The 253,649-nt window shown below is 44.4% G+C and overlaps 2 long non-coding RNA genes across 3 annotated transcripts; one reads left to right on the top strand and one right to left on the bottom strand.

Moving 5' to 3' along the window:
- Positions 1-11,270: 11,270 nt before the first annotated feature.
- Positions 11,271-211,130, bottom strand: LOC149364085 (uncharacterized). 2 transcript variants are annotated; one of them, XR_016288601.1, is made up of 3 exons: positions 211,048-211,130; positions 13,107-13,194; positions 11,271-11,425 (listed from the first exon to the last, which is right to left on the bottom strand). It is a non-coding gene; the product is annotated as an uncharacterized LOC149364085 (long non-coding RNA). The 2 variants fall into 2 exon arrangements; XR_016288600.1 differs by lacking the exon at positions 211,048-211,130 and adding an exon at positions 15,182-15,291.
- LOC149364086 (uncharacterized) lies at positions 106,100-109,683 on the top strand. Its single transcript, XR_016288599.1, has 3 exons — positions 106,100-106,173; positions 108,254-108,341; positions 109,550-109,683. It is a non-coding gene; the product is annotated as an uncharacterized LOC149364086 (long non-coding RNA).
- Positions 211,131-253,649: the final 42,519 nt, after the last annotated feature.

Below are 253,649 nucleotides of genomic sequence, written 5' to 3'. Positions count from 1 at the left end.
ATATCTCACTGCCGCTTCCACCCCATCCGGGCTGCCGCGTGCCATTCATTTAGGCTGCTTCAAAACAATTCGGACACTGTAATAATGCACCGTGAAAATTGCTTTTATCATTTCAAAGATTACGGAAGCTTCGCCATGTTTCCCTGCACTATTTGCCCCTAATGTCGGTATGTAAGCACAACATCAAAGCGAACAAAATTCCCTGGTACACACAGGTCACTACTCCCGTTTGCTATTTTTTCTTGAGGAAGCAATTCAAGTTTTTGAGGAAATTTTGTTACCCTATTGATCAAAGGTATTCCACAATGCATGTGTAATGTCTGAGCGGGTGTTTCTGCATTTTTCTTTTTGCATGTCCGTATCGTCTCATGCCAGTGAAATGCCATGAAACGCAAAAACATTTGCACGTGCATATTTTATTGATACATATTGTTTGAACTACCTCAACAGTTCTTATTTTGGCTCCAGTTTCTCTAAAAGGGTCCAATATAAACTATTTTGGGCCCTTACAACTCGACGGCTGGTATATGCCTATCCACTGTTCGGTCTGTTCCTTTGGCAATGGGAGCAGATCTATATTACCAATACTATTTGTGTCACCATGATGCACGGGACTATTTTGATAGCGCAGATGGGGCGACAAAATAAAAGCGCACCACTTCGCTCCACCTTTGCCGTTTTGTGAAAAAATAAATCTCCAGTATATCACCTAAAGAGACCTTCTGCACATCTCACACATCTGAGTGGAACTATCTTAGTCATAATTTAATTAGAGGCCTTAATATTGTGAAAATTAAAATAAAAAATTGTCGGGGGCTTAGCGTTGGTTAAGCCTGGTAGGTTGCGAAAGCAAAAGCGCAGCGCCTCCAACTGAAGGAACGCATTGCGCCGCGTCTACGGGTTCCGCGTGGGTACCGGCCGCCGCTGCGCGACGACTCAAAGCGTCTTGGAACGCAGTGCGCCGCGTATACAGGTCACGCGTGGCTACCGGCCACCGCTGTGCGACGACTGAAAGCGTCTTGGAACGCAGTGCGCCGCGTCTGCAGGTCACGCATGGCTACCGGCCGCTGCTGCGCGACGACTCAAAGCGTCTTCGGTAATTTTTTTTATATTTTGTTTTTGATGATGTTGCGACTCAGAGAAAGAAAACAATCTACAGCTGGTAAGACGATGGATGGATGGATGAATAGGAGCGCCCCCTTTGAAACGGAGTGGTGGCAATTGCCACCATGCTCAGCTTTTCTTTCTTCATTTTTTTAACTGTGTTGTCAATTTTCATTAAGATCCGCCATCACGTCACAAGCGGCAGTAGCGCCACAGGTGCGCAACGCGGCAAGCACACAGCGTAACTGCAGCCGGGCTCTCTGAAGGAGCGAGCTGGTCGCCCATAATCTACAGCTGGTATGACGTCACAGCGGCAGTAGCGCCGCAGGTGCGCGGCGCGGCGTAACTGCAGAAGGGTTATCTGAAGGAGCGAGTTGGTCACCCATATTCACTCCGCTAAAGGTCGAACGTAACTGCGGCCGGGACACGCGAAGGCTTGAAAGTGCGAGTAGTATTGCTTTCGCAATAAAACGACCATTGCCAAAGCAGCCAGTCATTAATACTGGGATCTCTTATTACGCATTCCGTTTTGTTCCAGTATCACCACCCTTGATTTCCATATTATATTCTTTATCTTCTAGCGTGAGCTACACTGCAGTGTAAATCGCGAAAGGAAAACCTGTGAGAACTGGACAAGGAGCAACGTTTTTAAAGTATTCATTCAAAACTCCCAGTGAATTTTTTTATCATGATTGCTGTGTTGCGAAAGCCGTTTTGCAAGCGTTTCAGCTTAATAAGCGTCGAGCACCCGCCAAGGCACATTGTCACTAAAATTAGAAATCGGTAACTCTCGGCAGTACCGGGGTTCGATAATGCTTTGACGGTAGTTCCGTGAACAAGAGGGCTAATATTGAGTTACTGAGTTAGTGTGGTCAAGGCTTGGATAGAACCTTGCTTTGTACAGTCTGCTGATTGTGGCTGACATATGTTCCGAAACAAAAATGCCTGCAGTGAAAAACTACAGGTGATTACATAGTTAGTTACCTGGGCTAATGAATATTATATTGTGTTCATATTAAATATTACAGTCAGGTGAAATGTCAATTTTTTCATAAAGGAGAGTAGGTTCGGTTCAGTACTTAGAACTTTACGTGGATTGAAATTTTGTCGAAATGCAAATGGTTCGAATTTAACATTTCATTCCATAAGATGTCAAAGGAGCACAACTGTTAGCCCCGACAATTCCTTTACTCGAAACAAGCAGTTAAAGTTTAGTAAGGAATTTGATTGAAATTATGAACAAACAAAAAAACGCCTATTTTTTCTCTTAATATTGCAGCTTATTTGGGGAGACTAAAGTACTACTGCTCGGTGAAAATTCGATTACTCTTTCAAAGAAAGGGTGAGAAATGTTCTATAGCAGCTCAAATCAACTTTCTCTCAATGTGAATGATCTTTGACCGAGTGTCATAAAATGTTAAGTGCCGATGAAAAAACAATCAACAACATGAAAAGTCGTGAAATGTATATAAAAGCGATTTTATCTAGAGGTATACAAAACAGACCTACATCACAGACCTACATTTTGAGGTTGGGGGGGGGGGGGGGTGGAGCGGGCGGCGAAGCATGTCAGGCAGAGTACGATAGAAAGGCCGAGCGTTGTTGACAAGGCGGCAGTAGCTGATGGATTGCTAACGTGTATATAAGGGGATGTGAGCATGTGGTTGTGGAATGAAGCCAGCAGAAACGGGCCGTAATGAGTTCGCACAGTGCACTACAATTCATATTGTTTGGTATAATTGTCCTGCAGGCTACGTAAGTTGGCTTTACTCAGAAATGGGCTCCCTAAGGGGAACGGAAACGCTTGTACTAAAAGCTCACAGCCACTGCAGTTAAGGTAATAATATGTTGCTTCACGCAACAATCTGCAGGATATTTTGCCATTATTGAGTTTACGAAAAGTAGTTGTACTGCCAACGGCGGTGATGTTTTCCCAGTAATCAATCCTACCAAGCGTATCATTCTACAGTATGCATTTCAAGGCGAGGGTGATTTAGATTATTATCGGCTGTACGTTTCTTAGTCTTTTTATTTACGCGAGCTCATGGACGTGCATTAACTTGATATCACATCGAATGAACGCAAGTTAGTCGGAAGGGTATTGTGAGTTTTGCGCTCACAGTTTCTTGACTGTCTATTTTATTCCTATGCGGCCAAAAAATTACCATGCTTTTTTTTTATAGCAACGAGGTTGAAGCTATAATTTTTACTCACGCTCCTTTTGAAGCGCATAACAGTGCATTCCGTGACGACGTCAAAGAATTATCATCCTGAATAAAAGTGAGTTCCGCGGTACAAACAGAGTTCTAAAGATTTTTTCATACATTTGCTGAAAAAATTTATTTCTTGGCCAATGGTATCGGCCTACAAATCACAAAGTAAGGAATTGAGTTATGCACCACAACCCACAACAGGAAGCCGAAATTTACCCGAAGACACTTACTTCCCTCTCTCTTAATGGCTCTCCTATTGCTACAGCAATTGTCGTTTTGCGGATTAAGTAATAAAATAGTAAAATTTTTAAGTCTATATAATTGAGGGTAATTTCTTTACTTGCATTGTAATATGACAACTACGTCAGGAATTAATGAACAGGTTTAAAATAAGTACTCAAACAGTTCGATCGCTAATTTTTTGCGCAGGATGGCAGAAATTAGTGATGCTTTTCTCATATTGCTCTACAGTTTTCAACCATGCGCATGTTTACCTGCCGTCATATTCAATTTTGTTAAGCGCCTCTCATTGTTAAGCGCCCTCATATTCAGTCCACGACTTCGATATAAGACATTGATGCTTTTCTTTACAGTTTTGTCTGCTTTAGTATATGCCACAATCTATGCCAAGGTCGGGTGTGACATCTGAACCAGATATTTCTGTGCAGAGATGCAACGAAATAATAAGTCATAATTTAACTGACAAATAAGCATTATAGTAATTATAATAAAATAACTAGAAGCGCCTGTCAGCTCCGCCGTGCTTGGTTGGGTGCGTATGTAGGGAAATATTTCGTTGCACCACAGCGCCGACCAGAATCGCTTTCACGTTGTAAACGAGTGGGATGAATTAAGGACGTCTATCAGTTAATGACGTGCACGTGCTATAGTCATGACCTGGGGCTCAAGCGTAAAGCGGTTGGTCAAGGATTTTGATCATCCGCCTCGTATGACGGGATTGCATGGTTCGATCCCTAGCGTTAGTACCTAATAACCAACTCTGTTATCTTAACGCAATAGCGTTAAGGGTGTTCAACGAAAAACCCGGGATCGCCTTCGGCGGTGGCTCCCGCGGAAGCAAAATATCCCCACAGAAATGCCCAGACAAGACCTTGTGACGTCATCATAACCTGCACACGTGATTGTGAGCAAACTACCTACCGTGACAGGTGCCAGTTGAATTAAGAGGGTTCTGGGGAAGAGCAACCTCGGTCTCACAAGCCCCACCGATGGCTTTCTTTTAAAAAGTCATCGGCCGGAGCAGTGGCGCATCGCTTAACCGCTGATGCACTGTCCCAGGGATAGTATAAGGACTCCCAGCAATGTATGAATATAAAGTAGAGAAGGACCTATTAGGCACATATCGGCGTTAAAGCATTAACTCAACGGCGTCACAGGCTTAAGGTAGAGCTTAAGTATCGCCTCCAAGTTTGGGTATGAGCTCTCTTCTGGCCTGGCTTCTTACATTTCTCGTGTAAAATGGTAAGGTAAATAGCTCATTAGCCCCCACCTCTGGAAGACCAAAAAACACATCAGCTCTGGTTGTCTTTGGCCAAGAGTCCCTTGCGTGATTGGAATCGAAACATTAAAATATCTTGCTTTTTAAAGCACTTAGTTATTCATGGTAATTTACATTTGATATACTTATGTGAAACGTTGGCTCTAGCAAACTGAGGTTTTCCCCTCCCTTGTTCATTTTGTGATCCCCAAACCCGGAGTTATTCAGCTGTTATCCAGTAGCTGCTACGAACAGCTATAGCAAATGCCCTGAAACCCTTTAGTCCACTCGTAGTGAGTAATAACGAAGAGGCAGCCTCCGTGTCTTACAGTTTCAGAGTGATTATCAATGCATACTGTATTGAAAGGTGATAGTCATTTGGACAAGCTGTAGATGGTGTCTACGTTATGTTATAATAAAATAGGGCACTCTTAAGCTCTTACTTGATGATATGGCACGATAGCGTTATGAATTAATTCCCACATGTACAGAAGATCATTCGCAACTTTTCATTCATATAGATCTTTGGGAGTCCTCATACCCCTCCAGGCGATTAAGCGATGCGCCACTGCCCTGAGATTGCTGGTGCTCCTAGCGATGGACATTGTGCAGCCCAGGTTGCTGTTGCCGGACGCAAAGTCATTAATTTAACTACTACTTGCCATGGTGGGAAGTCTGTTCACTATCCTTTGTGCAGGCTGTGATGACACCGCAAGGTCACGAGATCTAGGCCACGCATTTGACTCCTAGTTTGCTCCCTGGAGTCCACCTGCCAGAGTCATGCCCGTCATGTTGCGCACGCGGCGATACGCGGCTTTACCTAGCAGACTGAAGCTATTGCTTCAGTATATTGTAAAATATTCTTTGCTGCATGAATTTGCTATTAGGTTGTCACCAGCCTTACAACTACTATCAATGTCTGGACATACGTGTGTGCGAGTCAGCTGACGAGGCAGAGAGGGGAATGCACTCACGGAAACACTCTTTGGCGGAGTTAAGAACAAACTTTTCTTCCCTGGAGGTGTCAGCTTTATTGAGGAATCCAAAACTCAAGCAAATAAGTGCTGTACGGCTACTGAGTGCTTTAACTATAAACTTAATGATTCTCTTTCAGTGCATTCCATCATTGAATGTCCCATTCTCCGATGACTGCATATGCTTTCTTCTGGGCCACGCTGAATGCAGAAATTGCTGGAGAATCTCTGTAGTTGACGAGCTGCGCTGACCCGGCGATGTGGAAGCAATAGAAACGTGCACTACTGTTCAGCTTTGGAAATTGCTGGGAGAATAAAATTTGCCTGTGCCTACTGCTGATTTCGAGTGCATGATGGCTGCTCTATATAATACGATGAAACATAAGTTAGCATCTGACTTTGGCGAACACACTTCGTGGAGTCCTCCTTCTGGATACACATTAGTGCGCAAAATAAGCCTGGCATCAGTTGGGCTTATTTTCTTATTGGCAAGTGAGTTTCCCTTGTTGGGTTCTGAAAAATACCTTCCGTTGTACTCGGTGCTCAAAAGGTGGCATGATAATATTTTTCTTTATTCCTTTGCCTTTAAATGAAGACTAGTTGGCTGAGAAAGAAAAAAACACGCCACTTACGGAGCACTATGGCGGCACGTAGTCGTTGTTGTACAGGAGCAAAACGTAAGGCGACCAAAAAGCACTTTTTCCGAACAATATTTTCTTCGTGGCGTGCTCCCAAAATCCAGCAGTACGCCATAGGTACGTAGAAGACACACTCGCTGCGTTCACGCTTAAGCGGCGTACTTCAAAACGGACCCCATTGGGTTGCTCTTTAGCGGCCCTGCTGAGATGACGGTGCCAATTGAAGCGTCGCCTGGCCAAACATTAGCTATTAAAACTCGGACTGATGAAAAGCTCAAAACCTACCCAGTCAAAAATTCCTTCAGCCTACCGGTCTAAAGGCTGAAGGAACCCGTAATTTGGGCCTGTTGGTGATGGGCCTAATGGTGTTGGGCCTGATGTGATGGACCTGTCGGTGTCAGACCTGTTGGTTCTATTGGCGTCGGCCTGCTGGAATCCACTCTCGGTCATTTATCGTAATTGGCGCCTCATCCGCCGTAGAGGTCTCGTGGTTTGGCAAGCTGGCTCAATGTTCGAGATCTCTGGCTTTCTTGTATCTAGTTGTACGTGCACCACCTGTCCGCCACTTCACATTGATTTCAAAAGGTTTTACTTTTCATGTTCCCAAAGTAGAGAACAGGAGCTTTTTTTCATGTCGCTAATTCGACCGTCAGCCGATGTCTTAAGACTCTAGTCCTTTCTTTCTGCTGCAGCCCTTTCTGAACGCTTTTCTGCCTGGGCAAGGTTCCGTAGCAACGGCCGGCAATTATTGTTACTAATCAGAAGAGAGGCAGTTTAAGCGTGACAAACAAAACGGCACCTGCGGCCTGGCGCCGGCAAAATGAACTCCTATAGTACGAAAGGTCAGGGTGATGGTTGACTATGACATGTCCAAAGAATAAATTCTTGGGAACCTGACGCTTAGAGCGAAAGATATCTATCACTTATTCAACTTCACACAAGCTGAAAATTTTCTTCCCGCAAGCGGTTGGAGACTCTCATCATGACACTAATATTGAACGATGTTGCGTTTAAAAAAAAAATTTCTGAATAGATTGTGGCCTGAATATTTTCCTGCATATTATACGATTGCTGTGAAAGATGTGAGCGATAGAGATTCAGGCACGGTTATAATGATGAGTCAAAATAAAATTGCAAATTGGGGGATTTAATGGTCATGCGCTCTGAGCAACGACGCTGTGGAGGGATCTGGATTAATTAACGCCCCATATAGTTCACCAAAATGCGCTGACATTACTCAGCAAGCCCACGTTTTTCTATCTCGTCTCCTTTCGAAATGCGGCCGGCGTGGACTGCATCAAACTCGTTACTTTGGCATCAGCAGCCGAACACCAAAGAAACTCAGCAACCGTGGTAGATGGAGATTAATATGATAGAAGGGTAGAGGCTCAGATATTTAAACAGTTACAAGGAAAAAAACAGAGATAGGAGAGGCACTGAATAGTATTCATCATAATGTGGTGAAAAACGCTTTCTTAGCGAAAGAAATAGTCAAAGCAAAAAGGGAGTGCAGGACCGGTGCAAATGACAAAATTCCGAGATCGGGGAGTGCTCAGTAGGCAATGATTCCACAGTAAATCTATTTGGGAGTTGGCGCCTGTCCTGTTTATACTGCTCGTTTCGGTCTCTCCTACATATTTCGCGTCACTTTTCGGTTTTCAATCTATGTAGGACCACCTGCCGCATGATTAGGACAACTGAGGATATCGAGGACCTTTTGAAGTTGACCTATACGACAGGTTGCCAGAGTCTTACAACAGAGACGCTACACCGCTAGCCACTTGCCAGCGGTGGCCACAGAGTCCTAGATTTTGAATGTAGTGGCAGGAACAATATATCCAACTTCTGCATAAAGTGTTCTGGGGAATTATGTCAGTTCTGGTGCCGAATAAGCATAAGAATAGCCACAAAGGACCAAACGATTGGCTTGTGCTAAAAAAATTGCACTCAGGTTTGCACAGTCTCCTTTCAAGGAACACTGAGGAACACTGCATCCAAATATTTTTTGGGGGCTAAAATTGAATCAACGTCTCTTTGTGGCTATGCAGACCGTCCTCGGGCATAAAAAAGGCATTTACCGGCGAAGAAATTTTATTTAAGAATCTCTTTGTTGGTGAACTGAAACTCTTGGCACCCTTACCGAATAGGACCGATTGCCACCGTTCTGAGGTGAAAGGATAGGTTTTCGAACTTTCGAGAAAACGAAATTTATAGGAAAAAATGCCTGATCATCTCGCCAAGCATTGGGGAAGCCGCCACGCTTTTTATGCAATGGCAGAAAGTGGAAAAAAAAATGTTCTTAAATCATGTCAGGCCCGGGTTGTGAAAATATATGTTGGGGTTGAGACTAGAATTTATACTTTCAGGGCCACCGACTGCTCCTGTTTAAATATGCGTATGTGAGCTAAATGTCAGTGGCCGGTGGAGTAGCATCGCAAGCCGCACGTCCCAGACGTCTAGTCTGATGCCGTTTTTCGATTATCGACGACCGGAAAGCTTGCTAAATAAACTACCACCAGCGTATAGGCTTCGCCTCCTTGGTTCGCGCCCTATACACGACAAGATTATCAGTGCGGTTGGCATGAACGACGCCTAGTGCATGAGGAAAATGAAAAATACAGTGAGGGACATTAAGTATTTTATGAAGCGGTTCGAACTAGGCTCGAGTTGAATAATTTGAGCATAAGCAGGCTGTTTCTACTATGTAGAACCAAACTTTATAAATCTACAGAGCTCACTAGAAAAATTAAACTAGAGTAAGGAGCCAGAAATCACATTGACAAGCTCCGCATCACTTTCGTGTGCCTAATTTGTGACAGCCAAAATAATTAAGGAAATATTTTTTATCTAAGGGTTATCTAGTCATCTAAGGGTTCTAAAGTATGCTAATAACTGCCTGTTTCGGCTGTTTTCTGAGAAGGAACTTCTAGGTGGTTATATTTTTTATGTTAAAAAAACGAAAACGTAAAGAAACTTGAACTTGACTATGCTATCTCTAGTAGGTATGTCATTGCCCTAGTATACGGCCTGATTGAACGAACTCGGTTACGCAAAACAGCAATGAATAAAGACACAGTCGCTGAAATCAATGGTTCTGCTATGACCGCGACAACAGGGTTTTGTTTTAATCAATATTGTTTTGGTTCCTGTGTCAGACTCCGGTGCAGATACCAACGCCTAAGGAGGACAAGCAAGAACCCTGTAATTTAGGCCTTGAGAAAAGGCAGCCTGGCTCTGAAACGTCGACTTGAAATAAATCTCGACGTAAAAGAAATGTTTCTCGAACTTGCTATATATATAGTGTAAAGTTGTAAATCATACGTTTAATGTGGAGAGTTTGAATCTCTGCACACCCGATATATATATATATATATATATATATATATATATATATATATATATATATATATATATATATATATATATATATATATATATGGGAGAGAGAAACCAACAGCCACAGAAACCAGAAACCAAGGCACACAGGGAATTTTTAATTTATTTATTTATTTTGTGGTGTTGATCAATTGAGAATATTACTGCATATGTTATCGCTTAAAGCTAATTGATTAGAAAAGCAGAAGAAAAAAAAATCACATGCGCGTCCGGTGCTCTACCTCTGAGCTACGCTGACGGCTGTCAAATCTTCTGCTTTCGGGGGTATTTATGTTTTTAAGAACATGACGAACTCGATTGTATCCAGACTTGGCATTGTTGGTACGTTGAGCACACCTTTAATGTGGGCTGTGCAAAATTCTCCCGCTAACTGGACACGCGTGTGTTTTTTTGCAGATGTCCGGGCTTGAACAAAAGGTACCAAAAATTTGTCAAATCTGTGAGAAGTGTGTCCCGTCTGGGATGGCATCCTTGTGGCTCCCAAACCAAGCCTTGTCAATGGTAGTCGGATAGAAGAAGACGCTGAGAAGCTTCATAGCAGAGTCCCAACAATTATAGGCACTAACTTTGTTGTACTGGTCGAGCCATTCCTTCACGCCGTCGCCACGCATACCCACAGAGGTAGGAGGCTCGCGCTGAAGGATGGTGACGGTCCTTGTGGAGTATTCCGTGGATTCCTGTGCAGCGGGTGCTGTGAAGTCATTAATGCCGGCTGAGCGTTTAGAATCAGCAGGAAGCGCACCTTCTCAGACATTGTGAGCTCCAGTGGGATTTTGATGAATGGTTGGCATCGTGACGGAGGGTCCGAGCAGGTGGCGACCGGAACGCAGCTGCAGTGTGGTGGCGGAGAGGACGCAGGGTACGAGAGCAGCCTTCACCACTTGTGAGACTGACGACGGAGTGAGCTTTATTGCCACTGCACCGAAGACAAAGCCGAGCGGTGATGATGAATATGCACACATAAAGAATAAGGTCTCACGCACGCAGCACGCACGCGCACACACGCACCTCTCTCTCTCTCTGTGTGCGAGCGTGCGCGCGCGCGCGCTTGAGTGAGTGAGTGAGTGAGTGAGTGAGTGAGTGAGTGAGTGAGTGAGTGCGTGAGTGAGTGAGTGAGTGAGTGAGTGAGTGAGTGAGTGAGTGAGTGCGTGAGTGAGTGAGTGAGTGAGTGAGTGAGTGCGTGCGTGCGTGCGTGCGTGCGTTTTGAAATCTGGATAAGGTTTGGGCACTCTATGTGAGATGAGTCTGTGTGATCCCAAACCACCATCACCTGTATTTAGCAATGGTGCCTTTATTGACGGCTTGGCTTCTAGAGGTTGCTTTCGTGCATGCAGCAGTTTTCTGCTACTGTGCAAGGACCCTGGTTAGTGTTACCTACTTGGGGAAAAGAATAACCCGTTAGAGGCGCTCATCGACGGAAAGTAGCAAACTTTATTTTTCAGCTTTCTTTACAAGAGCCGCTGGATCGATGTTGGGATTATCCGGGAACTTGTCCCAATCGGTAATATCGTTTTCAGTTACTTTGTAACAGGTGCCAGTTGTGCCACGTTCGAAAATAACACAGGAACAGTCACCAGAGCAATTTCTTCCTCCTGGCGTACACTGAAAGAGGAGCACAAACATGCACATAATTGGTGATCTTACAGAAATGAGTTACTTGCGATAAAGCGTAGTAACACCAAATTGTCAAGGCACCTTTGAAATGCGCTGAGTAAAACTACAGCCATTGCGAATTCATTGTTTTCTGATGTAGTTTATGATATTCAGGGTTATGTTTAAGACTGCTCAATATGCCCCTAGTTTAGCAACGCTTATAGCGAAATGAAACACTTCCTAAAAGTTTGTGATAGAACTGCGCAGAACGACAGAACTGGGCCAGAAACAGGCGCTTAATAACCAACATGCCCCTGTTGCTCTCTTGACCTGCCAAAAGGCAGCGACAGGGTTTACATATAAGCGTCTTCAAATTGCAATATGCCTGTCGCATCACGAAGCGCACAAGAAACCGCAGTCACTAGTGAGGGACGTCTGCTGACTCGTTATTGCTCCAACAAAAGGCAAGCTGAAAAACGTTTGTGCCCAGCTACCCACAAAAGATGCTCAGCTGCTTCTCTGGAATCGTTATCACGAGAGTTTCTTGGCCGCATTGCCACAAAGGAAGCAAAATGTGAGCTGGGGATACCGTTTACCAACAAACAAATCTCACAAAATAAAGAGCCTCATTAAGACTCCGCTATTTTTCAGCCCCATTTCTGATAACCTTGTTTAAGATTTCTGGTAAGTGTGCAAAATATCTAGTTTTACCGCTTGTTTCATGTTATGACCTGTTAATGCTGTACAGATTGCGAATGTTTAGCTTAATTTTCTTGTTGATATTTTCTCCTGTGCAGTGTATACATTCAAGTATATATTTTTATTACTGCCTGGCTTTCATACAAACACCGCGCACGGAAGAAGGAATGTGCAACGCAGGGAAGCTGATAAATCTCGAAACGTATCGGATTTATTTTGTTTGTTAATTTATTGAACGCAGCGACCACTAAATATGAAAGTAGGCGCCTCGCAATCACCATGACATGAATCTGTCAGAAGACATAAACCAGCAGAGAGTGCAGGCCAGAGCACTTGGGTCAGCATACTAGGTGTAGGTTGAAGGAAGGGGCGCTGTTCTGTTGCACCTGTGCCATTTCAGTATTACAGCTCTGGTGGCTCTTCGCAATCACAGATATATTTACTGTGTTTGGTTGTTGTCTCTTAGGTTCTGCATGGTTCCTTGGAAAGTATTATGAAATTGTGATTATTGCTCATTAATGGCCATGCAGGCAGAACTCTATGCACAGTACTTGTCTATTTGTTGGTCCATGCTCTTAGGGAAGTACAGAACTACCGCGGTTACTTCGTCGTCTCGTCGCCATTTCATGCTACCTGATCTAGAGTGGGCAAACTATAAGGCTTTCTGCTAAAAACAACGAATAAAGAGCAGCAACGTATGCCGGTACACCTCGACGTTGGTTGGTCCAGAAGAGTTGAAAATGTCGGTTGTCTGCTAGTTCTAAGCACAAACATCTAAGCTGTAGGTATTGACAATCGTGCTACAATGTCTCGCCGTTGGGTTGCTAATTTCCCCGCATCAAAATTGTGACGTTGAGTTGCATAAACTTGTTTCAAGGTAAAAGGTATGACATCACACTGTCAACATTTTCGGGTGCTCCAAAAGATTTTCCTAGCTATGATGACACAAACTCTGTGAAAATTTTCTGACATCTAACTAGTGGTTACTTACCTCCTTCTGGCAACTCTCGAGGTAATAATCAGACCCAATAAATACATCTTTGGTAGCATCTTTTTGCGGCATAGTAAGGCAGACAGCACTAGAAAATAAAACACGGTTAATGAATACGACAGTGTGTAGGCATAGAACACGCACACACAGTTGTGTGTGATGTTTTAAAGCAATATCAGACCGAAAATGACGCTGCATCATTTTTCTCTTCTAAAAAAGCATTAACGAGCTGTTAATAAACCGCATCTTTCATAGGAGCTCTGTGAAAGGTATACTTTATTTCGAAATATGTTAATTTATATCAACACATCAGCTTGAAAATGGCATTCATTCTTCAACACTGCGATTTAGAATGCATTGGCCTTTTTTAACGAAGTATGGTCTCATCTGCGCTGTAAAATCAAAAGACTACTTAAAAAGCTTTCGTTTACATTACATGTGCTCTTATGGCAGCTACCGCCCTCTTTAAACCCCGCCAGGGGCACTCCGCACAACCTCGTCTTGCTGTCACAAGAAAACTTAAAAAATAATCCACAAACAACGTAAATTTCTTGACACTCAGGACGAGCTCGTATGAAGGATGATTTAAAGCACTTTTTTCTCCGACCTCCATGGTTCTCTCCTTAGTGTTTGGCCGGACTTCAAGCCCGTGAGAAAATTTCCTTTTCCGTCGTATGAGATTTTTAAAATATAGCCTGTTAAAAATAGTGCCCAACAAGTTTTGTTCTTGTTCTTGATCAGTCTGTATTTATTGTTGATAAACGCCGTGGGATGTGTGTGACTGCTTCTGCTTGATTTAGTTTTTATTACATTGTGTTACTCTATATACCAGCTCCCGCCTCAGTTTCCTACTTTTGGACACCCTTCTGTTTTTATAATTCTCTGCCTACGCTAATGTCTGTGAAATAAACCTTCAATGTTCAGCATTTGCTGGTACCGCCGGCTCCGAACCAATTACGAGACTGGAAGTAATATTGCCAACTCACTGCATGGCAGCAGTGACAGACGATGTTATAAGGCGCATTTTCCCCCTCTTATTTACGTAAGCCGTAGAAGCCGAAGTATCACGCCCCTGTAGCTTCTCCTGACAACCGATGCAGCATCAGACAACCGAGGCAGCCGTGTCACTAATGCACTACAGGAGTTTCGTGGTGCAGTGATATTCAAAAATGGGGGGTTAAAACACTTGAGAAAATTTAGCTGCAAATTGTCAGAACTTGTAAATGTGACACATTCTAAGCGCAATAGGTAAAATATTTGTTCAGATAGTGATGCATAAAACTCAGTGGAATTACGGCAGAAAACAGGGAATGCAGCGACAATAATCATTCTTTCAGGCAACAACTATGCCTAATCACGTTTTAAAATTAAGAATAAATCACACCAAAATGCCTATTCTGAACAAGCAGTCTTTACTGCCCAAGTATGTATCAAAGTTCTCCTTTCTTTTTTTCAACTGTTGCTTTTCTCAAGCTCATCACCACTCTTCCTTTAAGCTCGGAATTCTCATAGATCGAATGACTCTTTCTCGCACTCTGTCTCGCTGCAGCTAGGGAAAATGCGAACATTGCGGAGCCCTCTCAATTTTCCAGAGCTATACTGAAAGTAGGGCTGCTTCGAATTATTTATTTCGTGGACAACCATATTATTAGCGTCCCGCAGAAGGAACAAGGCTCAGATCAATTGTCGCCCAGAATGTCTTCCATGCTTTCTTTTTTTTGCCCCTCAGTGCTTGTTAAACCGACGTTTTTGCAGTTGCTTGTCAAGTCTCGATTGTGTCAAAGGAGTTATACACACTGCAGCTACAATAAAGTTATTAAAGACTCAATTTTTTAGCAGATAACTGTGTCTATTTCGTCTTATTTCTGCGCTTTAAATTGATCTGTTTACTAACTTAAACTTAAAATTGTGAAGAATAAAAATGGGCAGCATTTCTTTCACGCTGTTCTCATCTTAACAGGGCTCTAGGCTCTGCTGCGTGAAACGCGCAAATCTTAATCGCACATGCTCTATTGAAAGGAAATTTTTTTGCCGTATATGTTATTATTGCACAATGTATGGAAAGCAATACTCACACTGCATGCAGGAGAACAACGGCGAGAAGAGCTGAAGAAAGTACTCGATGCGAACTCATTGCGGCAAGCGGTGTGGCTTTGCTATCGTCAGTGATGAGCAGCTGAACGCCTACACCTTTTTATACATGCTAAGGTGGAGCGTTAATTCACTCAAGCTCGTAAAAACAGCTGGCATTTTCGTCGGCCTACAGCTGTCCTGCAGCAGCTGGCAACCTGCTGGGGCGCAGGACGTCATGACTACGTAGGCGGGCTTCTTTTCTGTTTCTCTTTTCATGATTAAATGTCACGGGAGTGAAACGAGGAGAAATGCCCGTCTATTATTTGATACTCTTCATTTTCAAAGGTCGATGACGTCCTCTTCTGGGATTGAGATCAACATAATACCATACAAGTCAATGCGTTATTCGTATCTTTCAATTTTCACTCGATATTTTTCAAGCCCCCTTATCCAGAAAATCCGGTGTCGGCATAGGCGTTGTGAACGAAACATTGCGAGCAGGTGGTGTCCGCAGAGCAAATTAGAGGCAGGTGGGTCAAGTAGGTTACATGATGTTGCGGCGCCATCACAACATGCGCACCATGGCAGGTGGCAGTTAAACTAAAGTTAAATTAATGATTGTTCCGTCGGGAAGATGAACCTGTGCCGCGCAAGCCCCACCGGGGGCAGCACCTGCCATCGCAGGCCAGTGGCGCATCGCTTAACCGCTGCACCACTGCGCCTGTCAATGTTATGTGAACTGGAGCGGTGTTAGTAAAGACGTTTAGGTTTAATATTTGGTATTATATGACGAAGTTTACAGATATTAACGCAATATATTTTATGGTTTTAATTTATCTAATTATGTGTATCCTGTTTCGATAACAACTGCTTCGGCATTGATTATTGCCGCTTCTTTGCTTTCAATCCAAATTCTACTTGTGTTGGCGACAGATCCGAATTCCTGCCACGGAATCTGCGTATATCATTCGTCCATTTCAGTACTTCTTTTTTGTTATTTCAACATGCCTCCAAAATCAATGACAGTATTTGGAGGAAATCTGTTGATGAGTGGTCCACATTTATTGAGGAAGCCCCATGACGCTTGATGAAGCAAGTGGCGGTGGGCTGGACGACGCGTCAGCTCTGTGAGGCAGCCTTGGACGTTCATTGGAAGTACTCTCACTTCATCGTCATCTACACGCTGGCACATGAGGTGGCGCTACAGGGCACCCCTCCTAGACCTTTGGTCGATAAAAAAAAAAAGCTCTAGAGATGAAGCAAATTGGGAGGGGGTTGAATTAGAGTGATAGGGACACTGTGTACTAACTATTAACACGTATGCAGAGTAAGTCTGTGTTCAGGTCGTAATCCGATGGCTAATCAGAAAAAATCAAATCGAAATTCAGGAGGTCGCGCTTGAGTGAAGTGTAGAGGGCGGCCTGTAGGTACCGCTGCGCTGGGAAGCAGTAAAGCAGAAGTCATTGTGAGGGTGGGCTCGCAGTCGGAAGAGGTCAGAAGATGGAATGTACAGCAGAGGTGGCAGCCACTGGCGTGGGCTGTATTCTGTCCGAAAACTCGGCACGCACAAACCTTTACGTCTCTGGCAAAGCCTGGCGGACAAAAGCTGGTGAGACGGTGCAGGTCTGGCTTCGCTGCGGCTCGCACTCTGCGTTGGTGGTAGCGCTGCTACCGGGGCGGAAAGGCTGGGAGAGTCACCACAGTGGAGGTACTTGAGGTAGAGAGATGTGCACGACATGAGTGGGGCTGCGAATGATAGGAGCCCTTTGTAAGTTGTGGTCGTGAAAAGTGGCGGCTGTGATCTGCCACCTCAATCAAACAATGCAGCGACGAAGTCGGTGGGCGTGAGCCGTGACGTCGCCTGCTGAAGGATGCAGATGATAGCACACTGGAGGCAGGCATTTGGCGTTGCTGTGGAGAAGGTTGCGTGGCGGAACAGGCCTATCGAGCTGTCAGGCCGGGATCAGTGTGAACCCCTTCTGGTGGCTAGGAGTGCATATCTCAGCTACGTTTGGAGGGAGGTGACGCTGCGATACAGGAGTCCTTCGACGTCTCATCGATGTGTGGGAGAACCTCAGGGATTGAGGCACAAAGGTGTGGTGAGGGGTCAGGAGCCTGGTGCGAATCCGACGACACCAAATCCAGAGACGCACATGGCAACGGGTCTGCGATGGTAGTCCTAAATGACTGCGTCGGGACGCAGAAGGACTGCTCACGAAACTGCAGTATCTCCGCTTATACCGTCTCGGCACGCAGAAAATGCGGTGGTCGTGCGAGCGCGAAACCGTAGTGCCTGATGACGGCCTCCTTCAGGTCATCGTATACCGTGGGCCCAAGAGGTTGCAAGGTGAGGTGCTGGAACAGGCCATACGAAAGACGCTGCTTGACGAGGTAGAAGCGGATGGCTTGGCTAGAGACGCCATGAATGTAAAAATGGGACTCAAGCGTCGCGAACCAGAGGTATAGGTCACTGATGTAAAAAGGCGCTAAGCCGTGCAGCTCAGGAAAATCAGGCTGACTGCAAGGCATTAGAACGGACTCGCCTTGGCTGGATGGGGCCGAGTGTGACGTGGCCATGGCGCCGCAGGTAGCGAAGGAATGCCTGTGGAGGTGAAGTCAGCGTAGCTGCTTGCCTCGAATGTCCGGAAGTCCGCGGTCACCAGTTCTAAAAGAGTGGTCCACAAGAACTGAGGAAGCCGCATGACGCTTGATGAAGAAAGCGGCAGTGAGCTGGACGACGCGTCAGCTCTGCGACGCAGCCATGGACGTTCACTGGAAGTGCTCTCAGTTCATCGTCATCTACACGCTGGCACGTGTGGTGGCGCTACAAATCCACTGATTTTTGGTGCCTTCACAAATTTTATCAGCTATCGTTGTTTTGGAAGTCATTTTAAGAGTGCTCTCTTATTAATGGAAACACAATTTGCTAAATTAACTTAAACTTCCTGATTTACCGCGTGTTCTCTGACTATATTCAAGGAAATGTACCAATCTCTTCCAATGCTTTTTCGTTTGCTGCTCGTATTATTTAAGTAATATCATCAGCGCATGACTGTGTACGGGGTCCTTCCGAAAACCTATTGTTGAGTTGAGCGGACCTTGTAAGGTTCCACAATCAAGGGCTAAAATATCCCTATAGTACGCCTGTTCTAAGGATGAAATATATTGTAAGGTCAAGGATATTATCTTCTTGTTATTACTGACTGCAGTTCCTGTTATACATTTTATGCATTCGCCGCGAGATAATTTGCACTGTGGTTATTTGTGCATCGGAATGTGTTAGTACTACTGCTTTTCGTTACCACTGCGACAAACTACAAGGCTTCCTGTGCTGGTTTCTATCAAATATGATACTGACATCTTTTGGCCTTTTTTAGTACTTCCCGCTGTTTATAATTTCTGGTAGTGCATGAGGCAGATTTTTCGCAGAAAAGAACTAGCCTATTTTATTGTTTAACCTTGATCTGGTGCGTTGAATTTGACGTACTACATTATTTAGGTTGATTGGGGTTTAATGTCCTAAAGCAACTAAGGCTATGAGAAACCCACATTACTTAGGAGCGCTCTGAAATGTGTTTTCACCGAAGTTCAGAAATTGAACCTGGACTGTTAATTATATTTACTAGTAGGAACACTTTTGAAAAAAAAAAGAAACATTTGAGAGCAAGCTCTCATTTCGGACTGAAAAAGTATAAGCGAAGGCGAAAAAAGTTTTAAAATAACCCATGCTTGTTTTATGTTTGAAAGATTTCTGCGCCCTTTTGATAATGAAAATTCTATAAAAAATATCCAAGAAAATATGCGTTTGTTGCCTTGAGCATGGCTGTCTAGCATTCTGTTTTAAATGTCAGGTTGTTTGCCACGCCGCGTCGGGCGTGGCTTGAAAATTTCCGCAGGTGTCAAAGAGAGAATGAACGAGCTAGGCCTTGACGTTGATAGCAAAAAACGACGGCCGGCAAATATAGCCTAGACTCCATGCCTTAGCTATGTATGCCAACGGCTTTTAAGTGCACTGCAAACTAAGTATTTAATCTTCTTTGCCGCTATGAGCGAGGAGACAACATGACAAAAAAATATTCTTTTGACACCCCTGTGTTCGCTTTTAATACAGATGTCCGGGCATGCCAATAACTTCTAAAGTCCAAAAGGCTGCTGGCATATAAAAAGTTCGTGAACGCACTGGAATGCATATAATCTACAAACTTATTTTCAAAGTTGATTTTGCTGCTTCTGATGACTGACAGTGGCTAAAAACTTAAAATAAACTTCTTGTTTGCCAGTGAACCCTATATTCTTCCTTGCTGGGATTATAAGTGTTAAACACAAGCAAATGTTCTTCACCAAAGAATTTAAATTCGAGGCGCTGGCGCCTGAAGTAGTGGTACATTGACGAAGACATAGTGTGGATTCAAATCATAAGTTTCATGACATATTAAAAGAGAACAGTACATTTGTATCATCTCCAGAACACTGTTTTCTGCGGCGCTGGGACATGCGTACGCAATTAGGAATTCACCAATCTGCTGCTTGAATAACCCATTGCCGACTGAGGGCAATGTCACGATCAGTTTTCACTGAGCTCATTTATTATTCATTTGTCACTGGTAAAAAATGCGATGCGAATGCACCCGAGTTAGAACTGCGATAACAAAGGAATTCTTAGTTAAGCCATGTAACTTAGCCAGGTATTATCACGTACCAGCGTATTACAACTGTGATTAATTTTTCATTCATTGCATTCAAATGCCCACAAACAATGCCAGAGTTTTGCTGATGTGAGTTCACACCTGTCTGTACGATATTTTAAAGACCAGTCGACTAGAAGACCTGCCTATGGATGTCGTACTTCAGAATTTAAATAATAATGGATGAGTTCATTAACCAATGGGCAATCAGATAGCGCTCAGTTTTTCATGGTTCATGTGGTCGTGAAAAAAGCTATTGATATTGTTGACACTGATGGCAACAAACGAGAAATATAGAGATACCCTTAATCAACCACCTTTTTTCGTTAAACATGTATAAACTAGCAATTTAGGACAACAAATGTCGGTGATTTAGAACAAGTCTCTGCATGTCCTCAGTTAACTTATACATCGAAATGAGCCAGAAACAAGAAACAGGATTACATTAAGCGATGGCTGTTGAGGAATTGTTGATTTCTCGATATTTAAGATAAGCACTTTGAGAGCGCCGTTTGTTTTTGTTTCTTTTTAAATACTGCATGAGTCTATAAACCAGCCTGAGGAAGTAGCTTGGTACAGAAATCATACGAACAAAGAAGCAAAATACATTTCAAAAGAAGTAACGAGCAAACAGATTAAAAAGCCGGCGTGGAGTTGAGAACCGGTTACGAAAGTATGAAGCCATGAACTTTGAAAAGCGCTTCGCGCGAAATAGATATGTGCGCTATGCGTAAATAGATATATGCATATTATCACGTAGTGGTGACCGCCGTCCGGACAGCAAGAAGACAGCGAAAATAGCTTCTAAAAAAAACGCTTTATTTGGGCGGACTTGCGCCCGAAATGAACTGAATGAGTCGGCGGCGGCGTAGCAACAAGCGTGCACGGCGGTCGTCGAACCGAATTCCCGCCGCTGTCGGCTGTGCTCACTTTAAAGCTGGCTGCGAACTTTCGAGATGAAGCGTGGAAAGTTACTAGAGCATTCTGGAACAACGTAAAATCGGCTTTGCCTGGATGCAATCAATCGAGATAAATCTGGGCGCATTTTGCATCACAAACAAAGCAATAAAGCGGCGTTCCAGCAGCTTTGAGGGATGAACAAACAAACACTACAAAGATTCGGAGCAATATACCTGCATAGTTATAGAGCACTCTTAGCAGTTTTCCACGCACAATCAACATTCGGCTAGCACTCCTCGCCAGTCCTTTTTTAGGCGCCACGTGCCACTGACGCTGGAGCTCTCCTCGGGAGGCGCGCACGACAGCGGTGGCCGAAGATGGAGCGTGCTACATTCAACCGCTCCGTGCTACCAGTCCTCGCTATTGTTTCCGTCGCAGCCACTTTCCATTTGTGCATTCCTCGCTCTACAACCCTCAGGTTACGTAGCATTACTACAACGCGAAACCCATGGAACGGGGCTTTACAGCTGTCACTGCAGCCTCTTCTTCTCAGGTTACCAGTGTCATCCTCCCTAACAGGTTTCCTGAAATCATTACGACAATTATGGCGCATGCCACAGCAGCCTGTGAATGATGGTGCGGACTCAGCCGAAGGAGAGTACGCTCTGAATCCCGGTGTTCGTTAGAGCCCCTGCTTTGAGTCTCTATTGTTATCTTTTATTGGAGAGTGGAGTTCAGGATAAAGCTGTCGTACGATAGAAGTACACTGGCCGCGTCAAATAGCGGTCAGCTTTGAGGATCTGTATACATCTATCTGTCTGTCTGTTCGGTGCTTAATGGGGCACGGAACCTTGGGAAAGAAGCTAATACAGCAACTCTGTGTAAACTATCAACTACGCTGCGGCCGCAAAGAGGTCACCCTGTTTAGTTGTTTAGTTCTTCATGACTTCATTGCCCGGCCAAGGCTGTACTAGACGGGAGGGACACATCAGTCCTCCCCATGACACCCCCTCTGCCAACCTCTCGTCCATATCGCTAGGCATCTCGGCGTTGGCATCGACGTCCCTTGGCATCTAGCGCTCGTCGGCGAAAGTTGTGGTGGCTTTTTCTAGCAATTACAGGTTCAGACGTTATATGGCGATAAACTGACAGTCTCGCTTTCACGAAGTCACGCGAGCCGTACTACGGCATAAGGCAGGATTTGGACGAGAAGCCGGCATTAGGCATCGCCGCAGACCCTGTAAATAGAAACTTTCCTCAAATACTTTGAAATGCCCGCTCTACTTTTGAGGACTTGTAAGTGCGGTATCAGCAATCAGCCACCCTAGACGCCATGCGCATATGGCACTATACCACTCTGCATGGTACTACTGATATATCGAACTATTTCGCGATGCCTTTCATGTTCGATGCATCCGGGTTCGACGTTGCATGCCAGCGAAATGTCTTGAGAGAAATTATATGCAGTGTTGAAATGAGAATATTTCTTTCGGCGAATTCGGGTAGATTTAGCATAGCCTATTCACAGAAGGCCCGCAGTGGCATGAACAGGCATATATAAAAGCAATAGCGTCGCATTTTCGACCGCTCTGCTTCGAAAATCGTGGTCCAGCCCATTTTATTCATTTTGTGCTGAGAGCTGCTTCTGCAAATTCTATCCCGAAGCAATAGATAACCAGGCGCTCCTCCGAGCGGTCACACACCTGTCAGCTACCCCTCGGCAGTACGCTGTACGGCTTTAGAAGAGAACGGACGTGTGATAATACCTTCAGGAATATTCAGACTGCTGTAAAGGCACTGCATAGACTTTTTCTTGCTCACCGGACTGTCTGTCCTGGCTCAGCGATCGACATAAAGCGCAAGAGTGCTATACTTCGAGTGAGCAGGAGAGGACGACAATGCCAAAAACACGTCTAGGGCCATGCTGTTCCCCACAGACCACGGAGAAGCGAACCCGTCTCTGTTTTGTGAGCGCAGTTGGCTTCCGGTGGTTCTTCCCGAGTGCTATTTTTTTTTAGAGCCCGTCAAACCGAAACCAATAGCCAATTGGAGAAAAAACTGCTGTCATAAATTATTAATCTATTAGCACTAGAAGGTTATGCGAAGGAAACCACAGCGTCCAGTGTGTCTCAATAGAGCGTGGCGCAGACAAAAAGAGTCTCTGGGTACACTCAAACTCCGCCTTAAGGGTAAGACGCGAGAGGGTTAATAAGTCCCATCAGTGGTCTGGGGTCCTCTTGGGGACCTCCTAGGGTCTAAAAAACGCAAGGTTCTGATTAAATTCACTCTCCACTTTACATTCATACATCGCTGGGAGCCCTCAGACGACTACTGGCGCAGTAGTTCGGCGAATAAGCGATTCGCCACTGCCATCAGTGGGGCTTGTGAGACACAGGCTGCTCTTCGAGAACTCCCAAAGGGCTTATGCGCATTGTCATGGGGGCAGGCTGGTCACCTACGGTTCTCCACACGCCAACGGGATTCTCTGCTGAACGGGAACATTAAGGCTCTCGCGTTAATACTTAACCCACTTATGGCCTCGAGCGGGATTCGAACCTGCGACAACGCGAAGAGATAAAAATCGCTTGACGCTGCTTTCGACCACTCGGCCACGGTCTGAGACTTCGACCCTCTCGCACTGTGCCTTGGGAATGTCGTCTTCAAGTTTCATCTGTGGTCGATGCACTACAAACGCAAGAGCGCGCCGGTATTTGCGTGTGCCAGCCAAAGTTCAAACATGTGCTCGATTTGAAGCCTCTAGTCTTGGTCGCACTTGATGAAACGCTTGATCAAGCATCACATTTTCTTTGAACAAATTGGACAGTGTCTAAAGTTATATCTAAAGTTATTTGAAAAAAGTTGAAAACACAAGGAGCAGCTTTCCTTGCCACGTGTTAAGTTGCCAGCTTCTCGCAATATGGCACTAGTTAGCACCACTGTGCTCAGAATCCCTGGCGCCCGCTCAAGTTTCGCAGAGCGCGCAAAAGGAGGCCACGTGTCAATGCACTCACGAAATGGGAGCTCAGTTGCTAATGCATTTCCCTCCGCATCAGTCGCATTGACTGCCTGTATTATACAGCGGCAGCTGTTACGCGCCGGTTCTTGGGCTCCCCGCCTTAATAGTAGCATGTCGTAGTCGTGGGCGTAACGGTAGGTGTTTTCCAGGGGAACCTCATGGAGGGTGGTTTGCCGTGGAAGGAGGAAGGTATGACGAGTGCGGAGCAATATGCAACCGGAGGGTGCTTACCACCGGAACCATCCTGAGGGTGGTTACCGTCAGAGAAGGGTATAGCAAGATAGCGTAAAGAGGTGCAGCCTTTGAATGGTTGCCACGGGAGCCAGCAGGAGGGTAGTTATCCTGGAAGTAGAGGGGGGTACGACGATAGCGTAAAAAGACACAGCCGGACGGTGGTTACTACGACAACCGTCCGACAACAGTCCCCACCCGGAGGATGGTTACCATGTCAGGATTAGAGTACGGCGAGAGTGTAAGAAGGTGAGATTGGTAGCTGGCTGCCACAGGAACCACGAGGAGGGTCGGTACCCTGAAAGTGGGATGGTATGACGAAAGCCCAGGAAAGCGTAACTGGGGTTGGCCGCCACGGGAATCGTCTGAAAGGTGGTTGCCGTAAAAAGAGAAGTGGAAGGAGCTTAGGAAAGCTTTAGCAGAAGTTTTGCAACTTGTAATGAGGAAAGCATGGCGAGAACGAAAGACGCAAAACGAGGGCAGTTGCCATGGGAACTATCTTTAGAGTAGTTACCCTAAAAGGAGGAGGGTTTCAGTTGCAGTAGCAGGGCTATGGCTAGAGCGTAGGAATGCCTACTGCTAGAGGTTTCACTATGGTAACCATCGCTAGGGTGGTTACTGTGGAGGGAACAGCATGAGCACGGCAAAAACGCAGAAATGTAGCACGGTCCATCCGTGGTAGCTGCTGCAAAACTCACCGCCCGAGGAAAGGGTCATCTGTGGCGCTAAGGGCCTGGAGCTTCGGAGTGGAGATGCCACTGTAGCTTGTTGAAAAACAATTCCATGGGATAAAAAGAGCGGTCTAGAAATACAAAGCTACAGAGTCACTGTTATATTCTAGAACTCAGTGTATCAATATTGTGAAATATGCACCTTAACGTCTTACACTGAATCTTGCGTTAAACAGTGGAAACCACCCTGTCAATCCTCTGTGAAGCAAAGGGAGCAATATATACATCTGTTCTAGCATTCCTAAGGGCTTGGGCAGTCTTACCACAAAAGGAACGAATACCTAACATTTGGGACCTATCACTTTAAATGAAAAAATCACACTTATTATGTTCCTTCCTAAAATAAGGAAATAAAAACTTCGTTAACTGATTTTTGTCCACAATACCTGTCTAAAGAAGAAAAGTCAGAATGGTCTTGAGGAAGTGTGATGATGCATTTTGAAGTGTTTTCCCAAACAGCATATTGCACATCGCGTTTTCAGGAGAAATGAAGAAACATAATCAAGGTTAAATGGCTATTTCCTCTGGCTATGCATTACACATAAGCGTAATAAAATATTTATATCTCTTAAAAAGCTGTTTACAAACGAATGTAGGGACGGAGCTATCGAGCATGAAATACGTTTTTGCATATCTCATGACTAGATAGGCGCGCTTTAGGAATAACGCCTTAATAAACGAGAAGGAATTCGAGAAGCATTGAGTCGGTACAGACAGGATAGATAAGGGCTTCGCTATATAAAAGCGATTTCACACATGCACCAACCCTTGAATTAGAAATGCCCGTTTAATGCCTCCCAATGCCGTTCAAACCGATAGCTATTATTAGAACATGACGTAGGGGGTGGGGGGGGGGGCATTCGGTAAAATAACATAATATTTGAGCGACATGAAAGGAAATTGGCTGCTAAAGAGGATTAACTGGCTGACCTGAGAAGTTGCGATAAAGAAATACGCCACCTCAGGAGAAAGAATTGCAGGGGGTGGCCAGGGGAGAGAGACAGTCAACGTGGACTTGAAAAGCCGTGTGTCCACGCTGCATAGGCAGATGTGACAGGGGAATTGTACGAGTGGCTGGGTTCAGGTGGAAAAACTTGGAGAAAGTAACCCCAGTAATGACGAACGCTTTGCCCAGACGAAGTCCTCTTGTCGTATCGTAACTTCGCCTCAGCACCATGAGGCTCTCCTTCCGTTTGTTAGTGTTCTCATACCCGTGGCATGCATTTTGACAACAGGATTAAAAATCACCCAATTTTCCAGATAACGCCTTTTTAAATAGGAAGTTGAGGTGTACAACAAATGTGAAAAATCTAAACCGAAGCCAAGATGGCAGTGGCCAAAACCGTAAGAGTAAGAATAATTGAAATTCATGATGGTGTCGCGGAAGCAACCGCACCACCAAATTTTTGGGATCCCTCGAACACGGCGTTCCTCAAAGTGCAGAGGTAGCTTCGAACACTTTAACCTAACGTAAAGCCATGAGAGCAAGTATTTTGGTGGAAGACACAAACCCAACCGGGGCGGCCTTGAGGTGAACACGCCCTAAACAAACATTTGGCGAAGCCAGGTTTCCCTACCAGTTTGCGCACTCGTGCTTTATTAAAGTGCCGAACAGATTTCTCTGCACCACTGTCGGTCGCGCAAGATGTACTGAGTGGAGTATATTTATGATTTTCTTTTTTTTACCACCTCACCTTGTTATGTCGCGCATTAGAAGAGAAGAGACCCATAAATATTACATTGTGTACGTAAGATACACAACTTAAAAGTGATTATCCTTTTTCAATGCCACCTGCCACTATGGTTTCTCACTTTCCGCGATAATGCAGCAAGAAACCCTGTGATATTAATGCCGAGTTTATTGCTGTTCTGTTCTCTCCACCAGGTCTAAGATGTCCCCTTGAATGTCTCGCATTCTCTAAATTTAATAACATTTCCAAAATAATGAGATACATTTTCTAGACGGAACCTTTGAGATCAAACGTCGAGTTTTGCTCTTTTCTCAAGAATGCGGTTTTTTAGAATGATTCTCGTTCTCAAATGCTGACATTCTTTACGTGCAGTACAGCTGGCAAAATGTCAAGAGACAAATGGCGGATAATATAAAGGTAAATGATAGCAGGTGCCACTTTCATGCGAATTTTTCTTGTCGATTTTTTCTGCTCTTCCAAAGGAAGAGGAGAAAAAATCACTATCATATTTTCATGAAAAAGAAAACACAAAAAGTGTACGTGAACGACATCGAGCGTTGTCCAGCAGTGTCCTGAGATACGCTGGGCGGACTGTGTTTTACTTGGATTTCAGTGTTGAAGGAAATATTTGACATATGCAAAGAAAACAAGACGTGCTGTAAGAAAGTTGGTAATTTGGTAGAATGCCGTAGAAACACATTGTAATGTTAACATAATTAAGATCGAATTCGCAACTGCACCAGAACACTAAATTGTGCAAAACAATGTTTGCGGAAAAATTATGCGTGCTCTAAAAGTTCTTTCGTTCTTTTCAGAACAAAGAGTTGTTTTCAACACAGCTTAGAAAAATAATACCAGTAATAGTCAAGCAGGCATGTAATTAACGCAAGAGTATAACACGTGGGTACAGTCGATCGCTGAAGTTGCGCCTAGAACGCGACGAAGGCGATGGAACGTCGTGGAAAAAATGTGTATATCGACAGCTGCCGCAGCAAACTTGACTGTTAGCGGGAACTAGTCTGCCGGGATCAGCTTGCACACCTGCTCCACTACACGGCACGACCACGGTTGCCACCCATTCACTACACGTCCCCCGTGACGTGCTGAAACGTTCGACTTAGATAAAGGTCCAGTCCCATGGCCAACTTCAGCATCAGTGGTACTGCAGGCGCCCGCGATCGCAGGTGCTTTCCTGGACGGGCAGGCACTTCATTAGCTCTCGCACAATGACATTAAAAAAACGGTAGGGCTACGGGAAGTTAACATCGTTGAAATACTCCAGAAGGTTTATTCGGTTCTCCACTGTTGGTTTTGGTGCAGTTTCAACGTCCCTCTCGGGGGCGCTGTCCTCAAAGAACTCGGAACACGCAAAACGTATTCAGTGATGACGGTAAGCGAGACGGCCGCCTTGTTGATATTTCGGTCGAGGAGACGATGAAGGTAGCATAGATGCCACCTCCATATTTTCGAGGAAGGCTTTGGAGTTTTTTGCTTTGGACTCCAGAGTGGTTTGAAAGAGCGACACATGCTTCGCGGATTAGGTTAATGGAAAGTTCAAGCGGGGTTGAGCTAATGAATGAGGAATCGGGAGTGGGTAATAATGAGTTACCTCTTAAGATATTACCAAACGCTCGAGGTCTTTACGCTTACAGCCGTTGAAGAGTCTATATACATTGGCGCAGTATCGATTGTTAATGATACAGCCATAAAATTTCGCAGCTTCCTCTCATTTACAGCTGCTGGCAACCAAGAATCAAACATTCCAAGATATCTCTATGAAGTTGCTGCTTCGACAGTATATCGGCAGCCACATGTCATTCAAGAAGGTGACTGTAAGGCAGTTCCTAAATAGTCGTCTAACGCAACGCTAATCGCTTTCACCGTATAAAAAAAGCACAATTTCCCAGTCAGACTGCACTGCCTCATTTACTCGCAATGTGAGTACGATTAAGTGCGACATGAAACCGAGCGTAATTGCATGTTACTCAGAGGACGCTACTTCGGTTCACAATAATTATCTTCAGAAATTACTTCTAATTTAGTCACAAATTTTGCCACACGATTGAGGAAATAAGCTTGTGAAAGCATGCGTAAACTTATAATTGCATGGTTCTAAATCTCCCTGGTGTGTCCGGGTTGTTTCAGATAAATATAGTGCCGCGAAATACTCGAAAAGTGCGCACGGTTTTCAAATCTGGGTTACATGGGTTCTATGAACTGCCGTATTAATCATTCTTTCTTCTGATTTGGCGCTGGTATCTTGAAAGTTTGCCAACACTAGCTATTTATAGCTCCCTAGAGCTCAACTGCAATATGCCTATTCGTTGATTTGTTTGTTAGCTATGTGATCAATTCTATATGGTCATTGCTATTTTCATCACTCTGACGCATGGCACAATTTTAGTGTGCGGACAGGTTAACACAAAATGAGAAAACCACTTCCCGCCACATTTTCTATTTTGTTATACAAAATAAGTCTCGGAAATAGCTTGAAGTGAATGTCTTCATCTCTCGGATTCTTATTTATGCCTCTTCTGCAGTCGAGTCTAAAATACTAGAAAGGTGCTGATGAATAAATTTGTATTCGGAATAAAGGTGCTTAATGAATAAAGTTGTATTCAGTGTAGGCGGTTCACAAAGAGCATCTTACGCTGCTTATTTATGAGGAAAAGTTCACCGCAAGTTATGACGAGATTATTTCGCTAGAATTTAATTCAGGAATCTTTTCTTCCATTAACAAGGTAAGAAATGACGTTTCGATGTTAAAGAAAGGTAATCTTTCCATTTAAATTCGCTCAGTGTCGCACGAACCGAGCTCTTGAGTCTCTTTTTGTGAAAACCTGTATTTGACTGTCACATCTTCTCTGAGACTATTCGGCCATTTAAAAAAGTTAAAGCATGGTGAATCACTACCGGTATGAATGTATCGTTAATAAATAGCCGACATATATAATATCGAAAGCCAGCCAGATGAGTAGCTTAAAATAACTGGAATTAATGTAGGTAACGGTTCTATATAAGCAACAGAGCTTTCATGAAAACAAAAGAAGTGTCTCTCTTGGCCTCGCGGCAGATACGGCACGCAAGAAAAATGTTACTGACCGTGGACCTAGGAAGAAATTCTGATTATGGGCTAAGATTATTGAATAAAAACGAACATTCCTAAGAGTCCCAGCTATTAACATTTTTCTGGGCTATACGCACGCTTTTTTGTTCGAGTATCATCTTCTTACTCTATATATAGCCTTCATTGATTACGAGAAAGCATTTGACTCAGTGGAAACCTCAGCTGTCATGCAGGCATTGCGGAATCAGGGTGTGAAAGAGTGTTATGTGAAAATATTGGAAGATATTTATAACGATTGCACAGCTACTATAGTTCTCCATAAAGTCAGCAATAAAATTCCAATACGGAAAGGTGTCAGGCAGGGAGACACGATCTCGCCAATGCTCTTCACTGCCTGCTTACAGGAGGTATTCCGGGGACTGGAATGGGAAGAGTTGGGGATAAGAGTTAATGGAGAATACCTGAGTAATTTGCGATTCGCTGATGACATTGCCTTGCTAAGCCACTCAGGACAAGAACTGCAAAGCATGATCAACCAGTTAGACAGGCAGAGCAGAACTGTGGGGCTAAGAATTAACATGCAGAAAACCAAAGTAATGTTCAACAGGCTAGCAAGGGAACAGCAGTTCGCAATTGGTAGCGAGGTGCTGGAAGTAGTAAGAGAATATGTCTACTTAGGGCTGGTAGTGAACGCAGATCCGGATCATGAGAGGGAAATAACTAGAAGAATAAGAATGGGGTGGAGCGCATATGGCAGGTTCTCTCAGATCATGAATGGTAGCTTACCAATATCCCTGAAGAGAAAAGTATACAACAGCTGTATCCTACCGGTACTCACCTATGGGGCAGAAACGTGGAGGCTAACAAAGAGGGTTCAGCTTAAGTTAAGAACAACGCAGCGAGCTATGGAAAGGAAAATGATAGGTGTAACGTTAAGAGATCGGAAGAGGGCGGAGTGGGTGAGGGAACAAACGCGGGTTAATGACATCTTAGTTGAAATCAAGAAGAAGAAATGGGCTTGGGCAGGGCATGTAATGCGAAGGCAAGATAACCGCTGGTCCTTAAGGGTAACGGAGTGGATTCCAAGAGAAAGCAAACGTAGCAGGGGACGGCAGAAAGTTAGGTGGGCGGATGAGATTAAGAAGTTTGCGGGGATACAGTGGCGGCAACTGACAAAGGACAGGGTTAATTGGAGAGACATGGGAGAGGCCTTTGCCCTGCAGTGGGTGTAGTCAGGCTGATGATGATGATGATGATCATCATCATCTTCTTACATTTAGGCCTTCTAGCCCCAGCTACAGTGCAATATACATCGCGGAAGCAAAATTTAATACGCGACAGCAGTACCTTGTAGCGGCTAACCTTAAAATACGTATTAAAAATTTTGAGTAAACCATATGTGGGGATTACCGTGTAGCGAAAGCTTGGTTGGCACTTTTAGCAGCCTCCAAGCTTGCCCGGCATCAACGGCGTTCGCACCAAGTTTTGCTTTCGCGCTCGTTCTTTGCCCCAGAAGTATTTTTGCTTACTGCCTTTCTTCACGACTCGATTGGATCTTTCCATTACAAAATATTCAGCTTGTAGTGGTTTGGCTGATGGGGTTAATAGCCCAAAGCGACTCAGGCTATTGGGGACGCCGTAGTGGAGGGCTCCGGAAAATTTCGACTACGTGTGTTTCTTTAACGTGCACTAACATCGCACTGTACACGGGCGTCTAGCATTTCGCCTCCATCAAAATACGACCGCCGGGGTGAGCAGCCAAGCACAATACCCACTTAGCCACTGGGGCAGCCTCAGCTTGCAGTCGCTGAGGAATTCTTCCAAAGGAAATATCTGCTAAAGAAAAACGAAAGCACTCTGCACAGTTAATTAGCTCAGCGAATGGGTACTACTTTGTGTTCTTGTTAAACATTCTAGCGTGCTAAAGGAACACTTTTTCATAAGGGATAGTAGGTCAGATCTCAGGGAAAAGTACTCGAAGGGGATTCCATTTGTTTCCGAAATAGAAATAGTTGGAATGAACGTTTTCATTGGAAGTGATATTCACAAAACGAAAGCTTTAGCTCTGATGATGCTCTGGATAGAAATAGGCGAGCTCTGATTAATATTTATTACTTAAGTCTAGAAGAAATTATGTAATGATCTAAAAAAATTCGGATTTTTTTCTTTTTATAGAAACTCTGTCTAAGGGAAGGTGAGTGGTATTTTGCAACTTATAAAAACAACACGCAGTCAATGTGAGTGATATTTGAACGTGAAGCATGAGGCGTAAAGAGGCGGAGAGAAAATATCAAGCAATCTTAAAAATCGTGAATTCGTAAATGTGAAATCGTAAATGTGAAAGCAAATTTTACTGAAGGTATACAATGCAGCACGTTCATCACGTGGGAAGTGTGCGGCACGATTGAAAGGGCGAACGTTGTTGACAAAGATGCAATGACCCAAGCCCCTTTAATGTATATATAAGAGGCTGTTAACATGCATTTATCACCTCAAGGTGGCCGAAGCTTGCAACAATGAGTTCCCAGAGTGTATTTCATTTCATAATTTTTGGAATATTTGTCCTGCAGGCAATGTAAGTAGCTGTTGCTCAGAAATGGGTGCCCAACTGGGAAATGAAAAGTTTTGGAGCGAAAGCGTTCTACACTAACCAACACCGACCAAGAATTTTGTCATCTCTGTATCTTATGCCATTGCTTATATAGAGTGACTACATGTTCAGTTAAACAAGAATATAAAAACTAGATTCGCAACTTGGAGGTGAACCCGCGGTGACGCGAACAGATCAACGTTGCAGGCCACTGCCCGAGAGCCCTAGGCCATCGCCGCAGCCGAACCAGTTTCATGTTAAACTGCAGCACACTTTCGTGCTGTGCATTGCACATCTCCGTCTTCTTCACTTTCCATCTGCGGTGTGAAGAGATCAGATCATTTTAACGTCGATCAGAGCTTAAACTGAGTCGAACATTGTTGCCAGACGTGCGGACGCCACAGAAAAGGAAAACCGTTAGCCATTTAGGCCAAACGCACGTTTATGCACGTCCGCTCGGTTTAACTACATTAAAACCCTAAGAGCTTTATTTGAAAGCTTGCAGCAACAGCAGGTCGGACGTAATTATGAAGCTTCATGCAACAATATTCAGGATATTTTGGTATTATATGACTTAAAAAGGTGACACTTCTACTGCCAGAGGCCGTGATAACTTGCTATTCTAATACGAGGTCTGTTAGAAAAGTATCCGACTTTATTTTTTTTTTGCGAACACCTGATAGATATGAAACAAGCGCGCTTACAGCAGTCAACAATGAACCCTCGGGCGCATGCACGAAATTTTTCCCGCCTGCCGATAGCGTCAGTCGCTGGCAAGCAGCGTTTGAGTGAGGCAGTGCGCAGTGCTCTCGTCGGCTTTTTGTTGCAAGGAAAATGGCGGAGCGAGAGGAGCAGCGCTACTACCTCAAATTTTGCCAGAAACTTGGCGATAGCCAAGTGGAAACCATTCGAAATGTTCAGACGGCTTTCGGTGATGATGCTATGAGCAGCACACAGATTAAGCAGTGGAGCAACTGGTTTAAAGACGGCCGCACATCCGTGGAGAGAGAGCCACGCTCCGGTCGGCCATCAACATGCCGAAATGACCAGGTAATTGCCGAAGTGAACGCTGTGGTGATGGGGACTGTTGTGTGACTATCCGAGAAATTGCGGGAGAGGTGGACATCAGCAATTTTTCTGCACATTCCATTATCACAGAAGATTTGGCCATGGAGAGAGTGGCAGCGAAATTCGTGCCGAAGCTGCTGACAGTGGAGAAAAAGCAGCTTCGTGTTGAAGTCTCAAAGGAGATGCTGGATTCCACAAACAGTTACCCTGACTTCACCGACGCCGTAATCACTAGTGACGAGTATTGGGTGTACGGGTACGACCCGGAAACCAAATCACAGTCGTCACAAAGGACGCATTCCACGTCATCAAGACCAAAGAAGGCGCCAAGTGCGCAGCAATGTCAAAGTGATGCTGCCTGCTTTTTTGACGACTCCCTCTGTGTGGCACACCACGAGTACGCACCCCACAGGGTCAAAGAATGACTAAATAGTAACAGAGATGTCCTCCATCGCCTACGTGGCGCTGTGCGGCGCAAGAGACTGGAATTGAAGTCAACAAAAAATTGGCGCATCCCTCGCGGCATTGCTCCTGCACATTCCTCGCATTTGTTTCTGACTTTTCTGGCGAAAAACCAGACTCTTGTAGTTCAACAGGCTCCTTACTTTCCTGATATGTCCCCTACGACTTCTGGCTGTTACCTAAAATCAAGAGGCCATTGAAAGGAGCGCGATTTCAGAAAAGAAAGGACATTATGGCTGCAACGACAGCAGAGCTAAATTCCATTCCGAAAAGGGCCTTTTCGGAATACTTCCAACAATGGCAGCACCGCTGGGAGATGTATGTGGAGCTCCAAGGAGACTAATTTGAAAGTTATTAGGTTTCTAACGCTCCAGTTATGCCAGTTTTTTTTTCTTCGGCCAAAGGTCGGATACTTTTCTAACAGACCTCGTGTTTAAACCTACTAAATGCGTTATTCTCCCCAATCTAGTTCATTCAGACGGTTATTCAGGTAAATATTGGCTCTGAAGTACTCCATAACTTTAGTTGCAGAAACTGAACGAAATGTATTACCGTCAGATTCCACATCCTAAGTATAAGTTCAAACACACATGGGCGCAGAGGGTTTTGCCTTCACAATAACTTGACTGCCGAATTTATTTATAATGCACCCAACACGCTAAGATACTCCTTTCCTTCTACTCACGCTGACTTTGCATGGTATAAATGTGCTTCAGAAGCATGCGGCTAAGGGAAAGTTTGTTTGCCATGACAGAAAGTAAGAGTGCGAATCAAGGACGCGCAGAGCCAGTGCATTTCATCTTCATCGTGCTTTGTTCGCGCTGTTCAATGTCTTCATAAATACATATTCTTCCATCGCGGCAAAAAGTTATTGTGCTAAATAAAAACGGCCTCCATTAGAGGAAACAGTAAACATTTCCAAAGACATTGTTGACAGATCTTCTAAACAACTTCCGTACTTCGAGTCACAAATAGGGGATAAACGTATGGACAGCAACCAGAAGCATGACTCAAATACTGCTTGCCTCTTGCATTCCTTCTCCGTATCGCCTCAGAGCCGTAAAAAGCGATCTGTTACCCATTTTGTCACGAATATTACGAATTGGAAGCCTTTATCAATAGCTGTTCAAATATTAGGGTCATCTGCTAATTTTCAGTGTAGTATTAACATTCCTTCCTGAGTGTGTGCATATGGTAGGCTGGAGTTCAGTACCCATGTAAACAGTACCATCGCTAATCTGGTGGCTAGACCAGCAAAAATTAATAACATAATTATGATATTGCCCTGCGGTTTGCTGCGATGTATTTGCTTATCTGTCGTCATAATGAACATCATGCTGACAACATTTCATTGGAGTGAAAGAGAGAGTGTTCGTAAAAATTGCGTTCCCTGTGTTCAATTAAATAGGAGTCACGTCGTTGTATTTCTTTCAGTGTTCTCTGCCAAGGTCAGCTAGTGCCAAGGTCAGCTAGCAAGACTCAAGGAAAAATTTCTGTGAAGACCTGCAACGAAAGAGTAAGTCATAAATTTAGGGTTAATTAAACGTTGCATTGATATTATTGAAATAACCTGCAGCGCCTGTCAGCTTCGCGGTGTTTCACTGGGCACCTATGAAGGGCCATATTTCGTCGCGACACAGCTCCGAACAGGATGTAATAATTATGCATATTACGCACTATTGGCGATCTGTGCGATATGTTATTATTTGCGGCCTTTGTGAGGTGATATCATGCATTCATTTTACATTGCTGTAATCATTGTGTAACTTACGTGTTCTTGCTTGGCGTACACGTAAGTGTTTTTGCTTGGTGTTCTTGCTTGGCGAATTTTTGTTTATATTTTCTTTCACTGCGGTTCAATGGTACTTTTAAAAGTGTTTAGAATGAAAAGTGACTTGTACACATTCCTTAGACAGTTATTCAACAATTCATGTACTTTTCTCCATCGCACTCGTCAGTAGTCGCTCGCTATGGGTAGCAGCACCATCTTTCTATCTCTTGTAGTGCACTAAAGAACAATAAAAAGAAGAAAGGAAAAATCGCGCTCACTCTCATTACCGTTCACACATATCAGTTAAGGACGTGCGCTTGCCGGTGATTGGCGGTCGTACGGGGATCAAGCGAGTAGTCAAGGAGTTCGTGCATACGCCACGTTGCGTGGTTCGATCCTCTGCGCTGCTAAATGGCCACTTCTTTTCCATTTGCTATCAATTCTCCATTGGCCTGCTACCTGACTTTTCTCGTATAAAATCCTTGGGTAAATGTTTTTTTGGCCGAGCTCGTGGAAACTTAAAAACACGCCAGCCGTAGTAGTCCTTGGCCAAGCTTTGGAAGTCATGGAAAAAATGTGTAAATGGACAGCGGTGGGAGCAAAGTTGACTTTCCGCTGATGGGGCTAACGTCCCAAAGCGACTCGGGCTACTAGGGACGCCGTAGTGAAGGGCACCGGAAAATTTTGACTACGTGTGTTTCCTGAACATGCTATGGCATCGCACTGTGCATGGGCCGCTAGCATTTCGCCTCCATCAAAATACGACCGCCGGGATCAGCAGCCGAGAACCATAAGCACTTAGCCACCGCGGCAGCCTCAGCTTACAGTTGCTGACGGATTCTTCCTAAGGAGATATCTGCTTGAAGGAAAGCGAAAGCTGTCAGCACAATTAATTAACTCAGCTTATGGGTACTACTTTGTGTTCTTGTTAGCCATTCTAGCGTGCTGAAGCAACACTTTCTTCATAAAGGATAGTAGGTAGGATCTCAGGGAAGATGACTCGAAGGGGATTCAATTTGTTTCCGAGATAGAAATAGTTGTAATGAACGTTTTCATTGGAAGTGATATTTACAAAACCAAAGCTTTAGTTCTGATGATTCTCTGGATAGAATAGGGCGAGCTCTGATTAATATTTATTACGCAAGTAACCTGCTATGGTGGCTCAGTGTTAACGGCGCTCGACTATTGACCTCAAAGACGCGGGTTCGATCCCGGCCACGGCGGCCGAATTTCGATGGAGGCGAAATTCTAGAGGCCCGTGTACTGTGCGATGTCAGTGCACGTTAAAGAACCCCAGGTGGTGGAAATTTCCGCTGCGTCCCTCATAGCTAGAGTTCCTTTGGGACGTTAAACCCCAATAAACCAAACCAAGCGAATCATTACGCAAGTCTACAAAATTTACGTAACGATCTAAAAAACTATGATTTTTTTTTATAAACACTGAATCTGGAGCCTCAAGTACTACTGCTGGCTGAAAATTACATCACTCTGTTAAAGAAGAGGTGAGTGGTATTTTGCAACTCAGAAAAACAACGCGCAGTCATTATGAGGGATATTTGAAGGCGCAGCATGAGGTGTAAAGGGCCATCGCAAAAATGTCAAGGAATGTCAAAAATTATACATTTAATATGAAAGCAAATATTTCTGAAGGTATACAAAGCAGCACGTTCGTCACGTGGTAAGTGTGCGGCACGATTGAAAGGGCGAACGTTGTTGACAAGGATGCAATGACCAAAGACCCTTTAATGTATATATAAGAGACTGTTAATATGCATTCGCCACCTGAACGCGGCAGATCCTTGCAACAATGAGTTCCCAGAGTGCATTTCATGTCGCAATTTTTGGAATATTTGTCCTGCAGACAATGTAAATAGCTGTTGCTCACAAATGGGTGCCCCACTGGGAAAACAAGAGTTTTAGAGCGAAAGCGCTCTACGCTAACCAACACCGACCAAGAATCTTGTCATCTTTGTATCTTGTGCCACTGCCTAACAACAGCGACTCCATGTTCAGTTAAACAAGAATTAAAATCTATATTCCCAACTGGGGGTTGAACGCACGGTGGCGCGAACAGATCATATTTTCAGGCCGCTGCCCGAGAGCCCTAGGCCATCGCGGCAGCCGAACCAGTTTCTTGTTAAATTGCAGCACACTCTCGTGCTGTGCATTGCACATAGCCGACTTCATCAACTTCCATCTGCGGCGCGAAAATGCCACATCAACTTAACCTCGAATAGACCTTAAACTGAGTCTAATATCGCCGCTAGACGTCCGGACGACACAGCAAAGCAAAACCGTTAGCCATTTAGGCCAGACGCACGTTTTAGCAGGTCTGCTTGGTTTAACTAGGGTAAAAAGCTAAGCGCTTTATTTGAAAGCTTGCAGATACAGCTGGTCGGACGTAATTATGAAGCTTCATGCAACAATGTTCAGGGTTTTTGGTATTAGATGACTTAAAAAAGTGACACTTCTGCTGCCAGGGGCCGTGATAATTTGCTATTCTAATATTTAAACATACTAAACGCGTTATTCTCCCGTATCCAGTTCATGCAGACGATTATTTAGATGAATATTGCCCCTGAGGTACTCCATAACTTTATTTGTAGAAACTAAACAATGTGTATTACCGTCAGATTCCACATCCTATGTATGAGTTAAAACACACATGGGCGCCGTGGGGTTTTGCGTTCACAATAACTTGACTGTCTAATTTATTTCTAATGCGCCCAAGATATAAATGTGCAAGGTATAAATGCAAGGTATAAATGTGCTTCAGAAGCATGCGGCTACGGGAAAGTTTGTTTGCCATGACAGAAAGGGAGAGTGCGAACGAAGGACGAGCAGCGGCAGTGTGTTTCGTCTTCATCGTCCTGTGTCCGCGCTGTACCTTCTCGTCATAAATACGCATTCTTCCATCGCGGTAAAAAAATTATGCTCAATAAATAAGGGCTCCCAGAGAAAACAGCAGACATTTCGAAAAACATTGTTTTCACATAAGCTAAACAACTTCCATACTTGAGACTCAAATAGAAGATAAAGGTACGGACAGCAGCCAGAAGCATGACTCACAATCTACTGCTTGCCTCTTGCATTCCTCTGCCCAACAGATCGCCTGAGAGCCATAAAAAGTTCCCTCTTACCGGTTTTGTCATGAATAGTACGAATGGGAAGCCTTTATCAATGGCTGTACAAATATTAGGGTCATCTGCTAATTGTCATTGTAGTATGAACATTGCTTCCTGAGTGCGTGCATATGGTAGGTTGGAGTTCAGTACTCATGTAAACAGTGCGATCGCTAATCTGCTGGCAAGACCATAAAAAATTAATAGCATAATTATTATATTACCCTGCAGTTTGCTGCAACTTATTCGCTTAGCTGCCGTCATAATGAACAATTTGCTGAGAGCATTTCGCTGCAGTGAAAGATAGCGTGTTCATAAAAAATACGGTCTCTGCATTCAATTTAATAGGAGTGGCGTCGGTGCATTTCTTTTCAGTGTTCTCTGCTTCAGTAAGCCACAATTTATACCAAGGTCAGCTAGCAAGACTCAAGCAAAAATTTCTGTGAAGACCTGCAACGAAAGAGTAAGTCATAAATTTAGGGTTAGTTAAACCTAACAGGGCTATTATTAAAATAACCTGGAGCGCCCGTCAGCTTCGCGGTGTTTCACTGGGCACCTATGAAGGGAAATATTTTGTCGCGACGCAGCTCCGAACAGGATATCATAAATATGCATATTATGCACTATTGGCGATCTGTGCGATGTTATATTATTTGCGGCCTTCGTGAGGTGATAATATGCATTCATTTTACATTGCGGTAATCAGTGTGTAACTTACGTGTTCTTGTTTGATGTATTTTTGTTTATATTATTTTGACTGCTGTTCAATGGTACTTTTAAAAGTGTTTAAAATGAAAAGTGACTTGTACACATTTCCTATACAGTTCCTTCAACTCACGTACCTTAATAATAGACAAATGGTTGCCTGAAATTCATGTACTTTTCTCTATTGGACTCATCAGTAGTCGCTCGCTGTGGGCAGAAGCACTGTCTTTGTATTTCTTGTAGTGCACTAAAGAACAATAAAAGAAAGAAAGAAGAAATCGCGCTCATGTTGACTATCGTTCACGCATATTAGTTAAGGACGTGTGCTTGCTGGTCATTGCCGGTCGGACAAGGATCAAGCGGTGGGTCAAGGAGTTTGAGCATCCGCCACTATGATAGAGCTGCTTGATTTATCCCGTGTGCTGCCTGGTAGCCAGTTCTTTTCCATTTGGTATCAATTCTCCATTGGCCTGATACCTGACTTTTGTCGTTTAAAATCCTTGGATAAATGTTTTTTTGGCCGAGCTCGTGGAAACTTAAAAACACGCCAGCCGTAGCAGTCCTTGGCCAAGCTTTCCTTAAATCATTCAAATCTAAGCATCATCACATCTTTTGCCTGTTAAAGTCCTTAATCATACACGGTAATTTACTTTGATATGTTCAACTCCACAATTTCACCACAAGACCACAAGTTACTTAGCTATTATTCATTTGTTGCTTTGCATAGCTAATCCAAACACCATGAAAACGTGAGTATACACGCACTGAACAACTATGAGGATGTGGTCTCCGCACACAAGGCACCATTGCTCAAGCGGCTTTCAGTCTCTGCTGCATGGTAGGCCCATAGCTCCTTGCTGGTGCTGCAGATAATTCCTAACTATATTAAATATGACGAAATTTGCTCTCTTACTTGAATTTACTGCAGTGCACGCATCACCAGCCTCAAAACTACAGATGGTATACCCCGCCGCAGTGGCGCAGTCGGCTAGTGAGCCTGAGTTTCCGGGCTCGAACACGGCCACAGCGGCCGCGTTTCGATGGAGGCGAAATGTAAAGGCGCCCGTGTGCTGTGCATTGTCAGTGCACGTTAAAGATCTCCAGGTGGTCGCAATTAGTCCGGAGCCGTCTAATACGGAATCGCTTTTTTCATTCACTCCCACCTTTCTTCTTTACCTGACGGTGCGGTTCGGGTGTCCGCCGAGATGTGGGACAATTACTGCGCGATTTACTTTCCTCAAAAACCAATTTTCCAGTTTTATATCTACACACACGTATGTGTGTGTCAAGGGTCAGAGAAGGAAGTGAATGCATGAAAGGAAGTACTCTCTAGCGAAGTTAAGGAAGGAAGGAAGGAAAAACTTTATTTTACTCTAGTCCTTTTTCCTGCGGTTTGGGAGCATCTTCAGAGACGTTTTCTCCTTGATTTTACCCCCAGGAGTCTTCTCTGTCGAAGTCGTCCGCCTCTAATCAGTGGTCGGTTGCCCTCAGTCCAGGGCTCCGCTGGCCACTGCCGCCCGTTGAGCTCGCTGTACCAGACCTTCTTGGTCTTCACTGCGGTCGCTGGACAGCAGAGTCTCCCACTGCTCCGCACTCGGGTTTTGTATTTTGGGGACCACGTCTATCTTTTGGCAGGCCCATGTGATGTGATAGAGAGTAGGTTTTCCGTCGCACCAGGGACATTTGTCCGCGTATATGGTAGGGTGCATTTTGTTTAGTATATGTAGGTTTGGGAAAGAGCCTGTTTGTAATTGTCTCCAAGTGACAGCTTCCTCTCTGCTGAGAGATTTGTGCGGTGGGGGATACCGCAATCTTCTGCCTCTGTAGTTTTGTAGTATGGCCGAGTAATCCCTGGGTGCTGGCGCGAGTTCCGCGGGCTCATCGGATGCTCGGAAAGTAATGTATCCTCGAGCTATCCTGTCGGCCTCTTGGTTCCCTGCCACCCCCGTGTGCCCCGGTACCCACACAATTTTGTGTGGGATCTTGTCGCTTTGTTCTTCCTGGTTTTTAATTCTGTCGCTCGCTGCGAGGAGTATACGGAGCGCGTGACGACCTATCCTGCCATTCATGTAATTTCGGCAGGCTGTTTGAGAGTCGGTGAGTATTGTTAGCGACCGCCCGGTTCTATAGCCCTCCGCCACCGCTAGAGCAACGGCTACTTCCTCGGACTCTGCAGCTGTGCAGCCTCGGAGAGACGCGCTGGTCATTTCGCGTAAAGACGAATCGACCACCGCCGCCACAGCGATTTTGGTGTCTCCTCCTCTCCAAGACGCGTCTGCATACACGGTCGTGGCTTGAGGAGCGTATGTTCTTTCGATGAAGTCGGCCCTCGCTTCTCTTCTGCCTCGATGGAGGTTGGGATCCATGTTTTTTGGTATTGGCGCTACCTTGAGGGTCTTGCGAAGCTCGTCGGGGATCGTTGCCGTCCTCGTCATTTCTCGCATCTGCTCGCGGTATCCGAGCCTCTCTCTCTAGCGAGTACTCTCTAGCGAAGTTAAGAAAAACTTTTAGAACCGTTAAGGTAACAGGTAACGAGCCTTGTTTTATTATATGGCGCGCAATTGAATCAGCACTGAGGAGGAACTCAGTGCGGTGACTCCATTTCAAATTACTTTGTTTCAGTGCTTTCCATCACAAAATATCAGATGCTCGGACGGCTTTACCTGCTTTTTTATGCACTCCGCTGGACAAGGCAGTTGCTTCAGTATCTCTAGCGTTGATGAGTCGCGCTGAACCGACGATGTCAAACGTTTGGAGAGGCACACTATTGCTTCTGCTTGAAAATTCCTGGGGAAATAAAAACCTCTCGGAATAACATTGATTTCTAAGACATGGTTGGATGTTCTGCACTTCACGCTGTACCATATATAGTCTCTTCATGCAAAAAACAAAACTTCGTGAAGCAATCCCTCTAGTGTTGAGAGTCTATGTGCATTTTTCATGGAAAAGTGAATTGCATTCTTTGTCGTCAAAAACAGGTTCCATTATTTACTCGGTTCTTACACACTGCCTTGAAAAACGTTTATCTTTAAACAGACCGGAACTTGTCCCAGTAAGCGATCTGTTATTAATTAGGTTCTCCCTACCTGCACAAATAAAACAAATATGGCTGCGACTGCGCCGCGCCTAGTTTTCGTACCCGCGGCGGCGCCGACAGATCAGCTCGCTGCCCACTGCACGACAGCACTATGCTGTCGGCAGATCCGATTCCACCTCGTGTTAAACTTTAATAGTCTCTCGCGCTGTGTACTGCATATCGTCGTCTTTATCGAGTAATTCTAATATTTGCGCCTTGAGCCATGCGGCGGTAGTGACACAGAGATTTGCGCTGCATTCGTTGGCATGGACAATGTTGTGTGCAGAAACACGGCACTAGAGCAATACGCGGCACTGGGGCATTGACCGCCGGCGTATATTGGGCAAATCGGCATCAATGATGAAAAAATTGAAGACGCGCATAACTGGCTGCCTGGGTCAATGGACACCTCAGTCATGTTTTTAGGTACGTTGCGGTGGTGCGCGCCCGCAAAATCAGGGCTTTCGCACAACATTTAGGTGTTAGCAATGCTAACTGCCTCTCAACATTTTAGGTTTATGGTTGGAGCGCCAAGAAGACTTTGCAGGCCCATATGAATATCAAACAGAAGACGAGCGAAGACAGCTCTGGCACTATGGAATATTTCGGGGCTAATTTCAAAGGGTGATTTTTTCATGCTGTGGAAAAAAATGAAATTTTAACCATGCTGTTAGTGACGAGCACTTTACGAATTTGATCCAGATAGTCTGGTGCTTTAGAAACATATTATTTCCAACAATATTTTTGCGGTAACTCCCAGTGACCAAACAGAAAATAGAAGCTGAGGAAAAAAAATTAGGTATGATCGATTACTGCAGAATTATTTGCGGTTCCAATAGAGCTATGACCGAATGGCGACTAAAAGATTCCAGCGGAAAACTACCGAACGGGCAAATATCTTGTTGCGAGGCTGTCGGGACATCATCACTTCGTATTGCCTTGTTTACTACTCCGCGCCAGGAGCAGCTTGAAAATTCCCGCGGGTGTCAGAGAGAAAATGAACGAGCTAGGCTATGACGTTCGTTGCATAAATAAGGAAACTGCATGGCAACAGACGCCTCATCTTCGCTCTACAGCAATCAGTGCTAGATTTATATATCTTAGCTACTCATCCATTTCGGTTCACTCTCCAATGTGCGCCTGGAAACAGCACGACGATAACGTCACTGCCATGCGACATGTATGTTTATTACAATGAGACTGGCATGTATTATGAAAAGCCTGTTTATGTCTTTAAGACTTTGACCGTTTGAGAGGTTTTTGAACGGAGTGGAATGCGTACAGTCAGCGAACTCCTATTTAAAAGTTGATTTTTGTACTTGCCGATGATCTACGCAGAAGAGAAGTACTGGAAATTTTTGCCTAGATACAACCTCAAAACTCAGCATAACTGAGCCTAAAATTGCAAGTCACAACGACAGAGCCTTCGCCGAGCAATCTAAATTGACGCCGGGGGCTTCTGTGTGGATGTGGGGTTCCAGCCATCGTGTGTAGCCGTGCATTTCTTCATATATTCGCTGAGGAAAGGCATGTGATGGCGTCTGCAGAAGGAGCCAAAATGACGCATCTGTGGGTCCCTATGAAGCGGGCTTAAAATGCCCTATTGATGCTATTATGAATGTTTCAACACATTTTTTTGTCTTTCCCTACCTTAATAGCAAGACACCTTTTTTTTCATTCCTCGGCCCACACTTCAACCTTGATGTGCTAACTGTTTTTTTTAAATGAAAACTGTGAACTCCCAATTTTTAAAATGAAATATCACATTATATTTCTTGTGATATTTGATTTTTAAGATTTCTAACGAAAGAAGTGTGTAAGAATCCCTGACAACTGATTAAAACGGTGGCGTCGCGTATACATCTGGCTTTTTCAGTATAAAGGAAGCCTAATAGCAATGCTTTGTTCAAAGCTTGAATATAAATTCTCATTTTTGAATAATGACGTGTCTTATAAGACTGAAACACAGTCTGAACGAATTTCAGTCCTTCGTTCACTTTCTCTGCGTTCTATTGTTAATGTAATTTCACAGTCAATGAATCTATTTATAACATGCCTTCAATTAAGCTGCATCACTTTTTCCCTGGTAGCCATGGTAATTTTTTTGCGGTTACTGCTTACGAGCTAATTAAAGTTATGATTTGTCGGTTATTTACGCATAATAAAAACACACATGATTAAGAGCGCGTATTCTTATAGCGCAAGTGCCGCTTGCAAAATAGGATGGAGGTGACCGCGTTTGTTATTGAGATTTTGCTCAACAATTTTTATGGAAGAATGCTTTGTATAATGTGAGAAAAAAATTAGGAAAGAACACGTGGCATGGCGGGTCAGTATTTAGGCCGATCCACAACACTCCAGATCATAGCAACGCTGATACTAGAAATTTGTCTTTATCAAGGTAAGTGTCTGGGCGAGTTGGTTCCGATATTCCACACAACACAGCGCTCTGCCTGTCTCTGCCTGTGTCCTTCTTCTTGTCCCGTTCGTTGCGCTATAGTCATGGAATTGTCTTTATCCTGGTCACCCGTACCAACGCCTTGAACGCAGCTGGCACCAGAGGATCTCACATGCTGTGTTTACATGACTGGTGGAATGCATGACCGGCATCAAGTGACTCAGAGGCATCTGGAACAGCGCATATGGTCACCTGAAGAGGCGCCATCTCACTACCACTGCGCTCTGCTTAATCTTGTTAACACCTAACAGTAGAGCAAAGCCTGTTTACTTCACTGGGCTCCAGAACTCCATAATCGTCAGCGTTCGCTTGGAAGGAATAGTAGAAAACACTCAGCGCGGGCTTCTCAGCAGATGGTCAAACCTTTACATGTAGTGCAGTGGCAGTATGCAGACACGATAACGGACAGTATTTAGCTCAATTTCACAACCTTTTACTCGCCTTTTCGAAAAAAAGCGCATGAAAAACCCCTCAGTGAACTTAAAATAACAAATTTCGCCACATTTCGTACTGTCAATAGGCACATCTATGCATGAAATTTATAGCCGAATCACAGGCAAAACACATTCTAGCGACAATTCAGCATGTTTTTCTGAAATTTTTATCTGGATGTTCTATTTTAGTTGCGGCGTTTTCACAGAATAGTAGTCATGTTACAGGCAGCCAGCGAATACATTTTTACTCCAAACGAATGCTGCGCAGGTTGCTAAAAACAATAGCAGAAAAGGTGCAGTATGTGCTGAAATAAACATAAACAAAGTAAAACCTAACAACTTTTTTGAGTTGTTTTATTTGAAAGCGTAGTAATTCCGCATTCCATGAAAAAATTTTGAAGCATAAAAGTAATTATCTCTTCGTAAATTAATTAATCAGAGCAGTTTCTCACTCATATTGAAATTTTTGGAAGCAATCTTACGACCAGTAGTTTTCTTCTTGAAAATATCCTGAAAAATTACATTCTAAAATTTGAAAAACCGCCATAAATGTTTCAGAACAACTATGGGAAGGAGAGCGCAAATTCTGATATGTATCGCGTGGTATGATTACCGAACATTTCATTTTTGGATGTGACTGCACCTGCTATTATCCCTTGGACGGTTGAAAGAATGTATTGTGAAATACTACTCCAGATTTGCTTTCATGAACCTATGGTTTAGAAAGCTAGTTTACGGTGCCTCACCCGTGCCTCATGAGTAAATACATGCGGGTGACATGGGCACTTGATATGTTTGACTCATGCCCGAAAGAACACGTAAACCAACACTGGCGGTCAGTACACCCTTACCCAGACCACGAATGCCAAGAGAAATCTCCCTGGTTGTTTGAGGAAGGAGTCGTCTCCATCGCTAGCACGGCTAGCACTTCCAGCGTACCCTTTTACAATCTCACTGGCTGCCACGTCAGGTTCGATTATAAGGCTTTGAAGTACGAGGGTCATCTCAAAATTAAGGTCTCCAGTTATTTTATAAATCGAACGAAATGTTTATTTTAAGCAACTTACAAATCACTTAAAATGGAGACCATTGTTCTACTTTTCCACATAATTGCCGTTGCGGACTATGTATTTTTGCAGACGCTGGGGCAGTTTTTGTATGCCCATGTCTTACCAGCTCGCCGCCATGCGGTTGAGGAAGCGTTAGACCGCATCTTTCACTTCATCATCTTCGGTGAAGCGCCTTGCAGCGAGATGTTCTTTTAGCTTTTGAAACAAGTGGTAGTCACTTAGTGCCAAGTCCGGACCGCAAGGCTGGTGGCTGACGACGTTCCATCCGAACTGTTGCAGGAGAGCAGCGGTTTGGCAGGAAACGTGGGGGCGAGCGTTGTCGTGGAGAAGACTCACACCCTTGCTCAGCGTTCCTCTTCTGCAATTTTTAATCGCACGTCTGAGTTTTTTAAGGGTCTCACAATATCTGTCCGCGTTTACTGTGCTGCCAGGAGCCATGAAGTCTACTAACAATACCCTTTTTCGGTCCAAACACACAGTTGCCACGACTTTACTGACAGACTGTGTTCGCTTGAATTTTCGCGGCTTGGGCGAAGAGGAGTGCCGCCACTCACGTGGTTCTTGTTTGGCCTCAGGTGTGAAGTGGAATGCCCAGGTTTTGTCACCCGTAACAATGAAATCCAAAAAGGTCTCCTTTTGATCTCCATAACGTCGAAGAAATTGGCGGGAGGAGTCAACGCATTACCGTTGATGGTCGTCTTGAGAGCATTCGCGGAACCCATTTTGCGCACACCTTCAGATATTTCAACTTTGCTGTCAAAATCCTATGAATAGTGCTTCTAGAAACGCCAGGAACCAAAACTCAGACTTTGTCGAGTGTGATCCTCCGATCTTGCCGCATCATTTCTTCGACCTTCGCGACTGTCTCATCAGAAATTGACGGTCTCCGCTCTTCATTCTTCGTCGTGAATTTCAGTGCGACCAGCGGCGAACTCTCTACACCACTTGCGCACGTGTTTAACATCCATGCACGACTCTACGTGCACTTCCGTGAACTGGCGATGAATTTCGATTGGTTGACCACCTTTTGAGTTCAAAAATCGAATAACTGTGCGAACTTCGCACCTGGCGGTAGCGACAAACGGAAGCTCCATTTCAAAAGGCTGCCGTGCCAAGACTGAGAGTCTCTTTCGCTCTGAGTCATGGCTTGTTTGGAAGACGGAGAACAATGAACACAGCAGTATGGCAAGAAGCCACGCAAATAGTTTCCCTGAGGCCGCAGCCCTTTGGAACCTCAATTTTGGGATTACCCTCGTAGTTGCGACTCAGATCATTTCAGGCAAAACAAAACACAGTTATCAGTCGAGAACGGACTACAGGCTTGCAATGTTTTGCGGGCTAATAACATTAGATGCATGACTAATAAATCTGAAGCTATTATAATTTTAATTGCGCATAAAATTCTAACCTAGTTATGGTTTCTTTCTTTAAATAATTTACTGAAATACTTGTTTTTCAGGATGTCACTCAGCAAAAGTGAGCTGCAGTCAAGACGTAAACTCTGGATATGCAGTTTTTACATATTTATGCTGCGTCCGTACTCTTGAAAGTATCCTAACTGTATGACACAGATTAAACATCCCAATTTTATGTAGTTATACCCCAGCTATGTCAGCTTCAACAGTATTTGCTGGGACTGTTCAAGCTGCCACCACCTGAAGTCAAGCTTTCCCTATAACCTTCCTGCAATACCCACGCCCTTCTTTGATTTGCTGCCTTAGTTAGCAGTGAACGATTTAGCTTGGTTTAGGGGGTTTAACGTCCCAAAGCGACGCAGGGTATGAGAGACGACGTAGTAAAAGAACCACCTGGGGTTCTTTTAACGTACACTGATATTGCAGAGTACACGGGCCTCTAGAATTTCGCCTCCGTTAAAAAATTTGACCGCCGTAGCCAGGATCCAACTCACGTCTTTCAGGTCAGGAGCCAAGCACCATAACCACTGAGCCACCGCGGCGGCCAGCTATGAATTAAGATGCGAGGAGAAACAGCGCGACGAAAGAACACAGAAGTAGAACACACACTACAGGCGCTGGTTCTGTAGTGCCTGTTCTACTTTTGTCCTCGCTCATCGCGCCTTTTTCATCACATGTTCAAGCATGAGCCAACTAGCCCAAACAAGAGTTTTACTTGCAATGAAGGCCGCCAGAAGGCAAGAAGAGAGCACAACGCTCGATGCGAGCATCGCGCCGGCACAGAAGAATGGAGATTTTGAGTTTTCGCCTTGGTTAACCAGAAGCGTGCGGAGTATCGCACGGGTACGCTTCTCGAATGTCTCTAGCCCCCCTTTGTGGTTTCAGCTAGAGTAAATGCCGCTTTTGTCAGCTGACTGTCGTATAGTTTTTCAGTACAGACAAGCTTCAGCATTACGGCTTGGGCAGAAGGAGTGTGACCGAACGGTAATGCTGATGCAATTTTGTTAGAACATAGATTCGAGAAGGTTAGAACTTTCATATACGCTGCTAGAAAGAAAACTTGCATAAGAAAGCAAATCATCTGGTGTAGGCGGCCAAAATACTTAATATACGCTTAACAGCTCAAAGAGCGTACCACTTTGTTTCCGTTATCAGTACCACACGCAGGACACCACATCAACTCTGGATAAGTCGAACACAAACGCGACTGAAAATTTATTAGTATTCTGTGCAGTTGAGAATCAGGGCAGCCCTTTTAATACCTTTGGGTAATTAATATACCAAGAACCAAAAATTAGGGTGGGAATAATGAGTTCCCAATAATAACTATAAGATATGTGGGTAATGTTTTAGACAGCTCATTTTCGCCAGCAACTATAAAAATTTCGGTGTCTCAAGGCACACTTCGGAGTGTAACCCCCACCTTCCCTTCGAAAGAAGCGGTGGAAAATTTTATGAAGCTGTTAAAAACAACTCTGAATCGGAATGAGTGATTGCGACTTCGCTTCATGGCATTCACTGAGCCGCAGGAAAATTCCAAAAGAAAGCCCTGAAAATATGCAGTGTATATTAAGACTTACTCTAACGTATACGACATACAAAATACGTCACTTGTGACGTGTGCCGCGCTGCAGGGGACGATTGCAATATGTCAGGCACAGAGCGAAGAAAGAGAAACTATGTTGTTGACAAGGCTGCGCCAATCGACATTCCTCTGCTGTGTATATAAGAGGATGTGTGCACTCAGTTATCCACGGAAAGCGAGAGCCCCACAGCTTGCCACGATGAGTTCTCACGGTTGTTTTCAACTCACAGTTTTTGGAATAATTGTCCTCCAAGCAATGTAAGTACCTCTTACTCGCTTTTAAACGAATGGAAATCTCAGACGAGTGCAAAACCTTGTTTTTTAATAGCTCGCCGCTAAAGAAATTAGGAGAGATTATAGGGATTAATGGAGGAATATTGATAATGTGGGCTATAACATGAAAAAAAAATGGAATATTTGTACTCGCTCAGCTGGTGACAATATATCTGCTTTCATATAAAAGCCTAGTCCACGTGTGATCTTGAAGTGTACAACTAAGGCAGCAGGGGACTCGCATGAATATTCGCTGTTTTAAATCGGGGAGGTAATGCTTCAGCACTGGACACCACCTCCTAAGGATGCAGGTTTGAGAAAACGAGTTCCACTTCTGTTTTGCCTTTAAAACTACTCAACTAAGCGCAATAGTTTGTTTTCAGTGAATAAAAGCGATCATTCAACATTGAGAAATACCACGCACATAGCATTTACCGAAAATAATTTAGATGATTTTGTCGAACCAAAAACTTTGTCATGCAGATTAAGAGCTCCTTGCACCACATAAAGCTTTCGTACATCATTTTTCATTTTCTTTGATGTATATTTAACATCAGCTGATGTTAGCGACGCTTAAAAAAAAACAAAAAGGCTTGACTAGCCTACTGCAGCCTTTCTTTACATATCCATCAATATTCCTACTGCAGGCAGAAGTATGGGTTTTTACACTAACCAAGCTTTCAGTTTCAATAAATGGCCGCGCAACTTATCGGCAGCTTTTAATGCCATGACAGGGTAAGAGACAATCATGTTTGTTTAGACGCATGAAAGATAGCTTGATCCCATTCTGAGAGCTCCTGCTTAGCTAAAAAGCTAAAAACACGTTGCTTAAAACAGAATAGAGCGCAGTATGCACAAGAATTGCTACCGGGATTAGATGTGATGATGAAACTTCAATTTTGGACAGTGCGTGCTGTCTAGAATGCCTAAATAGGGCATGAACGTTAGAAGCTGTGGTGCGGCCATGAGACATTTTCATCGTCATGATCATTCATTGTTCCTTTGAGGTTGCGGTAAGAACATTATTATAGCGGGGGGGGGGGGGGGGGGGGGCAATAGGGTGTCTGTCTAGCGGTAGGCATACAAAAAAATGAGTAAAATTCGCAGAACTAAGCGACGGACAAGATTCTCAAAAAAGGCTTGCTACGTCAAAAATAAGTAAGAGCGAAACTACGGCAAAACGAAGTAGTACTTTAAAAGGATGGTTTAGGTCTATGGGGTTTCTTAACGTCCCAAAGCGACTCAGGCTATGAGGCACACCGTAGTGAAGGGCTCCGGAAATTTTGTGTGCACTGACATCGCACTGTACGCGGACCTCTAGAATTTTGCCTACATCGAAATTCGTCCGCCGCATCCGGTATCGAACCCGCGTCTTTCGGGTGAGTAGCGCAGCCCCATAACCACTGAGTCACCGCGGCGGCAGTTTGAAAGGTTGAAAAATAATGCAGTAATTCAGTCAATTTGTGCAGCAGTTAGCAAATATTGCTCCACGTGTCGGAAAACAGCAAAAAATGGGAGATAATGCAGTAATACTAGCTGATGAGACTACAGAGAGAGGAGGAAGAAGGAAAGCGGCTTTTGAAGGTTAAAGTGGTCACTTAGTACTTGGCTCAGTGTAGATGGATTTCTGTCAGTAGCAATGTTTTTGGGAAGATTATTTCGTAGTTCTGGCGATGAGGAGGAAAAAACTGTAGAAAGCGTTGGTCGAACCATGAAAGCGCTCTAAGGCAAACGAGTTAAATGAGCGGGGAGATGTGCGCGATGAAACATGTAATATGAAAAATGTTGATAATGATAATAGACCGAAAGTATAATCCCACTTTGTTCTTTTCCTCTCTTTCTACGTCTACTCATATACAATGTTGCAGTTTGGGCACTATGTATGGTTTGCCTGCCAGCCTTACCTTCATTTCCTTTTTTTTCGTCATCACAAACAGCCTCTGCTGAGCTTTTAAGTTAGTGACAAGTGGTATGTTTTCATATGTTCAACACACGTATAACATTGATTACTAATGAGGTTCCGCTGTTATTTTCAGTGTTGTCTGTTTCAGTAGGCCACAGATTATTTCAAGGTCGAATAACACAACAGAAGATAAAATCTCTGTGGAAACCTGCAACGCAACGGTAAGCCATATCAACTTTATTGTGACATATATGATTGATTTGGTATTACATTTAAAACACTTTGGATTATCATCCGCTTTCCGCAGCTGTATAAACTGCGAGTAGGGCGCCCAGTGAAACATAAAGAAAGCAGTTAGGATGCGCAGTTTTTGCAGTAGTTTCAGACATTGGATGAAATAGGCGGGATTTTCACTCAATCATTTGTAGTCATCCGGCTACAGAGTGGAGCTACATATCTTTCACAGAAAAATTGTAGTAACGAAACATTCTTCCTCACTCAATCAGTCAGCTTGTACCAATCAATAATTCGAAGTGGGAACGGTGTTCGTCCAATCTATTCCAAAAGTTTCTCATTTTCTGTGAACACTATAAATTTCGTTTGCAGCCGTATGGCTCCTCATGGGTGGATTGTAATGGGCAATTATCTCTTTAATAATATTCATGATTAACAACCTGTAATATGAACAGGCTTTCATAGTGGAGCAATGATGCACTCTACGGAACGGCAATAGCAGCATCGAGCGGCAGTACGCAATACCGGGAACAATTCCGAACGCGTTTCTGGTGCTTTGGAAGTGGCGCACGCTGCCCTAATCACACCGGTAATATTCCGTTCAATGAATGCTCCATTCAAGAAAATTGAGGCGTGAAATTGGGAGAACAATTCACGAAGTTTCAGGAAACTTTTAGAACAAGAACCGTCTTTTTCTGATTGGCCCAAGGTATCAACCCGGTGCTGGGAAAAAAATTGATGAAGTACGGATTTTTCGTTATAATGAGAAAATGTTCGCTTACGGCATTGAACGTTACTGAAGGACATTGATGATGCAGATTCGAAAACAGGCATCCATGTGCAATTCTAAAATGTGAAACTTACCACATTGGTAGATAGTCTAGATTGTGCCAAAATTTGTAACTAGGCCACCCTAAAAATGCCAACTTGGTCTTAATCCTGTAAAGCAACGCTGTTTAAGCTGTGCGAGGAACAGCTGATATGTATTCTTCAGAAGAAAGGTATTCTGTAGTTACGATATGACAACCGACGCTTACATACCTTGCCTGCAGGTATTTTGCGTTCTTTTTTTTGCTGAACTCTGTACAGTAAACAATAATTTCATCCTTTTTGTTTCAGTGTAATCCATCAAAAAATATCACATGCACAGAACCCTGCATTTGCGTTACTCTTAACGAGGAAGAAAACGGAACATGCTTTGATTTCTCTGGATACGATTACGACAGCGGTTCGCTAGCAGCGAATTATTCGACAACTCCTCTTCCTTCTGAGAAATCGGTTGTTTAACAGCTGTTGCTTCCCTTTTGCTCCCGACGCAGTGAAAGTGCAACACTTGAATTGCATATTTATTATTTTAGGGTGCTTTTTCAATAAACACGCGAGCGAGAGCCCTGCCGGACAGGTGTTCACGCTCGCACAAAGAGAAATTCGCGTCATTTTGTTGAGTTTTTTCTTGCACCGAATGGTTTCACTTTTATTTTTAATTAAAAGGGCCGCTCTTGAAATACCCCTTTGACGGCATTTTTTTTTTTCAACATTTCCTTCTTCTCCTTTTGTTTCCCTCGAAAAGTAGGAGCACTTATCACCCAAAACTAGCCGGAACAGTCCCCGAGCCTCAATAAATAGACATCTGTTCAGAAAGAGTCGGCAAAACAGGGAATAAACAGGGAGTAGAAAAGGCGATTTATGAAACGCAAGGTGGAGAACCAGCCTAGAATTGTGAGGAGACCTCTGAATTTTTTGGCGAAGCCAGAAATTTGCTCCGGAATAGCTATTTTTCATGCTTCGAAGCAGAATGTAGTATGTGGTGCAGCAGAGACCTTAGTAATATATAAGAGAAGACTGCCACAGTTACTGTGGGGATACACATTAAAGAGATGGGAGAACTTGCACCCAGATTTTTAAGGCGCCAACGTAGAAGGAAGCTGCGCACACTCGTCTCCTCTTGGCAGTACTGGGACGCTAGCAGCTGCATGCTGACAGCATGTAATTGTCTGTACTTTTGGAAAGCGGTTACATGAGCTGCAGCGCATTACGTGCCGCACATGCATGCACACACTGTCGAAACTAGGTAGACTGATGGCTGACGAAAAAACGATGGACCACCCTTTCATTAAATTGGACAGCAGGTGCGCCAGCGCTGTAAACGTAGTGGCCATAAATGGCGCGCCTTATACTCGGTTCGAGTTGTATGAGATCGTAGTGAACGTAGCATTGAGTGCTTGTGTCGGCGAAGCAAAGATACTGAGGTACGTGGCAGTGAAGCAGATTGGAACAGACGCCAGCGACAACAACCTGACCAGAAGGGTTCGTAAAAAGTCCGAAGGCGATCGCACCGGCGGACGGAGTGACCGCTCTCGCTGTCGCAGAGCGGGCAGCGCGGGTGCGCTCTGGATGCCTCGGCTTTGAGGGCATACGCTGTGAAGACGTTTGTCCCTGTCTTGCTCGTGCGGGTATTGAAAGTAATTTTCCCGCGAATTTTAGTGGCGGGCCTAAGCCAGCAGGTTACACGCCTAATACCGCTGCGCAAGGGCGCTTGGCGTGAGAAACGTGTCTAGAGTAAAAAACTGGCCGCACCTCTCCATGCAGACGGGAAGCTATTAAATGCACAAAAACAAATGAATCAGTCAAGTGGAGAAGCTAAAGAGGCGGTAGCTTCAGTAAACACACAAGTTCTTTTCTTCTCTCAACGCTAGCCTGAAACGATGGCTCGAAGATGCTCAGGCAGTAGATCTGTGGCACCGGTGGTGCTACTCGAAGAAATAAGTGCTGCTGACTTTTATAATCATTCGTTTATTTTCAATGCATACTATACAAAAGATTCAAAATGCACCGATTTTAGCAAAAAAGGGAAACGACTGCGCCAATATACTTTAGAGAGAGTCGAACTTTCGGCAGGATCGATCGTGTAGAGCACTGGCCACACCTTTGACCGGGACGAAAACAAGCAGAACCGACATTTCGTCGGGACCTTCCCTTGAAGATTTGGCTCCCCTGCACTTGTCTCGAACAATTCAATCACTTGCTATAAGGCGAGCGATTGGGCTAGCAGCTGCTCCTCTTGTCCCATGTACGGCCGCAACTGTCGCCCGCACCACGATCTCTCTGACAGGAAAACACTAAAACTAACAACTCAGTGCTGCCTTCAGAAACTGCGGATACACTGGCGGTGTCTCTGTCTTGTGCGCGGCATGGAGTCTTTGAGGAAAAGCGCTCATGCAAAATATTGTAGCTCACCCTGCAAAGCTGTGCTCTTCCGCAGCGCGCTACTGCCTTGCACACAGCTTAAGGGCCCTCTCGCACAAATCAATGCTTCCGGCTGCCTCCTGCTCTTTGAACCACACCTTTCTTTCCCGAAACTACCACGAGATCGCCACACTGCCTGTTCTCTGGCACTACCCCCTTCAGTTGTCCTACTGCTGGCTTGGCCTGGCGCGGGTTAGCATGCACCTATGCAGCGCACCGTAACCACCGTAACCATCGTAACCATCGTAACCATCGTAACCATCGTAACCATCGAGACGATCAGCTGCACATCTTTGAAGATAATGTGACACCGCGTACACACCACGTACACTACATCACGTTAGCGTTAGTGTTCTTAAAAGGCGCCTGGGAATAGCCAGGTGCATGTGTATAATGACGAAGCGGAAAATTTGAATTTTATACAATTCGTACGCCTCTGGCTATGCGGCTTTCCTATGCGGCTATGCGGCTTCTATGCGGCTTTCCTGTCCCGAAAAGCTTTTTTCGGAATTTTCATTCTACCATCATGAATAATTTTTTTACTTTCCACAGTTGAGGTCGTCGTAAATGCGCAGCGCTCAGTGGTGTCGAACAATGAAGTTAATTCTGGATTCGAATGATTTGTTTTTCTGATGATTTTAAACGTATTGTGATCACTGCGCAAGAGGCCTGGACATTCCGTGAATGCCGAATTTCTGCGCTCAACCTGCAGCGGCTGCAGCCCATTTTCTTGGTAATCTGTCTGCTCTGAAAGAGGGTTCTTAAAAACTAAGAAAAGCTTCTTTCAGGTGAGCTGAAATAATTCACCAACATGAGTCTTGTACACCTGCGTCTTTTTTCGGCTTCTTCAAAGATGTGTCAGTGCATTGCTCTACGCTCTTCAGCGTCATCTGGCACCAGTAGACTAATAAAGTTTCTGAGCGGAAATACGTGATGAGAGCTCATCTGCCACAGCCGTCAGTAATCGAGGATATATTCCCCACATCACATCGACCCTCCTCCTCTTCAGTGGCAGCCTTCGCTGGCATCGCGGCTTTCGCCGTCCAGTTGGCTGTTGCCCGATGGGCGGAAGAGTACATATAGGGTTTTTGTTAAACCTTTAATGAAGTACTTCGATCTCTCTCTCTCTCTCTCTGCTGGCGTGATGCCATGATTTCTAATAAAAGCGCTGAATATGTGGACCACTAAATATTAACGTAACGATCCTTTACTCTGCACAATTATTGAAGAGTTAAAAATTTTACTGAGGTTTCAAGGCTCAAACGAGCAGTTGCACGTAAATTCAAAGTGTTGCTACACCGGAGGCAGTTATTAAAAATGCATACCATTTGTCAAGTCCCCATCTCGAAGCCAATGCGTTCAAAAATCGTACAAAGTATTGGTATTTTCCTCATTGGGCTGATTTTGTAGTCTGTTGATGTCTCATTTAAATAGTGAACAGGAGCACTGTCCTAAGTAACCAAAGCACTGCCTTTAGAAATCACGGACGCTGTGCATGAAGAGCTACACTTACTTTACCCCGTCAGAAAATAAAATGCTCAAACATTGAGAGTAAACAAGGCACTTAGAAGAATTTTAGGAGACTCAATCGAGGTTACAGAATGGTTAGGAAGAGCGCAGTCAGGAAGAACAGAAAGATAGCAGTGTGGGTTAAACAGTGTATACAATGATATTATACCTGTCATCAGCAAAACCAAGGGACATGGGCGAAACCTGTGATGTGGGTAATCACCACTGGTTAGGCTAAAACGACGTATTTTCCAAAGATAGTCAGCGGAATATGCGACGCAAGTGAGTTCAGTCGAGGTGAATTTGTAAAATTTGCAGAAACATGCTGAGGTTTCCACTGAGTCAAATACTTTCTCGCAATCAAAGAACGCTATGTATACAAGTTGTTTATATTCTGCGCACTTCTGTATCAATAGGAGATTAATAAAAGCAGAAGAAGCCACCACATGCCACCGGTGTGATCCGAACAGATGTACTAACGGCATCTTCAGACAGAACCTCGTTAAAAGAATAGTAAAATTAATTTTAAATGCTAGAAACACTATTCTAAACATACTAATTTATTTTAGTAGCTTTTGGTTATGCCCAGAAATATTTGTTCACGAGTTTCTGGAATGATCTTCTTTTTTTCTTAACACGGGCATGGCACCTTTTGATATCACTCCTGATGAGGCACTCTAGCGTAGGTATCTGGGTTTTAAACTTGAATAAATTAAATAAGTATCTACTACGTCTTTACAATTCTGAGTGACAAGCTTGGAAGCCTTTATGAAACGCCGCCTTTTCTTTTCCCGCACTTGTCCTGCCCCTCGCTTCCACAGCCGGGGTTCATTAATAGAAGCAAAAGCTGACACTCCTTCAATAATATTCTCGAGCAAACAAGCTCGCTCGTAAAAAACCGTACTGGTTCGGCGAAATTTGTAGGTAGTTAACGCTAAATGTTTGCGATCAACTTTAGAGGAGTTGTGCACCACTTCCGAAGTGTTCAAAATTGTTTGTAGCCGCACATCTGCTGTTTTTTCGTGCTTACATTTGTTAACAGTGCTACTGCTTTGATGTTTTGGTTACTCTGTTTGTCCGCGCCTTAGAAACGACCATTTCGGCGATTTTTATGTACTACCGTAATAAATGTAAACAAAAAATGTCTGGCGGTTTAGCGTTGCTAAAAACGAAATATTGTACGAGAGCACAGAATTAGAAGGTGGGCCCGACACGTACCTGGAAGCGCGATTATGGTTTCCATTGACTTAGAGAGCCAGTTATGCGTGTCTTCAACTTTTTCATCGTCAGTGCCACTTTGCACGATATACGCCGGTGGCCTTTGCTCTGGTGCCCCGTTTCTGTAGCAACTGGTTCAACGCCAACGTGTATTGCTCTAGTGCCTGGATTCTGCCACAACATTGTCCAGCCAACGCATCCAGCGCACATCGCTATGTCAGAGCCACCGCATAGCTTAAACCGTGAATATTAGTTCGATAGTACTATTAGTTAATGAAGAAGACGATGCGCAATGCAAAGCGCCAGGGCGGGTAGCAGTTGTGATAGCGTAGTGGACTGGCGCAGTGGCCAGTGAAGCTGATCTGTTTGCGTCGACGCGGGCTCCAATTGTGGTCGTGCATATTTTTTTTATTTATTTTCATTTGTTTATTTCACTTTCCACAAATTCGCAGGCACCGCAAGCATAGAAACGTCGCAAGATCTTCCGCATGAAATTACCCATCGAAATAGTGTTTCCGCACTAATGAATCTCTTTTCGCCAGTGGTGGCCCATGGGATAGTTAAGAGCCATTAGTGCCATAGATCTGCCAGCTGTAGAAGCACTGTCGCCACTGTGATGCACGGATGTAAATAAGATCTTCATATTCTGAGCGCTATATTTCCTGTGCCCTAAATTTGCGCACTCAACAACATTTGGTGAGAAGATAAAAAAAAGAGGGGTTCCGAATTACTACTCTGGCTTTCTTAAAATTGTGACGCTGTTGATGGGATCAACGCAGAGCTTACTTTAAGCATAGGGGTACGTATACGCTACGCGGGCTGCGTCTCCTTTATTTTCGACACTAGTTTCGAGAGCGCAGGCGCGGAGAACCGGCGCGCTCCAAGCGTTACTCGTAGCAAGCCATGCGGACGACCATGAGATTTTGATAACAGATCGGCTGCATTAATTGCAAGGCATCTTGTCAGGGGTAGCTGGGGTTCTTACACGTTCCCCATGAGGTCAAAAGCCGCGTTCTGCAGTTCATAATGAGTGCATAGAGGCCGGGAAGATTCTAGTTATTCGGAAAGGAGAGGAGGGAGGGGATGTCAAAATCCTTGCAGTTTCTTCGCGTGAAAAAAATTGAGGCGAAGCTTATTGGCTGTAAAAGTTTAATTGTTGGTGTCCATCATTCCCGGGGTGAAAATGTGCCGTTTTCATCGTAGTAGTCTTCCGGAAAGGTAAATCTCCAGCAGTGACCGTATGTGTTGTTGTTGACCAGGCCACAAAAGCAGTCATCTGGGCACGAGATGTTCTGTGATGGGCTGCACTAAAACCAAAAACGAAGAAGTAAATATGACGCAAAAAGAGAGAAGAAAAATCTACGAGTACTTTGTCGAGTGCCACCGCTGACTACTCTATGAGCGACTCACTCCCTGGATGTGCAGGTAGTTGTTTACAGATCAGGTTTTTGTGCCGCCGTGTCCCGTTGTGACAACAGAAACGGGGAGAAGCAGTAACTTAAATTACTAGGCACAAATTGGGAAATGCGATTCAAGCATATTTACGCAGGAAAGAATCACCCTTAGAAGCAACATGCAAGCGAAGTAAAAAAATAAAGTAGAAACTTGCGACCACAGCCGAATAGAAGCGGAGGGTGGGGAATTAAGAATGTACTACATAGGCCTTCGGGCGAATCACTTTCTGTGAAAAGTCGCTGGTTTGCACTCGCCCTTAATTTCTTATTTATTTATTTATGTACACACTGCAGACCACGGTTAGGTCTAAGCAGGATGGGCACTGTACAGAATAAGTATATCAGAGAAATAGCATGGCAACTTGCAGTTCACAAAGCAAAGAAAGAATATGGAATCAGTTACAAAGCGTGGCTTGTGTCAAACAAGTCTGTGTTGTTCCGTGGGGGACAGAGAGTTCCAGTCCGCAATTATGCGGGGAAAAAAAGAAAATTTGAAAGACTTCTGCGTGCAAAGTATGGTGTTAACAGACAAGTGTGATAGTGTCGCGTACTTCTTGTGGTCTGAGGGAATAGGTATGATGGCGTTTCAAGTCCCAACTTACGGTAGAGCAACAGGGAAAGAAAATCTAAGCGGGTACTTTTTCTCCGACACTCAAGAAGGGGGATACCATGAGCCTGCATTATTTCGGTGGGTTAATCAACTTTATAAATGTTGGAGAACACAAACCTAACAGTTTTCCTTTGTATTTTTTCAATCTTCATTATGTTAGATGTCGTATGCAGATCCGAGACTATACACGCGTATTCGAGTTTTGGACAGATCAAAGATAGATAGCTAAGAAGCTTTACGTTGGGAGGGGAATTCCGAAGTTTGTGTCTCAAGGAACATAGTTTTCTGAAGGTAGATGAACAGATTTTGTCGATGTGGGCGTGCCATGACAGATCATGAGTAACTGTCACACTAAATTTGTTGACCACGGTGACTTTCTTAAGCGGGGATTCCTTTTACAAGTGATGCAGAAAGAAACAGTCTTCTTCGGATTCAAAGCCATTTCCCAATGACTGCACCAGTTCGCTATGCTAGTGGGGCTATCATTCACGTCTGTTTGATGGTGAATATTCGAGATTTCGCGAAAGAACACACAGTCATCGGCACATAATCTTATCTGAACACCAGGTGAAACTTCATTGCTAATATCGTTAGTGTACAGTGAAAACAGTAAAGGCCCCAGCACGTTTCCTTGGGGCGTGATAATAATGGTACGGAAATATTAATAGGACATTACTGGGATATTCAGTGGATAATGATGCATTGCTGCTTATATTCGGCTTCATAAAATTTTCACAGGTAATAAACCAGTTTCCAGAAAATAGAAGAAATAATTTTCTACGGTCGCCTCACCTGCACATATATCCTCCCTAAGGACTCTTCAAGAACAAGAAAAATTTTTTTCCATGATTTATGTTTTTTTCCCTGCCCCTTGCTAAGCACCACATTACATAAACAGGGAGGAATTTTAGGGCGTGTGCACGAGGTGACGGTTGTGATTAGGGAGGTCTAATAAACCGGTATACTTTTTATACATTATTGGTATATTAAATCAATAATTCTTCCCTGATTAGTGTGATTGTTGTAGCCGGCCCTTAAGAACACGCCCCCCCCCCCCTTCCCCCTATGTTTAAATTCGTTCATGTGATAATACTTTTGTAAGCAACAGTTGCAGTCGTCTAACAGCTGTGCCGAAAGTTTTGAGCTTCGCTCGTGCATTACTTACCACATAGTAGGACTTCACTTATTACGCGTGCTCAGAAAAAAGCGTTGAAAAAGCAGGCAAACTCATTCTTGGTGTGGCAAGCTTGCAAATAATCATATTTTTCCTTGAAAATTTGTAGAATGACTCCCGAAAGACATTGTAAAATGAACAAAATTGCAGTATGCCAGTTTGTTGTTGAATGTTGTGTCAAACTAAAAAAAAAATGGTCTCCTACGCTATTACCGCATTACACAACATTCTGCACTTGATATGACAAACGCGAGTTTCTGAACAGGTTACCGCTCAGTAAATGAAATTACAGAAATGTATTTGATGCGCAAATTAACTATTACTCTGGCGTCCGCAAGCATTCTCAAGTCAATTTATTGAATTGTGCACACTTTCTTCTTATATGGAATGAAGTATGTTCTGCGGCGTTAGAAGGCTGTTTGAGGACGTGCAGTGACTTTTTATATGTACCATTAATATTTAAATAATTTTAAAATTCGAGCAATTCAACTTTCGTTTGCAAAAGCACACCTAAATTGTCACACGGCTGGATTAACTACATGTCGCAAGATAGCATTGCTACCTTTCTCGTAGGCACCCACTTTAATTTTTCTAGCAACACTAGGCATGCACAACGTTCATATGTGCTTCAATAATATTATTCACAAAGGAACAATTCCGAACGGAGAACGAGGAGTTTTATTTGTCTTTAGAACAAAATTACTCACAGTTTGGTTGCAGGACTCAATGAAGCTTCGTTCTGTTGTAGTAGCTGTGTCGGAGTCAGAGGGAATTCCAGCACTCAAAATGGTTTTTCTGATAAAAAAATAAAAGCTTTAAGTTTAGTTTACTGTTACAGCCCTGTATCTTATTATGTATGGGGTAACAAATCAGTCCACGTTACATTGTGATTGCATTAGCAATCGCTCTCTCGAGAACAGCCGGAGCGCATCCACCCTCGTCTCAAAAAAGCAGCTGGCCCGTCTACAACGGCGCGCAGATGCCAACCCGCCCACAGTAGCAGATGGTAATTCAATAATCATTGGTCGAGAGAGGCCGCGTTACCATCTGACGTCATCACAACCTGCCCTTCGCGGATGGCGGAAACCTGCTCACCAGGTTGTGAGTATTCTGCCTGCCGTGGCAGGTGGCAGTGCAATTACTGAAATTAAAATGACTAACGATTTAGCGCGGTTAGGATAAATGCAGTTTAAGTGCCCAAGCACTTCAGTTTTCACTTCCTTTTCGGTTTGGTTCAGTGCTAATTTTTCAAGGTCAGGCAGGCCTTAGACAAACATTCAAGCTCCGCCTTAAGGATGTGACGCGAAATTGTTAAAGGTGAGTGGCCATATGCACGTAATTGGTCATTGCCCATTTTACATTCATAGATAGCTGGGAATCCTCACACCACTCCTAGTGCAGTGGTACAGCGGTTGAGCGACGTGCCACCTGCAATGGTAGGTTCTGTCCCTGGTGGACGTTCTGAGCCCCATGTTGCTCTTCCCGAGCTACCCGCGTCGCAAAAGTGACAGATGCAACCCGCGTCGCCTGTCGAACCGTAGTGAAATTGGCGAGGAGGGTCCTAGTGCTAGCGTACTGAAATATTCAATGCAGTTGCCACCAGCCCACCGTGGCAGTGCGCAGCCACTTATTGATCCAAAAGAAAGACAGCCTCCGGAAGAACTACATCTGCCAAAATGAGCGTTACGACCGCTCAGTAAGAGAAACCTGGGTCTCACAAGCCCCACCTGTGGCTCCGTTTGAAAAAGCCACTTGTCGAGGCAGTGACGCATCGCCTAACCGCTGCACCATTGCGCCAGTAGTGGTACGAGCACTTCCACCGATCTTTCCATTTAAGTTAGAGAATGGCTATTGTGGAATATATAGGTTGTGGGGACGCCTTCGTCCCCTGCGTTCACTTTCCCGCACTGCACCCCACTGTTGTTAGCTGCCCCCAAAAAGCTCTCCCTTTAGTTTGGTTACTCTAGCTAACAGGGGAGGGCGCTCGCGTCGCAGCGACAGCAGCGCCACGGATGGCGTGTTTGGCCGTTCGCGCGCGGGGGAAGGCTAGGTCTCTTCTGCTCGGCATCGGGAAGCGTGTTGGACGTTCACGCGGAAAGCTCCGCTCTGTGCCGCGGGCGTCCTCGTGTGGAAACTTGTTCCCCTCAGCTCGTCCCGTCGGGCCTCGGATTTTCCCTTTGCCCTACCGTGGGCGAAGTTCGCTCGTAGCCGTGCTGCTGAGTCGGACATCCTAGATTCCTCAGTGTATTTTGTTGCTAGCTGGCGTTATTGTTGCTATAGCAATAAATGCCTTGTTTGTGTCAGCCAGTGTGTCGTTCCTTTGTTCCCGCAGAGCATGGGCCGCCGTGGTCGGCGTGCGCTCAGTAGCGTACGCGACTACGGGGTGGGGTCAGCGCGGTTTTGAACTGTGTCAGCCGCGCTTAAACGGGGAGAACGTGTTTATCTCCCCAGTTTCGACCCCACATCTGGCGCCCAACGTGGGGCCTGCTCTTGGAACATTGGACGACTGTCAGTTCGGTTCGAGGAACGCTCTTTGTCCGGACTTGACAAGTGGTAGGCCTAGTGTGAATTTTGATCGCTAGGACCTGCGGCATGCTTTCTTGAGTGCGTGGTGTATTGCGCTGCAGCATGTTTGAACTTTTCGACATGCTCAGCATGTTTTTTTTTGTGAAGTTTTCTTCCTGGAGTTTCTTCAAGAACCACTTGGTCCGCATCGAGGGAGCGCGAGGCCTAGCGCCCGCGGAGTTGCCGAGCCCGAAGCGAGTGAGTACGGAAGCCGCGTGGGTGGTCCGAGTTTTCTGTATATATTTTCTCGCTGTCTCTTTTTCGACTCTGGGAGTCGCGGCTCCGGGAGCCGGGTGGCCTGGGGCCACGGGTGCCGTAACGAGCTCGCTGGTATTGCAGCTCGGCACCAGGCGTTCCGACACCGTCCGATACGGTGGGCGCCGATCGCTCAGAAGCTGCTTTGTGCAGTGAGCGGGGAGGACCACCCCACAACGCTGATGTCTCCTCGCGGCTGCGCGCACGAAACCCGTTTCGGGTCTTTCTTTTGTTGGGGGTCATCGACCGTCACTATGGTAGTGAGGCCTAAGGCTATTCATAGCTGCCTGCACCTTGTCAAAAGTGACACGACCACCGGACCGTGGTGTTGAGAGGGGGCGCACTTTGCTGGCCGCCCGTTTTTTTTTTAACCTCGCATGAACCGAGCATTCTCGTTCAACTCAAGAAAGGGCTTTGTTCACTCGAACTTTGCGATGCACGGCCGCCCGACACGTTTTGCTAGCGAGTTGAGCATTTGAGCCACGAGGCCCTTGTGTACGCCGTTTCCCCTCCCGTGACCTACGTTAAAGGCATGCGGAGTGTGTTTCGGAAATTTTGCAGATCCAGTGTAGCCACTCCGGCTTGCTGTCCTGTGCACATCGTCTCGCTGCCGCCTGCTGCGACGGAGCGGCCTGTATCCTGTTCGACGCATCCATCCGGGGCAGCCGTGGCGAGACCAGACAGCAGCCACCTCTGGCTGCTGCCCTGGCGACTACTGCGGAATCTTGGCCTGCAGTGGTCAACCGGCCCTCCTCTTCGCGGGCCTGCGGGCACATAGCCCGCGGGCCATGCGAGTCGTCCCAGCGGAGACCTTCACGCCGCCTTCGGAATACCGCGGAAGACTGCGTGCACGCTGTCGGCGTGACCTCCGCTGCATGACCTGCCTCAAGTGCATGAAGACCAGGAGACTCCTCCATAGCATGTAACTTGCAGGCGCGTGGGTCTATTTAAGGTTGGGGGGATGTGGGGACGCCTTCGTCCCCTGCGTTCACTTTCCCGCACTGCACCCCACTGTTGTTAGCTGCCCCCAAAAAGCTCTCCCCTTAGTTTGGTTACTCTAGCTAACAGGGGAGGGCGCTTGCGTCGCAGCGACAGCAGCGCCACGGATGGCGTGTTTGGCCGCTCGCGCGCGGGGGAAGGCTAGGTCTCTTCTGCTCGGCATCGGGAAGCGTGTTGGACGTTCACGCGCAAAGCTCCGCTCTGTGCCGCGGGCGTCCTCGTGTGGAAACTTGTTCCCCTCAGCTCGTCCCGTCGGGCCTCGGATTTTCCCTTTGCCCTACCGTGGGCGAACGTTCGCTCGTAGCCGTGCTGGTGAGTCGGACATCCTAGATTCCTCAGTGTATTGTGTTGCTAGCTGGCGTTATTGTTGCTATAGCAATAAATGCCTTGTTTGTGTCAGCCAGTGCGTCGTTCCTTTGTTCCCGCAGAGCATGGCCCGCCGTGGTCGGCGTGCGCTCAGTAGCGTACGCGACTACGGGGTGGGGTCAGCGCGGTTTTGAACTGTGTCAGCCGCGCTTAAACGGGGAGAACGTGTTTATCTCCCCAGTTTCGACCCCACAAGGTGCGTAATCAAAACCTAGGCAAAAGAGGAGCACATGCGCGGCATATTTCTATAAGGCTACCGTAATATGCTCCTAAGGGTTGGCTATGCATCGTCTAAGCGTTTACACATTTAAGTTTCTAGAAAATAATATTTATCGCGGTGCATTTAACTCATTCTCCATTACAAATCGCAGGCATTTTTATGTTACATAGATTCGGCGTGTATTCTTAAAAATCTACGGCGTAGTGACAGGAAGTGCAGGACTCTTAAAGTTTTGGATTCAGTGTAATCCTCATTTCTACAGTACGCGTAGGACTGATGACCATTTAGCAGCTGAGTTTCAGTGGTCGCTTTCGGAATTTTGTGAAAGGAAAGAAAGAAAATAAACTTTGTGAAAGGGTTTCAAAAGACATCTTGAACAACCTTTAAGCTTTTTTTAACACAGTTTAATATCTAGCAAGTGTCTAAGTTCTTTCATCTAAAAATCGAAAATTTTTTATGTCTTCAGCGAAATGCACCTTTGACAGGCGACAAAGAAGATCTCCAGAATGTTGCTTAGAAGCCCGCAGTTTTTCCGCAGTTTTGGGAGCAAGAACCATGCGAGAACAGACGAACGAACCAATTCAACAAGCAGTAAATAATGATTCCACTTTTTTTTTCAAACCTTTCACCCTCCATTTTACGCACCTAACGCTAATGTAGTTACTACATCAATAAATAATACCCCTGTAAATCACTGAACTGATTACCACATTGCTAAACTTCGAACTCAGCCAAAATAACAGACACATTACCTCTCCTTACCTCGCACAAGTTAACGCGCTTACATCGGCTACTGCCATCACACCTGACTGGCGACTCAGTGGTCGGGGTTTCTAATCACGACTCAAACTATTGGAAACATCTTTCTGGGTAAAATTAATTTATTCACGAATAATTGTTCTGACTTCAACTTTCTTCCTTGTACAAAGCCAAATAAATTTGATTTGGTAATAATTACCAGTCGCTTCATATATGCACCCACGTTTATTTAAAATCATAAGTCATCATTTGAATTATTTTCATTCGGGATATCCACGCGGGATTTTCCGCTTAACGGGAGCCCTGACGCTGCCGCGTTAATACATTTGTCCCGCGCCAGCAGGAGGTAAGAGCATACAAGATACTGGCACTCAGATACAAGACAAGCGCTACCTTCTAGTTGAAGTAAATTACCAAACAGCTGCCGTTATATCGAGAGCAGGAAGAGATGTTGCCGTTGAATATTGAAATGTTGTATTAAGAGACCTTGGTTGTTATTATCTCCCCACCCGAACGGCGTCTCTCATAGCCTTAGTCGCTTTGGGACGTTAAACCCCACAAACCAAACCAAACCAAAGCAAAATAATTACAAACCGCAAACGATGCTGCCACCCCACTCGTGACCTCAAAGACTGCCGTGACCTTAAAGACTGTCGCGTTGCAAACGTAAGCGGATGTCATTGCTTGAGCGGCCGGTTGGGAGCGCTGAAGCTGCTTCAAAATCACATGGTTCTTTTTGTATTTCCTGGGCTTTCTTTTAAGCCAAATAAAAGAAGCTGTATCACTAGTACTTGGCTGCAAACAAGCAAACCTGTTATCTTTCTATGAGATTTACAACACCTGCACTGAAACTTTCTACCTGAAATCAACAATTAAAAAGTTAGCTAATTATTCTCTGCTAATTAATTACGTTTTCATAATGAAAACTGCAGACTAGGACACGCGACTGCCAGAAACCCTAAGTTGGCCTCATATATAAATATATATATATATATATATATATATATATATATATATATATATATATATAGCTCAAGGTTCTTGAGGTGATGGACCATGCAATTTGCCGTCCTGAGTGAATGGCTGTAGAGAAAATTCTGTCAGCTGTTTAGACAGCCTAATTGAGCAGGTGCTGTCAGCCGACTGAACCGTCGCGACTAGGTATGGGAACAGCGTAACAGGAATTAGGTTACCTAGTCGTGAGACACATTCAAGCCTATCGTCTACGAATTCGAGGCACGTGAAGCTCGCTACATCCTTTCAGTGACAACAGCGACCAGGATTATGTTCTCGGAGCAACTGAAATTGTGTCTAATTTCAACTTCAATGAAGACCGCTACACGCAGAGCCAGACCCTCATCACAGGGTGTATTTTTTCGTGAATATTCTTTTCTCTAAGACGAGTCATTATCGACGTCCCACTTGATAGATAGTCTTGGTCGCAAACCGAACATCCCATATTAACGAAATGCGACTGTGTCTGTTCAGATAATGGTGCGTAAAACATAGTAAACTAATTGCCTTAAACAAGACACACCGTGAGAATTATTATTCTCGCGAACATTAACTAGGTGTGTAAACATTTTAAAATTAAAAATTCAATTTCACCAAAATGTGTATAAAGGGCGGAACCCTCTTAATGGTCAACTATGAGCGCTTACACATTTCTATTTGGGACTATTACTTTTGTAGGCAAACATTTCTTAAAGCACGATCAATATTTATATAGAAACTACAGCCGCTGGAAATAAATCCTGTCTGTCGCACTTCTGTCTCACTCTAGCTAAGCAAAATGCGAAGGCTCAGGAGCTTGCTCAAGTTTCCGAACTCACAATGACAGTGCGGTTGCTGCCTATTTTCAGCTAAAGGAGACACGAGGATGAAATTCAGGTGCCCAGAAACTTTTCTCATGCTCTCTTTAATTTTCCCCACGTTGTCTGCATCCCAATTACTTCACAAATCTGAATTGCATGGAAGCTGCAGAACGCACTGCGCCCGGAATAAAGTGACGGCAAGCTTAATGCCTGAGCAGATCACCGAGATGGCTTCGTGAAATTTCTACGCTTTTGGACGTTCTGTTTATTAAATTAAATCTAAACGTCACTTAATGCACAAAACGAGCAGCACATAATTACATATGGTGTATAGGAAGAAAAATTTTCCATTGTCACTTTCCTCGGTATAAGTGATGTCGTTATACAAACTATTCTAAATATGTTACTCACGCTGCAAGCAGTACCACAACGGCAACAACGGCTGACGAAAATACACGATGCGAAGTCATTGCGTCTATCAGTGCCGCTTGGCTATCGACAGTATGAAGCAGCGGAACGCAGAAGTCCTTTTATACGTGCTAAGGTGGACTATTAATGTCGTCGACACCCCAAACACGTGGCCTGTCCTTTCCTCTGACTACAGCTGGCAACCCGCAGGGGTGCCGTACGTCACGACTACGTCGATAAGCTTCTTTCTTTTGGGTTTGTGTGCGGTTGGGTAATGTCGTGACGCACGAAATGACACTGTACCTTCACCAGAAATGTTTTTTTCGCAAATATAGTTCATTGTTTGAAATGCAAATTTTTATGCTGTGTGATTTTCGGCGAAAACAATATTTAAGAGGGCTGCGGAAAAAACATTTTTCTAATTCTCCCCTCATTTATTTTTAGAAATTTTAGAAAATAAGCAAAGGTAAAGAATATTTTGACAACAGAACGTTAATCTCACTTTTAAGAGAGAGAGAGAGATAAATGAATTTTAATGCGCGGAAAAGATGGTAAGGTCGGTCAAAAGAAACAACTATATTTTTTCGGGAGACAGCCGAGCTCAGTTCGTGCTTGGCCCGACAACCTCTTTCGTCAAGGCAAAAGTGTGAGCCCTTTAAGGTGGTGTTGTCCTAACAAACTATATAGACCCTGAATTCCCGGGGCGTGTACTTGTTCGTCTGACAGGGCGAGCAGCATTAAGGCTTGAAAACATTTTCTTACACACTTTGCCCATCGGTGCCACAAAGGGTTATAACATACTGTGGGAGCTTGCATCATAAGCTTAACTGAACTGACACCATGCGATGGACTTAAGAAAAAAGTAATGAAACATCGCCCTAGAAATTCAAATGGTCGCGAAGTCACTCTCACAGATGATGCTCTCATGCGGCTACACACACACACACACACACACATATATATATATATATATATATATATATATATATGCAAACCAAACCGTTGGGATTGGTAGCGTCCGTAAACAAATAAATAAGACTGGGCAGTGGTCGCAGCTACTTTTCCCGCTGATAACATTATTTGCCACGCAGATACTATACCATTTTCCTTCGCATTCCGACCATACGTTGGCCAATACCCCCACGTTGCTATGTGCTATATTTATTGATGTCAACAACCACAACCATATAGCCACCGCCCGGCGCAAGGTCCTTGTGTTAATGGTCGATGATCGGACCGCCATTTTGTCTAACTGTTCTCGGGCTCATTCTCCTGTAATTCTCGGTACAAGTTCATATAACTGTGCTGGGTACAGCCTTTGGCCTACGTCCTGGAGCTTCGCAGCAGAACCATATCGTCAACTGTGTCCATCGACGCAAGCCAGTCATCTGCCCCTTCGCCTACAGCCGTCGTTTGTCCTGGCGTTCGTCGACAGCGGAACCCAGCCATATTTAGCGGGTCCGGTGACCACATCGTGGAGGATTGGCTTGCCTCCTACGAGCGGGTAACGGGCTATAACCAGTGGGACGATGCCTTGAAGCTTAACAACGCAGTGTTCTACCTATCGTACGGGGCCATCCTATGTCACTGAAACCACGGAGCAGAGTTCACTACCTCGTCCGCCTTTCCTGGTATCTTCGGGCCCCCTGCCGTGCCCAAGCTGCCCGCCGATCAGCACCCGCGAATAAGACCCCAGCTGAAGGGTGAATCGTTTACTCGTTACACCGAGGATGCGATCAGCCTCCGTACACGGGCGGTCTGGTCTATTTCCGAGGCGGACCGGATCAATCGCGTTCTGAAAGGAATTTAAGATGATTTATTTCAGATGGTTATTTCCCGGATCCCCACCACCATTGCCGACATAGTCACCCTGTGCTAGTGCTAAGATGAGCTCCGCAAGCAGCGCATGCTGATTCATTTCATTTCATTTATTTCCCGAAAAAAATTCTGATGGGACAACTGAGCTAGAAGCTGCTTTTGTCAGCTTGTCGAGGCACTGCGCCAAGCCTATTACAATGGCAAGTCGTACAAATAGTAAAGCAAAAAAATAAAGGAACATCAAAATATAAACATTAATGACACAGCACAGGTAAACGTGTAAAATGCGGTTACAAGTAGAACGTGTATGCAGTTTTGTAGTAATGTAAAACTGAAAATGAAACATCCATATGGTTGATCTTAAGCACATTCAACATCAAAATAAATAACTTGAGTCCAACACGGGGTAGAAAAACAGTGCAAAAGGAAACAACAACATGCCATCACTCTCCGTGTACAGTCACTTCTGTGCAGAATCGCTTTCCAGCCTCACTTTGCGTGCTTCTAACAGCTCTCCGCTTGACCATATCAAAGATTCTGTGCCTGAGACGTGGCTCAACAGCTGTCCCCTCTTCACTGCGTTCAGGGGCCTCCCTACAACCTGGTTCCTACTGATACAGCCGCTGAACAATACCTTGGCACCCCCACCCTTCGCTGGTCCTGCAGCCGCATGGAACAAATTTGAGCTCAAAAGACCTCGGACACAAGCGATGGTACTCCCAGTGGGTCCCTACGTCAGGCGTAGCGTACACGGAGCTGCAGCAGGCGCACGCCGTGAAGCCGAAGCGGCCGGCCCGAGTGAGCACGAAGGCTTGGAGACACATGACATCGCAGCGTTGGAGGGGCAGTAGTTTGGGGCGCCGCCGTCAGGTGCACCAGTCAAGGGAAAAATAAGGGGGAAAAGTGCTTTCCACTGACTTATTGAAAAAAAAAACGATGCAATTTAAGCCGAGGTAAGAAAGTCAGCTTTCATTCGAGTACAAAACTAGACGGCCTAAAAGTTAATGCAGTTTCTCTTTAAGCTTCCTCAATAAAGAGCCTAAATGCTATCCCTGTCCCGCGCGTTTTTTTGGGCTTAAATGCAGTGTACAGCTCAATAAGGGTAAGGATATTCGTCGTCCTGCTAAAATTGATTGCAGTGCTTTTTTCATATTATTCCCGATTCATGTAAGTCAAGTTACTCTAGTGCTGTTTGTTTGTACGTTTGCGCTATTGAGGTTCACGAACGTTCTTTTAGAATCCCAGATTCAGCAATAAGCCTACACTTGTCGACACTATCGACACCCTTCACCTCTAGATGCGTAGCGATCAAGCATGTTGTTGTTCTTTGCACATTCGCTATACTACCAAACTCTTCAGCACGCTTATATCAAATATGCTACTGGCGTTTATTAATATTTCCAACCGTTCGAAATTTCTGGTCGTGAAGTAGGTGGATTGCACCATGAAGACAAGCAGTAAAAAAACGTTTTACATTCTGTTGAGATGTGGCGGTTTCAAGTTGAAATATTTTAATTTCATGGCTGCCGTTATGCGTGTTCACTCTGGGCTCCTTTTCTGAAACTCAGGTGATGATTTTAATGTTGTTTCGCATGTTCATTTGTCACATTATTGGTAAAATAACCCCGCACTCGAATGCTCACTGGGTGCGATGTAGATAAGTTAATAAATGAAGGAATAAGTAAGCAACGCCTGCTTTTGTGTAATATTTGGTGTCTTCTTATGCCTCGTTCGCGCTTATTGAGGTACACAAACGTTCTTTTAGAATCACAGATTCAGCCATAAGCCTACACTTGTCGACTCTATCGTCATCCTTCACCTCTAGGTGTGTAGCGATCAAACATGTTGGTTGTGCCGATCACTGCATCTGAGTCCGTAGCAAATAAGTATACTTTTACGAGACTTTTCATTCCGGAAGGTTTTTTTAACATCGATAAAAGAACCTAAGACAAGCAAGATGCCTCGTTCGGATGAGAATTACAAAAACCCTTACCGACGGAAAAAAAAAAACAACTTAACTTTGGCTTCGTTTTGGAGACGTGCTGATTCTGGGTTAACTTTACCTTTATTCAGCGCATGGCACACAAAAAAGGGCGGAACAGATGACTGGCGACTCCAGCTCTGGTACCGAAGCTTACTTAGAAGCAGATTTCGAATTCTGGTGGTCCTTAGTGTTTTGACAGTCAAGACAACTTTCCAGTACCAAATACTAGCATACCTCAGCGGAGAAATAATTGTACTGTGCAAGATCCAAGATTTTACTATTTGGTACGGACTGTCGATGATTTTGTTATTTTGGGCTTTCGTGAAAGAACGTTTGTATGCAAGCTTCCATCTAAGAATAAAAAAAATAGAACTATAAACAAAAGGTGTATACGTCAGCAATCATTTCTTCTTATTTCATGATAGCTGCGCCCACGTAAGCAAACAAATTTTCCATTTGAAAACTGACCAAGAAAAACAACGTGTTGCCATGAGCCTGTTTGTTCAGAAATCTCTATTAAATGTCATGTTGTTGACTTTTCCGTGTAAGGCTCGACTTGAACGGTTCCCCTGATGTAAATAAGAAAATGTACAAGCTAGGTCGTGACGTCTTTCCCAAAACACGGAGGCAGGGCAACAAACGCTTAATCTCCAGAACTCAGCTGGGAATACCGACGGCTCTGAAGCGCGCTACAAACTCATTCATTTGAGTTTATCTCGCTATAAGCGAAGAAATATGAACAACCTACACGTTACTTTTAAGTGTGATAGAATTGTAGTGCGCCATTACTGCATTGTTTTGTGTGAAGTCTACTTGTGGCAGGCTGAGCACCTGCCTACTATATATATATATATATATATATATATATATATATATATATATTTCTGTGCCTCGCGGTGCTATAAAATCTGCTTGTTTCAAATACTGTAATACACTGGAAAAAGGCTGGTCCTCCAGCTGAAACGTCGTGAATTAAATCTTATGTTTTTCAAGTTATATGTATATATATATATATATATATATATATATATATATATATATATATATATATATATATATATACATATGTGTGTGTGTGTGTGTGTGTGTGTGTGTGTGTGTGTGTGTGTTGCGAAATAATAAAGTACTTGACTGCTTACAAGAGTGTGTGTATATATATAACCGCCTTGAAGTTTTAGTGGACGGTATTTGCGTCATGACCATAGTGGACACTGGTTGCACGGTGTCAGGGATGAGTTCAACTTTCAAGAACAGTCTGGGTCGTAAAATAATGTTCGCTTGGGATCGTGCTGTTATATTCCGGTGTGTAGGGGGAGAACCATTGGTTCCGATTGGTATTTGTTTTGTGAATGTAGTGATCGCTGGCCACATGTTCCGAACTGAATTCACGGTGCTCCCTCGTTCTACGCATGACATCATCCTCGGTATTGACTTTTTGCACCAGTGCGGCGCTACTCTCGACTTGCGCAGTGGTGGCATATCATGAAGTCCTGGCCTTGAGTCAGCTCTCATAGAAGACTCGCCAGTGGTTTCCCAAGCGTTTTATGTCTCTGCCGATACCGTCGTTACAGCACTGTCTGCCATATTCGTTCCTGTTGTGTCCTAGAGCACAATTTCTGATGCCTTCGATGCTGTGGTGGAACCCTGTTCCCTTAACTGTGCAAAGAAAAGTGTGCTAGTACCTCGCAGCGTCGTCCATGTGACCAAGGGCCATGCCACTCTTTGGACTGTCAATCATTCCAACGAACCTGCAGTATTGCCATGTGGTTTAAAACTTGCTGGCTTTGAAGAACGTTTTTCTGTACCAGTTGCCGCAATCACTGACAACGTGCCTCATCCAACTAGATGCCGCGATCTGAGCGACTCTGAATTCCTAGCCATGGTCAACAAATCCCTACCCACTAGCGACCGCCAGGTACTAGTGGCCGTTCTTATGAAGCATGCGGACGTGTTTGACTTCGGCCGCGACCAACCACCGCCGATTCCAGCTTCCCGTACCCATCACATGATCAATACTGGATCTGCACAAACGATTCGACAGAAGCGATACCGCGTCTCGCCTTCCGAACGTCAGATAATCGATGAACAAGTCCGTGATATGTTGGACCGCGGCATCATTCAGGAATATTCAAGCGCGTGGGCTGCTCCAGTGATCCTCGTCAAAAAGAAAGATGGCACTTGGCGATTTTGTGTCAACTACCGCCGGCTTAACACTGTCACAAAGAAGGATGTTTACCCGCTCCCACGCGTTGACGATGCCACTGACTGCCTCCACTCAGCCTCCTACTTTTCCTCGGTGGATCTACGGTCCGGATACTGGCAGATACCGATGCACCCGCAAGACAAAGAGAAGACGGCATTCGTGACTCCTGACGGGTTGCATGAATTTAATGTTATGCCATTCGGCCTTCGCAACGCTCCTGCCACTTTTGAACGATTTATGGATACACTTTTATGTGGCCTGAAGTGGCAAGTTTGCATGTGTTATCTGGACGATGTTGTTATTTTTGGAAGGACCTTCACCGAACATAACAGCCGCTTAGCCATTGTCCTAGACTGCATAGAGAGAGCGGGCCTCGTGCTGAACTCTAAGAAGTGTCGCTTCGGAGAACGCCAAATTACTCTGCTTGTCATCTCGTTGACATGTATGGCGTCAGGCCCGACCCGCAGAAGGTTGATTCTGTAAGCAGTGTCAAAGAGCCCAAATCAGTGAAAGAGCTCAGGAGTTTCTTAGGACTTTGCTCATATTTTCGGCGTTTCGTTCCCAAGTTTTCTGATTTAGCCTACCCGCTTACAAGTCTCCTGCAGAAAGACACTCCTTTCCACTCGACTCCCGAATGCGACTCCGCGTTTCGCCAGCTCAAGTTTCTCCTTACCTCGCGGCCAATATTGCGTCATTTCTGCCCGACAGCACCCACTGAGCTCAACACTGACGCCAGCGGCATCGGCGTGGGTGCTGTGCTTATCCAACGCCATGAGGGCAATCAACACGTTGTCGCTTATGCAAGTCGCACCCTCAGCAAGTCAAAACGCAATTACACTGTAACAGATCAAGAGTGTCTCGCCGTTGTTTTCGGCGTACAGCGGTTTCGATCGTACCTTTATGGACGTGCTTTTACAGTCGTCACACAACATCATTCTCTGTGCTGGCTTGTCAATCTACGCGGCCCCTGCGGTCGGTTGGCCCGCTGGGCGTTACGCCTGCAAGAGTTTAACTTCAAAGTGTCTTATAAAAGTGGCCGCCAACACGCCGATGCAGATTGCCTCTCGCGGCTGCCGTTCACGGTTACTACTTCCGATGATGAAAACTTCGACGACTATCTCGCTGCCGTTTCCCAAAAGTTTCCCTATCTTGGCACTTTCCAGACGGAACAAAGCAAGGATCAGCACTTGGCGCCGCTTTTTGCCGAAGCCCGTGACCCGACATCTACAAGCCCTTTCTGCATTCGCGACGGTTTACTCTATTGAACGAACTACTCGCCTGGAGGTGCGCGCTTTCTCCTCGCCGTTCCGGCTACTCTGTATTCCTCTGTTCTGCACGCAATGCACGATGACGTCACGGCTGGGCACTTGGGGTTTGCCAGGACCTTTAACCGCATCAAAAAACGTTTTTACTGGCCAAAAATGCGTCACATGGTTCAGCGCTACGTGGCCACCTGCGTGCAGTGTCAGCCGTTCAAGCTTCCCACAACTTCTTCGCCTGGACGCCTGCATCCTGTGCCACCTCCAAGCACACCATATGAACAGGTTGGTCTCGATCTGCTCGGCCCGTTTCTCCGCTCATCCGACGGTAACCGCTGGGTCATCGTGTGCGTTGATCACCTCACCCGTTACTCTGAAACGCCGCCCTACTTTGCGTCACCGCTGCTGAAGTCTCGCTTTTTCTTCTTCATGACGTCGTCCTCCGGAATGGACCTCCTCGACTTGTTATCAGTGACCGCGGTCGCCAGTTTACGGCAGACGTTGTGGAAGAGCTTCTGCGTCTTTGTTCATGCCACTTTCGCCACTCGAAGCCGTACCACCCCCAGACGAATGGACGAACGTACCAATCGGACACTCACGAGCATGCTTGCCATGTATGTCGATTCTCGTCGTAAGAACTGGGACGACGTGCTTCCCTTCATTACATACGCCTATAACACGTCGAGGCATGAAATAACTGGTTACAGCCCCTTCCTTCTTTATGCTCGTCCACCTCGAAGCTCTCTCGAGAGCATCTTACCTTTCTCTCTCGACACCGAGCCTTCTATTGCCAACAATCTGTGTCGCGCTGAAGAAGCCAGTCGGATTGTCCGGATACACACCTTGGCATCGCAGGATCGCTCTAAGCAGCGTTATGACCGTCGGCGCAAGGATGTCCACTACCTACCCGGTGACATTGTATGGTTGTGGACGCCACTACGCAAGCGTGGTTTATCATAAAAGCTGCTGCCCCACTACACAGGCCCATTCATCGTTGTTGCTCGCCTCAATGACCTCAATTATGTCATCTCTCCCCAATCAACGCAAGGACGCCGCTCAAGGAAAACTCGCACGGCTAATGCCCTGCCACTCTCAGGACTCAGATTGATTGACTGGCCCAGAGGGCTTCGTCTGCGAACGGGGAAATGTCACATGCTACGCATGGGCCCTGAGGAGCAAAGAAGATGTGCGCACGCTGGAAGAAAAAGAGGAAGTCCAATATCCTGCCGCTGGCGCACCAGGCTCTGGTCGACCTGTCTTGTAAATAGCATTTGTACATAGAACCTGTAACAATATGACGAACTTTACAGATGTTAACGCAATATAGTTTATGGTTTTAATTTATCCAATTATGTGTATCCTGTTTCGATAACAACTGCTTCGGCATTGGCTATTGCCGCATCGTTGCTTTCAATCTAAATTCTACTTATGTTGGCGACAGATCCGAATTCCTCCCACGGAATCGCCGTATTTCATTCGTCCATTTCAGTACTTCATTTTTATTATTTCAACATGCCTCCAAAATCAATGACAGTATTTGGAGGAAAACTGTTGAAGAGTGGTCCACATTTATTGAGGAAGCCCCATGACGCTTGATGAAGAAAGCGGCGGTCAGCTGGACGACGCGTCACCTCTGCGAGGCAGCCATGGACATTCACTGGAAATGCTCTCAGTTCATCGTCAGCTACACGCTGGCACGTGAGGTGGCGCTACAGGGCACCCCTCCTAGACCTTTGGTCGATAAAAAAAATGAAGCTCTAGAGATGAAGCAAATTGGGAGGGGGTTGAATTAGAGTGATGGGGACACTGTGTACTAACTATTAACACGTATGTACAGTAAGTCCGTGTTCAGGTCGTAATCCGATAGCTAATCAGAAAAAATCAATCGAAATTCAGGAGGTCGCGCTTGAGTGAAGTGTAGAGGGCAGCCTGTAGGTACCGCTGCGCTGGGAAGCAGTAAAGGAGAAGTCATTGTGAGGGCCGGCTCGCAGTCGGAAGACGTCAGAAGACCGAAGGTACAGCAGAGGTGGCAGCCACTGGCATGGGCTGTATTCTGTCTGAAAACTCGGCACGCACAAACCTTTACGTCTCTGGCAAAGCGTGGCGGACAAAAGCTGGTGAGACGGTGCAGGTCTGGCTTCGCTGCGGCTCGCACTCTGCGTTGGTGGTAGCGCTGCCGCCGGGACGGAAAGGCTGGGAGAGTCACCACAGTGGAGGTACTTGAGGTAGAGAGATGTGCACGACATGCGTGGGGCTGCGAATGATAGGAGCCCTTTGTAAGTTGTGGTCGTGAAAAGTGGCGGCTGTGATCTGCCACCTCAATCAAACAATGCAGCGACGAAGTCGGTGGGCGTGAGCCGTGACGTCGCCTGCTGAAGGATGCAGATGATAGCACACTGGAGGCAGGCATTTGGCGTTGCTGTGGAGAAGGTTGCGTGGTGGAACAGGCCTCTCGAGCTGCCAGGCCGGGATCAGTGTGAACCCCTTCTGGTGGCAAGGAGTGCATATCTCAGCTACGTTTGGAGGGAGGTGACGCTGCGATACAGGAGTCCTTAGACGTCTCATCGATGTGTGGGAGAACCTCAGGGATTGAGGCACAAAGGTGTGGTGAGGGGTCAGGAGCCTGGTGCGAATCCGACGACACCAAATCCAGAGACGCACATGGCAACGGGTCTGCGATGGTAGTCCTAAATGACTGCGTCGGGACGCAGAACGACTGCTCACGAAACTGCAGTATCTCCGCTTATACCGTCTCGGCACGCAGAAAATGCGGTGGTCGTGCGAGCGCGAAACCGTAGTGCCTGATGACGGCCTCCTTCAGGTCATCGCATACCGTAGGCCCAAGAGGTTGGAAGGTGAGGTGCTGGAACAGGCCATACGAAAGACGCTGCTTGGCGAGGTAGCAGCGGATGGCTTGGCTAGAGACGCCATGAATGTAAAAATAGGACTCAAGCGTCGCGAACCAGAGGTATAGGTCACTGATGTAAAAAGGCGCAAAGCCGTGCAGCTCAGGAAAATCAGGCTGACTGCAAGGCATTAGAACGGACTCGCCTTGGCTGGATGGGGCCGAGTGTGACGTGGCCATGGCGCCGCAGGTAGCGAAGGAATGGCTGTGGAGGTGAAGTCAGCGTAGCTGCTTGCCTCGAATGCCCGGAAGTCCGCGGTCACCAGTTGTAGAAGAGTGGTCCACATTTACTGAGGAAGCCGCATGACGCTTGATGAAGAAAGCGGCGGTGAGCTGGACGACGCGTCAGCTCTGCGACGCAGCCATGGACGTTCACTGGAAGTGCTCTCAGTTAATCGTCATCTACACGCTGGCACGTGTGGTGGCGCTACAAATCCACTGATTTTTGGTGCCTTCACAAATTTTATCAGCTATCGTTGTTTTGGAAGTCATTTTAAGAGTGCTCTCTTATTAATGGAAACACAATTTGCTAAATTAACTTAAACTTCCTGATTTACCGCGTGTTCTCTGACTATATTCAAGGAAATGTACCAATCTCTTCCAATGCTTTTTCGTTTGCTGCTCGTATTATTTAGGTAATATCATCAGCGCATGACTGTGTACGGGCTCCTTCCGAAAACCTATTGTTGAGTTGAGCGGACCTTGTAAGGTTCCACAATCAAGGGCTAAAATATCCCTATAGTACGCCTGTTCTAAGGCTGAAATATATTGTAAGGTCAAGGATATTATCTTCTTGTTATTACTGACTGCAGTTCCTGTTATACATTTTATGCATTTGCCGCGAGATAATTTTCACTGTGGTTATTTGTGCATCGGAATGTTTTAGTACTACTGCTTTTCGTTACCACTGCGATAAACTACAAGGCTTCCTGTGCTGGTTTCTATCAAATATGATACTGACATCTTTTGGCCTTTTTTTAGTACTTCCCGCTGTTTATAATTTCTGGTAGTGCATGAGGCAGATTTTTCGCAGAAAAGAACTAGCCTATTTTATTGTTTAACCTTGATCTGGTGCGTTGAATTTGACGTACTACATTATTTAGGTTGATTGGGGTTTAATGTCCTAAAGCAACTAAGGCTATGAGGGACCCACATTACTTAGGAGCGCTCTGAAATGTGTTTTCACCGAAGTTCAGAAAGTGAACCTGGACTGTTAATTATATTTACTAGTAGGAACACTTTTGAAAAAAAAAAAGAAACATTTGAGAGGAAACTCTCATTTCGGACTGAAAAAATATAAGCGAAGGCAAAAAAGGTTTTAAAATAACCCGTGCTTGTTTTATGTTTGAAAGATTGCTGCGCCCTTTTGATAATCAAAAATTCTATAAAAAATATCCAAGAAAATATGCGTTTGTTGCCTTGAGCATGGCTTTCTAGCATTCTGTTTTAAATGTCAGGTTGTTTGCCACGCCGCGTCGGGCATGGCTTGAAAATTTCCGCAGGGGTCAAAAAGAGAATGAACGAGCTAGGCTTTGACGTTGATAGAAAAAAATGACGGCCGGCAAATATAGCCTAGACTCCATGCCTTAGCTATGTATGCCAACGGCTTTTAAGTGCACTGCAAACTAAGTATTTAATCTTCTTTACCGCTATGAGCGAGGAGACAACATGACAAAAAAATATTCTTTTGACACCCCTGTGTTCGCTTTTAATACAGATGTCCGGGCATGCCAATAACTTCTAAAGTCCAAAAGGCTGCTGGCATATAAAAAGTTCGTGAACGCACTGGAATGCATATAATCTACAAACTTATTTTCAAAGTTGATTTTGCTGCTTCTGATGACTGACAGTGGCTAAAAACTTAAAATAAACTTCTTGTTTGCCAGTGAACCCTATATTCTTCCTTGCTGGGATTATAAGTGTTAAACACAAGCAAATGTTCTTCACCAAAGAATTTAAATTCGAGGCGCTGGCGCCTGAAGTAGTGGTACATTGACGAAGACATGGTGTGGATTCAAATCATAAGTTTCATGACATATTTACAGAGAACAGTACATTTGTATCATCTCCAGAACACTGTTTTCTGCGGCGCTGGGACATGCGTACGCAATTAGGAATTCACCAATCTGCTGCTTGAAGAAACCATTGCCGACTGAGGGAAATGGCACGATCAGTCTTCATTGAGTTCCCTTATTATTCATTTGTCACTGGTAAAAAATGCGATGCGAATGCACCCGAGTTAGAACTGCGATAACAAAGGAATTTTTAGTTAAGCCATGTAACTTAGCTAGGTATTATCACGTACCAGCGTATTATAACTGTGATTAATTTTTCATTCATTGCATTCAAATGCCCACAAACAATGCCAGAGTTTTGCTGATGTGAGTTCACACCTGTCTGTACGATATTTTAAAGACCAGTCGACTAGATGACCTGCCTATGGATGTCGTACTTCAGAATTTAAATAATAATGGATGAGTTCAATAAACACAGGGACATAAAATTGAGCAATCAGATAGCACTCAGTTTTTCGTGGTTCATGTGGTCGTGAAAAAAGCTATTGATATTGTTGCCACTGATGGCAACAAACAAGAAATATAGAGATACCCTTAATCAACCACCTTTTTCCGTTAAACATGTAAGAACTAGGAATTTAGGACAACAAATGTCGGTGATTTAGAACAAGTCTCTGCATGTCCTCAGTTAACTTATTCATCGAAATGAGCCAGAAACAAGAAACTCACATGATTACATTAAGCGATAGCTGTTGAGGAATTGTTAATTTCTCGATATTTAAATAAGCACTTTGAAAGCACCGTTTGTTTTTGTTTTTTTTTTCTAAATACTACATGATTCTATGAACCAGCCTGAGGAAGTAGCTTGGTACAGAAATCATACAAACAAAGAAGCAAAATACATTTCAAAAGAAGTAATGAAGTAATGAAGAGATTAGAAAGCCGGCGTGGAGTTGAGAACCGGACACGAAAGTATTAAACCATGAACTTTGAAAAGCGCTTCGCGCGAAGTAGATATATGCTCTATGCATAAATGTATATATGTATGTTATCACATAGTGGTGACTACAGTCCAGACAGCAGGAAGACAACGAAAATGGCTGCTAAACAAAACTATTTATTTGGGCTGACTTGTGCCCGTAAAGAACTGAATGAGTCGGCGGCAGCGTAGCAACAAGCGTGCTCGGCGGTCGTCGAACGGAATGCCCGCCGCTGTGTGCTGTGCTCATTTTAAAGTGGCAGCGAACTTTCGAGATCAAGCGTGGAAAGTTACTAAAACATTCTGGGACAGCGTAAAATCGGCTTCGCCTGGATGCGATCAGTCGCGATAAATCTGGGTGTGTCTTGCGTCATAAACGAAACGATAAAGAGGAGTGCCAGCAGCTTTGAAGAATGAGCAAACAAACGCTACAAAGATTCGCGGCAATATATCTGCATAGTTATTGAGCACTCTTTGCTGTTTACCACGCACGATAATTATGGCCCATGCCACAGCAGCCTGTGAATGATTGTGCGGACTCAGCCGAAGGAGAGTACGCTCTGAATCCCGGTGTTCGTTAGAGGCCCTGCTTTGAGTCTCTATTGTTATCTTTTATTGGAGAGTGGAGTTCAGGATAAAGCTGTCGTACGATAGAAGTACACTGGCCGCGTCAAACAGCGGCCAGCTTTGCGGATCTGTATACAGTTATCTGTCTATCTGTTCGGTGCGTAATGGGGCACGGAACCTTGGGAAAGAAGGTAATACAGCCGACTCTGTGTAAAACTATCAACTACGCTGCGCCCCCAATGAGGTTACCCAGTTCCGTTGTTTAGTTCTTCATGACCTCATTGCCCGGCCAAGGCTGAACTAGACGGGAGGGACACATCAGTCACCCCCCATGACACCCTCTCTGCCAACCTCTCGTCTCTATCCATAGGCATCCAGCCGTTGGCATCGACGTCCCTTGGCATCTAGCGCTCGTTGGCGAAAGTTGTGGTGGCTTTTTCTGGCAATTACAGGTTCAGACGTTATATGGCGATAAACTGACAGTCTCGCTTTCACGAAGTCACGCAAGCCGTACTGCGGCATAAGGCAGGATTTGGACGTGAAGCCGGCATTATGCATCGTCGCAGACCCTGTAAATATAATCTTTCCTCAAATACTTTGAAATTCCCGCTCTACTTTTGAGGACTTGTAAGTGCGGTATGAACACTCAGCAACTCTACACAAGATGAGCACATGGCACTATACCACTCTGCATGGTATTACTTATATATCGAGCTATTTCGCGATGCCTTTCATGTTCGATGCATCCAGGTTCCACTTTGCATGCCAGCGAAATGTCTTGAGGCAAATTATACGCAGTGTTGAAATGAGAATATTTCTTTCGGCGAATTCGGGTAGATTTAGCATAGCCTATTCACAGAAGGCCCGCAGTGGCATGAACAGGCATATATAAAAGCAATAGCGTCGCATTTTCGACCACTCTGCTTCGAAAATCGTGGTCTAGACCATTTCCTGGTGGAGAGGATGTCCTTTCATAATGCATAACGCCATGCGGTGGCCCCACGAATCAACATAAATAACCGAAATCTGCAGTGCATGTGCAGCAGTACTGAACAAGCAAGGAGATTATTTTATTCATTTTGTGCTGAGAGCTGCTTCTGCAAATCCTATCTCGAAGCAATAGATAACCAGGCGCTCCTCCGAGCGGTCACCCAACTGTCAGCTACCCCTCGGCAGTACGCTGTACGGCTTTGGAAGAGAACGGACGTGTGGTAATACCTTCAGGAATATTCAGACTGTTGTAACGGCACTGCATAGACTTTTTCTTCTTGCTCACCGGGCTGTCTGTCCTGGTTGAGCGATCGACGTAAAGCGCAAGAGTGCTATACTTGAAGTGAGCACGAGAGGACGACAATGCCAAAAACACGTCTAGGGCGATGCTGTTCCCCACAGACCACGGAGAAGAAAACCCGTATTTGTTTTGTGAGCGCAGCTGGCTTCCAGTGGTTCTTCCCGAGTGCTATTTTTTTTTCAGAGCCCGTCAAATCGAAAGCAATAGCCAATTGGAGAAAAAGCTGCTGTCATAAATTATGAATTTATTAGCACTATAGAAGGTTATGGGAAGGAAACCCCAGCGTCCAGTGTGTCTCAATAGAGCGTGGCACAGACAAAAAGAGTCTCTGGGTACACTCAAACTCCGCCTTAAGGGTATGACGCGAGAGTGTTAATGGGTCCCTTCAGTGGTCTGGGGTCCTCTTGGGGACCTCTTAGGGTCTAAAAAACGTGAGGTTCTGATTCAATTCACTCTCCACTTTACATTCATACATCGCAGGGAGCCCTCAGAGGACTACTGGCGCAGTAGATCGGCGAATAAGCGATTCGCCACTGCCATCAGTGGGGCTTGTGAGACACAGGCGGCTATTCGAGAACTCCCAAAGGGCTTATGCGCATTGTCAAGGGGGCAGGCTGGTCGCCTGCGGTTCTCCACACGCCAACGGGATTATCTGCTGAACGGGAACATTAAGGCTCTCGCGTTAATACCTACCCCACTTATGGCCTCGAGTGGGATTCGAACCTGCGGCAACGCGAAGAGATAAAAATCGCTTGACGCTGCTTTCGACCACTCGGCCACGGCCTGAGACTGCGACCCTCTCGCACTGTGCCTTGGATATGTCGTCTGTTTCATCTGTGGTCGATGCACTGCAAACGCAAGAGCGCGCCGGTATTTGAGTGTGCCAGCCAAAGTTCAAACATGTGTTCGATTTGAAGCCTAGTCTTGGTCGCACTTGATCAAACGCTTGATCAAGCATCACATTTTCTTTGAACAAAGTGAACAGTGTTTAAAGTTATTTGAAAAAAAGTACAAAACACGAGGAGCAGCCTTCCTTGCCACGTGTTAAGTTGCAGCTTCTCGCAATCTGCCACTAGTTGGTACAACTGTGCTGAGAATCTGCCCGAAATCCGTGGCGCCCGCTCAAGTTTGGCAGAGCGCGCAAAAGGAGGTCACCTGTCAATGCTCTCACGAAATGGGAGCCCAGTTGCTAATGCATTTCCCTCCGCATCAGTCGCATTGACTGCCTTTATTATACAGCGACAGCTGTTATGCGCCGGTGCTTGGGCTCCCCGCCTTAATAGTAGCATGTCATAGTCGTGGGCGTAACGGTAGGTGCTTTCCAGGGGAACCTCTCAAACGGTGGTTTGCCGTGGAAGGAGGAAGGTATGACGAGTGCGGAGGAATATGCAACCGGAGGGTGCTTACCACCGGAACCATCCTGAATGTGGTTACCGTGAGAGAAGGGTATAGCAAGATAGCGTAAAGAGGTGCAGCCTTTGAAAGGTTGCCACGGGAGCCAGCAGGAGGGTAGTTATACTGGAAGTAGAGGGCGGTATGATGATAGCGTAGGAAGACGCAGCCGGACGGTGGTTATTACGACAACCGTCCGACAACAGTCCCCACCCGGAGGATGATTACCATGTCAGGATTAGAGTATGGCGAGAGTGTAAGAAGGCGAGATTGGTAGGTGGCTGCCGCAGGAACCACGTGGAGGGTCCGTACCCTGAAAGTGGGAGGGTATGACGAAAGTCCAGGAAAGCGTAACTGAAGCTGGCCGCCACGGGAATCGTCTGAGAGGTGGTTGCCGTCGAAAGAGAAGTGGGAGGAACTTAGGAAAGCTTTAGCAGAAGTTTGGCAACTTGTAATGAGGAAAGCATGGCGAGAACGTAAGACGCAAAACGAGGGCAGTTGCCATAGAAACTATCCTGAGAGTAGTTACCCTAAAAGGAGGAGGGTTTCAGTAGCAGTAGCAGGGCTGTGGCTAGAGCGTAGGAATGCGTACTGCTAGAGGTTTCAGTATGGGAACCATCGCTAGGGTGGTTACTGCGGAGAGAACAGGATGACCACGGCAAAAACGCAGAAATGTAGCACGGTCCATCCGGGGTAGCTGCTGCAAATCTCACCGCCCGAGGAAGGGGTCATCTGTGGCGCTAAGGGCCTAGATCTTCGGAGTGGAGACGCCACTGTAGCTTGTTGAAAAACAATTACATGTGAAAAAAAGAGCGGTCTAGAAATACAAAGCTACAGAGTCACTGTTATATTCTAGAACTCAATGTATCAATATCGTGAAATATACACCTTAACGTCTTTCACTGAATCTTGCGTTAAACAGTCGAAACCACCCTGTCAATCCTATCTGAAGCAAAGTGAGCAATATCTCCATTGTTCTAGCATTCCTAAGGGCTTGGGCTGTGTTACCACAAAAAGAACGAAGACCTAACATTTGGGACCTATCACTTTAAATGAAGAAATCACACTTATTATGTTCCTTCCTAAAATAAGGAAAAAAAAAACTTCGTTAAATGATTCTTGTCCACAATATGTCTAAAGAAGAAAAGTCAGAGTGGTCTTGGGGAAGAGTGATGATGCTGTGTAACTTTCCCAAAGAGCATATTGCACATCGCGTTTTCAGGAGAAATGAAGAAACATAATCAAAGTTAAATGGCTATTTCTTCCGGCTATGTATTACACATAAGCGTAATAAAATTTGCAGAAGAGAAGGGACGATCATTAGCTCTGATCACTTATTTATATCTCTTAAAAAGCTGTTTACAAACGAATGTAGGGACGAACTTATCGAGCATGAAATACGTTTATGCATGTCTCATGACTTGATACGCGCGCTTTAGGAGTAACGCCTTAATAAACGAGACCAACTTCGAGAAGCATCGAGTCGGTACAGACAGGATAGATAAGGGCTTCGCTATATAAAAGCGATTCCACACATGCACCACCGCTTGAATTAGAAATGCCCGTTTAATGCCTCCCAATGCCGTTCAAACCGATAGCTGTTATTAGAACATAATGTGGGGGGGGGGGGGGGGGGCATTCGGTAGAATAACATAATATTTGAGCGACATGAAAGGAAATTGGCTGCTAAAGAGGATTAACTGGCTGACCTGTGAAGTTGCGATAAAGAAATACGTCACCTCAGCAGAAAGAATTGCAGGGTGTGGCCAGGGGACAGAGACAGCGAACGTGGACTTGTAAAGCCGCGTGTCCACGCATGGGCAGCTGCGACAGGGGCATTGCACGAGTGGCTGGGTTCAGGTGGAAAAACTTGCAGAAAGTAACCCCAGTAATGATGAACGCTTTGCCCAGACGAAGTGCTCTTGTCGTATCGTAACTTCACCTTAGCACCATGAGGCTCTCCTTCCGTTTGTTAGTGTTCTCATACCCGTGGCATGCATTTTGAGAACAGGATGAAAAAATCACCCAATTTTCCAGATAACGCCTTTTTAAATAGGCAGTTGAGGTGTACAACAAATGTGAAAAATCTAGACCGAAGCCAAGATGGCAGTGGCCAAAACCGTAAGAGTAAGAATAATTGCAATTCATGATAGTGTCGCGGAAGCAACCGCACCAACAAACTTTTGGGATCCCTCGAACACGGCGTTCCTCAAAGTGCAGAGGTAGCTTCGAACACTTTAACCTAACGTAAAGCCATGAGAGCAAGTATTTTGGTGGAAGACACAAACCCAACCGGGGCGGCCATGAGGTGAGCACGCCCTAAACAAAGACTTGGCGACACCAGGTTTCCCTACCAGTTTGCGCACTCATGCTTTATTGAAGTGCCGAACAGATTTCTATGCACCACTGTCGGTCGCGCAAGATGTACTCGGTGGAGTATATTTATGATTTTCTTTTTTTTTACCGCCTAACCTTGTTATGTCGCGCATTAGAAGAGAAGAGACCCATAAATATTACATTGTGTACGTAAGATACACAACTTAAAAGTGATTATCCTTGGTCAATGCCACCTGCCACTATGGTTTCTCACTTTCTGCGATAATTCAGCGAGAATCCCTTTGATAATAATGCCGAGTTTATTGCTGTTCTGTTCTCTCCACCAGGTCTAAGATGTCCCCTTGAATATTTCGCATTCTCTAAATTTAATAACATTTCCAAAATAATGAGATATATTTTTTAGACGGAACCTTTGAGATCAAACGTCGAGTTTTGCTCTTTTTTCAAGAATGCGTTTTTTTAGAATGATTCTCGTTCTCAAATGCTGACATTCTTTACGTGCAGTACAGCTGGTAAAATGTCAAGACACAAATGGCGGATAATATAAAGGCGAATGCTAGCAGGTGCCACTTTCATGCGAATTTTTTTCCTCGATTTTTTCTCCTCTTCCAAAAGAAGAGGATAAAAATCACTACCTTATTTTCATGAAAAATAAAACACAAAAAGTGTGAACGACATCGAGCGTTGTTCAGCAGTGTCCTGAAATACGCTGGGCGGACTGGATTTTATTTGGATTCCCGTGTTGAAGGAAATATTTGACATTTGCAAAGGAAACAAGGCGCGCTGTAAGAAAGTTGGTAATTTGGTAGAATGCCGTAGAAACACGTTGTAATGTTAACATAATTAAGATCGAATTCGCAACTGCACCTGAACACTAATTTGTGCAAAACGATGTTTGCTCAAAAATTATGCGTGCTCTAAAAGTTCTTTCGTTCTTTTCAGAACAAAGAGTTGTTTTTAACACAGCTTAGAAAAATAATACCAGTAATAGTCAAGCAGGCAAGTAATTAACGCAAGAGTATAACATGTGGGTACAGTCGATCGCTGCAGTTGCGACTAGAACGCTACGAAGGCGATGGAACGTCTTGGAAAAAATGTGTATATCGGCAGCTGCCGCAGCAAAGTTGACTGTTAGCGGGAACTAGTCTGCCGCGATCAGCTTGCATACCCACTCCACTACACGGCACGACCACGCTTACCATTCATTCACTAGACGTCCCCCGTGACGTGCTGAAACATTCGACTTAGATAAAGGTCCAGTCCCATGGCCAACTTCAACATCAGTGCTACTGTAGGCGTCCGCGATCGCAGGTGCTTTCCTGGACGGGCAGGCACTTCATTAGCTCTCGCACAATGACCTTCGAAAAACGGTAGGGTTACAGGAAGTTAAGCTAACATCGTTGAAATGCTCCAGCAGGTTTATTCGGTGCTCCACTCTTCGCACTTTGAACGTCCCCCTCGGATGCGTTCTCTTGAAAGAACTCGAAACAAGCAAAACATATTCGGTGATGACGGTAAGAGAGACGGCTGCCGTGTTGATATTTCGGTCGAGGAGACGATGAAGGTAGCATAGCAGCCACCTCCATATTTTCGAAGAAAGCGTGTAGGGTTTCTTTCTTTCATGGGCAGCCTTGGAGTCCAGAGTGGTTTGAAGGAGCGACACGTGCTTCGCGGATTAGGTTAATGGAAAGTTCAAGTGGGGTTGAGCAAATGAATGCGAATTAATCCAGAGTCGGTCAGAATGCGTTACCTCTTAAGCTATTACCAAACGCTCGAGGTCTTTACGCTTACAGCCGTTGAAGAGTCTATATACATTGGTCTAGTATCGATTGTAAATGATGCAGCCATAAATTTTCGCAGCTTCCTCTCATTTGCAGCTACTGGTAACCAGGAATCAAACATTCCAGAATATTTTCATTACGTTGCCGCTTCGGCAGTAAATCGGCAGCCACATGCCATTCAAGAAGGTGACTGTAAGGCAGTTCCTGCATTGTCGTCTAACGCAACGCTAATCGCTTTCCCCAACTAAAAGAGCCCGATTTCCCAGTCAAGTTGCACTGCCTCATTTACTCGAAATGTGAGTACAATTAAGTGCGACATGAAACCAAGCGTAATTTCATGTTACCCAGAGGACGCTACTTCGGTTCACAATAATTATCTTCAGAAATTACTTCTAATTTTGTCACACATTTTGCCACACGATTGAGGAAATAAGCTTGTGAAAGCATGCGTAAACTTAGAATTGCACGGTTCTAAATTTGTTTGGTGTGTCCGGGTTGTTTCAGATAAATATAGTGCCGTGAAATAGTGGAAAAGTGCGCACGGTTTTCTAATCTCGGTTATATTTTTTCTATGAACTGCCGTATTAATCATCAATCATCCTTTCTTCTGATTTTGCGCTGGTATCTTGAAAGTTTGCCAACACTAGCTATTTATAGCTCCCTAGAGCTCAACTGCAATATGCCTATTCGTTGATTTGTTTGTTAGCTATGTGATCAATTCTATATGGTCATTGCTATCTTCATCACTCTGCCGCATGGCACAATTTTAGTCTGCGGAGAGGTTAGCATTAAATGAGAAAACCACTTCCCGCGACATTTGCAATTTTGTTATACAAAATAAGTCTAGGAAATAGCTTGAATTGAATGTCTTCATCTCTCGGATTCTTATTTATGCCTATTCTGCAGTCGAGTCTAGAATACAAGAAAGGTGCTGATGAATAAATTTGTATTCGGAATAAAGGTGCTTAATGAATAAAGTTCTATTCAGTGTAGGCGGTTCACAAAGAGCATCTTACGCTTCTTAATTGTGAGGAAAAGTTCGCCGCAAGTTATGTTGACATTATTTCACTAGAAATGACTTCAGGAATCTTTTCTTCCATTAACACGGTAAGAAATGACATTTTGATATTAAAGAAAGGTAATCTTTCCATTTAAATTTACTCAGTGTCGCACGAACCGAGCTCTTGAGTCTCTTTTTGTGAAAACCTGTATTTGACTGTCACATCTTCTGTGAGACTATTCGGCCATTTAAAAAAGTTAAAGCATGATGAATAACTACCGGTATGAATGTATCGTTAATGAATAGCCAACATATATAATATCGAAAGCAAGCCAGATGAGTAGCTTAAAAGAACTAGAATTAATGTAGGTGGTGGTTCTATATGAGCAACAGAGATTTCATGAAAACAAAAGAAGTGTCTCTCCTGGCCTCGCGGCAGATACGGCACGCAAGAAAAATGTTACTGACCGTGGACCTAGGAAGAAATTCTGATTATGGGCTGAGATTATTGAATAAAAACGACCATTTCTAAGATTTCCAGCTATTTTCTGAGCTATACGAACCCTTTTTTGTACGAGTATGATCTTCTTAAACTTAGGCCTTCTTTTTTATGCCTGCTAGCCTCAGCTACAGTGCAATATACATCGCGGAAGCAAATTTTAATACGCGACAGCAGTACCTTGTAGCGGCTACCTTTAAAATACTTATTCAAAATTTTGAATAAAGTATATGTTGGGATTACCGTATAGCGAAAGCTTGGTTGGCACTTTTACCAGACTCCAAGCTTGCCCGGCATCAACGGCGTACGCACCAAGTTGTTGCTTTCGCGTTCGTTCTTTGCCCAAGAGGTATTTTTACTTACTGCCTTTCTTCACGACTCGATTGGATCTTTCCATTACAAAATCTTCAGCTTGTAGTTGCTTGGCTGATGGGGTTAACATCCCAAAGCCACTCAGGCTATTGGGGACGCCGTAGTGGAGGGCTCCGGAAAATTTGGACTACGTGTTTCTTTAACATGCACTAACATCGCACTGTACACTGGCCTCTAGCATTTCGCCTGCATCAAAATACGACCGCCGGGCTGAGCAGCCGAGCAGAATACCCACTTAGCTAGCGGGGCAGCTTCAGCTTACAGTCGCTGAGAGATTCTTCCGAAGGAAATATCTGCTAAAGAAAAACGAAAGCTCTCTGCAAAATTTATTAGCTCAGCGAATGGGTACTACTTTGTGTTCTTGTTAAACATTCTAGCGTGCTGTAGTAACACTTTTTTCATAAAGGAGAAAAGGTCGGATCTCCGGGAAACGGACTCGAAGGGGATTTCATTTGTTTCCGAAATAGATATAGTTGGAATGAACGTTTTCTTTGGAAGTGATGTTCACAAAACCAAAGCTTTAGTTCTGATGATGCTCTGGATAGAAATAGGCGAGCTCTGATTATTATGTATTACGCAAGTATAGAAGAAATTATGTAACGATCTAAAAAAATTCGCATTTTTTTCTTTTTATAGAAACTCTGTCTAAGAAAAGGTGAGTGGTATTTTGCAACTTATAAAAACAACACGCAGTCAATATGAGTGATATTTGAACGTGAAGCATGAGGCATAAAGAGGCCGAGAGAAAATATCAAGCAATCTCAAAAATCGTAAATTTAATGTCAAAGCAAATTTTTCTGAAGGTATACAAGGTATGAAGGTATACATTGTGCGGCACGATTGAAAGTGCGAACGTTGTTGACAAAGATGCGATGACCTAAGCCCCTTTAATGTGTATATAAGAGGCTGTTAATATGCTTTTACCACCTGAAGGCGGCAGAACCTTGCAACAATGAGTCCCCAGAGTGCATTTCATATCGCAATTTTTGGAATATTTGTCATGCAGGCAATGTAAGTAGCTGTTGCTCAGAAATGGGTGCCCAGTGGGAAAAGAAAAGTTTTAGAGTGAAAGCGCTCTACACTAACCAACTCCGGCCAAGAATCTTCTCATCTCTGTGTCTTGTGCCACTGCCTAGCAGCAGCAATTCTATGTTCAGTTAAACACGAAATAAAATTAATATCCGCAACTTGAACTTGAACCCGCGGTGGCGCGAACAGATCAACGTTGCAGGCCACTACCCGAGAGCCCTAGGCCATCGCCGAAGCCGAACCAGTTTCTTGTTAATCTGCAGCACACTCTCGTGCTGTGCTTTGCAAATCGATCGCCGTCTTCATCACTTTCCATCTACGGTGTGAAGAGATCCGATCATATTAACGTCGATCAGAGCTTAAACTGAGTCGAACATTGTCACCAGACGTGCGGACGCCACAGAAAAGCAAAATCGTTAGCCATTTAGGCCAAACGCATGTTTCAGCGCGTCCGCTCGGTTCAACAACGTTAAAACCCTAAGCGCTTTATTTGAAAGCTTGCAGCAAGAGCAGGTCGGACGTAATTATGAAGCTTCATGCAACAATGTTCAGGATATTTTGGTATTAAATGACTTAAAAAGGTGACACTTCTGCTGCCAGGGGCCGTGATAATTTGCTATTCTAATATTTAAACCTACTAAACGCGTTATTCTCCCGTATGCAGTTCATTCTGACGGTGATTCAGATGGATATTGACTCTGAGGTGCACCATAACTTTGTTTGCAGAAACTGAACGAAATGTATTACCGTCAGATTCCACATCTTACGTATGAGTTCAAACACACATGGGCGCAGTGGGTTTTCTCTTCACAATAACTTGACTGCCTAATTTATTTCTAATGCGCCCAACACGCTGACATACTGTTTTCCTTCTTCTCACGTTGATTCTGCAAGGTATAAATGTGCTTCAGAAGCATGCGGCTAAGGGAAAGTTTGTTTGCCATGACAGAAAGTAAGAGTGCGAATCAAGGACGCGCAGAGCCAATGCATTTCATCTTCATCGTGCTTTGTTCGCGCTGTTCATTGTCTTCATAGATATATATTCTTCCATCGCGGCAAAAAGTTATTGTGCTAAATAAAAACAGCCTCCATTAGAGGAAACAGTAAACATTTCCAAAGACATTGTTGACAGATGTTCTAAACAACTTCCGTACTTCCAGTAACACATAGGGGATAAAGGTATGGACAGCAATTAGAAGCATGACTCAAATACTGCTTGCCTCTTGCATTCCTTCGCCGTATCGCCTCGGAGCCGTAAAAAGCGATCTGTTACCGATTTTGTCACGAATATTACGAATTGGAAGCCTTTATCAATAGCTGTTCAAATATTAGGGTCATCTGCTAATTTTCAGTGTAGTGTTAGCATTCCTTCCTGAGTGTGTGCATATGGTAGGCTGGAGTTCAGTAAAATAGTACCATCGCTAATCTGCTGGCTAGACCAATAAAAATTAATAACATAATTATGATATTGCCCTGCGGTTTGCTGCGATGTATTTGCTTATCTGTAGTCATAATGAACATCATGCTGATAACATTTCATTGGAGTGAAAGAGAGGGTGTTCATAAAAATTGCGTTCCCTGCGTTCAATTAAATAGGAGTGACGTCGGTGAATTTCCTTTCAGTGTTCTCTGCTTCAGTAAGCCACAATTTATGCCAAGGTCAGATAGCAAGGCTCAAGGAAAAATTTCTGTAAAGACCTGCAACGAAAGAGTAAGTAATAAATTTAGGGTCAATTAAACGTTACAGTGCTATTGTTAAAATAACTTGGAGCGCCCGTCAGCTTCGCGGTGTTTCACTGGGCACCTATGAAGGGCCATATTTCGTCGCGACACAGCTCCGAACAGGATATAATAATTATGCATATTAATCACTATTGGCGATCTGTGCGATATGATATTATTTGCGGTCTTTGTGAGATGATATCATGCATTCATTTCACATTGCTGTAATCATTGTGTAACTTACGTGTTCTTCCTTGGCGAACAAGTAATTGTTCTTGCTTGGCGAATTTTTGTTTATATTTTCTTTGACTGCAGTTAAATGGTACTTTTAAAAGTGCTTAGAATCAAAAGTGACTTGTACACATCCCTTAGACAGTTATTCAACCATTCATGCACTTTTCTCCATCGCACTTATCAGTAGTCGCTCGCTATGGGTAGAAGCACCATCTTTCTATTTCTTGTAGTGCACTAAAGAACAATAAAAGGAAGAAAGGAAAAATCGCGCTCACTCTCATTACCGTTCACACATATCAGATAAGGACGTGCGCTTGCCGGTGATTGGCGGTCGTACGAGGATCAAGCGTGCCTAGTCAAGGAGTTCGTGCATACGCCACGTTGAGTGGTTCGATCCTCTGCGCTGCTAAATGGCCGCTTCTTTTCCATTTGCTATCAATTCTCCATTGGCCTGCTACCTGACTTTTGTCGTATAAAATCCCTGGGTAAATGTTTTTTTGGCCGAGCTCGTGGAAATTTAAAAACACGCCAGCCGTAGCAGTCCTTGCCCAAGCTTTCCTTGAATCATTCAAATCTAAGCATCATCACCTCTTTTGCCTGTTAAAGTCCTTAATCATACACGGTAGCTTACTTTGATATGTTGAACTCCACAATTTCACCACAAGACCACAAATTACTGAGCTATTATTCATTTGTTCCTTTGCATAGCTAATCCAAACACCCTGAAAATCTGAGTATACACGCAATGAATAACAATGAGGATGTGGTCTCCGCACACACGGCACCATTACTCAAGCGGCTTTCAGTCTCTGCTGCATGGTAGGCCCATAGTTCCTTGCTGGTGCTGCAGATAATTGCTAACTATAGTAAATATGATGAAATTTGCTCTCTTACTTGAATTTACTGCAGTGCACTCATCAACAGCCTCAGAACTACAGATGGTATACCCCGCCGCAGTGGCGCAGTCGGCAAGTGAGCCTGAGTTCCCGGGCTCGAACCCGGCCACAGCGGCCGCGTTTCGATGGAGGAGAAATGTAAAGGCCCCCGTGTGCTGTGCAATGTCAGTGCACGTTAAAGATCTCCAGGTGGTCGACATTATTCCGGAGCCGTCTAATACGGAATTGCTTTTTTCATTCACTCCCACCTTTCTTTTTTACCTGACGGTGCGGTTCGGGTGTCCGACGAGATGTTGGACAATTACTGCGCGATTTACTTTCCTCAAAAACCAATTTTCCAATTTTATAACTATACACACGTATGTGCGTGTCAAGGGTCAGAGAAGGAAGTGAACGCATGAAAGGAAGTACTCTCTAGCGAAGTTAAGAACAACTTTTAGAACCGTTAAGGTAACAGGTAACAAGCCTTGTCTTATTATATGGCGCGCAATTGAATCAGCACTGAGGAGGAACTCAGTGCGGTGACTCCATTTCAAATTACTTTGTTTCAGTGCTTTCCATCAGAAAATATCAGATGCTCAGACGGCTGTACCTGCTTTTTTATGGACCCCGATGGACAAGGCAGTTGCTTCAGTATCTCTAGAGTTGATGAGTCGCGCTGAACCGACGATGCCAAAGGTTTGGACAGGCACACTACTGCTTCTGCTTGAAAATTCCTGGGGAAATAAAAACCTCTCTGAATACCATTGATTTCGAAGACATGGTTGAATGTTCTGCATTTCACGCTGTACCATATGATAGTCTCTTCATACAAAAAAGAAAACTTCTTGAAGCAATTTCTCTAGCGTTCAGAGTCTATGTGCATCTCAGGCACATAGACTCTGAAGTACCTTTCTATGTGCATTTTTCATGGAAAAGTGAATTGCATTCTTTGTCGTCAAAAACAGGTACGATTATTTACTCGGTTCTTGCACACATCCTTGAAAAACGTTTATCTTTAAGCAGACCGGAACTTGTCACAGTAAGCGATCTGTTATTAATTTGGTTCTCCCAACCTGTACAAATAAAACAAATATGGCAGCGACTGCGCCGCGCCTAGTTTTGTACCTGCGGCGGCGCCAACAGATCAGCTCGCCGCTGCCCATTGCACGACAGCACGATGCTATCGGCAGATCCGATGGCACCTCGTGTTGGTTGGTTGGTTGGCCTCAAGTAGAATGGCACATACCCACTACGGGGGAGTGGCCAAGACACAGGCGGTGAACTGTTGGAATGATTAAGAGTTTTAGAGGAAAAGGAGTATTAATAGGGTATAGGCTGACAGATTGGACGACGCAACGAAAGGGGACCTGTTAGCAGGGAGATCGAAGATGGGAGGACGGCATTATGTGCAAATTTGAATGCAACATCTGGAATGGTTCAATTTTGTATTGACTGAAAGAGAGACAGAAAAAATAAAAATAATAATAATAAATTAAATGTTTGATAATCAGAAAAATGAAAACAAATAGAAAAAAATAAATAAAAAATAAAAAATAAAAAAATAAAAAATGAAAAAAAGTAAAAAAAAAAATTAGCATGGGAGTCGCTGTGTTTCTAAAAGAACTTTTTGAACTGCACAGCGCGCACTCCTGTTGCTTCGTCCAAGTGAAGTAGCGCCAAAGGAAAGAACAACCTCAGTGGACACAGGCAGACCCAGCTGATGAAACGGAATTTCTAATAGGCGCCTCCTCAAAGAAGAGAATCGGCGGCAGAACAGCAGGAAGTGATCCACTGTCTCAGGCTCGGCACAAAATGGGCACAGTGGAGAAACCGCCAGACCAGATCTGTGAAGGTAGAAGTTTAGCAGAGGAACTCGGCATCGCAAACGCGTGAAAGAGACCTCCAGTCTGCGCGAACTCCAGTCTTTGCTGCTCCAAGGGTGCAGAAGATGCTTGTATTCGGGGGATGAAGTATGCGCCGAGGCTGAAAATTCCTGAAATATTGTGTAACTGCGAAACCGCACCGCAGCTGTATATGCTCAGGTTGGCAGGACCGCAATTATTGGACCACAGAGAGAGGCCCTTGCTAATGAATCAGCAACCTCATTTAACTGAATGCCCACGTGACCCGGTACCCAAAGCAACCTCACCGAATTTAGATGAAGCGGGATCAGCTGCTTAAAGAGGCGTAATGCCCGAGACTCAGAGGGTGATGATAATGAAAAGCAAATAGATAGGGAGTCCGTCATAACCATGACTTTGGAAACGGCAGGATCTAATTTACGTAAAGCTAGAATGACAGCTAATAATTCGGCCAGATAATTTGGAGTGAAGTCAGGGAGACGGAGAGAAAAGGACCATCCCAATGCAGGTGAAAAAATGCCCACACCTGCCTTTTCACGATCCTGCGAGGCATCGGTAGGAATGGGAATATGAAAAGGAAAGGATCTTAGGTGGTTCTGTAACAAACCGAGAAGGAGAGGAAAGGGCTGGAGCTTGGCATTCGATGGGAAAATGTTATCAAATGCAATCTCGACTGAAGGTGAGATGTTATGCAGTGGATGGATATCTGTGAGCTTAATGTTTAAGGGATCGAGGAGAGACTGCACGAAACATATCTGCGGAGTGTGCAAACGAGACCAGGTGGCATTTAAAAAGACTGCGGGCTGACTAAGAAATATTACATTGGATGTGTGGAGAGGAGAGTCGCACAAATTTAAAAAGGTTTGAACTGTTAAAAGGCGAAATCTGGCTAATAAAGATGGAATTCGCGCCTCAAGGTGCAGGACAACATTAGCTACATACTTCGGAAGTCCCAAGCAGAGGCGCAACGCCTCACGCTCCAAGAGCACAAGCGGTCGAAGTTTATAGGCAGGAGCTCCTGAGAATAAAACACATCCGAACTCCAAAATTGGGCGGACATACATTTTATAGATCAGCAGAAGTGTGTGCCTTCTCATCCCTGACCTAGCGCTGCAAAGCCGACGCAGGATGCCAATGGCCCGAACTCCTTTTACAGAAACTTGCTCAATGTGAGGCCGCCAGGAAAGAGTAGAGTCATAGATCACTCCACGATACTTCACTGTTTGAACCTGAGGAATTATATGATTTCTATAAGAAACGCAGATATGTACAGGATGAGAAACCGGGAAGACCAACAAGGCGCATTTGTTCACATTGAGGGACAGATGAATACTTCCTAACCAGTTGTCAAGAATATTGGGTAATCCTGCAAGATCTGATACAGAGAGTGAATATCTTTTGCAGAAGCAAAAAATGCGATGTCGTCAGCGTACACGTAAGTTGACACATTATGGATGCATGGAATGGAGCTTAGAAAGATGTTAAAAAGAACAGGGGAAAGAACTGAGCCTTGCGGAACACCTCTTGTCTGTCGAAATTTCTTTGAAGAAACACCATTTCGGCAGCAATAAAATTCTCTGTTTTCCAGGAAAGCAAAGATCCAGGCTACGAAATAGTTTGGGAAATGAAGGACCTGTAATCTGTGTAACAGCATCGAGTACTCGACGCTGTCGTAGGCTTTACTGATATCCAAAGTGACAAGCGCGGCAAACTGTTTAGTGCTGCGAGCTAATTTAATACGGCTCTCAAGGTCAGTATGAGCACACCAAATCGAACAGCCCGGCCTGAAACCAATTTGACAAGGATTCAAGATATCATTTGCAGAAATGAAATACATGATACGACGAAGCAGGACCCGTTCCACCAATTTCACTAAATTCGATGTTAATGAAATCGGGCGTATGTTGTCAGAAGTGAAACCCTCCCCTTGTTTTTTAAGTATTGGAACTATTTCCGCAAGACGCCACTCATGGGGTATCCATGGACCTTTAAGGGAATGGTTAACCAGAGCCAATAGATCTTCAGTAGATTCGGTAAACAAAATTTTAATCATAGATGTAGTGACCTTATCGGGGCCAGGAGCCGCTGGAGATAGGCGCAAAACAATTTGCGAAAGCTCAGGCATAGTGACCTCAATGAAATCACTTGAGATGCATGAGAATGTAGGTGGATAATGAAGTGCAGATGTGAATCGACGTTCTAGACCACCCGCAATTCCCTCTAAGGCCTTAGCGATGTCAGCAGGGGATTGAACGAGGGATTCAATATTGACAGCCGGTGGAATCACTTTCCTTCTCCTCATAAAATTAAACAAGGCCCGTTTATTCCCTGACTGAGAAAGAAAATCATAATGACTTGTAATATACTCCTCCTTCGCACGGGAGATAGTGCGCTTAAATGTTGCTGCGACATACTTATAATCCAACCAATTTTTTTGGGCATTGATTTAGGAGGAGTTTCTTCCAGGCTGCTTTCCGCCGTCTATAGGCACGCGTGCAATCTGCATTCCACCAATTATTGGTGATCGCATCCTTGGATCCAGTCACTATGAATTCAGACTTTTGCCTTGCGCGTTCCAACAATGTGCATATATGTGTAGCTTTACATTCGGAACTCGTAGTGGTGTTTCGATCCGAATCGATTGTGAGAGCTGATTTGAGGGTGTCTTTAAAGTGAACGTAATTTATGATGGTGCGCTGTTGTCGTTCGGGAAGAGTTAAGTTACACGCAACCCTGAAACTAATCGGTAGATGATCACTGTTTGTCGCGCAGTCAACAGGCGCCCATGACGAGACAGAGACTCCTGGGGAGGAAAAAGTTAAGTCTAAAACAGAGCGGCATAGACCACGTACAAATGTAGGCATTCCTGAATTGTTGCAGACTATGTTGTTTTCGCAAATCCAATCAAATAGTCTAGAGCCGAAACAATCTGTTTTAAACCCCCACGTCACGTGGTGCGAATTAAAATCCCCAACTAATAAAACCTGAGATCTGCTGCTAGACATCAATGAGTCAAGGGGCCGAGTGTCATGCACACCTGAAGGGAAATATGCGTTAGCTACAGTAAAGGGCTGTTGACCTGGGATATTGAGATCAACCGCAAGTATTTCGCACTGACTGTCTGCATACTGAAAAGAAATGAAGGCCCTGTGACAAAACTTTAAGGAAATCAGCAGCAACAACCCTCCCCCTCGTGAAGACCTGTCTAGCCGGAACGAACGGTAATGTTTGAGATGATAATTAATATCTGAAGTAAGCCATGTTTCCTGTAACGCAATTACATCCGGTTGAAGTTGATTACATAGGCATATTAAATCTGTTGAAGCTGAGGATATAGATCGGCAATTCCATTGGAGAACACTTAACGACCCTATCTTGGCGGGAGTGCTGCAGCGGCAACTGCCGCTTCGATAATCCTGGTCTTAGGATTTTGATTTGCATGACTTTTCTTGGACTTGGACTGGTGACAAGATGGATCCGGGATACTCAAAGGAGACCCACTTCGTTTTTGGGCGCGGGTATCGAATTCCATTGCAACACATTCATCAGAGGATGCGTCCTTAACGCTGTTCGGGAGAGCTTTTTCAGGAGTCGTTTGTCGCTCATTCTGACTTTGGCCCTGTGGAGCGCTGTTGATGTCCACAGATGGTGGAGGAGCAGCCGAAACCATAGAGGACAAGAGCGGAGCGGCGTGCGCTTGCAGCATATTAGTCATCTGGGTAGCTACTACCTGTGAGATGCACGTGGATACCGTTTCCATAATACGTTCCATTGCATTCGCCACTGCTTTTTCAACCGCAGCGGCAATTGCTTGTGTCCAAGAGGCGTCCATTGCAGGTGGACATTTGGCAGCCACACTAGAATAGCATGAGGCTCTTTCTTTGACTGCTGCAAAGGCCTCTCGTCGCGTGCATCGACGTTTATCTATTATCTCTAGAACCTGCACTTCTTGAGCTCGTGCAGGACAATCAGGATAGTTGGCAGAGTGGGCACCACCACACAGGCAACATTTTTCTTGCTGTTCAGGGCATTCTTCTCTAGAATGGCTTTCGCCGCATGCACAGCACCGTGAGCCCGATTTGCACGCTTTGGCGCTGTGGCCAAATCTCCAACAGTTCTGACACTGAAGGGGACGAGAGTTAAATGCGTCAACTCGAAACACTAGTGGCCACACTTTGATCTCTGAAGGGCACACTACTCCTGTGAATGTGGCTATGACGGACTCTGTAGGTATTTTCACCCCCTCAACCATTCTGCTGCAACGATGGACCGCAATGACGCCCGCAGACGAGAGGTTCTGTAATAATAATCTGTAATAGTCTCTCGCGCTGTGCACTGCATATCGTCGTCTTTATCGAGTAATTTTAATATTGGCGCCTTGAGCCATGCGGCGGTAGTGACACAGAGATGCACGCTGCATTCGTTGGCATGGTCAACATTGTTGCACAAACATGGCACTAGAGCAGTATGCGTTGGCGTTAACCACAATGCTGCATAAACGCGGCACTGGAGCACTGACCGCGAACGTATATTGGGCAAATTGGCACTGACAATGAAAAGGTTGGAGACGCACATAACTGGCTGCCTGGGTGAATGGACACCTCAATCATGTTTTTAGGTACGTTGCGGTGGCGTGCCATGGAAAAGTTGTATTTTCGCACAATATTTCGCTGTTCGCAATGCTAACCCACCAGCCAACATTTTAGGTTTACGGCTGCAGCTCCCAAGAGCACTTTGTAAGCCCATATCAATATTAAACAGAAGACAAGCGGAGACAGCAATGGCACTATGGAATATTTCGAGGCTAATTTCAAAGGGCGCCTTTTTTCATGCTCTCGTAAAAAAATGAAATTTTAACCGTGCTGTCAACAACTAGTATTTCACAAATTTCATCTGGATAGTCTGGTGCTTCAGAAACATAATATTTCCAAGAATTGTTTTGCAGTAACTCCCATTCACTAAATAGAAAATAGAAGCCGAGAAGGAACTAGTAGGTATGGTCGATTACCACTGAATTCTTAGCTGCTCCAATGCAGCAATCACCCCACGACGAACGAAATATCCCAGCGGAAAACTACCGAAGGGGCAAATATCTTGTTGTGAGGCAGTCGGGACATCATCACTTCGTATTGCCTTGTTTACTACTCCGCGCCAGAAGCAGCTTGAAAATTCCCGCGGGTGTCAGAGAGAAAATGAACGAGCTAGGCTATGACGTTTGTTGCATAAATAAAGGAACTGCATGGCAACAAACGCCCCATCTTCGCTCTACAGCAATTAATGCTGTAGAGCGCTTCATCCATTACGGTTCATTTTCCAATGTGTGCCTGGTAACAGCACGACAAAAACCGTCACTGCCATGCGACGTGTGTGTTCACTACAATGAGGCGGGCATGTATTATAAAAGGACTGTTTATCTTTAAGACTTTGACCGTTGAAAGGTTTTTGAACGGAGTGGAATGCGTAAAGTCAGCGAACTTCTATTTAAAAGTTGATTTTTGTACTTGGCGATGATCTACGCAGAGGAGAAGTACTGGAAATTTTTGCTTATCTAAAACCTCAAAACTCAGCATAACTGAACCTAAAATTGCAAGTCACAACGACATAACCTTCGCAAAGCAATATAAATGGGCGCTGGTGGCTTTTTCGAGGATGTTGGGTGGCAGCCATCGTGTGAAGCCGTGAATTTCTTCATATATTCGCTGAGGAAAGATATGTGATGGCGTCTGCAGAAGGAGCCAGAATGGCGCATCTGTGGGCCCCTCTGAAGGTGGCTTAAAATGCCATATTGATGCTATTATGAATGTTTCAGCACAATATTTTGTATTTCCTAACCTTAATAACTAGGAACCTTTTTTTTCTTTCCCCGGCTCACACTTCGATCTTAATATGCCAAATTTGTTTTCGGAAAATGAAAACTGTGAACTGCCAGTTTTTAAAATAAATATCACATGATAGTTCGTCTGATATTTGATGTTTAAGATTTTAACTGAAAGAAGCGACTCAGAATCACTAAGAACTGACTAAAACGCTGTTGTGGTGCATACATCTAGCTTTCTGAAATAAAGGAAGCTTAATAACAATGCTTTGTTCAAAGCTTGAATATGCATTCGCATTTTTGAATAGATACGTGCTTTATTAGACTGAAACGCAATCTGAGCGAATTTTATTTCTTCATTTTCTTCTCTGCGTTCTCTGGTTCATGTAATTTCAGAGTCAAATAATCTACTGATAACGTGTCTCCAATTAAGCTGAAACATCACTTTTTTCTCATTAGCAATGTTAATTTTTCTGCTTTTACTTCTTACCAACTGATTATAATTATGATTTATCGCTCATTTACGCATAACAAAAACACACATGATTAAGAGCACGAATTCTTATAGCGCAAGTGCATCTTGCAAAATAAGATGCAGTTGACCGCTTTTGTTAATGTAATTTTGCTGAACAATTTTTATGGTATTGTGTTCTGTGTAAATTTAAGCGAGAAAAAAAGTTAGGAAACAGAACGTGGCACGGCGGGTCACTGTTGGCCCGTAGTGCCATTCCACTCAACAACATGGCGATGGAGCTACTAGAAATTCGTCTTTATCCTCGTCACCCGTACCAACGCCTTGAACGCAGCTGGCACCAGATGATCTCACATGATGTGTTTACATGACTGGTGTAATGCATGACCGGCATCAAGTGACTCAGATGCAACTGGAAGATCGCATATGATCACCTCATGAGGCGCCATCTCTCTACCACTGCGCTCTGCTTGATCTTGTTAACACTCAACAGTCGATCAGAGCTTGTTTATTTCGATGGGCTGCAGAAATCCGTACTTCTCAGAGTTCGCGTGAAAAAAAGATCAGAAAACACTCAGCGCGGGCTTCTCAGCAGCTGGTCAGACCATTACAAGGAATGTGCAGTGGCAGTATGGGACTACGATGAAGGACGGTATGGAGAATAACTTGAAAAAATTTTTGTCGCCTTTTGAAAAAGAAAAACTGAGAAAAACCCCTTAGTGAAATTAAAATGACAGAAGCGTTAAATTTCGCCACATTTAGTATTTTGAATAGGAACGTGTATGCCTGAAATTTATAGCCGAATAAAGGCCAGAAAAGAATTTTAGCCGATATTCAGCATGCGCTTTTGACATTTTAATCTGGTTGTTGTATTTTAGTCGCAGCATTTCTGCCAAATAGTATACATGTCACAGGCAGCGAGCGAAAACATTTCAACTGCTTACGTATCTTGCGCAGGTTGCTAAAAACAGTGCCAAAAAAAACTGGGTTTCGCATAAGGTTAGAACTTTCTCATACAGTTCCAGAAAGGAAACTTGCATACGGAAGTAAATCATTGTTTTAAGTTAGCCAAATAACGTCCCACGATTGAAGCGCTGTCAGTGAGTTTTATTCTGCCGAGAGCTGCTTTTCATCCTAGAGTCATTTTTTTGTGAATGTTTGACCATTTAACAAAATGTAATCAATTTAAATGGCTGCTCATATAAGTACCTCCGGTTGATGGGAGCAAAAGTTCGTGAGCCGCAACCATACTCATATATAAATTTAAAAAAAATCAAAAATCAAAATCAAAATTTTATTTGTCTGTATACGTACACATTCATAAATTCTGATCTGCCTAAGCACATTTTGCTTGTTGACTGATCAGGCAGCAGGTGGAGAAATACCTTCATATGTATACTTTACTGGTCTAAACACTCATACTAACATAGAAAAAAAAAACAATAAACCAAACAAAACACAAACAAAGAAATTTTGAACACAAAATTGCACATACGAAAGAACTCAAGCTATACACAGGGAAATACATTTGCACACCAATTTCTCATGTCAGTCATCATCCTACGTTTGTTACTTGCAATACATAGATCATCGGGAATTTCATTAAATACAGCCGGTACATAATAACTGCGCATCTTTTTACCATAGTTTGTGTAAACCCGTTGCTTAAAAAAACGTTCTGTTTTTCTCAAGGTGACATCTTTTTTTACGGGAGTCTTATATTCATTTTAATAATAATACCGTGTTAACACAACAAAGTGAAATAGTTCACGAATTTGAAGGATGCCTAACTCATCGTATCTCTCTTTCATGTCAACCGAGTGTAGTTTTGTGCCGTACGATATAGTGTTGACGATTCTTTTTAGGATAACATTTAATGCTTCTTTTTTGTATTCGGAGCAGTTACCGTATAGAGTAATGCCGTACTTTAAAACAGGTTCTACTAATGCTGTATAGATCAGTCGCCTAAGATGGAGCGGAGCTTTACCACGAAGGTGATGTATCATGATACAGGTGATGATACATTGTGATACATCATAGCCGCAATGGCCCTTATCTTTCGAGAGAGGTAGACGATGTGGTCGCTCCATGTAAGGTGTTGGTCAAAGTGGATGCCCAGATGCAGAACTTTCGCTCTATTTGCATAGCTTTACAATTACACTGGTAAAATTGGGATGTATGAAGATACAGTGGTTGGTTGAAAGCAACAATTTTATGAGGGTTTTTAAAGCATGTCAGTTTTGTTTTGTTCACGTTTAAAAAAATGAAATTTTGCGAGAACCAGTCAACAACTTCACTTATATCTGTTTGAAATGACTCCAGAAACAGAAAGAAACAGAAAAAAGAAAAAGAAACAGAAATAAAATTTATACACCATTAAGCAGCGTGTACGTGTGGTGTATCAGTACAATTTATACGTTGAACTCACATGCACTCTGAGAAAGCCCAGTAAAATTAGAGTTAGGTTTATTTTTCTGTCAGGACACAGAGACAACTTTTCTTAGTACTGCAGGTATGTAAAATTTACAGCATATGCACAAGGTGTGTTCTCACTCGATCGAAAACCGGGAAGGTTCCCCGCTATGCAAAAAGACTAACGAAAAAGCTGCTTTCACTGCAATGTTTGCGTGCCTAATATAAAAAACTCAACCTGTTTGCCCTCGGCTCCAGTTGTCCATTCGGCTCCGCTGCATTTAGACTGTGGTTTGAAAAACCTTCTTGAAAAAAAAATTGCTATAGGGGGGCCAAAAACCTTATACACGCTTAACAGCTAACAGAACGTACCACTTTGCTTCCGTTTTCAGTATCAGACACAGGACACAGTATCGACTCTGGATAAGTCGAACACAAGCACGACTGAAAACTTATTAGCATTCTGTGCAGTTCAGAATCAGGGCAGCCATTTTAATACATTTGGGTAATTATTATACAAAAAACCAAAAATTAAGGTCGGAATAATGAGTTTCCAATAATTACTATAAAATATTGTAGGTAATGTTTTAGACAGGTCATTTTCGCCATCATATATAAAAAATTCGGTGTCCCAAGGCACACTTCGGAGTGTAACCCCACCTTCCCTTCAAAAGAAGCGATGGAAAATTTTATGAAGCTGTTAAAAACAACTCTGAATTGGAATGAGTGATTGCGACTTCGCTTCATGGCATTCACTGAGCCGCAGAAAAATTCCAAAAACAAGCCCTGAAATTATGCACTGTATATCAAGCCAGATTTACTCTGACGTATACGAAATAGAAAATACGTCACTTGTGACGTGTGCTGCACTGCAGGGGACGATTGCAATATGTCAGTCAGAGAGCGAAGAAAGAGAAACTATGTTGTTGACAAGGCTGCGGCAATCGACATTCCTCTGCTGTGTATATAAGAGGATGTGTGCACTCAATTGTCCACGGTAAGCGAGAGCCCCAGAACTTGCCACGATGAGTTCTCACGGTTCTTTTCAACTCACAGTTTTTGGAATAATTGTCCTCCAAGCAATGTAAGTACCACTTACGCTCTTTTAAACGACTTGAAATCTCAGACGAGAGCAAATCCCTGTTTTTAATAGCTCGGCGCTAAAGAAATTAGGAGAGATTATCGGGATTTAGGGAGAAATGGTGATAATGCGGGCTATAACATGAAAAAAAGAATATTTGTATTTTTTCAGCTGGTGACAATATATCTGCTTTCATATAAAAACCTAGTCCAGGTGTTGATCTTGAAATGTATGAGTCAGGCCGCGTGTGATTCGCATAAATATTCGCTGTTTTAAATCGTGGAGGTAATGATTCAGCACTGGACACCACTTCAAAAGGATGCGGGTTTGAGAAAACGAGTTCTACTTTTATTTTACCTTTAAAACTACTCAACCGAGTGCAATGTTTTGTTTTCAGTCAATAAGAGGGATCAATCAAGATTAAGAAATAACACGCACACAGCATTTACCTAAAATAATTTAGATTCGTTTGTAGCACCAAAAACTTTGTCATGCAGAATATGAGCTCCTTGCACCACATAAAGAATTCGTGCATCATTTTTCACTTTACTTGATGTTAATTTAATATGAGCTTATGTTAGCTGCGCCGGAAAAAAACACAAAAACTTCACTAGCTTACTGCAGCCTTTCTTTACATATTCATTGATATTCCTAGTGCAGGCAGAAGTATGGGTTTCTAGACTACCCAAGCTTTCAGTTTAAATAATTGGCCCGGCAACTTATCGGCAGCTTTCAATACCTTGTCAGGGTAAGATAAAATCCTCTTTGGTAAGAGACAATCCTTTTTGTTTAAACACACGACAGATTCCTTGATCCCACTCTGAAAGCTCCTGCTTTGCTAAAAAGCTGAAAACACGTTGATTAAAAAAGAATAGAGCGCAGTATACACAAGAATTGCTACTGGCATTAGGTGGGATTATGAAACTTCATTTTTTGGCAGTGCGCGCTGCCTAAAATGCCTAAATAGGGCATGAACCTTGGAAAGTGTGGTGCGGGCGTGAAACATTTTCATCATCATGATCATTCATTTTTCCTTTGAGGTTGCGGTAAGAACATTTTTTAAAGCGGGAGGGGGGGCAATAGGGTGTCTAGCGGTAGGCATACAAAAAAATGAGTAAAATTAGCAGAACGAAGAGACAGAGAAGATTATCAAAAAAGGCTTGGTACGTCAAAAATAAGTAAGAGCGACACTACGGCAAAACGAAGTATTACTTTAAAAGGATGGTTTAGGTTTGTAGGGTTTCTTAACGTCCCAAAGCGACTCAGGCTATGAAGCACGACGTAGTGAATGGCTCCGCAAAGTTTGGCCCCCTGCGATTCTGTAGCGTGCACTGATATCGCACAGCACACGGACCTCTAGAATTTCGCCTACATCGAAATTCGTCCGCCGTGTCTGGTATCGAACCCGCGTCTTTCGGATGAGTAGCGCAGCCCCATAACCACTGAGCCACCGCGCCGGCAATTGTTGAAAGGTTCAAAAATAATGCAGTAATTAAGGCAATATCTGTAGCAGTAAACAAATATGGCTTCGCGTGTCGGAAAACAGAAAAAAAAAATTGGAGATAAAGCAGTAATTCTAGCTGATGAGACTCCTGGGAAATGGGGACAAGGGAAAGCGGCTGTTGAAGGTTAAAGTGGTCATTTAGTACTTGTCTCAATGTTGATGGATGTGTGTCAGTAACAATGTTTTTGGGACGATTATATCGTAGTTCTATGACGATGAGACTTGAAAGAAATTGTTGAAACCGTTGGTCGAACCATGAAAGCACTCTATGTTAAACGAGTTAAATGAGCGGCGAGATGTGCGTGATGAAACATGTAATATGAAGAATGTTTATAATGATAATAGACCGAAAGTATAATCCCACTTTGTTCTTTTCCTCTCTTTCTACGTCTACTCATATGTAATGTTGCAATTTGGGCACTATGTATGGTTTGCCTGCCAGCCTTACCTTCATTTCCTTTTTTTTGTCATCACGAACAGCCTCCGTTGAGTTTTTAATTTAGTGACAAATGGTATGTTTTTATATGTTCGACACACGTATAACATTGATTACTAATGAGGTTCCGCTGTTATTTTCAGTGTTGTCTGTTTCAGTAGGCCACAGATTATTTCAAGGTCGAATAACACACCAGAAGATAAAATCTCTGTGGAAACCTGCAACGCTACGGTAAGTCATTTCAACTTTATTGCGACATAAGTGATCGATTTCGTGTTACATTTAAAACACTTCGGATTATCATCCGCTTTCCGCAGCTGTAAAAACGTTGAGTAGGGGCCCAAGTGAAACATATAGACAGCAGTTAAGATGCGCAGTTTTTGCAGGAGTTTCAGACTTTGGATGAAATAGGCACAATGTTCACTCAATCCTCTCTATCCGGTTATAGAGTAAAGCTACATAACTTTCACAGAAAAATTGCAGTACAGAAGCATTCTTCCTCACCCAAGTTCTAACTAGCGACCACCAACTGTGATGGGCAGTGTGCCCTTCCAAATGAGCTGATCAGAACACCTAGAACCAGATGGCAGGGCGAGGTTGTACCAATCAATAACTCGAAGTGGGAACGGTGCTCATCCAATCTATTCCAAAAGTTGCTCATTTTCTGTGAGAACTGTAGAGCTTTCGTTTGCAGCCGTATGGCTCCTCATGGGCGGATTGTAATGAGCAATTATTTCCTTAATAATATTCATTATTAACAACCTGTAATATGAACAGACTTTCATAGTGGAGCAGAGATGCACTCTACGGAACGGCAAACAGCATAATCGAGCGGCAGTACGCAATAACGAGAACAAATCCGAACCAGTTTCTGATGCTTGGGAAGTGGCGAACGCTGCCGCAATCACACCAATAATATTCCGTTCGATGAATGCTACATTCAAGAAATTTGAGGCGTGAAATAGGGAGAACAATTTACGAAGTTTCAGGAAACTTTCAGAACAAAAACCGTCTTTTTCTGATTGTCCCAAAGTATCAAGCTGCTGTTGGGAAAAAATTCATGAAATACGGTTTTTTCGGTATAATGAGAAAATTTTCGCTTACGGCATTGAACATTACTGGACGACATTGATGACGCCGATTCAAAAACGGGCATCCATGAACCATTCTAAATTGTGAATCTTACCATATTGGTAGATAGCCTACAATATGCCAGAATTTGTAACTAGGCCACCCTAAATATGCTAATTTGGTATGAATCTTGTAGAGCAGCACTCTTTTAAGCTATGCGAGGGACAGCTGATATGTATTGTTCAGAAGAAAGATATTCTGTAGTTACGATATGACAACTGTCGGTGACATACCTCGCCTGCAGTTATTTTGCGTTTTTTTTGCTGAATTTTGTGTAGTAAACGATTATTTCATTCTTTTCGTTTCAGTGTAATTCATCAAAAAATTTAACATGCAGAGAACCCTGCATTTGCGTTACTCTTAACGGGGAAGAAAACGGAACGTGCTTCGATTTGTCTGCATACGATTACGAGATCGGTTCGCTAACAGCGAATTATTCGACAACTCCTCGTCCTTCTGGGAAATCGGTTGTTTAACAGCTGTGGCTTCCCTTTTGCTCTCGACGCAGTGAAAGCGCAACACTTGAATTGCATATTTATTATATTAGGGTGCTTTTTAAATAAACAAGCGAGCGAGAGCCCTGCCGGACAGGTGTTCACGCTCGCACAAAGAGAAATTCGCCTCATATTGTTGAGTTTTTTCTTGCACCGAATGGTTTCACTTTTATTCTTAATTAAAAAGACCGCTCTTGAAATTCCCCTCCGACGGGAATTTTTTTCAACCCTTTCTTTCTGCTTTCGTTTTGCTCAAAAAGTAAGAGCACTTATGACGCAAAAACTATCCAGAACAGTCCCCGAGCCTAAATAAACAGACATCTGTCCAGAAAGAGTCGACAAAAAAATGGAAGAAGCGGGATGTAGAAAAGGCAATTTATGAAACGCAAGGTGGAGAACCATGCCTAGAATTGTGAGACCTCAGAAGTTTTGTGGCAAAGCCAGAAATTTGCTCCTGAAAAGCTATTTTTCATTCTTCGAAGCAGGGACCTTCGTAATATATTAGAGGCGATCGCCGTAGTTACTGTGGGGAATGAAGAGATGGGATAACTTGCACTCAGATTTTTAAGGCGCCAACTGTGCAAGGGCCCCGGGAGGCAGCTGTGCGCTCTAGTCTCCTCGTGGCAGTATTCGGACGGTAGCAGTTGCATGCTGAGGGCATGTAATCCTCCGTACTTACGGACAGCGGTTATATGAGCTGTAACATATTGCATGCTTGCACACGCATGCACACACTGTCGAAATTAGGTAGACTGATGACTGACTAAATGAAGATGGGCCACCCTTTATTCAATTCGACAGCAGGGGCGCCAGCGCTGTATACATAGTGGCCATAAATTGCGCGCCTTATACTCGGTTGGCGTTCTATATCGTCGAGGTGAACGTACCATTAAGCGCTTGTGTAATCGAAGCAGGGATATCGAGGTACGTGGCTGTGAAGCAGATTGAAACAGACGCAGGCGAAAATACACTGATCGGAAATGTTCGTAAAAAGCCCGAAGGCCATCGCACAGGCTGCGGGAGTGACTGCTCTCCGCCGTCCCAGAGCTGGCAGTGCGGGTGCGCTCTGGATCCCTCAGCTTTGAGGGCATACGCTGTGAGGACGTTTGTCCCTGTCTCGCTCGTGCGGGTATTGAAAGTAATTTTCCCGCGAATTTTAGTGGCGTGCCTAAGAGAGCAGCTTACACGCCTAATACCGCTGCGCAAGGGCGCTTGGCGTGAGAAATGGGTCTAGAGGACAAAACTGGCCGCACCTCTCCATGCAGACGGGGATCTATTAAATGCGCAAAAACAAATGAATCAGTCAAGCGGAGAAGCTAAAGAGGCGGTAGCTTCAGTAAACACACAAGTTCTTTTCTTCTTTCAACGCTAGCCTGAAACGATGGCTCGAAGATGCTCAGGCAGTAGATCTGTGGCACCGGTGGTGCTACTCGAAGAAATAAGTGCTGCTGACTTTTATAATCATTCGTTTATTTTCAATGCGTACTATACAAAAGATTCAAAATGCATCGATTTTAGGAAAAAAGGGAAAAGACTGCGCCAATATACTTTAGAGAGAGTCGAACTTTCGGCAGGATCGATCGTGTAGAGCACTGGCCAAACCTTTGACCGGGACGAAAACAAGCAGAACCGACATTTCGTCGGGACCTTCCCTTGAAGATTTGGCTCCCCTGCACTTGCCTCGAACAATTTAATCACTTGCTATAAGGCGAGCGATTGGGCTAGCAGCTCTTCCGCTTGTCCCATGTACGGCCGCAACTGTCGCCCGCACCACGATCTCTCTGATAGGAAAACACTAAAACTAACATCTCAGTGCTGCTTTCAGAAACTTCGGAGACAATGGCGGTGTCTCTGTCTTGTGCGCAGCATGGAGTCTTTGGGGAAAAGCGCTCATGCAAAACATTGCAGCTCACCCTGCAAAGCTGTGCTCTTCCGCATCGCGCTACTGCCTTGCACACAGCTTAAGTGAAGGGCCCTCTCGCACAAATCAATGCTTCCGGCTGCCTCCTGCTTTTTGGACCGGACCTTTCGTTCCCGAAACTACGACGAGATCGCCACGCTGCCTGTCCTCGGGACACTCCATCCACTAGTTGTCCTACTGATGGCTTGACCTGGCGCGGGTTAGCATGCCAGTATGCAGCGTGACAGTCGAAAGGAGGCAAGCTGTTACCGTATTGCCTAGGACTGCCAAACCTGCGTACAGCTCTTTATGGAGAGGGTCAAAGAAGATGTACTCCAATGGCGCTAACTTGCGCTGAACGACTGACTAGTGCGCTACCGTAGCAATCGAGACGATCAGCTGCACATCTTTGAAGATAATGTGACACTGCGTACACACCACGTACACACCACGTACGCTATATAACTGTCGTGTCCGGTCGCTGTGTTGAATGCAGCGAAAGACGCACACGGTACTTTAAGACTTCGTTTATTTAAAGCCGATGAGGGTGCGACCAGCGTCGACCGAGGCAGGAGCCGAACTGGCCGCCCGAAGAAAGGAGGGAGCGGAGAAGCGTCCACGGGAGGGAGTGGCTTCCCAGAACAGGAGGAGGGTGCGGGGGCGCACCGTGGGGGGGGGGGGGGGGCATCTGGCGACAGCGTGCGACGAGGGGCAAGTGGTCGTTAGGAGGAGGATGCGAGTGGTCGTTAGGAGGAGGATGCGGGGGCGCGCACACACAAAAGCAATAAGGGGACACAACACTTCCTTCCCCCTTAGAAAGTTGCCTGGTATCGTGCAGGGGGTCGGCGCTCACGCGTGGAGGCGCGCTGGCTTTGTGCGCTCGGGGGAGAAACACTTGTAGGCTGGCTGTTGTTCGCTGTGTCTCCTAGGTCTGTCCTGGGCGAAGTCTCTTCTTCCGGGAAGAGGTGCCAGGCTATGTGGGAAGATGGTGCACGTGTTCTCTCCGCTGGCGGACAGCTCTCAGACGGCGTCGTAAATCTACGCAGCTGGTTGAGATGTCGGCGTGCTACTGTGCCATGTATGTTGACGAGCCAAGAGCGCAGGCCTATGCGTCTGACAATTGTAGCTTCCTCCCAGCGTGGCTTTTTCAGAAACTGTCGGGCGAGGACGCGCTGCCCCTCATTAAGCGTGCCGCAGCGCGGAATTGCTTTTTCTTCCCGGAACGTCTCTGCCTTTGGCTCGGGGAGGATGGCTGTGAGCTGGGTTCGCATTTCACGCTCGAACATCATTTTCGAGGGGGTCTCGCCTGTTGTGCTCTGAACCGTCGTGTGCTGCTTGAAGAGAAAGCGCGCAAGGCGGCGCTGCAGCGAGCCTGTCTGATCTCTTTCAAGGGCGCGTTTTAGCTCGGCTACGTAGCGCTCGGCTTGTCCGTTTGTCGCTGGGTGGTAGGGGGCCGATGTAACTGATGAGATCCCGTTGTCGCGATAAAACTTGAGGATCTCCGCAGACACAAACGGTGTTCCGTTGTCCGACACTACCTTGCGCGGCAGGCCGAACGTTGCAAATAGTGATCGGAGGTTGTCAATGACTGCTGCCGAAGTCGTCTGTCCCATTTGCCTTATCTCAAGCCACTTTGTGTAGGCATCTACGACCACAAGGAAAGTGCAGCCCTCAATTGGTCCTGCAAAATCAATGTGCAGTGTGTGCCATGGTGTGTCTGGCTTTTCCCATTCTGGGACAGGAGCTTTCGGCGGGGCGCTCCGGCTGCTCTGGCAAGGCTTGCATTCTCGCACCACTGTTTCGATGTCGTTGTCAATGCCAGGCCACCACATGTAGCTTCTGGCACACTTTTTCATTGCAACGATGCCCCGATGTCCGGCGTGGATGAGAGACATAGCTTGTGCGCGTAGTTCTCTCGGCATCCCAACTCGGGACCCAAATATGATGCAGCCGCGATGGGTGCTCAACTCTGTAGCTCGCCTGCGGTAAGCGTCGAAGTTGTCCCCTTTGAGTTTATGCACGTTGCCTTGTTGAACAGCTGTGTAAACTAGCCGGAGAGCTGCGCACTTCTGCGTAGATGCTGCAACTGTGCCTGCTGTAAGCGGAGGTTCTGGCAGTGCTTCGAACATCAGAACGTCTCCTGGTGGAAATGGTTCGTCAACAGTTGCGTCTAGTGGCAGACGGCTTAGCGCATCGGCGTTTTGATGTTTACTCCCATTGCGGTAGACCAGAGCGTAGTCGTACGCTGAGAGTTTGATGGAATGCTGCGTCGGCTCGATGACACCTTGCTGCTCCAGTTTGTCCAACTCTTTTTCAACTGAATCTCGGAGAGCAAACGGCACCGGCCTGGCCTTCAGAAATTTGGGTTGCGCGTTGTCCAACAACTCCAGTGTGACCGGGGGCCCTTCGTTTCCTGGAATCTCTTCCGAGAATACTCTTTCGTATTTCTCTTGCAGTTGCTCAACCATGTTCTGGCTCGGCGTCTGGTGTATGCCGCATATCATCACGCCTAGTGGAGAAAACCAGTTTCTCCCTAGAAGGCTTGATCCTGTGCCCTTCACAACAAGCAGAGGTAGCGTATGGGTCTGGCCGTTGTAGTTAACCTGCACGTTGGCAGAGCCCAATAGTGGCAGATTCTGTCCTGACCACGTTCGCAGGTGCGTGTCGTCTTGTTGCAGGGCGGGTGCGTCAGATGGCCATGAAGTTCGGAACGTGTCCTCACTGATCAGAGTACAGGCTGCGCCGGAGTCCACCTCGAACTTAATCAGCTGGTGATGTACGCTTACTTCTGTAAAAATCTTCGGTCGCGTGCCGAGATTCATGGTGTTCAGGTCGTACAACACAGATGGTGTTGCTGATGTTGTTCCATGGAGATCAGATAGCGGCGTATTCTCTGAGGCGTTGACGCTGTGATTAGGCTGGGAAGGTGACTTTATCTTGGCAAGTCTCCGTTTCGTAATGCATGCTCTTTCGATATGCCCTCGCTTGTGGCAAAAGTTACACGTGGCTGACTGGAATCGACATCCCTGGGGGTTGTGTTGGTCGTCACACCGCCAGCAGCGTTGTGCCTTTTTGACCGATTTTACAACAACAGAAGGCTTGCGCACCTGGTTGCTTGTCTGGTGTACCGGCTCGGTGTTCCGGCGAATCCCTCTCTGCTGGTGACCGGCGCTCTCCGCTCGAACGGCGATGTCGTAAGCTTTGCTGAATGTGAGGTCCTTCTCAGCGAACAGGCGCTGCTGCAGTGACTCGTCACTCAGTCCGCACACAAATCTGTCGCGTAACATCACGTCCAAGGGAAGCATGGTGGTGTTAGCAGAAGAAGCTGCGTCTCCCTCCTGCCCGGTAGCTGTTGTCGACAGCGTTCCAAAATTGCAGTCGGCAGCGAGCTTCTTGAGCGCGGCTACGTAGGCGCTCACAGTTTCTCCTCCCAGTTGATCTCGTCGTTGGAAGCGAGCCCGGCTGTAGACCTCGGATGGCCTTGGGTCGTAGTGCTTTTGCAGCGCTTTTACGATGTCGTCGTAAGACACTGCCGCTGGTGTGCTTGGCTGAATAAGGGCGCAGACAGTATCGTACGTCTGCTCCCCGCACAGCGTCAGCAGGTTGGCCCTCTTCAAGGCTGGGTCTGTGATGTTGTTAGCTTCAAAGTAGAACTGAAGGCGTCCAACCCACGATGACCACGATGAGCCGTTGAACTCTGGTATCTGATTGGGAAACCCTCGCGTAGCCATGGCTTGTCAATAGCGTTGCGTAGCGCGGGTCGAATCCACTTTCTCGTCGCCACTGTCGTGTCCGGTCGCTGTGTTGAATGCAGCGAAAGACGCACACGGTACTTTAAGACTTCGTTTATTTAAAGCCGATGAGGGTGCGACCAGCGTCGACCGAGGCAGGAGCCGAACTGGCCGCCCGAAGAAAGGAGGGAGCGGAGAAGCGTCCACGGGAGGGAGTGGCTTCCCAGAACAGGAGGAGGGTGCGGGGGCGCACCGTGGGGGGGGGCATCTGGCGACAGCGTGCGACGAGGGGCAAGTGGTCGTTAGGAGGAGGATGCGAGTGGTCGTTAGGAGGAGGATGCGGGGGCGCGCACACACAAAAGCAATAAGGGGACACAACAATAACGTTACCGTTAGTGTTCTCGAAAGACGTGCGGGAATAGCCGGATGCGTGTGTATAATGACGAAGCGGAAAATTTGCATTTTATACTATTCGTACGCCTCTGGCTATGCGGCTTTCCTATGCGGCTATGCGGCTTCTATGCGGCTTTCCTGTCCCGAAAAGCTTTTTTCCGAATTTTCATTCTACCATCATAAATAATTTTTTTACTTTCCACAGTTGAGGTCGTCGTAAATACGCAGCGCTCAGTGGTGTCGAACAATGAAGTTAAAGCTGGATTCGAATGATTTGATTTTCTGATGATTTTAAACGTATTGTGATCACTGCGCAAGAAGCCTGGACATTCCGTGAATGCCGAATTTTTGCGCTCAACCTGCAGCGACTGCAGCGCATTTTCTTTGTAATCTGTCTGCTCTGAAAGAAGGTTCTTGAAAAATAAGAAAAGCTTCTTTCAGGTGAGGTAAAATAATTCACCAACATGAGTCTTGTAAACCTGCGTCTTTTTTCGGCTTCTTCAAGGATGTGTCACTGCATTCCTCTGCGCTCGTTTGTGTCAATTCAGCGACAGCGGGCACCAGTACACTAATAAAGTTTCTGAGCGGAAATGGGTGATGAGAACTCATCTGCCAGAGCCGTCAGTAATCGAGGATATATTCCTCACATTACATCAACCCTCCTCCTTTCAGTGGCAGGCTTCGCTGGCATCGCGGCTTTCGCCGTCCAGTTGGCTGTTGCCCGATGGGCGGAAGAGTACATATAGGGTTTTTGTTAAACCTTTAATGAAGTACTTCGCTTTGTCTCTCTCTCTCTTTCTCTGGAGGCGTGATGCCATGATTTCTAATAAAAGCGCAGAATATGTGGACCACTAAATATTAACATAACGATCCTTTACTCTGCACAATTATTGAAGAGTTAAAAATTTTACTGAGGATTCAAGGCTCAAACGAGCAGTTGCATGTAGTTTCAAAGTGTGCTACACCGGACGCAGTTATTAAAAATGCATACCATTTGTCCAGTCCCTATCTCGAAGCCAATGCGTTCAAAAATCGTACAAAGTATTGGTATTTTCCTCATTGGGCTGATTTTGTGGTCTGTTGATGTCTCATTTAAATAGTGAACAGGAGCACTGTCCTAAGCAACCAAAGCACTGCCTTTAGAAATCGCGGACGCTGTGCATGAAGAGCTACACTTACTTTACGCCATCAGAAAATAAAATGCTCAAACATTGAGAGTAAACAAGGCACTTAGAAGAATTTTAGGAGACTCAATCGAGGTTACAGAATGGTTGGCAAGAGCGCAGTCTGGAAGAACAGAAAGATAGCAGTGTGGGTTAAACAGTGTATACAATGATATTCTACCTGTCATCAGCAAAACCAAGGGACTTGGGCGAAACCTGTGATGTGGGTAATCACCACTGGTTAGGCTAAAACGGCGTATTTTCCAAAGATAGTCAGCGGAATATGCGACGCAAGTGAGTTCAGTCGAGGTGAATTTGTAAAATTTGCAGAAACATGCTGAGGTTTCCACTGAGTCAAATACTTTCTCGCAATCAAAGAACGCTATGTATACAAGTTGTTTATATTCTGCGCACTTCTGTATCAATAGGAGATTAATAAAAGCAGAAGAAGCCACCACATGCCACCGGTGTGATCCGAACAGATGTACTAACGGCATCTTCAGACAGAACCTCGTTAAAAGAATAGTAAAATTAATTTTAAATCTTAGAAACACTATTCTAAACATACTAATTTATTTTAGTAGCTTTTGGTTATGCCCAGAAATATTTGTTCACGAGTTTCTGGAATGATCTTCTTTTTTTCTTAACACGGGCATGGCACCTTTTGATATCACTCCTGATGAGGCACTCTAGCGTAGGTATCTGGGTTTTAAACTTGAATAAATTAAATAAGTATCTACTACGTCTTTACAATTCTGAGTGGCAAGCTTGGAAGCCTTTATGAAACGCCGCCTTTTCTTTTCCCGCACTTGTCCTGCCCCTCGCTTCCACAGCTGGGGTTCATTAATAGAAGCAAAAGCTGACACTCCTTCAATAATATTCTCGAGCAAACAAGCTCGCTCGTAAAAAACCGTACTGGTTCGGCGAAATTTGTAGGTAGTTAACGCTAAATGTTTGCGTTCAACTTTAGAGGAGCTGTGCACCACTTCCGAAGTGTTCAAAATTGTTTGTAGCCGCACATCTGCTGTATTTTCGTGCTTACATTTGTTAAGAGTGCTACTGCTTTGATGTTTTGGTTACTCGGTTTGTCCGCGCCTTAGAAACGACCATTTCGGCGATTTTTATGTACTACCGTAATAAATGTAAACAAAAAATGTCTGGCGGTTTAGCGTTGCTAAAAACGAAATATTGTACGAGAGCACAGAATTTGAAGGTGGGCCCGACACGTACCTGGAAGCGCGCTTATGGTATCCATTGACTTAAAGAGCCAGTTATGCGTGTCTTCAACTTTTTCATCGTCAGTGCCACTTTGCACGATATACGCCGGTGGCCTTTGTTCTGGTGCCCCGTTTCTGTAGCAACTGGTTCAACGCCAACGCGTATTGCTCTAGTGCCTGGCTTCTGCCACAACATTGTCCAGCCAACGCATCCAGCGCACATCGCTATGTCAGAGCCACCGCATAGCTTAAACCGTGAATATTAGTTCGATAGTACTATTAGTTAATGAAGAAGACGATGCGCAATGCAAAGCGCCAGAGCGCGTAGCAGTTGTGATAGCGTAGTGGTCTGGCGCAGTGGCCAGTGAAGCTGATCTGTTTGCGTCGACGCGGGTTCCAATTGTGGTCGTGCATATTTTTTTTAATTTATTTTAATTTGTTTATTTAACTTTCCACAAACCCGCAGACACCGCAAGCTTAGAAACGTCGCAAGATCTTCCGCATGAAATTACCCTTCGAAATAGTGTTTCCGCACTAATGAATCTCTTTTCGCCAGTGGTGGCCCATGGGATAGTTAAGAGCCATTAGTGCCATAGATCTGCCAGCTGTAGAAGCACTGTCGCAACTGTGATGCACGGATGTAAATAAGATCTTCTTATTCTGAGCGCTATATTTTCTGTGCCCTAAATTTGCGCACTCAACCACACTTGGTGAGAAGATAAAAAAAAAGAGGGGTTCCGAATTACTGCTCTGGCTTTCTTAAAAATGTGACGCTGTTGATGGGATCAACGCAGAGCTTACTTTAAGCATAGGGGTACGTATACGCTACGCGGGCTGCGTCTCCTTTATTTTCGACACTAGTTTCGAGAGCGCAGGCACGGAGAACCGGCGCGCTCCAAGCGTTACTCGTAGCAAGCCATGCGGACGACCATGAGATTTTGATAACAGATCGGCTACATTAATTGCAAGGCATCTTGTCAGGGGTAGCTGGGGTTCTTACACGTTCCCCATGAAGTCAAAAGCCGCGTTCTCCAGTTTATAATGAGTGTATAGAGGCCGGGAAGATTCTATTTATTCGGAAAGGAGAGGAGGGAGGGGATGTCAAAATCCTAGCAGTTTCTTCGCCTGAAAAAAATTGAGGCTAAGCTTATTGGCTCTAAAAGTTTTATTGTTGGTGTCCATCATTCCGGGGGTGAAAATGTGCCGTTTTCATCGTAGTAGTCTTCCGGAAAGGTAAATCTCCAGCAATGACCGTATGTGTTTTTGTTGACCAGGCCACAAAAGCAGTCATCTGGGCACGAGATGTTCTGTGATGGGCTGCACTAAAACCAAAAACGACGAAGTAAATATGACGCAAAAAGAGAGAAGAAAAATCCACGAGTACTTTGTCGAGTGCCACCGCTGACTACTGTATGAGCGACTCACTCCCGGGATGTGCAGGTAGTTGTTTACACACCAGCTTTTTCTGCCGCCGTGTCCCGTTGTGACGACAGAAACGGGGAAAAGCAATAATTTAAATTCCTAGGCAAAAATTATGCCAAAAATACGGGAAATGTGATTCAAGCATATTTGCACAGAAAAGAAGCACCCTTAGAAGCAGCATGCAAGAGGAGTAAAAAAAAAGTAGAAACTTGCGACCACAGTTAAATAGAAGTGGAGGCAGTGGAATTAAGGATGTACTACATAGGCCTTCGGGTGAATCACTTTCTGTAAAAGGTCGCTAGTTTGTACTCGCCCTTCATTTCTTATTTATTTATTTATTCATTCATTTATTCAGTTATTCATTCATTTATTTATTTATATTTATTAATTAATTAGTTAATTATTTATGTACATACTGCAGACCATTGTGAGGTCTAAGCAGGACGAGCACTGTACAGAACAAGTCAGAGAAATAACATGGCAACTTGCAGTTCACAAAGCAAAGAAAGAATATGCAATCAGTTACAAAGCGTGGCTTGTGTCAAACAAGTCAGTGTTGTTCCGTGGGGGACAGAGAGTTCCAGTCCGTAATTATGCGGGGAAACAAAAAATTGACAGACTTCTGCGTGCAAAGTATGGTGTTAACAGACAGGTGTGATAGTGTCGCGTACTTCTTGCGGGCTGAGGGAATAGGTATGATGACATTTCAAGTCCCAACTTACGGTAGAGCAACAGGGAAAGAAAATCTAAGCGGGTACTTTTTCTCCGACACTCAAGAAGGGGGATACCATGAGCCTGCATTATTTCGGTGGGTGAATCACTTTATAAATTTTGGAGAACACAAACCTAACAGTTTTCCTTTGTATTTTTCAATCTTCATTATGTTGGATGTCGTATGCAGATTCGAGACTATACACGCGTATTCAAGTTTTGGACAGATTAAAGATAGATAACTAAGAAGCTTTACGTTGGGAGGGGAATTCCGAACTTTGTGTCTCAAGGAACATAGTTTTCTGAAGGTAGATGAACGGATTTTGTCAATGTGGGCGTGCCATGACAGATCATGAGTAACTGTCACACTTAATTTGTTGACAACGGTGAATTTCTTAAGCGGGGATTCCTTTTACGAGTGATGCAGAAAGAAACAGTCTTCTTCGGATTCAAAGCCATTTCCCAATGACTGCACCAGTCCAGTTCGCTATGCTAGTGGGGCTATCATTCACGTCTGTTTGATGATGAATATTCGAGATTTCGCGAAAGAACACACAGTCATCGGCATATAATCTTATCTGAACACCAGGTAAAACTTCATTGCTAATATCGTTATTGTACAGTGAAAACAGTAAAGGCCCCAGCACGCTTCCTTGGGGCGTGATAATAATGGTACGGAAATATTAATAGGACATTACTGGGATATTCCGTGGATAGTGATGCATTGCTGCTTATATTCGTCTTCATAAAATTTTCACAGGCAATAAACCAGTTTCCAGAAAATAGAAGAAATAATTTTCCACGGTCGCCTCACCTGCACATGTATCCTCCCTAAGGACTCTTCAAGAACAAGAAAAATTTTTTTCCATGATTTATGTTTTTTTACTGCCCCTTCCTAAGCACCACATTACATAAACAGGGAGGAATTTTAGGGCGTGCGTACTAGGTGACGGTTGTGATTGGGGAAGTCTCATAAACCGGTATACTTTTTATGCATTATTGGCATATTAAATCAATAATTCTTCCCTGATTAGGGTGATTGTTGTAGCCGGCCCTTAACACATTCGCCCCCCCCCCCCTCATTATGTTTAAATTCGTTCATGTGATGATACTTTTGTAAGCAACAGTTGCAGTCGTCTAACAGCTGTGCCGAAAGTTTAGAGCTCCGCTCGTGCATTACTTACGACATAGTAGGACTTCACTTATTACGCGTGCTCAGAAAAAAGCGTTCACAGATGGTTTGTTGAAAGAGCAGGCAAACTCATTCTTGCTGTGGCAAGCTTGAAAATAATCATATTTTTACTTGAAAATTTGTAGAAGTACTACCGAAAGACATTGTTAAATAAACAAAATTGCAGTATGCCAGTTTGTTGTAGAATGTTGTGTCAAACTAAAAAAAAAATGGTCTCCGATGCTATTACCGCATTACACAACATTCTGCACTTGATACGACAAACGCGAGTTTCTGAACAGGTTACCGCTCAGTAAATGAAATTACAGAAATGTATTTGATGCGCAAATTAACTATTACTCTGGCGTCCGCAAGCATTCTCAAGTCAATTTATTGAATTGTGCACACTTTCTTCTTATATGGAATGAAGTATGTTCTGCAGCGTTACAGGGGTGTTTGAGGACGTGCAGTGACTTTTTATATGTACCATTAATATTTAAATAATTTTAAAATTCGAGCAATTCAACTTTCGTTTGCAAAAGCGCACCTAAATTGCCACACGGCTGGATTAACTACATGTCGCAAGATGGCATTGCTACCTTTCTCCTAGGCACCCACTTTAATTTTTCTAGCAACACTAGGCATGCACAACGTTCATATGTGCTTCAATAATATTATTCACAAAGGAGCAATTCCGAACGGAGAACGAGGAGTTTTATTTCTCTTTAAAACAAAATTACTCACAGTTTGGTTGCAGGACTCAATGAGGCTTCGTTCTGTTGTAGTAGCTGTGTCGGAGTCAGAGGGAATTCCAGCACTCAAAATGGTTTTTCTGATAAAAAAATAAAAGCTTTAAGTTTAGTTTACTGTTACAGCCCTGTATCTTATTATGTATGGGGTAACAAATCAGTCCACGTTACATTGTGATTGCATTAGCAACCGCTCTCTCGAGATCAGCCGGAGCGCATCTACCCTCGTCTCAAAAAAGCAGCTGGCCCATCTACAACGGCACGCAGATGCCAACCTGCCCACAGTAGCAGATGTTAATTCAATAATCATTGGTCGAGAGAGGCCGCGTTACCATCTGACGTCATCACAACGTGCCCTTCGCGGATGGCGGAAACCTGCTCACCAAGTTGTGAGTATTCTGCCTGCCGTGGCAGGTGGCAATGCAATTAATGAAATTAAAATGACTAACGATTTAGCGCGGTTAGGATAAATGCAGTTTAAGTGCCCAAGCACTTCAGTTTTCACTTCCTTTTCGGTTTGGTTCAGTGCTAATTTTTCAAGGTCAGGCAGGCCTTAGACAAATATCGGGGAAATCAGTGAGTGGGGGCCTTTGTGCAAGCGCACTAAAACATTCAAGCTCCGCCTTAAGGATGTGACGCGAAATTGTTAAAGGTGAATGGCCATATGCACGTAATTGGTCACTGCCCATTTTACAATCATAGATAGCTGGGAATTCTCACACCACTTCTAGTGCAGTGGTATAGCGGTTGAGCGACGTGCCACCTGCAATGGTAGGTTCTGTCCCCCGTGGACGTTCTGAGCCCCATGTTGCTCTTCCGAGCTCCCCGCGTCGCAAAAGTGACAGATGCAACCCGCGTCGCCAGTCAGATCGCGGTGAAATCGGCGAGGTGGGTCCGAGTGCTAGCGTACTGAAATATTCAATGCAGTTGCCACCAGCCCACCGTGGCAGTGCGCAGCCGCTTATTGATTCAAAAGAAAGACAGCCTCCGGAAGAACTACATCTGCCAAAATGAGCGTTACGACCGCTCAGGAAGAGAAACCTGGGTCTCACAAGCCCCACCTGTGGCTCCGTTTGAAAAAGCCACTTGTCGAGGCAGTGACGCATCGCCTAACCGCTGCACCATTGCGCCAGTAGTGGTACGAGGACTTCCACCGATCTTTGCATGTAAGTTAGAGAATGGCTATTGTGGAATATATAGATGCGTAATCAAAACCTAGGCGAAAGAGGAGCACATGCGCGGCATATTTCTATAAGGCTACCGCAATTTGCTCTTAATGGTTGGCTATGCATCGTTTAAGCGTTTCCGCATTTAACTTTCTAGAAAATATTATTTATCGCGGTGCATTTAGCTCACTGTCCGCTACGAATCGCAGGCATTTATATTTTACGTAAATTCGACGTGTACTCTTAAAAATCTAGAGCGTTGTGACGGGAAGTGCAGGACTCTTAAAGTTGCGGATTCAGTTGAATTCTCATTTCTGCTCTACGCGCAGGACTGACGACCATTTAGCAGCTGAATTCGAGAACTCCCTTTCGGAGTTTTGTGAAAGGAAGGAAAGAAAATAAATTGTGTGAAATGGTTTCAAAAGACATCTTGAACAACCTTTAAGCCTTTTCTAAGACCGTTTGATATTTAGCAAGTGTCCCAGTTGTACCATTTAAACATTAAAAATTGTTTATGTCTTCCGCAAAATACGTCTTCGACAGGCGACCAACGAGATCAACTCCAGTATGTTGCTTGAAAGCCCATCTTTCATTCAGTTCTGGCAGCAAGCACAACGCGAGAACAGACGAACGACGCATGCAAGCACAGAAATCATCAGTAAGAGCAAATTCAACAAGCAGTATATATGATCATGATATCAAAGGCGATTTGAGTAATCGAGAAAAGTAAGTACAAGAATTAGGGAGCACTTGGAAGTGTTTTCGAGCATGACGCTTTTGCCCTCGACGGCATTAATGAATACTGTTTATTTGTAGGATATTCATTGAGTATAATCATTAGGGCGGAATATGCAAGTGGCGAAGGCTTATGCTGACACGTTAAAATAAGGGTATAGCTTATAAAGCGAAGCATTTGGAGAAAAATAGTCATATTACATTATACAGCTTTCTAATTCGTGCATAATAGCCGAAAGGCAAAACAATTACATAAGATTCATACGACTTCAGATGTCACGCCTGTTTCTTATACGCGCAGTTTTTTTTGCTTTTTTTTGGTGCTATAATGGCTCCAAGTGCGTCATAATGATCATTTTTACGTAGGCTCACTAAGCGGTTCTGATTTTTAATTTACCCGTCTACGCTCACTGAGCCAATATCTTGTTACTGTTTGCTTAAATGGTCATTACTGGTTTTTCACGTACTCATGCGCGGCCTGTCTGATGCTGGAGAGTCTGGTGTTAGGAGTAAGTCTTATTCATTGCTCCCTTCAGCGGTTTCTCTTCATATACTGTCACTCTTCTTTCAGCACATTTACGTATTAATAACAACACAGTTTCCACATTCTTTTCTTTTCAACCCTCTCACATTCCATTTTACGAACCTAAAGCTAATCTAGTAACTACTTCAATAAATAGTGCGCCTGTAAATAACTCCACTGATTACCACATTACTAAACTTCGAACTCAGCCAAAATACCAGACACATTTCCTCTCCTTGTACCTCGCCCAAGTTAACGCGCGTACATCGACTGCTGGCACCACACCTGGCTGGCGACTCAGGGGTCTGAGTTTCTAATCACTACTCCAATTATTGAAAACATCTTTTTACGTAAAATTAATTTGTTCATAAATAATTGTTCTGACTTGACCTTTCTTCCTTGTACAAAGCAAAATAAATTTGTTTTGATAATAATTACCAGCCGCTTCATATATGCACCCACGTTTATTTCAAATTATAAGTCCTCTTTTCAATTATGTTCATTCGGGACATCTACGCAGGATGTGGGTATCTCATAACAACTATGCCGCCAGGACAACGACGAGATTTTCCGCAGAACGAGAGCCCTGACGCTGCCGCGTTAATACATTTGTCCCGCCAGCAGGAGGTGAGAGTATACTAGACACTGGCACTCAGATACAGGACAAGAGCTAGCTTCTAGTTGAAATAAATTACCAAAAAGCTGCCGTTATATCGAGAGCAGGCAGAGATGTTAAAGTTGAATATTGAAATGTTGTATCAAGATACCTTGGTTGTTATTTTCTCCCCACCTGAACAGGTCAGGAAAGCAAAATAATTACAAACGGCAAACGACGCTGCCATCCCAATCGTGACGTCAAAAACTGCCGCGTTGCAAACATAAGCGCATGTCTTTGCTTCAGCGGCTGTTCGGGAGAGCTGAAGCTGCTTCCCAATCACATGGTTTTTTTTTGTATTTTACGGGCTTTCTTTTAAGCCAAATAAAACAAGCTGTATCACTAGTACTTGGTTGCAAACGCGGCAACCGTTTATCTTTCTACGGGATTTGTAACACCTACACTGAAACTTTCTTCCTGAAGGCAACAATTAAACAGCTCGCTATTTATTCTATGCTAATTAATTACGATTTCATAATGAAAAAACTGCAGACTTGGACACGCGACTGTCAGCAACCCTAAGTTGGTCTCACTGAGGCTAGGGAACATCTTTTGTACAAGCTTGGTTACATTAGCTGGGACACCGAACTCTAGGCGCGAGAAGCTGCACTACATCCTTTCAGTGACAACAGCGACCAGGATTATGTTCTTGGAGCAACAAAAATTGTGTCTTCACTGAAGACCACTGCCCACAGAGCCAGACCCTGGTCACAGAGTATTTTTTCGTGAATATTTTTTTCTCTCAGGCAAGCCAATATGAACGTCTTACTTCATAGACGGTTTTGCTCGCGAACCGAACATCCCATATTAACGAAATGCAACTGTGTCTGTTCAGATAATGGTGCATAAAACGTAGTCAAATAATTGCCTTAAACAAGACACACCGTCAGAATTATTAGTCTCGCGAACATTAACTAGGTGTATAAACCTTTGACAATTAAAAATTCAATTGCACCAAAGTGCATATAAAGGGCGGAGCCCTTTTAATGGTCAACTATGAGTACTTACACATTTCCATTTGGGACTATTACTTTTTTAGGCAAACATTCCTTAAAGCACGATCAATATTTATATAGAAACTACAGCCGCTCGAAATAAATCATGTCTGTCGCACTTCTCTCCCACTCTAGCTAAGCAAAAGTCGAAGGCTGAGGAGCCTGCTCAAGTTTCCGAACTCACAATGACAGTGCGGTTGCTGCCTATTTTCAGCTAAAGGAGACACGAGGATGAAATTGAGGTGCCCAGAAACTTTTCTCATGCTCTTTTTAATTTTCCCCACTATGTCTGCATCCCAATTACTTCACAAATCTGAATTGCATGGGAGCTGCAGAACGCACTGCGCCCGGAATAAAGTGACGGCAAGCTTAATGCCTGAGCAGATCACCGAGATGGCTTCGTGAAACTTCTACGCTTTTGGACGTTCTGTTTATTAATTGAAATCTAAACGTCACTTAATGCACAAAACACGCCGCACATAATTACATATGGTGTATAGGAAGAAAAATTTTCCATTGTCACTTTCCTCGGTATAAGTCATGTCGTTACATAAACTGTTCTAAATATGTTACTCACGCTGCAAGTAGTACCACTACTGCGAGAACGGCTGACGAAAATACACGATGCGAAGTCATTGCGTCTATCAGTGCCGCTTTGCTATCGACAGTATGAAGCAGCGGAACGCAGAAGTCCTTTTATACGTGCTAAGGTGCACTATTAATGTCGTCGACACCCCAAACACGTGGCCTGTCCTTTCCTCTGACTACAGCTGGCAACCCGCAGGGGTGCCGCACGTCATGACTACGTCGATAAGCTTCTTTCTTTTGGGTTCGTGTCTTGTTGGGTAATGTCGTGACGCACGAAATGACACTGCACCTTCACCAGAAATGTTTTTTTGGCAAAGATAGTTCATTGTTCGAAATGCAAATTTTTATGCTGTGTGATTTTCGGCGAAAACAAACAATATTTAGAGGGGTGCGGAAAAAACATTTTTCTAATTCTCCCCTCATTTATTTTTAGAAATTTTAGAAAAGAAGCAAATGTAAATATTTTGACATTAGAATGTTAATCTCACTTTTCAGAGAGAGAGAAAGGAATTTTAATGCTAGGAAAAGATGGAAAGGTCGGTCAAAAGAAAGAGGTATATTTTTTCGGGAGACAGCCGAGCTCAGTTCGTGCTTGGCCCGATGACCTCTTTCGTCAAGGTAAAAGTGTGAGCTATTTCAGGTGGTGTTGTCCTAACAAACTATACAGACCCTGAATTCCCGGGGCATGTACTTGTTCGTCTGACAGGGCGAGCAGCATTAAGGCTTGAAAACATTTTCTTAAACACTTTCCCCACCTGTGCCACAAAGGGTTATATCATACTGTGGGAGCTTGCAACAGAAGCTTAACTGAACTGACACCATGCGATGGACTTAAGAAAAAAGTAATGAAACATCACCCTAGAAATTCAAATGTTCGCGAAGTCATTCTCACAGATGACGCTCTCATGCGGCTACATATATCATGTGCGTATATATATATATATATATATATATATATATATATATATATATATATATATATATATATATATAATATATCCAAACCAAACCAGATGGGATTGGTAGCGTCCGTGAACAAATAAATAAGACTGGGCAGTGGTCGCAGCTACTTTTCTCGCTGATAACATTGTTTGCCACGCAGATACTATACCATTTTCCTTCGCATTCCGACTATATGTTGGCCAATACCCCCACGTTGCTATGTGCTATGTTTATTGATGTCAACAACCACAACCGTGTAGCCACCGCCCGACGCAAGGTCGTTGTGTTAATGGTCGGAGATCGGACCGCCATTTAGTCTAACTGTTCTTGGGCTCATTCTCCTGTAGATCTCGGTACAACTTCATAGAACTGTGCTCGGTACAGCCTTTGGCCTATGTCCTGGAACTTCCCAGCAGAACAATCTCCTCAACTGTGTCCACCGACGCAAGCCAGTCATCTGCCCCTTTGCCTACAGCCGTCGTTTGCCCTGGCGTTCGTCGACAGCGGGACCCAGCCATCTTTAGCGGGTCCGGTGACCACATCGTGGAGGATTGGCTTGCCTCCTACGAGCGGGTAACGGGCTATAACCAGTGGGACGATGCCTTGAAGCTTAACAACGCAGCGTTTTACCTATCGTACGGGGCCATCCTATGTCACTGAAACCACGGAGCAGAGTTCACTACCTCGTCCGCCTTTCCTGGTATCTCCGGGCCCCCTGCTGTGTGCAAGCTGCCCGCCGATCAGCACCCGCGAATAAGACCCCAGCTGAAGGCTGAATCGTTCACTCGTTACACCGAGGGTGTGATCAGCCTCCGTACACGGGCGGTCTGGTCTATTGCCGAGGCGGACCGGATAAATCGCGTTCTGAAAGGAATTTAAGGTGATTTATTTCAGATGCTTATTTCTCGGAACCCCATCACCATTGCCGACATAGTCACCCTGTGCTAGAGCTAAGATGAGCTCCGCAAGCAGCGCATGTTGATTCATTTCATTTCATTTATTTCCAGAAAAAAATTCTTATGGGACACCTGAGCTAAAAGCTGCTTTTGTCAGCTTGTCGAGGCACTGCGCCAAGCCTATTACAAAGCAGGTTAAGTGGTACAAATAGTAAAGCAAAAAAATAAAGGAACATGAAAATATAAACATTAATGACACAGCACAGGTAAATGTGTAAAATGTGGTTACAAGTAGAACGTGTATGCAGTTTTGTAGTAATGTAAAACTGAAAATGAAACATCCATATGGATGATCTTAAGCACATTCAACATCAAAATAAATAACTTGAGTTCAACACGGGGTAGAAAAACAGTGCAAAAGGAAACAACAACATGCCATCACTCTCCGTGTACAGTCACTTCTGTGAAGAACCGCTTTCCAGCCTCAGTTTGCGTGCTTCTAACAGCTCCCCGCTTGACCATATCAAAGATTCTGTGCCTGAGACGTGGCTCAACTGCTGTCCCCTCTTCACTGCATTCAGGGGCCTCCCTACAACCTGGTTCCTACTGATACAGCCGCTGAACAATACCTTGGCACCCCCACCCTTCGCTGGTCCTGCAGCCGCATGGAACAAATTTGAGCTCAAAAGACCTCGGACACAAGCGATGGTACTCCCAGTGGGTCCCTACGTCAGGCGTAGCGTACACGGAGCTGCAGCAGGCGCACGCCGTGAAGCCGAAGCGGCCGGCCCGAGTGAGCACGAAGGCTTGGAGACACATGACATCGCAGCGTTGGAGGGGCAGTAGTTTGGGGCGCCGCCGTCAGGTGCGCCAGTCAAGGGAAAAATAAGGGGGAAAAGTGCTTTCCACTGGCTTATTGAAAAAAAAAAAAAACGATGCAATTTAAGCCGAGGTAAGAAAGTCAGCTTTCATTTGAGTACAAAACTAGACGGCCTAAAAGTTAATGCAGTTTCTCTTTAAGCTTCCTCAATAAAGAGCCTAAATGCTATCCCTGTCCCGCGCATTTTTTTGGGCTTAAATGCAGTGTACAGCTCAATAAGGGTAAGGATATTCGTCGTCCTGATAAAATTGATTGCAGTGCTTTTTTCATATTATTCCCGATTCATGTAAGTCAAGTTACTCTAGTGCTGTTTGTTTGTACGTTTGCGCTATTGAGGTTCACGAACGTTCTTTTAGAATCCCATATTCAGCAATAAGCCTACACTTCTCGACACTATCGACACCCTTCACCTCTAGGTGCGTAGCGATCAAGCATGTTGTTGTTCTTTGCACATTCGCTATGCTACCAAACTCTTCAGCACGCTTATATCAAATGTGCTACTGGCGTTTATTAATATTTCCAACCGTTCGAAATTTCTGGTCGTGAAGTGGGTGAATTTCGCCACAGACAAGCAGTAAAAAAACATTTTACATTCTGTTGAGAAGATGTGGTGGTTTCAAGTTGAAATATTTTAATTTCATGGCTGTTGTTATGCGTGTTCACTCTGGACTCCTTTTCTGAAACTATGGTGATTATTTTAATGTTGTTTCGCATGTTCATTTGTCACATTATTGGTAAAAAAAACCCGCACTCTAATGCTCACTGGGTGCGATGTCGATAAGTTAATAAATGAAGGAATAAGTAAGCAACGCCTGCTTTTGTGTCATATTTTTTGTCTTCTTATGCCTCGTTTGCGCTTATTGAGGTTCAAAAACGTTCTTTTAGAATCACAGATTCAGCAATAAGCGTACACTTGTCGACTATATCGACATCCTTCACCTCCAGGTGCGTAGCGATCAAGCATGCTGGTTGTGCCGATCACTGCTTCGGAGTGCGCATGAAATAAGTATACTTTTACGCGGCTTTTCATTCCGGAAGGTTTTCTTAACATCGATAAAAGAACCTAAGACAAGCAAGATGCCTCGTTCGGATGACAGGTACCAAAAGCCTTACTGATGGAAAAAAAAACTTACCTTTGGCTTCGTTTTGGAGACGCGTTGATTCCGGGTTAAATTTACCTTTATTCACCGCATGGCACTCGAAAAAGGGCTGAACAGATGACTGGCGACTCCAGCTCTGGTACCGAAGCTTACTTTGAAGAAAATTTCGAATTCTGGTGGTCCTTAGTGTTTTGAGAGCGAAGACAACTTTTCAGTACCAAATACTTGCATACCTCAGTGGAGAAATAATTGTACTGTGCAGGATCCAAGATTTTACTGTTTGGTACGGGCTATCAATGATTTTGTTATTTTGGGCTTTCGTGAAAGAACGTTTGTATTCAAGCTCCCATCTAAGAATGAAAAATAGAACTATAAACAAAAGGTGTATACGTCAGCAATCATTTCTTCTTATTTCATGATAGCTGCGCCCACGGAAGCAATAAAATTTTTCATTTGAAAACTGTCCAAGAAAAACAACGTGTTGCCATGAGCCTGTTTGTTCAGGAATCTCTATTAAATGTCATGTTGTTGACTTGTCCGTGTAAGGCGCGACTTGAACGGTTCCCCTGATGTAAATAAGAAAATGTACAAGCTAGGTCGTGACGTCTTTCCCAAAACACGGAGGCAGGGCAACAAACGCTTAATCTCCAGAACTCAGCTAGAAATACCGACGGCTCTGAAGCGCACTACAAACTCATTCTTTTGAGTTTATCCCGCTATGAGCGAAGAAATATGAACAACCTACACGTCACTTTTAAGTGTCATATAATTGTAGGGCGCATTTACTGCATTGTTTTGTGTGAAGTCTACTTGTGGCAGGCTGCGCACCTGCCACAAGTAGTAATATATATATATATATATATATATATATATATATATATATATATATATATATATATATATATATATATATATATATATAATGCTATAAAAACTGCTTGTTTCAAATACCTTAATACACTCGAATAAGGCTGGTCCTCCAGCTGAAACGTCGTGAATTAAATCTTGTTATGTTTTTCAAGTTCTGGTGATTTTACCTGATATATATATATATATATATATATATATATATATATATATATATATATATATATATATATATATGAGTGTGTGTGTGCGTGTGTGTTGCGAAATCATAAAGTACTTGACTGCTTACAAGAGTGTGTGTATATATATAACCGCCTTTAAGTTTTAGTGGACGGTATTTGCGTAATGGCCTTAGTGGACACTGGTGCCATGGTGTCAGGGATGAGTTCAACTTTCAAGAACCGTCTGGGTCGTAAAATAATGTTCGCTTGGGATCGTGCTGTTATATTCCGGGGTGTAGGGGGAGAACCATTGGTTCAGATTGGTATTTGTTTTGTGAATGTAGTGATTGCTGGCCACATGTTCCGAACTGGATTCACGGTGCTCCCTCGTTCTACTCATGACATCATCCTCGGTATTGACTTTTTTCACCAGTGCGGCGCTGCTCTCGACTTCCGCAGTAGTGGCATATCATTAAGTCCTGGCCTTGAGTCAGCTCTCATAGAAGACTCGCCAGTGGTTTCCCAAGCGTTTTCTGTCTCTGCCGATACCGTCGTTCCAGCAATGTCTGCCATATTTGTTCCTGTTGTGTCCTCGATCACGATTTCTGATGCCTTCGATGCTGTGGTGGAACCCTGTTCCCTTAACTGTGCAAAGAAAAGTGTGCTAGTACCCCGCAGCGTCGTCCATGTGACCAAGGGCCATGCCACTCTTTGGACTGTCAATCATTCCAAGGAACCTGCAGTATTGCCATGTGGTTTAAAACTTGCTGGCTTTGAAGAACGTTTTTCTGTACCAGTTGCCGCAATCACTGGCAACGTGTCTCATCCAACTAGATGCCGCGATCTGAGCGACTCTCAATTCCTAGCCATGGTCAACAAATCCCTACCCACTAGCGACCGCCAGGTACTAGTGGCCGTTCTTATGAAGCATGCGGACGTGTTTGACTTCGGCCGCGACCAACCACCGCCGATTCCAGCTTCCCGTACCCATCACATGATCAATACTGGATCTGCACAACCGATTCGACAGAAGCCATACCGCGTCTCGCCTTCCGAACGTCAGATAATCGATGAACAAGGCCGTGACATGTTTGACCGCGGCATCATTCAGGAATCTTCAAGCCCGTGGGCTGCTCCAGTGATCCTCGTCAAAAAGAAAGATGGCACTTGGCGATTTTGTGTCGACTACCGCCGGCTTAACACTGTCGCAAAGAAGGATGTTTACCCGTTCCCACGCGTTGATGATGCCACTGACTGCCTGCACTCAGCCTCCTACTTTTCCTCGGTTGATCTACGGTCCGGATACTGGCAGATACCGATGCACCCGCAAGACAAAGAGAAGACGGCATTCGTGACTCCTGACGGGTTGTATGAATTTAATGTTATGCCATTCGGCCTTCGCAACGCTCCTGTCACTTTTGAACGATTTATGGATACACTTTTACGTGGCCTGAAGTGGCAAGTTTGCTTGTTTTATCTGGACGATGTTGTTATTTTTGGAAGGACCTTCACCGAACATAACAGCCGCTTAGCCATTGTCCTAGACTGCATAGAGAGAGCGGGCCTCGTACTGAACTCTAAGAAGTGTCGCTTCGGAGAACGCCAAATTACTGTGCTTGGTCATCTCGTTGACAAGAATGGCGTCAGGCCCGACCCGCAGAAGGTTGAAGCTGTAAGCAGTGTCAAAGAGCCTAAATCAGTGAAAGAGCTCAGGAGTTTCCTAGGACTTTGCTCATATTTTCGGCGTTTCGTTTCCAAGTTTTCTGATTTAGCCTACCCGCTTACAAGTCTCCTGCAGAAATACACTCCTTTCCACTGGACTCCCGAATGCGACTCCGCGTTTCGCCAGCTCAAGTTTCTCCTCACCTCGCGGCCAATATTGCGTCATTTCTGCCCGACAGCACCCACTGAACTCCACACTGATGCCAGCGGCATCGGCGTGGGTGCTGTGCTTATCCAACGCCATGAGGGCAATCAACACGTTGTCGCTTATGCAAGTCGCACCCTCAGCAAGTCAAAACGCAATTACACTGTAACAGAGCAAGAGTGTCTCGCCGTTGTTTTCGGCGTAAAACCTTTATGGACGTGCTTTTACAGTCGTTACAAACCATCATTCTCTGTGCTGGCTTGTCAATCTACGCGGCCCCTGCGGTCGGTTGGCCCGCTGGGCGTTACGCCTGCAAGAGTTTAACTTCAAAGTGTCTTACAAAAGTGGCCGCCAACACGCCGATGCAGATTGCCTCTCGCGGCTGCAGCTCACCGTTACTACTTCCGATGATGAAAACTTCGAGGACTATCTCGCTGCCGTTTCCCAAGAGTTTCCCGATCTTGGGACTTTCCAGACGGAACAAAACAAGGATCAGCACTTGGCGCCGCTTTTTGCCGAAGCCCGTGACCCGACATCTGCAAGCCCTTTCTGCATTCGCGACGGTTTACTCTATAGAACGAACTACTCGCCTGGAGGTGCGAGCTTTCTCCTCGTCGTTCCGGCTACTCTGTATTCCTCTGTTCTGCATGCAATGCACGATGACGTCACGGCTGGGCACTTGGGGTTTGCCAGGACCCTTAACCGCATCAAAGAACGTTTTTACTAGCCAAAAATGCGTCACATGGTTCAACGCTACGTGGCCACCTGCGTGCAGTGTCAGCGGTTCAAGCTTCCCACAAGTTCTTCGCCTGGACGCCTGCGTCCTGTGCCACCTTCAAGCACGCCATATGAGCCGGTTGGTCTCGATCTGTTCGGCCCATTTCCCCGCTCATCCAACGGTAACCCCTGGGTCATCGTGTGCGTTGACCACCTCACCAGTTACTCTGAAACGCCGCCCTACTTTGCGCCACCGCTGCTGAAGTCTCGCTCTTTCTTCTTCATGCCGTCGTCCTCCGGAATGGACCTCCTGGAGTTGTTATCAGTGACCGCGGTCGCCAGTTTACGGTAGACGTAGTGGAAGAGCTTATGCGTCTTTGTTCATGCCACTTTCGCCACTCGAAGCCGTACCACCCCCAGACGAATGGACGAACGTACCAATCGGACACTCACGAACATGCTTGCCATGTATGTCGATTCCCGCCGTAAGAACTGAGACGACGTGCTTCCCTTCATTACATACGCCTATTACACGTCGAGGCATGAAATAACTGGTTACAGCCCATTCTTCCTTCTTCATGCTTGTCCACCTCGAAGCTCTCTCGACAGCATCTTACCATTCTCTCTCGACACCGAGCCTTCTATTGGCAACACTCTATGTCGCGCTGAAGAAGCCAGTCGGATTGTCCGGATACGCACCTTGGCATCGCAGGATCGCTCTAAGCAGCGTTATGACCGCCGGCGCAAGGATGTCCACTACCTAACTGGTAACATTGTATGGTTGTGGACGACACTACGCAAGCGTGGTTTATCACAAAAGCTGCTGTCCCACTTCACAGGCCCATTCATCGTTGTTGCTCTCCTCAATGACCGCAACTATGTCATCTCTCCCCAATCAACGCAAGGACGCCGCTCAAGGAAAACCCAAGTCGTGCATGTCACACGGCTAAAGCCCTGCCACTCTCGGGACCCAGATTGATTGACTGGCCCAGAGGTCTTCGTCTGCGAACGGGGAAATATCACGTGCTACGCATGGGCCCTGAGGAATAAAGTAGATGTGCGCACGCTGGAAGGAAAAGAGGAAGTCTAGTATCCTGCCGCTGGCGCACCAGGCTCTGGTCGACCTGTATTGTAAATAGCATTTGTAAATAGAACCTGTAACAATATGACGAACTGTACAGATATTAACGCAATATATTTTATGGTTTTAATTTATCGAAGTATGTGTATCCTGTTTCGATAACAACTGCTTCGGCATTGACTATTGCCGCTTCTTTGCTTTCAATCTAAATTCTACTTGTGTTCGTGACAGATACGAATTCCTCCCACGGAATCTGCGTGTTTCATTCGTCCATTTCAGTACTTCTTTTTATTATTTCAACATGCCTCCAAAATCAATGAGAGTATTTGGAGGAAATCTGTTGAAGAGTGGTCCACATTTATTGAGGAAGCCCCATGACGCTTGATGAAGAAAGCGGCGGTGAGCTGGACGACGCGTCAGCTCTGCGAGGCAGCCATGGACGTTCACTGGAAATGCTCTCAGTTGATCGTCATCTACACGCTGGCACGTGTGGTGGCGCTACAAATCCACTGATTTTTGGTGCCGTCACCAATTTTATCAGCTCTCGTAGTTTTGGAAGTCATTTTAAGAGTGCTCTCATATTAATGGAAACACAATTTGCTAAATTAACTTAAACTTCCTGATTTACAGCGTGTTTTCTGACTATATTCAAGGAAATGTACCAATCTCTTCCAATGCTTTTTCGTTTGCAGCTCGTATTATTTAGGTAATATCATCAGCGCATGACTGTGTATGGGCTCCTTCCGAAAACCTATTGTTTAATTGAGCGGACCTTGTAAGGTTCCACAATCAAGGGCTGAAATATCCCTATAGTACGCCTGTTCTAAGGCTGAAATATATTGTAAGTTTAAGGATATTAACTTCTTGTTATTACTGACTGCAGTTCCTGTTATACATTTTTTGCATTTGCCGCGAGTTACTTTGCACTGTGGTTATTTGTGCATCGAAATGTGTCAGTACTACAGTTTTTCGTTACCACTGCGTCAAACTACAAGGCTTCCTGTGCTGGTTTCTATCAAATATGGTACTGACATTTTTTGGCATTTTTTTGATACTTCCCGCTATTGATAATTTCTGGTAGTGTAAGAGGCAGATTTTTCGCAGAAAAGAACTTGTCTATTTTATTGTTTAGTTGATCTGATGCGTTGAATTTGACGTACTACATTATTTAGGTAGATTGGGGTTTAACGTCCTAAAGCAACTAAGGCTATGAGGGACCCACATTACTTAGGAGTGCTCTGAAATGTGTTTTCACCGGAGTTCAGAAATTGAACCTGGACTGTTAACTATATCTACTAGTACGAACACTTTTGAAAAAAAAAGAAACATTTGAGAGCAAGCTCACATTTCGGACTGAAAAAGTATAAGCCAAGATGAAAAAAGTTTTGAAATAACCCGTGCTTGTTTTATGTTTGAAAGATTGCTGCGCCCCTTTAATAATGAAAATTCTATAAAAAGACATCCAAGAAAATATGCGTTTGTTGCCTTGAGCATGGCTGTCTAGCATTCTGTTTTAAATGTCAGGTTGTTTGCCACACCGCGTCGGGCGTGGCTTGAAAGTTTCCGCAGGTGTCAAAAAGATTGGTTGGTTGGTTTATGGGGTTTAACGTCCCAAAGCGACTAAGGCTATGAGAGACGCCGTAGTGGAGGGCTCCGGAAATTTCGACCACCTGGGGTTCTTTAACGTGCACTGACATCGCACAGTACACGGGCCTCGAATTTCTCCTCCAAAGAAATTCAGCCGCCGCGGCCGGGATCGAACCCGCGTCTTTCGGGCCAGCAGCCGAGCACCATAGCCACTGAGCCACCGCGGCGGCACGGTGTCAAAAAGAGAATGAACGAGCTAGGCCTTTGACGTTGATAGCAAAAAACTACGGCAGGCAAAAATAGCCTATACTCCATGCCTTAGCTAGGTATGCCAACGGCTTTTAAGTGCACTGCAAACTAAGTATTTCATGTTCTTTACCACTATGAGCGAGGAGACAACATGACAAAAAAATATTCTTTTGACACCCCTGTGTTCACTTTTAATACAGATGTCCGGGCATGAAAATAACTTCTAAAGTCTAAAACGCTGCCGGCATATAGAAAGTTCGTGAACGCACTGGAATGCATATAATCTACAACCTTAATTTCAAAGTTGATTTTGCTGCTTCTGATGACTAACAGTCGCTAAAAAACTTAAAACAAACTTCTTGTTTGCCAGTGAGCCCTATATTCTTCTTTGCTGGGATTATAAGTGTTAAACACAAGCAAATGTTCTTCACCAAAGAATTCAAATTCGAGACGCTGGCGCCTGAAGTGGTACATTGATGAAGACATGGTGTGGATTCAAATCATAAGTTTCATGACATATTTACAGAGAACAGTACATTTGTATCATCTCCAGAACACTGTTTTCTGCAGCGCTGGGACATGCGTACGCAATTAGGAATTCACGAATCTGCTGCTTGAATAAACCATTGCCGACTGAGCGAAATGGCACGATCAGTCTTCACTGAGTTCCCTTATTATTCATTGGTCACTGCTAAAAAATGCGATGCGAATGCACCCGAGTTAGAACTGCGATAACAAAGGAATTCTTAGTTAAGCCATGTAACTTAGCTAGCTATTATCACGTACCAGCGTATTATAACTGTGATTCATTTTTCATTCATTGCATTCAAATGCCCACAAACAATGCCAGAGTTTTGCTGATGTGAGTTCACACCTGTCTGTACGATGTTTTAAAGACCAGTCGACTGGAAGACCTGCCTACGGATGTCGTACTTCAGAATTTAAATAATAATGGATGAGTTCATTAACCACAGGGACATAAAATTGAGCAATCAGATAGCGCTGAGTTTTTCTTGGTTCATATGGTTGTGAAAAAATCTATTGATATTTTTGCCACTTATGGCAACAAACAATAAATATAGAGATACCCTTAATCAACCACCTTTTTCCGTTAAACATGTACGAACTAGCAGTTTAGGACAACAAATGTCGGTGATTTAGAACAAGTGTCTGCATGTCGTCAGTTAACTTATACATCGAAATGAGCCAGAAACAAGAAACTTACAGGATTACATTAAGCGATAGCTGTTGAGGAATTGTTAATTTCTCAATATTTAAGATAAGCACTTTGAGAGCGCCGTTTCTAAATACTGCATGATTCTATAAACCAGCCTGAGGAAGTAGCTTGGTACAGAAACCATACAAACAAAAAAGCAAAATGGATTTCAAAAGAAGTAACGAACAAACAGATTAAAAAGCCGGCGTGGAGTGTAGAACCGGATACGAAAGTATTAAACCATGAACTTTGAAAAGCACTTCGCGCGAAATAGATATCTGCGCTATGCATAAATGTATATATGTATATTATCACATGGTGGTTGCTACAGTCCGGACAGCAGGAAGACAACGAAAATGGCTTCTAAACAAAACTATTTATTTGGGCTGACTTGCGCCCGCAAAGAACTGAATGAGTCGGCGGCGGCGTAGCAACAAGCGTGCTCGGCGGTCGTCGAACGGAATGCCCGCCGCTGTCGGCTGTGCTCATTTTAAAGCTGGCAGCGAACTTTCGGGCAAGCGTGGAAAGTTACTAAAACATTCTGGGACAACGTAAAATCGGCTTCGCCTGGATGCGATCAGTCGAGATAAATCTGGGTTTGTCTTGCAGCATAAACGAAACGATAAAGCGGAGTGCCAGCAGCTTTGAAGAATGAGCAAACAGACGCTACAAAGATTCGCGGCAATATATCTGCATAGTTTTAGAGCACTCTTTTGCAGTTTACCACGCACGATAATTACGGCCCATGCCACAGCAGCCTGTGAATGATTGTGCGGACTCAGCGGAAGGAGAGTGCGCTCTGAATCCCGGTGTTCGTTAGAGTCCCTGCTTTGAGTCTCTATTGTTATCGTTTACTGGAGAGTGGAGTTCAGGATAAAGCTGTCGTACGATAGAAGTACACTGGCCGCGTCAAATAGCGGCCAGCTTTGCGGATCTGTATACATCTATCTGTCTATCTGTTCGGTGCGTAATGGGGCACGGAACCTTGGGAAAGAAAGTAATACAGCCACTCTGTGTAAAACTACGAACTACGCTGCGCCCCCAAAGAGGTCACCCAGTTCCGTTGTTTAGTTCTTCATGACCTCATTGCCCGGCCAAGGCTGCACTAGATGGGAGGGACACATCAGTCCTCCCCATAACACCCCCTCTGGCAACCTCTTGTCCCTATCCCTAGGCATCTCGGCGTTGGCATCGACGTCCCTTGGCATCTAGCGCTCGTCGGCGAAAGTTGTGGTGGCTTTCTCTGGCAATCACAGGTTCAGACGTTATATGGCGATAAACTGACAGTCTCGCTTTCTCGAAGTCACGCGAGCCGTACTAAGGCACTAGGCAAGATTTGCACGAGAAGCCGGCATTAGGCATCGCCGCAGACCCTGCAAATAGAAACTTTCCTCAAATACTTTGAAATTCCCGCTCTAGTTTTGAGGACTTGTAAGTGCGGTATCAACACTCAGCAACTCTACACAAGATGCGCACATGGAACTATACCACTCTGCATGGTACTACTGATATATCGCTCTATTTCGCGATGCCTTTCATGTTCGATGCATCCAGGTTCGACTTTGCATGCCAGCGAAATGTCTTGAGGCAAATTATATGTCTAGAAATACAAAGCTACAGAGTCACTGTTATATTCTAGAACTCATTGCATCAATATCGTGAAATATACACCTTAACGTCTTGCACTGAATCTTGCGTTAAACAGTAGAAACCACCCTGTCAATCCTCTCTGAAGCAAAGTGAGGAATATATCCATCTGTTCAAGCATTCCTAAGGTCTTGGGCTGCGTTAGCACAAAAAAAACGAAGACCTAACATTTGGGACCTATCACTTTAAATGAAGAAATCACACTTATTATGTTCCTTCCTAAAATAAGGAAGAAAAAAACTTCGTTAAATGATTTTTGTCCACAATATCTGCCTAAAGAAGAAAAGTCAGAGTGGTCTTGAGGAAGTGTGATGATGCATTTTGAAGTGTTTTCCCAAACAGCATATTGGACATCGCGTTCTCAGGAGAAATGAAGAAACGTAATCAAAGTTAAATGGCTATTTCTTCTGGTTACGCATTACACATAAGCGCAATAAAATTTGCAAAAGAGAAGGGACAATCATTAGCTCTGATCACTTATTTATATCTCTTAAAAAGCTGTTTACAAACGAATGCAGGGACGAAGTTATCGAGCATGAAATACGTTTTTGCATGTCGCGTGAATTGATACGCGCGCTTTAGGAATAACGCCTTAATAAACGAGACCAAACTTGAGAAGCATCGAGTCGGTACAGACAGGATAGATAAGGGCTTCGCTATATAAAGATTCCACGCATGCAGCACCCCTCGAATTAGAAATGCCCGTTTAATGCCTCCCAACACGCACGTTCAAACCGAGCGCTGTTATTGGAACATGACGAAGTGGGGCGGCATTCGGTAAAACAACATAATATTTGAGCCGCATGAAAGGAAATTGGCTGCTAAAGATGATTAACTGGCTGACCTGCGAAGTTGCGATAAAGAAATACGCCACCTCAGCAGAAAGAATTGCAGGGAGTGGCCAGGGGAAAGAGACAGTGAACGTGGACTTCAAAAGCCTTGTGTGCACGCTGCATAGGCAGATGTAACAGGGGAATGGTACGAGTGGCTGGGTTCAGGTGGAAAAACTTCGAGAAAGTAACCCCAGTAATGACGAACGCTTTGCCCACACGAATTCCTTTCGTCGTATCGTAACTTCTGCTCAGCACCATGAGGCTCTCCTTCCGTTTTTCTTTTTGTCAGTGTTCTCATACCCGTGGCATGCATTTTGAGAACAGGATGTAAAAATCACCCAATTTTCCAGATAACTCCCTTTTAAAGAGGCAGTTGAGGTGTACAACAAGTGTAAAGAATCTAAACCGAAGCCAAGGTGGCAGGAGCCAAAACCGCAAGAGCGAGAATAACTGAAGTTCATGATAGTGTCGCGGAAGCAACCGCACCACCAAATTTTTAGGAGCCCTCGAACACGGCGTTCCTCAAAGTGCAGAGGTAGCTTTGAACGCTTTGACCTAACGTAAAACCATGAGAGCAAGTAGTTTGGTGGAAGACACAAACCAAACCGGGGCGGCCATTAGGTCAACACGCCCTAAACAAAGATTTGGCGACGCCAGGTTTCCCTACCAGTTTGCGCACTCATGCTTTATTAAAGTGCCGAGCACATTTCTATGCGCCACTCTCGGTCGCGCAAGATGTACTCGCAGGAGTATATTTATGATTTTCTTTTTTTTTACCGCCTCACCTTGTTATGTCGCGCATTAGAAGACAAGAGACCCATAAATATTCCATTGTGTACGTAAGATACACAACTTGTTCTGATGCACAATACACAGATACACAAGCTGTTCTGTTCTCTCCACCAGGTCTAAGAAGTCCCTTTGAATGTTTCGCATTCTCTAAATTTAATAACATTTCCAAAATAATGAGATACATTTTCTAGACGGAACCTTTGAGATCAAACGTCGAGTTTTGCTCTTTTCTCACGAATGCGGTTTTTTAGAATGATTCTCGTTCTCAAATGCTGACATTCTTTACGTGCAGGACAGCTGGTAAAATGTCAATAGACAAATGGCGGATAATATAAACGTAAATGATAGCAGGTGCCACTTTCATGCGAATTTTTCTCCGCGATTTTTTCTCCTCTTCCAAAGGAGTCACTATCAGATTTTCATGTAAAAGAAAACACAAAAATTGTGAACGACATCGAGCGTTGTCCAGCACTGAGTGAAATACGCTGGGCGGACTGGGTTATATTTGGATTGCAGTGTTGAAGGAAATATTTGACATTTGCAAAGGAAACAAGGCGCGCTGTAAGAAAGTTGGTAATTTGGTAGAATGCCGTGGAAACACATTGTAATGTTAAGATAATTAAGATCGAATTCGCGCTTGCACCTGAACATTGATTTGTGCAAAACAATGTTTGCGGAAAAATTATGCGTGCTCTAAAAGTTCTTTCGTTCTTTTCATAACAAAGAGTAGTTTTTAACACAGCTTAGAAAAATAATACCAGTAATAGTCAAGCAGGCATGTAATTAACGCAAGAGTATAACACGTGGGTACAGTCGATCGCTGCAGTTGCGCCTAGAACGCGACGAAGGCGACGGAAGGTCGTGGAAAAAATGTGTATATCGACAGCTGCGGCAGCAAAGTTGACTGTTAGCGGGAACTAGTCTGCCGCGATCAGCTTGCACACCCGCTCCACTACACGGCACGACCACGGTTGCCACCCATTCACTACACGTCCGCCGTGACGTGCCGAAACGTTTGACTTAGATAAAGGTCCAATCCCATGGCCAACTTCAGCATCAGTGGTACTGCAGGCGTCCGCGATCGCAGGTGCTTTCCTGGACGGGCAGGCACTTCATTAGCTGTCGCACAATGAGCTTAGAAAAACGGTAGGGTTACAGGAAGTTAAGTTAACATCGTTGAAATGCTCCAGCAGGTTTATTCGGTTCTCCACTGTTGGTTTTGGTGCAGTTTCAACGTCCCTCTCGGGGGCGCTGTCTTCATAGAACTCGGAACATGCAAAACATATTCGGTGATGACGGTAAGCGAGACGGCCGCCGTGTTGATATTTCGGTCGAGGAGACGATGAAGGCAGCATAGAAGCCACCTCCATATTTTCGAAAAAAGCGTGGATGGTTTCTTGCGTTCATGGGCAGCTTTGGAGTCCAGAGTAGTTTGAAAGAGCGACACATGCTTCGTGGATTAGGTTAGTGGAAAGTTCAAGCGGGGTTGAGCTAATGAATGAGGTATCGGGAGTGGGCAATAATGAGTTACCTCTTAAGCTATTACCAAACGCTCGAGGTCTTTACGCTTAGAGCCGTTGAAGAGTCTATATACATTGGCCTAGTATCGATTGTTAATGATGCAGCCATTAATTTTCGCAGCTTCCTCTCATTTCCAGCTACTGGTAACCAGGAATTAAACATTCCAGAATATTTTCATTACGTTGCCGCTTCGACAGTATATTGGCAGCCACATGTCATTCAAGTAGGTGGCTGCAAGGCAGTTCCTGCGTTGTCGTCTAACGCAACGCTAATCGCTTTCACCAATAAAAGAGCCCGATTTCCTACTCAGGTGGTACTGCCTCATTTACTCGCAATGTGAGTACTATTAAGTGCGATGTGAAACCAAGCGTAATTTCATGTTACCCACAGGACGCTACTTGGGTTCTCAATAATTATCTTCAGAAATTATTTCTAGTTTTCTCAAAATTTTGACGCACGATTTAGGAAATAAGCTTGCAAAAGCATGCGTAAATTTTGAATTGCATGGTTCTAAATTTGTCTGGTGTGTCCGGGTTGTTTAAGATAAATAAAGTGCCGTGAAACACTGGAAAAGTGCGCACGGTTTTCAAATCTCGGTTATATGGGTTCTATGAACTGCCGTAATAATCATTCTTCCTTCTGATTTTGGCGCCGGTATCTTGAAAGTTTGCCAACACTAGCTATTTATAGCTCCCTCGAGCTCAACTGCAATATGCCTATTCGTTGATTTGTTTGTTGCTATGCGATCAATTCTATAAGGTCATTGCTATCTTCGTCACTCTGACGCATAGTACAATTTTAGTCTGCGGACAGGTTAACATAAAATGAGAAAACCACTTCCCGCCATATTTGCTATTTTGTTATACAAAGTAAGTCTCGGAAATAGCTTGAAGTGAATTTCTTCATCTCTCGGATTCTTATTTATCCCTCTTCTGCAGTCGAGTCTAAAATACTAGAAAGGTGCTGATGAATAATTTTGTATTCGAAATAAAGGTGCTTAAAGAATAAAGTTGTATTCAGTGTAGGCGGTTCACAAAGAGCATCTTACGCTGCTTATTTGTGAGGAAAAGTACGCCGCAAGTTATGAAGAGATTATTTCGCTAGAATTTAATTCAGGAATCTTTAATTCCATTAACAAGGTAAGAAATGACATTTAGATATTAAAGAAAGCTCTTCTTTCCATTTCAATTTGCTCAATGTCTCACGAACCGAGCTCTTTAGTCTCTTTTTGTGAAAACCTGTATTTGACTGTCACATCTTCTGTGAGACTATTCGGCCATTTAACAAAGTTAGAGCAAGGTGAATCACTACCGTTATAAATGTATCGTTAATGAATAGCCGACACATATAATATGGAAAGCAAGCCAGATCAGTAGCTTAAAGGAATTGGAATTAATGTAGGCGATGGTTCTATATGAGCGACAGAGCTTTCATGAAAACAAAAGAAGTGTCTTTCCTGGCCTCGCCGCAGATAAGGCACGCAAGAAAAATGTTACTGACAGTGGACCTAGGAAGAAATTCTGATTATGGGCTAAGATTATTGAATAAAAACGACCATTTCTAAGATTCGCAGCTATTAACATTTTTCTGAGCTATACGCACCCTTTTTTGTTCGAGTATAATCTTCTTACATTTAGGCCTTTTTTATGTCTTCTAGCCTCAGCTACAGTGAAATATACATCGCGGAAGCAAATTTTAATACGCGACAGCAGTACCTTGTATCGGTTACCTTTAAAATACTTATTCAAAATTTTTAGTAAAGTTTATGTTCGGATTACCGTATAGCAAAAGCTTGGTTGGCACTTTGACCAGACTCCAAGCTTGCCCGGCAGCAACGGCGTACGCACCAAGTTGTCTCTTTCGCGTTCGTTCTTTGCCCCAGAAGTATTTTTGCTTACTGCCTTTCTTCACGACTCGATTGGATCTTTGCATTACAAAATCTTCAGCTTGTAGTTGTTTGGATGATGGGGTTAACAGCCCAAAGCCACTCAGGCTATTGGGGACGCCGTAGTGGAGGGCTCCGGAAAATTTGAACTACGTGTTTCTTTAACGTGCACTAACATCACACTGTACGCGGGCCTCTAGCATTTCGCCTCCATCAAAATACTACTGCCGGGGTGAGCAGCCGAGCACAATGCCCACTTAGCCACCGGGGCAGTTTCAGCTTACAGTCGCTGAGAGATTCTTCCGAAGGAAATATCTGCTAAAGAAAAAAGAAAGCTTTCTGCACAATTTATTAGCTCAGCGAATGGGTACTACTTTGTGTTTTTGTTAAACATTCTAGCGTGCTGTAGTAACACTTTTTTCATAAAGGAGACAAGGTCGGATCTCGGGGAAAAGGACTCGAAGGGGATTCCATTTGTTTCCGAAATAGATATAGTTGGAATGAACGTTTACATTGGAAGTTATATCCACAAAACCATAGCTTTAGTTTTAATGATACTCTGGATAGAAATAGGCGAGCTCTGATTAATATTTATTACGCAAGTCTAGAAGAAATTATGTAACGACCAAAATAATTCGGATTTTTTTTCTTTTTATAGAAACTCTGTCTAAGAAAATGTGAGTGTTATTTTGCAACTTATAAAGAAAACACGCAGTCAATATGAGTGATATTTGAACTTGAAGTATGAGGCGTAAAGAGGCCGAGAGAAAATATCAAGAAATCTTAAAAATCATAAATGTAATGTGAAAGCAAATTTTTCTGAAGGTATACATTGCAGCACGTTCATCACGTGGGAAGTGTGCGGCATGATTGAAAGGGCGAACGTTGTTGACAAAGATGCAATGACCGAAGCCCCTTTAATGTGTATGTAAGAGGCTGTTAACATGCATTTATCATTGAAGGTGGCAGAACCTTGCAACAATGAGTTCCCAGAGTGCATTTCATTTCATAATTTTTGGAATATTTGTCCTGCAGGCAATGTAAGTAGTTGTTGCTCAGAAATGGGTGTTCTCCTGGGAAAACAAAAGTTTTAGAGCGAAAGCGTTCTACACTAACCAACACCGACCAAGAATCTTGTCATCTTTGTATCTTGTGTCATTGCCTAACAACAGCGACTCCATGTTCAGTTAAACAGGTATTAAAATCTATATTCCCAACTGGGAGTTGAACCCACGGTGGCGCGAAGAGATCAACTTTTCAGGCCGCTGCCAAAGAGCCCTAGGCCATCTCCGCAGCCGAACCAGTTTCATGTTAAATTGCAACACACTCTCGTGCTATGCATTGCACATAGCCGACTTCATCAACTTCCATCTGCGGCGCGAAAATACCACATCAGCTTAACCTCGAATAGACCTTAAACTGAGTCTGTATTGCCGCTAGACGTCCGGACGACACAGCAAAGCAATACCATTAGCCCATGAGGCTAAACGCACGCTTTTGGCTCTTCTGCTCGGTTAAACTACGTTAAAGCCCAAGCGAATTTTTTTTTTAAACTTACAGCTACAGCAGATCGGATATAATTATGAAGCTTCATACAACAATGTTCAGAGTATTTTGGTATTAAATGATTTAAAAAGCTGACACTTCTAATGCCAGGGACCGTGATAACTGGCTGTTCTAATATTTAAACTTGCTAAACGCATTGTTCTCCAGTATCCGGTTCATGCAAACGGTGAATCAGATGAATATTGCCTCTGAGGTGCTCCATAACATTATTTGCAGAAACTGAAGGAAATGCATTACCGTCAGATACCGCATCCTATGTACCAGTTAAAACACACATGGACGTAGCGGGTTTTGCCTTCACAATAACTTGACCGTCTAATTTATTTTGAATGCGCCAAACACGTTAACATATGTTTCCTTCTGTTCACGCTCATTTTGCAAAGTATAAATGTGCTTCACAAGGATGCGGCCACGGGAAAGTTTGTTCGCCATGACAGAAAAGAAGAGTGCGAACAAATGAGGAGCAGTGCCAGTGTCTTTCATCTTCATCGTCCTGTTTGCGCTCTATTCCTTCTTGTCATAAATAAACATTCTTCCATCGCGGCAAAAAATTATCATGCTAAATGAAAACGGGCTCCACCAGAGGAAACAGCAAACATTTCGAAAGACATTCTTGACACATGCGCTAAACAACTTCCGTACTTCGAGACTCAAATAGGAGATAAAAGTATGGACAGCAGCCAGAAGCATGACTCAAAATCTACTGCTTGTCTCCTGCATTCCTTTGCTCTATCACCACAGAGCCATAAAAAGTGCCCTCTTATTATTTTTGTCACGAATAGTACGAATTAGAAGCCTTTATCAATGGCTTTTCAAATATTAGGGTCATCTGCTAATTTTCAGTGTAGTATTAATATTGCTTCCTGAGTGGGTGCAAATGGTAGGTAGGAGTTTAGTACTCATGTAAACAGTACGATCTCTAATTTGCTGGCAAGACCAGCAAAATTTATTAACATAACTATGCTATTACACTGCAGTTTGCTGCAACGTATTTTCTTAGCTGTCGTCATAACGAACAACTTGCTGAGAACATTTTGCTAGAGTGAATGATAGCGTGTTCACGAAAAATACTTTACCTGCATTCACTTAAATTGGAGGGGTTTTGGTGCTTCTCTTTTCAGTGTTCTCTGCTTCAGTAAGCCACAATTTATGCCAAGGTCAGATAGCAAGCCTCAAGCAAAAATTTCTGTGAAGACCTGCAACGAAAGAGTGAGTCATAAATTTAGGGTTAATTAAACGTTACAGTGCTATTATTAAAATAACCTGGAGCGCCCGTCAGCTTCGCGGTGTTTCACTGGACAGCTAAGAAAGGGCGCATTTGTGAGGTGATATTATGTATTCATTTTACATTGCTGCAACCACTGTGTAACTTACGTGTTCTTGTTTGGTGTAGTTTTGTTTATATGGTCATACACTGCTGTTGAATGGTACTTTAATAAAGTGTTTAGAATCAGACGTGACTTGTACGCATTTCTTATACAGTTCCTTCAGCTCACTTACCTTACTAACAGAGAAATGTTTGGCTTAAATTCATGTACTTTTCTCCATCGGACTCGTCAGTAGTCGCTTGCTATGGGTCGAAGCGGTGTCTGTGTATTTCTTGTAGCACACCAAAGAACAATAAGACAAAAGAAGAAAAAATCAGGTTCACCTTGACTATTGTTCACGCATATCAGTTAAGGACGTGAGCTTGCTGTCTTTGGCGGTCCCAGAAGGATGAATCGGTTGGTCAAAGAGTCTGAGCGTCCGCCTCGCACGACAGAGTTGCGTGGCTTCATCCCCTGCCCTGCACAATGGCCACCTCTTTTCCCTTTGGTATCAACTTTCCATGGGCATGCTGATTGAATTTTATCGTAAAAAATCCTTGGGCAAATGTTTTCCCTGCCCAGCTCGCGGAAACCTAAAAACACGCAAGCCGTAGCAGTCTTTGGCCAAGCTTTCCTTGCCTCATTGAAATCGAAGCATCATCATCTCTTTTCCTTATTAATGTCTTTAATCATCCACGGTTACGTACTTTTGATATGTTGAAGTTCACATTTTTTTCATAAAACAAGAATTTACCGAGATATTATGCATTTGTTTATCTACACAGGCAATCAAAACGCCCTGAACAACATAGTATACACGCAGTGAATAACAACGAGGAAGGAGCCTCCTTACTCCCGGCACCATTACTCAAGCTGTTTTCGGTCTCTGCGGCACTGAAGGCCCATAGTTCCTTGCGGATGGTGTAGATAATTCTTAGCTTGGTTATATTAAAATATTGGAAAATATCTTCTCTTTAATGTACTGTTCTGTACTCATCACCAGCCTCAAAGCTACCGATGGTATGCTCAGCTGCGGTGGCGCAGTGGTTACCGTACCTGGCTACCGAGCCGGAGTTGCCGGGTTCGAACCAGACCACAGCGGCCCCATTTCGATGGAGGCGAAACGCAAAAGGCGCCTGTGTGCTGTGCGATGTTAGTGAACGTTAAAGATCCCCAAGTGGTGAAAATTATTCCGCAGCCACTTTCTTCTTTCACTCCCATCTTCTTTCCTTCCCTGACGGTGCGGTTCGGGTGTCCGCCGAGATGTGAGAGAATTACTGCGTCATTTCCTTTCTTCAAAAACTAATTTTTCAATTTTACACCTGGACACACGTATGTGCGTGTCAGCAGTCCGAGAGAGAAGTGAATGCATCCACGTCAGTGCTCTTTAGCGAAGTTGAGAAAAACTTTTGCAGCCTTTGAGGTAATATGCTTTGTTTTAGTATGTAGCATGCAAGTGAATAAGCATTGAGGAGGAATTGAGTGCCTTGACTTCAGTTTAAATTATTTTGTTTCAGTGCTTTCCATCAAAAAATATCAGATGCTCCGACGAATGTACCTGCTTTTTTATGGACCCCGCTGGACAAGGCAGTTGCATCAGAATCTCTAAAGCTGATGAGTCGCCCTGAACCGACGATGTCAAAGGATTGTACAGGCGCACTATTGTTTCTGCTTGAATATTCCTGGGAAAATAAAACACCTCTCTGCTTACCATTGATTCCGAAGACATGGTCGGAAGATTTACATTTCACGTTGTAGCATACGATAGTCTCTTCATGCAAAAAAGAAAACACTTCTTTCAGATATCCTTCGAGGATTCAGAGTCTATGCACATTGTTCATGGACAAGTGAATTGCCTTCTTTTCTCGTGAAACACAGGTTCCATTATTTACTCGATGCTTACACGCTGCCTTGATAAATGTTTCTTTCGCTAAATGTTTCGCTGCCTTTCTTTGTCCTTAAACCGACTGTAACTTCTCTCAGGAACCGATCCGTTATTAATTTGATTCTCCAAACCTGTTTTTAGGGCGCTAGCACAAAGGTTTCCAATCCGCGAGAAAACCCGTTGTTTGTTAGAGTTTGTAGCCAGATGGACCTACACAAATAAACCAAATATGGCCGCGCTGTGCAGCGACTCAGTTTGGTACCTGCGGCGGCAGGAACAGATCAGCTCGCTGCCCACTGCACTAGAGCACTATGCTATCGGCAGACCCGATCGCACCGCGTGTTAAAATGCAACAGACTCTCTCGCGCTGTGCACTGCATATCGTCGTCTTTATCAAGTAATTCCAATATTCGCGCCTTGCGCAATGCGGCGGTAGTGACAGGGATGTGCGCTGCATTCGTTAGCATGGACAAAGTTATGGTAGAGACAGGGCACTAGAGCATTACGCGTTGGCATTGACAACATTGCTGCAGAAACATGGCACTGGAGTACTGACCGCCGGCGTATATTGGGCAAATTGACGTTGACGATGAAAAGGTTGAAGACGCGCACAATGGCTGCCTGGGTCTATGGGCACCTCAATCATGTTTTTAGGTACGTAGCGGTAGCGTGCGGATGCAAAATCTGTGTTTTCGCGCAATATTTTGGTGTTAGTAATGCTAACCCACCAGCCAACATTTTACTTTTATGGTTGCAGCACCCAAGAACACTTTGCAAGCCCATATGATTATCAAACAGAAGACAAGCGAAGTCAGCACTGGAACTATGGAATATTTCGAGGCTAATTTCAAAGAATGCCTTTTTTATGCTCTGGAAAAAAAATGAAATTTTAATCATACTGTCAATGACGATTATTTTACGAATTTTATCCGGATAGTCGGGTGCTTTAGAAACATATTTCCAAGAATATTTTTGCGATAACTCCCATCCACCAGTCAGAGAATAGGAGCCGAGAAGGAAAAAGTAGGTATGATTGATTACTGCAGAGTTCTCTGCTTTTCCAATAGGGAAATGACCGAATGGCGAGTAAAAGATTCCAGCGGAAAACTACCGAAGGGGCCAACATCTTGTTGCGAGGCTGTCGCGACATCATCGCTTCGTATTGCCTTGTTTACTACTCCGCGCCAGGAGCAGCTTGAAAATTCCCGCGGGTGTCAGAGAGAAAATGAACGAGCTAGGCTATGACGTTCGTTGTATAAGTAAGGAAGCTGCATGGCAACAGACGCCTCATCTTCGCTCTACAGCAATCAGTGCTAGATTTAAATATCCCTGCTACTCATCCATTTCGGTTTACTTTCCAATGTGTGCCTGGTAACAGCACGACAAAGACGTCACTGCCATGCGACATGTATGTTTATTACAATGAGACTGGCTTGTATTATGAAAAGGCTGTTTATGTCTTTAAGACTTTGAACGTTCGAAAGGTTCTTGAACGGAGTGTAATTCGTAAGGTCGGCGAACTCCTATTTAAAAGTCGATTTTTGTACTTGGCGATGATCTACGCAGAGGAAAAGTACTTGAAATTTTTGCTTAAATAAAACCTCGAAACTCAGCATAACTGAACCTAGAATTGCAAGCCACAAGAATAGAGCCTTCGCAAAGCAATCTAAATAGGCGCTGGTGGCTTCTTCGTGGATGTGGGTTGGCAGCCATCGTGTGAAGTCGTGAATTTCTTCATATATTCGCTGTGGAAAGACATGTGATGGCGTCTACAGAAGGAGCCAAAATGACGCATCGGTGGGCCCCCGTGAAATTGGCTTAAAATACCCTATTGATGCTATTATGAATGTTTCAGCACAATATTTTGTATTTCCTAACCTTATTTACGAGGTACCTTTTTTTCTATTCCGCGCCTCACACTTCGATCTTAATGTGCCAAATTTGTTTTTGGAAAAAGAAAACTGTGAACTCCCAATTTTTAAAATAAAATATCGCATGATATTTCATCTGATATTTGATTTTTAAGATTTCTAACTGAAAGACGCGAGTAAGAATCACTAAGAACACACTAAAACGGTGTTGTGGTGTGCACATCTAGCTCTTTCAAATAAAGGAAGCCTAATAACAAAGATTTGTTCAAAGCCTGAATATGCATTCCCATTTTTGAATAGTTACGTGTCTCATCAGACTGAAACGCAATCTGAGCTAATTTTATTTCTTCATTCACCTTCTCTGCGTTTTCTGGTTAATGTAATTTGAGAGTCTAATAAACTATCTATAATTTGTCTCCAATTAAGCTGAAACATCACTTTTTTCTGGTTAGCAATGTTAATTTTTCGCTGTTACTACTTACCAACTTATTAATATTATGATTTATCGCTCATTTATGCATAACAAAAACACACATAATTAAGAGCACGAATTCTTATAGCGCAAGTGCAGCTTGCAAAATAAGATGCAGTTGACCGCTTTCGTTGTTGTAATTTTGCTCAACAATTTTCATGGAATTGTGTTTTGTGTAAAGCGAGAAAAAAAGTTAGGAAACAGGACGTGGCACGGCGGGTCATTATAGGCCCGTAGTGCCATTCCACTCCACAACATGGCGCTGGCGCTACTGGAAATTCGTCTTTATCCTTGTCACCAGTACCAACGCCTTGAACACAGCTAGCACCAGAGGATCTCACATGCTGTGTTTACATGACTGGTGGCATGTATGACAGGCATCAAGTGACTCAGAGGCATCCGGAACATCGCACATGATCGCCTCATGAGGAGCCATCTCGCTACCACTGCTGCTCTGCTTGATCTTGTTAACACCAAACAGTCGACCAGAGCCTGTTTATTTTGTTGGGCTCCAAAAATCCATATTTCTCAGCGTTCGCTTGAAAGGAAGAGCTGAAAGCACTCAGCGCGGGCTTCTCAGTAGCTGGTCAGACCGTACATGCAGTGCAGTGGCAGTATGGGGCCACTGACATGTTTTTCTGGTTGTTGTATTTAAGTTGCAGCATTTCTGCCTTATAGTAAGCATGTCACAGGCAGCTAGCGAAAACATTTTAACTGCTTACGTATTATGCGCAGATTCCTAAAAACAATGCCAAAAAAAGCACGGTTGCGCTTAAGGTTAGAACTTTAGTATACGGTTCCAGAAATGAAACGTGCATACTGAAGGAAATCATTGTTTAACTTTGCCAAATAGCGTCCCACGAACGGAGCACTGGCTGTGAGTTTTATGCTGTCGACATCTGCGTTTCATCCTATAGTGGCCCCTTTGGGAATATTCGGCTATTTGAGAAAATGTCAGTAATGTAAATGGCTGCTGACATAAGTACCTCCGGTTGATGGGTGCAAAAGTTCGTAAGTCACTGACGTACTCATATATAAATTTTAAAAAAGAAAGAGAGATATAATTTATACACTGCTAAGCGTTGTATACATGTGGTGCATCGGTGGAATTTATACGCTAAACTTACATGCACTCTGAGAACACCAGTAAAATTAATGTTCGGTTTATTTTCCAGTCAGAACACAGGACAACTTTTCGTAGTACTGTAGGTACGTAAAATTTACAGCGTATGACCAAGGTGTTTTCTCATGCTATGAAAACCGGCAGGTTCCCCGCTATGCAAAGAGATTAACCAAAAAGCCACTTCCGCTGCACTGTTTGCGTGCCTAATATATAAAGCGTATCCTTTTTGCATACGGCTTCAGTTCTCCATTCGGCTCCGCTGCATTTAGATTGTAGTCGGGAAAACCTTCTTGAACAAAAATTGGTGTACGATGGCCAAAAAACATGATAGGCTTAAAAGTTAAGAAAACTGATCACTTTGTTTCCGTTATCAGCATCAGACACGGGACACAGCATCGACTCTCAATAAGTCGAACACTAAGGCGACTGAAAATTTATTATTATTCTGTGCAGTTCAGAATCAGGGAAGCCCTTTTAACACCTTTGGATAATTAATACCAAAAGTCAAAAATTAGGGGTGGAATAATTAGTTTCCAATAATTACTATAAGATATTGTAGGTAATGTTTTAAACAGCTCATTTTCGCCATTAAATATAAAAAATTCGGTGTTTCAAGGTACACTTCGGAGTGTAATGCAACCTTTCCTACAAAAGAAGCGGTGGAAAATTTTATGAAGCTCTTAAAAACAACTCTGAATCGGAATGATTGATTGCGACTTCTCTTCATGGCAATCACTGGGCCGCAGGAAAATTCCCACAACAATCCCTGTAAATATGCACTGTATATCAAGCCAGATTTACTCTAACGTATACGAAATAGAAAATACGTCACTTTTGACGTGTGCCGTACTGCAGGGAACGATTGCAATACGTCAGGCAGAGAGCGAAGAAAGAGAAACTATGTTGTTGACAAGGCTGCGGCAATCGACATTCCTCTGCTGTGTATATAAGAGCATGTGTGCACTCAGTTTTCCACGGTAAGCGAGAGCCCCACAATTTGCCACGATGAGTTCTCACGGTTCTTTTCAACTCACAGTTTTTGGAATAATTGTCCTGCAAGCAATGTAAGTACCACTTACTCGCTTTTAAACGGCTGTAAATCTCAGACGAGTGCAAAAACCTGTTTTTAATAGCTCGCCGCTAATAAAATTAGTAAAGATTATCGGGTTTAACGGGGGAATATTGATAACGTGGGCTATAACATGAAAAAAAAAACAATATTGGTATTTGTTCAGCTGATAACAGTATATCTGCTTTCATATGCAAGCCTAGTCCACGTGTGATCTTTAAGTGTATAAGTCCGGCAGCAGGTGATTCGCATGAGTATTCGCTGTTTTAAATAGCGGAGGTATTGCTTCAGCACTGGACACCACTTCCAAAGGATGCGGTTAGAAAAAACGAGTTCCACTTCTATTTGACCTCTAAAGCTACTGAACTAAGTGCGAAGTTTTGTTTTCAGTGAATAAGAGGGATCATTCAAGATTAAGGAATACCACGCACACAGCATTTACCGAAAATAATTTAGATTCGTTTGTAGAACCAAAATCTTTGTTATGCAGATTAAGAGCTCCTTGCACCACATAAAGAATTCGTACGTCATTTTTCATTTTATTTGATGCATATTTAACATCAGCTGATGTTAGAGGCGCTAGAAAAATACAAAAAGGCTTCCCACTGCAGCCCTTCTTTATACGAGGTCTGTTAGAAAAGTATCCAACTTTATTTTTTTTGAAACACCTGATGGATTTGAAACAAGCACGCTTGCACCAGCCTACCTTGAACCTTCGTGCGCATGCACAAACTTTTTCACGCCTCCCGATAGCGTCAGTCACTGGCACGCCGCGTTTGGGGGAGGCAGTTCGCAGTGCTCTCGTCGGTTTTTTATTGCAAGGAAAATGGCGGAGCGACAGGCGCAGCGCTACTGCATCAAATTTTGCCAGAAACTGGGCGACAGCCAAGTGGAAACCATTCGGAATATTCAGACGGCTTTCGGTGACAATGATATCAGCAACACACAGATTAAGAAGTGGTACAATTAGTTTAAAGATGGCCGCACATCGGTGGAGAGAGAGCTACGCTCCGGTCGGCCATCAACATGCCGAAATGACCAGGTCATTGCCGAAGTGAACTCTGTGGTGATGCGGGACCGTCGTGTGACTATCCGAGAAATTGCTGAAGATGTGGACATCACCAATTTTTCTGCACATTCCATTATCACCGAAGATTTGGCGATGGAGAGAGATGCGGCGAAATTCGTGCCGAAGATGCTCACGGTGGAGCAAAAGCAGCTTCGTGTTGAAGTCTCAAAGGATATGCTGGATTCCACAAACAGTGACCCCGACTTCATTAACACAATAATCCCTGGTGAAGAGTCTTGGGTGTACAGGTACGACCCGGAAACCAAATCCCAGTCGTCACAATGGAAGCATTCCACGTCACCAAGACCAAAGAAGGCCCGCGAAGTGCGCAGCAGTGTGAAAGTGATGCTGGCTGCTTTCTTTGACTCACTCTGTGTGGTACACCACGCGTACGCACCCCACAGGGTCAAACAATGACCAAAGAGTACTACAGGGATGTCCTCCGTCGCCTGCGTGGTGCTGTGCAGCGCAAGAGACCGGAGTTGAGGTCAACAGGAAAGTGGCGCATCAATCACGACAATGCTCCTGCACATTCCTCGCAATAAATTCACAATTTTTTAGCGAAAAACCAGACTGCTGTAGTTCAGCAGACTCCTTACTCTCCTGATATGGCCTCCTGTGACTTCTGTATGTTTCCCAAAATCAAGAGGCCATTGAACGGAGCGCGATTTCAGACAAGAGAGGACATTATGGCTGCAACGACAGCTGAGCTAAACTCCATTCCGAAAGGGGCCTTTTAGGAATACTTCCAACAATGGCAGCACCGCTGGGAGAAGTATGTGGAGTCCCAAGAAGACTATTTGAAGGTGATCAGGTTTCCAACGCTCCAGTTATGCCAGTTTTTTTTCTTCGGGAAAAGGTCGGATACTTTTCTAACAGACCTCGCATATCCATCGATATTTCTAGTGCAGGCAGAAGTATGGGTTTTTACACTAACCGAGCTTTCGATTTCAATAAATGGCCGCGCAACTTATCGGCAGCTTTTAATGCCATGACAGGGTAAGAGACAATCCTGTTTGTTTAGACGCACGACAGATTGCTTGATCCTATTCTGAGAGCTTCTGCTTAGGTAAAAAGCTGAAAACACGCTTCTTGAAACAGAATAGAGCGCAGTTTACAAAAGAATTGCTACGGGCATTAGATGTGATGATGAAACTTCATTTTTAGACACTGCGTGCTGTCTAAAATGCCTAAATAGGGCAAGAACTTTAGAAGCTGTGGTGCAGCCGTGCAAAATTTTCATCATCTTGATCATTCATTCTTCCTTCGAGGTTGCGGTGAGAACATTGTTTAAAGCGGGGGGGGGGGGGGCATTATGGTGGCTAGCGGTCGGCGTACAAAAAAATGAGTAAAAATTGCACAACCAAGAGACAGACAAGATTATCAAAAAAGGCTTGCTACGTCAAAAATAAGAAAGAGCGAAACTACGGCAAAACGGAGTATTACTCTAAAAGGATGGTTTAGGTTTATGGGTTTTTTTAACGTCCCAGAGCACCTCAGGCTATGACGCACGCCGTAGTGAAGGATTGCAAATTTCGACCGCCTGCGGTTCTTTAGCGTGAACTGACATCGCACACTACATGGGCCTCTAGAATTGCGCCTACATGGAAATTCGACCGCCGCGGCCGGGATCGAACCCGCGTCTTTCAGGTCAGCAGCGAACCCCCATTACTACTGAGCCACCACAGCGGCACTTTGAAATGATGAAAAATAAAGCAGTAATATATGCAATTTGTACAGCAGTAAACAAATGTGCTCTATGCGTCAAAAAAGGGGAAAAAATAGGAGATAACGCCGTAATACAAACCAATGGGATTCCTGGGAGAGGACAGGAGGGAAAGCAGCTGTTGAAGGCCAAAGTGGTCAGTTAGTACATGGCTCAGTCTGGATGGACTCGTGTCAGTAACAATGTTTTTGGGAAGATTATTTCTTTGTTCTTAGGCAATGAGAAGGAAAAAATTGTTGAAAGCATTGGTTGAACCACGAAAGCGCTCTATGCTAAACGAGTTAAATAAGGAGCAAGATGTGCGTGATGAGGCATGTAATATGAAAAATGACGAAAATCATTATGGACCGACTGTATATTCCGTCTTTCTTCTTTTCTTCCCCTTTTACGTCTACACATATGTCATGTTGGAATTTGGTCGCTATGTATGCTTTTTCTGCCAGCCTTGCTTTCATTTTTTTTCTTTTTCGTCATCACGAACAGACTTCGCTAAGCAGTGAATTTAGTGACAAATGGTATGTTCTTAAATGTTAGGCGCACTTCTAACATTGATTACTAATGAAGGTCTGCTGTTATTTTCAGTGTTGTCTGTTTCAGTAGGCCCCAGGTTATTTCAAGGTCGAATAACACACCAGAACATAAATTCTCTGTGGAAACCTGCAACACAACGGTAAGCGATTTCAAGTTTTTTGTGATATAAGCGATCGATTTGGCATTGCAGTTACAACACTTCATATTATTATCCGCTTCCCGAAGTAGTAAAAACTGATAGTAGGGGCAGCAGTGAAACATAAAGAAAGCAGTTAGGATGCGCAGTTCTTGCAGTAATTTCAGACAATGTATGACATAGGCAGCATTTTCGCTCAATCCTTTGTAGCCATGCGGCTACAGAGTAAAGCTACATAGCTTTCACAGAAAAATTTTAGTCAAGAAACATTCTTCCTCACCCAAGTTCTAACCAGCGACCACCAACTGTGATGGGCAGTGTGCCCTTCCAAATGAGCATATTAGAACAGCTAGAAGCAGATGGCAGGGCGAGATTGTACCAATCAATAAATCGAAGTTGGATAGGTGTTCGCCCAATCTATTCCAAAAGTTGCTCATTTTCTGTGAAAACTGTATAACTTTCGTTTGCAGCCGCATGGCTCCACATCGGTGGATTGTAATGATCAATTATTTCCTTATTAATATTCATTATTAACAACCTCTAATATGAACAGGCTTTCATAGTTGAGCAGATGCACTCACGGAACGGTAATAGCAGCATCGAGCGGCAGTACGCAATACCAGGAACAAATCCGAACGCGTTTCTGATGCTTCGGAAGGGGCGAATGCTGCCCTAAACATACTAGTAATATTCCGTGCGGGGAATGCTCCATTCAAGAAATTTGAGGCGTGAAATAGGGAGAACAATTCACGAAGTTTCAGGAAACTTTCAGAAAAAAACCGTTTTTTCTGATTGGCCCAAAGTATCAAGCTGCTGCTGGGAAAAAAATTCATGAAGTACGGTTTTTTCGCTATAATGAGAAAATGTTCGCTTACGGCATTGAACATTACTGGAGGACATATATGATGCAGATTCGAAAACAGGCATCCATGAGCCATTCTAAATTGTGAAACTTACCACATTGGTAGATATTGTAGAATGTTCCAAAATTTGTAACTAGGCCACCCGTATCTATCACCCAAATGAAACCAATTTTATTTCGTTCTATGTAAGCAATACGCCGAATTATGCTAAATAGGTCTGAATCGTGTGAAGCAACGCTTTTTAAGCTATGCGAGGGACAGCTGATATGTATTATTCAGAAGAAAGACATTTTCTAGTTACGATATGAGGACCGACGTTGACATACCTCGCCTGCAGTTATTCTACCTTTCTTTTTTTACTAAATTCTGTACAGTGAACGATTATTTCATTGTTTTCGTTTCAGTGCAATCCATCCAAAAATATACAATGCACAGAACCATGCATATGCGTTACTCTTAACGAGGAAGAATACGGAACGTGTCTCGATTTCTCTGGATACGATTACGACATCGGCTCGCTAACAGCGAATTATTCGACAACTCCTCTTCCTTCTGGGACGTCGGTTGTTTGACAGCTTTTGCTGCTCTTTTGCTCACGACGCAGCGAAGGCAGAACACTTGAACTGCATATTTAATATATTTGGGTACTTTTTTTAATAAACACGCATGCGAGAGACCTGCCGGACAGGTGTTCATGCTCGCACAAAAAGAAATTTGCGACACTGTTGAGTTTTTTCTTGCACCGAATGGTTTCACTGTCATTTTTAATTAAAAGAGCCGCTCCCCGACGGCAATTTTTTTTCCAACCTTTTGCGTCTTATCCTTTTGTTTTGCTCAAACAATAGGAGCTTTTATGACGCAAAACCTAGGCAGAACAGTCCCCGAGCCTAAATAAACAGACATCTGTCCAGAAAGAGTCGGCAAAAAGGGAAAGAAACCGGGAGTGGAAAAGACAATTTATAAAGCGCAAGGTGAAGAACCTGCCTAGAATTGTGAGGAGACGCAAGAATTTCGTGGTGTGGCCAGAAATTTGTTTCGGAATAGCTGTTTTTCATTCTTTAAAGCAGAATGTGTCACCGCAGTGACGTTAGTAATATATTGTCACGTTGTAGTGACGACAGTCGAGCGGTCAGGAAGACACCAACAAGGCTTGGAAACGAAGTTCTTTATTTGGGCTGACTTGCGCCCGCAAAAGAACTGAATCACTCGGCGGCAGCTTAAGCAACAAACGTGCTCGTCAGTCGTCGAACTACGAATGGCCGCCGCTCGCGGCATCGCTCAATTTAAAGCCAGCAAGGAAACTTCGAGATAACAGGTCAAGATCATCTACAGTAATCTGGAAAAACATAGATGCAGCTCTTCATAGCTGTGATCAATCGAGATTAGTCTGTTCGCTTCTCGCGTCACACAAAAATTATACCACCCCTTTCCTGCGGCCTTGAGCGCGAACAAGCGGACACTACAGTGATACGTGGCATTATTCCCCTCTCAAAGAAGCGTCGCCTCAATGCTTCAAAAATGGAAGTAAACACGAAGAATGCAAACTTCGAGTCTTTTAGCGCTGATAATATGGTTTCAGGCGTACGACATGTACGACTTCAGGGCGTGTGCGTCGTCGCTGAGATGCTGTCGTGCTGTCGGGGATGACTTCATAGTCGAGGTCCCCGATGCGACGGAGAACCCTGTACGGGCCAAAGTAGCGTCGCAGCAATTTTTCACTCAATACACAGCGGCGAATTGGCGTCCATATCCAAACACGATCACCCCGCTTGTAATGCGTGTCTCGTCGGCGCAGATTGAAGCGTCGGGCATCGGTGTGCTGCTCTTTAATGCGAAGCCACGCAAGTCTTCGGGCTTCCTCGGCGCGATGAAGGTAGGCGGTGACGTCGAGGTTGTCTTCGTCTGAAATGTGCGGGAGCATAGCGTCGAGTGTTGACGCGTGCTTCCTGCCGTATACAAGCTGGAATGGGGTAAACCTGGTTGTCTCCTGGACGGCAGTAAGCGAAGATCACGTAGGGTAGAATGGTGTCCCAAGTCTTGTGTTCGGCGTCGGTGTACATGGAGAGCATGTCTGCGATGGCTTTGTTCAGACGCTCTGCGAGTCCGTTGGTTTGCGGATGATAGGCAGTTGTCCTTCGATGGCTTGTCTGACTGCAGCTTAAAATGGCTTGCGTCAGCTCCGCTGTAAACGCCGTTCCTCTGCCTGCGATGTGCACTTCGGGGGCGCCGTGTCGCAGGAGAATTTGTTCGACAAAAAACTGTGCGACTTCTGTTGCGATAACATTAGGCAATGCTTTTGCTTCGGCGTATCGGGTCATGTAGTCGGTGGCCACGATGATGCACTTGTTACCTGATGCACTTGGACCTGGCCTAGGAGGTCCATTCCTATTTGCTGAAAGGGCTTAGTTAGAGGTGGTATGGGGTTCAGGAGTCCGGCAGGTCTAATCGGAGGCGTTTGGCGTCGCTGACACTCACGGCAGGTTTTTACATAATGGGAAACGTCGGCAGCTAGCCGCGGCCAATAGTACTTCTCCTGGATGCGGTGCAACGTGTGAGGAATCCCGAGATGTCCCGCAGTCGGCTCATCATGAGATGCCTGAATAATTTCTTGCCTGAGATTCTTGGGCACGACAAGAAGATGTACTGTGCGGTTTGACGCGAAGTTCTTCAGGAGGACATTATTGTGAACGACGAAGGACGACAGTTGGCGCTTGAACCCTCGGGGAGGCGATGGGGTCTTGCCTTTCAGGTAATCAACTAGGCTTTGCAGCTCGGGATCCGAGCGCTGCTGCTGCGCAAAACTGCCGGGGCTTACCGGTCCTAAGAAAGCGTCGTCGTCTTCCTGCTCGGGTGCTGCGTCGACGGGGCTCGCGACAAGCAGTCTGCGTCGGAAGGCGGCAGTTAATAACTGACCACGAGCGGGGTCTCAGTAAGAGCAACCTGAGTCTCATAAGCCCCACCGGTAGCTGTGTTTCAAATAGCCACCTGCCTGAGCAGTGGCGCATCGCTTCACCACTGCACCACGGCGCCAGGAGTGGTATGCGTACTCCCGCGATCTGTGTTAGAGAATGACCAGTACCGCATATACATTTGCAAGTAGGCAGAACCTATTAGACAGCGGAGTACTTGCACGGGAAGGATATCAAATTCTTTCTCATTGTACCCTTAAGGATTGGTTAAGCGTTATGCGATGATCCGAGAAATACCAGTATCCGTGTGAGCGAAATGATGCTCAATGAGGACACCAGATCGTTGAAGGGACCTATTAACGGTATTGCCTCGTGCTTTTAAGGCGACGTTGAATTCACCCCTCAATTTCGTTTGTTTCACATCATCACTTTGTTGTGTTACGACTTGCGACGAATGAGCTCTGTAAACATCATCATGTGTACGTGCGGCAAACATCTTAAGTATAATTAATCTTGAGCTTTGCCGCTTCCTACTATGCTTCATGACTTTGAGGTATACTGTAGCAAACAAATTATTGAATGCAACGCCATGTTGTTTCTCTACTTGGGCCGCCATGTCTAATGTCTGACTTAAGGTTACAATTTATTAACTGAGCTGTCCTGTTGGGCTCCATAGAAGCTGGCAAAGTCATTTTGCCATACACATAAAAAAAATGAGAAAAAACAGATTGTAATCAGCTGCATTCGAGCTGCTGCCGACAGTGGCCTTGAAACACTTGTGGCATGATGCGTTTTATTAGTCATGCAGCAATAAGGCGCGTATAATACAACTGCGCATGTCATGTGGCTGGTATTGAGGTTGAATGCCACAAAAACCCTTTGTAGCGAAAGTGATATTAAACGCTGAACTTCTAACTGCACCTGCACACTAATACGTGCTAACAGGAATACTGAGGAGAAATGTTTTGCAATATGAAAATTTGAATTTTCCTTTAGCGCAGTAGAGTGGTTTTAACACAGCCAAGCAAACAGAAACCAGGAGCAGCGTGAGCGGTGATGTAATAAAGCAGTAGCTGCACATTTACGACTGCTTTCACAGTCACTTGCTTTTCTTTGGAAAAAAAAGTGGACCATCTCATTTCTTGGATAAGTAAATTTTCTTTTTATTAAATGCGAATATAGCTTGCAGTGGGCAGGCGTATCAATTTAAAGTGCTAAATTCTGCAAATAACCTCCAGCAATTCTTCAAAGCAGTGAGAATATTTGGTTCCTTTTGTTCTTCTGTTACTCTTTGGGAGCCCTCGAACACGGTGTTCTTGAAGGCGCAGAGCAAGCTGTGGGCCGTTTAACCCAACGCATACTTCCATGGCACCACATATATTGGTGAATCATCCAAACCCAACTGAGACAGCCTAGGAGCGAAGACGCTGTCAACAAAGACCTGGTTCACCATTTTTCACTTCCTGTTTGCGCACTGATGCGCTTTTAATGCGCTTAATGTATAAGAATGCAACGATGTTGATATTTCGGACAATCTACTCCTTCGGGTAGATCTATGACTTTTTTTTACCTCCTTTCCTTGTGGGGTTACACATTACAATTAACGAGCTCCATAAATATAGCTATTTGTATATAGATGCGTTCGTCAAAACCAGATACATATATTAAAATTGAATAACCTTAGTCTCTGCCACCTGAAACTATGTTTTCCACTATGAGCGACATTTCAAGAAACTTTTATATGGAATGCCGAGTTGTTGCTTCTGTGTAAAGTCTGCCAGGTTTTGAATTGCACATTGAATGGTTCGAATTCCTTAAATTTACGTGCATGTTCAAAATAATGAGAAATATGTTCCAGAATATACCTTTCACATCAAATGCCGAGTTTTGCTTCTTTCTAAAGTATGCTTTTCTTTAGAATGATTCTCGCACTAAAATGTTGAAATACTTTATATGTAGAGCTACTCTTAACAGGTCGAGTGAAAAGTAGAGAATTCAAAGATAAAAGCTAGGAGGTGTCACTTACATGTGAATTGATAACGAAACATTTATGTTTCTGTTCCAGAGTAGCCATCGCAGTCACATTTCCTCGCACACACACAAAAAAAAAACACACGTGACAGTCAGGGGCATCCGTGCGTTGGCCAACAGCGTTTTTAAATACGAAGGATGTATTGTGTTTCATTTGGACTGCAGCTATGAAGCACCTAACTGACATTTCAGCGTGACATCAGGAGCACTGGGATGTTTTTGGCATCCGGCTTGCAGAAGCTTGCCGTAATCTGGACGCAATAACGATGAAGTTCACAACTCTACTTGCGCTCCAATTTGTACAAAATAAAACGCTTTCGAGAAAAAATATGTGTACTTTAAGCGTAGAAGGTTCGTTTCAGAGCATGAAGAGTGGTGTTTACATAGACTGGCAAAAGAAAACCAGGGGTCGTATTCAATAAGCTGTGCGATTTCCGTTGTCCATTTCGTGTCCATTCCGTCTGTGTCAGTGGTCAATGAGATATATATTTGGCTTTCAAGCATATGAAGCAAGGTACCCGGCTGTTGAGTGTTAGGCTATGAGTGTTGGAGGGCTTCCTACGCTCATGAGCCGCTTTGGGGTCGAGGAATGTGTAAATGCCGAAAGCGTGCCAGTTCAAGGCCAGTTGCGTTTATTGATGGAGGCGGGGGAGGGGGGGGCGGAGAGGTAAGAATCTATTACGCCTTAAGCTGTTCCTAAACACTCATGGTCCTTACGCTTATGGCTCGGTCCACGCCTCTTGGTTCATGAATATAGTGTCGAATGTTTATAATGCAAATGCAAATTTTCTCAGTCTAATTTATTTATCTTGATTTGGTAAAAAGTAATAAATTTCACAAAAATGCTGATATGACGCTACCGCTACCACCCCATCCCGGCATCCGCATATCATTCATTAAGGCTGCTGCAAAACGATTCGGACGCTGTAATAATACACAGTGCAAATTGCATTTATCATTAAAAAAGAACGAAAGCTTCGCCATATTTTATTGCACTATTTGCTCTTAATGTCGGTAAGATTAAGCAGGACGTCAAAACCAGCACAACTTCTTGGTACACACTGAACACTAATCCTGTTTGCTATTTTTCTTGAGGAAGCAATTCAAGTTGTTGCGGAAATTTTGTGGCACAATTGGTCAAAGGTATTCCACAATGCTTGTGTAATGCCTAAGTGGGCGTTTCTGCATTTTTATTTTTTCATGTCCGTATCGTCTCATGCCAATCAAATGCCGTGAAACGTAAAGATATTTGTACGTTTATATTTTATTAACACATCTTATTTGAAGTGCCTCAATAGTTCTCATTTTGGCGCCAGTTTCTTTAAAAGGGGCCAATACGAATTATTTTCGGTCCTTACAACTGGAAGACTGGTAGATGTCTATCCACTGTTAGGTTTGTTCCTTTGGCAATGGGAGCAGTTGTGTATTACCAATACTATTGGCGCCACCATGATGTACGGGAATATTTCGATAGCGCGGATCGGGCGACAAAATACGAGCGCATCACTACTCTCCACTTTTTCCTCTTTGTGAAAAAAAATAAATCTCCAATATCACTCGAAGAGAGCTTCTGCACATCTCACAAAGTGTATTATCTCCTCATGTCGAGCCTAAAATACAGTAATGGTGCTTGGTGATATCCCATTTCCGACCCAGCGATCTGTAAACTGGACATACGAAAGAAAACGCTGAAAGAAAGCATACAAAGCCTAAACCAAAACCGAAGCTATTTCCACGGCTTCTAGAGGAGACGAGGAATATATCGATCATAATAGTTCCTCCTGCGGTCGCATCTCCTTAGGAGGACAGCAAAGAGTAACTGCGTAATTCACGAGCAGACCACTGTGTGCGACGTGCTGAAGTAAATAATTTCTTTTGAAGTTTTCTCTTCATGGAGTTCAAATAAATAAATTTGTGCGAATTAATTAACCTCCATTTTAAACAATACAGTTAAAACATCTCCCTAGTTATGAGTAGTTTTTCGCAATGCGATAATGTTTTTATGTCCAGTATACTACTAGGATTCAATTGGTGCGTGTTGTTCAAATCCCCGTGCAAGCGGGTTAGGTTTGAGTTTAAATGGTTTTTGGAGTCAAAATTACACAACTCCTAATGTTGTTGTAGAAACACCCTTCAGTGGACTTGTAGTGCAAGTAACATGATTTTGAACACCATCTGATTGTTTTATTAACAGAAAAGACGGTCACTAATGAGGAAACTCGGGAACTTTTGTTTTGAGAGGAGTCAGGCCTTGATGTCAGTTCGTACCCAGGCAACAAAGAGGGAAAATTTCAGCCAGAGTCTATGCTTCACAGCAAAGAAAGTCGCGAGATTTCTTCCAGTGCAGATGAAAATGTGCTACTCGTAGTGCAACAAATAAACCCCAGTGTCCAGCATACTGGACATGGTTCTTCCTTGAAAACCATTGTACTTGCTGTCTTTATAATTTTTTCCACGTTTTTTAACAGCTTCTTAACCGGAAAAAACCACCACAAATTTTCTGCTCGCTCACAAAAAATTCGTTATGCAAAGGGATATACCAGTACTAAGAGTGGGTGTTCGACAAATGCGCTGCTAAAGCTGTTTAGTCAAGCGGAAGAAGTGCAGCGGATGTAATGCTTACGTCGCTGCAATAAAATTTTGTTCAGGTAACTTTCCTTCCTCTTACGAGAACCGAAATGGCACTTGTGTTCAAAGGAAAACCCATCTGCCTAGTCGAATTTGCTACATGACTGACTAAATGAGCCCTCTGTTATATTTTTCTGAGAGCTGTATTGAACCGTAACGTCTCCTGTGAGAATATTTGACAATTTACAGAGTGTAAACAAGCTCTATCACTTGGGTATGTGTGTATACATCTTTAATAAAATGGCATACATTCGTTAAGGAAAATTTGGCAGCAGCAGGACTTAAAGAAGTAGAAAAACATATACTTGAGTGGTATATACGAACAAAAGAAAGCATGCTTGACTTTTGGTTTTGGTGCAGATGTGGCGCCCACTAAAAATGTTGATGGAACTATCCTAATCACGATTTAATCCGATGCCTTCATTTTGTGAGAATTAAAATAAAAACGCCCATTGCCAAAGCAGCCAGTAGTTAATACGGTGGTTTCTTATTACGCATTCTGTTTTGTTCCAGAATCACCTACGTTCATTTCCGTAATCTCTTCTTTATGTCTTAGAGCGTTAGCTACACTGCACTGTACATCGCGCAAGGAAAACTAACCTTTGAGAGCTTAACTAGGAGCAGCTTTTTTAAAGTGTTCCCCAAAAATTCCCATTGAATTTTTTTATCATGATTACTGTGTTGCGAAAGCCCACAGTTCTGCAAGCGTTCCAGCTCTATAAGCGCCAAGCACACTCCAGGGCACATTGTCACAAAATGAGAAATCGCTAATTCTCGGCACTACCAGGGTTCGGTAATGCTTTGGCGGCAGTTCCTTGAACCAGGAGGCTAATATATAGTTACTGAGTTATTGTGTTCAAGGCTTCAATTGAACCTTGCTTTCTACTCTGCTTATTGTGGCTGACATAGGTTCCGAAACAAAAATGCCTGCAGAGCAAAACTACAGGTGACTACAAAGTTAGTTACCTGGGCTAATGAATATTATATTGTGTTTATATATAATATTACAGCCAGGTGAAATGTCACTTATTTCATAAAGGAGAGTAGGCTAGCTCCCAGAAAATGGGACTTTACGTGGAGTGAAATTTTGTCGAAATGCAAATGCTTCGATTTACCATTTCATTCTATAAGATGTTGGCGGTGCAAAAGTGTTAGCACAGAGAATTGCTTTGCTCGAATCAAGCAGTTAAAACTAAAGTTTATTAAGTAATTATGAGCGAAATAATGGACAAAACAAAAAAGGAGAATCATTTTCTTAATATTGCTGCTTATTTCAGTGCCTAAAGTACTACTGCTAGGCGAAAATTTGATTACTCTTTGAAAGAAAATGTGACATGCGTTTAGTAGGAGCACAAAAGAACTTTCTGTCAATGTGAGTGATGTTTGACTGGGTGTCATAACATGGCCGAAGAAAAAACAACCTGACAACCTGAAAAGTCGTGCATTGTATATAAAAACGAATTTATCTTGAGGTATACAAAACAGCACCTACATCACACGTATCATTTGCGACATTTCGAGGGGAGGGGGGGGAGGTGAAGAGGGTGGCGAAGCATGTCAGGCAGAGTACGATACAAAGACCGAGTGTTGTTGACAAGGCGGCAATAGCTGATGGATTGCTAACGTGTATATAAGGATCAGCCTGTGGTTATCGAATGAAGCCAGCAGAAACGGGCTGTGATGGGTTCGCTCAGTGCGTTACAATTCATATTGTTTGGTATAATTGTCCTGCAGGCAGTGTAATTAGCCGTTACTCAGAACTGGGCTTCCTACGTGAAACGGAAAGGTTTGTACCAAAAGCTCGCAGGCACAGCAGTTAAGGTATAAATATGTTGCTTCAGGCAAAATTGTGCGGGATAGTTGGCATTTATAGGGTTTATAAAAAAATAGTTGTAGTACCAAGGGCGGTAATGTTATTCCAGTAATCATGCCTACCAACCGTATTATTCTACAGTATGCATTTAAAGCCAAGGGTGATTAAGATTGTTATTGACTCTGCGATCCTAAGATTTCTTATTTGCTCGAGCTGATGTAAGTGCAGTACCACTTGATATCGCATTCAACGAATGCAAGTTAGACAGAAGGGTTTTATGAGTTTTGGCGTCGCAATTTCTTTACTGTATACTTTATTCCTGTGCGCCCAACAAATTATCATGCTTTATTAATAACAACGAGGTTTTAGCTATAGCGTCTACTGACGCTCTTTTTGAAGAGCATCACAGTGTATTCTTTGACGGGGTCAAAGACTTGTCGCCTGGAATAAAATGAATTCCGCTCTAGAATAAAAAAAAAAGAGTTTCGAAGACTTTTTTCGTATATCTCCTAACCAAATTTCATTCTTGGCCAATTGTATCGGTCTACAATCCACGAAGTAGGAGATCTAATTATGGATCACTACCCGCAGCGGAAGTCGAAATTTCTATATTTGCAGTGTAATATTGCAACTTCCTCTGGAATGAATGAACAAGGTGGATTTTAATTAAGTACTCAATCAGTGCGATCACTGATCTTTTGCACAGGATGGCGGGAATTAGAAATGCGTTTTTCATATTGCACTACAGTTTCCAACGGTGCGCATGTTTATCTGTCATCATAATAACTTTTATCGCCTCTTTCATTGCAATGAAAGATAACATACTCCCTAATGCTCAGTCCACGGCTTGACAAAATAAGATACTTCATGCTTTTCTTTACAGTGTTGTCTGCTTCAGTATGCCACAATCTATGCCAAGGTCAGATGTCACAACAGAATCAGATATTTCCGGGGAGAGGTGCAGCAGAATAGTGGGTCACCATTTTGCTGACAAATAAGCATCACAGTAACTACAATAAAATTATTAGGAGTGCCTGTCAGCTCCGTGGTGTTAGACTGGGGGCGAATGTAGGAACCTATTGCAATGCGCCACCGCATCGACCAGAACTACGTCGACGTAGTAAACGACCAGGATGAATTAAAGGCGGATATCAGTTAAAGACGTGCACATGCTATAGTCATGACCTGGGCCTCAAGCATAAAGTGGTTGGCGAAGGATTCTGAGCATCCGCCTCGCATGACGCGATAGCGTGGTTCGATCCTTATCCTCGCCTGACAACCAACTCTGTTCTGGTAACACGAGAGCGTTAAGTGCCTTGTTTCGCGGAAAACCCGGGATTGCCTCCGGCGGCGGCTCCGGCGGATGCAAAATATCCCCAGAGAAATCCCCAGAGAAGACCTTGTGACGTCATCACAACCTACACACGGGATTGTGATCGAACTTCCCACCGTGAAAGGTGCCAGTTAAATTAAGAGGGTGCTCGGGAAGAGCAACCTTGGTCTCATAAGCCCCACCGACAACTTTCTCAAAGAAAGTCATCGGCCGGGGCAGTGGCGCATCGCTTAACCGCTGAAACACTGCCCCAGGGACAGTATAAGGACTACCAGCAATGTATGAATGTAAAGTAGAGAATGACCTATTACGCACATATGGGCGTTAAAGCATGAACGCAAAAGCGTCAAGGCTTAAGGTAGAGCTCGCTCAAGAATGGCAGGCTACCATTGTGACAGAGACGCAAGACCTGCCAGAATTTACTTTCGCGAAAGCATGCACATGTTTCTGGCCATTCAGAAAGCCGCTGCGGACCCTCCGGAGTGGCTCTCAAGACTACAGCCGCTCTGTACATTACGTGAATTTTAATTTGACGAAACCAGATTCATGCTGGCTGACAACGAGTTGTATGTACGAAGCGTTTATTGTGTTTTGTTGATTTTCTGTGTCAAAGCCAGGCAATATAGAGAAAAAAAGTACAGCTTAAGTGCCGCCTCCCCGTTTTGGTATCAGCCCTCTCCTGGCCTTGCGTCTTACATTTCTCGTGTAAAATCCTTGGGTAAAAAGCTCATTGGCCCCACCTCGAGGAGGCCCGAAAAAACATCAACTCTGGTTGTCTTTGGCCTGAGTATCTTGCGTGACTAGAATCTAAACATTCACATATGTTGCTTTTTAAAGCACTTAGTCGTTCATGGTAATTTACATTTTATATGTTTAAGTGAAGACCACATCACCACAGAACCAGGAGTTATTCAGCTATTATCCAGAGGCTGCTATGAACAGCTAAAGCAAACGCTCTAAAACCCTATAGTACACTCGCAGTGAGTAACAACGAAGAGGTGGCCTCCGTGTCTTGCACAATTTCTAGGTGATTATCGATGCGTACTGTACTGAAGTCTAATAGTTTCTTGGACATGCTGTAGATGGTTTCCACGTTTTGTTATAATCAAACAAGACACTCTTAAGCTCATATTTAAGTGTATGGCACGATAGCTTTATGAATTAATTCCCACATGTACAAAATGTCATTCTCTACTTTTCATTCATAAGATCCTTTAACATGTTTTATTTTTCATGTTCCCTAAGTTGAGGACGGGAACTTTTTTTCATGTCGCTAATCCGACCGTCAGCCGATGTCTTCAGACTCCAGCCCTTCCTGAACGCTTTATGCCTGGGCAAGGTTCCGTAGCAACGGCCGGCAATCATCGTCACTAATCAGAAGGAAGGCGGTTTAAGCCTGGCAAACAAAACGGCACCTCCGGCCTGGCGCTGGCAAAATGAACTCCTATAGTAAGAAAGGCCAGGGTGATGGTAAACCATGACATGTCCAAACAATAAATTCTTGGGACCCTGACGCTGAGAGCGACAGATAGTTATCACTTATTCAACTCTACACAAGCTGAAAATGTTCTTCCCGCAAGGAATTTGAGAGACTCTCTTCATGAGACAAATATTGAAAGTTGTTGCGTTTTGAAAACAAATTTCTTAATAGATTGTTGCGTGAACAATTTCCTGAATATTATACGAATGCTGTGAATGATGTGAGTGATAGAGTTTTGGGCACGGTTATAATGATGAGCAGAAATTAAGTTGCAAATTGTGAGATTTAATGGCCATGCGCTCTGAGGAACGACGCTGTGGAGGGCACTAGATTAATTAATGTCTCATGGGGTTCTTCAAAATGCGCTGAAAACCCTCAGCACGCCCGCGTTTTCTTTTTGTCCAGCCTCCTTTCGAAATGCGGCCGCTGTGGATTGCATCAACCTCGCTACTTTGGCATCAGCAGCCGAACACCAAAGAAACTCAGCAACCATGGTAGATGGAGATCAATATGATGATAGGGTAGACGGTTGAAAATTGAAAACAGTTACAAGGGGCGAATCCACGAAAAACAGAGATAGGAGAGGCACTGACTAGTATTCACCACAATGTCCTGGAAAAAGTTTGCTTAACGAAAGAAATAGTGAAAGCAAAAAAGGAGTGCAGGACCGGTGCAAATGAAAAAGTTCCAACATCGGGGAGTGCGCAATAGACAATGATTCCACACTAAATCTCTTTAGGAGTTGGCGCCTGTTCTCTTTTTTTATATTACTCGTCTCGGTTTCTAGTAACTACTTCATGTCAATTTTTGTTTTTCCATCTATGTAGGACAAGCTTCCGCAAGGTTAGAACAACTGCGGACATCGGGGACCTTTTGATGTTGGCCTATACGACAGGTTACTACAGTCTTACAACAGAGACGCTACACCGCTGGTCACTTGCCAGTGGTGACTACGGAGTACTAGATTTTGAATGTAGTTGCAGGAACAATATATTCAAATTCAGCATAAAATGTTCCGTGGAATTGGTCAATTCTGGTGCCGAACAAACAAGAGAAAAGCCACAAAGAACCAAATGATTGGCTTGTGCTAAAAACATTGCACTCAGGTTTGCACAGTCTTTCTTTCAAGGGACACTGAGGAACACTGCATCCAAATATTTTTTGGACTAAAATTAAATCAACGGCTCTCTGTGGCTATACAGGCGTTTCTGGGGCAGTAAAAGAGGCATTTACTGGCAAAAAAAATTTGATTTCAAGACGTCTTTGACGGTCAGTTGAAACTCTTGGCACCCTTGCCGAATAGGACAAGTTGCCACCGTTCTGAGGTGAAAGGATCTGTAGCGTAACCTGTGAGATCCGCACCATAACGTCGGACTCAATGCATGCGTAAAAGAGCGCCATTTTAGATGACAGTGATATCTCTGTGATTATAACGTGGTCCGCTATCCATGCAGGTCCACTCCTATTTTTGCTCAGCGCACCTAAATGTTTTCAAACTTCCGATAAAATAAAATTTATAGAGAAAAATACCTGGTGCTCTCGCCAAGCATTGGGGGAGCTGCAACGCTTTTCATACAGTATGGGAAAGTGAAAAAAAAAATGTTCTCAAAGCATTCCAGGCCCGACTTGTGGAAATATATGTTGGGGTTGAGACTAGAATTTAGACTTTCAGGGCCATGAACTGCTCCTGCTCGAAAGGTGCGTTATGTGATATAGCGGTACGCACTGTTTTTTCCCTTTCTTTGCCCATTCACAGTCCTGGCAATGAATGCCGAGGTGACCGGAAACTACTTTTGAGACTTTGAGCTATAAAGTTTCAAAAGTAGTTTCCGGTCACCTCGGCATTCATTACCGGGATTTTGAATGGGCGTTATGTGAGCCAAATGCCAGTGGCCGGTGGTGGAGCACGGCAGCCGCGCCTTCCAGACGTCTAGTCTCATGCCGTTTTTCGATTATCGACGAGCCGAAAGCTTGCTAAATAGACTACTACCAGCGTATACGCTTCGCCACCTTCGTTCGCGCCCTATACACGACAAGATTATCAGTCCGGTTGGCGTGAACAACACCAGGGGTATGAGGAAAATGAGAAACACAGTGAGGGACATTAAGTATTTTACCAAGTGGTTCGAACTGGTCTCGAGTTCAATAATTTGAGCATACACAGGCTGTTTCAACTACGTAGAACAAAACTTTCTAAATGTACAGAGCTCACTAGAAGCATTAAACTAGAGTGAGGAGCCAAAAATCACGTTGACAAGCTCAGCATAATTTTAGTGGGCCTAATTTGTAACAGCCAATATAATTAAGAAAATATTTTATCATACTGGCACGTAATTTCCAATGTAAGGGTTCTAAAGCATGCTAATAACTGCCTGTTTCGGTTGTTTTCTGAAAAGGAACTTCCGGGTGGTTACATTTTTTATTGCGTAAGCAATACTTCACCCGGTTTGGAGCAGTCGCGTAGATCCCGACGATGGCCACGGTTCACGTTCAGCCGCAGCGAGGTCAAACTGGTGGAGCGCCGTTGCCATAGCAACCGTTTCAGCCGCGCTCCACCAGGCTGCAAGACCGTCACTGCGCCGCCACCGCTACCGCAGTCGCGCGCTCTCGACACATGTAACGTGTCGGAATGTGGAGAGAGGAGAGAGGAAGCGGGAGGGAAACGGGGAATAAATACGCGCGTTCGCCTCGGGCAAAACAGTTGCCCCAGGCGAACGCAACTTGCCCGGTTTAACCAGAGCTAAAGCTCAGCTAATTTTTATGTTAAAAAACGACAACGTAAAGAAACTCGAATTTGACTATGCTATCCGCTATGCGCTATGCTATCAGCGGAAGTAAGATTCTGGGCAGCAAGAGAATTAAAAGCCAATCTTTCCAGGCCTTGAAGAACGTGACGAATTTGATCGTACTCAGACATGGCGTCGTTGGTACGTTGAGTCGACCTTTAAAGCAGGCTGTGCAAAATTCGCCCGCTACCTGGACGCGCGTGCGTAACATTTTTCGAGATGTCCGGGGTTGAACGAAAGGTACCAAAAATTTGTCAAATCTGTGAGAAGTGTGTCCCGCCCAGGATGGCATCCTTGTGCTTCTCAAACCAAGCCTTGCCAATGGTAGTCGGATAGAAGGAGACGCTGAGAAGCTTCATAGTGGAGTGCCAACAATTATAGGCACTAACTTTGTTGTACTGGTCGAGCCATTCCTTCACGTCGTCGCCACGCATACCCACAGAGGTAGGAGGCTCGCGCTGAAGGATGGTGACGGTCCATGTGGGGTATTCCGTGGGTTGCTGTGCAGCGGGTGCTGTGAAGTCATGTGTGAAGTCAAGTGTGGCGGCGGAGAGGACCCATGCAGGGTACGAGAGCAGCCTCCATCACTTGTGAGACTGACGACGGAGCGAGCTTTATTGCCACTCATAATTATAGCGGCCACTGCACCGAAGACGATGAGCGATGATGATTAATATGCACATATAAATAATAAGGTCTCACGCACGCGCGCGCGGACCTATGTTTGTGTGTGTGTGTGTGTGTGTGTGTGTGTGTGTGTGTGTGTGTGTGTGTGTGTGTGTGCCTGTGTGTGTGTGTGCCTGTGTGTGTGTGTTTGCCTGTGTGTGTGTGTGCGTGTGTGCCTGTGTGTGTGTGTGCCTGTGTGTGTGTGTGTGTGTGCCTGTGTGTGTGTGCCTGTGTGTGTGTGTGCCTGTGTGTGTGTGTGCCTGTGTGTGTGTGTGTGTGTGTGTGTGCGCCTGTGTGTGTGTGTGTGTGTGTGTGCGTGCGCCTGTGTGCGTGTGCCTGTGTGTGTGTGTGCCTGTGTGTGTGTGTGTGCCTGTGTGCGTGTTTTCAAATCTGGATAAGGTTTGGGCACTCTAAGTGAGATGAGTCTGTGTGATCCGAAACTACCATCGCCTGTATTTGCCAAGCGTGCCTTTACTGACGGCTTGGCTTCTAGAGGTTGCATTCGGGCATGTAGCAGTTTTCTGCTACTGTGCAAAGATTGTGGTTAGTGTCACCTACATGCGGAAAAGAATAAGCCTTTCGAGGCGCTCATCGACGGCAAGTAACCGACTTTATTTTTCAGATTTCTTTGCAAGAGTCGCTGCATCGATGGGGAGATTATCCGGGAACTGGTCCCAATCGGTAATATCTTTTTCAGTTACTTTGTAACAGGTGCCAATTTGTTCCTTGTTGAAAATAACGCAGGAACACCCCCTAGAGCAATTTCTTCCTCCTGGCGTGCACTGAAAAAGGAGCACAAACATGCATATAACTGGGGAGGTTACAGAAATGCGTTCTTTGCGATAACGTAAAGTAACACCCTATTGTTAAGGCAGCTTTGAGATGCGCTGAGTAAAAAAAATAGAAATTGCGAAATCATTCTTTCTCATTTAGTTAATGATATTCAGAGCTATGTTTAAGGCTATCCAATATGCCCCCAGTTTAGCTACGCTTACCGTGAAATGAAACACTTGCTAAAAGTTTGTGATGGAACTGCGCTGAATAACCAACATGCCCCTGCTGCTCTCCTGACTTGCTAAAAGGCAGCGACAGGGTTACAAATATGAGCGTTTCAAATTGCAATATGCCGGTCGCATGACGTAGCGCACAAGAAGCCCCATTCACTAGGACGTCTGCTGACTCGTTATTCCTCCAACAAAAGGCAAGCTGAAAAACGTTTATGCCCAGCTACCCCCAGAAGATGCTCAGCTGCTTCTCTAGAATCGTTACCACAAGAGTTTCTTTGCCGCATTGCCACAAACGAACCAAAATTTGAGCTGGGGAAACCGTTTACGAACAAACAAATGTTACAAAATGAAGGGCCTCATTAGAACTTTTCGCTATTTTTCAACCCTGTTTCAGATAACCCTTTTTAAGATTTCTGGTAAGTGTACAAAATCTCTAGTTTTACCGCTTGTTTAGAGTTATGCCCTGTTCTTGCTGTTCAAATTGCGAATGATTAACTTTGTTTTCTTGTTGCTATTTCCTCCTGTGCAGTGCATAGTTTGAAGCAACGATTTTTATTACTGCCTTGCTGCCATACAAACACCGCGCACGGAAGAGTGATTGCAATGTGCAGCTCATCGAAGCTGAAAAATCTAGAAACGCGTCGGATTCATTTTATTTTTTTTTATTACTTTTCTGAACGGAGCGACAACTAAATATGAAAGCGGGCTCCTTGCAATTAGACGAACATGGATCTGTAACAAGACATAAACCAGCAGAGAGTGCAGGCCAGAGCCCTTGGATCAGCATCGAGGCACGTGTAGGCCGAGACAAGGGGCGTGCTTTGTTGCACCTGTACCATTTTAATCTTATAGCTCTTGTGGCACTTTGCAATCGCAAATATATTTATTGTGTTTTGTTACCGTCTCTTAGGTTCGAAAATGTCCCTTGAAAAGTTTTATTACATTGTGATTATTCCTCTCTAATGGGCATACAGGCAGAGCTATTTGCACAGTATTTGTCTAGTTGTTGGCTCATGTTCTTAGGGAGGCACAGAACTACCGGTGCTACTGCATCGTTTATTCGCTATTTCATGCTAGCTGATCTAGAGCGTGCAACCATTAAAAGGCTTTATGCTAAAGCAACGAATAAAGAGCAGCAACGTATGCTGCTACAACCCTCGACGTTAGTTGTCCAAGAAGAGTTGAAAGTGTCTACTATCTGCTAGTGTTTAGCGCAAACATCAAACCTGCAGGCATTCACATTCCTGCGGCGAAGTCTCGCCATCGAGTTGCTATTTCTCCCGCATGAAAATTGTGAAGCTGAACTACATAAATTTGTTTCAAGGTAAAAAAAAAGGTATGACATCCCACTGTCAATATTTACGGGTGCTCCAAAAGATTATCCTAGCCACCATGACTCAAACTTTATGAATATTTTCTTCTATATAACTTGTGGTAACTTACGTTCATGTTGCAACTCTCCAGGTAATAATCAGAGCCAATAAATACATCTTTGTTAGCCTCTTTTTGCGGCATAGCAAAGCAGACAGCACTAGAAAATAAAACGCAGTTAATGAATACCACAGTTTGTAGGCATACAGCACACACACAGTTTTGAGCGATGCTTCAGAGCAATATCAAACCGTTCATTAACAGCTGACTAATGGTTTTAAGAAGGAAAGCATCAGCCAGGCCAACCACCCGCCGTGGGTATGTGCCATTAAACCTGAGGACATCATCATCATTATCATCATCATTAGACAGCTGTTAATAAACCGAATCTTTCATAGTAGCTCTGTGGTCGGTATACTTTATTTTGGAAAATGTCAATTTATATTAACATATCGGCTTGAAGATGGCATTCATTCTTCAACGCTGCCGTCTAGAAAGTATTGGCCTTTTTGTAACAAGCTATGACTTTATCTGCGCACTAAAATAAAAAAAGCTAGCTACTTAGAAAGCTTTCATTTACATTACATGTGTTCTTATGGCAGCAACCCCCCCCCCCCCCTGTAAACACCGCTAGGGGCCCGCCGCACAAGCCTACCTTGCTTTCGCAAGAAAACTTTACGAACAATCCACAACAACGTAAATTTCTTGACAGTCAGGACGAGCTCGTATGAAGAATGATTTAAAGCACTGTTGTCTCCGACTTCATGGTTGCTTCCTGAATTTTTGGCCGGATCTCAAGGCCGTGAGAAAATTTCCTTCTCCGTGCTATGAGATTTTTAAAACATAGCCCGGTAAAAATAGTGCTCAACAATTTTTCCTCCTGTTTTTGATTAGTTTGTTTTTCTTGTTGATAAACGCCACGCGATATGTATGACTGCTTCTGCTTGATTCCGTTTTTTATTACATTGTGTTACTCTATACACCAGATCCTGCCTCAGTTTCCGACTTTGAGACACCCTTCTGTTTTTATTAATCGATGCCTACGCTAATGTCTGTGAAATAAATCTTCAATGTTCAGCATTTGCTGGTACCTCCAGCTCCGAACCAAATGCGAGAATAGAAGTCCTATTGGCTGCAGGGACAGACGATGTTATAAGGCGCATTTTTCCCTCTTATTTATGTAAGCCGTAGAAGCCTAAGTATTACGCCCCAGTAGCTTCTGCTGCAAAGCTATAAGGAGTCTGCTGCATTCAGACAACTGATGCAGCCGCGCCACAAATGCATGACAGGAGTCCTGTAGTGCAGTGATATCTGAAATTGTGTGTTAAGAACACTTGAAAAAATGCAGCTACAAACTGTCAGATCTTGTAAATCTGACACGTTCGAAGCACAATAGGCAAATTATTTCTTAAGGCAGTGATGCATAAAAAAGCAGTGAAATTACGGTGAAAAACAGTGCTTCCAGTGACAATAATTATTCTTTAGGTAATAACTAAGCGTAATCAGCTTTAAAATTAAGAATAGATCACACCAAACTGCCTATTCTGAACGAACAGTCTTCACTGGTAAAGTATGAATGATTATTCTCATTTCCTTTTTCAGCTGTTACTGTTCTCAAGCTTAATCTTATTCTTCCTGACTTTTCATCGATGGAACGACTTTACAAATAGAAACTAACCGCAGTAGAGTACAGGCTCTTTCTCGCACTCTGTCTGATTGAAGCTAGGCAAAATGCGAACCCTGCCGAGCCTCCTCTTTAGTGCCAAGTTATACTGAAAGGAGGGGCGGTTCGTATTATTTATTTCATAGACGACGATCTTATTCGCGCCCACAGAACGGACAAGGGTTAGATCAATTGTCCCCCAGAATGTCTTCCATGCTTTCTTTTTTTGCCCCTCAATCCTTGTTAACCGACGTTTTTACAGTTGCTTGTCAAGTCTCGATTGTGTCAAAACAGTTATACACACTGCAGCTGCACTAAAGCAATGAAAAACTCAATGCAAAGTTATTAAAAACTCACTGATTTAGCAGATAACTGTGTCTATTTCATCTTATTTCTGCGCTTTAAATTTACCTATTTACTAACGTAAACCTAAGATTCTGAAAAAAAAAATTAGGCTGCAGTTCTTTCACGCGGTTCGCATGTTAACAAGGGTCTAGGTTCTACTGCATGAAACGCGCAACTCTTAATAGCACATGCTTTATTGAAATGAAATATGTTCGCCACGCACGTCGTTAGGCCACGATGTATGAAAAGCAATACTCACGCTGCATGCAGGAGAACAACGGCGAGAAGAGCTGAAGAAAACACTCGATGCGAACTCATTGCGGCAAGCAGTGTGGCTTTGCTGTCGTCAGTGGTGAGCAGCTGAATTTTGCGCCTTTATATACATGCTAAGGTAGAGCGTTAATGCACTCAAGCTCGTTAAAACAGCTGGTATTTTCGTCGGACTACAGGCGTCATGTAGCAGCTGACATCCTGCAGGCGCGAAGGACGTCATGACTACGTAAGCGGGATTCTTTTCTGTTTCTCTTTTCATGAGTCATGTCGCGGGAGTGAAACGGGGATAAATTTCCGACTAATTGACACTCTTCATTTTTAAAGGTCGATGACGTCGTCTACTGGGATTGAGCTCAAGATAATATCATACAAGTCAATGCGTTCTCCGTATCTTTCACTTTAGCTCGGTATTTTTAAAGCCCCCTTATCCAGAAAATCCGGTGTCGGCGTGGGCTTTATGAACAAAAAATTACGAGCATGACTCTGGAAGGTTGTGTCCGCAGAGCAAAGTAGGAGGCAGCTGGGTCAAGTAGGATACATGATCTTGCAGCGTCATCACAACATGAGCACCATGATAGGTGGCTGTTAAACTAAAGTTAGTTTAATGATTGGCCCGTCGGTAAGCTGTACCTGGGCCGCGCAAGGCCCACCGCTGGGAGCACCTGCCATCGCAGAGTATTGGCGCACTGCTGAACCGCTGCACCACTGCACCTGGAGGGGTTTGAGGACTCCCAGGGTTGAATGAATGTAGAGAATGACCATGTGCGTACATGAAAATGAACGCATTACGCTATGTAGTCATACCTATAAGGCGGAGCTTAAGTGTCCCATCCAATTTTTTTTCTAACTGCTGAAATCTTATTTCGTTTCTAGAGTTCTCACATTTAACCTAAGAACGCTGCCTCCTCTTATTCGCTCATGTTATCATGCATAAGCGATCAGGTAAATTACCTTTATATTAGTTTTCAAGCTTCTTTGTAAGTCCTCAAGTACGGGACATGATGTTTGTTGAGCACAAAAACTTTCAGCGAACTGTTTCATTCAAAGTACCTTGTTAAAGTGATGCAAACTATTTTAAGCTGTTACGGGAATTTTCTACATGGTAATTTTTTTTCGAATGACTGTGTATTGTCTCCTTCCGGAAACTGACTCAGATTTTGAGATGACCGGATCTTGTAAGGTTCCACATTGAAGCGATCAAAAATTATCCCCGTGGTACTCCTTGTTGTCATTGTACTTCTGGTTACGTGGGCCCGATCAAGCAGCAACCGTGAACAGTCGACAAGGCCGACAACCTCGCGACGGCGCCGGTGCAGTGTGGTGCTTGTGATGCCCCCTCCTAGCTTAAGTGGATTAGGGCAGCGGACTTCTTTGAGCGGAGTTGACCACGGCCGCAGCGGCGAAGGCTGAAGATGCGAAGGGGGCTTACGAGGGGGCATTGACAGCGGTAAACAGCAGGGGAAGCGGCGGCGACGTGGCGGCGCCAGTCAGGCAGAGTGTATACCCTCGGGTCGCCGGAGTACGGAGGGGTGCTACGCACAGTCACGCTGGCTGTTAATTGAAGACGGCGGTGTCCTCGACAGAGGTCTCGTGTTCTGGACATCCGGTGGGGAAGCACGTTCGTTCACCTGCTGGTAGACTGCGGGAGATTCATATCCAGCCGTGTCGGATTAGTCAGATTCGACTCCTTCCCATCGACCGAGCTGCGAGAGAGCGGAACAGCTCGCACCGTCCACTTCGGTCCATCCGACTGAACAGTGCTCTTCAAACTTCATTCCACAGTCAGGGATCTGGGATATCGGAACCATATTTAACTCGGCTGTGAGTGTGGCCGAGAGAAGCCTGCTAGCTCCCGTCGGCTCCTGTTGGCGAAGAAGTTCCCTTTCATTGAGAGTCATTCCCAGTCGCTCTTTCTAAATAATGTAAATAATTGTATAAAGTTTTTGTTGCCTTCCTCCTAGCCCAGTCTCCCATCCTCTTCGTCCCATCACCGGTCCGGTCATGCTACCCGAGTCGCAACAGCCTGCTCTGAGGGTGAAATAAATTGTAAATTTAAAGATATTTTCTCATTATTATTATTGACTGCAGTTCCTGTTATATATATTTTTTTTGCATTTGACGCGAGATAAGCTGCTAGATTGGTGGTTGTTTGTGCATCAACATGTATTATTTACTTACACTTGTTCGTTGCCACATCGATATACTACAGGACTTCCAAGCGGGTTTCTATCAAACGTATCATTGACATTGTTTTAATACTTCCTGCTGTTTAAAATTTCTGGTAATGAAAAAGGCAAATTTTTCGAAGGAGAGAAATAGTCCATTTTTAATGTTAAATATTGAGGTGTTGGTTTGTATTTCACGTATTACATTATTTAGGGGCACTGTTAAATGTGTTTTCGCCGAAGTTATTTCCACAAATTTCGGTGTCTGAAAATAATGCCCTCTTTTTGTATAATATGTTTCTTACGCCTCGCTTCCGCTCACCGAGCTGCATAAATGATCGTTCCGAATAACCGATTCAGCACCGTGTGTGGCCTTGTCGACTCTATCGACACACTTGGCCTCTAGATGCTTAGCAGCATGGAACCTACTTGAGTCGTTCACTGCTGCCCGAGTGCGGAAAAATGACGATACTTGTACAAAACTGTTTTAAGTTTGCAACATTTCTTAACTTCGTGAAAAGAACGTAATCCAGCCAAGATGCTTCACGGCCATGGCAATTGGACAGACATAAACTGAAAACCGAAATCTTACTTTGCTTTCACTTTGTACGCGCGTGGGTGTTGGGCTAAGTAATATCCTCAGCCTGCCCATGACATTCAAAAACATGGCTAAGAAAAAATCAAGAGAATCAAATGCTGGTACTGGGCAATGCTTCGAAATTTCATTCTAAGTGTGATGGCCTGTATTGCCTTGACGTCAAAGTTAACTTCCCTTTCCAAAGGTCTGCTAACCTCTCTGAAATATTTGAACGATACTATGCAGGTTTCAGCGTTTTAGAAATTGAACTTAGACGGTTAATTATATTTACTAATAGGAGTACTTTTTTTAAAAAAGATAACATTTGAGTGCAAGCTCCCATTTAGGGCTCAGAAAGTAGAAACGAAGAAGCAAAAAGTTTTCAATTAACCTATGCTTTCTTTTGTGTTTGCAAGATAGCTGCGCCCTTTCAATAATAAAAATTCCATCGAAAAATATCGAAGAAAAAATGCGTTCGTTGCTGGGAGCATGCTTGTTTAGCATTATTTGTTGAATGTCAGGTTGTTTGCCACACCGCGGCGGGCATGGCTTGAAAATTTCCGCACGTCTTAAAGAGAGCATTAACGAGCTAGGCTATGACGTTGATAGCAAAAAACGATAGCAGGCCAGAATAGCCTAGACTCCATGCCTTAGCTAGGTACACCATCGGCTTTTAAGTGCGCTGCAAACTCATTATTTCATTTTATTTACCCCTATGAGCAAGGAGACAGCATGACAAAGAACAATTCTTTTGAAACCTTTTTGTGCGCTTACAGGTGTTATGCGGCGGTTCTTGGGCTTCCCGTCGTGATAGTAGCATGTCGTCGTCTTCAGCGTAACGGCGGGTGCTTTGCAAGGGAACCTCATGGAGGGTGGTTTGCCATGGAAGGAGGAAGGTATGACTTGTGTGGAGGAATCTGTAAGCGGAGGGTGTTTACCACCCACCGGAACCATCCTGAGGGTGCTTACCGTTAGAGAAGGGTATAGCAAGAGAGCGTAAAGAGGCCTTCGAATGGTTGCCATGGGAACCAGCAGGAGGGTAGTTATCATGGAAGAAGGTGTATGACGGTATCCTAGGAAGGCGTAACCGGACGGTGGTTACCTCGGCAACCGTCCTCAAAGTGGATACTGTGAAAGGAGCGGGTTGAGGTATGTGCTCACGAATCCCCACTCGGAGGATAGCTCCCATGGCAGTATGTGGAAAGTGTAAGAAGGCGAGATTGGTAGGTGGCTGCCACGGGAACCACCCGGTGGGCCGATACCCTGCAAGGGGGAGGGTATGGCAAGAGCGCAGGAAGGCGTAACCGAGGTTGGTCGTCACGGGAACCGTCTGAAAGGTGGTTGCCGTCGAAAGAGAAGATATAGCAAGAGCGTAGGAGAGCTTTAACGGAGGTTTGCCAACTTGTAAGGAGAAAAGTCGGGCGAGAACGTAAGGCGCAAGGCGAAGGCAGTTGCCATGGGAGCCATGGAGCGCGTAGTTACCCCAGAAGGAGGACGGGTTCAGTGGCAGTAGTAGGGGTATGGCTAGTGCGTATGAATGCGTACCGCGAGCTCTTTTACTATGGGAACCATCGCTAGGGTGGTTACTGTGGAGGGAGGAGTATGTGCATGGCAAGAAAGAAGAAATGTAGCACGGGCCATCTGTGGTAGCTGCTGCGAAACTCACCGTTATCTGTGGCGCTAAGCGCCTGGGGCTCCATATACGAAGTTACAGAGTCACTCTTATATTGTAGAACTCAATGTATCAAAATCGTGGAATACAAACACTTTAACGTCTTTCTCTGAATCTTGCGTTAAACAGTGGAAACCGTCCTGCCAACCCTTTTTGAAGCACACTAAGCCTTATCTCCATCGGTTATAGCATTCCTAAGGACTTGCGCTACGTTACCACAAAAAGAACGAATACCTAAAATTTGTGACCTACCTCTTGAAACGAAAAAATTCAACTCACTATGTTCTTTCGCAAAATAATAAAAAAAAAACTTCGTTAAGTGATTCTTGTTTACAATGTCTGCCTAAAGATGAAAAAACAGAAGCGGCTTGTGGAGCAATGCTGATGCATCTCGAAGTGTGACTTTCTCAAACGGCATATTATTGCACATCGTATTTTCAGCAAAATGAAGAAAGAGAGTCAATGTTAAATGGCTATTTTTTCTGGCGATCTACTACAGTCTAAAGGAAAAAATTTTGCAAAAGAGAAGAAGCCATCACGAGCTCTCATCACTTATTTATATCTCGTAAAAAGCTCTTAACTAACCAGTGTAGAGACGAAGATATGCAGCATGAAATACGTTATTGCTATGTCTCATCACTTGACACACGCGCGCTAGGAATAATGCCTTAAGAAACAAAACATTATTCATGAAGCACCGGCTTGCTACTGACAGGCGATATAAGGCTCTTGTCCATACAAAAACAATTCCTCAGATCCCCTACCCCTTGAATTAGAATAACTCGTTTAATGCCTTCGAACAGGTACGTCCACATCGAGAGCTGTTATCGGCACATGACGACGTGTGGCGGAATTCGGTACCGCCCCAACAGGGAAAAAGAACATAACATTTCAGCAATAAGAAAGGAAGATGGCTGCTAAAGAGGATCAAGCGGCTGACATGCAAAATTGCGATTAAAGGGTACCCCACTCAGTAGAAAGGATGGATTCTAGGGGGTGGCGGGGCCGGGAGATAGCGAACATGGACTTGAAGAGCCGTGTTTCCCAGGCATGGGGAGTGGCGATAGGGGACATTGTACAAGCGGCTGGGGTGACTGGAGAATGTGACCCCGGCAATGATGAGCGCTTTGCCCAGATGAAGTCGTCTTGACGTAACTGTGGCTAAGCACCACGAGGGTCCACTTGCTTTCTTCCCTTTGTTAGTGTTCTTATACTCGTGGCGTGTATTTTGAGAATAGCCTAAAAAATCACCCATTTTTCTATGTAACTCCTTTTTAAAAAGGCAATTGAGATACACAACAAACGTGAAAAATCTTACCGAAGCCAACGTGGCGGTGGCCAAAACCGCTACTCTGAGAATAACTGCAGTTCATGATGATCTCGCAGAAGCAACCAAACAAACAAATATTTGGGAGCCCTCGAACACGGCGTTCCTCAAGTCGCAGAGACAGCTTCGAACACTTTAACCTAACGTAAAGCCATGGGAGCAAGTATTTATTGAGAGATAAAAATTCAACCGGGGCGGCCAAGAGGTGAATACGCCCTAAACGAAGATTTGGCGACGCCAGCCTTCTCTACTAGTTTGCACACTCATGCTTTATTAAAGTGCCGAAGAGATTTGGATGTAGCACTGTCAGTCGCACGCACGATTTACTCGGTGGAGTGTATTTATGATTTTTCTTCTTTATCCCCTTACCTTGTTATATCGCGCATTACAAGAGAACAGACCTATAAATATGGCATTGTGTACGTAAGATACACATCTTAAAAGTGAATATTCTTTGTCATTGCCACTTTCCACTTTGCTTTCTCACTTTCCGGGATAATGTAGCAAGAAGCCCTTTGATAATAATGCCGAGTTTATTACTGTTCTCTTCTCTACAGCAGGTCTAAGATGTCACGTTGAATGTTTCGCATTCTCCAAATTTACGAACATCTTCAAAATAATGAGACATATTTTTTAGAGGAAACCTTTGAGATCAAACCTCGAGTTTTGTTCTTTTCTCTGGAATGCAGTTATTTAGAATGATTCTCGTTTTCAAATGTTGACATTATTTACGTGTAGTACAGCTGCTAAAATGTCTACAGAAAAATGGCGGGCAATATAAAGGTAAATGCTAGGAGCCCTTTCAAGCGAATCGATAACTCGCCGTGAGATTTCTTGTTCTCCTCCAAAGGAGTCATAACAATCATATTTCCATAAAACAGAAAACACAAAAAGTGTCCACGACATCGAGCGTTGTCCAGCAGCGTCTTAAAATACGCTGGACGTAATGTGTTTCATTTGGATTGCACTGATGAAGGAAATATTTGACATTTTCAAAGTACACCAGCGCGCTGCAATACAGTGTGTATTTTAGTAGTATGCCGTAGAAACACATTGTAATCTTGGCATAATAAAGATCGAATTCGCACTGCAGCTGCGCACAATTTGTGCAAAACAATGTTTGCGGGAAAATTTTGCGTGCTCTAAAGGTTCGTTCGTTCGTTTCAGAGCAAAAAGTTGTTTTGTATACCGCTTAGAAAACGAAGACCAGTAATAGTGATGCAGACATATCATTAACGCAATAGTAGAACACGTGTGAACAGTCGATTGCTACAGTTGCGCCTAGAACGCGACGAAGGCGATCGAACGTCATGGAAAAAATGTGTAAATCGACAGCGGTGGGAGCAAAGTTGACTTTCCGCTGATGGGGCTAACGTCCCAAAGCGACTCGGGCTACTAGGGACGCCGTAGTGAAGGGCTCCGGAAAATTTTGACTACGTGTGTTTCTTGAACATGCTATGGCATCGCACTGTGCATGGGCCGCTAGCATTTCGCCTCCGTCAAAATACGACCGCCGGGATCAGCAGCCGAGAACCATAAGCACTTAGCCACCGCGTCAGCCACAGCTTACAGTTGCTGACGGATTCTTCCGAAGGAGATATCTGCTTGAAGGAAAGCGAAAGCTGTCTGCACAATTAATTAACTCAGCTTATGGGTACTACTTTGTGTTCTTGTTAGCCATTCTAGCGTGCTGAAGCAACACTTTCTTCATAAAGGATAGTAGGTAGGATCTCAGGGAAGATGACTCGAAGGGGATTCAATTTGTTTCCGAAATAGAAATAGTTGGAATGAACGTTTTCATTGGAAGTGATATTTACAAAACCAAAGCTTTAGTTCTGATGATTCTCTGGATAGAATAGGGCGAGCTCTGATTAATATTTATTACACAAGTAACCTGCTATGGTTACTCAGTGTTTACGGCGCTCGACTATTGACCTCAAAGACGCGGGTTCGATCCCGGCCACGGCGGCCGAATTTCGATGGAGGCGAAATTCTAGAGGTCCGTGTACTGTGCGATGTCAGTGCACGTTGAAGAACCCCAGGTGGTCGAAATTTCCGCTGCGTCCCTCATAGCCAGAGTTCCTTTGGGACGTTAAACCCCAATAAATCAAACCAAGCGAATCATTACGCAAGTATACAAAAATTACGTAACGATCTAAAAAACTATGATTTTTTTTTTATAAACACTGAATCTGGAGCCTCAAGTACTACTGCTGGATGAAAATTAGATCACTCTGTCAAAGAAGAGGGGAGTGATATTTTGCAACTCAGAAAAACAATACGCAGTCAGTAGGAGTTATATTTGAACGTGCAACATGATGTGTAAAGAGCCGCCGAAAAAATGTCAAGCAACCTCAAAAATCATACATTTAATCTGAAAGCAAATTTTTCTGAATGTATACAATGCAGCACGTTCATCACGTGGGAAGTGTGCGGCACGATTGAAAGGGCGGACGTTGTTGACAAAGATGCAATGACCGAAGCCCCTTTAATGTGTATATAAGAGGCTGCTAACATACATTTACCACCTGAAGGCGGCAGAACCTTGCAACAATGAGTTCCCATAGTGCATTTCATTTCGCAATTTGTGGAATATTTGTCCTGCAGGCAATGTAAGTAGCTGTTGCTCAGAAATGGGTGCCCCATTGGGAAATGAAAAGTTTTAGAGTGAAAGCGCTCTACACTACCCAACTCCGGCCAAGAATCTTGTCATCTCTGTATCTTGTGCCACTGCCTAGCAGCAGCAATTCCATGTTCAGTTAAACACAAAATGAAATCAATATCCGCAACTTGAACTTGAACCCGCCGTGGCGCGAACAGATCAACGTTGCAGGACACTGCCCGAGAGCCCTCGGCCATCTCCGCAGCCGGACCAGTTTCTTGTTAAGCTGCAGCACACTTTCGTGCTGTGCATTGCACATCTCCGTGTTCTTCACTTTACATCTGCGGCGTGAAGAGATCAGATCATTTTAACGTCGATCAGAGCTTAAACTGAGTCGAACATTCTCGCCAGACGTGCGGACGCCACAGAAAAGCAAAACCGTTAGCCATTTAGGCCAAACTCACGCTCTAGCACGTCTGCTCGGTTTAACTACGGTAAAACCCTAAGCGCTATACTTGAAAGCTTGCAGCTTCAGCAGATCGTACATATGCATGAAGCTTCATGCAAAAATGTTCAGGATATTTTGGTATTAGATGACTTAAAAAGATGACACTTCTACTGCCAGGGGCCATGATAATTTGCTATTCTAATATTTAAACCTAGTAGAGGATTGCCGCAGCCGAAAGAGTTTCCTCTTCATGCAGTTCATGCAGACGATGATTTATATGAATATTGCCCCTGAGGTACTCCATAACTTTATTTGTAGAAACTGAACGAAATGTATTACCGTCAGATTCCACATCCTATGTATGAGTTAAAACACACATGGGCGCAGTGGGTTTTGCGTTCACAATAACTTGACTGACTAATTTATTTCTAATCCGCCCAAGGTATAAATGTGCAAGGTATAAACGCAAGGTATAAATGTGCTTCAGAAGCATGTGGCTACGGGGAAGCTTGCTTGCCATGACAGAAAGGGAGAGTGCGAGCGAAGGAAGAGCAGCGGCAGTGTGTTTCGTCTTCATCGTCCTCTGTCCGCGCTGTTCCTTCTCGTCATAAATATGCATTCTTCCATCGCGGTAAAAAAATTATGCTAAATAAATTAGGGCTCCCAGAGAAAACAGGAGTCATTTCGAAAAACATTGTTTTCACATAAGCTACTTGATACTCTAATAGGAGATAAAAGTACGGACAGCAGCCAGAAGCATGACTCACCATCAACTGCTTGCCTCTTGCATTCCTCTGCCCAACAGATCGCCTGAGAGCCATAACAAGTGCTCTCTTACCGGTTCTGTCATGAATAGTACGAATGGGAAGCCTTCATCAATGGCTGTTCAAATATTAGGGTCATCTGCTAATTGTCAGTGTTGTATGAACATTGCTTCCTGAGTGCGTGCATATGGTAGGTTAGAGTTCAGTACTCATGTAAACAGTGCGATCGCTAATCTGCTGGCAAGACCATAAAAATTAATCGCATAATTATTATATTACACTGCAGTTTGCTGCAACGTATTCGCTTAGCTGTCGTCATAATGAACAATTTGCTGAGAGCATTTCGCTGGTGTGAAAGATAGCGTGTTCATAAAAAATACGGTCTCTGCATTCAATTTAATAGGAGTGGCGTCGGTGCATTTCTTTTCAGTGTTCTCTGCTTCAGTAAGCCACAATTTATGCCAAGGTCAGCTAGCAAGACTCAAGCAAAAATTTCTGTGAAGACCTGCAACGAAAGAGTAAGTCATAAATTTAGGGTTAGTTAAACCTAACAGGGCTATTATTAAAATAACCTGGAGCGCCCGTCAGCTTCGCGGTGTATCACTGGGCACCTATGAAGGGAAATATTTCGTCGCGACGCAGCTCCGAACAGGATATCATAAATATGCATATTATGCACTATTGGAGATCTGTGCGATGTTATATTATTTGCGGCCTTCGTGAGGTGATAATATGCATTCATTTTACATTGCTGTAATAATTGTGTAACTTACGTGTTCTTGTTTGATGTATTTTTGTTTATATTTTCTTTTACTGCTGTTGAATGGTACACTTAAAAGTGTTAAAATGAAAAGTGACTTGTTCACATTTCCTATACAGTTCCTTCAACTCACGTACCTTACTAATCGACAAATTGTTGCCTGAAACTCATGTACTTTTCTCTATTGGACTCATCAGTAGTCGCTCGCTGTGGGCAGAAGCACTGTCTTTGTATTTCTTGTAGTGCATTAAAGAACAACAAAAGAGAGAAAGAAAAAATCGCGCTCATGTTGATCGTTCACGCATATCAGTTAAGGACGTGTGCTTGCTGGTCATTGCCGGTCGGACAAGGATCAAGCGGTTGGTCAAGGAGTTTGAGCATGATAGAGTTGCGTGATTGATAGAGTTGCGTGATAGAGTTGCGTTTGATGGAGTCGCTTGATTTATCCCGTGTGCTGCCTGGTAGCCAGTTCTTTTCCATTTGGTATCAATTCTCCGCAAGCTTGCTACCTGACTTTTGTCGTATAAAATCCTTGGGGAAATGTTTTTTGGCCGAGCTCATGGAAACTTAAAAACACGCCAGCCGTAGCAGTCCTTGGCCCAGCTTTCCTTGAATCATTAAACTCTAAGCATCATCACCTCTTTTGCCTGTTAAAGTCCTTAATCATACACGGTAGCTTACTTTGATATGTTGAACTCCACAATTTCACCACAAGACCACAAGTTACTGAGCTATTATTCATTTGTTGCTTTGCATAGCTAATCAAAACACCCTGAAAACCTGAGTATACACGCAATGAATAACAATGAGGATGTGGTCTCCGCACACACGGCACCATTGCTCAAGCGGCTTTCAGTCTCTGCTGCATGGTAGGCCCATAGCTCCTTGCTGGTGCTGCAGATAATTCCTAACTATATTAAATATGATGAAATTTGCTCTTTTACTTGAATTTACTGCAGTGCACTCATCACCAGCCTCAAAACAACAGATGGTTTACCCCGCCACAGTGGCGCAGTCGGCTAGTGCGCCTGAGTTCCCGGACTCGAACCCGGCTACAGCGGCCGCGTTTCGATGGAGGCGAAATGTAAAGGCGCCCGTGTGCTGTGCAATATCAGTGCACGTTAAAGATCTCCAGGTGGTCGACATTATTCCGGAGCCGTCGAATACGGAATCGCTTTTTTCATTCACTCCCACCTTTCTTTTTACCTGACGGTGCGGTTCGGGTGTCCGACGAGATGTTGGACAATTACTGCGCGATTTACCTTCCTCAAAAACCAATTTTCCAATTTTCTAACTGTACACACGTATGTGCGTGTCAAGGGTCAGAGAAGGAAGTGAACGCATGAAAGGAAGTACTCTCTAGCGAAGTTAAGAAAAACTTTTAGAACCGTTAAGGCAACAGGTAACAAGCCTTGTTTTATTATATGGCGCGCAATTGAATAAGGACTGAGGAGGAACTCAGTGCGGTGACTCCATTTCAAATTACTTTGTTTCAGTGCTTTCGATCAGAAAATATCAGATGCTCGGACGGCTGTACCTGCTTTTTCATGGACCCCGCTGGACAAGGCAGTTGCTTCAGTATCTCTAGGGTTGATGAGTCGCGTTGAACCGACGATATCAAAGGTTTGGACAGGCACACTACTGCATCTGCTTGAAAATTCCTGGGGAAATAAAAACCTCTCTGAACATCATGGATTTCGAAGACATGGTTGGATGTTCTGCATTTCACGCTGTACCATATGATAGTCTCTTGATGCAAAAAAGAAAACTTTGTGAAGCAATCTCTCTAGTGTTCAGAGTCTATGTGCATATTTCATGCAAAAGTGAATTGCATTCTTTGTCGTCAAAACAGGTTCCATTATTTACTCGGTTCTTACACACTGCCTTGAAAAACGTTTATCTTTAAGCAGACCGGAACTTGTCACAGTAAGCGATCTATTATTAATTTGGTTCTCCCAACCTGCACAAATAAAAAAAATATGGCTGCGACTGCGCCGCGCCTGGTTTTCGTACCCGCGGCGGCGCCAACAGACCAGCTCGTTGCCCACTGCACCACAGCACTATGATATCGGCAGATCCGATTGCACCTCATGTTAAACTGTAATAGTATTTCGCGCTGTGCACTGCATATCGTCGTCTTTATCGAGTAATTCTAATATTTGCGTCTTGAGCCATGTGGCGGTAGTGACACAGAGATGTGCGCTGGATTCGTTGGCATGGACAACGTTGTGGCAGAAACATCACACTAGAGCAGTACGCGTTGGCATTGACAACATTGCTGCAAAAACGCGGCACTGGAGCACTGACCGCCGGCGTATATTAGGCAAATTGGCACCGACGATAAAAACGTTGAAGACGCACTTAACTGGCTGCCTGGGTGAATGGACACCTCAATCATGTTTTTAGGTACGCTGCGGTAGTGTGCGCCTGCAAAAGTTGTGTTTTCGCACAATATTTCGCTGTTAGCAATGCTAACCCACCAGCCAACATTTTAGGTTTATGGTTGCAGCTCCCAAGAACACTTTGTGAGCCCACATGAATATTAAACAGAAGACAAGCGGAGAGAGCAATGGCACTACGGAATATTTCGAGTCTAATTTCAAAGGGCGCCTTTTTTCATGCTCCGGAAAAGAAATGAAATTTTAATCATGCTGTCAATGACGAGTATTTCAGGAATTTGATCTGGATAGTTTGGTGCTTCAGAAACATAATATTTCCAAGAATATTTTTGCAGTAACTCCCATTCACCAAATAGAAAATAGAAGCCGAGAAGGAACAAGTAGGTATGATCGATTACTGCAGAACTTTTAGCTGCTCCAATGCAGCAATGAGCCCATGACGAGCGAAAGATTCGAGAGGTAAACTGCCGAAGGGGCAAATATCTTGTTGCGAGGCTGTCCGGACCACATCACCTCGTATTGCCTTGTTTACTACTACGCGCCAGGAGTGGCTTGAAAATTCCCGCGGGTGTCAGAGAGAAAATGAACGAGCTAGGCTATGACGTTCGTTGCATAAATAAGGGAACTGCACGGCAACAAATGCCTCATCTTCGCTCTACAGCAATCAGTGCTGTAGAGCGCTTCATCCATTTCGGTTCATTTTCCAATGTGTGCCTGGAAACAGCACGACAAAAACGTCACTGCCATATGACATGTATGTTTACTGCAATGAGACTGGCATGTATTATGAAAAGCCTGTTTATGTCTTTAAGACTTTGATCGTTTGAAAGGTTCTTGAACGGAGTGGAATTCGTAAAGTCAGCGAACTCCTATTTAAAAGTCGATTTTTGTACTTGGCGATGATCTACGCAGAGGAGAAGTACTGGAAATTTTTGCTTATCTAAAACCTCGAAACTCAACATAACTGAACCTAAAATTGCAAGTCACATGGACAGAGCCTTCGCAAAGCAATCTAAATTGGCGCTGGTGGCTTCTTCGTGGATGTGGGTTGGCAGCCACTGTGTGAAGCCGTGAATTTCTTCATATATTCGCTGAGGAAAGATATGTGATGGCGTCTGCAGAAGGAGCCCAATTGGCGCATCTTTGGACCCCTATGAAGGTGGCTTAAAATGACCTATTAATGCTATTATGAATGTTTTAGCACAAAATTTTGTATTTCCTAACTTAAATAATCAGGAACTTTTTTTTTCCATTCCCGGCTCACACTTCCATCTTAATATGCCAACTCTGTTTTTGGAAAATGAAAACTGTGAACTCCCAACTATTAAAAATAAAATACCACATGATATTTCGTGATATTTAATTTTTAAGATTTTTAACTGAAAGACGCGAGTAATAATCACTAAGAACAGACTAAAACGGTGTTCTGGTGTATACATCTAGCTCTTTGAAATAAAGGAAGCCTAATAACAGTGCTTTGTTCAAAGCTTGAATATGCATTCCCATTTTTGAATAGTTACGTGTCTTATCAGACTGAAACGCAATCTGAGCGAATTTTATTTCTTCATTCACCTTCTCTGCGTTCTCTGGTTAATGTAATTTCAGAGTCAAATAATCTGTTTATAACGGGTCTCCAATTAAGCTGGAAGATCACTTTTTTCTGGTTAGCAATGTTAATTTTTCTCCTGTTACTACTTACCAGCTTATTAAAATTATGATTTATCGCTCATTTACTCATAACAAAAGCACACATGATTAAGGGCACGAATTCTTATAGCGCAAGTGCAGATTGCAAAATGAGATGCAGTTGTCCGCCTTTATTAATTTAAGTTTGCTGAAAATTTTTTATTCAATTGTGTTTTGTGTCAAGCGAGAAAAAAGTTCGGAAACAGAACGTGGTACGGCGGGTGACTATTGGCCCGTAGTGCCATTCCACTTTACAACACGGCGCTGGCGCTACTAGAAATTCGTCTTTATCCTTGTCACCCGTACCAACGCGTTGAACGCAGCTGGCGCCGGAGGACATCACATGCTGTGTTTACATGACTGGTGGAATGCATGACCGGCATCAAGTGACTCAGACGCAATTGGAACATCGCATTCGATTGCGTCATGAAGCGCCATCTCGCTACCACTGCGCTCTGCTTGATCTTGTTAACACCCAACAGTCGATCAGAGCCTGTTTATTTCGCTGGGCTCCAGAAATCCATACTTCTCAGCGTTCGCTTGAAAGGAAGAGCTGAAAACACTCAGCGCAGGCTTCTCACCAGTTGGTCAGACCATTACATGCAATGAGCAATGGCAGTATAGGACTACGATGAAGGACAGTATGCAGGATAATTTGAAAAGTTTTTGTCGCCTGTTGAACAAAGAAAAATTCAGAAAAACCCCTTAGTGAAATTAAAATAACAGGAGCTTTCAAGTTCGCCACATTTCGTATTTTGAATAGGAATGTGTGTGCACGAAATTTATAGCCTAATAACAGGCAAAAAAGGATTTAGCCCATATTCGGCATGTTTTTTTCTGACATCTTTATCTGGTTGTTGTATTTTAGTTGCAGCATTTCTGCTAAAAAGTATACTTGTCACAGGCAGCCAGCGAAAAGATTTCAACTGCTTACGTATGTTGCGCAGGTTGCTAAAAACAATGCCAAAAAACACGGTTTCGCATAAGGTTAGAACTTTCCTATATGGTTCCAGAAAGGAAACTTGCAGAAGGAAGTAAATCATTGCTTTGAGTTAGCCAAATAACGTCCCACGAACGGAGTGCTTTTTATCCTGCCGACAGGCGCACTTCATCCTAGAGTATCGTTTTTGTGAATGTTTGACCATTTAAGAATATGTAAGCAATTTAAATGGCTGCCCATATAAGTACTTCAGGTTGATGGGTGCAAAAGTTCGTGAGCCGCCACCGTACCCATATATAAATTTAGAAAGAAACAAATAAAATTTACACTGTTAATCAGTGTATACATGTGGTGCATCAGTACAATACATTAAATTTACATGCACGCTGAAAACGTCTAGTAAAATTAGTGTTAGGTTTAATTTCCGGTCAGAGCGCAGGGACAACTTTTCATAGCACTGCATTATTTAAAATTTACAGCGTATGCCCAAAGTATTTTCTCAACCTATGCAAAACCGGCAGGTTCCCCGCTGCACAAAGAGATTAACAAAAAAGCCGCTTTCACTACACTGTTTACGTGCCTAATTTATAAAAATTATCCTGTTTGCACAAGGCTCCAGTTGTCGATTCGACTCCGGTGCATTTAGACTATGGTTTGAAAAAAACCTTCTTGAACAAGAACTGGTGCGGGGCCAAAGGAGACAACATCAGCCAAAGGAGACAACATCGGCTCTGGATAAGGCGAACACAAGCCAGACTGAAAATTTATTAGTATTCTGTGCAGTTCAGAATCAAGGCAGCCTCGTTATTACCGTTGGATAATTAATATACGAAAAACAAAAATTTGGGTCGGAATGATGAGTTTCTAATTACTATAAAATATTGTGGAAAATGTTTTATACAGCTCATTTTCGCCATCAAATATAAAAAAATCCGTGTTTCGATGCACACTTCGGAGTATAACCCCACCCTCCTTTCGAAAGAAGCGGTGGAAAATTTTTTGGGGCTGTTAAAAGCAACTGTGAATCGAAATGACTGATTGCTGCATCTCTTCATGGCATTCACTGAGCCGCAGGAAATTTCTAAAAACAACCCTTCAATATGTACGCTGTGTATCAAGCCAGATTTACTGTAACGTATACGAAATAGAAAATACGTCACTTGTGACGTGTGCCGCACTGCAGGGGACAATTGCAATACGTCAGGCAGAGAGCGAAGAAAGAGAAACTGTGTTGTTGACAAGGCTGCGGCAATGGACATTCCTCTGCTGTGTATATAAGAGGATCTGTGCACTCAGTTATCGAAGGAAAGCGAGTGCCGCACAGCTTACCACGATGAGTTCTCACGGTTCTTTTCAACTCACAGTTTTTGGAATAATTGTTCTGCAAGCAATGTAAGTACCACTTACTCGTTTTTAATCGACTGGAAATCTCACAGGAGTGCAAAACCTTGTTTTTAATAGCTCGCAGCTAAAGAAAGTAGGAAAGATTATCGGGATTAATAAAGGAAAGTTGGTAATGTGGGCTGTAACATGAAAAAAAAAGAAAATTTGTATTGCCTGAGCTGGTGATAATATATCTGCTTTCTTATACAAGTCTAGTCTTATGTGTGAGCTTGAAGTATATAAGTCAGGCAGCGTGTGATTCGCATGAATATTCGCTGTTTTTTAAACGTGGAGCGAATCCATCAGCACCGGATACCACTTCCAAAAGATGCCGGGACTACGTCTATTTTACATTTGAAACTTGCCACCTAAGTGCAATGGTTTGTATTCAGCTAATAAGCCGGATCATTCGCGATTATGAAATACCGGGTACACCGCATTGACCGAAAATAATTTAGATTCGTTTCTAGAACCAAAACATTGTCATGCAGATTTAAAGCTCCTCGCACCACACGAACAATTCCTATATCATTTTTCATTTTATTCGATGTTTAATTTCAGCTGATTTTAGTTGCGCTGGCAAAAAAGCAAGGCTTGACTAGCCAACTGCAGCCTTTCCTTATATATCCATTGAAATTTCTGCTACAGGCGGAAGTGTAGGTTTTTACACCACCCAAGTTTTCAGTTTCACTGAATGGCTGCGCAACTTTTCGGAAGCGTTTAGTGCAAGAAAGGCTACGAGGCAATCCTGTTTGTTTAGACGCACGTCATTTTGCTTGTTCCCACTCTGGAAGCTCGAGTTTAGCTAAAAGGCCGAGAACGCGTCACTTAAAACAGAATGGAGCGTAGTATACGCCAGAAATGCTCCAGGCATTCCATGTGATGGTGAACATCCCTTTTGGCAGTGCGTGCCGTCTAAAATGTCGAAAAAGGGCATGAACCTTAGAGGCTTTGTTGCAGCCATCAAACATTTTTATCATCATGATTATTCATTTTTGCTTTGGTGTTGCCTTAAGAACAATATTTGAAGCGGAGGGGGGGGGGGGGGGGGGTGTCAAGTGGTAGGCATACAAAAAGGAGAAACATAGTGGAGAACCAAAAGACAGACAAGTTTATAAAAAACGGGTTGCAACGTCGACAACAAAGAGAACAAGTAAACTACAGCAAAACCAAGTACTAGCTTAAAAGGATGGAAAGTTATGCAGCAATACAGGCAATTTGAGCGGCAGAAAACAAATATGACTATACGTGTCGGAAAACACACACAAAAAAAACATAGGAGATAATGCAGTAACACAAGCTGATCGGATTCCTTAGAGAGGAGGGTTAGGGAAAGTGGTTTTTCAATGTTAAAATGGTTAGTTAGTACCTGGCTCATTCTGGACGGATTTGTATAAGTGACAGCGTTTTTGATAATATTATTTCGTTGATCTGTGGCAATGAGAAGGAAAAAATTGTTGAACGCCTTTGTTGAATCATGAAAGCTTTCTATGCCAAAAGAGATAAATAAGCTGTACGATTTTCGTGATGAACCATGCAATATGAAAATAATGGTTATGATAATGAACGGAATAAGTTAGCGCTTTCTTTTTTTCCTACGTCTCTGCGTCTACTGATAGGTAATATTGGAATTTGGACACCATTCATGGTTTGGTTGCCAGCCTTACCTTCATTTCCTTATTTCCGTCATCACAAACAGCCTCCACTAAGCTTTTATTTAGTGACAGATGGTATGTTTTTACATGTTCGACACACTTCTAACATTGATTACTAAAGATTTTCTACTGTCATTTTCAGTGTTGTCTGTTTCAGTAGGCCACAGATTATTTCAATGTCGAATAACACACCAGACGATAAATTATCTGTGGAAACGTGCAACACAACAGTAAGCCATTTCAAATTCATTGTGACATAAGCGATCGATTTGCTGTTACAGTTAAAACACTTCGCATTATCATTCGCTTCCCGAAGCTGTAAAAACTGCGAGTAGGGCGCCCAGTGAAACAAGGAAAGCAGTTATGATGCGCAGTTTTTGCAGTAGCTTCCGACATTGGATGAAATAGGCAGAAATTTCGCTCGATTTTTTGTAGCCATCTGGCTACACAGTAAAGCTGCATAGCTTTCAAACAAAAATTGCAGTATAGAAACATTCTTCCTGACCCAATTCTAACCAGCGAACACCACCTGTGATAGGCAGTGTCCTGTACCGAATGAGCTGATCAGAGCAGCTAGCAGCAGATGAGAGGGTGAGATCGTACCAATGAATAACTGGAAGTGGGAAAGGCGTTCGTCCAGTCATGTCCAAAATTTGCTCATTTTCTGTCAAAGCTGTATAACTTTCGTTTGCAGCCGTATGGTTCCTCATGGGTGGATAGTAATGAGCAATTACTTAATAAAATTCATGATGCACAACCTGTAATGTGAACTGGCTTTCATAGTGGAGCAGAGGTGCACTCTACTTAAAGGCAACGGCAGCATCAAAGCGGCGGTACGCAATAACGGGGAAAAATCCGAACACAATTCTGATGCTTCGGAAGCGGCGAACGCCGACCTAGACACACCAGTAATTTTCCCGTCGGTGATTCCCGTCGGGGAATGTTTCGTGCAAGAAATTTGAGAGGTGAAATAGGCAAAACAGTTTACGAAGATTGAGCCATCTTTCAGAACAAAAAGCGTCCTTTTCTGATTGGTGCAATGTATCAAGCTACTGCTGGGAAAAAGGGATGAAGTACGGATTTTTCGATATAACGAGAAAATTTTCGCTTGGGGCATTAAACATCACTGAAACTCGTTGGTGACGCAGATTCAAAGACAGGCATCCGTGACCCATTCTAAAATCTGCAACTTACCGCATTGGTAGATAGTCTAAAATGTGCCAAAATCTGTAACTAGGCCTGTAACTAAATCTATCACCCAAATATAAAGAATTTTATTTCGTTCCAGTTAAGCAATACGCCGAAATATGATAACTTGGTCTGAATCTTGTAAAGAAACGCTGTTTAAGCTATGCGAGGGACAGCTGATATGTATTGTTCAGAAGAAAGACATTTTCTAGTTGCAATATGGCAACCGACGTTGACATACCTCTCCTGCAGTTATTTGGTGTTTTTTTTTCTGAATTCTGTACAGCGAACAATTTTTTCATTGTTTTCGTTTCAGTGCAATCCATCAAAAAATATAACGTGCACAGAACCCTGCACCTGCGTTACTCTTAACGAGGAAGAAAATGGAACATGTTTCGATTTGTCTGGATACGATTACGACATCGGTTCGCTAACAGCGAATTATTCAACAACTCCTCTTCCTTCAGGGAGGTCGGTTGTTTAACAGCTGTTGCCTCTCTTTCGCTCACGACGCAGCAAAGACGCAACAAACTTGAATTGCATATTTAATATATTGTGGCGCTTTTTCAATAAACACACGTGCGAGAGCCCTGCTGGACAGGTGTTCACGCTCGCACAAAGAGAAATTTGCGTTACTTTGTTGAGTTTTTGCTTGCACCGAATGCCTTTACTTTTATTTTTAATTAAAAGGGCCGCTCTTGAAATGCCCCTCCGACGGCAATTTTTTCCAAACTTTTCCGTCTTCTCCTTTTGTTTTGCTCAAAAAGCAGGAGCACTTATGACCCCAAAGCTAGCCAGAACAGTCCCTAAGCCTAAATAAACAGACCTCTGTCCAGAAAGAGTCGGCAGAAAAAGGGAAGAAACCAGAAGTAGAAAAGGCGATTGATGAAATGCAATGGGGATAACATGCCTGGAATTTCGAAGAATCCTATGAATTTTTGCGCCGAAGCCAGAAATTTGCTTCGAAATAGTAATTTTTCATTCTTCGAAGTAGAATGTGGTACTGCAGAGACCTTCATAATATATTAGAGACGACTGCCGCAATTACTGTGGAGAATACGCCCTAAAGACATGGGACAACTCGCATTGATATTTTTGAGGCGCCATCTGTGCATGGGCCGCGGGAGGCAGCTGTGTGCACTCGTCTCCTCGTGGCAATACTGGGATGCTAGCAGCTGCATGCTGACAACATGTAATCGTCCGTGCTTATGGACAGTGGTTGCATGGGCTGCAGTGCATTGATTGGTGCACACGCATGCACACACACTCGAAATTGGAAAGGCTAATGGCTGACTAAATGAAGATTGACCAACTTTTCATTGAATTCGACAGCAGGTGCATCAGCGCTCTGAATATAGTTGCCATAAATGGCGCGCCTATTCTCGGCTGGAGTTGTATAAGATCGTGGTGAAAGTACAATTCAGTGCTTGTGTCGATTAAGCAAGGATACTGAGGTACGTGGCCGTGAAGTAGATTGGAACAGACGCCAGTGCAACACCCTGATCGGAAGGGTTGTAATAAAGTCCGAAGGCCACCGCATTGGCGGCCGGAGTGACTGTTCTCCACTGTCAGAAAGCTGGCAGCGCATGTGCGCTCTGAACCTCTTGGCTTCGAGGGCATACGCTGTGAAGACGATTGTCCCTGTCTCGTTCTTGCGGGTGCTCGAAATAATTTACCCGCGAATTTAAGTGGGGTGTAGACAGCAGCGCACACGCCTAATTCCGCGGTGCAGGGCCACTTGGCGTGAGAAATGTGTCTAGAAGACAAAACTGGCCGCACTTTTCCATGCAGACAGGAAGCTATCAAATGCGCAAAAACAAATGAATCAATCAAGCGGAGGAGGTAAAGAGGCAATAACATTTGCACACACGCAGGTTCTTTTCTTCCTTCAACGCCAGCTTGAAACGATGGCTCGAAGATGCTCAGGGAGTGGATCTGTTGCACCGGTGGTGCTACTCGAAGACAAAAGTACTGCTGACTTTTAAACTCATTCGCTTATTTTCACTGCATACTATACACAGGACTCAAAGTGCACTGATTTTAGCAAAAAAAGAAACAGCTGCAAATTTCTAATATAGATAGAGTCCCACTTTCGGCAGGATCGATCGTGTAGGGCACCACACCTTTGACCGGGACCTAAACCAGGACGACCAATATTTCGTCGGATCTTCTCTAGAAACTTTGGCTCCGCTGCACTTGCCTGGAACTCGCCAATGACTTGGTATAAGGTAGTGATTGGGATAAGCAGCTTTACTCTCGTCCCATGTATGGTCGCAGCTGTCGTCCGCACCGCGATCTAACAAGGAAACACTGAAGCTAACAACTCAGTGCTGCCCTCAGGAACTCCGCTAACACTGGTGGTGCCGCTGTACTTTGCGTGGCATGGAGTCTTTGGGGAAAAGCGCTCATGTAAACATCGCAGCGCACCCTGCAAAGCCGTGCTCTTCCGCCGCGCGACACTGCCTTGCACGCAGCTCGCGTTAAGCGCCCCCTCGCAGGAATGAAAACCTCCGGCTGCCTCCTACTCTACGAACCAGGCCATTCGGACCCGAAACTGTACCGCGCGATCGCCACGCTGCCTGCTCTCGGGACACTCCCCCTCCACTTGTCCTACCGCTGGCTTGGCCTGGCGCGGGTTGGCAAGTGAGCACGCTGCGCGACAGTCGAAAGGGGGCAAGCTGTTTGCATGGGTCTGGCAAAAGCTGCGTACAGCGCATTATGCAGACTAATGGGTCAAAGAAGATGCATTCGAACGGCGGGACGTTCCACTGACCGACCTACTGGTCAGCTGTCGTGCCCATCGAGACAACAAACAGCGCGTCTTCTAAGATAACGAGACACCATGCAATGCCGTACGGCCGTACGGCCGAACACACCACGCACGCACGCTAGATCATGTTGCCGTTAGTGTTCTCGAAGGACGCGCGGGAATAACAGGATGCGCGTGTCTAACGACGCCGCGGAAAATTTCCATATTATACAACTCGTACAGCTGTGGCTATGCGGCTGTTCCTGTGCGTCTATTCGGTTTCTATGCGGCTTTCCTGTCCCGATAAGCCTTTTCGAACTCTTCATTCTACCATCATAACGAATTTTTTTTTTACTTTTGGCGCTCGAGCTCTACTTAAACACGCAATGCTCAGTGGTAACGAAGAATGAAGTTGGAGCTGGATTCGCATGTTCTGATTTGCAGATGATTTAAAAGGATTGTGATCACTGCACAATAAGTCTGGACATTATGTGATTGCTGAATTTCTGCACTCAACCCGCAGCGGCTGCAGAAACTGCAGCCATTCATTTTCTGCATAATCTGCCTGCTCGTAAAGAAGTTTCTTGAGAACTAAGAAAGAGCTTCTTTCAGGTGAGCTAAAATAATTCGCAAATATCAGTCTTGTAAACCTGTGTCTTTTTTGGCTTCTTCAACGATGTGCAACTGGTTTCCTCTGCGCTTATTTGTGTCGATTCAGCGTCAGCTGGAACCTTAGACTAGAGTTTCTGAGAGGAAATGGGTAATGAGAGCGTACCTGCCATAGCCACACACACACACTCGCACACACGGACGCACGAACGCACGCACGCAAGCACGCACGCGCTCACACGCGCTCACACGCGCACACGCGCGCGCACACACACACACACACACGCGCGCGCACACGCGCACACACACGCACGCAAGCACGCACGCGCGCGCGCGCACACACACACACACGCACACGCACACGCACACGCACAAGCACAAGCACGCACGCACACGTGCGCGCGGAAAAGAGTAATCCTCTCGGGGCGCTCATCGACGGTAACAGACTTTATTTTAAGCTTTCTTTGCTGGACTCGCTGTATCTAAGTTCAGCTTATCCGGGTCACTCTCGACCTTGTCCCAATCGGTGATATCTTCTTCAGTTACTTTGTAACAGCTCCCGGTTTTTGCATTGTTGAAAATAACACAGGAACACCCGCTAGAGCACTTTCTTCCTCCTGGCGTGCACTGAAAAAAGTTCACAAAACATGCACATGATCGGGGAGAGTTGGATTCCCCCTCTTGATCTCGTAGAGGGAAATTGGGTTAAAGATGATTGTTGAAGGATTCTTAACGTCTTGCAGATTCGTTTTGCTCAATCACATTGCAAGAGGACACTTTAGGAGTGGTTAACTTTTTATAACAATTAAAAGCACAAAGGAGGATACAAGCAAGGAGAAAACATATTTACAATTGACTGGCTCGCAGTTCTAGGTGACGAAACCAGCCCTCGGTCCTGCCGAAGCAGCGGGTTTTAAATCCCATGTCCCCGCCCTCGGTGGGAGAATAACCAATCAAGTACTATGCAAACATCCACCCAATAACTTATTGGGGAAAGGAAAATACCACAAATCAGCAGTTGGGGAAAGAATAACACAACCAATGAATGATTGGGGAAAGAAGCTAACTCATCGCGACACTGTACACATATGCACACTTTCCACCATCACGATTTCGGATAATTATGCTTTCCCGCTGCGAGCTTCGCGAACACTCGCTTTCCCAAGGTCCGGTTGCCGCCAAGTTCGAGGAACGCCATTTCAACTCATCTGTTTCTCGTCGTCGCTCCTCATGCCTGCAGCTAGCGTGACAATAGGTCAAAGCATGCCGCTGCAGACATGGTACAAAGAGCCACGCACTGTGACGCGGGTCAGCCTCGCCGCACACACGTGCACACAGGATGCCGCCTAACGACTCCGTCCATAAGGGGAGTTTGAAGTCTCCTGTAATCCCCCGCCATTCAGCGCCTCCGTTCTCCCGCTGAGTTCACTGACCCCTTTCAAAACACGGCACCGCGAACTTCACTCCTCCCAACCAAGAATGTCACACAGACACTTGTTGTCAGTGGGACATTAAAGTTCAGCCACGGTGTCCAACAACAAAAGTACATACGCACGCACACACACGTACGTCGGCTGTCCGGTCAGTCCACCAACACGCACACATGCGCCGGCTGTCCGGTCAGTACACCAGCACGCACACATGCGCGCACACAGCGGATATTTCAACCCGCACACACAAGGCTGGAGACCAATCTGCACATTCCAGAATTCACCATGTCAGATCGTTGCCCCAAACTGGCAGAAATTACTTCTAGCCGCCTACATCTCGAAACAAAACTTGTTTCTTTTGGGCTTTGTCCAGAAGACTGGTCCAAAATTCCGAATTATCCGGGACAACGCCGGTTCCAAAGGCTGCCGCCGCTATCAGATTAGTAGAGCGGACTGGCTCCTCGCGGGCTACGAAGATTGCTGCTGGCCTCGCGTCTACATTCTCCACTTCTTTCAGTTTTACAGTTCGCTCAGGCCTCTCATCGGCTACTTCGCATGCAGTTTTGCAACGAGATTCAAGTAGCCCTAGCTCTTCGTACAACTGCCCAGAGACGTTCGCTTCAAAGAAAATCGTGCCGTCACGCCTTTTCTGACAACTGCCTTCACCAGCTTGCTGCCGCACTTCTGGCAGTGAAACATACTGTGTCTCCTCCACGCTGATACCCACAGGGACAGATGCATTATCCCAATCCTGCAGTTCCTTATCAGCTTCGAAAACCATTGCAGCGAACAAACGCGCATTCCTTCCTTTCTCGGCATCAAATGCAGCCTCATCGCTCGTTGATAGCTCACAATCTGCTGCAGAAACTTTTGCAGCTACCGAATTGGCCTCAAGCTCTACCGGCGTCTCATATTTGTCTCGAATTTTGAAAGGCGTTTCCAAATCAGCTCTCTCAATTTCTTGATGTAGCCGCTCTCTTTCTGTCCGCTCTAACAGCGAGTGCGTCTCGGGTGTTACCAACTTCGCTACACCATCATCTACATCTGCTGCCACTGCGCAGAGTGTCAGCTCCGGCTGGCTAACCGATTCATCTTTGGCAGCCAGCTTACCTTCGCCTGCAAAGAGTGTTGCCTCTATTCGTGCCTGCTCTACCTCTTCATCGAGCATTACAGCTGCCCCAGAGTTTGCGTCAACCTGTTCTGGCCCAATGCTGAACTCCTGTTCACAAACAATGCATTCATGTGCCTCCCGGGTCTGCTTTATCTCAGTTTGCTCTGACAGGCAGAGCTTCACAGGCGTGAACAACGCCCCTATGCCCTCAGCCATCTCTTCTGGCACGGCACACCCGATTGGGCCCTGCTGCCTAACCGCTATTTCGGTCCCTGAGGCGACACAGGTTTTAGAACGCTTACCTTTGGTACGCAAATCGCCGCATGCCTGGTCCTCTGTCTTATCTGATTGACTGGCCTTCTCAACAATCATCTCCGATTGGGAACACAGCCTCTCAGGCACCAGCATTTCCACATGGGCTACTAGTTTGCACACCTCTCTCCTTACAACCGGAACACTTTGTTCTCGCTTCGAATTCGGGCAGTTAATCATTAGATGCCCAAATTTCATGCAATCAAAGCATTGAATTGCAGCAAATTGGATCGCGCTAGCAATTTTCGGTCCCTGCTTTAATTTCGATTGCATCTGCGCAAGCTTTAACTTTTCTTGCTCAATGAGAAGTTTCAGCTTCTCAATCTCCAGCAGCTGCTCTGCCTTCTGCTCAACCTCAACGCGTCGCATAATGCCCTCCCGATTATACCGTACGGCAGCCATCTCCCTTTTCCGTGCTATCGTTTATAGCACGAAAACACTACACCGACATGGTGAATTCGGAGGAAGCAGAAAGGTCTCCTACCTCGCAGGTTGCTTTCCTCTGCCACGGCAATCTCGTCGCCCTGAGTGACGACAACGGGCTCCTTGATGCGGATGAGTTGAGTTGAGCCCCGGCTCTCACAGCAGCTCGCTGACTTGTCCTGCCTCGTTTGACTTGCTGGTCGCCTGGTTCTTCTCTTGAACCTCAACGCGGACGCCTGGTTCCTTCCGCAGCTCACGGATTTGGCACCTCCACGACACGTCGGTCGCCTGGCTCATTCAGCTTCTCGCTGACTTGAGCCTCCTACGTCCCGTTGACATTAACCAGCAGTCTCATGAAGCTTTCAATGTCGCTCTGTGACGCTGACGTTCCTCCTTTAGGACGTACCGCTCTGCAGCTTGTCCACCGACTTGATCCTCCGCCCCTCCGTCAGATACCTCGAGCAGGAAGACGTAGCAAATCCTGTCGCGACTGCGCCAGTTGGATTCCCCCTCTTGATCTCGTAGAGGGAAATTGGGTTAAAGATGATTGTTGAAGGATTCTTAACGTCTTGCAGATTCGTTTTGCTCAATCACATTGCAAGAGGACACTTTAGGAGTGGTTAACTTTTTATAACAATTAAAAGCACAAAGGAGGATACAAGCAAGGAGAAAACATATTTACAATTGACTGGCTCGCAGTTCTAGGTGACGAAACCAGCCCTCGGTCCTGCCGAAGCAGCGGGTTTTAAATCCCATGTCCCCGCCCTCGGTGGGAGAATAACCAATCAAGTACTATACAAACATCCACCCAATAACTTATTGGGGAAAGGAAAATACCACAAATCAGCAGTTGGGGAAAGAATAACACAACCAATGAATGATTGGGGAAAGAAGCTAACTCATCGCGACACTGTACACATATGCACACTTTCCACCATCACGATTTCGGATAATTATGCTTTCCCGCTGCGAGCTTCGCGAACACTCGCTTTCCCAAGGTCCGGTTGCCGCCAAGTTCGAGGAACGCCATTTCAACTCATCTGTTTCTCGTCGTCGCTCCTCATGCCTGCAGCTAGCGTGACAATAGGTCAAAGCATGCCGCTGCAGACATGGTACAAAGAGCCACGCACTGTGACGCGGGTCAGCCTCGCCGCACACACGTGCACACAGGATGCCGCCTAACGACTCCGTCCATAAGGGGAGTTTGAAGTCTCCTGTAATCCCCCGCCATTCAGCGCCTCCGTTCTCCCGCTGAGTTCACTGACCCCTTTCAAAACACGGCACCGCGAACTTCACTGGGAGGTTACGGAAATAAGTTCCTTGCGCTACAGTATAATAACACGCGATTGTCACGGCATCTTCGGAATGCACCGAGTAAAAAAAAAGCCCTTGTGTATTCGCTCTTTTTTGATGTAGTTCTTGACATGCAGGATCATGTTTGACAATCCAATATGCTTCCAGTTTAGGGATGATTACGTTGAAATGGAACACTTCCTGAAGCTTTGTGATGGAACCGCGCAGAAGACGGGACAGGACAGGAAACAGGCGCTGAATAACCAAATGACCAAGCTACTCTCCTGACTTGCTAAAAGGCAACGACAGGGTTATAAATATGAGCGTTTTTAACTTGGAATACGCCGGTCTCGTGACGTAGCGCACAAGAAGCACCATTGAGTAGTGAGGGACGTCTGCTGACACGTTATTCCTGACAAAAAAATTCAGGAAAAGGTTGCCAATACAAAAGGCTGCCAATACAAGATGCCCAGAATACAAGAAACGTTACCACGACAGTTTCTTGGTCGCATTGCCACAAAGGAAGCAAAATGTGAGTGCGGAGTACCATTTGAAAACAAACAAATGTTACAAATTAACGAGATTCATTAGGGCTTTTCACTAACTTTGATCCCCATTTTAGATAGCGCTATTTAAGATTACTTATAAGTGTAGAAGAACTGTAGTTTTAGCGCTTCTTTCAGGTTATGTCCTGCTACCGCTCTTGAGATTGGGGATGTTCACCTTTGTTTTCTTGTTGATATTTTTACGAAGAAGACGAAGCTGGCATTAAATCGTCTCTTATCCATCTCATCACGCCTCATTCTTCGGCTGGCCGCCACTTAACAATATTTTCTGCTCTGCAGTGTATAGTTTCAAGTAAAAAGTTTATTTGTGCCTCGCTGCCATACAGACGCTGCACACCGAAGAGTGATTGCAATGTGCAGCTCATGGAAGCCGAAAAATCTAGAAATGCATTGATTCATTTTATCGTTTTTATTACTTTCCTGAATGAAGCAACAACTAAATACTAAAATAGGCGCCTTGCTATCAGCAGAACAAGGATCTGTAAGAAGACAGAATCCAGCAGAAAAGCAGGCCAGAGCATTTGGATGAGGTTAATAGGTGTATGTCCAGGCAACGGGCGTTGCTTTGTTGCCACTGTGCCATTTCAGTATTACAGCTCTGGTGGCTCTCCGCAATCGCATATATATATTTATTCATCTAAAAACGGCGCACAGAAAAACACGCAGAGCACAGGGAGAACGGACTGGACAAGAGCGCCCTAGCAACTGAAGCTTGGTCGAAAAACACTTCACTCGGTAAGCATGCGCCAGGAAATTCAGCACGTGTCCACAAGATAAAAACCCAAATAAAAACGTGACGTTGCCGTACGATAGACAAACGGACTAAACCAAGATAAAAAATTTAAAAAAATATGTAAGACAAGAATTAAGACAAGAACCTAAACCCCTGGGATGACCGAAGCACATAAACAGCACATGCGAAAGGCGAAACCTGCATGAAAGCACTGCCACTCCTGCTAACAGATACCGAGGAACTTGAGCTCTTTTTCCAGCAAAAACACCGACGTGGAACTAAAACACAAGTCATCACCTGCGGCGATTATGTTCGCGGCCTCCAATATCTCTCTATCCATTCTTTTTTTACCGCGCCAAAGATACTTGTCGCACCCAAGTTGGGCAGACAGCCGCCTTCGCAATCCTTACATTTTTTGCAGTGCAGGGGAAGGTTCGAACCATGACCCGTCCTTAGCGACGCTGCGTGTTCGCGCAACCTTTCATTCACACATTTCCCCGTCTGGCCCACGTAAATCCGGCCGCAGCTAAGGGGAATGCGATACACAATATATTTATTGTTTTTGGTTACCGTCTCTAAGGTTGAAAAATATTCCTTGAAAAGTTTTATTGATTTGCGATAATTCTTCGTTAATGGCTATGGAGGCAAAGCTCTTTCCACACTATTTGTCTAATTGGTTCATGTCCTTAGGGACGCACAGAACTACCGGTTGTACTTGTTCGTCTCTTCGCCATTTCATGCTAGCTGATCTGGAGTGTGCAAACTCTAAAAGGCTCCCTGCTGAAAGCACTGAATAAGGAGCAGCAAGATATGCTGGGACTCTTGACGTTAGCTGGTCCAGAAGAGTAGAAAATGTCGGCTGTCTAATACCTCGGAACGCAAACGTCAAAGCTGCAGGTATTGACATTTCTGGAACTAAGACGCGCCGTTGGGTTGCTAATTTCCCTGCGTCAAAACTGTGACGGTGAACTGCAGAAATTTGTTTCAAGGTCGAGAAAAGTGTGACATCACACTGCTCATATTTGCGGGTGCTCTAAAAGATTATCCCAGCTATCATGAGACAAATTCCGTAGATATTTTTTTTTTCATATAACTCGTGGTAACTTACCTCCTTGTTGCAACTCTGGAGGTAATAATCGGACCCAATATATACATCTTCAGTAGCCTCTTTTTGTGGCATAGTAAAGCAGACAGCACTAGAAAATAAAAAATAGTTAATGAATACCACAGTGTGTAGGCATATACACCGTTTTGTGTGATGTTTTAAAGTATTATGAGAGCGAAAACGATGCTCCATCATTTTTCCCGTATTAGAAGCATTAGCCAGCTGTTACCAAACCGCATCTTTCAAGGTGCTCCGTGAAAGCTATAATTTATTTTGGAAAATGTCAGTTTATATTAACATTCTGGCTTAATAATCACATTCATGCTTCCTCACTGCGGTCTAGAATGTACTGGTCTTTTTTAACGAAGTGTGACCTCAGCTGCGCTGTAAAATCATAAAAATACTTTCAAAGGTTTTGTTTACATAAAATGTGTTCTTATGGCAGCTACGTTTCTCTGCAAACACCGCCAGGGACCCGCCGCACCACCTCGCTTTGTTTTCACAAAAAACTTTACGAAGCAATTCACAAACAACGTAAATTTCTTGCCAGTTAGAACGTGCTCGTATGAATGATAATTTGAGCACTCTTGTCCACGACCTCCTTGGTTCCCGCCTGAATGTTTGGCCGGACCTCAAGACCGCGAGAAAATTTCCTTTTTTCGTGGTGGTAGTCTTTTAAAATATAACCCTATAAAAATAAAGTACAACAATTTGCCCTGTGTTCTTGATGAGTTTTGTCTTGCTTTTGACAAGCTCAATGCGATGTGTGTGACTGCTGATGCATGATTTAGATTTTTTTACATTGTGTTACTCTATATAAAGAGCTCCCACCTCAGTATCGGACTTTGGGACCTCCTTCTAGTTTAATTATCTGTGCCTACGCTAATGTCTGTGCAATAAACCTTCGAGGCTCATCATTTGCTGGTATCTCCACTCCGAACAAAATGCGAGAATGGAAGCCATATCGCCAACTCATTGGCTGCAGTGACAAAGGGTGTTATAAGGCGCATTGTTTCCCTCTTATTTACGTAAGCCATAAAAGCCGAGGTACTGCGCCTCAGTAGCATCTCCCACAAGGTTATAAAGTCTGCTGCATTAGCCAACCGATGTAGCCGCACCGCTAATGCACTGCAGGTGTTTTGTGGAGCAGCGATATTTAAAACTGTGTGTTAAGAACACTTGAAAAAATCCAGCTACATACTGTCAGATCTTGTAAATCTGACGCGTTCAAACCACAGTTGGTAAACTATTTATTCAGACAGTGAAACATTAAAAGCTGAGGAATAGCGGCGGAGAACAGGGCTTCCAGTAACAACAATTATGATTTCAGGCAATAACCTGGACTAATCAGATTTTAAAATTAAGAATAAATCACACCAAAATGCCTATTCTTAGCGACCCGTCTTTACTGTCCAAGTATGTATAAATGTTACTTTATATAGAGTATGTATAAAGTATGTATAAATGTTTACTACGACTATTACTTTTCTCAAGCTAAACCTCCATCTTCCTTTAAGAGGTGATTTTTCATAGCTCAAATGCCGTTACAAACAGAAGCTGTGACCGCTGTAGAGTGCAGGCTCTTTCTCGTACTCTGCCTCAATGAAATTGGGCAAAATGCGAACTCTGTGGAGCCTCCTCGTTAATGCTAAGTTATACTGAAAGTAAGAGTGCTCCGTATTATTTATTTCATGAACAACGATATTATTCGAGTCTGCAGAAGGGACAATGCTTACATCGGTTGTCGTCCAGATTGTCTGCCATGCTTTCTTTTTATGCCCCTCAGTGCTTGTTAAACCGATGTTTTTGCAGTTGCTTGTCAAGTATCGATTGTGTCAAAGGAGTTGTACACACTGTAGCTACAATAAAGTTATTAAAAACTCCATTTTTTAGCCGATAACTGTGTCTATTGAGTCTGATTTCTGCGCTTTAAATTGACCTGTTTACTAACTTAAGCCTAAAATTGTGAAGAATAAAAATGGGCAGCATTTCTTTCACGCTGTTCTCATCTTAACAGGGGTCTAGGCTCTGCTCCGTGAAACGCGCAAATCTTAATCGCACATGCTCTATTTAAAGGAAATTTTTTTGCCGTGTATGTTATTACTGCACAATGTATTGAAAGCAATACTCACACTGCATGCAGGAGAACAATGGCGAGAAGAGCGGAAGAAAACACTCGATGCGAACTCATTGCGGCAAGCAGTGTGGCTTTGCTTTCGTCAGTGGTGAGCAGCAGAACGCCTGCACCTTTTTATACATGCTAAGGTGGAGCGTTAATTCACTGAAGCTCGTAAAAACAGCTGGCATTTTCGTCGGCCTACAGCTGTCCTGCAGCAGCTGACAACCTGCTGGGGCGCAGGACGTCATGACTACGTAGGCGGGCTTCTTTTCTTTTTCTCTTTTCATGATTAAATGTCACGGGAGTGAAACGAGGAGAAATGCCCATCTATTATTTGATACTCTTCATTTTCAAAGCTCGATGACGTCCTCTTCTGGGATTGAGATCATCATAATATCATACAAGTCAATGCGCTCTTCGTATCTTTCAATTTTAACTCGATATTTTTAAAGCCCTCTTATCCAGAAAATCCGGTGTCGGCATAGGCGTTGTGAACGAAAATTTACGAGCATGACTGTGGCAGGTGGTGTCCGCTGAGCAAAGTAGAGGCAGGTGGGTCAAGTAGGTTACATGATCTTGAGGCGTCATCACAACATGCGCACCGTGGCAGGTGGCAGTTAAACTAAAATTAAATTAATGATTGGTCCGTCTGGAAGATGAACCTGGGCCGCGCAAGGCCCACTGCTGAGAGCACCTGCCATCGCAGGGCAGCGGCGCATTGCTTAACTGCTGCACCACTGCGCCTGTCATTGTTATGTGAACTGGAGCGGTGTTAGTAAAGACGTTTAGGTTTAATATTGGGTATTATATGACGAACTTTACAGATATTAATGCAATATATTTTATGGTTTTAATTTATCCAATTATGTGTATCCTGTTTCAATAACAACTGCTTCGGCATTGACTATTGCCGCTTCTTTGCTTTCAATCTAAATTCTACTTGTGTTGGCGACAGATCCGAATTCCTCCCACGGAATCTGCGTATTTCATTCGTCCATTTCAGTACTTCATTTTTATTATTTCAACATGCCTCCAAAATCAATGACAGTATTTGGAGGAAATCTGTTGAAGAGTGGTCCACATTTAATGAGGAAGCCCCATGACGCTTGATGAAGAAAGCGGCGGTGAGCTGGACGACGCTTCAGCTCTGCGAGGCAGCCATGGACATTCACTGGAAGTACTCTCACTTCATCGTCATCTACACGCTGGCACGTGTGGTGGCACTACAGGGCCCCCCTCTAGACCTTTGGTCGATAAAAAAAAATAAAGCTCTAGAGATGAAGCAAATTGGGGGGGGGGGGGGGCGGGTTGAATTAGAGTGATGGGGACACTATGTACTAACTATTAACACGCAGGTACAGTAAGTCCGCGTTCAGGTCGTAGTCCGATGGCTAATCAGGAAAAATCAAGTCGAAGTTCAGGAGGTCGCGCTTGAGTGAAATGTAGAGGGCGGCCAGTAGGTACCGCTGCGCTGAGAAGCGGTAAACCAGAAGTCATTGTGAGGGCGGGCTCGCAGTCGGAAGACGTCCGAAGATGGAAGCTACAGCAGAGGTGGCAGCCCTGAAAACTCGGCACGCACAAACCTTTACGTCTCTGGCAAAGCCTGGCGGACAAAAGCTGGTGAGACGCTGAAGGTTTGGCTTCGCTGCGGCTCGCAATCTGCGTTGGTGGTAGCGCTGCCGCCAGGGTGGAAAGGCTGGGAGAGTCACCACAGTGGAGGTACTTTAGGTAGAAAGATGTGCACGACATGCGTGGGGCTGCGAATGATAGGAGCCCTTTGTAAGTTGTGGCGTTGAAAAGTGGAGGCTGTGATCTGCCACCTCAATCAAACAATGCAGCGACGAAGTCTGTGGGCGTGAGCAGTGACGTCGCCTGCTGAAGGATGCAGATAATAGAACACTGGAGGCAGGCATTTGGCGTAGCTATATAGAAGGTTGCGTGGTGGAACAGACCTCTCGAGCTGCCAGGCCGGGAGCAGTGTGAACCCCTTCTGGTGGAATAAAGTCCATATCACAGTTACGTTTGGAGGGAGGTGACGCTGGGATACAGGAGTCCTTAGACGGCACATCGATGTGTGGGAGAACCTCAGGGATTGAGGCACAAAGGCGTGGTTAGGGGTCAGGAGCGTGGTGCGAATCCGACGACACCAACTCCAGAGACGCACATTGCAACGGGTCTGCGATGGTAGTCCGAAATGACTGCGCCGGGACGGAGAAGGACTGCTCACGAAACTGCAGTGGCTCCGCTTATACCGTCTCGGCACGCAGAAAATGCGGTGGTCGTGCGAGCGCGGAACCGTAGTGCCTGATGACGGCCGTTTTCAGGTCATCGTATAGCGTAGGCCCAAGAGGTTGCAAGGTGAGGTGCTGGAACAGGCCATACGAAAGACGCTGCTTGGCGAGGTAGAAGCGGATGGCTTGGCTAGAGACGCCATGAATGTAAAAATGGGACTCAAGCGTCGCGAACCAGAGGTTATAGGTCATTGATGTAAAAACGCGCTAAGCCGTGCAGCTCAGAGAAATCAGGCTGACTGAAAGGCATTACACGGACTCGCCTTGGCTGGATGGGGCCGAGTGTGACGTGGCCATGGCGCCGCAGGTAGCGAAGGAATGGCTGTGTAGGTGAAGTCAGCGTAGCTGCTTGCCTCGAATGTCCGGAAGCCCACGGTCACCAGTTGTAGAAGAGTGGTCCACATTTACTGAGGAAGCCCCATGACGCTAGATGAAGAAAGCGGCGGTGAGCTGGACGACGCGTTAGCTCTGCGAGGCAGCCATGGACGTTCACTGGAAGTGATCTCAGTTCATCGTCATCTACACGCTGGCACGTGAGGTGGCGCTACAAATCCACTGATTTTTGGTGCCTTCACCAATTTTATCAGCTCTCGTAGTTTTGGAAGTCATTTTAAGAGTGCTCTCTTATTAATGAAAACACAATTTGCTAAATTAACTTAAACTTACTGATTTACAGCGTGTTCTCTGACTATATTCAAGGAAATGTACCAATGTCTTCCAATGCTTTTTCGTTTGCTGCTCGTATTATTTAGGTAATATCATCAGCGCATGGCTGTGTATGGGCTGTTTCCGAAAACCTAATGTTGGGTTGAGCGGACCTTGTAAGGTTCCACAATCAATGGTTGAAATATCCCTATAGTACGCCTGTTCTAAGGCTGAGATATATTGTAAGTTTAAGGATATTATCTTCTTTTTATTACTGACTGCAGTTCCTGTTATGTATTTTTTTCCATTTGCCGCGAGATAAATTGCACTGTGGTTATTTGTGCATCGAAATGTGTTAGTACTACAGTTTTTCGTTACAACTGCGGCAAACTACAAGGCCTCCTGTGCTGGTTTCTATCAAATATGATACTGGCATCTTTTGGCAGTTTTTTAATACTTCCCGCTGTTTATAATTTGTGGTAGTGCAAGAGGCAGATTTTTCGCAGGAAAGAACTAGTCTATTTTATTGTTTAATCTTGATCTGGTGCGTTGAATTTGACGTACTACATTATTTAGGTTGATTGGTGATTAACGCCCTAAAGCAACTTAGGCTATGAGGGACCCACATTCCTTAGGAGTGCTCTGAAATGTGTTTTCACCGAAGTTCAGAAATTGAACCTGGACTGTTAAATATATTTACTAGTAGGAACACTTTTGAAAAAAAAAATTAACAGTTGAGCGCAAGTTCTCATTTCGGACTGAAAAAGTATAAGCCAAGGCGAAAAAAGTTTTAAAATAACCTGTGCTTGTTTTTTGTTTCAAAGATTGCTGCGCTCTTTTAATAATGAAAATTCTATAAAAAATATCCAATAAAATATGCGTTTGTTGCCTTGAGCATGGCTGTCTAGCATTCTCTTTTAAATGTCAGGTTGTTTGCCACACCGCGTCGGGCGTGGCTTGAAAATTTCCGCAGGTGTCAAAAAGAGAATGAACGAGCTAGGCCGTGAAGCTGATAGCAAAAAACGACGGCAGGCAAAAAAAAATAGCATAGACTCCATGCCTTAGCTAGGTATGCCAACGGCTTTTAGGTGCACTGCAAACTAAGTATTTCATCTTTACCATTATGAGCGAGGAGACATCATGACAAAAAAATATTCTTTTGACACCCCTGTGTTCGCTTTTAATACAGATGTCCGGGCATGCCAATAATTTCTAAAGTTCAAAAGGCCGCCGGCATATAGAAAGTTCGTGAACGCACTGGAATGCATATAATCTACAAACTTAATTTTAAAGTTGATTTTGCTGCTTCTGATGACTGACAGTGGCCAAAAAGCTTAAAATAAACTTCTTGTTTTCCAGTGAACCCTATATTCTTCCTTGCTTGGATTATAAGTGTTAAACACAAGCAAATGTTCTTCACCAAAGAAATCAAATTCGACGCGCTGACGCCTGAAGTGGTGGTACATTGATGAAGACATGGTGTGGATTCAAATCATAAGTTTCATGACATATTTACAGAGAACAGTACATTTGTATCATCTCCAGAACACTGTTTTCTGCGGCGCTGGGACATGCGTACGCAATTAGGAATTCACCAATCTGCTGCTTGAAGAAACCATTGCCGACTGAGGGAAATGGCACGATCAGACTTCATTGAGTTCCCTTATCATTCATTTGTCACTGGTAAAAAATGCGATGCGAATGCACCCGAGTTAGAACTGCGATAACAAAGGAATTCTTAGTTAAGCCATGTAACATAGGCCAGCGTATTATAACTGTGATTCATTTTTCATTCATTGCATTCAAATGCCCACAAACAATGCCAGAGTTTTGCTGATGTGAGTTCACACCTGTCTGTACGATATTTTAAAGACCAGTCGACTAGATGACCTGCCTATGGTTGTCGTACTTCAGAATTTAAATAATAATGGATGAGTTCAATAAACACAGGGACATAAAATTGAGCAATCAGATAGCGCTCAGTTTTTCGTGGTTCATGTGGTCGTGAAAAAAGCTATTGATATTGTTGCCACTGATGGCAACAAACGAGAAATATAGAGATACCCTTAATCAACCACCTTTTTCCGTTAAACATGTAAGAACTGGCAATTTAGGACAACAAATGTCGGTGATTGAGAACAAGTCTCTGTATGTCCTCAGTTAACTTATTCATCGAAATGAGCCAGAAACAAGAAACTCGCATGATTACATTAAGCGATAGCTGTTGAGGAATTGTTAATTTCTCGATATTCAAATAAGCACTTTGAGAGCACCGTTTGTTTTTGTTTTTTTTTTTCTAAATACTGCATGATTCTATAAACCAGCCTGAGGAAGTAGCTTGGTACAGAAATCATACAAACAAAGAAGCAAAATACATTTCAAAAGAAGTAATGAAGTAATGAAGAGATTAGAAAGCCGGCGTGGAGTTGAGAACCGGACAAGAAAGTATTACACCATGAACTTTGAAAAGCGCTTCGCGCGAAGTAGATATATGCTCTATGCATAAATGTATATATGTATGTTATCACATAGTGGTTACTACAGTCCAGAGAGCAGGAAGACAACGAAAATGGCTGCTAAACAAAACTATTTATTTGGGCTGACTTGTGCCCGTAAAGAACTGAATGAGTCGGCGGCGGCGTAGCAAGAAGCGTGCTCGGCGGTCGTCGAACGGAATGCCCGCCGCTGTGGGCTGTGCTCATTTTAAAGCTGGCAGCGAACTTTCGAGATCAAGCATGGAAAGTTACTAAAACATTCTGGGACAGCGTAAAATCGGCTTCGCCTGGATGCGATCAGTCGCGATAAATCTGGGTGTGTCTTGCGTCATAAACGAAACGATAAAGCGGAGTGCCAGCAGCTTTGAAGAATGAGCAAACAAACGCTACAAAGATTCGCGGCAATATATCTGCATAGTTATAGAGCACTCTTTGCTGTTTACCACGCACGATAATTATGGCCCATGCCACAGCAGCCTGTGAATGATTGAGCGGACTCAGCCGAAGGAGAGTACGCTCTGAATCCCGGTGTTCGTTAGAGCCCCTGCTTTGAGTCTCTATTGTTATCTTTTACTGGAGAGTGGAGTTCAAGATAAAGCTGTCGTACGATAGAAGTACACTGGCCGCGTCAAATAGCGGCCAGTTTTGCGGATCTGTATACATTTATCTGTCTATGTGTTCGGTGCGTAATGGGGCACGGAACCTTGGGAAAGAAGGTAATACAGCCGACTCTGTGTAAAACTATGAACTACGCTGCGCCCCCAAAGAGGTTACCCAGTTCCGTTGTTTAGTTCTTCATGACCTCATTGCCCGGCCAAGGCTGAACTAGACGGGAGGGACACATCAGTCACCCCCCATGACACCCCCTCTGCCAACCTCTCGTCTCTATCCATAGGCATCCAGCCGTTGGCATCGACGTCCCTTGGCATCTAGCGCTCGTCGGCGAAAGTTGTGGTGGCTTTTTCTGGCAATTACAGGTTCAGACGTTATATGGCGATAAACTGACAGTCTCGCTTTCACGAAGTCACGCAAGCCGTACTGCGGCATAAGGCAGGATTTGGACGAGAAGCCGGCATTAGGCATCGTCGCAGACCCTGTAAATAGAAACTTTCCTCAAATACTTTGAAATTCCCGCACTACTTTTGAGGACTTCTAAGTGCGGTATGAACACTCAGCAACTCTACATAAGGTGCGCATATGGCACTATACCACTCTGCATGGTACTACTGATATATCCAGCTATTTCGCGATGCCTTTCATGTTCGATGCATCCAGGTTCGACTTTGCATCCCAGCGAAATGTCTTGAGGCAAATTATACGCAGTGTTGAAATGAGAATATTTCTTTCGGCGAATTCGGGTAGATTTAGCATAGCCTATTCACAGAAGGCCCGCAGTAGCATGAACAGGCATATATAAAAGCAATAGCGTCGCATTTTCGACCACCCTGCTTCGAAAATCGTGGTCTAGCCCATTTCCTGGCGGAGAGGATGTCCTTTCATAATGCATAACGCCATGCGGTGGCCCTACGAATCAACATAAATAACCGAAATTTGAAGTGCATGTGCAGCAGGACTCAACAAGCAATGAAATTATCTGATTAATTTTGTGCTGAAAGCTCCTTCTGCAAATCATATCTCGAAGCAATAGATAATCAGGCGCTCCTCCGAGCGGTCACACAACTGTCAGCTACCCCTCGGCAGTACGCTGTACGGCTTTGGAAGAGAACGGACGTGTGGTAGTACCTTCAGAAATATTCAGACTGCTGTAAAGGCACTGCATAGGCTTTTACTTCTTGATCACAGGGCTGTCTGTCCTGGTTCAGCGATCCACATGAAGAGTGCTATACTTCGAGTGAGCACGAGAGGACGACAATGCCAAAAACACGTCTAGGGCCATGCTGTTCCCCCCAGACCACGGAGAGGAGAATCCGTCTTTGTTTTGTGAGCGCAGCTGGCTTCCGGTGGTTCTTCCCGAGTGCTATTTTTTTTTCAGAGCCCATCAAACCGAAACCAATAGCCAATTGGAGAAGAAACTGATGTCATATATTATTAATTTATCAGCACTAGAAGGTAACGCGAAAGAAACCCCAGCGTCCAGTGTGTCTCAATAGAGCGTGGCGCAGACAAAAAGAGTCTCCGGGTACACTCAAACTCCGCCTTATGGGTATGACGCGAGAGTGTTAATGGGTCCCTTCAGTGGTCCGGAGTCCTCCTGGGGACCTCCTAGGTTCTAAAAAACATGAGGTTCTGATTAAATTCACTCTCCACTTTACATTCATACATCGCAGGGAGCCCTCAGAGGACTACTGGCGCAGTAGTTCGGCGAATAAGCGATTCGCCACTGCCATCAGTGGGGCTTGTGAGACACAGGCTGCTCTTCGAGAACTCCCAAAGGGCTTATGCGCATTGTTATGGGGGCAGGCTGGTCACCTGCGGTTGTCCACACGCCAACGGGATTCTCTGCTGAACGGCAACATTAAGGCTCTCGCGTTAATACTTACCCCACTTATGGCCTCGAGCGGGATTCGAACCTGCGGCTACGCAAAGAGATAAAAATCGCTTGACGCTGCTTTCGACCACTCGGCCACGGTCGGAGACTGCGACCCTCTCGCACTGTGCCTTGGAAATGTCGTCTTCAAGTTTCATCTGTGGTCGATACACTACAAATGCAAGAGCGCGCCGGTATTTGCGTGTGCCAGCCAAAGTTCAAACATGTATTCGATTTGAAGCCTAGTCTTGGTCGCACTTGATCAAACGCTTGATCAAGCATCACATTTTCTTTGAACAAATTGGACAGTGTCTAAGGTTATTTGAAAAAAGTTGAAAACACGAGAAGCAGCTTTCCTTGCCACGTGTTAAGTTGCCAGCTTCTCGCAATCTGGCACTAGTTGGCGCAATTGTGCTGAGAATCCCTGGCGCCCGCTCAAGTTTCGCAGAGCGCGCAAGAGGAGGCCACGTGTCAATGCACTCACGAAATGGGAGCCCAGTTGCTAATGCATTTCCCTCCGCATTAGTCGCATTGACAGTCGGATTATACAGCGGCAGCTGTTACGCGCCGGTTCTTGGGTTCCCCGCCTTAATAATAGCATGTCGTAGTCGTGGGCGTAACGGTAGGTGCTTTCCAGGGGAACCTCTCGAAGGGTGGTTTGCCGTGGAAGGAGGAAGGTATGACGAGTGCGGAGGAATATGCAACCGGAGGGTGCTTACCACCGGAAACATCCTGAGAGTGGTTACCGTGAGAGAAGGGTATAGCAAGATAGCGTAAAGAGGTGCAGCCTTTTAATGGTTGCCACGGGAGCCAGCAGGAGGGTAGTTATCCTGGAAGTAGAGGGGGGTATGACGATAGCGTAGGAAGACGCAGCCGGACGGTGGTTACTACGACAACCGTCCGACAACAGTCCCCACCCGGAGGATGGTTACCATGTCAGGATTAGAGTATGGCGAGAGTGTAAGAAGGCGAGATTGGTAGGTGGCTGCCACAGGAACCACGAGGAGGGTCCGTACCCTGAAAGTGGGAGGGTATGACGAAAGCCCAGGAAAGCGTAACTGGGGTTGGCCGCCACGGGAATCGTCTGAAAGGTGGTTGCTGTCGAAAGAGAAGTGGAAGGAGCTTAGGAAAGCTTGAGAAGAAGTTTGGCAACTTGTAATGAGGAAAGCATGGCGAGAACGTAAGACGCAAAACGAAGGCAGTTGCCATGGGAACTATCCTGAGAGTAGTTACCCTAAAAGGAGGAGGGTTTCAGTAGCAGTAGCAGGGCTATGGCTAGAGCGTAGGAATGCGTACTGCTAGAGGTTTCACTATGGGAACCATAGCTAGGCTGGTTACTGCGGAGGGAACAGGATGAGCACGGCAAAAACGCAGAAATGTAGCATGGTCCATCCGTGGTAGCTGCTGCAAAACTCACCGCCCAAGGAAAGGGTCATCTGTGGCGCTAAGGGCCTGGAGCTTCGGAGTGGAGACGCCACTGTAGCTTGTTGAAAAACAATTCTATGTGAAAAATAGAGCGGTCTAGAAATACAAAGGTACAGAGTCACTGTTATATTCTAGAACTCAATGTATCAATAACAAGGTACCCATGTGGGCTAGTTGGTGTACATCAGACACAACTTCACCAGCGAAAGAACGAGACACGAGGAGAAGAAGAACACAGGACAACGCTAGACTAACAACTGAAGTTTAATCGAGAAACGGCCAACCTAGGTCTCCAGAAGACGCATGTGTATCAGACGCATGCGTATCAGGTCTGATACGCATGCGTCTTTTGGTGCCTAGGTTGGCCGTTTCTCGATTAAACTTTAGTTGTTAGTCCAGCGTTGTCCTTTGTTCTTCTCCTCGTGTCTCGTTCTTTCGCTGGTGAAGTTATGTCAATGTATCAATATCGTGAAATATACACCTTAACGTCTTTCACTGAATCTTGCGTTAAACAGTGGAAAACACCCTGTCAATCTTCTCTGAAGCAAAGTGAGCAATATCTCCATCTGTTCTAGCATTCCTAAGGGCTTGGGCTGTGTTACCACAAAAAGAACGAAGACTTAACATTTGGGACCTATTACTTTAAATGAAGAAATCACACTTATTATTTTCCTTCCTAAAATAAGGAAAAAAAACTTTCCTTAAATGATTTTTGTCCACAATATCTGTCTAAAGAAGAAAAGTCAGAGTGGTCTTAAGGAAGTGTGATGATGCATTTTGATGTGCAATTTTACCAAACAGCATATTGCACATCGCGTTTTCAGGAGAAATGAAGAAACATAATCAAAGTTAAATGGCTATTTCTTCTGGCTATGCATTACACATAAGCGTAATAAAATTTGCAAAAGAGAAGGGACAATCATTAGCTCTGATCAGTTATTTATATCTCTTAAAAATCTGTTTACAAACGAATGTAGGAACGAAGTTATCGAGCGTGAAATACGTTTTTGCATGTCTCATGACTTGATACGCGCGCTTTAGGAATAACTCCTTTATAAACGAGACCAAATTCGAGAAGCATCGAGTCGGTACAGACAGGATAGATAAGGGCTTCGCTATATCAAAACGATTCCACACATGCACCAACCCTTGAATTAGAAATGCTCGTTTAATGCCTCCCAACACGCACGTTCAAACCGAGCGCTGTTATTGACACATGACGAAGTGGGGCGGCATTGGGTAAAATAACATAATATTTGAGCGACATGAAAGGAAATTGGCTGCTAAAGAGGATTAACTGGCTGGCCTGCGAAGTTGCGATAAAGAAATACGCCACCTCAGCAGAAAGAATTGCAGGGAGTGGCCAGGGGAGAGAGACAGTGGACGTGGACTTGAAAAGCCGTGTGTCCATGGTGCATAGGCAGCTGTGACAGGGGAATTGTACGAGTGGCTGGGTTCAGGTGGAAAAGCTTGGAGAAAGTAACCCCAGTAATGACGAACGCTTTGCCCACACGAAGTCCTCTTGTCGTATCGTAACTTCAGCTCAGCACCATGAGGCTCTTCTTCCGTTGTTCCCTTTGTCAATATTCTCATAGCCGTGGCATGCATTTTGAGAACAGGATGAAAAAATCACGCAATTTTCCAGATAACGCCTTTTTAAACAGGCAGTTGAGGTGTACAACAAATGTGAAACATCTAAACCGAAACAATGATGACAGTGGCCAAAACCGCAAGAGCGAGAATAACTGCAGTTCATGATGGTGTCGCGGAAGCAACCGCACCAGCAAGTTTTTGGGAGCCCTCGAACACGGCATTCCTCAAAGTGCAGAGGCAGCTTTGAACGCTTTAACCTAACGTAAAGCCATGAGAGCAAGCATTTTGGTGGAAGACACAAACCAAACCAGGGCGGCCATTAGGTGAACACGCCCTAAACAAACATTTGGCGACTCCAGGTTTTCCTACCAGTTTTGCGCACTCATGCTTTATTAAAGTGCCGAACAGATTTTTATGCCCCACTGTCTTCTGCGCAAGATGTACTCGGTGGAGTATATTTATGATTTTCTTTTTTTTACCGCCTCACCTTGTTATGTCGCGCATGAGAAGAGAAGAGACCCATAAATATTGCATTGTGTACGTAAGATACACAACTTAAAAGTGATTATACTTGGTCATTGCCACCTGCCACTATGGTTTCTCACTTTCCGCGATAATGCAGCAAGAAACCCTTTGATAATAATGCCGAGTTTATTGCTGTTCTGTTCTCTCCACCAGGTCTAAGATGTCGCCTTGAATGTTTCGCATTCTCTAAATTCAATACCATTTCCAAAATAATGAGATACATTTTCTAGACGAAACCTTTGAAATCAAACGTCGAGTTTTGCTCTTTTCTCAAGAATGCGGTTTTTTAGAATGATTCTCGTTCTCAAATGCTGACATTCTTTACGTGCAGTGCAGCTGGTAAAATGTCAAGAGACAAATGGCGGATAATATAAAGGCAAATGCTAGCAGGTGCCACTTTCATGCGAATTTTTCCCCTCGATTTTTCTCCTCTTCCAAAGGAAGAGGAAAAAATCACTATCATATTTCCATGAAAAAGAAAAAAACAAAAGTGTGAACGACATCGAGCGTTGTCCAGCAGTGTCCTGAAATACGCTGGGCGGACTGGGTTTTATTTGGATTGCAGTGTTCAAGGAAATATTTGCAATTTGCAAAGGAAACAAAGCGCGCTGTAAGAAATTTGGTAATTTGGTAGAATGTCGTAGAAACACATTGTAACGTTAACATCATTAAGATCGAATTCGCAACTGCACCTGAACACTAATTTGTGCAAAAAATGTTTGCGGAAAAATTATCCGTGCTCTAAAAGTTCTTTCTTTCTTTTCAGAACAAAGAGTTGTTTTTAACACAGCTTAGAAAAATAATACCAGTAATAGTCAAGCAGGCATGTAATTAACGCAAGAGTATAACACGTGGGTACAGTCGATCGCTGCAGTTGCGCCTACAACGCGACGAAGGCGATGGAACGCCGTGGAAAAAATGTGTATATCGACAGCTGCGGCAGCAAAGTTGACTGTTAGCGGGAACTAGTCTGCCGCGATCAGCTTGCACACCCGCTCCACTACACGGCACGACCACGGTTGCCACCCATTCACTACACGTCCCCCGTGACGTGCTGAAACATTCGACTTAGATAAAGGTCCAGTCCCATGGCCAACTTCAGCATCAGTGGTACTGCAGGCATCCGCGATCGCAGGTGCTTTCCTGGACGGGCAGGCGCTTCATTAGCTCTCGCACAATGACCTTAGAAAAACGGTAGGGTTACAGGAACTTAGGTTAACATCGTTGAAATACTCCAGGAGGTTTATTCGGTTCTGCACTGTTGGTTTTGGTGCAGTTTCAACGTCCCTCTCGGGGGCGCTGTCTTCAAAGAACTCGGAACACGCAAAACATATTCGGTGATGACGGTGAGCGAGACGGCCGCCGTGTTGATATTTCGGTCGAGGAGACGACGAAGGTAGCAGAGAAGCCACCTCCATATTTTGAAGAAAGCGTGGAGGGTTTCTTGCGTTCATGGGCAGCCTTGGAGTCCAGAGTGGTTTGAAAGAGCGACACGTGCTTCGCGAATTAGGTTAATGGAAAGTTCAAGCGGGGTTGAGCTAATGAAGGAGGTATCGGGAGTGGGTAATAATGAGTTACCTCTTAAGCTATTACCAAACGCTCGAGGTCCTTACGCTTACTGCCGTTGAAGAGTCTATATACATTGACCTAGTATCGATTGTTAATGATACAGCCATAAGTTTTCGCAGCTTCCTCTCATTTACAGCTGCTGGTAACCAAGAATCAAACATCTCAAAAATATTTCTATCACGTTGCCGCTTCGGCAGTATATCGGGAACCACGTGTTATTCAAGAAGGTGACTGTAAGGCAGTTCCTGCATTGTCGTCTAACGCAACGCTAATCGCTTTCACCAACTAAAAGAGCCCGATTTCCCCTGTCAGGTTGCACTGCCTCATTTACTCGCAATGTGAGTACGATTATGTGCGACATGAAACCGAGCGTAATTTCATGTTACCCAGAGGACGCTACTTGGGTTCCCATTAATTATCTTCAGAAATGATTTCTAATTATGTCACAAATTTTGCCACACGATTGAGGAAATAAGCATGTGAAAGCATGCGTAAACTTAGAATTGCATGGTTCTAAATTTGTTTGATGTGTCCGGGTTGTTTCAGATAAATATAGTGCCGTGAAATAGTGGAAAAGTGCGCACGGTTTTCAAATCTCGGTTATATGGGTTCTATGAACTGCCGTATTAATCATTCTTCCTTCTGATTTGGCGCTGGTGTCTTGAAAGTTTGCCAACACTAGCTATTTATAGCTCCCTAGAGCTCAGCTGCAATATGCCTATTCGTTGATTTGTTTGTTAGCTATGTGATCAATTCTATATGGTCATTACTATCTACGCCACTCTGACGCATAGTACAATTTTAGTGTGCGGACAGGTTAACATAAAATGAGAAAACCACTTCCCGCCACATTTGCTATTTTGTTATACAAAATAAGCCTAGGAAATAGCTTGAAGTGAATGTCATCTCTCGGATTCTTATTTATGCCTCTTCTGCAGTCGAGTCTGAAATACTAGAAAGGTGCTGATGAATAAATTTGTATTCGGAATAAAGGTGCTTAGTGAATAAAGTACTATTCAGTGTAGGCGGTTCACAAAGAACATCTTACGCTGCTTAATTGTGAGGAAAAGTTCGCCGCAAGTTATGGAGACATTATTTCACAAGAAATAAATTCCGGAATCTTTTCTTCCATTAACAAGGTAAGAAATGACAGTTTGATATTAAGGAAAGGTCTTCTTTCCATTTAAATTTGCTCAATGTCTCACGAACCGAGCTCTTTAGCATCTTTATGTGAAAACCCGTATTTGACAGACATTTTTTGTGAGACTACTCGGCCGTTTAACAAAGTTAAAGCAAAGTGAATCACTACCGGTACGAATGTACCGTTAATGAACTGCCAACACATACAATATGGAACGCAAGCCAGATGAGTAGCTTAAAGGAATTGGAATTAATGTAGGTGATGGTTCTATATGAGCAACAGAGTCTCTATCCTGGCCTCGCGGCAGAGATGGCACGCAAGAAAAGTATTACTGACTGTGGACCTAGGAAGAAATTCTGATTATGAGCTCAGAGACGGCGTTGTCGGTGGACAAGCCGCTCCCGGTCGATGCATCAGACAGCGTAGCCAGGCCGGAGAATGACCCTTTATTCTCGGATCAAGGGATATTATATAGCCAGAGGGGCGAGGGAAAGAGGGGCGAGGGAGAGAGAGAAACGAATGAAAGATCGGTGTCGGCACGTGTTCAGTTGGTGGCTTATCGCTTCTGCTATCAGCAGCATCCGTTCCTCCTAATAGCCATAGCGATCCACTGGTTTCTTCACCCGGGCTGACCGGCGCAGCGTCGTCTCCTGGGGTGCAGGGTCAACGGGTGCTGACGTGAGTGCGTTGTGTTCAGCCAGCGGATGTCCCGATGGTGCTGCTGCTTGACTGTTTGTCCCTGTGTGTGTGGAGCCCTCGTGGTAGCGTTTGCGGACTTGATCAGCATGACGACGAACCACCACCTCATCTTCCGTCTTGACAGTAACTAGTCGAGCGCCTGTTGTTGACTTCACCTTTCCGGGTGTCCACTTGTCACCCACTCCATAGTTACGGACTAGTACTGGGTCCCCCGGAGCGAAACTCCAGCTGGCGTCGTCCGAAGTTCTCTTAGCTTCCCTGCACAGCTGCGCAGCTTTGTTCCTGGGAGGAAAACACATGTCAAGTCGAGTGCGTAGTCGATAACCTAACAGTGTTTCTGAAGGTGAAAGGCCGGACTGCCGCGGGGCATTCCTGTAACGACACAAAACTCGCGCGAGTGCGGTTGAGAGATCCACGCCCGGCATCTTCTTTAGTCCATTCTTCACCGTCCTGACTGCACGTTCTGCGAGTCCATTGCTCTGAGGATGGTAGGGCGGTGTCCGAATGTGGGCAATGCCGTTTCTTTCCATGAATGTGGCGAAATCCGACCCCGTAAAGGGCGTGCCATTATCAGTTACTACAGTGCGCGGTAGTCCAAACTGGCTGAAGAGCGTACGCAGCGCGTTTACCGTGCTACTTGACGTTGCACGCGCTAGTGGAATTGCCTCGATCCACTTACTGTGGGAATCTACCACGATTAGCAACATTTTATCTCTGATAGGTCCGGCAAAATCCAGGTGCAGACGGGACCACTTTTCTTCGGTTGCTGGCCAGTTCACTGGCTCACGAGCTGGTGGCATTGGTAAAGCCTGGACACAGTTTCTGCATTGAGCGGCAATTCGGCAAATATCCAGGTCAATCTCCGGCCACCAAAATTTAGACCGCGCTACCTTCTTCATGGTGCAGACGCCCTGATGGGCTTCGTGCAGCATCATCAGCAATCTAGCGCGTGCCTGTTTGGGGATTACTACACGATGTCCCCACAGTAGGAGGCCATCCTGAACAGATAACTCCTGCCGCTTTTTGTAGAAAGCCATCATCTCAGAGTTACCGGTTGAACACGCGTTGGGCCAACCCTCACGGACGTACCTGCATACAAGGGGTAGCACCTCGTCCGTTGCTGTAAGTGACCGCAATTCATTTATGGTGATGGCCGACTGGTCCCACTGGTCGATGGCGAGAACAAACTCTGCGTCGCCTTCCGGTGCAGTCTCGGTTTCCTGCAAGGTGTGAGGTAAACGGCTTAGGACGTCCGCGTTGACCATCATTTTACCGGACTTGCAAAGCAGCTTGTATTTGTACGCTCCCAGTAAGAGCGCCCATCTTTGTATTCTGGCGGCGGCCATGACTGGGGTCTGGCGATCCATTCGCAGAAGGCCAAGCAGAGGACGGTGATCCGTGACCAGGGTGAACTCCCTGCCAAGTAGGTAGTCACGGAAACGTGAAACACCGTAGACAAGAGCTAACGCTTCCCGTTCAATCTGTGAATACTTCGTTTCAGCCGAAGTCAAGGTCCGGGACCGAAATCCAATGGGCCTGTTTTCTCCATTTATGCGATGGAACAGTGCCGCTCCTACCCCGTGAGGAGAGGCGTCGCATTCCAAAAGTAGCTCGAGCTTCGGATTGAAATACGTTAACACAGGAGCTGCGCAAAGAGCCTTTTTCGCCAGCTCGAATGCAGCTTGCTCTTTTTCGCTCCACATCCACCTGGCTCCCTTCGTCAGCAGCTTGTACAAAGGAGCAAGTAATGTGGACAGATTAGGGAGAAACTTATTGTAGAACGTGATAAATCCAAGAAAAGCACGCAACTCTGTAACATTACGCGGAGAAGGGGCTAGTCTGATAGCATCGATGTTTTTCTCAATTGGATGCAACCCGTTTTTGTCAATGCGATGACCAAGATATGTTACTGCTTGCTCGGCGAAGCGACATTTATCAGAGCGCAGCTTAATACCATGTTCCCTGAAGCGCTGCAGCACTGCTTTCAAGTTGGCGTCATCCTGGCTCTTATCAGCTATCAGCACATCGTCAAGGTAGGCCTGCACGCTGGTTAACCCTTGGAGTACCGATTCAATTTTCCGCTGAAATATTGCTGGCGCCGACGAGATACCGAATGGCAGCCGGTTGTAGCAGTAGAGTCCTTTGTGAGTGTTAATGACGGTCAGTTTCCGCGAATCCTCGTCTAGCGTGACCTGGTTATAGGCATCCCGCAGATCTAGCACACTGAACCGTTCTCCTCCCGCTAAATTGGCAAACATATCGTCAATGACTGGCAGCGGGTATTGCTCAACCTCACACACTGGATTTAGTGTAGCTTTAAAGTATCCGCAAATGCGCACCGAGCCGTCCTTTTTCAAGACGGGAACAATGGGCGTGGCCCATTCTGAATATGGCACTCGAGATATTATCCCCGCTTCCGCGAGCCTATCCAACTCCTGCGACACTTTCTCTTTGTACGCAAAAGGAACCTTCCTTGCCTTGAAAAACTTCGGAGTCGATCCGCTCTTGAGATGAATCCGGGCTGGCGGACCTTTCAGGAGTCCCGTGGTCTCGGTGAAAAGATCGGCGTAACTGGTCAGTAGTGCCAAAGCCGGTAGCGGGGCAGCTGGCGGAATTGTGCTGGTCTTGTTGGGTTGCGCCTTGACGTGAAGGACAGCCGTTCCCGTGTCATCCAGTTTCTGCAATAGATCCCGGCCACAAAGACTGGGGCCTTTGCAGTTTAACACCACCAGGTTGCATTCAACGGTCGCTGCTTGATAAGACACGTCCATGCTCATTACCCCAAGTACGGGTAGCTTCCCGAGATAGCACGACAACTTTATCGGCGATTTCGCAAGCGGAGGCCATTCCTTACGATGCTTGTCATAGATAGATTTTGAAATGACGCAGACTGGGGATCCGGTATCAATGTCCATTTTTAGGTCAACGCCGTTCCACGTGAATGTTTTCTGAATGGGCGGTAGCAGCGTCTGCTTCGTGCGGAGAGACCAAATCTGCGATGTACTACTATCACTGTCCTCAGATTCCTGCTGCGTTTGCGCTTCCATGGTACCGGTTCTGTTAACAATGTCCGATGAAGAGCACATCCTCGCTAGATGACCGTACTGTCTGCATTTGAAACATTGCCGTCTGTTAAAGCGACACGCTTCCGTCTTGTGGCCATGGTTCCCGCAGAACTGGCATTGCTTTTGTGGCCTGAACTTCGGCTTTTCTCTCTCTGGTTTGCGCCGACGAGTTACATTGAGCACGTTAGCACCCAGAGCTTGTCCGGTTATGCCCCGTGAATCAAGTTCCGCGCTTTCTGCAGCTAGCGCGAGAGCCTCTGCTTCCTTTAGCGACAGGTCCTTTTTCGCCAGAAGTTGTTTTTGCAAACTTTTCGATCTGACGCCGCACACGATGCGGTCTCTGATCATTCTGTCTAGCATAGACGAAAAATTGCAGTTCTGTGCTATTTGTCGTACAGCAACAATGAATTCTTGCACGGATTCCTCTTCTTTCTGATAGCGGTTGAAGAACTTGAAACTTTCTGCTATCTCGTTCGGTGTAGGATCATAGTAGCTGCTCAAAGTGTCCACCACCTCATCGTAGCTCAGCGAACTTGCTTTTGCTGGCGCTACTTTACTGCACAAAACTTGAACTGTCTTTGTCCCAAGGGCGGCTACGAGCAAGGCCCTTTTCTTTGCGTCAACTGTGATTTCATTGGCTTCCAAGTACGCTTCAACTTTCACTAGGTAAGCTTGCCACTTATCTTTTTCATCATCGAAGTCCGGTAGCCTGTGACCCATGTGTGCCGCTGCCCTGGGCCCGATGTCCTGGTTCAGCCTCGTCGCCACAGTTGAGACGGCGTTGTCGGTGGACAAGCCGCTCCCGGTCGATGCATCAGACAGCGTAGCCAGGCCGGAGAATGACCCTTTATTCTCGGATCAAGGGATATTATATAGCCAGAGGGGCGAGGGAAAGAGGGGCGAGGGAGAGAGAGAAACGAATGAAAGATCGGTGTCGGCACGGGTTCAGTTGGTGGCTTATCGCTTCTGCTATCAGCAGCAGAATTGGAATTAATGTAGGTGATGGTTCTATATGAGCAACAGAGTCTCTATCCTGGCCTCGCGGCAGAGATGGCACGCAAGAAAAGTATTACTGACTGTGGACCTAGGAAGAAATTCTGATTATGAGCTCAGATTATTGAATAAAAACGACCATTTCTAAGATTTCCAGCTATTAACATTTTTCTGGGCTATACGCACCCTTTTTAAGGCGGAAGCTTTTAATGCCTCATCGTTGTAAGCAGGGGTTGTCGACAGAAATGTCACGCTTTTCAATTGGTCCAAACGGTCGTGACGTCACAGTGCGCGAATTTCAAACGGGGCCAACTGTACTTTGCCTTCTAACCATGCAACCAATTAAAGGGATCGTATAGTGACGCTCCAAGTAAGTGGGACTGAGTTTAGTTAATTGATTACTTAACCAATTAGCCTAATTACCCTTTCTATTCAGACCAGATAAATAAAGAAAACCGAGTAGGAAATTGGCCGAGCTCGGGAATCGAACCCCAGTCTCCGGAGTACGAGACGAGCACGCTACCACTCCGCCATGCCAGCTCGAAGGTTTGGAATGAACAAAGGCGCGTCTAATGAATACGGTGTCTTCGTTCACTCCCATCTTCCTCCGTTCCCGTTACGGCGAGGTTTAGGTGTCCACCGAGATATGAGAGTCAGATACATTTCCTTTCCTCAAGAACCAATTTACCGACGAGTAAGGCGTAGAACCGAACGGGCGATGACGTCCTATGCACTTCCTGGCAGCGTTGCAAGACGCTGTCGCATTCCGCTCTTAGAAGCGAAGGTTAACATCTTAACCACACATCAGTGACACAAGCAGCAACACGGAGCTTAAGGCTTTCGCCTCACCGCACTTTAGGTCAACAAAGTGCCCCCCTGAATTTTTGTTCCAGTATCATCTTCTTACATTTATGCCTTCTTTTTTATGCCTGCTAGCCTCAGCTACAGTGCAATATACATCGCGGAAGCAAATTTAAATACGCGACACCAGTACCTGGTAGCGGCTAACCTTAAAATACTAGTTCAAAATTTTGAGTAAAGTATATGTTGGGGTTACCGTATAGCGAAAGCTTGGTTGGCACTTTTACCAGACTCCAAGCTTGCCCGGCAGCAACGGCGTATGCACCAAGTTGTTGCTTTGGCGTTCGTTCTTTGCCCCAGAAGTATTTTTGCTTACTGCCTTTCTTCATGACTCGATTGGATCTTTGCATTACAAAATCTGCACCTTGTAGTTATTTGGCTGATGGGGTTAATGGCCCAAAGCGACTCAGGCTATTGGGGACGCCGTAGTGGAGGGCTCCGTAAAATTTCGACTACGTGTGCTTCTTTAACGTGCACTGACATCGCACTGTACACGGGCCTCTAGCATTTCGCCTCCATCAAAATACGACCGCCGGGGTGAGCAGCCCAGCACAATACCCACTTAGCCACCGTGGCAGCCTCAGCTTGCAGTCGCTGAGGAATTCTTCCAAAGGAAATATCTTCTAAAGAAAAACGAAAGCTCTCTGCACAGTTAATTAGCTCAGCGAATGGGTACTACTTTGTGTTCTTGTTAAACATTCTAGCGTGCTGAAGGAACACTTTTTTCATAAAGGATAGTAGGTGAGATCTCAGGGAAAAGGACTCGAAGGGGAACACATTTGTTTCTGAAATAGAAATAGTTGGAATGAATGTTTTCATTGGAATGAATGTTTTCATGTTTTCATATTCACAAAACCAAACCTTTAGTTCTGATGATGCTCTGGATAGAAATAGGCGAGCTCTGATTAATATTTATTACGCAAGAAATTATGTAAAGATTTAAAAAAATTCGGATTTTTTTCTTTTTATAGAAACTTTGTCTAAGAAAATATGAGTGGTATTTTGCAACTTATAAAAACAACACGCAGTCAATATGAGCGATATTTGAACGTGAAGCATGAGGCGTAAAGAGGCCCAGAGAAAATATCGAGCAATCTGAAAAATCGTAAACTTAATGTGAAAGCAAATTTTTGTGAAGGTATACAATGCAGCACGTTCATCACGTGGGAAGTGTGCAGCACGATTGAAAGGGCGAACGTTGTTGACAAGGATGCAATGACCTAAGCCCCTTTAATGTATATATAAGAGGCTGTTAACATGCATTTATCTCCTGAAGGTGGCAGAACCTTGCAACAATGAGTTCCCAGAGTGCATTTCATTTCATATTTTTTGGAATATTTGTCCTGCAGGCAATGTAAGTAGCTGTTGCTCAGAAATGGGTGTTCTACTGGGAAAAGAAAAGTTTTAGAGCGAATGTGTTCTACACTAACCAACACCGACCAAGAATCTTTTCATCTTTGTATCTTCTGTCTTTGCGTAACAACAGCGACTCCATGTTAAGTTAAACAAGAATTAAAATCTATATTCCCAACTGGGAGTTGAACCCACGGTTGCGCGAATAGATCAACGTTGCAGGCCGCTGCCACAGAGCCCTAGGCCATCTCCGCAGCCGAACCAGTTTCATGTTAGATTGCAGCACACTCTCGTGCTATGCATTGCACATAGCCGACTTCATCAACTTTCATCTGCGGCGCGAAAATACCACATCAGCTTAACCTCGAATAGACCTTAAACTGAGTCTAATATCGTCGCTAGACGTCCGGACGACACAGCAAAGAAAAACTACTAGCGCATTAGGCTAAACGCAAGCCTTCGCTCTTCTGCTCGGTTAAACTACGTTAAAGCCCAAGCGAATTTTTTTTTTTAAACTTACAGCTACAGCAGATCGGATATAATTATGAAGCTTCATACAGCAATGTTCAGGCTGTTTTAAATGTTCAGGATGATTTAAAAAGCTGACACTTCTATTGCCAGGGACCGTGATAACTGGCTGTTCTAATATTTAAACTTATTAAACACATTGTTCTCCAGTATCCAGTTCATGCAGACGGTGATTCAGATGAATATTGCCTCTCAGGGGCTCCATAACTCTATTTGCAGAAACTAAAGAAAATGCATTACCGTCAGATACCGCATCGTATGTATGAGTTAAAACACACATGGACGTAGCGGGTTTTGCCTTCACAATAACTTGACTGTCTTTTTTATTTCTAATGCACCCAACACGCTAACATACTGTTTTCCTTCTACTCAAGCTGATTTTGCAAGGTATAAATGTTCTTGAAAATCATGCGGCTACGAGAAAGTTTGTTTGCCATGACAGAAAGGAAGAGTGCGAACATAGGTCGAGCAGCGCCAGTGTGTTTCGTCTTCATCGTCCTGTGTCCGGGCTGTTCCTTCTCGTCATAAATATACATTCTTCCATCGCGGCAAAAACATTATGCTCAATAAAAACGGGCTCCCCAGAGGAAACAGTAAACATTTCGAAAAACACATGTCCTGTTGACACCTTTGTTGACACATGTGCTAAACAAATTCCGTACTTCGAGACTCAAATAGGAGATGAAAGTATGGACAGCAGCCAGAAGCATGACTCAAAATCTACTGCTTGTCTCCTGCATTCCTTTGCTCTATCACCACAGAGCCATAAAAAGTGCCTTCTTATTATTTTTGTCACGAATAGTACGAATTAGAAGCCTTTATCAATGGCTTTTGAAATATTAGGGTCATCTGCTAATTTTCAGTGTAGTATTAATATTGCTTCCTGAGTGGGTGCAAATGGTAGGTAGGAGTTTAGTACTCATGTAAACAGTACGATCTCTAATTTGCTGGCAAGACCAGCAAAATTTATTAACATAACTATGCTATTACACTGCAGTTTGCTGCAACGTATTTTCTTAGCTGTCGTCATAACGAACAACTTGCTGAGAACATTTTGCTGGAGTGAATGATAGCGTGTTCACGAAAAATACGTTACCTGCATTCACTTAAATTGGAGGGGTTTTGGTGCTTCGCTTTTCAGTGTTCTCTGCTTCAGTAAGCCACAATTTATGCCAAGGTCAGATAGCAAGCCTCAAGCAAAAATTTCTGTGAAGACCTGCAACGAAAGAGTAAGTCATAAATTTAGGGTTAATTAAACGTTACAGTGCTATTATTAAAATAACCTGGAGCACCCGTCAGCTTCGCGGTGTTTCACTGGACAGCTAAGAAAGGGCGCATTTGTGAGGTGATATTATGTATTCGTTTTACATTGCTGCAACCACTGTGTAACTTACGTGTTCTTGTTTGGTGTATTTTGGTTTATATTTTCATACACTGCAGTTGAATGGTACGTCAATAAAGTGTTTAGAATCAGACGTGACTTTTACGCATTTCTTATACAGTTCCTTCAGCTCACTTACCTTACTAACAGACAAATGTTTGGCTTAAATTCGTGTACTTTTCTCCACCGGACTCGTCAGTAGTCGCTTACTGTGGGTCGAAGCGGTGTCTGTGCATTTCTTGTAGCACACCAAAGAACAATAAGACAAAAGAAGAAAAACTCAGGTTCACGTTGACTATTGTTCATGCATATCAGTTAAGGACGTGAGCTTGCTGTCTTTGCCTGTCCCAGAAGGATGAAGCGGTTGGTCAAAGAGTCTGAGCGTCCGCCCCGCACGACAGAGTTGCGTGGCTCGATCCCCTGCCCTGCACAACGGGCACCTCTTTTCCCTTTGGTATGAACTCTCCATGGGCCTGCTGATTGAAGTTTATCGTAAAAAATCCTTGGGCAAGTGTTTTTCCTGCCCAGCTCCCGGAAACCTAAAAACACGCAAGCCGTAGCAATCTTCGGACAAGCTTTCCTTGCCTCATTGAAATCGAAGCATCATCATCTCTTTTCCTTAATAATGTCTTTAATCATACAAGGTAACTTACTTTTGATATGTTGAAGTTCACATTTTCTTCATAAAACCAGAAGTTACTGAGATATTATCGATATGTTGGTATACATAGCTAATCCAAACGCCCTGAATACCACAGCGTACACGCCGTGAATAACAACGAGGAGGGAGCCTCCTTACTACCGGCACCATCACTCAAGCGGTTTTCAGTCTGTGCTGCACTGAAGGCCCATAGTTCCTTGCGGACGCTGTAGATAATTCTCAGCTTGGTTATATTAAAATATTACAAAATATCGTCTCCTCTTGAATGTACCGTTGTGTACTCATCACCAGCCTCAAAACTACCGATGGTATGCTCAGCTGCGGTGGCGCAGTGGTTACCGTACCTGGCTACCGAGCCGGAGTTGCCGGGTTCGAACCAGACCACAGCGGCCCCATTGCGATGGAGGCGAAACGCAAAAGGCGCCTGTGTGCTGTGCGATGTCAGTGAACGTTAAAGATCCCCAAGTGGTCGAAATTATTCCGCGGCCACTTTCTTCTTTCACTCCCATCTTCTTTCCTTCCCTGACGGTGCGGTTCGGGTGTCCGCCGAGATGTGAGACAATTACTGCGTCATTTCCTTTCCTGAAAAACTAATTTTCCAATTTTACACCTGGACACACGTATGTGCGTGTCAGCAGTCCGAGAGCGAAGTGAATGCATCCACGTCAGTGCTCTTTAGCGAAGTTGAGAAAAACTTTTACAGCCTTTGAGGTAATAAGCTTTGTTTTATTATGTAGCATGCAAGTGAATAAACATTGAGGAGGAATTGAGTGCCTTGACTTCAGTTTAAATTATTTTGTTTCAGTGCTTTCCATCAAAAAATATCAGATGCTCCGACGAATGTACCTGCTTTTTTACGGACCCCGCTGGACAAGGCAGTTGCTTCAGAATCTCTAAAGCTGATGAGTCGCCCTGAACCGACGATGTCAAAGGATTGTACAGGCGCACTATTGTTTCTGCTTGAAAATTCCTGGGAAAATAAAACACCTCTCTGCTTACCATTGATTCCGAAGACATGGTCGGAAGTTCTACATTTCACGTTGTAGGATACGATAGTCTCTTCATGCAAAAAAGAAAACACTTCTTTCAGATATCCTTCTAGGCTTCAGAGTCTATGCACATTTTCCATGGACAAGTGAATTGCCTTCTTTTGTCGTGAAAAACAGGTTCCATTCTTCACTCGGGGCTTACACGCTGCCTTGATAAATGTTTTCCTTCCTTTCTTTGTCCTTAAACCGACTGGAACTTCTCGCAGGAACCGATCTGTTATTAATTTCATTCTCCAAACCTGTTTTTAGGGCGCTAGCACAAAGGTTTCCAATCCGCGAGAAAACCCGTTGTTTGTTACAGTTCGTAGCCAGATGGACCTACACAAATAAAACAAATATGGCCGCGCTGTGCAGCGACTCAGTTTGGTACCTGTGGCGGCAGGAACAGATCAGCTCGCTGCCCACTGCACTAGAGCACTATGCTATCGCCAGACCCGATCGCACCTCGTGTTAAACTGTAACAGTCTCTCGCGCTGTGCACTGCATTTCGTCGTCTTTATCGAGTAATTCCAATATTCGCGCCTTGCGCAATGCGGTGGTAGTGACAGGGATGTGCGCTGCATTCGTTGGCATGGACAAAGTTATGGTAGAAATACGGTACTAGAGCATTACGCGTTGGCATTCATAACATTGCTGCAGAAACATGGCACTGGAGTACTGACCGCCGGCGTATATTGGGCAAATTGACATTGACGATGAAAAGGTTGAAGACGCGCACAATGGCTGCCTGGGTCTATGGGCACCTCAATCATGTTTTTAGGTACGTAGCGGTAGTGTGCGGATGCAAAATCTGTGTTTTCGCGCAATATTTCGGTGTTAGTAATGCTAACCCACCAGCCAACATTTTAGTTTTATGGTTGCAGCACCCGAGAACACTTTGCAAGCCCATATGATTATCAAACAGAAGACAAGCGAAGTCAGCACTGGCACTATGGAATATTTCGAGGCTAATTTCAAAGGGTGCCTTTTTTCATGCTCTGGAAAATAATGAAATTTTAATCATACTGCCAGTGACGATTATTTTACGAATTTGATCCGGATAGTCGGGAGCTTTAGAAACATATTTCCAAGAATATTTTTGCGATAACTCCCATCCACCAGTCAGAGAATAGGAGCCGAGAAGGAAAAAGTAGGTATGATGGATTACTGCAGAGTTCGCTGCTGTTCCAATAGGGAAATGACCGAATGGCGAGTAAAAGATTACAGCGGAAAACTACCGAAGGGGCCAACATTTTGTTGCGAGGCTGTCGGGACATCATCGCTTCGTATTGCCTTGTTTACTACTACGCGCCAGGAGCGGCTTGAAGATTCCCGCAGTTGTCAGAGACAAAATGAACGAGCTAGGCTATGACGTTCGTTGTATAAAGAAACTGCATGGCAACAAACGCCTCATCTTCGCTGTACACCAGTCAGTGCTGGATTTAATTATCGCAGCTACTCATCCATTTCGGTTCACTTGCCAATGTGTGCCTGGAAACAGCACGACGAAGACGTCACTGCCATGCGACATGTATGTTTATTACAATGAGACTGACATGTATTATGAAAAGGCTGTTTATGTCTTTAGCGTTCGAAAGGTTCTTGAACGGAGGGGACTGCGTAAAGTCAGCGAACTCCTATTTAAAAGCTGATTTTTCTACTTGGCGATGTTCTACGCAGAGGAGAAGTACTGGAAATTTTTGCTTATCTAAAACCTCGAAACTCAGCCTAACTGAACCTAAAATTGCAAGCCAGAATGACAGAGCTTTCGCAAAGCAATCTAAATTGGCCCTGGTGGCTTCTTCGTGGATATGGCGTGGCAGCCATCGTGTGAAGCCGTGAATTTCTTCATATATTCGCTAAAGAAAGGCATATGATGGCGTCTGCAGAACGAGCCAAAATGGCGCAAATGTGGGCCCCAATGAAAGTGGCCTAAAATGCCCTATTGATGCTATTATGAATGTTTCAGAACAATATTTTGTATTTCGTAACCTCAATAACGAGGTACCTTTTTTCCCATTTCGCGGCTCACACTTAGACCTTAATGTGCCAACTTTGTTTTTAGGAAATGAAAACTGTCGCAATTTTAAAAATAAAATGGCGCATGATATTTCGTCTGATATTTGATTTTTAAGATTTTTAACTGAAAGACGCGAATAAGAACCACTAGGAACTGACTAAAAGAGTGTTGTGGTGTATACATACATCTTTTTGAAATAAAGGAAGCCTAATAGCAATGCTGTGTTGAAAGCTTGAATATGAATTCCCATTTTTGAATACTTACGTCTTTTATCAGACTGAAACGCAATCTTTTATTTCTTCATACACTTTCTCAGCGTTCTCTGGTTAATGTAATTTCAGAGTCAAATAATCTGTTTAAAATGTGCCTCCAATTAAGCTGCAGCACCACTTTTTTCAGGGTAGCAGTGTTAATTTTTCTGCTGCAACTATTTACCAGCTTATTAAAATTACGATTTATCGCTCTTTTACGCATAATATAAGCACACATGATTAAGAGCAGAAATTCTTATTGCGCAAGTGCAGCTTGCAAAATACGATGTAGTTGACCGCTTTTGTGAATGAAATATTGCTCAACAATTTTCATACAAGAATGTTTTGTGTGAAGCGAGAAAAAATGTTAGGAAAGAGAACATGGCACAGCGGGTCAGTATTGGCCCGTAGTGCCATTCCACTCCACAACATGGCGGGGGCGCTACCAGCAATTTGTCTTTATCCTTGTCACCCGTACCAATGCCTTGAACGCAGCTGGCAACAGAGGATCTCACAAGCTGTGTTTTCATGACTTGTGGCATGCATGACCGGCGTCAAGTCACTCATAGTCATCCGGAACAGCGCATATGATCGCCTCAAGAAGCGCCATCTTGCTACCACTGCGCTCTGATTGATCTTGTTAGCACTCAACAGTCGATCAGAGCCTGTATATATCGCTGGGTTCCAGGAATTCATAATTCTCTGCTTTCGCTTGAAAGGAAGAGCAGAAAACACTCAGCGCGGGCTTCTCAGCAGCTGGTCAGACCGTTATATGTAGAGCAGTGGAAGTATGGGGCAACGATGATGGACAGTATTTGGCTCATTTCAAAATTTTTTTGTCGCCTTTTGGAAAAAAAAGAAACAGATAAAAACCCCTTAGTCAAACTAAAATAACAGGAGATTTAAATGTCGCTACATTTCTTATTTTCACGATCTACGCATGAAATTTATAGCCGAATAACAGGCAAAACGCAATTTAGCGAAAATTCAGCATGTTTTTCTGTCAATTTTGTCTGGATGATCTATTTCACTTGTAGCATTTTGGCCGAATAGTATACATGTCACAGGCAGCCAACGAAAACATGTCTACTGGTTACGTATGTTGCACTGGTTGCTAAAACAATACCAAAAATAGGGCAGTCTGGGCTAAAATAAAAACAAACAAAGATCTTTTACCGACTTATTTTGAGTTGTTTTATTTGAAGGAATAATAATTCTGCATTCCACAGAAAACTTTTGTAGCATAAAAGTAGTCATCTTTTTGTAAATTAATTGATCACAGCAGTTTCGCACTTGTATTGAAAAGCAGTCTCAGGACAAATAATTTTCTTTTTGAAAACATGATGAAAAATTACTTTCTAAAATTCGAAAAATTGCCATAAATATTTCAGAACAACTGTGCGAAGGGGAGCGCAAATTCTGCTGCGTTTCGCGTCAAATGATTACCGCAGTTCTCATTCTTGGATCAGACTGCACCTGCTATTATCCATTGGACGGTTCAAAGAATGTATTGTGAAATACTACTCTAGATTTGCTTTCATGAATTTATGGTTTAAAAAGCTAGTTTACGGTGCTTCACCCGTGCCTCATGAGTAAATACGTGCGGATGACATGGGCACTTGATATGTTTGGCTCATGTCCGAAAAAACGCGTAAACCAGCACTGGTGTTCAGTACACTGTTTCTGCAACCGCGAATGCTAAGCGAAATCTCCCTCGTTGCTTGAGGAAGAGGTCGCGTGCATCGCGGCGCGGCTATCGCTTCCAGCGTACCCTTTCCATGATCTCACTGGCTACCACGTCAGTTTCGAATATAAGGCTTTAAAGCAGTTGCGACTGAGATCATCTCAGGCGAAACAAAACACAATTGTCAGTGGAGAACGGAGTACAGGCTTGCAATGTTTTGCAGGCTAATAACACTAAATGTATGACTAAATAAATCCGAAAACTATTATAATTTTAATTGCGCAGAAAATTCTAATCCAGTTGTGGTTTCTTTCTTTAAATATTTTACTGAAATACTCGTTTTTCACGATGCCACTAAGCAAAAATGAGCTGCAGACCAGGCGTACACTCTGGATGTGAAGTTTTTACATATTTTTGTTGCATCCGTACTCCTGAAAGTAACTTAACTGTATAACACAGAGTAAACATCCGAATCTTATGCAACAGAAGCCAACAGCCACAGAAACCAAGGGGCACAGGGGATTTTTTTTTTAAATTTATTTATTTATTTTGTGGTGTTGACCAATTTAGAATATTAATGAATATGTTATCGCTTAAAGATAATTGATTAGAAAAGCAGAAGAAAAACAACCACATGCCGCCGGTGGGATCCGAACCCACGACCTCCGAATTACGCGTCCGGTGCTCTACCTCTGAGCTACGGCGACGGCTGTCAATTCTTCTGCTTTCGGGGTATTTATGTTTACAAGTAACCTAACCTTGAGAGTGTTCATCAGCGCCACCCACGTTCATAAGCGGCGGACGTAGAACGTCCTGAGTTACCGCAGGTGTGACGTAGAACGTCATCGAACGGAGAGGGTGGAAGCTGCGTGAGAACCCTCTTATGCTTCCTATGGCATCAAGGCTGCCAGATTCGAGGCCCTCGCTAAGCAATTAAGCAAACAAGGGAAGGGTAATGAGGGGCTCGTTATAAATGTGACAGAAGCCAACAGCCACAGAAACCAAGGGGCACAGGGGATTTTTTTTTTAAATTCATTTATTTATTTTGTGGTGTTGATCAATTTAGAATATTAATGAATATGTTATCGCTTAAAGATAATTGATTAGAAAAGCAGAAGAAAAAACAACCACATGCCGCCGGTGGGATCCGAACCCACGACCTCCGAATTACGCGTCCGGTGGTCTACCTCTGAGCTACGGCGACGGCTGTCAATTCTTCTGCTTTCGGGGGTATTTATGTTTACAAGTAACCTAACCTTGAGAGTGTTCATCAGCGCCACCCACGTTCATAAGCGGCGGACGTAGAACCTCCTGAGTTACCGCAGGTGTGACGTAGAACGTCCTCGAACGGAGAGGGTGGAAGCTGCGTGAGAACCCTCACGCAGTTATGCACCCCAGCTATGTGAGCTGCAACAGTATTTGCGGGGACTATTCAGGCTCCCTGAAGTCAAGCTTTCCCTATAACCTTCCAGCAATACCCACGCCCTTTCTTGATTAGCTACGCTAGCTAGCAATGAATGGTTTGGCTTCGTTTATGGGGGATTAACGTCCCAAAGCGATTGAGACTATCAGGGATGCCGTAGTGAAGGGCTTCGGAAATTCCGACCACTTGAGGTTCCTTAACGGACACTGTTACCGCAGAGCCCACGGGCCACTAGAATTTCGCCCTTATCAAAAAATTCGAACGCTGCTGCCGGTATCGAACCCATGTCTTTCGGGTCAGCAACCGAGCGCCGTAACCACTGAGCCTCCGCGGCGGCCAGCAGTAAACGAAAATGCGAGGAGAAACGACGAAAGAAGACAAAAGTAGAACACACGCTACAGGCGCTGGTCCTGTCGTGTGTGTTCTACTTTTGTCCTCGTTCATCACGCCTTTTTTATTACATCTTCAAGCATGAGCCACCTAGACCAAACAGGAATTTTCCTAGCAATGAAGGCCGCATGAAGGCAAGAAGCGAGTGCCACGCTCGATGCGAGCATCACGCCGGCGCAGAGGAATGGAGATTGTGAGTTTTCTTTCGCCTTGGGTGACCCGAAGCGTGCGGAGAATCCCACGGCTACGCTTTGTAGCCAGTCCATGGAAGAGCTTCTCGAATGTCGCTAGCCCCCCTTTGCGGTTTCAGCTAGAGTAAATGCCGCTTTTGTCAGCCCACTGTCGTATAGTTTTTGAGTACAGACAAGCTTCAGCATTACGTCTTGCGCAGGACGAGTGTGACCGAAAGGCAATGCTGATGCAATTTTCTTAGAACATGGATTCCGGAAGGTTAGAACTCTCCTATACGCTACTAGAAAAAAAATTTGCATAAGGAAGCAAATCATTGCTTTGACTTTGCCACATAACGTCCCACGAACGGAGCGCTGCAAGTGAGTTTTATTCTGCCGACAGCTGCGCTTCATAGTAGAGTGGCTGCTTTGCGAATACTTGACCATTTAAGAAAACGTAGCAATTTAATGGCGCCTCATACAAGTACCTCCAGTTGACGGGTGCAAAAGTTAGTGAGCAGCCAACGTATTGATATATAAATTTAAAAAGAAACAAAAAAACTTATACACTGTGAAGCATTGAATGCGTGTGGTGCATCAGTACAATTTATGCATTAAACTTACATGCGTGCACTCTGAGATAGCCCAGTAAAATTAGTGTTAGGTTTATTTTCCAGTCAAAGGACGCGGACAACTTTTATAGTACTGCGGGTATGTAAAATTTATGGCGTGTGACCAAGGTGTTTTCTCACCCTATGAAAAACCGGCAGGTTCCCCGCTATGCAAAGAGATTAACCGAAAAGCTGCTTTCACTGCACTGTTTGCGTGCCTAATATATAAAACTTGTCCTTTTTGCACACGGCTCCAGTTGTCCATGCGGCTCCGCTGCCTTTAGAGTGGGGCTGGGAACACCTTCTTGAACAAAAATAGGTGTAGGGCAGCCAAAAAACGTAATGTATGCTTAACAGCTCAAAGAAAGCACCACTTTGTTTCGGTTTTCAGTACCAGACACAGGAAAGAGCATCGACTGCGGATAAGTCGAACACAAATGCGACTGAAAATTTATTAGTATTCTGTGCAGTTCAGAATCAGGACAGCGCTTTTAATACCTTTGGTTAATGAATATACCAAAAACCAAAAATTAGGGTGGGAATAATGAGTTTCCACTAATTACTATAAGTATTGTGGGTAATGTTTTAGACAGCTCATTTTCGCCATGAAATATAAAAAATTCGGTGTCGCACGGCGCACTTCGGAGTATAACCCCACCTTCCCTTCGAAAGAAGCGGTGGAAAATTTTATGAAGCTGTTAAAAACAACTCTGAATCGAATGAGTGATTGCGACTTGGCTTCATGGCATTCACTGAGCCGCAGGAAAATTCCAAAAACAATTCCTGAAAATATGCACTGTATATCAAGCCAGATTTACTCTAACGTATACGAAATATAAAATACGTCACTTGTGACGTGTGCTGCACTGCAGGGGACGATTGCAATGCGTCAGGCACGGAGCGAAGAAAGAGAAACTATGTTGTTGACAAGGCTACGGCAATCGAAATTCCTCTGCTGTGTATATAAAAGCTTGTGTGCACTCAGTTACCCACGGAAAGCAAGAGCCCCACAACTTGCAAAGATGAGTTCTCACGGTTCTTTTCAACTCACAGTTTTTGGAATAATTGTCCTCCAAACAATGTAAGTACCACTTACTCCCTTTTAAACGACTGGAAATCTCACACGAGTGCAAAACCCTGTTTTTAATAGCTCGCCGCTAAAGAAGTTAGGAGAGATTATCGGGATTTATGGAGGAATGGTGGTGATCTGGGCTATAACATGAAAAAAAAAGAAAATTTGTATTTCTTCAGCTGGTGACCACACATCTGCTCTCTTATACATGTATAGTCTTATGTGTGATCTTGAAGTATCCAAGTCAGGCTGCGTGTGATTCGCATAAATATTCGCTGTTGTAAATCATGGAGGTAATGATTCAGAACTGGACACTACTTCCAAAGAATGCGGGTTTGAGAAAACGGTTTCCACTTCTATTTTACCTTTAAAACTACTCAACTAAGTGCAATGTTTTGTTTTCAGTGAATAAGAGGGATAAATCAAGATTAAGAAAAAACACGCACACAACATTTACCTAAAATAATTTAGATTCGTTTGTAGAACCAAAAACTTTGTCATGCAGATTAAGAGCTCCTTGCACCATATAAGGAATTCGTGCATCATTTTTCACTTCATTTGATGTATATTTAATACCAGCTTATGTTAGGGGCGCAGGAAAGAACACAATGGCTTCACTGGCCTACTGCAGCCTTTCTTTACATATCCATCGATATTCCTAGTGCAGGCAGAATTATCGGTTTTTGCACTGCTCAAGCTTTCAGTTTAAATAATTGGCCGCGCAACTTATCGGCAGCTTTTAATGCCTTGTGAGGGTAAGAGAAAATCCTGTTTGGTAAGAGACAATCCTGTTTGTTTAAACACACGACAGATTCCTTGATCCCACTCTGAAAGCTCCTGCTTAGCGAAAAAGCTGAAAACACGTTATTAAAACAGAATAGAGCGCAGTATACACAAGAATTGCTACTGGCATTAGGTGGGATGATGAAACTTCATTTTTGGGCAGTGCGTGCTGCCTAAAATGCCTAAATAGTGCATGAACCTTGGAAGCTGTGGTGCGGCCGTGAAACATTTTCGTCATCATGATCACTCATTTTTGCTTTGAGGTTGCGGTAAGAACAATATTTAAAGCGGGAGGGGGGGAGGGGGGGGGCAATAGGGGGTCTAGCGGTAGGCATACAAAAAAATGAGTAAAATTAGCAGAACCAAGAGACAGACAAGATTATCAAAAAAGGCTTGCTACGTCAAAAATAAGTAATAGCTAAACTATGGCAAAACAAAGTGGTACTTTGAAAGGATGGTTTGGGTTTATGGGGTTTCTTAACGTCCCAAAGCGACACAGGCTATGAGGCACGTCGTAATGAAGGGCTCCGAAAATTTTGACCCCTGCGGTTCTGTAGCGTGCACTGACATCGCACAGTACACAGGCCTCTAGAATTTCGCCTACATCGAAATTCCTCCGCCGCGTCTGGTATCGAACCCGCGTCTTTCGGGTGAGTAGCGCAGCCCCATAACCACTGAGCCACCGCGGCGGCAATTTTCGAAAGGTTGAAAAATAATGCAGTAATTCAGGCAATTTGTGAAGCAGTGAACAAATATGGCTTCGCGTGTCGGAAAACAGAAAAAAATGGGAGATAATGCAGCAATACTAGCTGATTAGATTCTTGGGAGAGGAGGACATGGGAAAGCGGCTGTTGAAGGTTAAAGTGGTTTTAGTACTTGGCTCAATGTTGATGGTTGTATGTCAGAAACAATGTTCTTGAGAAGATTATTTCGTAGTACTATGGCGAAGAGAAGGAAAAAATTGTTGAAATCATTGGTCGAACCATGAAAGCGCTCTATGTCAAACGAGCTAAATGAGCGGCGAGATGTGCGTGACGAAACATGTAATATGAAAATGTTGATAATGATAATGGACCGAAAGTATATTCCCACTTTGTTCTTTTCCTCTCTTTCGACGTCGACTCACATGTAATGTTGCATTTTGGGCACTATGTAAGGTTTACCTGCCAGCCTTATTTTCCTTTCCTTCTTTTCGTCATCACGAACAACCACCGTTGAGTTTTTAATTTAGTGACAAATGGTATGTTTTTATATGTTCGACACACGTATAACATTGGTTACTAATGAGGTTCCGCTGTTATTTTCAGTGTTGTCTGTTTCAGTAGGCCAGAGATTATTTCAAGGTCGAATAAACCACCAGGAGACAAAATTTCTGTGGAAACCTGCAACGCAACGGTAAGCCATTTCAACTTTAATTTGGCATAAGTGGTCGATTTGGTATTGCATTTAAAACACTTCGGATTATCATCCGCTTTCCGCAGCTGTAAAAACTGTGAGTGGGGGCCCCAGTGAAACATAAAGAAAGCAGTTAGTATGCGCACTTTTTGCAGTAGTTTCAGACATTGGATGAAATAGGCAGAATTTTCACTCAATCCTCTCTATCCGGTTATAGAGTAAAGCTACATAGCTTTCACAGAAAAACTGCAGTAAAGAAGCATTCTTCCTCACCCAAGTTCTAACTAGCGATCACCAACTGTGATGCTTAGTGTGTCCTTCCAAATGAGCTGATCAGAACAGCTAGAATCAGATGGCAGGGCGAGATTGTATCAATCAATAACTCGAATTGGGAACAGTGTTCGTCCAATCTATTCCACAATTTGCTCATTTTCTGCGAAAACTGTGTAGCTTTCGTTTGCAGCCATATGGCTCCTCATGGGTGGATTGTAATGAAGAATTATTTGCTTAAGAATATTCATTATTAACAACCTGTAATATGAACAAGCATTTATACTTGAGCAGAGATGCACTCTACGGAACGGCAATAGCAGGATCGAGCGGCAGTACTCAATACCGGGAACAAATCCGAACGAGTTTCTGATGCTTCGGAAGTGGCGAACGCTGCCCTAACCACACCAGTAATATTCCGTTCAATGAATGCTCTATTCAAGAAATTTGAGGCGTGAAATAGGGAGAACAATTTACGACGTTTCAGGAAACTTTCAGAACAAAAACCATCTTTTTCTGATTAGCCGAAAATATCAAGCTGCTGCTGGGAAAAAATTCATGAAGTACGGTTTTTTTTCGGTATAATGAGAAAATTTTCGCTTACGGCATTGAACATTACTGGAGGACATTGATGACGCAGGTTCGAAAACAGGCATCCATGAGCCATTCTAAATTGTGAAACTTACCACATTGGTAGATAGTCTACAATGTGCCAAAATTGGTAACTAGGCCACCCTAAATATGCTAACTTGGTATGAACCTTGTAGAGCAGCGCTGTTTAAGCTATTGGAGGGACAGCTGATATGTATTTTGTAGAAGAAAGATATTCTCTAGTTACGATATGACAACCGACGCTGACATACCTCGCCTGCAGTCATTTTGCGTTTCTTTTTGCTGAACTCTGTATAGTAAACGATTATTTCATTCTTTTCGTTTCAGTGTAATCCATCCAAAAATATAACATGCAGAGATCCCTGTATTTGCGTTACTCTTAACAAGGAAGAAAACGGAACATGCTTCGATTTCTCTGGATACGATTACGACATCGGTTCGCTAACAGCGAATTATTCCACAACTCCTCTTCCTTCTGGGATATCGGTTGTTTAACAGCTGTTGCTTCCCTTTTGCTCTCGACGCAGTGAAAGCGCAGCACTTGAATTGCATATTTATTATATTGGGATGATTTTTCAATAAACACGTGATCGCGAGCCCTGCCGGACAGGTGTTCACGCTGGCACAAAGAGAAATCCGCCTCATTTTGTTTCTTGCACCGAATGGTTTCACTTTTATTTTTAATTAAAAGGGCCGCTCTTGAAATACCCCTTTAACGGCCTTTTTTTTTCAACATTTCCTTCTTCTCCTTTTGTTTCCCTCAAAAAGCAGGAGCACTTATCACCCAAAACTAGCCGGAACAATCCCAGAGCCTCGATAAGTATACATCTGTTCAGAAAGAGTCGGCAAAAGAGGGCAGAAACAGGGAGCAGAAAAGGCGATTTATGAAACGCAAGGAGGAGAACCAGCCTAGAATTGTGAGGAGACCTCTGAATTTTTGTGGCGAAGCCAGAAATTTGCTCCGGAATAGCGATCTTTCATTCTTCGAAGCAGAATGTGGTATGTGTAGCAGCAGATACCTTAGTAATATACAAGAGAAGACTGCCACAGTTACTGTCGGGATACACATAAAAGAGATAGAACTTGCACCCAAATTTTTAAGGCACCAACTGTGCGTGGACCGTAGAAAGAAGCTGTGCACACTCGTCTACTCTTGGCAGTACTGGGACGCTAGCAGCTGCATGCTGACAGCATGTAATTGTCTGTACTTTTGGAAAGCGGTTACATGAGCTGCAGCGCATTACGTGCCGCACACGCATGCGCACACTGTCGAAATTAGGTAGACTGATGGCTGACGAAATGACGATGGACTACCCTTTCATTAAATTGGACAGCAGGTGCGCCAGCGCTGTAAACGTAGTGGCCATAAATGGCGCGCCTTATACTCGGTTCGAGTTGTATGAGATCGTGGTGAACGTAGCATTGAGTGCTTGTGTCGACGAAGCAAGGATACTGAGGTACGTGGCCGTGAAGCAGATTAGAAACGGCTCCAGCGACAAAACCCAAAATCGTAAAAAGCGACAAAATCGTAAAAAGTTCGAAGACCATCGCACCGGCGGCCGGAGTAACCGCTATCCGCCGTCAAAGAGCTGGCAGCGCGGGTGCGCTCTGGATCCCTCAGGTTTGAGGGCATACGCTGTGAGGACGTTTGTCCCTGTCTTGCTCGTGCGGGTATTGAAAGTAATTTTCCCGCGAATTTTAGTGGCGTGCCTAAGCCAGCAGCTTACACGCCTAATACCGCTGCGCAAGAGCGCTTGGCGTGAGAAATGTGTCTAGAGGAAAAAACTGGCCGCACCTCTCCATGCAGACGGGAAGCTATTAAATGCACAAAAACAAACGAATCAGACCAGCGGAGAAGCTAAAGAGGTGGTAGCATCAGTAAACACACAAGTTCTTTTCTTCTTTCAACGCTAGCCTGAAACGATGGCTCGAAGATGCTCAGGCAGTAGATCTGTGGCACCGGTGGGGCTACTCGAAGAAATAAGTGTTGCTGACTTTTATAGACCAGAATCCAGAGCCGCTCCTGGGCGCGGCCATTTTCCGCCGACTGGTGCGCCGCGGTGCGGGCGTTTCTTTGTGGACTGCGGGGCTGCGGCAGCTCCGCGGCCGCGCCTGCATATAGCCGCGCTTCGGGCGCTAAAAAAACATTGCCGAGCATACTTCCGCAGCGAGGCTGTGTTGCAGGAAGTATTCACGCTATTAAAGGGAGCACATTGATGCGTTTTAATGACATATAGTTTGACATTCACGTGAATTGTGCTCGCTTAGAACGCGAACGTGCTTATATATATCGCTACCGTCTTGGTGCTCCGCGGCAAAAAAGAAACTATCTGTTCAATATCAAGTATTAGGTGTGCGGCAAGCAGGCAGTTCCAATTTCAATGCACTCTTAATCCTTCGGCCATAAAGTACCACCCGCAAACAGGGCTTTCTTGTCGCATGCGTGGTGCGCCAGTTTATCAACAAATTACCGCTGTGAGCTTAACTGAGTCGCAGCGCCAACAAAAAACGAAATTTTTCATGGTTTATGCAACCTGGTGCGTAAAAACGTACTTTCGCTCAAATTGTCAAAGCTTGAATAGATATTAGCATCGAATCCAGCTTTCACGAATTGTGAGGTCCGAAGTCGCGTTCATTTCATTCGGTAGCTCTCGGCGCGTGTGGCAGCGTTGCGTAGGCGTTTGGCTAAGTGTAAATGAATGTATTAAAATCGCGCATATTTTCCTGTGATTAAGGTAGATAGCAAAAGCAGAAAGACACTATGGCAAACTCTCTACCCCCTTGATCCCTATGACATGCGTGCTGAAAGAGCAACTGAAATCGGTAGCGGTCGTGCTTACAATTCTGTGCATGCACGTGTTCAGTGGGAACTAGAGCAAGCTCAGCGCAAGGAGGTGATCGAAAAGACGCGCTTCGTCGGGACAACCTTCAGTCTGCAGCTCGCCTATCCAGTTACTATACCACTGATTCAAATCAATAAATCCACATTCCTGCGCCTAAAATTATCATAGATGCTAGCGCACGTAAAAGACGGCAACAAACGACACGCCAGCGCAGGAATCTCCTTAGAAGTGCCGGTTTCCAGTCCGTACGCTACCTGGCCGACTACTCCGCGGGAAAAATCCTTGCTGTTTACAATACTATTCCAGAATTTCCCTGAGCAGCGCCGCCGCACCAGCGGCTCGGTGGAGCAGCGTCGCCGCTGCGGTGCCAGCGTTTAGAATTCTGAGCCAGCAGAATATCATCATTGAAAAACGTAGCGCGAAAAACGAGACACAGAAAAGGTGAAGACAGGACACGAGCGCTAATCATCAATATCAACATCATGGTGGGCACAAACAAAGAGACAGACGCGCACTGCCTCGCCGCACTTACTCACATCCAAATGAACGGAAAAAAACTCGGAGATGTCACGTTAACGATTAACTGCGCGCAAGATAACCACAGTACTGTCTGGTAGAGGGAAAATGTGAGTAGTGACGCACAGCACACACCTTCATACGTTATGATGAAGCACTATAACGACAGAAGCGAACACGTAAACATGCATTCTACGCGCGGCGCCGGCGCGACCCGCAGTCCATCGGTCCGCGCGCGCCGATAGATGGCGACTGGTGTCGAGAGTAGGGGCGCGCCAGCAGCCTGCGTGTGAGGGTAAAAGAATCTGGTCTATAATCATTCGTTTATTTTCAATGCATACTATACAAAAGATTCAGAATGCACCGATTTTAGTAAAGGGAAACGACTGCGCCAATATACTTTAGAGAGAGTCCAACTTTCGGCAGGATTAATCGTGTAGAGCACCACACCTTTGACCGGGACCAAAAGATGGACAACCGACATTTCGTCCGAACCTTCCCTTGATGATTTGGCTCCCCTGCACTTGCCTCAAACAATCCAATCCTTACTATAAGGCGAGCGATGTGCTAGCAGCTCTTCCTTTTGTCGCATGTACGGCCGCAGCTGTCGCCCGCACCGCGATCTCTCTGGCAGGAAAACACTAAAACTAACAACTCAATGCTGCCTTCAGGAACTCCGGAGACAATGGCGGTGTCCCTGTCTTGTGCACAGCATGGAGTCTTTGGGGAAAAGCGCTCATGCAAAATATTGTAGCTCACACTGCAAAGCTGTGCTCTTCCGCATCGCGCTACTGCCTTGCACACAGCTTAAGTGAAGGGCCCTCTCGCACAAATCAATGCTTCCGGCTGCCTCCTGCTTTTTGGACCGGACCTTTCGTTCGCGAAACTACCACGAGATCGCCACACTGCCTGTTTTCTGGCACTACCTCCTCCAGTTGTCCTACTGCTGGCTTGGCCTGGCGCGGGTTAGCATGCCAGTATGCAGCGCGGCAGTCGAAAGGAGGCAAGCTGTTACAGTATAGCCTGGGACTGCCAAACCTGCGTACAACGCTTTATGGAGACTAATGGGCCAAGGAATATGTACTCCAATGGCGCAAACTTCCGCTGACCGACTGACTAGTGCGCTAACGTAACCATCGAGACAATCAGCTGCACACCTTTGCAGATAACGTGACACAGCGTACACACCACGTACACTATATCACGTTAGCGTTAGTGTTCTCAAAAGACACCCGGGAATAGCCAGATGCATGTGTAAAATGACGAAGCGGAAAATTGGCATTTTATACAATTCGTACGCCTCTGGCTATGCGGCTTTCCTATGCGGCTATGCGGCTTCTATGCGGCTTTCCTGTCGCGAAAAGCTTTTTTCGGAATTTTCATTCTACCATCATAAATAATTTTTTACTTTCCACAGTTGAGGTCGTCGTAAATACGCAGCGCTCAGTGGTGTCGAACAATGAAGTTAAAGCTGGATTCGAATGATTTGATTTTCTGATGATTTTAAACGGATTGTGATCACTGCGCAAGAAGCCTGGACATTCCGTGAATGCCGAATTTTTGCGCTCAACCTGCAGCGGCTGCAGCGCATTTTCTTGGTAATCTGTCTGCTCTGAAAGAGGGTTCTTGAAAACTAAGAAAAACTTCTTTCAGGTGAGCTAAAATAATTCACCAACATGAGTCTTGTAAACCTGCGTCTTTTTTCGGCTTCTTCAAGGATGTGTCAGTGCATTGCTCTGGGCTCTTCAGCGTCATCTGACACCTGTAGACTAATAAAGTTTCTGAGCGGAAATAGGTGATAAGAGCTCATCTGCCACAGCCGTCAGTAATCGAGGATCTATTCCCTACATTACACCAACCCTCCTCCACTCCAGTGGCAGGCTTCGCTGGCATCGCGGCTTTCGCCGTCCAGTTGGCTGCTGCCCGCTGGGCGGAAGAGTACATATAGGGTTTTTGTTAAACCTTTAATGAAATACTTCGCTCTGTCTCTCTCTCTCTTTTTCTGGAGGCGTGATGCCATGATTTCTAATAAAAGCGCAGAATATGTGGACCACTAAATATTAAGATGACGATCCTTTACTCTGCATAATTACTGAAGAATGAAAAATTTTACTGAGGTTTCAAGGCTCAAACGAGCAGTTGCACGTATTTTCAAAGTCTTGCTACACCGGAGGCAGTTATTAAAAATGCATACCATTTGTCAAGTCCCGATCTCAAAGCCAATGCATTTAAAAATCGTACGAAGTATTGGTATTTTCCTCATTGGGCTGATTTTGTGGTCTGTTGATGTCTCATTTAAATAGTGAACAGGAGCACTGTCCTAAGCAACCAAAGCATTGCCTTTAGAAATCGCGGACGCTGTGCATGAAGAGCTACACTTACTTTACCTTGTCAGAAAATAAAATGCTCAAACATTGAGAGTAAACAAGGCACTTAGAAGAATTTTAGGAGACTCAATCGAGGTTACAGAATGGTTGGCAAGAGCGCAGTCTGGAAGAACAGAAAGATAGCAGTGTGGGCTAAACAGTGTATACAATGATATTCTACCTGTCATAAGCAAAACCAAGGGACTTGGGCGAAACCTGTGATGTGGGTAATCACCACTGGCTAGGCTAAAACAGCGTATTTTCCAAAGATAGTCGCGGATTATGCGACGCAAGTGAGTTCCGTCGAGGTGAATTTGTAAAATTTGCAGAAACATGGTGAGGTTTCCACTAAGTCAAATACTTTCTCGCAATCAAAGAACGCTATGTATACAAGTTGTTTATATTCTGCGCACTTCTGTATCAATAGGAGATTAATAAAAGCAGAAGAAGCCACCACATGCCACTGGTGTGATCCGAACCGACGGACTAACGGCATTTTCAGACAGAACCTCGTTAAAAGAATAGTAAAATTAATTTTAAATGTTAGAAACACTATTCTAAATATACTAATTTATTTTAGTAGCTTTTGGTTATGCCCAGATATATTTGTTCACGAGTTTCTGGAATGACCTTCTTTTTTTCTTAACACGGGCATGGCACCTGTTGATATCACTCCTGATGAGGCACTCTAGCGTAGGTATCTGGGTTTTAAACGTGAATAAATTAAATAAGTATCTACTACGTCTTTACAATTCTGAGTGGCAAGCTTGGAAGCCTTTATGAAACGCCGCCTTTTCTTTTCCCACACTTGTCCTGCTCCTCACTTCCACAGCCGGGGTTTATTAATAGAAGCAAATGTTGACACTCCTTCAATAATATTCTCGAGCAAACCAGCTCGCTCGTAAGAAACCGTACTGGTTCGGCGAAATTTGTAGGTAGTCAACGCTGAATGTATACGTTCAACTTTACAGGAGTTGTGCACCACTTCCGATGTGTTCAAAATTGTTTGTAGCCGCACATCTGCTGTTTTTTCGTGCTTACATTTGTTAACAGTGCTACTGCTTTGATGTTCTGGTTACTCTGTTTGTCCGCGCCTTACAAACGACCATTTCGGCGATTTTTATGCACTACCGTAATAAAGGTAAACAAAAAATGGCTAGCGGTTTAGCGTTGCTAAAAACGAAATATTGTACGAGAGCACGGAATTTGAAGGTGGGCCCGACACGTACCTGGAACCGCGATTATGGTATCCATTGACTTAGAGAGCCAGTTATGCGCATCTTCAACTTTTTCATCGTCAGTGCCACTTTGCACGATATACGCCGGTGGCCTTCGCTCTAGTGCCCCGTTTCTGTAGCAACTGGTTCAACGCCAATGCGTATTGCTCTAGTGCCCAGCTTCTGCCACAACATTGTCCAGCCAACGCATCCAGCACACATCGCTATGTGAGAGCCACCGCATAGTTAAA

The sequence above is a fragment of the Amblyomma mixtum genome, chromosome 2 (assembly GCF_055824585.1).
Source record: "Amblyomma mixtum isolate Tamu chromosome 2, ASM5582458v1, whole genome shotgun sequence".
Lineage (NCBI taxonomy): Eukaryota > Metazoa > Arthropoda > Arachnida > Ixodida > Ixodidae > Amblyomma > Amblyomma mixtum.
This window is presented reverse-complemented; position numbering and strand designations above follow the sequence as displayed.